This window comes from Blennius ocellaris (genome assembly GCF_963422515.1).
Source record: "Blennius ocellaris genome assembly, chromosome: 14".
NCBI classification, from domain to species: domain Eukaryota; kingdom Metazoa; phylum Chordata; class Actinopteri; order Blenniiformes; family Blenniidae; genus Blennius; species Blennius ocellaris.
The window spans coordinates 20,873,746-21,091,012 of record NC_137663.1 but is presented as its reverse complement, the minus strand read 5'-3'; the positions used below and the strand labels follow the sequence as shown (position 1 = coordinate 21,091,012).

The window sequence follows — 217,267 nt, the reverse complement described above, 5'->3', positions numbered from 1 at the left end:
GCAGCCAGGAGATTGTAGCATGTTGCGTGTAAATCATTTAGTGTAGAGCATAGAGTAAATCACTTTGCATGTTAAGTGAGGAGTGTAGCCCAACAGTGTCCAACCCCCCCTTCAGAAGTCTCCCTTCTTCATCGCGCCTGAATTAACTTTAGCAACTTTTATCATTGTAACAAGAGAAAAAAAAAGTCTTCTTCACTACTTGAGAATCAAATTGTGAGTAAATCTTCCACAAGGATTATAATTATGTGAAAAGGACCAATTATCTCTATTGTTAATCAACCTTTATGCTGTTGATATTTTACTTTTACTCATTATGACAGTAATTTGGAGTAATTTAAACTTGTATTTGCTTCAAATGTCTTTAAAATAACCATTATCCTACAACACCTGTGAAAGCAATCATTTTGTCTTTTTTTAATTTTGTTTTAGTCTCATGGGCTGAAAAGTATAGATACAGACAAAGGGTGTCAATCTCATTTGAGCTCATGGGTCACATAAAGCTCAATTTGATCTCGAGAGGGCAGGACCAGTGAAGGGACAAGATAATAATGTAGAAATGATCTCTAAATAGATGTATTTCTGAATCTGTTGCTTTTGTTTCAGTGCAAAGAACTGTAAGTACATGAAAACTTAAAAAAAATCTAAATCTAAATTATGTAATTTTATTGATCCCTCCCAGTGCAAAATACAGTGGAAATTCAAAATGCCATGTTTCAAATGCACCAATTGAGTAAACTTTCTCCCTTTTCAAGGGTTTAAAGTTAAGTTTTCTCAGATTTTTACAATTTGCAAGGATATCCATTGGGGGTTGGTTTGGACTCTCTGGTGTAAAGCCCGCAGGTCCAGAGACGGTCCCACGACAGTACATATATTGAAAGAGAAGCTTCGGTGCGATCCAGATTTCACTCTGTTCTTCCCACTGTTCTTCCAGAGTCTACGTGAAGCATCATCCCCAGCGGTTGCTGACTGTCCCAGGACACCTTGTTTATTATAAGCGCTATGAGATTTGCTCTCTGCGAGTCACACAGAGTGATGTTCGGAAGACTGAGGGGAGGCAGAATGAAGACGAAAGAGGCGGAATTGTGCGAGATGAAATGCAGAGCTGTAAATGTCATGTACAGACACAGACACCGACTCACACAGTGTTATTTTCATCCCCCCCTCCCTTCTTCAAAAAGAGTAAAACCGTATGTTATATGTCTGCTTCTATTTTCTGTCACATGGTGTACAGCAGTTCACACAGTGGAGATGAAGAAGGAAAAAAAGAACACCACAAATTGACTAATTAAAATGAAAAAGGGACTTGCATAATTTGTAAATATGTTTTTTTCTGTTTAGGTTTTTTTTTTTTTTTTTTTTTGCTTTGCTATGCAAGCCAAACCTAACGTTGTCTCTTTTGTGATTTATATAACTGTGAAATCATTTTTCATTAATGCTCAAACTGTTAGCTTACTTCGACGAAGCTACTGTATTGTTGTATTTTGCACAGAGCGTTTTGGTGAAAATAAGCACAAACTCATTGTCAGCTGAGCTGAAGAGGAGAATCATAATGGCGACGAGGTGAACACGAGATGTATACTTTGGCTGTGCTGTAATTCTGTTGAGAAATACTCACTTATTGAAGGGAGGGGATAAAAACACAGGTAAATGCTTGGAACTAATATGCCAAAATAACTGTGTTTTATACTTCTTGCTGGGAATCCTGTTATGCATAATATTAACAATGGCTCTCAGAAAATGGTTACCAGAGCAATTTCTTTCTTTTTTAAATGGTAACAAAGCAACACATCAGTTGTGATATCCAAAGCAATGACGTAGGAAAATAGGTACTTCTCTGCCATTCCCAAAAAGAATATGTCAATAAATATATATTTCCTTCATTTTTCAGTGAAATCCAGTGACACGAACGATGAGTGCAATATTCAAAAGCCAATATGATGTGATAAAGGACATATAAAGATTAAAGGGGCTTCATGGAGGTCACTCGCTGTGCATTGCAACGGTGCCACAATGTCATAACGTCTACCTGCAGGCAAATGAGATGGAAAGATAAACGACAGCTATGTGTGTTGCTAAACGTAGAAGAATTGATACTGCTCTGATTTATTGTAATGTACTGTACACTGCTGAATGGTTATGAATTTACACTATCGTCTTACAGAGGTGTGTGGACTTGAATGACTGCCAAATTTTAGACAGGAAGGTTTCCACAAAGGGAAAATGCAGCCAATCTGCATTTTTCTGCCAATGAGATTGAGAATGCGACGTCTCCACGCCCGTTTCGATGGTTCTGTTCTGACCGTTGTTTTGGCCATGGCTCTCCCTTTTGATGAATCGATATGTGCCAGAGTGGTTTGCCCTCAGGAATACACAGCCACATACAGTAGGGCCATTTTATTTTCAATCCTTTGATGCAAAATAAAAATGTGTATGTGAAAATGAAGCCAATTTGTTCTCACGGTGCCTGAGTCTGGAACGATGTGCAGTATTTACACAGGAAGGTTCATTTCAGGTATTTCAATAAGACGGCCAAGTTTTTACTTACATCCAGGTTGCTCTACCCTCATGGCTAGAAGGAATACAATATGTTGCATAGTTAGGTTAATTAAACAGTGTCCCGTGGCTAAATATACCAGGGATTTTCTCGAGTCAGCAGTAGAATAATAAGTGCTGATGGTCTCAAACCTCTGACTGTCACTGGTGCTGAATATTAACATATATTTACCAAATTACTTTTTTTTTTTACCATTTGAGCCAGAGTGATGCTTAAGCAAGTTTGAAATTGAACTTTACTCATTTCCTTTATAAAGATACATTTTCAGCTTCATATAACAAAGTGATAGTTGGCTGGGATTTTCAACTCGATTGAACCACAATGCACTGCGTCATGTTTCCTTATTTGTTTTACACAACATGTGGTAGTATTGCTGATCCATAACTATTCTTGTATTAATTAGATGCTTTTAATAATCAGACAAGTCTTCATATATAGACTAGAACTGTTAAACTCGTGGTTTTGCACCAAAGCTCATTTCCCAGGCCCTGTTTACACAACAAATTATTTAAGTAAAAGTGGAACAATTTCATAGTGTTTTGGGTGCCCGTTTACACGACAACAGTGCTCGGAGCCTCTGAAAGTGAATTTTTTTTTTAAAAGGCTCCTTTGTGTAAACTGGATTTTTTTTCAAAATGCTGCTTCTGCACATGCGCAAGTCGATGGACAATAACAACAATGGCGGTTGAAGACTACCAGTCCATATTCTCCTGGGACTTGGGTTTGATAATTGACCGTAATAACAATCCAATGTGTCCATACGAATGTCTGCATACTTGCCATTGTTAATGTTTATAGTATTTTGTTCTCTGCATGCATGTGTGTGGTCCTACTACATTGTTTTCAGCCGTTCCCATGTAAATGGACGTCGCTTTCAAAACATTACTGTGTAAATGCAAAACTTTTCTTGAACGAAAACACAGAAAATATGCATTTTCCTTTGAAACATTGTCGTGTAAATAGGGCCTCAGTTTTCACCCACCACTCACTTTTTGTTTTTGATTCCTCCACTAAATTCATCAGCAAAAAAATTATAATTATGCTGGGTAAAAGTATCCCTCTGATTCCCTGAATGTTCCTACTGCCTTCTGCAAGACCACAAACTCCAGTTTACGATCTGTTTAACTGGCTAAACTTTCTCAGATTTTGATGGCAGAGTGAGGAATTTAGCTCATTTTAGTATACTACACAAATATATCATTGTTGCTGCAGAGATTAGTGCCCTCAATATCAGTATCTGTTTGTACAGACAGGGATTAGGACAGTCTGCAGATACCTTGCAGGATACGAGATACATTTACGTACACCTTATTTCCTCTCCTTGGTTTCCGAAAGGTGTCAGGCAGACACAAGAATCACTTCTATGTGTAGTCAAATCCATAGCACTTTCGCTCAATTTGGCTCCCCTATTACAAGGACCAGTGCCTTGTCACCGAGCGCTGTACGGACGCCTCCTAATTTACCCGGCTTGTAGAACATGTGAATTTAATGGAGGAGCAGAAACACATAGCTAAGTCCACAGAGCCCAATTATGGGACTCTACCTGCATTCATACAGCTGCAGTTTTGTCTTATAAAGATGTCGCCTAATATACTGGTGTTGGAATGGCGTGCTGACTTTGTGGTTTATTGTGGTTTTGGTTCGATGAACAATCAGTTTACTGTAACAAATTTATTGCTGAGGTACTTCTTTTTTTTCTCCTTTTTTTTTTGCCCCCAGGAGCAATTTGGCCTCAGACTGCTTCACTTCTTTAGACACAGCTACAAACAACTGAGAAATACTTGTACTGGAAAGCACCGTTTGCTATCATAACAATAAAGCTTTTTTTGTTTGTTTTTGGTTTTTTTACAAGAAATAAACACTTCAGTTTTCAAGAATCGATACTTGATTTCAAGCATTATTTGACAGCGACAATGAGGAAGCATGAAGTGAAAAGATGATAGCCTAGAATTTTTTTTTTGTAGTAGTAGTAGTATTTATTCAATCTAGCTCTTGATGGATGGCAGGCACAGTATAACCGTGTGTGCAACTTTCTCTCAGTTTTATGTGTTTTCCTCACCTTTCTGATCTTCATGCAAAATTCATGCTGCGTTTGTAAAGTGGGACACCCGGGGTGAGCTGGGTCGGTAGCAAGAGCGCTGCTCGGGAACCGACCCCGACCTTTTACCTCTGAATAAGTGAAGCAAAAGGACAATATCACCTCGGAGGATGTGGATAAGGCAGCATATTTCCAGCTGTGGCCGTATTTTACAGTGGTATTACGAGTCCTGTTATTTCTAAGCAGTTTCACACAATTCGTCCATAAACGATGGATAAAATGAGCAAGGACACATTTCAGGGGCAGCTGCCACCACGATAAAGATCGGAGCACGAAAGTAATTTGAAGTCTATTTGTCAACATACACTTGAGAACCTAACTACAGATGCGAAGCAACAGAAAGAAAGGATACTGTATGGTCAGCCCTGCCTCTTATCTGGAAAAAAATAATAATGACAGGCTGCAGTTTACATTAACAAAACCGACCTCACACAATTCCTGTCGGCACGCATACATATTCAAGATAAAACATGTAGAACATTATTAGCATATTTATATTGTGAGTATTTACATTTGTGATGTTTTCACCCCAGCGCAGAGCTAATTTTAGACACTGGGTATGTCAGAATGGTACATTTGTCAAAGGACATGCAGATGGTGTGACTACAGAACTCACAGCTATTCTCCATACAATTTGAAATCCTTGATTTCATTTCAAAGTGAAGTGGTTTATTTCACAGTAGGAGGTTCCGACAAGTAAACAGAATACATTTACATCTTCAGTAAAGCAAGACATAAAATAGAAAGTGAACATTGATACTGAATGCACTGTATACTACAATATATGAGACACTTCCTATTTACTTTTTTTTTAATATATTTCTTTGAACTAGTCAGTATGAAGATACTATACAATCTTCTGCAAAGTTGCTTATTTCACCATTATTAAAATGTGTGTTGTTTTCTGTTTTGCGTATTTTTGTTATGTTTCCCTGTGTTGTTTTCTGTTGTTTTGTGTATTCTCTATTGTTTTCTTGTGTTATTTTCTTTAATCTTTTTCGATTATTGTTGTGTTGTTTGCTGTTATTTTTATTTGGTTTATCTATTATCGTTAAAACACCATTTAGGTTCTCCATAAAGATTGCATAAACATAAATAATTTCAAAAAAGGTCAGAAAAAGTACAGCATAGTTTATTTTGTGCATATTTGAAATACTGTCAATTTCTAATGATATTAATATGTTATAATCAGGTGCACTAATAGCCAAACTCTTTTGTTTATGCTGCTACACACAAATATTGCAAACACATTTACACCTATCCCAATATCGCAACTATTTGTTTCTATAAAACATAATGAAAACATAACGAGTTATCACATATGGTTCCTAAAGGGTTAAGAGAAGAAAAAACAACTTTTTTCCCCCCCGAATCCAGCACAAGCGGTGTCATTTCATGTATTTTTCCCAACATGTGGTGGACAACCTTTTCAGTATGATTATATGTAACCTTGCTTCGAAGGGCTGATTTGTGACTCATGACATTTGGCTAATTGCAACATTCAAACAGTGCGGTGGTTTACATGCCCCCACCACCCCCACCCCCACCCCACCTGAGAGCACCAGTCCCACTCTGTGGCTCAGATACCCTGAGGGTAAGCTAAAGGCCAGTGGTCTCCCGGCCTTTAGCTCCCTCAGTGACCAATTTATTTTCATCTTTTTCACCCCGATGCTTCGTCCGCCGCTTTCATGCCGTCACTTCACAATGTGCCACCGACATAATGCGGCCGGGGCTCTCCTGGAGGTCTTTGATAGAGGCCGTGGAGTAACTACACATGCATCACAGTCCTCATCTCTGTCCATGTTCAGTTTTTTCCTTGACTCACAGTCTCCGATTGTATCTGAAAGAAGTTCTGACTCTTTAATCCTGGCATCAAATTTCAACTCCAGTAACCAGAAGCCCCCCTGGAGGGTACATCTGTATTTTGGCCTTCCTGTTCGGACAGCATGTCTCTGCACTAGTGCCCAGATACGTTCTTTTCCAGCAACTTTGACTCACACATTGTCTGATGGTGCTGTCATGGGAATCTCATTGAGCCAGAGCATGACTGACATGAGAGGGCTGTTTTCAAATCCGTCTGCCGGAGAAGCTTTCTCTCTAAAGTCGCCTTGTAGTTTCTTCACACAACAAAGATTTACAGTAGTTTGGAAAGCTATCAAACAACTGGGGAACATAAAAACACAAGAAGGACTGGGTTTGTTTTATTTTGAAATAATACTGTTTAACTGGCTCATGCATACGTTTGGATGATTTGAGTTTAATGTCTCTTCAATGACTTCTGCTTTTTCTTGTTTCTTCTTTGCTAACAGTGATGAGTTAGAAAAAAAGCAGTTTTCCAAAAAGCAGGATTGTCCAAGTTTTTTTTTTTAAGACATCAGGTGAGAATATTAGCCTAATTACAGATTTTTTTTTTTTTATCTATATGTTGTGAAAAATACAGTGTCATTTTAGTCAGTTTGACATCTTCCAACATATTTTTCATTATGTATGAATAACTTTGAATTGTGCATTTTGAGGCTCTAAAATATGACAAATATTACAAAATAGTCTTTATTCTCATGATACTGGTTAGATAACAGATCAACACTAAGAATTAGACTCAACAAACATAAGGATTTAACTGACTTTGGTACAGAGTTGTGATGACTAGATGAATGGTTCAGAATACTGGTTCGAACACTGTGCACTTGTGTTTGCAGATTAATCTTTAGAACTATCTGTTAGGGTGTTGTAGAAATGTTGCCCCGATGCTCCTGCTGACATGATGAAGCCCGGGGAACCGCCCTCTCCACACTGAGTGCAGTTTGTGACAACTTCCCATTCCCTTCTCGCCTGCCGCAGTAAGCCCTCTCTTGGCACGACGGGATGCATCTTCACTGTTTTTTTCTTTTCTCTCTCTATGACAGACAGTGATACGGCTCCATAAACAAATTTGAATAGAGCACTGCTGCAGTGAGCTCCACCTCACCTCCAGATTCATTATCTCTCACACCTCTTAATTCCTCACCAACTGCATGATTTAAGAGAAAGCAATCTTCCTCAAACACAACTTGCAATAAATCAGAAATCATAAATCTGTGCCCTGTTATCCGCATCCCTCTCCAATCGTGACTTCTCACTCGGCTGCTGCCGTCCCCTCATTCTCAAACCTTGGCAACTCCTCGCCACCGGTGGAAAACACTGCCTCTTGGAGCTGAAATATGCTGCCTATCTATGACACCACCTGTTTATTTCTCGCTGCTGTGAAGCTAATCAATGTCTTCATCACCTCCAGACTTATTCCCTGCAACACTGCTCTCTGCACAATAAACCTCATCATGCTGAAATCCCATTGCCTGAATGACTGCGTGTACCTGCCTGAGACCTCAAGTGACTACCAGAGGAGGCAAATGTTCACTTTAGTGTGAATGTTGTGTTTTTTCAGCACTCCAATTTAAAGTGGTTGCTGCAGCAAGTCACTGCAGACTTAGTGAGCAGGATTTTTTTTTTTACTTAATGCTGCAAAAAGGATTCAAATCCTGCATGCTTAAAGTCACGGCTTTACCTGATGTGCCTTTGCCACAGGTTAGTAGAATTCACTTTACTGATACACATTGGGGGACACAAATCAATGATTCAATGTGCCAGAGGAAATAAATAAAACAAGATAAAGGCAATACCTTTAACATATTTTAGGAAAACATAAAGTTTCTGACCTGAGCATGTAAATGAGAACACATATGACCAAAAGCTATAACATCGATATCAAATAACTGTGTATGATGAGTACACAATAACAAAATGGAAAGTTTCTTATCATGGTTTCTGATGATGATGATGATGATGATGATGATGATGATGATGATGATGATGATGATGATGATGATGATGATGATCATTCACAACAACAACAATTTTTGTATCATCATCAAACAAAACAAGTTGTCGCCTTTATAGTATTAGAGTCTCGATCCCAATATTGAACCCTGGGGGACACCACACAAAAAAAAATAACTCTCGCCATAACTTTGATATGACTTTTATGTCAAGCCAGACATGTTCTCAGAGATGTAAACAAACAACAAGTCAGTCTTGAAATAATATGGACTAAAAATGACAGATGTTATTATTTAAATGTGTCGAATGGTGTCAGAAAAATAATCAAATACAGGTGAGAAATCTACTTCACAAATTGTTTGTGCTTTGACTTTTGACCTCTGGTCACCACTTGAAATAGCCAAGATGTGTTTGTTGGTGGGAAACTGAATGTGAATACTTAAGAAGGATATATGGTGCGGTTGAGCTGGTGGGTCATGCAAGATGCATTCATTCACAGCACACACACCTCAAGCACCCTCTATAGATATGTCTCCTTATAAAGAGATGTTCAGAGCTGACAGCCATCAGTTTCATTTTTTCTGTCAGCCACTGTGCAATTTTGCCACATTTGCCCTAGCTGTCATGGCTGCCTCTTTGTCAACAGATTGCAGAGAATCTGCTGGATAAACACAGCAAAATTGAAAATGAAACTTGGCAGCTCGCTTGCCCGCACGCATGCACGTACACACACACATGTGCACATGTACACACACACACACACACACACACACACACACACACACACACACACACACACACACACACACACACACACACACACACACACAGTATCTTAGGAACGAAGGCAAACACTTGAATAACCCACTGTAGACAGTTGTCCTTGAGAGGGAAGAGAAAAAGAAGAGAGGAGAAAGAAAATGTGCGAGGTGACAGCAGTCATTCATGGTGCTGGGGAGTAGCTTTTCAAGTTGAGAAAAACATCACTCACAAAAACTGAATCTTGCTCAGAATTAATTTTCGATTGCATTGAACTGATTGGAATAATTCATGAAGGGCTTCACTTGTAGGGATGTCTGAGTAAACACAGTCTAAAAATTATTCAATATCACGTTAAGGCCAATTTACATATTCCTGTGCTAAAATCAGCTCGTCACTACTCCAAAACACGATATATTACGTAGAGTGAAGCATCATACTGGTCACAACAGAAAGCTCATAATAAATATTACACCATGTCATAGTTGTTGATAGATGCAAAGTTGTAAAGAAGGTCAAGCGGTTTTCTCAAGTAGAGCAGACAAGATGTTCTCAGAGGTTGTTTTTTTTATTTAATTTTTTTTTATTTTCTATCACTGAAAAGGCTTTTGTGCTTCCTGCCTGCTGTGCAGCATTTTTATGTATTATGGAAGGTAACAACGACGAAGCAAGTGCACCTGAGAATTGCTTTTCTCTTCAGAAGAAACAGCATGAATGTTTTCTCGTTTTCTGTGTTTTGTTCTCCTTTATCATGTTGTCAGAACGGTGGCTTCTTCTTTTGTTACATACAGCATGTTTACAAATGATAGATAGATAGATAGATAGATAGATAGATAGATAGATAGATAGATAGATAGATAGATAGATAGATAGATTGATAGATAGATAGATTTTGTTAATTACCTCCTCATGATGGTCAAATCACGATGCTGCTGTTCTGATGTAATTGGAGGACTGGATGTCAGTCATGCATGTTGCTGTGGATCATGAGTCTACAGACAGGTGTGCAAATTGAAACCACTGTAGGTTGAAAAGTGCTGAGTGGCCTCAGTTCTTTCCATTGTTCTTCACACAAGTGTTTCTGTCTCGGTTGTGTTTAAATATAGAAGGAGATCGAAGGGGGCACTTCAACGAAAAGTGCTTTCCTACTTTACAAGGTCAAGAGATTACCATGCCTTCAGTTGCATGACTTCTGAAATCCAGATCAGACAGACAGTAAATGGTCAAACAGGAATGGGATCCTTTCATAGCTTCGTGATAAAATTAGAATTATTTATAAGGTCTGTATATCCAAAATAGCGATCATTTAGCTTTGGTGTTTTTTTTTTCAACACACAGAAATCAAACAGCATAAGACTGTATTTGCTTTCTTAGTTCTTCAATTCCACCCCCAATACGAGCACATGTCTTTAGTATTTTGTTATTTCTCAGGTGTAACATCTCAAACTATTTCTTTTTCTCATCATCTTCATCCAACTTGAGCTTGCAAAAGCGGTGAAGCAAAGCAGCCTGCATAGGAAACATGTATACAAAAGGAGAATATGCAAACTTCACCCTACCTGGACTCGACTTTCTTCCTACACTGTGAATACACTGTTGTTAGTTATTACTAAGTAAAAATAAGAACAACAAAAAAAACAACCTCATTATTGCCACTGGAGCAGCATTACTTAAATTTCACACACTGCACCTTTAGGTCCCACATTAAAAAATCCTCCCAGCTTGCAATGGTTAAAGTTGTGTGAATGTTGTGTATCACACTATGCAGAAACAAAACAGTGTGGCATCCACTGAAACTAAATCATTTATGTTGATGTCTTTTTAATTGAGCATCTATACAGATTAGAGAGGTTCTAAGTGTTTGGAATATGTTTTCAGTCTGAATCAAACACCAAATGGGAATTAATAGTATCTTGCTTTGATAATTTGTTTTAAATTCATCCTTCACTTAGTAACATCAGAAACTATCAGCTCTAGTTCAATTCCCACAGGCAGGCAATTTTAAACATTTGACAACCAAGTAACTGAGTCTGAATTAAACATATGAGTATCTGAGTATATGAGATATATCTTGATTTCGCTTTCTAGTGTGGCAGAGAAACCAACTTTGTTAGGGAGGCAGCTGGTTGATGTGGATCTGCATGTCAGTTCACCCCTTATGTAAAACTGTTTAATGAGTACAACCAGAGCACAGTGATGTGTGCTACCTGTGAAATCATAATACAGCAATAATAACTCAATTTGAGCTTGTAAGTTTGCACGCTGTTACTGTTAATCTGTTCCTTGGGTTGGAAAAAGATTGGAAGTTCCTTGGAAGTTGGAAACACTTGAAGGAGGAGGTGAAAATATAAGTAAAAATAAACACAAATGTGGAGGGTAAGACGATCCATAGTAATTAAAACACATATTTTAAGATGTGGATTTTCTTGTAAGTGTAATAAAGACATATTGAAAAAATAAAATAAGCTTTATGGCAAAACCATACACATAACAGAATGTATATACATATTTATGAGTTCTGCCTTATAACTCATAAGAGTCTCAACAATAAGATGTTATTATGGGAAAAGCAATCAGCTGAAATCACTACTTGGCACAAGACAAAGCATGAGTTAGCTAGACTCATCCTCTCACACTTTGAAAATCCCTGATCTAAGCTATAAGTTTAATGGCTGCATCAGAAATAATAAAAAAAAAATTTTTTTTTACTGGCTACTACATCATTAGCCCGTCCAGCACAGATATGATATTGCAAGTGGCCTTGAACTCACAAGATGCCCATTAAATAGAATGAAGTGCACAGCAGACCAAAGCAATACTGGCTTTCAGTAGATCGTCATGGAAAGACTGAAATAATGCAATATAACTGCGATGTTTCCTGGTCCAGTGTTCCCCCACCACACACGTTTATATTTCTCATCATAATTAAAGGGGAATAAAAGGACTGAGGTGAAGTACAAGCTGGGTTGGAGGATGTGTAGTCGTGCAGAGGCAGACAATGGAGCATGTCCTCGCGACCACAGGACTTATTAAAAAGAAAGAACTATCCTTTTGTATCACACATTTTGGACAGAACCAGGGACACGCTGTTTGCGGCAGAGCTTGCATGCAATTATTCCTGATTTGGTGCATTTTCTCAGGCTGGAGGTAAAATCATCTTAAATGTCACAGTATCTTACCGCCTCAGTGCAGAATTGGTGCAGGATGTCTCCTGGTAATAAATCACAATTATACAATCAGTGTATTTATTTGTGGATGACACACCGCTTACCATGTGAGTCTTGGGATAACCAACCTACCACACAATGCGCTGAAAGACATCTGTGAAATACTTTCTTCATTTCAAAAGCTTCCAGCTGCTCTCTTGTTGAAGACTCATAAGCGAGGTTAATTAAACGGCGTATCTCATCACATCCTCTCAGTTCTCCTTTCTCCTGCTTCTCTAATCTACCTCACCTCACAACCACAGAGAACCACAGGTTTAATGTGCCTATGAGACAAACTGAGAGACATTCAGCAGAATTATGATTGCTAGAATTCAGGAGCTAAACCACGGAGACACACATGAAGAATAAATGTCTTTGAAGAAGTCTTGGTTGTAACTAGCGTGGCAAACATCCCGTCTATTCAAAGCGATATGATTTCAGACTTCTGTCAGTTTAATTTCATGTGGTATAAAACACAGAAGCATGACTTTCAAAATTATTTCAACTCGTTTAAAATAAACCAAGTGAAGTTTTGTCATCATGAACATCCTCGTTCTGTAAACTCGATTTCATTTGATTCATAGAAATGAATCATTCTTTATATTCTATCTTCTTGTCAAGGCTTTGCTTTTGTATGTGCTGTCAGACAAAAGCACAAAAAATGACCATGACAACTTTCTTCAAACTTTAAATTGACTTTTTAAAAACACAAATGCAAATCGAGAACAAACCTAAGCCATGTCTCGCTAAGCTTTGGTTTAAATCATTTTCTCTTTTCACCCCAGCAAGACGAGCTGTTGTGTTACACAAATGAGTTATTCAAGTGTTGTTGTTGCTTTAAGAACAGCAATGTTTATTCAAAGAGAGTAGTTAAAGTGACATATTTGTTCCATAAATAACCCAAACAGAGTACAGCTGGACAAGATGACCAAAATTAACAAAGCAAACAGTGACTGGAAGGAACAATTTTTGGTACATGATGCTTAATTAAAATGTATTTGATTGTAGTGTAGTGGTTAGCACACTAGTCTCATCGTGAAGTGATCCAGGTTAGCATCCAGGTTTAGCTTTCCTTTGGGGCCTGGTGGCCTTGTGCATGTTTTTTTGTTTTTTTTTTAATTAAAAGTGTATCTAAATTTACAGTCAGCTGTGATCGCCCTCGGCGCCCCATGAAGTTGAAGAAAGTAGGACAGAAGACGATTGTTAAAGGATTTCGGACATGAAACTTTAAACTGTGGGCTGGTTTATTACTTTAGCAGATTCTGTTGTTTTCAGGTTAATTAGCTTTTATGAGACCCATAAACATGAAGCAGCTATGGCTACTGAGGACAACTTGTGGCTATAGTAATAATGACTGCAGCAATGGAGGAAGATACACATGACAAAATACAAAAGATTGTGACAACTCCATAACAATATCACAAATTACACTGTGTGACTGTAAAACCTAGGTTTTTATGAGTCTGTATTAAAGAGTCTGAATTGCACATTCGGGCAAATAGATTGCATGATCTCAGCTTGCATGCATTTGTGGGTAATCAACTAATAAGTGAAAGTGTTGAAACGAGGATTGTGCGTGCCTGTTTAAATGAGAACGATCTGTTGAAAACGATATTGTTCCTGTCACTTTTGACTGCTTTCACTGTGGAGTGGTTGCACGGAGGGCTGAGCACAAAATTAAATGAGATACCATGAGGAAAGTTACTGAACATATCAGAACATTACACAAGTTTATTATTTTGCTTAATCTATCAGATTCCACATGTATGCATGTGCAAGATTACATCAGTGTCCATTTTTAGACCTTCAGTAGATCAGACTAGTTTGATAGTGCAAAGTACACAATGTTACTTTCCACTGAATCGGAGTTGATGACTACTATGCACATCGACGTATAACCTATCCTGCATCATCCTGTAAGTTATTCATGAATGCTGCAGGTGCTATGGAAAAATAAATAATCAAGCTCATCAGTTCTCTAGTAATTGTTCTTGTGGCAATTATGTGCGTGAGGAAAGCCCAGAGGATGAGACAAAGCACAAAGACACAGTCTCACTTTTCACTCTCAGAGTAATCTGAAAGCTGTACAAATGATGCAGGAACCTTGCACAAACTTACAGCGAAACTTAGTTTCAAAATTGATCAGGAGTTTTGCACTCATCACACATGACACTCTCCATTCGCACAACACTCTGCGGTTAAAATTGACACAACTTGCAACGCACAAATGTCGTGCATAACAGTTATACGAGACAATTGAGAATTCAATTCTGACTCACTTCGGATTTGTTGAGAGTGGATCAAACAGGGTTCAAGACAGGTGGAAGACATCCACGATGGCGATAAGACTATTTTGCACCCGGAAAAGTTTAACTGAAATATTGTTTGTGCTTTTTTGTCATAAACTCATCTGGGATCAGCTATGATGAAATATTGTTAGCACGATCATAAAGTGAGTATTAACATTGAACACGTGTTTTTAAGGAATTGGAAGGTGGCTCTCATCTCTTATCCACGGATATAATTTATTGCCAGTCATTCTCAATTTAATAATATAGATGTAAGCAGCCAATCTGTTGCAAACTGCAAATACATATCCGTAAGTGATTCCTCGTAAGTGCATTGATTAATTCTGATTATAGTCCAGCTGTACTCCAGCAGCTACGACAGCCAAGGTCAAGGGAACACAGGAGGAGATAAAATGAACTCAGTGGAGAGAAACAAGAAATGGAACCAGTCCATGATGAGACTTTCCTCATCCTGAGGGAGCAGAGAGCAGTCCGGATGTTAGGTGAAACCTCCTACAGGTGAATCTGCATGCAATTCTCTCAGTACACACAACAGATAGCTCAAATCTGAATGTAAAGCAGCTCAAAAGTACGCAACCGAATGCACAACCACAACAAACAATCTTTTCCTCAGCCTCAGTGAACTGATGAAATGCTTAAACGAGCGTTTTCCTCCAGAGTGAAATTCATTTAACAATGGCAGAATAAAATTAAGTGATTGTGCTTTTATAACCAAAGTAGGACAAATAATACAAAGACAAGATGTACATCACTTATAAAACATTAACACTGTTATATAAAATTTGAATTTGAAGCACTTCAGTGGCAGTAAACAATTTACAAGATGGCTGGTAATGACTGTATATCAATTACAGTAAAAGAACAAAGACAACTGACAAACAAAGTTCATACAGACCGCGTCAAGCAGTCATCATGGACAATATTTTTTCATAGACACTCACGACCGCCATCAAATGTGCATTCATCTTACGTTACTGAGTAACCAGCAGTCCAGGGTCCCAGGGGACAGAGGGGCTGGCCACCCAAAAAACAAAACAAATAAACAGTGGATCAAATCCAAGTCAGGGGACTCAAACATGAGAGCACTTCTTCTTTTTTTTTTTTCTTTTTTCCAACACCTAATGAAAATTTTGAAGTAGAAAAAAACAATTATATGTATTGTGCAGTAATTTCAAGAGTCTTTTTCCATCTGGGAAAGGTCATAGTTCTTTATGTGAAGCAGCTGCAGGGTATCTTTTGTCCACATGTTTACTTGTTAATTTTGCTGGTACTGTGAAACAGACAAAGAAAAGATATTTAGAGATAGCATCACACGACATGTGTATCACTATATTCAGTTACCTCTTCCACCTCTCCTGTAAGTACCACGTGTCCTCCCTGTTTGGTCCTTGAGTCTCCAAATGACAAAAAGCTGGATGGATTAGATTCATCTGCCTCTCTTGGAGTTTGACCTGATGGGAAAGAGGGACGGCTATACAGAAGAACGTCCCCAAATTCTGAAGGACAAAACACAAAAACAACAACTCATTCAATAAGAAATCATCACATGTATGCTTCAACAGCTTATATTTAAACTCAACATAAACAACTAAGAGATCCCCCACAACAACAAACTAACAATTTTTTTAACACCAAATGCTACTGATGTCCACAGTGTGTTCGATTTCCATTATATTGGACTCTTCTAGAAATAGGTCACCCACATTTCTGGTGACAAATCGGGTAGAAAGTGGTGCGAGGGTCAACATCAACTATTACTCCACTCCACAGTAATAGCACTGCTTGTTCTTTCTTCCACTCCCCCTTTCATTTTCTCCTGTCTGTCTGTTGTTCCTTTCCTTGTGTTGGTAGTAAAGGCTGGTTTCCATTTGCACCTTTCTTATGTTTGTCTTATCTATCAAATGTATGTAATGTTTTGTTCACTGTGCTATTGGTTATTTTAGAACATTAAAGAAGGGGACACTTGTCTCGATCACTTATGTCTCTGAGATAAGATTTTCAGCAGAAGTGAGATTGAGGTGTCATTAAAAAAATTATGATAAAAAAGTATTGAAACTGGAATCCATACAGCACCTGAGTGCTGTCGGTGTTTTCCTTTCCCCGCTGTCTGATTCTTGTGGTTCTCCTGGTTCTCTCTCGGCTCAAACATGCCCTCTCTGACCCTGTGAGTCCCCGTGCTGCCCCGTCGGCCCCTGGCTTCGCCGGAGCCCATCCGCGGCAGGGTGGCCCCCCTCACTTTATAGTCACCGTGGGGGGTGTGGCTCGCGAAGTTCATAGGCATGCAGGAGTCTGTGGGTGAACCAAAGCATGCACTTTCAAATGGTTTTGGATAGACAAAGTCACGCAGAAGCAGATTGATAACTCTTGGCTCGTATTTACCATCATTGAAGACATCTTTGGATGGGTAGCCCTGTTGACCAGACTGGCTCTGTTTATGCCTCCGGGGCCTTTTATGTGTGATTGCAGGACTCATGTTGCTATCTGTTGACATTGGGCTGCTGGGTCGCTGGTGCCGCCGGCCTTCCATCACCACACAGGATATTAACACACAAGTGTAAACTTTAGGTTGCACCTTACATGTAAAACTCAAACTCTAGTTGACAATAATAATAACATAAAATATGATCTCTTTTCAAGATTTCTGAACATTTCTATTGAGAATCATCTATTTCCGTCACTGATCAGGCAATTATCAGGCTGTTCAATTATATTAACAAGTAACCCTTGATCAAACTTTACTGTGTGTGGCCCTTGAACAAAAAAGTGTTTAACACCCCTGCTAAATAATAATTTGTATATTATTGATTCTTCAATGAAGAGATAGAATACCAATATGGAAAGAACTGCAGAACGTCATTCTACATTTTAGCTAATATGTATGTAAGGCTGCTAATTTATCACAGTTACAGACCAATATTATTATTTCTTATATCCTGATATTAAGTCTCAGATTAAAAGTGTGCTTCAGTGAATGTGAGTTTAAGAGAATAGTAACGGTTAAAACAATGCTTTGTCTAATGCGAAATAAAGAAAAGGCAGCTCACAAACAAGTGGGGAGCACATTGAAGCTTATTGATTGTGAATGCAGTATTCAATTTGTAATATTAGTTACTTCTCGAAGAATGGTATCCGTATAAAGCATTACTTGTGCAATATTCCTAACACATTGTTTAGAAAACGAATAAATGTCAATTGTTGTTTATGCATCAATGCATGTTGATATAAATATATTTATAAAATATAGGTATAGAGTATGTATGCAGGTGAGAAAAGGTTTGAATAGGAAGCTATTTGCATTTACACCACATTACAATAATGTGGAGAAGAATCAATACCTATTGAGAACAGACAACAACCTTCATGTCACCAAATAAACAGTGCTGTACAGTGTTCCTTTAGCTTTCCTCGGGAAATGCTCTGTTGTTATCATGTTTTAGTTTTCTACCGCAGGTAACGCATTAGGAGTCAAATTAGATTCATGTTTTCCCCCTCTGATCCTGAGGAGCAACCACCCTGCATAATGTCGACATCTCCCAGCAAACCTGATTTGAGTAAATGACTCATCCAGGTGCTCCAGAAAGACATCATTTAAACGTTTAAATCAGGTGTGTTGGAGTCGAGCAACACAGGAACATGAGTCAGACCGAGGCTTAAGGACACGGTACAATGTAGTTTGAAATGTCCCATTACAAAATACAGTATTCAGCTTCAGTACAAGAAAATCTATAGATAAATGACACTGTTATCATTACATATAAAAACAAAGGCATGTTTGAAATGCGTGTGTTTTCTCTGGGTACGTGTGGGTACAAAAACATACTTAAGGTTAGTTGGTGGCTCGTCATTACCTATAGGTGTGTATGTGAGTGTTTGTGATGGTATTATCTCCGTTTTCCCAGTGTGCAACCTGCCTTCAACTTTTTCCTGCTACTGTAAATGCACAAATGCTGTCATATCGATTGACAAGAAGTTTAACCTTCCTGAAAGCTCCGAAAAAGTCCCACTTTGTCAGTTGGTAGATTCCAACTGCATAGCGTTCACATTTATTTTTTTGCCATAAGAAGGTGTGACTTTTCTCACTTCATAAGTATATTATATAAAATGACAGTAATTGTTTTTCAAGAATACTGTTTTATTTTGAAATCATCATTATATAAGCCTGTATGTGACCATCTTGTTTGTGTTTTTCTTGAGACCTGAAAGATTTTACGTCATTTGATTGTCAGAAAATGGAGCATATTTTTACACATCTATGTAACTTAGTGTAATGCAATATAACCATTGCTAAGTATCTCACTATCATTTCTATACTTTTTCATTCTTTTTATTCATACATTCAGTTGACGATGCTTAAAATATGCTACCAATCAAAATTATCTACCTGTTTTGGGCCAGTTTAATCATATTTCTAAGCGAACCAACCACAGATATATTAATGCAGTTTTGACAGCTGCCTCACCTGACTCCTCTGGATATCTGCACATGCGCAGGCCTACGGTATCTCGTGACGAGGCCACCGCCTGGTTGAAGTCGCCATCTGTGAAGAAGGACCCCTCCGAGGTGCTGACAACACTGGACCTGCCTGATGAGATGTTGTCCTCAGACGCTGAGCCCCAGCTGTTCACCATGGACCCTGTGACTGATCTGTCCAGATCCCCGGTGCTGGAGGCTGGGGTCTGCTCCAGCCCATGGAGCAGCAGCTTGTGTGGAGAGGGGTGGTGCAGCTGGTGCTTGTGCTTGTGATGGTTGCGGTGTTGGCTGTAGTGAGTTGTGGCGTGTTCCGCATCTGTTTCCTCCTCCTCCTCCTCCTCCTCCTCCTCCTCCTCCTCCTCCTCCTCCTCCTCCTCTTCTTCCTCCTCTTGCTCGTCCATGTCCACACAGAGGCGTATTGAACTGTAGGTGTGTGTTGGGGAAAGGTGGTCGAGGTGGCTGGAAACCCATGTGAGTAATTTTGTCAAGACAACAGTTTAATGTAAAAAACACACAAAATATTAAAAAAAATATAAGGTCATAAATTTGGCTACCTGAGCTGTTCGGCTCCATTGTGCAGGCCGTTGCTCAAGCCTCCCTGTGATGATGTGACTGGCGGGTGACTATATGACACTTCGATGGGGGATGAGGCTGCTCCTCTGACTGGTGGGGTAGGGCAGACTTCTCCTCTCTCCTCTGGATCAAAACTGATAAGAAAAGGACAGCTGACATAAGGTAATAGATAAAGGAATGAGGGGCGCTGGCAGTTCTGACACATTAGTCACGGCCCATTAGACATGAATGCACAAGCCTCGGCCTGCCTTCGAAACAGTCCATAAAGGAAAACGTACAAAAGTGAACAATAAGCACGCCGCACAATCTGTTTTTTTATCGCTCGCATTCTGCTCATCTTTTGAATGGAAACTTGTTTATCTCACTCTCTTCGTTGTACATTTCAATGAAGCCATTACAATTATGTACACCCTGCTATAACAGTAAAGTGACTGCCTGACAGTGACAAAAATCTAAATTGTATAATTAGTTTGGTGTAAAGTGCTTGCTGTGACAACGCACTCTTGTTTTGACAGAAGGCTTGCAGGTGTTTGCAGCGCATCCCCAATTAGGCTGGTGTGCATCAGATAACTTTATCATATTACTTTTTCTTCCCAGTCAGGATAGCCGGATGGCTGCAGTTGGCTAATGAGCAACATAATATGCAATAGCTGTAGGGTTACACGGCACATTGAGAGATGTTGCTAATCTAATTTTTGGCACTTGTGTGTCAGTCAAGAAATAGTGAAATTAGGTGAAAGAGGGATTTTCATGTCCACCATTAAAGCGGGCACACCTTTTTTGCACATAGTTGGACCATTAAATATTCACATTTCTTAAGGAGAAATGATTACTGATGGTCATGAATATTGAAATATTAATTTCATCAAAAGACAAATTAACCTTGTAGTACAATAACGTCATATGGACAAAATGATAATGCTATATAAACCTCCAACGAGCAATTTTCAACAAATGTCATTTATTGCCAGTGGACAATGATACTTTTTTTTAAAAAAGTGAAATGATCTGGCATTCAACCAAAATGTACTGTTTGGTGTGACGGAAATGGTGTGTAGTATGAATGTGAGTTTACAGCAGGGTCAAAACTGCAAAGAGGCTCCAATCCAGCATGTAAAACCACCAAGAAAACTGTAATTTCAAAGAAAGCCTTGTTTAAAAAAACAAAAAAGGTCAGGGTGAGTTTGTAAAAAGGTGCATAATGCAGCAGCTGGAGGAGTTTGGAGATTTCACTGTATTTTGCACCAGAAGGTTTCATTAAAAATTGGCTTCAATTTCAGATTGTCATTGTCAAAGAGGACAACTGTGCAGTGTGGGGTGTGGGGTGTCAGAGCAGTGCGTATATATATATATATATATATATATAATAAACACACCCAAAGAAAACCCGGCGGGGGTGTGAATCTGCATACACACATTAAATAATTTGTTTCTCTGCAGCATAACGTTTAAAGCTACTTTACCAGCAAACTAGCCATAACTCATAATATAAGTCTTTTAAACTGAGTGCAAGTAAACTCACACTCAGGTCACACATCCTCCAGCTGAAGTTGTGATATTGCTGTGTGTTGACGATGATTTATTGTACTATTATTCAGGGTTTTTTTTCTACATTACCATTACATTTATGACATAACTGAAACATGAAGCAGTAATATTTAAAAGCTTTGCGCTTCTTCATCTTGTGCTTTTTTTAATATTTACAACCGCTCATTGTTTTCCCTTTTCTGCTTTTATCACAAATCACACCTCTGGAGCCTGGAGGCCCCCCACCACCACCACCAAATAGCCCCCTGCATGTGCTCCTAACACACCTTGAAATCCATGAAATTAGAATCAGAGGCTCAAGATTAGATCAGAATTATTAAACCTGGTTTGGAAGGGATAAGTAGAGCCTGTCTGAGTGTGAGTGCCTGTGAAGCAGGAAAGATATACCACATTGAATACATTATTTCACCACACTGAGCCCTCCAAAGACCTAAACAGGTTGAACGTGGGATCACATGTAGATATTTAAGGCTTGATGTCAAAGTGTATGTTTTCATAATCAAGAAAGCATAGCAAAAAAAAAACTAAAAAACGTGTACCAGGTATTATCACTATTTGTATAGCAGCACATGCTTCCTACCTCCTTTCCATTGGCAGGCTATACTCATCGCAGTCCCAGGCATTAGCATGAGGAGGAGACAGGGCTTCTCCCCAGCTCACTGCGTTATGTTTTGGGATCTTTGGTGCCCGCATTCCCTTCTTTTGATTTTGGCTCCCTGAGAAATGAAAAGTAAACATCAAGGTAAACACAGACTCGCAGTTTGCTTCATCAATATTAAACGCGGCACGGAGTAGTAGCTGGCCTCACCTGAGGTGCTGTTGCTGCCTCTGTCTGAACTGTGGTGAGAGCCTCCTGTGCTGTGATCGCGGCTCTGGTTGTAGGAGATAATTTTCGGATGAATCATACCCTCACCTCCTTGCAGATGATCTGAACAGAAAGCAAAACTTGCAGCAGCTTTTTTTTCTTCTTTTTTTTTAATGGAAATGGTGTGTTGCATGTACATTTTGACAATACCTTTGCTGTTTTGCTCCATCATGTTGCACTGCATCTGCGCTGCCATCTCTTTTGTGATGGGAGGCAGGTTGGGGGGCTGTTTCCAGCAGGGTATGTCCAGAGGCTCGGCTACAGAGCCACTAGCGACTGCCTTGTTCTTTATGCTTGCCTGAATGAGCTGCGTGGTGGCATATGGAATGGGCTCATATGTGGCTGTTGAATCCCCTCCTGGACTTGCATAGCACAAGTTGGAGTTGTTGAATGTTTTAATCTCATTGAGCTTGTTGGAGAGGTTCACATCGCTGTATATGGCTGTCTCAGAACCAAGCTGTCCCCCCTGTTTGTTTTCTGGATGGTTTCCATAGTTGGCTATGCAGTCGGCTGAGTACACAGAACAAAGAAGCGGCACACGAAGACATAGAAAGTCACAAACCTTCAACGCTGCCTTCTCATTAGTGACACAATATCTCGCTGCCCTTTGGGATAGAGTTTTGCACTAACCTGGTCGACTGTATGTTGTCATGTTGCTGTCACTGGTGCCGTTGCCATTATTGCAACAGTTGATGCTACAGTCCTTGTGATTGGCACAGGCATTTGGCCAATTGTCTGGTAGCCACAGCTGGTTTAGAGGTTCACCCATGCTGAGAAGGCCAGGTCTGCAACAGGGAGGACCACAGAGCTGTCAATCACAACCTGCCAGCTCCTCAAATCAGCAATCAAAGGGCAAGGAGTGGGATGTGCAGCTCATTCAGAGTAGTGAGACAACTCCCCCTACTGCTTCCTCAGTGGAAGTGCATTCCTCCAGCTTGTCTTTATATAACACAGAAGGGACAAAAATATCACTCACCTGCCAGCACTGCACACAGATTCTCCCCTTTGATAAGCGACTGCAAAAAGAGACAGCAAAACATTCAACCTTGATGAGCTGTCAAAAAGAGGAAGTGCCAAAGGCGCAGAAAACAATGAAAGGCATTGCAAGGAGTCGGAGCAGGAACCTAAAGTCAAAAGTCTGCACTGACTTCAATGCATGCGTCTATCCATAGGGTGCAAAGTCTGACTGTCTGGTTTAATTTGCATGAAGCAAACACAAATAATTGCCTGTGCCTTTACCCAACTCAACATAACTCCACCACTGATTTAGAAACAGTGTTTGAAACGGTCTTTCATACCAGCAAAACATGAAAATGAAGAGGATTCCTACTGTGAAATATATTCCATATTCTGCTTATTTAATCAAATGAGCTAAGCCCAGCAAGTGCAGTTTGACATATAATTAGCCTGCAGATGTTGATCGAAAAGCACATTCTTGTTTCTTCATTGTCATCTACATGCGTTTTAGTCACAGTTTCTTCTGTATTTAGATGTTTTAGTAAACTTCTTGCTCTAACTTATGTACCTAAATGTACTTTTTGTTTTTAAATCCCCTCAAGTGTGTTGCGTGTTCTGTGCAGTCGTGTAGATATGTTACATACCTGTAGGTGTGAAGGTGAACGAAGGGACTGGAGAAACAAACAAAAGCAGAATAGATCAGCATCAAGCATTATATATTATACAGACATGTAATATCCCTGCAATATTTTTTTAAGGTGTGAGATTTCACAACACATGCAACGCCTGCTGTGTGACTGACATCTTTTTGTGTCAAAGAAATTGTGATGTATACAGACATTTAAATAACCACATGGCATCTGTGTTACTGCTGCCTCCGTCTTTGACATAAGTGCTCAGGTGAAGGTTAATGGGGGTGACAGGCAAACCTGAGAGACGGGGATGAAAATAACAGCAGTGTTGCAGCAGACACGGTAATGGCAGGTTGACAGGCCTACGCCTACAAGTCTGGGGGAAATGACACTCTACAAATAAGCGATTAAAGGTCAGCCTTTGGATGTCTGCGTAGTCTCAAATGCAAATTTGTTCCCGAGGTCTTTGTGTCAAAGGAAGATTAGACTGGAATATATTTCCCCTTTTGATGTGATCTGCTTATCAGCCTCTGAAAAATAATCTTTAATATCTCTCAATGACTGCCGCTGTTGTGCTCTGTGGCATCGTGTCAAGGTTTGATCACTCCTACGCTCAGAGCGGCCTTTCTGTGTGCTCATGAAAGGACCATTACAACCTGTTCTGCACATGCACGGCTGGCCTGCATCACCAGAAACATCCATAATGCATTGATAGCCATGGGAGAGAAGTACACACCCTTGCGGATGCCTGTGTATGTGCTGCTGAGGCCGCTTCTCTTCTTGCGGTGGCGGTAGAGCCACACGCTGAAAATCATGAGAACCAGCCAGCAGGTGGCGCCAATGCCAGCAATAAAGGCCGGCTGCTTCACCACATCTGAAATCTGAGTCAAAGTGTCTTTTTCCTCCCTGATATCCACCATCTGGCCTGAAGAATCTGACCAGTGAAGGCAGAAAAGAGAGAAAAAAAAAAGACAATTTAAAAACCAATATGATGCTTCATTAAAACATTGTTACACGATGAAGTTAAAGGAAACTCTGCAATAATATTACATTTTCAACTTTTACCTAGTTGAAAGAAAGCAACATCACTCTTCACCCCAGGTCCGGCCCCATTGCTGGCTGCCACCTCCACGCTGTAGCGAATCCCTGGTGCCACACTGGGGATGAGCACCGAGAAAGTGGAGCCATCCACCGACTGGTTGACGTGGTAGCGACTCTCATTACCCAGGCACCAGATCTGACAGGATGAAGTGAGCAGGGGATGGGATGACAGTGATTGCCCGAGGGACACGTCCAACAACACGGCCGGCACGAACAGTTTCGCAAAGACAGAAATTTACATCCGAAATGATTCAGTGTGGGAGTGTGACTGAGTTTTTTTTTTTTTACCTTGTATTCTTGAATGATGCCACTCTTTTCTACTTCTGGAGGCGGTTTCCAGGAAACAAGGATAGCAGTCCCATTGGCATCACTCTTGGTTACTGTCACACCCTGGGGGGCTCGACTCGGTGCTGAGAAGAAAGCAAACTGTTCACATTTGACCAGCTCATATGTGGGTGTGTTACAGTATGCAAGGAAGGCTATAATTAGGGTGCAATTTGGAAAGAAACACAAGGAAATCATGATGAAAATGGAAAAAGTGGAGTTTAAAACCTGAACAAACAAATATATTGAAGGCAAATTATGTAAAAGCAGTAGAGCAATGCCTGACCACTGCCTAGAAAGTAAATCCTCTAATCCCCCAACTAGCAATATTCTTATTGACAACAACAAATCCTCTCAATGTGAAATTCATCAGAAAGTCTCACAGCAACCAAAATCCAATGTGTATGTGCTGTATGATCTTTCACTCATGAGACCTGAGAGTTAGCGGTTATGCTTTACTTGGGTTGTACACTATATTAGTTGATGTTTTTGTTTGGTTTACTGAGGGAATAGCTTGAATCACTGTGAGAACGAGATCTATTTTTCTTCTTTTCCTCTGACAAAGAAATAATTCAGGAGGAAAGGGGATGTGTCGACCAGAGGGATGGATTAATGACTCACAATTCTGAACATAGCTCACTGCAATGTTACTAATACTCTATTTAGAATGAAAGACTACAAAGCAAACTTCACCTTCTTCCAAAGTCCTGACCACCTTCACCTCGCTGTCTGCTCCCTGGAACTCATCAAAGAAGGGGCGCACTTTGAACTCATAGATGGATCCTTTCTTCAGCTGACTGATCACCATGCCGTCCTCCCGCAGGGCGCGTGCCTCCAGGACACTCCACTGCCCTTCAGGCTGGCCGTGCTCAGCGGATGCCCTGTAAAGCACTTTGTAACCCTGGATGTATGGGGACTGTTGCTCGACCTAGTGGAGGGGTAGGGATAAAACATGCAGCATTAATGTCACTAAGTAGCCTCATAAGCAACTAAGCATTTGGCTCTGAATCAAACTAAAACTAATGCGTGTAAAGGCTGAGCTTCACAAGATTTATGTACGAGTTAAAGCCATCCATCCAGGAGGAAGAAAAAAAGCTTTATCTTGTGTGAGTGAAAAACCCTGCAGAAAAGATGTTATATCTCAGTTAATTGGCTTTTCCTACAGGGTGATATAGATTAACATCTCCCAGTATCTGTGTGTTCTCATTGCAAGCCACAAGATGAGGTCATTAATACCTTCCACTCAGCGTGGCTCCGGTTCAAACTGGGCAAAAAAAGGACTAAGCACTTTCCATTTAAACCACACTGTTATGACAAAGAATCCTTGAAAAGATTTTAGTAGTGGCATTTACATATCCACACAGATCCACACGCTTATGTGCTTGAGTCATAGTACAAAAAATATATCACACCAATGAATTAATGTCCCTGTTTTGTCGATTTTTTTTTTCTTTAGAGAGAAAAATCCAACAGTGTAATGCAATTTCAACACAATAAAAGTTTAATGCATTCAGCTTGTTTTAGGATATATCTTGCAAGCTATAATGAAGAGGTGTTTTACTGTATACCAGTTTAATGTGCTTATTTTTTGGTTCTTTAAAGTTCTTCATAACAACCTTGGTAATAAAAAAATCCATCAGCATTGACAGTATTTTCATAGCTTGATCTGTCTACTTTTACACCATTGCACTGGCAATTTACTTTACCAACGTATACAGTATATAATGTACAGGACAGTCAATACAACAGAGCCTTACCATCCACTGCAACCTGACAGCAGATGATGACAGGACAGTGGGTGTGTACAGGTGGATAACAACATCTCCCAGCTCTCTCTGGATGTGACGGTGGTCCACACCCTGCATGGTGGAGGTGCTCTCTGTGCACCGAAGGAAAGGATGATGCAAAATAGTCACATTACTCATTTATTTTGGATCCTAAAGTTTAAAAAAAAAGCAATGTAAAAGCTGCACTAACCCTGTGTTCTGACAGAGTCTGAGATCACACTGGGGTCACTGAGGCCGTAGGCATTCACCGCCCTGACCATGAAGAGGTACACAGCGCCGGGTTTTAGGTTTTTCAGAATGAAAGGCTGTGTCTTCACATGCTCAGCTAGAGTTACCCATCTGTTGCCCAATGCGTAACTGCAGGAAAAGGTGATAAAAATAAAATAAAGAATGTTTTAATTTGATGTAGAAACAGTCGATACACATGTTCAATATCACATATGTCTTACTAAAGTTGATTGAGTACCACATATTAGCTCAGCTATCAATACTATATTACTCATTACATTCAGCTAAAATTGTATCATTTTGCTATTTGTTTGCTTCCATTCACCATGGAAAGAGTGGATGATGCACCAAGGCCCTACTAGAACAAAATCAAATGTGACACAATTTATTTGGTCATATTGGTGGAGGGATTTGTAAAAATCATAAACAACACATTCCTTTTCAGATCTTATTGTCCATTGTACATTAATTTATTATAACATTACTGTCTAACATTTTGTGCATCTGTCAGATGTGATTGTCAGTGCTTTTTTCTTAGTTGGAAGTTAAATGATTTTGCTTTGTTTAAAGTGTGGTCTTTTCAAATGCTAACAGTCCTGACAAGAGACTGTTATGCAGAACACCTATTCTTGAAACAACAAATGGTGTTGATAACAAGCAAACTATAGCAGACCTACACTTATAAATGAACATGATGTTTATTTCGGGGATTTTAATAAATCACGAGGACTAGGGAAGGGTTAATACTCAACAAAAGTTGAACAAATGGGCCACCATATCAAGTACTGTTTTCATTTATGAGTTACAAGTTCGCAGAAACTAAATTTCATTTACAGTGATTGATTACCTTTAACATTGTATTCTCCTTACCTGAATGCCTCAATTAGGTAAGATGAAGGTGTTGCGCCGGGGCCAGATTTCCATGACAAAGTGACAGAGGAACGGCTGACCTCTGTGACCTCGGGTTTGGATGGAGCACTTGGGATCAGGTTAGGATCTGAGGGACTGGACTGGACAACTACTCCAAACTCTGCAAGTTGAATACCAACAAATCTATTTGAATAATTATGTCCGGCTAAACACAGTAAAAATCTCATTTTGAAAAACCTACCCTCCACTTGTAAGTAGGCTGTCCAGGAAGCCTCTCCATTGGGACTGGAAGCTACACAAGTGTATAAGCCTGTGTCTCCCAGCTGATGAGAGAAGCAAACATTAGCAGGAAGGCTTGTTTTGGTCCCAGATTGAATTTTAACTCGCTGTATTTCTTAAATGATACCTTGGCGTAGTGAATCTTCAGTGATCCCGTTTCTGTTAGGGACATCCGAGAGTCCACCGGAGAAACCACCACGCCATCTTTCTTCCATTGGACTGCAGGAGGTGGAGTACCAGCAGCCTGACAGCCCAGCACAACGGTGCTGTCGACAGGTACAGTCTGATTGATCGGGCCCTGCCTAATAACAGGAGGAGGGTGGTCTGATCCAGCTAATAAAGCACAAAAGAATGTAAGAAAAAAACAATAAAAATATAAAAATGGTTCCATGGCGGCTCACTGCAAATTGTATTGTAAACGCCATAAATGATCAAACTGTTACACTGGGACTATTAAACCATTCTCCATGGAAACATTATATAATGCTATACAGCTACTATCAGCAATAAAATTGCAGAGAACAAGGACAATACACTGTAGACTAAAGAAAATGTGAAATCATTAAACTCCAAAACGTTTTGGTTACAGTTTATACAGTTATATGACAAAGGCATGGTATCATAACACGTTTAACAGGGGAAATTAGTTGTGACTAACGATCAATACTAAACATGGGACACATGGATTACATGTGGCACTTATCCCATTTTTCCAGCCCTTGAACCTATTCCCAAATATCTAAAAATCCACTGGTTAGGGTCTGAACACTGACAGTGCATAGGACCCTATTGAAACCTTAGGGATTATTTGATTCATAATTGGTTTCAGAAAGGTCACTTTAACCACGCTTCAATCAGATATTAATTTTAATTCCCCTATAATCAAATGTATTTTTGAGCAAAATATCACACCTGCATGTTTATTCCTAAAATTGACTTCAGACACTGTGTGTGGGGGTTTTCTCCAGGTATTTCTGGTTTCTTGCCACAGTCCTAAATCATGCATTTTAGACAATGAAGTGACTAAATTCAATGCGCTATTACTAATATGATCATATAAAATAGCTTGTTGTGCAGAGTACATGAGGGGTTCATAAGTCAAAACAACAAGTCTATTACTATAGAACAAAAATGAACAAAATGCCACAAAAAAAGATCAGTGTGTGACTAGAAACAGCAAGCTGATGTTCCTAAAATGTCAAAGTTTCAGAGACAGAGAGAGAAATAAAAGTAAGACAGATGAAAGTCGAGCAAATGGAAATAAAATGCGGGGAAAAAGTAAAGTAAAAAAAAAAAAAGGGGGAGACAGATAAGATGTGAACGATATTGAGAAGAAAATTGGTAAAGAGGGAGAACAATAAGCTTTGGAGGCTGTGCAGGCAGTGGAGGGAAAAGAAATCAACTCTTTCCCCTCCAGCGGAGAGCAACTAATCGTTCATTGGGTAGTAGGTACCGCTGGAGCCGGATCCAATCATGACGGCAAAGCCCAACTAATAACAGTCCCACTTAGATAACAGAGCTCTCTCCCTCTCGCTCTCTCTGTCTGTCTCTTACATTTTAAAAAAAACCCAGTGAATGGGGGGAAGGGGTGCCAGATAAATAAATAAATAAATAAAAAAATACCCCCCAAAAAAGGTGATGGAAACAAGCCTTGAAAACCGCCAGAGGTAATGCGAACCAGTTATTACCATACAAATGCAGCACTCCAAATAGGGGGATGAGAGAAGTGTTGCAGGATGGGGGGAATTTGGGGGAGGGGGACAGAACACAAAAACAAGTAGAAGTGCAGGCTGGTGCAGTTCACTGAAAAAAAAAAAAACACAACCTCACCCTTGTTTCTCTTTTAATTTTGCCACATGCATACCGCTTATGTCCTTGTTAAGCAAAGGCTTGTCCATTGCAACTGCACCACATGGGCGGAGGGACGGCATTGAATACCTCAATGTGAATTAAATCTTTGAAAACCTGAAGCAACTGTCTCCATTAATGTATGTATGTGGCACAAACTAACAGAGATGTGCTCTCGTACAGGTGCGTAATCACTGGTGTGAGCCTGCAAGCACATTTAAATTGGTTTTTAAAGCAATTAACACAGTTCTTTCATCGTGTAGCATTTAGATGATAGCTCCTCAAACCATTTCCCCATTAGAAAAATCCATAAATGATGTCATATGTCAATCTTACAATCCTAATTAACAAATATTAGCAGTAGAATGTCGCATCAATGCAGATTCTCTCATGATTAATTATATTTAAGTTAATTTTGTATATACTGTGTAATCTATTACATTGTGTACAGTTTCGCATTTCAATTTTCTAAGAGGTAACAACAGGCCCGCTTTACAGAGAGTTACCACGGAAACAGAAGATGTTGAGCCCAACATGTACACATTTTATGAAACGCCTCACCTGACAGCAACCAAGGCCAACTAACACACCCAGATCGAAATTGCTGCCTACCTGCTCAACAAAGGCACAACCCAGCAGCGACACAGACTGTTTTGCAGCAAGACAAAAGAATAAAGCTGGAAAAAGCTCGGCCGTAAACCACTCCCCTCCTCACCCACCGCCCTTTCATCACTCCTTGTTTTTACTCACAATCTGTAACTTCCAGTAGCGCTTTGGTAATGACGCTGCCGGCGATGTTGAGGGCCTGGCAGCTGTAGAAGCCGCCATCTGAGCGCTGAACATCGGTGATGGTCAAACTGCCCATCTGTGAGACAGACAGGCGGCTGAAGGGCTGTGGCGGCTGGTACGAGAACAGGAGACTCTGGAGGAGAGACCAAGACCACTGTCATAAAACCCGTTCATTATCTTTATTTACACTGGGGAGTGATTTAGTGTGATGACAGACTGAGGGTCAGTCTCACCTCGCTGCCCTCCCTCTGCCAGAAAATAGCAGGCTGTGGGTTGCCGGTGGCCTCGCACTGGAAGGTGACCATCCTCCCTACTGCCGCCACCTGGTTCCGAGGGCGTATGGCAAAAGCTGGGGGCACTGCGGAAAAGGAAAGGTTTTAATTACCTAACAGTCTGACACACTCTTACCACTCCCGGTTGTAAAACATCACATTCAGCCTAAAAGCTAAAGAAATGGATCAGAGATTGTCTCAAATGAACAAAAACATCACATTTATTTACCCATACACAACGTGAATTACATACTGTAATGGTGGATGAAATTACAGTGCAGATAGGACAGTGACAGGGGCTCATGATTTCTTGTTGCTGTCTGATGGTTGATGAGGGATGGATGACAACTTACCGGTATTGACTACAAGGGAAAAAAGACAGAGAAAAGCAGTGTAATGAGTAATCAGGGTGGATAACTACAATCATGCAGCACACAGTAATGACAAATGCTTGAATGAGTCACGATGGAAATGGTAAGAAGCAAAAATATGTCATGAAAGCAAAGACTACTAATACAATGTCATCCTCTAAATGTTTATGTGATAGATGAAAACCTGTTTATTTCCCTTTTAAATTGTGTCCTATTTGTTATGAATGTGTATTTGTGGAATCAGGAGCACAGATGAGTATTTTGGTGTTTCCCGTTAAAAGTCGAGTTTTCTTTGCAGTTGGATTCTTGGTGAACTAAACATTTTGTCTAGAGCCTCGCAGTTAAAAAAGCGGACTTGTGATTGGATGTTCACAAGGTTGAATCCCACAGCGGTCACCCCTGTGGATCCGCGAGTAAAACCATTGACCCTCATCAGCTCACCAGATCGCCTTAATATGGCTGCCTGCTATAATCTAGAAAGATGATACAAAAAAAGGAATTTTCCCAAGGGGACTATTAAAGAAAGATTAATTCAGTTTAGTTCCTGGCACAGTTAAAAGTGAGCTAATTAGGCTTTCAAATGTATAAGATTTACTGGCAAGTAGCATCATTACACCAAACAAACTGATTTAATAAGTCATTTTACACCCTACTCTCATTGTTCAGCCTCATACTGTGGTTGCCTCTCCTCACTGCAGTTGTGTGTCTCTTTCTTTGTGCCATTTCAGATCCATTTGTATTCCTTTTGCCTCGACTTGTAGCTACATGGTGTGTCCTTGCAGCCACTTGCATCTTTTTGTGATCATTCTTGGTGTCTTTGTAGTGGTTTTCAATCTCAGTGCAGTCGACTTTCAAAGTTGTTGTTGGCAATAGAATTTCTGTGATCTTAATAAAAAGGCTCCGTCTTCCAATACTGTGATAGTAGGTTGACTTCCAACAATTCTTTATACTTTATTTCATAACACCCTTAAGTCCAAAAATAAAAGTCAGAAGTGGATTGTTTATCTCTGATTACACCCAGCAGACTTGGCGTGTGAAAAATGTATGTCATTGCTGCTTACGGCCCTCGAAAAGACAACACCAGGAAAAAAGTGACACTCAACCAGTTAACTCATAAGAGGTGAGAAACGACCGTGGTGTTTCAAAATGAGGCTGGGCTGGGGAAGGATTTTCTGCTGTGTGTGTGCATGCCTCACAAACAAAATCACACTCTGAGAAAAGGAATGGCTGAACATCTTTAACATCTGTAAACTAGATTCATGGAGAAATGACTGCTGGTTTTGGAAGTACTGCGCAAGGATGACTGTGGTAAGGTGGGTTCAAGTATCCATTCTGAGATGAGGAATATATACTTATATATAGTTAAGTTAATGCATGAAAGAAGCCAGATAGAAAGGCCAATTCAGCTTTGGATCATGTACAATGAGTGAGGGAATAGTTTAATATTAACCAAATGCTTTAAGTCACTAAAAAGAATATTCCATGATCAGGACTTTGGCTTTGCCTTGAACAAGCCTGAGGTTAAGACTGCAATGTTTTCAATTGCTCTCACTTAACTTTATAAAAGTACTTCTGCTTATATCCGAAACTTCCTTCCTCATGTGTTCAATGGAGGAATAACCTATAGTTCTCTTTGATCCATTTTTTTTTTTTTTGAGGAAGACAAAGTAATTGGAGCCGTGTCACATCCCAGCATGTAGTGAGCCCTGCCTTTTCTTTAATTAAGCCCAACTGGCCTTGCAGTATATAACACCCACTGTGTCAATGCTGTGTGTGTGTGTGTGTGTGTGTGTGTGTGTGTGTGTGTGTGTGTGTGTGTGTGTGTGTGTGTGTGTGTGTGTGTGTGTGTGTGTGTGTGTGTGTGTGTGTGTGTGTGTGTGTGTGTGCTGCATATAGGACTGCGTGTGACTGTCAGAGGTGTCTTTCTGCTCATTTCCTGTCAATGATTTAAGAACTGAAAGGTGTCATTGTGGCAGGGTGTCTCGGACCAAATGAATCCATTTTCTGTGGTCACGTAAACATTTACTTTGCACTCTCTTTTCAATTTAGTGGGGACATAACTATGAAACGCGCTGTAAACAAACTCCTGCAGTGTCTTATGTTGCCTGTCAGCACTGGTGACTGCTGCAGATGTTATATGACCTTCAGGAGGGGAAGTGGAATGGAAAAACTGCATACACACAAGTACCTAAGAGATCATCTTACCAGTTTGTGCTGTCATGAGAGCAGAAGCAAGCTAAAGCACTCTAATGAATATTACGCCTAAATAAAAAGGCAATGTTGTATCAGAGTCACACCCAGTTAACTTAAGGCACTGAGAGACGGGATTAGTTCTCCTGTTAGGTCAGCAACGACTGTCAGGCAGACACTTCTCATCCATGAAAAAGATACGTTGAAAAAAAATGTGTGACGATAGCTCTGCAGTTAGAGAATGTTACGTGTGAAGGTCGAGCTGTACTGACCGTGCACAGTGAGCGTGGCGGATGCTTCAGACTTCCCCACCATGTTCTCCACCACACATGTATAGGAGCCCTCATCTGAAGAGGTCACTTGGCGAACTATCAGGGTATGGTCCTCCAGGATTTCAAATCTGCGGGCAGAACCGACACATATGCTCAGGAGATGAAAGAACAAGTTGAAATGGCGTGTTTGCATGGTAAATTGCTGTATGTAGCGGCCCTTTGTGAGTTACCTGCCCTTGGGCAGGTCAGAATCATCTTTCCTCCAGCGCACAGTGGGAACAGGGTCTCCTTGAACCACGCAGTGAAACTCCACGCTCTCCTCTGCCAGCACCACCACACTGCTCGGCCTCCTCACAAAGGTGGGCCGCTCTGAAGGGCACCACAAACATTATTGAGTTTACTACAGCCGTGTTCAAAAGCAGAACAACACATTGTATACCATTTAAATGCATATTAGGCAGAGCCTCTATTGACAATAGATAATATTGATTTCCACATTATTTATGCTGAAAATACTCTGCTTTTCTTGTCTTTTGAATCCACTCATGGAAATTACTTCACCCAGTGTAGGCCCGGCATCTCCTGAGAGATTGCAGAGAGATCTCAACCATGGTGGTGGTAGTGGTGGGGGGGGGTAAAGTGTGTTGAAAATCTTGAGGTCTGGGGTCTGCCTTTTTAAAGATGTTTTGGAAAACAACTAATGGTGTAATAATGGTCAGCCCGTAATAAGTTTTGCCTTTTTTCAATGTAACAAAACACATAACATAACAGGCAATAGTGACATAAGATATTGGATCCATTATTGTTATAATTTACAAATATGTTAATCAGTTATTAAATGATTGAAAAATAAATTCTTTTAAAATGTATTACCTGCAGCCATGATAGATAAATAAGGCAGTATTTCTTGGATTTCTTTTTGCAGGGTTTGTGCAGTTTGCTTGTGGAAAAATAGGTACAAAGGACAGGATAATCATATTCTTTCTCTGTGGAGACAAACTCTAGAACTCTCTCTCAATCATAGTTGTAAAAAAAAATTCTTACTTCATTATATTACTGGCAAGTTTTATTATTGGCCTTATTACTGGCCAAAATTATTAACATAATTCGCAATTATTAGATTATTGGTTATCAAAAACCTCCTAAAATGAATAATATAGATGAAAAATCCTATTCACTTTAAAATAATTTTCAGTGCCAAAGTGTAGCACCTGCTTCTAACTTGCATAACATCCACTATTTTGTTCTTAGATACAAAACAAAACCAAAAAAAACTGTTGTATCCAAAGGCCATTCAAGAAGACCATAAGTGATTAAACTAACAGGCATCAGGCACAATAATTAAACTTTTTCTGAGGAATCATTACAAGTAAAGACATTTATGGACTGAGAACAGCATCTTTCAATTATCAAATGACAAGTAATTAAAAAATGATCCAGTGATTCTCTCTTCAAGCTTAATTGTTTCCAAGGGCATACGTAAGGAGATGCAGAGGTGAGAGAAGGACCCCAAAGTATGTCGATGTCACAATAATGGTGGGAATATTTCAAATCTTTAGATGTTTTTCCTACTCCTGCCATCAACATGAACGAACCAGACTACCAGGCTGCTCTTCAGGGAAAACCCACAACATGCATTTTTTTGGAGAAAGATTCTACAAGTTAACAAGCAGGGTTATGATTAGCCCCAACCACTTTACCCTCCATTCATCTGCTTTCTTGTTTCATTACATCCATGTAGGCAAACTGCTTTAAATTGCATGTGCTGCTAAATAAAGATAAATGCAAGCCATAGTGACTTTATAGAAACCCTCCAAATGTCACGCCTGTTTCATTTTTGTTCCTCATTATAGCATAGTTGAATGTTTCATTTAAAAAATATATAAATTATATATTTTCTTTACCCATCAACACACTTTAACAGGCCTAAGGTAATAGAATTTGCAATTTTAAATGAAAACAATTAAAATGTCGGTCAATTCTCATTATCTAGTCAATTAATATGTACAACTTGTAACATTTTCATTTGTTTCTGCATTCAGCTCGATTATCCCAACAGCCTTAAAAAGGCTTTATGAGGCCGTACACTGTACATGTGCTACCCATACCAAGGTCATTTAATTGTTCGGTGCTGATAAAAGCCCCATTCTGATAGAAAGGGAAGAAAGGAAAATAGGTGGGGGATGAATGTTGAAAACAGGAGTCTAGGGGTCTAGATTTTCAGAAGCACGGTACCATGGAGACTCTCATACCAAAAGGTAACACTGTTAGATGTAGCAGCGGCGGATGCTCAGCACATGCTTGGTGGGAGAGCTCTCCAAAGCTGCCAGACTGGATGCTGCTGCAGCATAATTTGCATAATTAATGGTTTATTTTACCCCAGTAAAAAAAACAAAAAACTCATACGATTGGCACATTAAACCACTGTAACCTGAGATGATACTTAAAAGAGTATGGTGAAAGGCAATCACAAAGATGCATTTTCTTTTTCTTTTTTTTTACCAAGCACTGTGAGTTCAGCGATCTCGCTCTCCCTCTCTCCCACCATGTTGGTTCCAACACAGATGTATTTCCCGGCATCACTCTTCTTCGTGTTGGTGATCATCAGCTTGCCACTCCGAATCTTAAAAGAAAACACAGGAAATGTTTGCACTGCTGTATTTGCACTGGATTTGTGGTTTTGCATTCATAATGTGCACGCTAATCTGACTGCAATTTGTATTCCATGATAAATGCACCACAGGTAAAGTTTCCTCTGTGTGACATTGCCATAATCACATCTGCACCCATCTTTCATTTGAAAACACATTCACTTGATGGCATATCAGCTCATACAGTTGTGTATGCCTCCATGTGTATCAGTATGGCTCTCTACATCTGAAGAATAGAGTTTGCACTTGCCTTTCAAGCTGCACAGAAGGTCACCCATTATGAAATTACATAATTCATATCTGGTGCTACACAAGAATCCTGGGGAACAAAGGCACTGCTTCTTTGTTGAAATTTCCCTTAGATGTTCTGTCAGCCTGCTTTGCCTTTCCCAAACTTTTTCAATTTTTTTCCCCGCTACCTCTATACTCGTATCAGCACGCACACAGGCACACCCACACACATACACACACAACAAAGAGGTGGAAGACATATGCACTCCATGCTGTTTTCACTCCTCGCTACCCCCCCCACGCCCCCGCAGACCACGGTAGCTGTCTTCATGGCGCTTTGAATGTGAGCCGCGGTGCTGATAGTCTGCAGCTACCCTGTGTTAGAGGTGACGGCGGAGCAGCACTGGGTTGACTTGATACTGCAGAAGGAAAACAAGCTGATCTGAGGACCTCAAAACAAAACACAAAGCCGTGCTCTGCAGACAGACATCTGTAACCTACTCCTAGGCATCAGCTTCAATTAAACTTTCATCTCAGTTATTATGCTTTAAGATTGCTTCTTTCCTATTTTTTCTTCTTTCCTCGGCAATGGAATCAAACTATTCATACACCCCTGCCAGGAGCACGCGTATTGCATAGCACAGCTCCCATCATTTTTCAAAAGAGGTCGGAGGTCAAGGCTACCCACAGTGCCTTGGTAATTCGGCCTCATGCTAGACAGCACCTGGCTTGGTGGGCACTCTCCACTTGCTGGCTCACAGATGGACTACATCGTTAAATTGCTGCTGCAGGGATGAAACCAACAGCCTTTCATTTATTAGTCAGCGTCCTCTGGGCAAGCCTTCCACCACAAATTGCTCATACTGTCCACCAAATAAATAAAAACTAAGAGCGGCCTAAGTATGGCTGACAGTCCAAATCTGTTGTAAATGATGTGGTTGTAGGAGGAAGACTTAACAAACTGCGGAGTCCCTCGTATTTGAGTGCACTTTGGATACACAATGGCAACCGCTGGTAATCATAGGGAGCACGCAGGAGAGTTTGGGAACCGGTACTGCAGATTCAGCCGTTTCTGTCAGCATTCAGTGGATTTGGGTTGGATGTTTGGAATGACATTCGAGCCAATGCAAAATGTTTCAAATTTGGTTGAAGTGGAGTATAGTTTTTTAGTGTTGGTGTATTTTGCACATGAAAGATGACAGGATAAAATGAAACCACTGCAATTCATAACAATGACACCAAGGGTTTTCAAAGTGTGGTGCGATGAGCCCCCAATCGCAGCGCTTGAACCATGTTGCTACCCCCAGCCCCTTTTGACTCTCATGTTGCACTTTTATTATGCTAGGGACACATTATGATTGCATGCTGGACATCCACATGTTTTTCACATGATAACACTTTATTGCAAGGGTCTCTATTTTCATTAACAAGCCTTGGTATACAATTTCTATATGAGACAGTAGGTAACATTTTCAATATACTGTATATACTGTAGATTTCAACTCTGACGAGTTCACATTTGTTTCATCATTTCAAGTTTTCTTGCAACAAATTAATTCATAAAAATGTGTCTTTATATTCTAAATAGACATTTTTCTGCTATTTTTATCTTTCTACCAGAGTTCTTCTCAAACTGTAAGAGGAAGAAATACACTATGAAGACACATCCCTTTGACCCCAAGATGCTTGATGCTGTTTTCAAAAAGAGGCCTGCTCCACACTTTGAAAACCAATGACTCACACAAAACAGCGTCACATGTCAAATAAGGCAACTTGGTCTTTCATTTTCTAATATGTTAAATGTCAGTCAATAGCTAGCAAAAGAAGTATTTCTTGATGAACTGATATCAAATCCCATTGCACTGTATCATTGCCAGTATTATGTTTCTCAAGGCAAGATATATCCAGTGTCTCGGTCTAATTTTAACCTTCTGGTCTCTGCAACGTTTGCTGTTTGCTGTAAATACCTCTGTATTCATAACTTATGCAGCTGATTAAAGAGCGGATGAAGAGCTTTTTTATTTCCTGTACTGACCGCTCCTCATTTTTAGCAGCCGTTCCATCACACGGAAATCCAAGTGTGGTTTGTCTCTCCTCCATCTCGGACACCAAAACCTCAGCTTGCATTTCTGCTCTGTTTCAAAGTCTTCTCTTTGCTCTTCACAAAGCCTCAGATAGCCTGAAGGCACATGTATCCTCAAACTATTCATAGTGCAATTTTTATGTTCTTTGCCACATAAAGGCATGCAACTTGTTCATCAGAGTCTCCTAGCATGTGAGTACATTCATGAAATGTGTATTAAGAATTAACTGCATCTACTTATCAGTATAAATAACTATTGCCTCAGGGGAAACACTGAAACGGGTAGAAAGTAGCCATGAATCACTTAGTACTGGACTCCTTTTGTCTTTGTACTGTAAGTAATGTCTCATGGCAAAGACACATTTCCATATAGAAAAGATGATTAGGGAGGACAAAGACAGGCACGTGGAAAGTACAAAGCAAGAAACAGTCTTTGTATTTCCCTCAGAGGAGCCCCTCCCCCAGGCTCTGATCCATTCCTCTCCTTAAATCAGAGATAGCTGCTCTGTCCATCACAGTCCCCCAGAGAGACTCTACCTGTCACTCCACACTAACGCAAGCTTTGAATCTTATGTCGAGTGTACCCGGGAGCACTCAGAGACGTTCAAATAAACAAATCAACACACGCACACGCACACTGCTGAAAGCTGGTGCTATTCTGGTGTCAAAGCGACGACAAGCTTGCTGTTGCTCGCCTCTCCAGCAAAATAACTTTAATGTATATAAAAACATGACAAGAAAATCAGTGCTGTGTACTGACACAATCTGTAGTGCAGCAAAATAAATTAGATTGATTCTTTTAATGTATATCACTACTAATCATATAAAGAAGCAATATATGTAGAGTTGAATTTGAACATCAGAGCTTTACTTTTCAAAATGCCAATAGAGGAAATTGGTTGTATAAAATAAAGGGTAAAACACTTGTGCAACACAGAAATTTGACATTTGTTTTCATAGACTACTCACAACAGGTCAGAATAAAAGGTTGCAACAATAAAAAGCTGATTGAAAGACTTCAGTAGCTCCGCTGGTGGAGCAGGTCATGATCAACCCCCCAGCTTGTCCTGTCCGTCTCCTGAAGAGTCTGGGCAAGACACTAAACCCCATTCGCTCCTGATGGTATGTGAGAACTGTACGCAGCAGCCAAGCAGATGATTGTGACTAATCATGCAAAGTGTTTTGAAATGTGCTGTATAAACAAAGTGCATTTACCATTTACAAATCATTCCAACAAAGGTGATAATTTACTTTTGAATGAGTGTATAGAGAATGAAATAATCAATAGGTGCAGCCTTGGAGAAGTGTCTCGATTAAAGGATTGAAGTAGCATTTTATTACTGTAATGCGCTCGTCTCTGTCATCTAGATTGGCGCCGTCTTTCCTCCATGAGATGGTGGGCTCAGGGTGTCCACGGGGTGGTTGGCACTCCAGCACCGCGGGCTCACCTACTGCCACCATTACGTCGACCGGGTTCTGTCTGAAGTCGTCCCGTAAAACTGGAAAACACAAAGACAAGCGCATTGGTAAAAACAAAGGCTTTAATGATATTTGATTATACACACAAAATGGATAAAGCACAATATTTGCACATACTATAGGTGTCTGTAAGAGTGTGTGTGTGTGGGGGGTGCATTAAGTTCATTCCAACAACTGACTGTGGTGTTCATAGTTTTTAACACATTTATTGTTGTGAATGCAAAAACCCTGACAGCAATTTTCTAAATGTATGAATTCACTTCTTCAATTGTATTTTCTGCTTTGGTTCCTAAAAACCGAACACAAAAAGCTAATTTTTATCTTTTTTTCTTTGCCTGGGTAAACTGGGCCGTGATCTGGCATGTTGTTCGTCACCTAGCAACAGTGTTATGAAGACTTAAACCACTTGAACAGCGAGGCATTGTGTACTTGACTTTTCATGTTGAAAAAAGTTAATAGCGGCATAATAATGGGGTTGTTTGCTGGATCTGTCCATCACAATTTTTTAAGAGCTGCACAGAAACACTTAGCCAAAATATAATGGCACAATGTTTATATTCTATTTATCAAGTGTCAGTCATTCATCTAATTTGTGTGTTCTCGAAATCCCCCCCGGGCTTAATGTCTTACAGTCTACTGAAAGAAGCTGCTGTGAAAGTTGGTAGTTTTAATGGACAACAGTAAAACGAGAAGATCCACGACTGCAAAGCTCTGGCGAAAGGTGGGATCCACACAAATGCACTTGCAGGAGGCGGAAAGCTACCAGAGTAATTCATCATGTTTCCACAATGAGAAGCACAGAAGAAGAAAAAAAAAAATCTTGCAGCCAGAAGCTGAAGACAAAGCAAACTTGCTTCTACTCTGATGGAGCCGAACTGAGGAATGGGATGTTTGGTGGCCACAAGCAACCCCTTCCTGTCTCCATTAGCTTTTACTCCAAACACCTCTGGGAGGATACTAGGACTACTATTTGTAAGATCATAGCAAGAAAGGCCAGGATATGTAAAAGGGAAATGGGGTCCTTTGTAATGAAAACAATCTCTCATTCCATATCACTGAGCACACTTGTGCCCTCGCCGAGATGAACACCATGTGCTAATGTAGACGCCTGTGCATGAGTGACTGCCGTTAAGCGTTCCCAGTCTTAAATTACAGGAGGGGCTTAGAACCTGAACAAGCCAAGGGAGTCGAGCCAACTCAGAGCGAGCGGAACAGCAGAACATGGCTGAGCCGGTTGGGGTGAAAAGACAGGAAACAATAAGGAAAAAAGGCATAATCGCTCCCAGATGGAGGCAACCCGTTCACCTCCGGCTTCGGATTTGGCTTTGCAACTGTAGGCAATTGGGTTGGAAAAAAAAAAAAAAAGTCTGATGAGTGTCGTGGCTATGGGAGAACAAATTGGGATGACCTTCTAATTGGGAGTATTCGGGCCCCCGCGTGTCTTTGAGCTCCACTCCGCCACGTTGCCCCTCTGATCCTCTGAGCTTGGTTGCGACTGGCTGACTGCAGTTGACTGAGTGCTGATGGGAAACAGCTGCCTGACGACCCCCCCACCCCCCCCACACCCCCCGCCCCACCACCACCACACTCGCCGGCTCCACTGCGTCACATGATAAAAGGCATTCCTTGTGGGACACAAAAAAACATGGTTGAGTTACTTCAGACAGGAAGAGAGACCATCGCGACTTGTCGTACAATGCGTGCGTGCTGATTGATCAACTGACGCTATCTTACAATTCCAATAGCCGTTGGCTTACAACATCTGCTTTTAGTATTGTGTGAGGTCCATGTGAAGTGTTTCCATAGGATTTGAGAGTCTTTCCTCCCGGCCTTTTGTCAAAGATTTATTTTGGTTTGATAGCAGTGCCGTTCGTGTCAGGAATAAGGCAGAGGCAGATAAGGATTAAAAGCAGGGGAAGCTCATGAAGGTTACGTGAAGAATGTTCTCATAAGTGTGCCTGCGTTTGTGGACGGGGAACAGTTGGAGGGTGATATACTAGTGTGCAGGGTGAGCACACAAATAATGTGGAACATGTGCTCATAAAACTGTCTGTTTATGTTCTCAGAAGGGAAAATGTATCTGCTTATTAGGTTGTAATAGGAAATTATGCATGGCCAAGTAAAAACCGTGCAAGCATATACAAATGTAAGCACTTTGATTCTCAAAAGTTAAATAGGTTTTGATGGATTTCTTCTCCCCATCAGGCTTCAACTCCTGCCGCTCTCTTACATTAGTGTCTTTTCTTGTCATCTCCTATCCGTGCAATTCCGATAATTTCTGCTTATCTTTAACCGTATCCTCACAATCTCGCCTCCTGAGAGAGACGTTGCTCTCTCCACCGTCTAGTTTTAAATCCCTTAAGTCAGTAACATTTCCAAACCCAGGCAATACAGACCGGTGAAAAAGAAACCGTGCTGACTTCAGGGACGCTTGAAGAATTATGCAGCGGACAATCACCACAAATTAAACCTCATTTCTTTCTTTACTTTCTGTCAGTTGGCTTTGATTAGGGAATCTTTTACATCTCTTTTATGTTCTCCCGGCAACTTCACAAACTTCAGCAAATTCTTCGAGTTTTCTTTAATTATATTTTCCTTTCTCTCGCTGCCTTGCATCTGCTTCATGTGGCTTTGTTCATCATGCTGCTTTATTGCCTACACGTATATTTCACAGGTTTTTAGGCCATATGTAGCGTAAAGCTCAATACCCACCTCTACAGCTTCTGAAGCCAATCCAGCTTGAATGTTTAGCTGGAGGTTTGCACCTCTCGCTGTCTTGTTTTCTCCCTCCATCTGATCCCCCCCCAGATGAGAATCTCATAGCCCACTTCAAAGCATCAGCCCTTGCCCTCACTAGTCTGGATCTGACAGTGCCTGACTTGTTGTTAGTCCTCTGGAGCCTGAGCCACAGCTTGAAAGGCCCGCTGCAGCCAAGCTCCAATAATCCTCTCTGCTGAGTCCAACTGGCCCAAAAAGGAATACAATCAAGCCCCACCGACGTGAGGCAGTATGTAGTAAAATTGTCACACTATATCACTGCACGAGACACCTTTGGTCACTTTACTCCGCCGGCATTCTGTTTTGTAATCAAAGTAGTTATAAATTGCAAAACCTGATAGCTGTGGATGCTTCTTTTTACCTCAGTATCAACATGCCAGCTTTTGTGGAATAGTAGAACATTGTGTTATATCTGCATCAGCTGTTAAGTGTGTTTTGTTTTTCAAGTACATTGGAATTTATGACAAGATTTATGCAAGAAAACAGTACAACACAAACTGAAAACAGAGAAACGTGTTGTGACATGGCACTTTTGGCTCCAAAAAAAAGACATTTTGAAAATGCACCTGCATTTTTACAGTCAACAGGGCGTGAGCTCAACAGCTATAATTATCTGTTAAGCAATAGCAATAGCTGATATCATAATCATAGAATAAGATATGAGAAGAAGCTTAGATGAAATGAGATTTTGTTTGGATGTCAGGGATAAAACTTTATAGGATTTGGAAACATGAAGCGAGTTAACAGTCAGAGAGGATCCCACAAGTATTGGAAAAATTAGATCAGACCAATTCAATTGAGTCATAGCTATATGGCTCTTCTTCCGGGACTGGACTCTCTCTCTCTCATATTAAAATGCTCATCAATTTAAACTTTATACACTAAAGCACTGACAGCATTTGTGCTAACACGCAGGATTATGCTTTGAAAGGCTATTCTAGTAGAGTGGTGGAAAGAAAATACTTGTGAATTTGTTTTCTGTCTGCCCATTAAGGACACAGGATTTCCCTTCCCTCGGCCTCACAGTCTAACCGTTTCAACTTTAGTCTTGCTTTTTTATTTGCACTAAAAGTGAAGTGTGAAAACAGAAACGTACAGTTTTAAAAGGTGTTAAATGCAGGACTGTTCTCGTCTGGCTTGGAGCAGTGGCTTTCTTTTGATTGTTTGCTGCTTTTGGCTTGGATTACCAAACTGAAACTCAAACTGAATTCCACTATGATGAAGTAAAACATAGCCTATACTATAGGCTACCTACATTTGTAGGTAGCCTATAGTATAGGTAATTTCCCTATATTTCATTAGACCATATCTGCAATATGTGAATACTAAAAGGGAAAATAGACTGAAACAGAGGTTGAAATTATGGTTCTTTCACTCTTCCATAACATTCTGGACCGAGACCGCACTAAAATACATTATTCCAAGGCTAAGCAGTAATAAGTAAAAATAACTACTGGCATCTATTACACTATCCTGAAGTCTTAATGTTTCCCAGTACTTGAACTCAACTGAAATACAAACTAGCCTTGTCTATCCAAAAACATCCCAGAGTACAGAGTCAAAAATGTATAAATATAATAAATACAGATAACTAACCTTAAAAATGCAGCTATCATTCAATCCCAGTAGATATGAAATCCTTGACTTTTCTCACAATCTATCTCCTGACCTTTCCCTACCCCCTACCTCTCACTTTTAGTCTGGAGAGACAGAAAGCTGCAGGAGAAACAGCTGCTCCACAGGAAAAAAAAAAAAAAAACTCGACAAAAACAATACAATATGCCCAGCTCATGTATAATAGCTGGTCAGACAGATCGAAAAAAGATTCAGACTCAAAAGCAGTGATACAGGAGGTCCGGTGGGTCTTTATCAAGCACCTACCAAAACCAATAATACAATGTGAACCGCAGCCAAGCACATCCAATAAGCAGTGAAGGTCCAGCACATACAAATTACAATACATGCATTAGCTCAGTCTCATAACTATGCCACATGAGACTTGCGGAACACACACGAGCATCCAGAAAACAGCACACACTGCTTATAAAGGAAACAAAAATTCCTCTCCCGTCCTCCTCAAGCTCCCTTATTTGAATTTCATTTTCTCCAAAGAAATCATTACTCAAAAAAGTCCCTGGGCAAACAGATTTTCTTTTGCATGCAGAGCCATAAATCTATCTTGTGTTTGGCAAGCCAATTAACTCGGCATAGTGGCTCACTTACCGGGATGAAACTCCCAGTTATAGTATTTGTTGAGTCTTTTAACTCTTAACTTTGTCTCTGCTTTTCCTCCCTTTTCCCTCTTGCAGATTGAGAAAGGAGTTTCCTGTTCGGCTCTATGAGGCCTAATCAGATAAACTCTTGTAAGACACATTGCTGTATTAACTTGTTTTATTAAGATTTGTGTCATTTATTTAATGGCTACCATTATTTTTTATCTCACTGTACTGACAACTTCACTGATGATGCTGTCACCACCACTGGCGTCAACTCCAGGTCAACATTTGGGGGGGGCACTTTCTCCAGCAAGCCGTTTTCTTATCATAGCAATAATAAAAATGCAGTATGCATTTATTTTTATTAAGCCTTACATTCTGTTTGGGTCCTAATTGACTCGTTTTGTCATTTGGCAGCAGTTTAAAAACCCAACATGTAATTATTTCACCCTGAAATTGTATATATTTTCACAAAGTGACCAACAAAGCAATGTCATTCAGCTATTCTCAAATGTGACAATTTGCTGCCATGTTTCATGTCTTATATTGAACAGGGCAGGTTATTGTGTATAACAGATGTTTTCCATCAAAAATAAGTGTGGTGAAACCGAGAAAATACACTCCCCCTTCTCTGGCTATTTATACATTATAATTACATATTTTACTACTATGAGTGATATCATGGCCTGGATCAAAAACAATCTGCACCATACTGTGCAGAAATGAAATATGAACAGTATGTTAGGATTATGACACATTATTTTAGAATTGAATGTTAGTTACAAAATTCATGTGAATAAAAACTATAAATCAAGCAACAGAAGACTTGGTTTGTGTGAGAGAAAAAAAAACTTGGAGTATACCTAGATCCTCTTTAAGGGCTGTTACCAGTGTATTCACATCTGGATCCACTGAGACTTTACAGCCTTTACTTTAAAAGCCAGTCAGTGAAATGATGATCCACTTGTGCATATGAATCACACTAGAGCTACCTGTCTGAAGTAAACACGTGCAGACATTCAACCCCTCAGTGTACCAATTATTGGAAAATTTGAAGTATTGGCAGCTGTGCTTTACAGTGATTGGTGATGGGGAAAAAGGGGTTGGGGTGGGGCTCTTGAAACCCACAACCTTACACTACCTCTTTAAAACCTCCCACACATAACAACAAGAGACAGTGACAGAGGCAAAAAAAAAAAAAAAAAATAGGAATGAGGGATTTCAGCCTGACAGAGGATGTACATGTAGACTCAACACACATACATACAGCCTATTAAGAAGCACTGCATCCTGACAGGGGGCTTTATGTACAGGGCGGGGCTGAATGAGTGTGTGTGTGCATGCGTGTGTGAAGATGGATGCACTGTTTCATCGGTTCTTGGAAGTTCTGACACTCTAATCCCGTTGATGTGCGTGCAGAACATATCACTCGTGAGGGGCAGATATTAAAAACCAGCTAAAAGGATTGTGTAACCTCGTATTTAATCTCCTCTGCTCACCCCTATCCCCTCTATAAGAGGGAACGCGTTGCTGAGAATAAGGAGAGGGCAGATATGAAAAGACAGACGGGCATGAGGCAGATTAGGAGAATTAGTGAGGTGGCAGAAGAGCAGGGTGAAACAGAGGCTGAGGCGCTCTGATAGGGCGAAGAAAAATTGTCAGCTCCACAAAAAGTGGTTGACTCAGAGGTGCTGATTCCTTTTCGCTCTTTTGCAACACTTCAAAATGTACAAGGAGCCTTTTTTGTATTCAAATGCTAAATTAATTTGCAGGCAAAAAAGGATGCACATATTGGACAATTTACAGGGATTCTTGCTCATTTGTTTAGTAGTTTTGAGTGTTGAGCAGCTCTGCTGCACAATCTTTCACTCACACCAAGTATCTTTGATTGAATACTGGAATTGTTTATCACATTATAACAAGCTGTTGGGATGTACAGTCAACAAGCAGTCTTCCTTTCCCAGGTTGGTGCTTTCAATTTGTAATATCTGGCAAACCTTTATATACAACATGACACAGGATATGGATGCTTGTTTCCATTCTCTGCTGCCTGCCAGTCAAATTCCCCCAACACACTGTAATCTATTGGTTGCAAAGGTAAAGGAAGGAGGAAAAGTAAGTTTAACGGGATATTACTTGTGATTACTCTGTAATTACAGTAACACTGAAAGAATTTTGTAAGAGAAAAACTCAAAATACAGACGTACAGTTTGTTCTTTTTGTTACACGAATTGCAAAAACTCTTGTAACTCTATCCTTGTGGTAAAAGCGCTCAGACATGATTTGGCCTCCTTGCAGTGCAGATTTTTATAGCCCTCACAATGATCAAAGTTGCCATTTTCGAAGTTATCCTTTTGCACTCAGGTACATTTTAATTTCATTTCATCTCAATAAAATCCAAATATGTGTGCTGGGAATGTGATAACTGCGTTGGCTCTCCGATTATTTCTTTTAATCATGATTCGTTTGGGAAATGCATGCTGGGAAAAGTATCCCCCGGATCCCCAGATTGATGGCAGGAGAAAAGAAAAACTTTCCCCAGGGGAAGCACACCCCAAACTTTGAAAGCTACTGGTTTATTAGATATAAAGTGTATACTTTTTTACTGAGACATTCCTTCTTTACTCTGGAGCAAGAAATTAACTAGAAGTACAGGCAGTGTTTGGAGCTCTGCTTTTCAGACCCAATCACACACTTAAACAGGACCCCCCTGCTGTGTATTGAACTGTTGTTAGGCAAACAGTAAAGACCACGCTCTGTTGCCTGGGAACCCTCTGTGCAGAAGACCAGAATCACACCAGTGTGGATAATGATGAAGACAGTCTCAGGTAAATATTACAAAGACCAGATCAGATTGTTTGGGGTTGGAAGCACCACTCCATAAAAGTTGCACAAACCTCTAAGCAGACCTCAACCTCGAATAAGAAATGACTTCTTTTTCTGCCTTTTCCACAATAAATAGCAGTCTTTGTGCTGCCCCCCCCCCCCCAAAAAAAAATAGGGCTATGTAAAACACAATATATGTATCTAAAATCTCTAAAAGTCACAAAAGTCATCCAGAAGATCTTTCATTTCTGCTCTTTCATTAAGTAAACTACAACACACAGCTTCACTAAGATAAACGAGTGGCACAGTTTCCACCACATCACATGTGTGTCTTTCTGCTCGACAATACAAAGTCTAGTATAGGGTTACACCTCATTATTTTTGCGGATCGATAGATAAATATTGATACTATTAGACCGCAAATGAGTCCCAAGATCGATCTTTGCGTTAAAAGATCAGCATTCACTGTAATAATAATCCGAGGTAAGCTAGCTTCTTTATGACAGAAAAAAAAAAAAAAAAACACATGAAGCTATTTACAAGACCAATTTCTCATGGACCGGCAGGAAGCACTTATTCTTCTGTCTGTAATGTGAACTACAGCTGTTTAAATACCCCGCGCAGGTGAACTATGATCATTAAATCAGAGGCTGAGATAGAAATTGATCAGGGCAAAGCACAAAAACAGACGTGTGGAAATGTTTTGGCTCTGAAAAAAGGGAGCATGTTCTGAGCTCGTCATTATTAGACTCCAAGACGCATCTTGGAGTCAATTCTCAGATACTATTTGAATTTATTTTATAGTTCTGTTTTGGCAAGACATTGGGGTTTTCACTAACGTTTGTTTTATTCATTCCTATAAAGTGAAAACTGTATTTAAGAGTAGAATGGTTTTATAGTACTTCAAAGTACCATGGAACCCAATTACAAATACTTACATTACACTAACACAGCATCATTTTTTGTACATGTACTTTATGGCTATTTTATCTACAATAGTATATGGTTGCAAAGATACTTATTCAAACTATGTAGTTTATTCCACTACTGTTAGAATATATTCTTACAATCTTGATTAGTATTCAAAGCTGAAGATCTGCATCTTTGTAGCTGATAAATGTATTTCTCTAAAAGAGAAAATGTGCATTTTATCAAAAAAAATCAAATTGAAAGCATACACTATCCAATGTTTAACAAAGTGTTTGAAAAGAGCACTGTGTACTTTTACTTCAGTTATTTTAAACAATAATTTTAATTGTCACAATAAATTATTTAGCTATTTATGACTAGTTGTACATAATTGTTTTCAAAACTCCTTCCCTCCCTGGTTAGTTGTTGTCGCAGTTAGTTGAGTTTTATTTTAACATGCTTGGAACGCAACGCTTCCTTTATAAACATCAGAAAATGTTCATGTGCTTAACCATGAACATATTATTTTACCAAAACACTTTGTTTACTGCCTCTGGGTGGCAGGTGCAACCTTGCTGATTTGTGAAGCCCTCTCTATCTTTGGAGTTTTATTAATTTGATAAGTAGGTTAAAGAAAAGAGAGGAGGGGAGGAAGAGAGTTAATACACATTCCTGCAATGATGGCAAGCTTCCATATTACAAGGGCAATTACAATCCAAACTAGAGTATAGAAAAGCCAGAGGGTAAACATGGCGCGTCTCACTTTAAATTGAATTACTTTGTGGTAAAAAATTATGAAGAAAAAAAAAAAGGTCCTATTTGCACTTGTGCATCAATCGAATTCATACAATCATTAAAATCATCCTGCAAGCCAATCACTTGGAAGTGTGTTTTCTAATTAATTCTGCAAAGGTGAACTACTTCATTATGCCAATCTTCTATTAAGCAAAAATAAATGAGGAGAGAGTAAATCAGACCCCAAAATGGCAGCTTGGTCCATTTAATGAGTGCAAATGCATTCAGAGTGATGTTTCCATTCTTCGGGGCACACAATGACGCTGGCAAACATGAAGTCTGCAAAAGGCACAGAGTTGTTGTCCTTGAGTGTTTTCTGTGCAGTTTTACATTAGCAAGGAGAGAGTGCTCTTAAGAGTGCTGGTGATGCGATGGAGGCCTTGTACCAGCGAATCAATTCAAAGACTAGATAATGTGTTTATGTGCGTAGGTGATAGCTGCACTTTCCACCTGTTATTTCACAAGTAGATATGAGCATCTGAATGCATTCTTGTCTGTGCAGTTTCCTTCATCTTAAATGTCTTGTCATAATCTACCCAACATGAAAACTAAATGTAGAATGTAGAATGACCACCACTCTACAGAAACAGTGCTTTGATTATTACAAACAGAGATTTTGTCGGGAAAATGTTGGGCAGACGACACTAATGAGTGACAGACTAGGCGACGCATGACAGGGCATTGACAGCAGCAGGTTGAAATGGCAGTTAAGCACAGAAAACCTGGGGATTGCCGACCTCAAAGCACAATGGCCTATATACTGAGATCTGCACTAACAACACGGCCCCGGTGGGACCTGACCTCCTACTTGGCTTACAATCTGGTCCCAAAGCAGACAAACACGGCTTTATTACTTTTAAGGTCCGTTCCAGATGTGAAGCAATTTATAGACCCCATTGAGACGATCAGGATATACAATGGCTTTCGACTCAAAACACAAAAAGACATCTCAACTCCTCAAACACACAAAAAAACCCATTATAAAAAACAGGCTGGTTTTAATTATGACAGTAACAGCAGACAACTGGATGTTTCAGATAGCAGGAAGTGCATGCCAATGAGAACGGGCCTGGTACAAAACCAAATCAAGTCCTCTTCTTCTGAATAATGGAGGGAGCTAGAGGCAGTGGAAACGTGGCCCTTTCTCTCCGGGGCAAGAGTCCCTTCGCATGAAAGCAGAAAAAGCCACACACACACATACACCACCCTTTAACCCTCTCATTAGTGTAATCCTCCATGAGAAGAGTAAATTGTCATGAATAAATCCACTTAGAAGCCAGCGAATGAAAGACTTTCACTTTGAGATGGATGCATTACCATTTCAATAATCGTGCCACACTGCAAAACGTTGGCAGTGTTTGACAGAGTAATTGGGAACATTAACGAGTAGATAAAATAGAGTTAGCAGAGGGAGGCATACATGTACGTGTGTGTGGGGGGGAGACTATGTCAATTAATTTTTTTTGTTCTTATTTTTGAGCAGATGCAAAACACATTTTTGGATTCCTTTCACTAATTAGGCGAATGTGCCCCCCCTTAAGGTTGGTGAAAAAGGATTTTAGCAGGCTTTGTTTGGCAAAACAAAAGAAATGAAAAGCAGACGGACCTACAGACAAATGTATTCCACTACACTGGCTCATGGAAACCGTTGTTTGAGCAGTATGACCTTAGTGATGCTGTTTGGAAAAACTCCTTGGGCTAGGCTGAGTTCTAAATAAGCACCTTCCATGAACTGTACACAAAAAGGGAAGAGGGGCAAACTTCAGGTTACCTGCAATTACACAAGGCAGACAGGGCATACATCTGAAGCTCAGTGGGCCGCTCTTTGTTTGAATGAGTATCCACCCGAATTCCTACATGGCCTTTTGTTTGTGAAAAAAGACAAGGTGGGAAGATATAGAAATAATAAAGTGCGAGAACCCAGGAGACATGCTCGGAGGAGAGTGCACCCGGGTCACAAAGAGAGGCGATGGGAGAGGAGGAGCAGCAGGATCAGGAAGAGTTGGTGGTGGGGAGGGCAACATACTGTAACAAAGAGGAAAAGTGAGCAAGACAAAGGCAGGCAGGCATGGGTAGGAGCCGAGATACAGACACAAAGAAACAAAGAGCTACAGTGAGCACAGCTCGGAATGAGACGACTCAATAGTCACGGTTTGCTTCACGGTGAGCCAGGTGCCAAAAAAAACCCCAAAAACATGCAGAAGTTATGTGTTAACAAAAACACACACACTGACGCAAATCATACCCCACTGCACACACTCATAGTTACAGCAATGTTCTGCATCTTAATGTACCCCGAGGTGCCCTAGCCGTTCTACTGCCATCAATCTGGGAGACAACTCAGGGCCCAGGAGAGAACGAGGCTACAAGCGGATATGCAGTGTTCGCCAGTATGACAGAAAAAAAGCACAACATAAATCAGGCAAAGATATACCAGACAGAATCACCAAGATGTTTTCACACAAATATTTGATACTGTGGCATTATATTCTGGGGGCATATTGTGCTGACTGACAGATATACATTCTGCAGCAAGATACACAACATAACACAACAATGCTCTCATTCAAGCAGGGAAAATTGCATTTCCGTGACAGGAAAAGATGCTGACAGTGCAGGTACAGATAGCGGAATCACATGACCATGAAGCATTTGACACCGCACTACATGTAATTTCCACACAACTGATGGATATGTGAAGAAATGCAGTAAAGAGGTTTAAAAAAAAGAGAGCACGATTGGCTGATTTGGGGCCATTTCGTACATAATGTCAGGTGTTCGATATTGATAATAATGTGTGCAGGCAGGATGAGACAGATGGAGCGAGCACAATGGCGCATAACTGTGCATCAGTCAAGGTTCACCGGCATTTCTTTCACAATTATCTCCTATTTCTAATTCAGTATTGCTCAATAAACATGAATGGGAACAAATGCTGTCTACATTTTTAAATGCTATCACCTAAATCAGGAGGGTTTCAAGAATTTTACAAATTGAGTTGAGTAAAAACAATATATATATATATATATATATATATATATGAATGTGTATCTTTGAATGTGTGTGTGTATATATATATATATATATGTGTATACACACACACACACACACACACACACACACACACACACACACACACACACACACACACACACACACACACACACACACACACACACACACACACACACACACACACACACACACACACACACACACACACACACACACACCATATCAACAAAATAGCCTTGAAACGTTCCTCTAACACTTGCAGTCCATTCAATTCGCAGAGAGGCTTCAGACTGGTGATTTACAGTCGGGATGGGAAGAGAAACTGAGTAGAACGACAAGCTTGTTTGGTTTGGACCGAGCTGCACCGGGAGGAATGATTGGGAGGACAAATGAATGAGGGGTGAAAGATGAAACTTTAATGATCCCTCCAGGGAAATTCGGTCATTGCGGCAGTGTAGGCAAGGGTAAAGATAAGGCCTGAGCAAATGCACATTTCCAGATAATGCATACAATAATAAAACTAAATAAACACCTTAAGGATGACTAAATACAGTGAGTGTGATGATTAGTAACACCTTTATATGTCAAATGCCCATGCCAAAATGTCACATCGAGTGGAAATGTCAGGCATGGCGAAAATGTGTGAGATGCTTAAATGATCCAAAATTGCAGATGGAGCAGAAGACTGCAGAGAAAAGGAAGGAGGGAGTGGAGACAGATTGAGCAGAGGAGGGAGGAAGACCAGGAGGATTGTGCTGGAGCAGTCCCCAGCCCCCTTAATTGGTAGGAAACAAGAGGTCTCTGAATAAACACTCGTCACAAGGCAGAGCCTGGCTCGTTTTTCCTCTGCGCACACTATCCATCCATTTTCTTCAAGTAGTTCAACTGAAGCTAACTCAGAGCTGCACTCTCTTTCAAAGCTCTTCCTCCTCCTCCTCTTCCTCTTCTCCTCTAGATTTCCCCTTCACTCATCACCAGTCCCAGTTGTCTACCCTCCACCCTCTCATGTATATCTGTCTGTTGCTGGGACAACACACTAAACACTATCTCAAGATTTCCAAATATAACAGCAAACTGTTCTCAGAGCAGCAGCCATCCCCCGACTCTGCACCGACTCCTCTCTGTGTTGGCCTCTACTACTCTGCTCTCTCTCTCTCTCTGGCTGTTGGCCTGCAGCACCTCCCCTTATTTCTGCTTTTTGGTCTTCTCCCTAATTATCTCTCGTGGAGGACTAGGTAGCCCACACCATCCCCCACACCTCTCCAGACCCGCTACTGAGAGGCCCTGATGAATAATTTCACGTTTTTCGAGCCTTCTCTTTCTCTCGTCCTCAAATTGATTATTGTACAGAAAGCACAGCTAAAAGAGCAGCCCACTGGGTAATTTGTCTTTCTGATGAGCGTAGTCCATGGCGAGGTACGGCAGGGAGGGAGGGAGAGTAGAGCATGAGGGCTCAAAATGATATGCAGAGGAAAAAGAGAAAAACGTGATTATATGAAAAATTGATATTGGATGCTTTGCCCGGCTTGCGTGTGATAGCTCATTCTGTTTGATGTTGTGGTCAGAGGCACAATTGGGGAAAAGTGGACATTTGCATGTGAAAATGTTCAGAGGAAAGTGGACAAAGTGAGAGAAGTACATTCCTGAGAAACATCTCTAATTATACTAAGCACGTAGGAAAAATACAGCTATTGCCGCGCCCTGTCATCTTCCTTCTCCGGTCCCTGTGTGTTACCAGGTAAATCCCTTTCGCAAACACTGCTGCAGCCCCCGTAGCTACAAACATTCATCTGTCAATGTTTGATTCCACGTAAATATGACTGAGTGATGTGCGGCTGGGTGATGCTTGCCTCCAGGTGTTTGCTGCGACACTCCCATTGGCTGCCGTGCCAGACTCCAGTGATGACAGGGAAGGGGGCTATCATTTGGGCACCACAGGAAAGATCACGGTGCATGTGCGTGTGTGTGTGTGCGTGTGTGTGTGTGTGTGTGTGTGTGTGTGTGTGTGTGTGTGTGCATGCCTACACCGTGCCTTATCATTAGCATGAGGTATTCCATGAATAAGCCGAATGAATAAGCGCTGTTGAAAACTAAAAAAAACAACAACAAAAAAACCACAGGATCTCATCCCACCTTCTTCCTCTGCAACATTTGATGAGTCACCCAACTTAATTGGATCAAATTAGCGGGTCGAAATGAGGTCAAGACTGTGTGTAATCATCAATTATGGTTGAGACAAGTGCGCACCTGAAATGTCCTGAAGACACAGCTCACACATTTTGCATTCACCATTTCTTTCTTGCAGGTTCCACCATGCCGCTTCGACTCTCCACCACAGCAAAGTGAGCTGAATCAGCCACCCACCCCATCTCCCTGTCTTCTCCCGCTCTATACTGTACGCCTTCATCACTTTTTTTTAATCCCCCCTGTGTTTTCCTGTCTTCCAACTTCAATCTCTGCTTACTCTCGGATTCGTTCCTCCAAGCTATCTTGCCATCTCTCAAGGCTTCACTCCACCCCATCCTCTTTTCTTCTACTTCAAACTTGCTGTAAAGTCTTTCAGTAAAGCAAGATTTTCCTCGCTGATTTTTTTTTTTCAGGCTTGAGTTTTCCTCTTTTTCAAAACCAGCCCTGTTGTGCATTCTCCTCCTCCACCACCACCACCACCACCACCATCACCACCACCACCACCACCCCAACCCCCTCAAACCCTTCTAATGGATCCCATGTCAGCAGAATACCAGAGTAAACCACACAACTGCACTGTGGCTTCATGTCTGTCTCTGCTGCAACGTCTCTCTCGCCATGAAAGAAGGGACAGTGAAACTGCTGGCTGAACACGGTGAAAGATTATTCTTACTTCGCACGTCATACTTCACATGAAAAACCTCAAAAGTTCACATTTCACGGCTTCTAACACAATAATCAGCAATAATGCCTCAGTTGCTTAATTGCTTTAACTAATGATGAGTGGCCAGGGGTGTAGCATTATTTCTTTTTTAATATAACAGGTTTATTTATTTCTGAACATGGATTTTTCCTTACTCATCTAGCCTTGGAAGGTATCATTAAGCAAGATAAAAACTCAGTTCTTCCATGCTCCAAAAATAAGCAGTTGCTTGTGGTCTGCTCAGCACTTACTGGGCATGAAAACATTCTTTTTTTCCCCCCTAATTTTGTGCCACAACTTGTATCCCAAAGGAAATCACCTTGGAAATGTGCTTAATAAATAGCCCTGTCTGCAGGAAATTATGCTTTTATACTGCTAATTTGACACAAATATATTTTGTTAGGAATATAATGCCATCTGGAAAATGAATTTTTAAAAGAAATAACATTAAAGTCACATGTATGAAACAAGCTTGTAGTTATACATCTCAAAGCCATTTGCAATGGAAAATCCAAAAATGAGGTTAAATATTCGAATAATACATTATAAAATGAATCAAATCATCTAAAGTTGAAATGTTCAGTGTGTCCACATGCTCGCAGTCATTTTTGGTTAAATCATAACATCTCCCAATATGTCTCTCATTATAATAGATTATTGTGAACCGGGAGTGTCAAACATAAGGGTCAAGACCTACTCACAAGAGCCTCCAATCCAGCTCATTTTGTTGGACCTTCCACTGTGTTTTGCACCGAAAGGTTTCTGTTTTCATGTTGAGATAGTATTCATTTCCGGTATGAAATGGACTGTATGCATGTAAGATGAAATTGGCTGTATGTAGCCCCTGAACTAAAATGCATTTGACTTTTGTAAACAGTGGTTTGTTTCAGATAAACTGTGTGCAATGTTGTCTATAACTGTTGTAACTTTAATTTTAATTCCCTTTAGTTCCACTGACAATAAATACAGTTATTTAAATAAACAGTTTTTAGGTTTACAATCTAAACATTACTGCTTGTGAAGATTTTCCTTTTTCACCCCTGAAGGTTTCTCCGGAAAAGTCAGGTTTTGGATATGCATCTTCCCATTTTACTTTTATGAGTTAAATGATGTTGTATTTTTTTCCCCCGAGTGAGCTTGCATACTGTGCACTCAAGAAAGTATTCATATAATTTCCTCCTCAATGGGAAATATGTGCCATGATGCTTTGATTTTTCTGAATGCAGCGTCTCATTACACTGGCAAATATAACCACTGATGACTTCCCCTTGAACAGCAGGAAGTCAACTAGAATTACAGCTTTTCTTTGCCTTCTTCTCTCCTTCAGTGAAGGAGAGAGACGGTCTGGGAACGAGCTCAGAGGGACAAGGGTGATAGACGACCTGATAAGAGACTGACAGGGACAAACTGTCACATCTCTGCTGGGCTCGGAGCTCCACAGGTACGCCATACGATCCCAGGCGAGCAGGGACAGTGACAAATGGACCCAATTTCCATTTATTTATCTATCTGTTGTGTGGACCACAGAACACATGCTGGCCCGCCCCCCCATAAATCTTTATCCTGTTAACACAACACCAATAAAGCAGCACATTAGCCCTCCCAAGGAGCACAGTCTAATCAAGCATGCAGTCACACAATGCCTTCAGAACACCCAATGCATTTGCTGTGAAATTACTGGCAAAACATACATCAAGGGGACAATTATAAAAATCTCTGCAGACAAGTGCCTTTACGTGTCGACATCTGCAGACACAAAGAATAAAAATATTTAAAAAAAACCACTCAAAAAAACCCGATGGAGAGCAAAATGGATGGCACACACTCAAGTCTGGAGCCCAAACAGCCTCACTTTAAAACACAGTAATAACTTTGTATTGTGGGGATGGAAAGGCCAGGGGGGAAAAAAAGTGTTGAGGAAAGACGGGGTCATAGCCGAGAAGAGGCACAGTTTTATACTGTTGCATTGTGATAAGGCTTTGAATTTGCTAAGTGAGGAACAAGCAGGCCGGTCTGCCAGTCTGGGTCGGGGGCTCCAGCAGGGTTGATTCAATGCGGAGGCCTTGCATGACAAGCTGTCCGCTCTGCCATTAACCCTGCTGACAACCGCTCACCTCTGACACTGATATCTCCATTGTCAATCTGACTGCCCCATCTACAAACACTGCTCCAGAGCTAATATTTCTTCCTCCGGTGGCCACTTCTGTGTCTCTGGCTCTGGTCCACAAACTCATTTTACAGCCCCCCCCCTTTTCTTTCTCTCTCTCTGACATTAACACACACCCTCATAAACTCTCCCTGCTGGTTTTGTCATATTACCTGACAGAACACCAACAGATTTTTTTCTTTTTTCTTTTTCTCATTGCCAGGCACTCAGTGGTGTAAATGGTTGAGCCTCTGGATTTAATTAGTGCTGCGCCCATATGGATTAGCAAAACAGACAGGCACATGCACAAGCAGAAAGTATGTCACACTCCCACCTGATCAGCCTTTAACATTGCCCTTGGTGGCATACAAACACAGATGCACACATGAATACACACACCAGAGGGAAGGAATGAGGGTGTGGAGTGGAGCAGCTTTATAATCAGGTGATTTCTTTGCCGTAAATTTAATTGGTTTTAGCAGCAGTGCAAAGAAAACGTTAAGGTTGGCTTGCTGCACCATGTGCAGGGAGACAGCTGCTATGACGGGCAGGAGGTGGGAGGGAGCAAAGGGAGCATACTGCTAAATAGATTATTTTAAAAACCAGCCAGGTTGATAAAGAACATAGTGCCGTTCTGGCAGCACAGAGACACAGATGGATGGAAGGACATTCAGACGCATGCACCATTTTGCCTCTTATTCACTTTCTGCCGGAAGATATCAACCTCCTGCCGATTCACAGACGACATCAATTTGACCTGTAAATCAGCAGTTTCTGCCAATACTAATTTTTCCTGGAGTGCCATTTATTCTCTGACCCCTGTGTTGGATACATACATACATTTGTCAGTAACATGCGGCTCTCAAGTACACATTTTACAAATAATGCTTGATTATTTGCGTCATCAAACGATTGTCCTTGATGTACTCTTTAATAAACATTGTTTTGCTTCTCGTCACACAATTTTAGCAAAACTTAAAATAACTCAAGAAAAACAAGCAAGCCAGCTTGATAATACATAAAATGTGGAAAAAATGTATATTACTCACAACAGTTTTCTGCAAGTTATTGAAAATATACATTTACAAGCTGAGATAAAGTACCAACATGCCCATAGCAACAGATACCTCTTACATAAGTAATATCATGTTTATTTAGGAAACTGACTATATAACAAGTACTACTGAGGAAGGCTAAAATCTAACATCTGGAAATTTTCATGTGAAGAAAAAACAGTAATGAGTGCTTACCAAAAGTAGTGGCGTTAAAGTAACGCAATACTTTATAACATATTTTGACAGCACAAACACCACAGTGATGAGTCTCACTAACATCACAACATTTTTTTTTTTAATGTTTTCTGAGTTTTATCAACGTTGTTGTGAGCTGTGCTGCCTTTGTTTCAAGAAGTTAACCCTTCCAATGTATTCTTAATTCTAGAAGAGGGATGTGTGATGTTTTCATGTGATGTCTGAATTATTGCATGGCACAATGATGCCTTTAAGATGTTAGGAAGTCACAAAAATGCAATACTTTCCACAAGGAGTATCTAAGCATGGAAATATTTGAAGTATGTGGTAAATGATGATATAGCGGGTGTGTGATTTGTTAAAATCACAGCTGGTTTTTTGGCCTCTTTAATTATGATTAGTTCACAGTGGTGCTTGAGTTGGAAGTAATTCAAAAGTACCTGCAGTGTAACTCCGGGCATGCACAAATCACATGCACTCTCATGTGGCACTTGTAAGGCGCCTGTATCAAAAACACCAGATCACATCTGGTTTTAATGCAGAGCAGAAATAAAATCAATGTGACTTCAAATGTGACTATAGCTTAACACCAAACAGCTGTTGGTTGTAATGTGCCCTGTGCTGTTGACCATTTATCTCTTGAACCACTGACAGCTGTACAGTTTTCTTTCCCTTGCTACCAGGTATCATTGGTGATAATTGACAGTGACGATGTTTACATTAAAAAAAATTTTTATTTCCTTACATCCACATGTTCATATATATGAAATATATAGGGAGTGAGGGAAGATGAGATGCTTTGCACAAAACGTTTCCTCTTCTGACGTGCCTTTTGTGAGCCCAGAAGTCAGATCCCACACTCCTCCGAGCTAAGCTTCACTCATCAATCTGCACCTGAAAGGACTATAGCATTTCTTCATTTCTGTCCAACAATACCCTGAAAGCACGAGTCTAATGGAGTCATCAACGATGTGTTACAGCCGGAGAAAAGAGCCGTAATAGGGTAATAGGGTTTGGTTCTTTCTTACCCTCACCCAGGCTACTTAAATGGCGAATAATACATAGCGGTATATGCTACGTAATGCGACGGTGGTTAAAGCATTTAATGCAGCTAAGCTTTGTATGAATAATAGCGTAATCCGTTGCAATTATGAATAGATATCGTATAATTAGCTCACTCTAATCCCTGCAGCTGTCTCAGACTTAGTAGACTCAGCTCTGTCTGGATCCAAATAGGAAGCAATGAGAAAGAGAGCAGTCGCGGATAGAGATGACCTTTCCTGTGAAGACATTTTATGCCATTATGGACTCAAAAAAAAAAAAAAAAGAATCCTTCACATCATGGAGAGAAAGTTTCACTCATTTCTTTGTTGGTTGTGAGGCGCAAAACAACATAAGGGAGAGTTAGGGTTGTGTCGACATACATGAAAATTGTAATTTATACTTTGGTCGCAGACTCCCACTCAGCAAATTTCAACTCATACCAAGGTTTCTCAATGAGCCGTGGTCAACTTTCTTGATTTTCATTCAGTCTGGCATCATCTGTCTGAATTAATTGGTTTCTAGTGAGACATGTTGTTTTCTTCCATTCTGCTTGATATAAATATGCATCTGCTTTGGACTGTTGAACAAGTGGGAGGTCAGCATATTTTTGCAGCGGTGTTACAGTAATTTCCAAGGCACAGAAAGCACGAGCGTACAGGGACTAAAGCCTTTGATTAGACCCAGTAGGTGTCTCGGCTGAAGGTGGTCCATGTTTAACAGCGTCCATTGAAGCGCACTGACGAACATGCATGGCTGTTAAGGTCCTGTTGTTTGTGAGCTTGTCGTTCTATTCAGAAACTAAAGTGGAGTGACAGGGAGGACTATTGAACATGGCAGACTGTGAATACTGTAAACAATGTACAGCACATTCCCCCGCTGTGTGTTCATGTGAGTGTAAAGCTTCTTCCACTTCTTTCTCCCAAAAGCAATTTAGCACCAGACTTCTAGCGGTGCAGTTGCTCTTGGCTACACAAACATATGGAGGGAGGAAGGATTGATATTTATTATGGGTATGTTTCTAAATCAGCTGCACATCAGAGGATTCACTTATAGACAAAATGGTACTAACAGAACATGTCTCGAAAATCGAAAATAACCATCTTTTTTTTTTTTTTTTTTTAAAGAAGTGGTAGCTCCATTAAATTATCTAAAAGTATTGAGCTACTAAACACGAGCAGCACTTAGGTTGTGCGATACCTTTTAAAAACCATTGAACTTGAACAAATGCACACATCACATTCTGAATGTGAATCTGGAAACTGTGCTTTCCGGGATCTAAAACTGGGATCTAAAATATGTAAAACTGTGTTTATTCAACTTTGTTTGTCTTTTTTCCGCCACAATTCAGACAAGTGCATTCATAAGTGCGTTCGATCTTAAAACATGTTGATAAAACTAAAAAGATAGACCAAAGGATGTGTGGATGGGGTCTAACAGTAAGTATCTCCACTGGTTTAACATGGGTCAGTTGCCTCTTCAATCCAAAGTGATAAACTCTAAACTGTATAGATGAGTTGCAGCATGGCACAAGCAGCACAATGCACGAAATTCAATTTGCCCAACCTAAGAAAGTGCCTGAACTGTGAAGTCAAAGCGATAATCAAGCAGATTTCATACAAATCTGCAAGTAAATGGGGGATATTCTCATCCTTTGCCCTCTCCATCTCTCCTCCTCCAGCCCTCCCCACAGTCCAACACCACCACCTCCATCCCCCATAGCAAAGCGAGGCGGGCAACAGTATCCGCTCTATTACAGAACCTCTAGAGAGATCTGCCTTCTCAGCATGCAGCAGGGCGAGAGACTGTGAAAGACACACACACACACACACACACACACACACACACACACACACACACACACACACACACACACACACACACACACACACACACACACACACACACACACACACACACACACACACACACACACACACACACACACACAGGGTGGATCTCAGGTCTGAGATAATCAATGCCAACAGAGCAGCAGCAGATAGCGAGGGAGGGGAGAGGCAGACTCAAGGCCAAGTTCTACTCAAACAGAGCAACAACCCTGGATCGAAAATATTCAAAGAAAAGGAATATGAGAGCGCAAAGCAAAAATATTTATGATTTTGTTATCTGAGTGGAGTGTTTCACAGGAATTCTCAAGACTTTACAGTTTATTTCTTGTAACGGCTCATTAAAATTGTAACACGTGCAAGGCCTGTGCACAAGAGATAAACAACAACCGAGAAGTACAGGAAAAATAGCAAGAGAGCAAAACTGCACGTGAATACGAATCAAATGTGCTCCAAAAATAAACAGAATGTATGAGAACCTGTAATTAAAACAGATATGACGTTTCAGTCTTTGCCCCTGATGTATTTTTTTTTCCTTCTCCTTTTTCTCTTTGCAGAGGTACAACTGCTGACAGAAATGCATGCCAACAACAACACCACATGGCTCCAGCATCGCCTATTTATAAAAGGCACTTAGAGTGGATAGGTGACAGCAACAATACAAGACATCAGACTGACAGCACTCCGACATCACACTTTCCGCTGTCTCTGCACACTCAGTCAACAAACCTCAAGGAAAAGAAAACTGTCAAGATGTGCAGGTGTTCAATGGCTATTAGTGTAAAAAAAAAAAGAAGGAAAAAAAACCTCTGTCAGTGAAAGGAACCAGTTAGTGAACCAGCTGTCAATTAAACAGCCACTCATCTTGGGAAGCTTCTCACTCCTAAAGTACAGAGTGGGCGAAAACGCCTCTGAGTGTGTGTGTGTGTGGGTCTGTCTGCGGTGGGTGGTTGTGTATGTTTTATTGTCTGTCGACATTTTGGTGCAAGACCTTTAGAGAGACATTTCTCGTGGCATATACGACATACCCGCATTTGATAAAAGCTCATTCGAAAGAGGGGGGGGGGGGGAGAGAGAGAATGAGCCTGCTCTGAAATGGCAGCAGGCAATGAAATAGAAAAGGTGAGTATTGTGTGCAGAAATCTTATTTATTATTGGATGTCTCAATAGGATTTGGAGCTTTTCATGACCCACGGTTTATTATATTTATTCAGAGCACTGACAAAGTATGAGTGACAATCGGTGATGGTGCTGATCAGAACAAAAAAAGAAATAATATGCTTAAAATGTGCATTTTTTCCCATGTTCTGAGCTCATTTTCATTATATTATATATTCACAATGCCAAGTTAGGGGTGTTAGGTTTTGCAGCACCCGATCGATCTAATTATCTGTCCAGCTATGAATTCTGGCTCACTAGGCTCACTCACTCGCTCAAATAAATTCAGCAAGCCTATAATTAGCCAGCCGTGCTTGGAGGCCACTGGGATAATGTATAAGAATGGAGCCTGGAAAAAATATGGGCTTCTTATCGGACTGTGAATCTTTCATGAGAAGATGCAAAAACCTGCCAGGAGGAGGTTTTATTACAGTCAATAAACCAGTCAGACAAAAATCAGACTCAGTTACCTTGAGACACAGTAGCTCTGGAAATGTGGGAGGTCTGGCAGAAAATACTGGACTGTACATCTTAATAAAATCCTAAAGTTACTAAACCATGCTAGTATTAACACATACAGCTGATTTGAACTTTTTTTTAATCACTTCACTATCATTCCTAAATGTATCATTAGCAAATAACCATGGCTTAAAATACCAGTTCCATGGAGGCAGGATCATGACATGTATAGAATAAAGAGATAAAAACTGATATCAATTTGAGTAAAAAGTATGACTTTTGCAGCCTTATAATATATAACGATGGGACTATGTTTTACTGCATATGCATCCCAATAGATGTAGATGATACTAATCCTTTGATGCAAAATATTGTGAGAAACATTAAATCATGTTTGCTACTTGGTTTAAGCAGGGTGTGATCTTAAAGTGAATAGGATGACTTTCACTCTCAACAGCCCACTTTACTTCGGTTTTCAGATACATTCGTTTGATGTGTTTTGTCCAGTCTGTTGGTGTAGTACCTTCACCACTGTGAAAGGGAGATAAATCTTTTCTTCCAAAGCAATAAATATAATTCAGCAGAAAGACGGAGTGTAGATTTCCTCCTATTTCCACCGAGAAAATCGCTCACTGGATGGAGAGACATTGTCTGTAATCACTGCATATGCAAGTACAGGAAACAACAGTATTCATGCATATGGATTGTCTCGGAAATGCTAATATAGTTGTGTAGTCCCGGTTAAAAGCAAACCACATTAGCACTCTGCAGCCGAGGCAATTTGTACATTAGAGTAGTGGAGCCCACCTGTCATTCATCTGCTACTATACATAATGTGGCGTGACAAAATGGTGGCACCATCAAGCACTGAGCTTGTAAAGGTGCTTTTACTCCTCTCATTTTTGCCCACATACTGATGTTTCATGCCATTATTTTACAAGAGAGCAAAAACTGTTCTCATCTGAGAAGCATTTCTTTATTCCTTTTTAGTTTCCTTGTACATATGTTAAGAGAAACATGTGATTTACATTTATTTCTCATAATCACAACAGATTGCAGAAGAAGAAAAAAGTAGCATTTGATAAACTCTCAAACAAATATGTGAGAAGGTGACTGGCAGGGCAGAGAATCCTATACCATGACAGGTGGCTGTTGTCTTATTTTCTCTACTATGTGAGACAAGCAGTCAGCTGTTCTTCCCTCTGACCCCAGGGAGTGGGGGCATGTACAGTCATCACATCAAGCCCCAGAAAGCACCACTTCATCAGCACGAGAGGCCAGAGCCGCGACCTTCAGTGTTCTCACAGGAATGAATGAGGTTACCGATCAGATGTTCATCAATTCACACGTCCAGCCAACACATAATCAGTCAGTTGCTTTTTTAACTGAAGCACTTACTGAGATTAAAGTGTGGGAAAATAAGCCCCATGTGTGAGAACATAGAATGTAAATTCCAATGTAAAGTACGAGCGTTATTTTATGCCAAATGGCAAATTTTGACCTTTGAAAATGTTTTATATTACAATATATTGTTATTGGCTGCTCGGATCCATATGCAATGTAAATAATCACTCCTTCACACAAGTTGAATTTAAAATATCTGGTCATCCTTGTGACGTAGTGTGCAACTGCCATCACTATTACACTGAAACTGCTGCCTTCAAGACTATTTTATCGTTTCAATTCAGCTTTAATCCATTTGGATTGGATTCATATCTAAAAAATGTATTTGCAAAATAGAATGATTTCTTTTCACATATTCAAAAGAAAACAATAGTGGAAAATTGGTCAATGGCAACCAACACATCCCCTAATTTTTTCTTGTTGGAGGCCCGCCCCACAATGAAACCTTCAAACTTCGACCCTGTTTACATGGCAATGTTTTGAAGTAAAAATGGAAAAACCTACTCTTAGGGGGCTTGTTTACAGGCAGAACCTTTTGAAAACTCTGACTCCATGCAAACCGGAGAAAATATAACTTTTTCAGAAACGCTGCTACTGTGCATGCTACTTTTTTGCAACGATGCATCTTCAGTTGTTGTTTAAATGGGGCCTTGGACACGAATATCTGATAGATGAGCTGCAAATGTTCACTGCTCATGTACATGTGTATGTCTCTATAATGTAGTAATAGTGAGGCAGAGAGGAAACAATTATATTAGTGCCGAGCACATTTTTCAATTTGACATGAAAAACTAAAAATATACACTCTTGTTGAGAAACGCAAGATATAGTATTAAACCAAAACATTAATTCCACTGGCATAATGGCATATTTTTCATGCTTGGTTGTGATAAATTGCCACTAGATTGCTGTTATGAAAATGAGTTGAATCCTGACGTGCTTTGCATAACACTGATTAAATATATGGGCGGAGTGTGTGTGTGTGTGTGTGTGTGTGTGTGTGTGTGTGTGTGTGTGTGTGTGTGTGTGTGTGTGTGTGTGTGTGTGTGTGTGTGTGTGTGTGTGTGTGTGTGTGTGTGTGTGTGTGTGTGTGCGCGTGTGTGGCAGAGATTTATGTTCTGCATGAAGCACGGAAAAAAATAAAAACACATCTTTGGCTATAGGTAAATCTAATTTGAATGTGCATGTGGAGAGGAGCGTTTATATGTGTGTAAATGAATGACAAGTCCCAGCGCTAACGGCTATATCACTCCGAAGATCCTTTTAATTATCTCCAGTCCCTGTTCGGTGTGTTTTGCTTTTCTTTTACCTCTCAGCTCGATCCTCTCCTTCTGCTCCCACTGCCGTCTGTATTTGTGCTTCTTTGTTATATTCCTGCAATAGCCTTGGGAAGTCTGGGAGAGACAGTGAAGGGATTTTTCCACAGAGAAAAAAAAAATATAGATTGAGAAGGGATGGCCAAACAGAGAAAGGAGATTTATTAGCAGAGGGAGTTTGCATAGTGAAATATTCAGTCTTTTCACCCTCTTATCGCGTTTGAACATGAAATATCGGACAAAATGGATACTCTCCCTTGAAACATACACCGTCTGTCTCTGTAGGCGCTTGTAGGAGATTGCTAGGTTGTGGTAGACTTAAGTAGGCTCTCATTCATGTTGTGGCCTTGCATTATAACACTGCAACCCTGAAAATTAGCCTTGAGGAGCGTTGAAGAGGAAGGGGAGATTCATTCTTGGATACAAGATCCCAGCAAGGCCAACAAAGATTGAGAATATAAGTTTATACTGCAACCACACAAGGCAGTGGAAAATATTGAAATTGACTGTTTGAATTTGGCAACGTCAACATCACAAAAACTGAAGCCTCTTATACAGAATGTAATGATTTAGCCAAAGACAGAGTTGATTTGCTTGATAAGAAATGTTTTGAAATCACCGAAAATCAACACCGTGATTAATATAAGGATTGTACAATTTAAAGCCAGACAACATCTATGTGGAAGCAGCATTTCCATACATGTACACCTTTTTCTCACGTACTGTATGTACACAATTTGTGCACAATATATGTGTGTTTGTGTGACAATTCAATAATGAGGTACACATTACTAGTCATCAAAGCTTCCGGATTCCATAACAGCAGCTTCTTTTCAAACCTGTCTGCACACTGGAAATTATTCCCCCGGGAGCAAGAGGGGAAGCAATGCTCCAGAAGGACGAGGAGGAGGAGGAGGAGGAGGAGGAGGAGGAAAAAATGGCAGAAAATAGGGGCTGCACAACTGACAGCCAGGCAGGCACAGGAGTGGCTGTAAGCGCCATCTCATTATTTGGCTTTCCATTGAGAAACCAACCCCCTCTCTCACTCTTTGTCTCCTGTTTTGCTGCACATTATAAATCACCCCATCTGCAGCCTATTAGAGAAGATACCAGATTCTTTGGTTGTGGTGTGTAAGCAGTGGGAACAATGCTGCATAAACAGTCTGCGACTCTGCAGCTGCACCAGGAACTGCTCGCGTCTCCGCTACCAAGTGTCTGTCACCGCTTCTCGTATCTCTGTGAAGTACTCCGCAGAGATATGGTATTCTCAGTCTCCCAGACTGTTTCTAAAGAATTTCTGATTTGCTTGTCCTTTTGCTTTTTTTCTTTAGAAAAACACCCATACTGTATACACATGCTGCATTTTCATACTAAATCTTTACTACTTATCATCTCCCAGAGATGCAGATGATGTTCTGCTTTATGTTTCAAGGAAACTGAACAGATTCCTCCAAGTTGGCCACATACTTTTAGATTTTACAGATTTAATGCAAAGTATTATGCCTCAGGTACACTGATTGTAGAACTATTCCCTAATAAAACAAAAAAACAAAACAGCAAAAAAGGCTACAAATGGCCTTCTTAAATATAAGTTTTCACATTTCAAATCCTCGTCGTTTCTGTTGAATAGATTACTATATTATATTGAAGTCTTCTGTGCCACCAGGTACATACAGTAGTAGTAAATTTCAATTTGAAAAGTGAAATGCAAGCATCAAACAACAAGTAATAACACGGCAATCACAGATTGCCTTACATTGATGTGCTATGCTACTGTTACTCAGTTGTGGAGTGTATTCATATTAGACATCTTTGAACATTATTATAAAGGTGAGCACATTTTATCTTTATAGAGAATCCTCTAAAAAAAAAAACAACTCCCGGTAAAAGCCTACTGCACTAACTTTAAAATATGTCTGTTTGACAGCATATTATTATTGACAGTTTTACAAAGATAACAATCAAGTAGGGTTAGTAGTAGTATATGTTGGTTTTTACAGCAGTGGCTCCCAAATTTGAGCACTTCTGCTTTTGTACAATAGTAACAGTGGTTCTGTCCATGAGAGCTCAGCTGTAATGTTAAGTAGGTGGGTGGGGCGACAGAATCTCTTAGGTGTTAATGGGGGTGTACAATATAATTGTTTTTTTTTTGTTTTTGTTTTTTTTACCAAGGATCATAAGACCTTTTTAAAACAGTTATTTCAAATATACCAAGTAATACAAGGAGTCGCTTATCATGTTCATCTTTAATAATAACCATACATATCCATGAAGAAGCTAAGAAAGTTATTATCACGGTAGATAACAGAAATATTTCAACTTGCAACCGTTTTGTATTTGTGGTTGTCTGAATGATTTAAAGTCACATCATAAATATTACACTTCTTCATCGATTGCCATGAATGTATACATTTGTAGTGAGTAGAAAATGTTATGTTTATTTGCGTTATCACTTCAGTGACATTTTATTTTAGAAGGCAATTACTCTGTTTTTCAAATCATGGTGTTTGCACCGACCACTATTCTTATAACAGCTTGCACACAAGGCTGTTATCACAAGCCTGCACGCCACCCGTTGGCTACCTCCATTTCTCTACACATTACAGATAAAAGCTGTTTCAACTGCAGCAGTTTATTACATTGTACATGATGCAATTCATACACAATGTCTGAAAGTTTAATTGTATATAATTCAAAAGTCTTGTCTGAATTGACAAGAGCACAATCAGTCACTCAGCCTTGATTTTGCAAGGCATAAGTTAAATTTATCCCACCAAAAAAAAAATTAAAATCTGTACTAATGTAACAGATGCAACATGAAAAGCTGAGTATCTAAGTCTGATGGTATCCTGATTTTACTTTGTTCAGCAGTAGTGAATGGTGAAGAAGGAATCTGTTTGTCTACAGGGTATTGCTTCAAACATGCTTAAAAATAAACAATAAACACAGCGCTGAATCTCCCCACATAGCAATTTGGTTGTCTGGCATTCATTCAGAGTATATAACACTTGATTGTGGTTGGCAGTGATAAAACAAAGCATCTGCCTTTAGTAGATCACATAAGAATTTTGATTAGCGTGATGATAGTCCAAAGAAAGTTAGCATTTTAATCAGAAACACTAACAAACCGTCATCAAACTACAATTACACCGCACGCCATCTGGGGGAGCATTCATTTTTCATTTTCACACCCTGGAGGGACTGTCAAGAGTTGTGTTGGGATTTATTTATTTATCTATTTATTTCCCAAACAGAAATACCCTTAACTTTCACAGGGTGATGTGATACAGCGACGAAGCAGTGGAGGCAGATGAAAACTGACAAATGGTTAAAAAGAAAATGGGAATCAACCTCTGACCCCAGTGGAGACTGGCATTAACCCAAGATCACAGACTGAACTGGTGGATGCTGTTGACTGGCGTTGCGGAGTGACAGATAGAGGATGGATCACGTTAATATCTCACAAAATGCACAACCATCCCTCTTCTCTTGGTGACAGCAGGATTACTCAGCCATGCTATAAGCCCTTAATACTCCTGCACCGACAAATTCATGAGAAAAATATAGGGCACGGCAGAGATATTGCAGTTGATGTCAGGACACGGCGTGTTGCAAGTTGTGACTCGATGACGGATTTTCACCGTTAATTAATTTCAGCTGTTGAAAACTCTTCCCATCAATGCTGGTTACTTCTTCCCTCCAGGCGTGTTTCCCATGCAATAGAAATCAGACGTAGAGGGCGCGTAACGCAGATGACATCAGAGCAGCCTGACACAAAAGCCGGGAGTCTCGTCGGAAAGTGATCAAACTCTGTTGTTGCTGCTCTCAGGTAGCAGGGAAATGCAACAAGAGCAAAAGTTCAGCAAAGAAATGGGAAACGGGGGAGGGGGGAAAAAATTCTGCTTCTTGAGAAAATGGGCCGAGCCGAACAGCATCTCCCAGGCAACGATCGGAGCTGAGTGAATTAACCACAACGAAATTGTACTTCAAGTGTGATTTGGGGAGACACCTTGGGCATGTTGGCAGGAGATATCCAAAGCATATGCGTAATGCCACTCACATATGGGCACCCAGAAGCATACAATATGGAAGAGTCCTCCTCAACAAAGAGATGTGTTGATTTGATGAATGCAGCCACTTCTTTTTTTACCTTCTTTCCTTCTCTTTTCATGGCCTGCACACACGAACACACATGGCCTACAACGCTTGTAGAGGTGGCTCCATATGTCCAAGTAGACGCACTAACAGTGAAGTTGTCTTCCTTTATAACATCAAGATGGTTGTAATCAATGACGTAATACAATAATCCGCCAAATTGTGAAATATGACGGAATTGCTCCTTTCCTCTGTGAAATAACTGACAGATGCATATTTCTGACAGCGTATTCACAGAGACACACTAAAAAGGCATGCTTTTACATTCTGATTATATTAACACACACCCAGGAGCCATATGGTCTTTGTCAGAAGCTCTCAAGTGCTTCCCCCCTGTGCTTCTCTTCTCACTGTACCGTCGAAGCCCAAACAAACTCGCTCCCTTCGCCCTGACACTCTGGCACAAACCTGGCTCTCGGAGCGGCTGAGCCGTGGGGGAATATAGCGACTGAAATTGTTTAGATAATACTTGCAGCGCACTCGCCCCAGTCTCCAGACTGTAAACACAAACCAGCTGTCCCCGGAGTGTGATACTTACTCACTGACTGGTCTAACCATGGGCCAAGTGAGAGAGAACAAGGGAGCGGAAAACAGGATGAGGAACAAGAGGCCAGCGCCACTTTCACAGACTGTCACAGGCAAATGGAAATGAATACTGATATCTGACTTTGTGGCTGTCAATGAAGAGCATTTACAATGTGTCGGTGTGGGTCTATCAAACAGTATCACCCCTCGTGCATATGGGGGGGAAATGACAACTTTCCTGAGATGCTTCGCTCCGCTGCCACTTAGGATCTTTTATTGCGCTTATCCAGAGTGACTGCAGAGACAGGACGTTGTCAGCGACAGTGACAGCCATTTGAAGTGAGGAGCCATTATTTAATGGATAGGGGTAGGCACTGAGGGAATCTGACCTCCGGGAATGTCTTCGCAGCTTCACGCATCTCCTGAACCCTCTCATTTAAAGATTACAATCAAGGAGGAGTGGATAGAGGAAGACAGAGCAGGGGTCCCACCTCAAGCTGTCAATCACATGGGGTGACTCAGCAGCTCATATCCCCTGATCCTCTTGAGAAAGTATGGTGTTAAAGTAGACATGTCTGTCATCCTAAAGCTCTTGTGTAATTAGCACAAGTGGCTTACACTGGATTCAATGTTTCAAGGTATGGGAAAGATAAATGAAAATGCACATTTGCATAGTAGAGAGCGCAAGATCATATCACAGTCATATTACATACACTTTTATTCTTAGTTCCAAACCCCAAATATTTAGTTAAGTAATGTGCAGAGATTGAAACAAAGACAGCACGACTGGGTGGACTGTTTGTATTCAACTTAGCAGAAGGGAGGAGACTTTGTAAGAGGACATTTTACCTCTGTATTACTACAGAAGTGACCAGCAATAATGTCTTGCAATATATTTATCAATCTTATTAAATCACTTTTAAAAAATTGAGGTTGCACGCAGCTAGAGCCAATCCCAATGAAAAGCAATGTGCATTACATATGTTGCAACCATTCACATGTAAGAGGAGTTGCAACACTGAATTATGAGAGTAACTGAAACCCAAAACACACAGAAAAACAATTCCAACCTGAAAGGCTTCAAACACAGAATCAATTCAGGATCAAGATTACAAAACACATTACCACAATGTGGCCTGAATCACAAAACATATCACCATCATGACACCAATGTTTAATTTTTTTTTTTTTAGGAGCAAGTGTTATGCTGCATCCTGCATGCCTGCTAAAAAGTGCTTTGTTCTTGGGTGTGCAGTTGAAAATAGCAGAGTTTATAAATGACTGATTAACAGCTCAAAATAGCGTTGGTGCACCGAACCTTCCAACAAACTGAGGGAAACTTAACAAACTTCAGCTGAACTTAATGAGTGACTCAGTCACAGTCCTGACAGCTCAGTCAATAAATCCCAGCAACAGTACAATAAAATACTTTTGTGCACATAATTAAGAATTAAAGTAATGCAGGAGTTATTATACTTTTCAGAGTAACTACATAGTTAGCAACTCAACCACTGAATGCAGTCAAGTACTCATTTTCAGTAATGTTCCCAACACTGCTTGACATATATCAATGCATTAACATCTAAGTGGATCTGAGACATGAATATAAAAATGGTAAAGGGACTTCACTTATAAAGGTCATTTTTGCCACTTCAGCAGTATAAAAGCATTTTACATTGTGAGACACATTCACCCATTCATGCACACTTGAACACACTAACGGTGGAGGCAGCCGTACAACGCGCTCGTCTTATACTATAATTCAGGGATTGTAGTCTCGCTGTAACTCGCGCTACCATCTGAAACACAGTTTCAAGTGGATTTCTGACACGAAACAAATTGATTTAGTTCTTATAATATTCTTCATACCAAGGCTGATCATTGGAGTGAGGAGTCTAACTCATACTGCATTTCCAGTTACATACGTGAAAATAGTTTTGCACAAAATCAGGTGAACATGCAATAATGTTTTCAAGTATTGCACTTATATCATTCTGGGCCGATAAAAGCTAAATATGGGCGACTGCAGGATACAACCTGGACCGGTCACCAGTCCATTACAGAATAAACACACACATTCATATTTACACCAAGGGGCAATTTAGGGACACCAATTAACTTCACATAGTTTTTTTCTCTCATATATGCATTTGAATTGCAGTGCAGGTTCTTATTCCTTGATTTGTGTACTCCTGATATCTGCTCTGTGGCTATCAGATATATATTAATCAGGGCTGTCAATCAGTTAATTACAGTTTTCTTTCATATTCACAATTATGTTGTTTTAATTTGCATAATGCAAATGCACAGAACATGGAAACTTCATTTATAACAGTTCAGTCAGTCTTTTACAAGATGTTAATCGCATATGTTGCAATATGTTGTGCCACCCTATTTTTAACCAATGTAAATGTTGTGCAATCACAGTGCACAAGTCCTTGGTCTTAAAGTGAAAGTTGTACCAAAAACCAGAACAAGTCTGGATCAATAAAGAGTTGAGTTACTTTCAGCTTTTTGGGTCAACTTACTGCATGCGATAAAAATAACGCCAGAGGGGGGGAAAGCATGCGCAAAGCACCTCTGCCACTTGCCTACTGTCAAGTCATGATAAATGGCAAGTTTCAATAGAGGATCTCAAAGTGGGAGAAAAAAAAATAAAACATCTGCTGAGGCAGGCAGGCAGTTTACTGTAAAAATCTGGATTTTCTGCACGTGTTGAGACTGTGAATAATGTATTAATTTACAATCCTATCAAATAACCTATTCCAAACATCCAAATCAGATGGGACTTTCTAGGTTTAAAGGCATGCTGGGTAATGTGGTTGTGTGGCTGTCTTTCCCTGTGGCTCATTACTTCCTCGCTGCAGTGTTGTGGCTTAACCTTCAGCCCTGCCATGAGCCTCACTCTCCTCCAGCAAATGGCAACGTCCAATTAGTTTAGGAATAACATTTATTCTTCTCTCTTACTGAAACTAAAAACAGTGCCACTATCCAATAACCTTTAGAGTGCACAGGCTGTGACTTTGCCTTCACCTCAATAAAGCGCTTTGTGATTGAATCAAGTGGCTGAGGTCAATAGGACATATGTTCATTTCCCAGGGTCCTGTAGGGTCCCTGCAGGCTGAACAAATATGTTGAGTGTCTTCTGTGACATTTATTGGATAGGAACTAAATTATATATTTTCCAGCTCCTTTTTTTTTTCTAATTTCATCCCTTTAACTCTCAGAAATGGCTCAACTGTGTGTGTCTGCATCCCGTGTGCACGTTTCGGAGTGCTTACACAGTATTTTAACCCCGTGGTCACGCTTCAGGCACTGGCACATAGTACATCTGTCACTGTCTCCACAACGTCACCTCAATTTTCTGCAAACAAGTTTCACTTGTGTGCCTTGAAGGACAGATACTTCGCCGCCTCTGTCTTCGATTCCTGTCTGTTTCTGTCACTCTCTTCCTGCTCCCTTCACTTCACATCAGTCAGCCTCCAACACCGTCTTTTGTCAGCCGACTCCCTATTCTTTATTATCTTACGCCACTGAAATTATAGCAGCGAAAGCAGTTTAAAAAAAGAAAAGGTGATGATACAGTAAATTCATAAGGAATGGGCTTGAAGGGTTTTTTTTTTATATATAAGTAATTAACTTTCCTCTGCAGCTTTCAGATTTAGTTCGTCCGGATGAGATCAAACAACTAATCCTCCCCGGGATTCTGGTCAGTGTGCTGCAGTGTTTCTCCTTTCAAGGAAGCTGAGTCCATGAACTCATCATTTTATTACAAGTGACAAGATAGTGATGACAACCAATCACGTGAATTAACAGTGACTATTAACATTTACTTTGATGGACAGGTGTAAACTCTACATTATTTCAATAAAGTTCTGCAAGCATTTTAATGCATTGCATGCACTATATTACGGTTTTATCAAATGCTTTACTTTTGTTACTTTTAGCTTCAGTCACTATCAAAGCAATGCATAAAAAGGGTAAAAACAACATACGCCAGCTCAAGATGAAAATCACCTTTAAGAACGCTTTAGTAAAATCAAACCCAAAGTAAGAGCAACTCCACACAAAGTTGGTATCACTTTGTCAAGACGAAGCTAAATATTTAGAACAGCAATTGACAATATAAGGTCAATCCTCTTTTTAATGCTCCCCATGTTCTCAGTTCTCCCCTAAACTCCTTCACTCAGCAGTATTTGCCAAAGGGGATTTTGTTTTACCATCTAGCCCCAGGGTGACCCACGGATCTGTGCGACCTCTGAGGGATGAAGCAGGGAGACATAATTCATCCAGGCAGCTTCAACAAGTCCTCACTGTGTTCCCCCTCGACCTTAAAACCGAGCAGTAAATTTAGTGAACTACGAGTAATAAACTCTCCCCCAAGAGGGCTTAGCTTTTCAGGGCAGGACCGCTGATCGAGCATTACCATGATACCGTTTGACCATCTATTTCATTATAATTCAAAAGGTGAAACAGATACTGGAGAGGTATTATTATTCTAAAACCTTGACGCCTGCCCGGGAGGTGAGGCCGGGCTACCGCAAGCTGACGCAGCCGAGCCGAGCAGGGGGACTGTCAGTGGAGAACTGGGAAGTTGTGCAGCGTGCGAGGCCACGCCTGGGATTGTTAACACTTGCCACCAGCACTTCATTCTTTCAGTGCATTCTTTGCTTCCGTTATTATCCAGTCTGATCCCCAGTATTTTTGGATTTGTAAAACGTGTGCTCTACAGGGATTCGTAGACCATCTGCACTCAGCCTATTCTGATAGTGCAAAGTCCCTGACCTTGTGCTCTTTGCCCTCGTTCGTTCCATCACTCCGGCTATCACACACATACAAGAATTGTTGCATGAAATCTGATGGATTCCTGTCCGAGACAGACTTCAGTGAAAGGCTGTTTAACTGGCAACACCCCACACTTGACACTCGCAAGGCTGCGATTCAGCGAGTTGAGACTGTCACCTGTTGGGAACATGCTCAGCACTTGTTTAAACCTGAAGACTAAAGCAGACACACAGCTGCCGCGTGTCTGTGAATGAATTTCCACCTGTCTCTCCACCATAAAATAGCCTATATTGAAAGTAACAAAATAGTAACATTTAAGGCAGGCGTGTCAAACATGAGGCCCACGGGCAAAAATCGGCCCCGAAGAGCCAAGCCACCAAGCAAATTGTAAACATTTCAAAGAAAACATCGATTGACTTTTGCACATAACACTGACACTTGAGCTGCGATATCGGTGATGCTGCTGTGGAAGATAGCGAACTAGCATTGGCTTCAAATCCATGTGGTGAGTTTGTTAAAAACATGCATAATGCAACATTTTCAGTGTATCGTCAACCAGGTGTCATTAAAATAGGCTTTATGTTGATACTGTAGTAATTGTTTGGTTTTGTGAAATTATAGACTTTTTTGTCATGTATACACTATGCCACAAAACAACAATGACAACAACAACAAAAAAAACTAAAGTTTAAATTTAAAGGTTATTAGGGCATTATTTTTTTCCAATCTGGGTCTCTCAAGATGAAACCGGGCTATATGTGGCCCCTGAACTAAAATCATTTAAATTTTTAAATTCACAAAATGTTTCAGATTAACTAGATAAATGTTTGACAGAGCCAAGTCCTACACTGCGTAGCAAATTCAACAAATATTAAGATTGATATTAGTGAGTTGATTTTTTTTTTAGCGTCAGGGATAAAATGTTTTTTTGTTTTTTTTACCAGCAGACTAGAAACAATCTAATGAACGGATATAAAAATTTTAAAAAAGGAGGACTACCACGTTGTCTCAACCCAAGGGCAGATCTATTAACAGGACACACTAATGATTGAGTTGAATCAATGTGCTCAATAGCACATGCTATTCCTTTATCATGGTTACCTTGTTGATAACTATGGAATATTGGGAATATTTTCCAAAGAGTAGGCGTACATTGTAATAGCTCAAAGTAAATCACACAGCATGATTTTGGTTGCATTGCGTCTTTTTTAATGAATTTGTGGCGAAGATGCTCAAGTCTTCAGGAGCTTTCTCCACTAGCTCCCCATGAGCTTTGCTGTGGAGTTTTATTATAAAATATTTTCAGTTTTGTACCTCAAATGTGGAATTTTATTATTATTATTTCCGTTTGTCTACTTTGCATTTGATACATTCATTTTTGACTGAAACACTCAAATGTTTTTTTTTTTTAATGTATTAGAATGTCATATATTAATACCAAGCCTTAGAGGTGACAAATCTTCTGCAAAGCCCTGCAACATTGCAGATATCAGAATTTTGGGGGAAAATTCCTTAAAATAATCAGGAAAATTTTTATTTAATTAGTCGCAAACAGAAATGAGCATTAAACAGGAATTCCTGCTTCAAATACATTGGTTTTGTTTGATTTTTGAATTGTATGTGTTCACTGGATTCTTGGAAAACACACTCGGATGTAGGCACGAGCATACTTATAAATATATATGCACAATCACACTTTGATAGGACTTACTGGCTACTTCCAGGGATGCATTGTGACTGATGGCCTGGCCCAGATAGTTTCGGGCCACACACACGTAGCTGCCATCATCCGGCTTGCTCCGCCGTCCGTGGACGATACGCAGGAAGAAGAGGGAGCCACTGTGCAGCAGCATCCGGTGGGAGCGAGGGTTGTCCCGGTCGGTCTCCACACGTTCCCCATCTTTGTACCATTCCACAGTGGGGACTGGACGGCCCTCCGCTTTACAGTTAAGAGTAGCCGGCTCTCCTTTGGACACAATGAGGTCTGAAGGATGCTCCACGATGCGGGGAGGGAAGTCTTCCTGACGAAGACGAGACCCTAGAAGGGAAAAGAAAAAAGCTATAATTTTACCACTGAATTAACCTTTTTCACATGTAAATAAGACACACAAACATGCCATGATGAAAGAAATCAAGTGATCCTTCCATGGTAAAAAAAAAGTTGTTTTAATCAAAAAAGCTGCGGCTCTAAAGGAATTAGACACGGCATATTATTTCTGCTGTGCAACTGCCTTGTATTAACAATAATCCAGTTTGACAGTGTAATTACCACACAAACACATGTCCCTCACACAATAGCTTGTTTCTGTTGGAAACCCCATGAGGCATTGTAAATTGAAAAACAATGCTGACATGTGCAATCCTTGGGAAGCAATCGTTTTCAAAACATGTCTCGTCTTTTAAAATGCATCTGCAAAGAGCCACATTTCCTGAGCTTTTGAGAAAAGCTTTGAGGTACAAATGTAATTGGATTATAACGTCTTTAATAGATACAGACTCTGGGTTCCATAAATCCCTAAACCTAAAGCTTGGGCTGCAAACCAACCCCGGTGGTGGCCTTGAGACTTGTGAAGAAAATGTGTTAACAAAAGGTTGCTGTTTTGAATCTGTGGACACATCAAGAGATTTCAGTAAGGTAAGTGAAAGCAACTGCTTGTCGCCAAGCTTTAGGCAAGTCACAGTACAGCGACAACCACACCCACAACCACACAATTTAGGGTCATCAATTAACCTGACGTGCATGTTTTTGGGTTGTAGATGGAAACCGGAGTACCAGGAGTACGCGCACAAAGGGAGAACATGCAAACTCCAACCAGAAAGGCCCGGCTTGTATTTGCACCCGAAACATTTTGCTTTGGTGCATTGAGATCTGTTCTGCCAAATAAAGACACTCTTCTCTTGCCCCTAATTTACACCAGCTGTGACTTTTGTGTTTGTATTCTGTTTGAACATTTTACCATCAGATGTGCCAATTTCATCTGCAACTTTTAAGTCAGAAGTACTTTTAAGTCAGAAGTACTAAAAAAATTTCACTTTGTAGTTTTTGTCACTTTTGCTTGATTTTTAGGTTTCTAACATCTGCCATGCGGCTGCCGTGAATGAAATAATGAGAGCTGTCATGAGATTGAAATGTTTTGATCTTAAGATTAATCATACTTTTCTTTCATATTTAAAATCATGTCATAGTAAATTGACAGAGCATGACACTGACACATACTTTATCACACTTCACTCAGTCTTTTACAATATGTATATCGTGTATGTTTGCGATGACACTAAATTAGCAATAGCTACATTGAGCAACCCCTACTTGTACCACCCACTTACGTTTTTTTAAACAAAAATTCTTCTCGTGTTACTATACTACTGAGTAAGAAATCGTGCTAGTAAAGCTGAGCTCCCTGGAGCTTTAGTTGTTTTCACATGAATAACTAAAGCCTGTAGTTGGCACCAGTACACTGCCTCAGTGTTTAAGATGTGTGTGCTCGTTTCAGTGATTTAAATTTCATAGTTTATAATTCAAAGAAAATCCTGCTACTACACCCCAACAGAAGAAGACAGGCTTCATGTATTATATGATATATAATACATTCTCTCAGTACTGCATGAAATGTCATGAAAATAATGGTGTGACTGCACTGGCATGCACTGCATTCTGTTGTGTGTATTTCTTTGTACATTTTTCATACGTCATCACCATTTGAAGCCAATTTCGCCACAGCCACTGCAATCGTTAAAGTAGCCATAGAAATACGAATCAATACCTCCAACCGCGTCCACACTAACAACCACCAAATCACCTCTAATCCCCGATACACTGCTGAGACGTCAATCATGCAAGGCCCTCTCAAAGAAACCGTGTAAGAAAGAGTCCCAGTGAGGCGAGGGACAATGCAAACCTCCCTAATGAGATCCAGGTACACAAGTCCAAAGCTTCACTACATTCTACGTTCCATTCATCTCCTTCCAGCTCCCAGTGCAGCCAAGCATGCACAGCAGTCCACCGCCAATCCTGTCCACACACAGGCCATCTTATACTGTCTGTCCATTTTTCCCTCATGGATGTGGTGAACCTAGAGTGGATTCCCAAAATAAACAGCTACAAGTGTGATTTCTTCACCCCGCGGTGGTCAGTTCTTTCAATACCTGTGCACAAAACTAACAAATGCATCCCAGCTAAAATATATAGAGAGGAGAAAAGATGGACACATGGCATGCAACCACTGTTTACTTGTTTTATTGCTGTGTGTGAACACGTCACTGTTTTCTCATGCTGCTGCAAACAGCAGCTTGCAGTAATGTGCCAATGGCCTTGTAAAGCAGATAATCACCACCGTGCACCAGAGTGATGAGCTCCCACACACCCACAGCAACCAATGAATCCCTCACAGACAAGCGTTTATCTAGGTAGATAGCACCTCATACTTTTTTGTACATTTTCTCACCCAATTTGGTACGAATGTCATTAATAATAGAAAAAAAAAAATCGGAACATTATATATTTTTCTTCAAATAAGTTAAAAGAGGAAAGGCGACCAGAATAAATGGATATGGAGTGCTTTTGATGAGCCTTTCCAAATCCAGACTTGAATTTCATTTTTTTTCCCTTTGCTTTTCACTTTTCAATAAAGGTTGGTACACTAACCGCAACAAAAGTTGATTTTTTTTTTTAACAAAAGGAATGTAATTACCTTTGAAAAATGCTCCTCAGTATGAGTTGAGAACCCTGCAGCAATCTTTAAAAAAAGAACAAGAGCGGAACCTTTGTTCGCCCTCACATGGTGTAAATGTAGCCTATAGTTGTGTAGAAATCCCACCTGATTGGTGATGAAACCATTCTACGAGGCAACAGTTTAGAAAACACTATAAGAGAAACCCTTGAAATCACTAAGTAGGACCCCCTTACGTTTTTTTAGTAATGTACAATTTACATGGCAACGTTTTCTATTTTTGGCGATGGAATTATATAAAAATGACGCTGTCATTCATTGTCTGTGGACATGGTGAAACTGTTCTCAAAAGAAACATCAGGGGATTAGCACATTTATGAGGATTTTTTTTCATTTATAAATTTTTCAGCAAGCAAAAAAAAACCAACAAAAAAAAAAAATCAAGTGAGCAGTGACTTTTCAAGAGCCTGAAGGTAACAGCGTGAAGCTTGTTCTTCACACGCAATAAGAAAAATTGCTTAAAAGTGACGACAGGAAGAAAGCAGTGAATCCATGTAAAACCATGTCAAGAAAAGCAAAACACATAGCATAGCTATGTGAAACAAACCACAGATGAGGAAGGCAATATCCCACCCACAGGTTTGCGTGGAATTCTTTTTCTCATTTAATACAATTTTACACATCGTCTGGATGTTTGGAGCAGTATTTGAACAATATAAACAAGGCAGCCGCTGTAGCCTCCCTCCCCTGTTTACACCACACATCCTGCCTTCCTTGTTCTTAATTGTGTTGGGTTGATGCCTGGGGGTTTTTGGAGCTCCCCAAGCTCCCTGGCATTACTGAAAGGCAATATCAGCCGGCCACAAGTGGCCCCCCAAAAGACCAGGCTTTATCTGCAAAGGGCCAGCAGCCAGAGTGAAATCACTATGCAAAAACATGCACACAGGTGGAGCACAATGGAGAACATACATACACGCCAAAGGTCATTTGTAGCACCTGTGTACCTGGGAATATGTTTTATGGTTGTTGTTTTTTTTTTGTTTTTTTCAATTCTGTCAGTCATCCCTGAGGCAGGTCTGTTGTCTTGTAAGAGATGTCTGAGTAGTTTTGTCTCAGACTGTAACGAAAGAGGTGAGCAGACAAGTCGATTTCCCCCATCGCTGTGCGTCCCTCTGGAGAATCAAATAAGATGTGCAGCAAAAAAAAAAAAAAAAAAAAAAAAAGAGCCATACTGCGTTGAGATAACAAGCTGAGTATTTTGTATGTTGTGGCAGAAAGGAAGGCAAGAGGGAATAAATTAAAGAAGGAAAAGAAGAAGTGATAGAGGGGGAAGGTGGGGGCTTTAAAATAACAAATCATGAGGCAGAGATTGTAATAACACAATGTGAATGTAATTTACTGCAGTGTTGGTGGTCTCGGATCAGCCCACCCTGGTGTCATTTACAGTACGACACTGTATGTATTTAGTGGGCATGAAAGAGGTCTACTATGACTGTTTGGATCCAAACCAATGAAATATTCAGCAGTAATATCAAGTGTCACAATCAAATTAGGGTGCCATGGTGAGGTCAGAGAGGTTGGTACACACATGACACACCTTTTGAAACCATCACTCAGAGTCTTGGGTTACAGTGTTCAACTTGTATTCACGCTCAAAAATGTGCATAATTGTCTCTTCGTGGTTTGACCAAACAAGCGAGTGCTCGTATAGCGACGGTGACATTTATTCATGTCGAACACAGCAGACTTAGTGTCATCCTTTGATGCTGCTGACAGCTGTATGACACAATCAGCACGTTTGGTGATTCTGATAGCAGGAAGCCCACCGGAGCCACAGCGGTGATAAATCTCCACCTGCGGTGTGGTGGGATTACCTGTGCTCGAGTGCCTTCTCTACGCTGGAGGAGCCAGGAGTCAGGAGCAGCCAATAAAGGAGGGCAGATTTTGTGGGAGGCTTAAGAGTGTGTGCAATAAATGAAGCGGCCATGTCTTGTTAAGCCGCTTCCTTTTGTTTCAGTCTGTGAAAAGTCATTTAGCTTTCTGTTTTAGTGACCCAAGGGCTGCGCGGCGGATCAAAGTCCACACTTTTAATGGCAAGACAGAGATTTACAGAAGCTTCTGAGTTCATAGCGTGGCCCTTGTGAGTCAAATGACACCACATGTTGCTTGGGCTCCAAGATAACACAAGAAGAATATGCAGCTAGGAAGATTTGGACGCTGAAAGAGAATTGAAAAGATAGCATTAGAAAGAAAATGCCCACCACAGGTTTTAAAAAAGAGCAGCTGGACAAAAAAAGCTGAGCCAAACTGGTTGAGTTGTTTGAAATTCCAGTTAGTGGACAGAAATGAAAAATGTTACTTTAAAATTCCTTCACTTCTGGCCCAGCGTGTTGCAGTTTCACAATAAATAATGGCGCGAGTATAAATTTATACCACTGAATAAATCTTCTGTCTGAATAGAAAATGAGTGCTGTCAGCATTTCCATTATGAAACACACTTCATTGTTCCAGACAAGTCAGCTCTCAGACTAACGTGACACTTGACTCACAAGAGCAAAAGTAGTGATGTGAAAATTGGATGATAATATGTAAGTGTTGGCCGTCGCTGCAGCAGCTTAAGCACATTTGATTATACTGGACTGTCAGCTAAATATCCGATGAATTGGTTGTGGAGCTGGCACTGCACCAAAAAAAAAAGGGTTAGAACAGACAGACTTGTTTTATAAACACTACCCAAAAAGGTTTACGTTCACACAAATGACTAAATCACACTCAAAGCTATTTCTTTTAAGCCATTCACATGTTCAGCAGTCCATTATAAACTTAAGATGATCAGCATATAAACCCATATATCAAATCCTGTCAAAGGAGTGTGGGTGGAATTTGCACATTTTCTTTCTGAGTGTTTTTATGGATACTCAGTTTCTTTCCCCACAATCCCCACAAAAAGTTTTGAGGTTTAAAAAAAAAATGTATTGACGTCAACAAGTGTCTCTACATGGCTCAAAGTTATGAATGTAAGAGTGTGTGATTGTCTCTCTGTGTTTTCCCTGTGATGGACTGGCTGTGCCAACAGATTGTGACATTACATTTGATAAAGCAGTATAGAAATTAGTGGATAAAAAACACATTTATGATCTAGGAGGAATAAGATTGAGTGTGTCTTTACTTGTTGCACATGGACTCTCACAACTAATTGTTATCTATATTGTAAAACTTACATTAGAAGATGATTCAGCTCAGTATAGCAGCTCTCAGCTTGAAGATATTCAAGTGCATATTGCCTCATAAAAATCACCATCTATTTTCCACTTCACTTTTTATACATAATTTACCCATCTTCACGCTGATGTAACCAGAGCCTCCACTGATTATAGCTTCAGATCGATCATAAACAATACCAGAGGGGCATTGATTGTCTCAGCTAATTCTTGGCAGTGAAGCAAATGAGCATATTTCCAGAAGTATCAACACGCGCGCACACATGCATGCACACACGCACACGCACACACACGCACACGCACACACACACACACACATGCACTTGCACACACACACTCCATTCATTTGTAAAGTAAAACACAGAGAACCAATAAATGCCAGACATTCTTTCTCAGGCTGTATAAACTACAATTAAGTGGAACAGTTGAACACTGTCATTCAGTCAAGAATGCAGGGGGGAGGAATGTGAGTGTGTTCCTGTGCCTGTGTGTGGTCAGGACAAGGTGTCTGCAACCGCACTCTCTCTTAAATCGAACTGATTTTGAGCTGCATCCGTAAATGCGGTTCATAATCAGGCGAAGCCACGAAAAAGTCGAGTTATGATCCCACAACGCGGTCATTCAGGATGTTTTCCAGCCACCTTTCCAATGGCACAATGGCGCAGTGAAGCAATCTCGAGGGAGGACAGTCAAGGTCACGGACATGATAACACCCTCCTGACTGCAGATGTTCACGGCAAGATATGAGCTGAGTGAAAATGAAAGCACTAGAACAGAACACACATTGTAAGCCTGTTGTATTGTATTACTGTCCTATATGAAAACAATGATTATAAATGTTATGTCTAAACTTTAATGATTACAGTTCAGATTAATTAACTTTAGTTCTCTACTTTAAAGGGTGTGTCGCAGATCATGGGAAGGTGGCAACACTTTGTTTGGCATGAGGTTGCCAAGGTTAGATTTGCACACATCCAAAGTAATCTCTCAATTATTTGATATTAAAGGGTCCTATCTTTGTATGTTAGTCAAAGTGGGTGCGTCCATCAGTGTTTTGGCTAATCAAAGATGAGACATGGCATGTTTAGCCTTTCTTAAGGATAATCTCAGAGAGCTCCAAAAAAAAAAAAAGCTAATTTACTCATCAGAACAAGTCTCATTCCTTGAGTACATAATAAGTTTTCTTGTTTACAGTGAATTAGTGAAGAGATGCTATGGTGAAACGCTGGTTTGCCACATCATAGCAAGAACATGGGTTTAATTCTAAGTGTATGTGTTTCCTTTTAGTGTGCATGAGTCTATTATGGTATCTCTATGACTTTATGCTTTGACAATTTTGCTTCCAAATAACAGTGTTCTTTCTCTTACCTTCCCGAGTTTCAGAATTGGAGCAGTTTGTTGACTTTTGGGGTTTTTTCTTCCCTTATTTGTTGTGCTTCTAACTTCTTCCTCTGTGTGAAATATCAATCTCAGCATCTGTCCAAATGCTTCAGTCCATCACATGATTTTTTTTGAAGCCATTGAGATTAACTGCAATTTCGTTTGAGGTTTAAATTCTGTCATTTTAAAATTTGAGCGCAAGAATGCAAAGTGCAAGGAAACATACATTGTTACGGTACATTCAGTCTTGTGTATATTACAAAAGAGGATACTTGACATTGCCTGCACATGCGTTCAAGCTAATTTCCTAACAGGACTCACCGAGGATTACATCGGACATGCAAACTAATGCCAACAGTATACATTAATGCATTAATCTGCAATGCACAATGTGGTTTACGATGCCTGAAAACGCTTGCATTGTTCATGATTGTGTCTGTTTTGAACACATTTGAAAAGCAGAGATGATGCTGTTTGTGGTTAGAGGCATTTCCTCATCTGGGCCCTCCAAAGTTTATTTGTGATAATCTTATCATAACACATTTCCGTGTTGTGCCTCTTTTTAGTTCGTTCAATATTTTATTGTTTTATTCTACAGCTTTAACTTTGATGGAGATGATTACCCATATTACCGTTTCCTGATTTATTTGATTGATATGTTTATATGTTTGATAATTTCATCGACCAACACATCCACCTCCAAGAATATGTTGGTGGTAGGGGCTCAGCACTCAATCCAATCACTTCATGGCCATCGCAAGTAATAATGCACGCAAAATCTTGCTCATCCGTGAAGTCACTCATGGTTGTTATTGGAAGTTGATCATCCGCAAAACACACACCGAAAGGCTGTGCTGGCCAGAAGTTCACAAGTTCAAATCCCACAGCAGACAGGTTACCACTGTGGTTCCCTGAGCGAAGCCCCTGACCCTTAACAGCTCCCTATACGCTGCACTGTGGCAGCCCGCTGCTGCAAGTATGCGTAGTTAAGGTTAACTGTGAATGCGACAGGTTAAATTCAGAGAAATAACTTCCCCAAGGGAATCGATAAAGTATGCTTTCTTTCTCACAAATCAAGAGGATCTAAGTAAGTCAGGCTTTATGTGTGTACCCTTGTGATGGACTGTGAACTCGTCTGCAGTGTGACCAGCTCAATGTTAGCTGGAAAAAAGTTCAATAATGAGAATATAAAAGATGGATCAATAGATAGCACTCTAAGCTTCTTTGCATGCAAATAGATTACTACTCTTTCTTTAAAAATCTCTCTATTAAAGAACTGCAATATGGTAACACAGAAAAAACTACATTTTGGTTTGCCATCTGTTAAATGCTCACTGAAAAGGTAACAAGCAATGAAATCCCTAGGGCACGCTCCAAACAGAACATTGCTGGTGCATGATAAACATCTGAGCCAAGTAGGTCACCAGGACACTTTAAGTAGAGAATAAATCCATCAAGCTGTCTATGACACACACACACACATGCACACACAAAGGGCCGCACATATTGCGCCTTTCTTTTGATGCAGATTTGTTAGAGTCTAATTTGGTGCATCAGCATTGTTCTGATTTGAATCATGCATACATGAATGTCAACTGCAATGCTGTTCAGGTGTGCATGGCACATTCTGAACAATACTAATTATGTTTCCCTGGTAATCACTGATTGCAACATACACTACGTGTTTGTTTTTTAATACAAATAAGCCGAGGTGGACGATAGTCGGGATTTATCTTCTGTATTTGCAATGAGAAACACCCCTGGAATACAACTGTCTGGAAAGGCCAGCGGCCCCTCTGAGAGGCTTATTCTCACTCCATTAAATGTTCAGTGGAAGGTAAAGTGGCTGTATAGGCCATTGATTATCACTCAGGCAGAGCTTGAGAGTCAAACTTCCCATGAACAGAGCAGACATAGAGGTACTTTGTTATTATTACAGAAACAAAATCGGCTCATACGGTCCTATTTGTAATTAAACACATCCATCATAGTTCTTGTAAATGCTCGATAATCTCATCATCTTGAACTCTAATCCAAAGTACAAGTGTGGAGAGTCCATTCCTGACCTTTTCGCAGTTGTTTCCTTCATCTCTTTTGAGATTTGTGAGTTATGAAAATGTTGTTTGAACTCGCTGCGTAAACACTATTATTACTTTAGCTTCATGCTGTGTCATTGCTCGTCACAAGTGCATGTCTGCATGACCTACATTTACTTTTGGTCTTAATTGCGCCCCTGGTAGCGACAGTCCAGATGTGGAGTGGCTGTCAGACTGTGAGGGGGAGAGACACTGCCCTGGGCTCCGAACTCATCCGCAGACTGGAGCCCTGCGACGGGAGTCATTTCATACACGCACGCATGCAGATATAGAAAGACAAAATGTTCTTGGCCACAAAAAAAGACAGACACAAATACATTTTAACTCGGTCTTGGTATCCTTCCCTTTCTTTTGTCCTTTTCTTTTTTAATCCCTTTCTATGTTAATAAATTGCTTTTCCTCACACGTACGCACGCACGCCCACACACACACACACACACACACACACACACACACACACACACACCCACACACACACTCACATTTAAGCTAATTTGTTCTATTATTTGTAAATATAATATTATATTTATTTATTATATTATTGATTATATAATATAATATTTAATGAATATTTGTCTATGTGTCCACTGATTCATGAAGTTTGATTTAGTGGGTAAAGACAATGAACAAAGTGTTTCTCGATTGGTCATGCATTCATGTCACTTTTTCAGACCAATAAAGTAAAAATAAGGTTAAAATTTGCCATGAGACATCTGTTATTCTAACAAAAAGACCAACTAAGTTCTCCAGTGGTATTTTTGTTGGACTATACTCACAGTACAGCAGCTATTCTGAACCTTGGAAGCTCCCAAAGTCAGTATTAAGACTGTATATCCAGTCATGAGCCTATTATAGTTCAATGCAAGACTCACTCACTCATAATGTCTTGACATCGTCAATACCCTGCTTATTAAAAGAGGAATGGATCTAATTTATGTCAGCAATAAGCCCCATTCAAACAACCTCTATATACACTTGATGGTATAGCTCTAGTTAGATTACATTTAAACATGGATATTAAAATGGCATAATGACTTGTGCATGCATGAGGGAAATTGTGTCTATACAGTATCTCCAAGTGTGTGTCCAATTATATTTGTGTGTCCTTAATGACATTTGTGAGCACTGAGTACACATATTGCCATGTGCATATTGAAATGTGCATGCACAGATGTATGTAGTTAGATTTGTGTGGCCCTATTACAATATAACATATGTTCGGTGTAATGAAATATTTGAGAGTGTACAAAAACCTGTAAATGTCTTCACTTCTGCCACCACCAGGATGTTTTTACAAAGCATTCTGCTTCTTTTCTGCTCTCACAGAGATCAGTCACTAACTCACTGTGTCTCATAGCTATACAGCCTTTATAATACTAAATAGCAGCGTAGCAGTACTTGGAAATGACCAAACGTAACATTACTGAACTGGATAGGTCCAAGCTTAACACAACTGGGCCTGGAAGTCTTGCTTGAGCCAAGATCTCTGTCACATAAGAACAAAATTCACTTCACTGAGAGGTTGAGTTGTGACAAATGCAAGGACCAAGACATTTACACGACCATGCACACATTTAAGTCTGCACAAGCCAAAGATTGTACACGTGTACAATTATCCACAAACACACATTGTGTTACATACAGACAAACCTCTCTAATACACGCAAAAAAAATAATTATGGACTAAATATAATTTGCTAAACACAAATCCGTGTCTATACACAAATCAAGATACAGACATACAACTCTCTGAAGGCACACATACAGTAAGTCACCTTGGTAATATATTAGACCCACACATTTATATCTACAAATGTATGAATATTTCATAATTAACAAGATCGATAATGCTGCCACTGCTGTCAGTCAGAGCAGCTTTAACCAAAGATAATTCCTAACTAATTCCACCTCAAAAGCTCACTAATTAACAGACAAAGATGAGAGTGAAAATAACCTTCACGAGTCACTATAAGCAAAAAAAAAATGAAGGGCCTGAGCCATCACAAATCCAGCTGTGGAAGAAATAACAGTGATAGAAGGATTTAGGAAAGATTGCAAGACTTAAGAAAGGGGTAAGACACAATAAATAGGTTATCATAAAGTTTGTAAATAAAAGTTGTGGGTACTCTCACAGTGTTAATGTTGATTGCAAATTGTTCTCTGCATGACAAAAACAACCAACAGTGCCATGGCCTGGCATGCAAACGACATTATTTTCAGTGTTTCTGCTGTTTCTGTGTCTACAGACATCGTTTTCGAAACATTGGCGTGACTTTTCTAATGAAATGAAAAAAAACTAAAAAAACAAAAGCCATGTGTTTTAACTGATAACCTGAGTCGATTTGCACCTTCTCTACAAACATGTTAAAAACAGACCCACCTGATATCCTGTAACCATGAAATGGATAGTGTGTGCTATTTTGTACATCTATCAAACAGGATTGTCAGTACATTCCATTAGTATATCAGCTTTCACACATATCAAGTTTGCAGTTTTGTTTATATAAAGCTTTAATAGATCAGGCCCCAATCATCTTTTTTTTTTTGTATGTTCACTCACACATCCATCCTCAGTTTTGAGGCACAGAGAGTGGGTTCTTTGAGATTCAACATTCACATTCCAAAGTACATCACACTCTCTGGTGATCGTGCTATCCGAGCTGTCCAACACCTGTTGGGTTTATATGTGCTATTTGGTAACATCTGTGCACAAAGACTTAAAGTAGGATAAATACCATTTAAAATGCTTATATAAAAGTCCGCCTGTCGACATCTAATGTCATTTGACTGATGAGACCCTCAGTACATCTGCTTTCACAAACTGCCCTTGTTCCTTTTAATTGAGCCAGTCAAATTCTTTAGAAATTGAAGATATTTTCATGCCAGAAATGCAATTATCAAACTGCGGGCATTTTACCTACGCGTTTTCCTTTTCACAAATTAACACACTGACATGGCAGCGGTTGCAAAGTAGTAGCATTCGAATGGAATCTGTTTCCTCTCAAAACACTTTTGAATCTTAAGGCAGCAGTCAAACTGTTTCAAAAACAGCAGCGGCTGTGTGAGACATTGGCGGCATTCAAGCCAAGGAACCAAGTGATCTTATCAAAACACAGCTGCTGCTGCTGCTGCCACTGCCATATCATTACCTTCACTAAAACACAGGCCTCATTTCAAATATTAAGTCTCTCTGCTTCGCCACAGAAAACATAGATTTAATCAACCTGAGTCAGTTGTATGAAAACCTGTACTTTTCCCCCCTGCTTAAAAAAATGAACCTGTATGTTGTCTCATACAGCACAAAGCATCAAAATATAGGGGATTCCTGCTCAATAACTAAGATGAAAGTCTTGAACTTATAATGTAAATAGAGCTTCATATAAACTAAGCGTTTGAGTGAAATATAGCTAAAGTGTATATTTTTCAGACACTGTTCACGATCTACGAGGAGAAGCAGCACGGCACGAGGCAATAAAGCATCACAGTGAGGAAAAAAAAAACACCCAAAAGTCAGAGTTCAGCAAGGAAGAGAATCAGCTTCTGGAAGTCCACAATATCCTGACCTCTTTTTCCTCACAGCAAACCTGCTTGTGTCAGTCACTTCGCCTGCACATACATCATCGTGTGCTTTTTGACAAATTACTTTTCATTGAAGGATTGAAGTGCGAATGAACAGACTTCAAATTTGCCCTTTTGTTCCACATGAAGAGATAAAAGATGATCCTTCCCAAAAGCTTTACCAACAGATTTTTAGAAGGTGATTAAAAGAGAAAATGCTGGTGTGGTATTTATCTGAGTTTATTTGTATGAACAGCTTTTCATTTGGCTCGGCGCATGGCGCTGCTGTTGATCACACATGTTGGCACAGGCTCGGTAGTTGGGTGTTGACGTAAAGCACACATGGTTAAAAGCCCCACTTTCCGATTTGATGTGCTGTGCGGACTGCATTTGAGAACACGTCCAAAAAGCCCCTTCATGCTTTTTGGATTACGTTGAGGCTTTCCGAGGTTAGAAATATTCTGTAACTGTAATCTGTAATTAGAAAAAGTATTTTACTGGAATACAAAAACATATTCTGGAATACATGTACAATATATTCGTGTAAACAGAAAATGATGGGGTAATTTTAGTCTACAACACTACAAAGCAGCTCTACTATAGATGGATGTTGGGTAGATGTCTTCATCTTTAGACTGTTGGGTTAAAGGGAACCAGATTATTTGCACATCTTGCATTTCGCTTTTGACCTTCTTTTCAACAAGTTAGGTGATTCATATTCAAACATTGTTCCAGATTTTGCATTCGAAATAAAAAGCATTTTAACGTTCAGCTTTGTGGCATAAAACAATGTGACATATTATAGCGTTAATGGCTTAAGGAAGGGGTGTCGAACACATTTTAGTTCAGGGGCCACATACTGTCCAATTTAACTTGAGTGGGTTCGACCGTGCCATAATAACCTTTAGGTTTACAGTTTTAAGTTCTTTGTCGTAGCGCAAAATGAAAATGTCTATATTTCCCACACAAAAAAAAAACTATTGCTACTGAAAATGACTCCAATCTGAACATGAAGCCAATTTCAATTAAACTTTTTGATGCAAAATACAGTGAAATGTCCAAAAAAACGTATTCTATAGCTTTTGCATTATGCATGTTTTTACAAACTCAACCTGACAGCATGGCTTTGAGGCCAGTTTGTCAGCAACGAAGTAGCTATCTGTCACCATGATATCTCACCTTGGGACTCAGTGTTGTGTTGTGTCTGCTCCTCTTAAAGGATTTGTTAAAAAAATAAAATAAAATCAGGCATCAATCTCCCAGAGAAGCCAATCCCACACTGTAAAAACTATGACAAGTTTAAACAACTGCTACTTGCAGGGTTTTGATGTACAAAATACTGCAATTCAGACGATCTTCTTATTGAACAGGGATATGGTTTGACTCAATATAGTTTCGACAGAAAAAAGTAAAATATCTGTTCCCAATCTTCCACAAAGCAAAAAAGGAGCCGTTTGAGGTGAGCAAAACCCTTCAGGTACTTCAGCTGATTGGTGAAGCTCTGAAAATCAGAGGCAAAGAGAACATCGAGTCGGTGAGAATGACGTTCAGAAGTTTTCTTTTATCTCTGCGCTGGTATAAATTCTGTGTATGAATTAATTACTGTTTTTTGCAACACAGCCACCAAAGCCTGCAGATGTCACGGTACCTAACACCTTTTCACATTCCTGTCGACACCACCTCTCTTTCTTGCCATCTAATTAACCTGAGGCGCATTTCTTATATATGACGCAATTCCATTGGCCATCATGCCATTCTACATGAACTCTGAAATGAAGGCCTGCAAGCTAAATTGAAAGCCAGCACAGGAAGAGAGAGAAAATCTAATTGAAGAAGGCCAAACGTGTCTCTGGGATTCTCTTTTTTTCATATAAATTCTGTTTTATTTGCTCTAAATGAACTCTTGAGTTGAATGAAATTAGAAGATTCTCAATGACTGCCAAGAAAAAATATAGAAGATCCAATCATTTGTTTTTATGAACCAGACGAATCAAAAGTAGCATGGAGGAAAAAGTAATCAAAAGTATCGCACTGGAGATCAAATATTTTCAGAGAAGCTTCAGGCGGATCTGTGAAATGAATTGACAATGAATCATAATCACAATAAATGATATTTATGATTGCAAATGTTGACATGTCATGAGTTTGTTTCTTTGATTTGTTTTATAGGCTTAATCAAAAATAAAGACACATGATTTTGCCAATTATAATATAACATGAAGTGTTTTATTCACTTATTTACATTCCGTCAGCACAGATCATTACTTTTCAAAGAGCTGATTCTGCAGACATCTTTTGAAGGCACCGATAGTCGACCCTGTAAAAGACCTCACAATATCCGCATTGAAAGAAACACTTGACAATGTATCACAATCTTGGCAGCTTCGTAAATATGCTAAACACGGTGTCAGATGCTCCTGTATCCGGCAAATTCAATGCAAAACTCACTTTTAGACGCCTCTTTTCAGTTAATTATGCTCAAAGAGAAAAAAAATAGCACTGAGCTAAGAATAAGCCAAAGAGACACGGTCAGCATCTCTCAGTCCTATCTCCCACAGGCCCATCCACACAGCTAATGAGAGTGCATGTCAAAATGCGCAAGATGCTTTGAGAGGCTACATTCCAACATTAACTCCTAGCTAATGAAGGTAACGTTAGGTATGGTCTCCTCGCCGTAATAACAAGGTCGGTCCTGAGGGCACCGTGCTCATACCCCCCAATTGATCACACCGCTCGCTCTCTTCATCATTCACGAAAAGCCTTGACAAGTCAAGTGAAAAACTGTGTTTGCTTTAAATATATTATGATCAAGGCTGTCAGGTTTCGTTCTAATATCTGAATTTTAAGTAAATTACTGGAGAGAAACCCATAAAAATCAGGCCCGTCTGCATTACTCGTGCACAGACGCTTGGTTCCACATTGCCGAGAAGCTGACGCTGCGCGTGTTATCTGTCATGATGCCAGCGTCAGAAAATATCCGGCCTGATGAGAAGCTCCTCTCATCTCTGCTTCCAAGACACGCTTGGCAGCTCGTCAAATTCATCCCAGCAAAAGGACACTAAAGAATCTTTTTAAGGCCATAATGAAAAAAAGCCGGAGAATGAATTTTTACTCCACATCTATTTTCTCCATTTTTACAACACACTGTTCTTACACTTATTTCAAATTCACAATGCCATTGATGTCCGCCCTTGAAACTCAATCAACAAGCATTGTAGTCGGCTTTCCAAGCCCATAATGCAACAGGACTCTTTTATATGCACAGATAAAATTACTGCACTGACATATTTGCCTTATTACAGGTTGATGTGTGAATTTCATTCAACCGCATAGCATTTCAGAAGCTAACTATTAATAGGTGTGCTAATTAAAGCGATGTATGCATGTTTTGGACACTTCAGTGAGGGATGCTCTGGTGGGAAACAGTTCTTTATGCTGCAGGCTTTGAACCTCGTCAGTAATGACAGGCTGAGATGGGAGACAAATGAAGGAGAAAGATGAGAAGGGCTGAGAAAATGGCAAAGGGATAATCTGCACTACTGATGCGTTCTCTTGCCAGCGTAAGCCATCGCTCTTTGTTTTTTTTAGCTAATCTATGGTTTAACACACAAAGCTAGCTTAATTGATGATACGTGTGAGAATGCGGCCATTTTTCATGGGCGTGTGAGCGGGAGCGTGACAAGACTGCAAAGGATCCATCAGAAAGGGGTATTGATTCGATTGATTATTAGACGCCTGACTGGAGAGGAGACGATTCACAGAGGGAACCTAAAGAACCATTTCAGAGGTCATACCACTGTGACCTTTAAAGCTGTCCTTTCAAAATATTAATTCCACCAATTACTCTGAAACCAAAATCCTTAAGGAATACACCCTCACTTTTAAAGATACTGCAACCGCTGCAGTACTTCAATCAATGCTACCATGTTGACACCTTAAAAGGTTACAGCACTTCTCAGAGGCAGAGTTTCGTCTGAGAAAAAACCAAAAAGCCAAGGTCGGCACGTCCTGACAATCGGAGGGTAAAAAAATGTATTGGCACAGTTTGACACTTCAGTCACAAGATGTCAAAATTACTTATAACTTCACCCAAAATTATGGAGAGCAGATCTGTTTACTGAAGGACTTATCCCAAAGTGCCTCAGCAAAGACAGAAAAGTGGACATTGACCTCAGAAAAAGAAAACTCTGGCCAAAAGAGTACAAACAAACCAGGGAAAACCACAAACCCAAGGGAGTTTCTGGACCTGGATGTTCTACTGTCCAGATGAGAGCAGCTATAACTTCAGAACCAAACGTACTCATTACTTTTTTTTTTTTTTTTCGTCTTTTCAGCAACTATTTTCAGGAAGAAGCACGCAATATTAAAAGCAAAATACATAAATCAACCAAAAATCAATCAAGCCTAAATATAGAACAAACTAGCTGGTGAACAGTATTTTAAATTTAGCTTCATCCTTTGACCATGAAAGGTCTCAAAGGTTTCAAATGAAAATGTATTTGTCTCATGTTTGTGTTTGGGTTGCATCAAATGAAGACATCGCTTTGTCAAAGAAAGAACTAAAATTGCTGATTGAACATCTAAGCTACACCAAAATCAGTCAAGAAGGTTGAAACAACAAGGGGAGGAGTGGATGGATGCTGCAGGAGAGGCGATCGATCCCCCTCAAATTGAGGAGCTGTGTGTGCACATGTGCCTTAGAGTCGTATGTGTGCCTGAATGGAGGTGTGATGACCTGTGAGCTCTGGGCCCAGAGGCACTTGCTCGAGCTCCCGGTAGCTGCATTATCCCCAGATTAGCAACCACACTCTGCAACGCCGCGCTACATGAAACCAGCGAGTAAACAAGTGAAGCAATCATGAATCACAACTTTCAGCAGACAATCTGATATGGCACAATAAAAACAAGCGTGCACCGACACCATTACATATGCATTTATGCACATTCAGGCAGAGGCAAACAATCCCGGCAACATCTGCAGGGATTTGAGAGAGTAGAGCGATAGTTATTCTGCGCCGACAGTTCCTGGTGGGTGAAGTTCTCATGAGCAAATGCTTGTGTCAAACAACGTTCATTTGGCCTGACCTAATTTCTACACGGGCTGACTTTGTGGATGCTTTGAATGACAATGAAAGCTATCACCTGAGATTAAAGGTGTTCATAATCAGTCGTGGACTGGAAAGTCTAGAGATAACCTTCAAAGCAGTGCTGATGAATCCCCAGAAAGGAAAATAAATTGCTAAAAAAAAACCTTAAAGTCCATCAAAGCTGAAAAACAAGGTGTGTCTGAGCCCATGCATACAAAAATTATCCAGCATCTATCTTTAAAACCACATTGCTTTCAACATTATCAGTCAGTGTGGATCAAGAACATCTATCTTTTTGAAGTGTTTGAAGAAATTGGAAAAACAACATCCATGGTGATGCTTCCCAACCAAGCAGATGCCGACTGGAGCTTATTAACTCCTTCATTTCTATGACACTCTGGAAGGAATTTGACAATTTTATCCAACAAACAAAAGGAATTCTTGCCGGCCTACGGAGATGTCCTATCAGTTCTATCATCCATGGCAAAGAAGTCCTCATTAGTAGTGGGACTCAGCTCATCACTGTCACCATCACAAAGACTACAGGGAGTCTTGTTAGCTTAGGGGACGACACAGCAGGCCAGCTTCCCCCCAATCAAGCATAAGGTCCAGCATTCGTTAACAAGTGCCGCACCAGTATTTTGAGTCTAAACAGTGGACCTCTCAGTGCCACGAGTGTTGGTCACTAAAGCAGCATGAGTAAGTACATGTGAACTCTGACCTGTGTGCAGCTCACAGTCCGACACAGCAGCCAGACGTGTCAGTTTAAAGTGATCCCTGCAGGGCTGCGGCACACACCACTGATGGAATGAGGCTGTGCTCAGCCGGTCTCCCAGCCCCTCAACTACTTACCTCACCACAGATAACACGTGGATGAGAGGGATTATAAAGGTAAAATATGTCACAGAGGACCTCTGCTACATATTGCTAAAGCAATTACCTTAGTCATTAGCTTAGCTGAAGTTATTATGATGATATGATGTTCACATTCTAAGCACAACCATCCTAACACAGATTTAACATCTGGACTGTTCTTCTATTTTCCTGCTGTTCCTTTTTGAGGAGGTGTTTGTAGACCATCCAATAAAGCAGGGCAAAAGGCGAGGCAAAGCACAGCATCACTCTGGGGATGCATAATTAAGATCTGTGAGGTGGAAGGGGGGAAAAGCCTTCCCCAACACGAGAATACGCGTATAATGACCATCATTTAGATTATTACATTTCATCCAATTACCATCGGCAGATATATCATTAAGAGATTAAACCCTCAACTGAGGGGACTTCCAAGTTTTTCGGCCACGATAAAATCAGTTAACACTAAAACATTAAGACACTTTTAACATGGACCAAAATCTATTTATTTTTAATGCAAAATTAAAGTGAGGAAACAAGTCAAATTATTCTGGTTGTAATTAAATCTCTGTTAATGATAATGTTGCTAAATAATAATGTTCTCTCACACACACACACACTTTTTATGTACTGCACGCATGCACGCACGCACGCGCACGCGCACACACACACACACACACACACACACACACACACACACACACACACACACACACACACACACACTTTTCACAACATTGATGTTTGTTGAGGGGTCTACCTAAATATCAATATAAAACCCTGTTGGCCATAACTATCAAATACAAAACTGTGCATACTATAATGATTACAATACATAGTTTCCACTAACACTTTATAATCCATTTATCTTTCATACCACTTTATCCAGATACGTAGGCAGCTGGAGACAATACCAGCTGACAATAGGTGAAGGCAGGGTACACCCTGGACAGGTCATCAGTCCATCACAGGACAAACACAGGGAGACACACACACACACGTGGGCAATTTGAAACAACAATGGAGAAAATGCAAACTCATCCAGAAAATCTCTCAAGCCCAACCCAGGCGTGAACTGAGGATATTCTCGCTATAAAGGGAGGGTCCTGACCATAACACTACAATAGGAACAGTCATCATCAGGGTTTTTTTTTCTTGAAGAAAAAGACCCCTTGCACAGCCCACCTTTCCACCTCTAACAACTCCATATCTGAGACAAAGAATGGAGTCAGACTGAGAGTAGAACTTCTGCTATAACGTTCCTAATACATTTACTTCAAGGAAGTCCAAGAGTACCTAAAACTAAACAAGTTAAATGTATCCAACTTTATCCTTTCTGTAGAGCATTTGCAGCATGCAGTGGGGAACGTGGGCAATTTTCTGTCCAATTTAGCATATTCACACATAGTTAAAAAGCAGAGAAAAGGACGGTAGCTCTCAAACCACTTTGGACATACTTGAAACGCTCTAGACTGTGGTGGTTACCAAATTTGCCAGTCTGGAAATTTACAGACAACAAACTGGAAAATTATTGTCATGCACATATTTGTGCTCTTGATGTGGACAGGCATGCCTTTGTGTGTTACCCTTTTAAAGTTGCTACTGACATTCAAGAGAATGAAGTGCTGTTTTATATCCACATGCTAACACTGTACAGTTTGGGGGTTTTTTTGCCTTTAAGCCAGCAGGGCTTGGAAATGCATCTAGCACATTATCTTTGGTTTGGAAAGTGTCCTTAATACTTATCATAATGTTATTTTTAAAGAGTGGTGTCACGTACAAAAGTAAACATGTGTAGTGAACATGGTGAGATTATTTCAGCTGTTACTGAAGCAGAAACTTTGGGAGAAAAAAAATCCCTTCAAATGCTGTCAAGTGAAGGAAGTCGCACTGTAGATAATGCCATCGATCAATGTCAGACACTTATGAGAGACCTAACACAGAAAACATAGTGTTTCTCTAAGCCTGTGGCCTCTGCTAATGTCAGTGACAGCTGTCTTTGTTTTATGGAGTGAACACAACTGACGCCACTAGGAAATGTATCAGAGTCTTCAATTGTACTTTGTGGTTTAAGGATGAAACATATATTAGCACACATAGGTAGGTATGATAAACTATAGTCCACTAATCCACAACAATTAAAAGAAACGTAATCTTTTGGTTTCTCCCTTCAAGGGTCACCTAATAGGATCATCTGCCGCCATCTCGGTTAGTCATCTGCTGCTTCACTATATTCATCAATCTCTTCTAATGTCCTTCTCTTCTCTTCTCTTCCGGTCTCACAACTCCATTCCCAACATCCTTTGTCCAACACATCCACTATCTATATCTCTTCAGCACACCAAACTACCTCAAGCTTTATATCTCATAAGCTGCTCTGCAACGTGGTCCAAAACTTTTTATGTACCCCCCCCCCCCACACACACACATACACACACACACACACACACACACACACACACACACACACACACACACACACACACACACACAGACACACACACACCTGTGATATCACTGTTATATCAGCTTGTGGAAATTTTCAAAGAATTAACCTTGATCCACCAAAACAAAAACACTTTAACACCCTGTGGAAATCCATCAACATGTGTAATCCAGAGCTTTTCTTTTTTTTTTCCACCCTGTGTCTGTCTCTGATTTCTCTCAGTAAGAATAATGTTTAACCATGGTTGGTGGCTGATTTCCTAACATGCTGAATGTGCCAAACTAAACACATGCAGTGTATATTATGTATGTCTTTCTGTTCAGACTGTCTGAAGATCCAAGGTGAGAACTGCTCAAATGTCTGCCCCCTGCATTGACTAACGCTGGGAGAGATGTTTCTTTCTTTTCTTTTTTTCTTTTCTTTACAATTTACACCCTCGGAAATACATTTTCAGACAATCATGGATGCTGATTTCTTCAAGGACCAGCGAATGCAACAAGGGGATAGGCTGCAGTTAGAGAGGTCACACTTATTGCTGTATGGGTCAGGGGGCACAAAGGCTAACGATACATGCTGCTTACACAGAGAAAAGGTGACCACAATATCCTCACATGAGAAAATTCAACATCTTCTCTCACTTATTTTTTACTCTTCTTGCTGCATGCGCAGCCAATTCCCTTCTACTTACCAAAACGAAAAATAAAAACTTGTCCTTTAATACGCATTAACACGCAAATACAATGTGAAACTCATACCTGAACAAATCTTTAGCAATGCCAGTAGACAGTAAATTCCTGCGAAACCGACAGGCATCTCTGAGAGCAGCTGGGAAGCTGGATATCCAGTTAGAATTAGTTTTTTGTCTGTGTCATCTAAATTACAACTTCTTCGGAGGGTGGAGGAGAGTTCCTGCGCTCAACGGCAGGACTCGGTTAATAACGTTCAGAGTAAATTCTGCCTGATCCAAAGTTCGAGTCAGTCGGAGACATGGTCGCGGGATACTCGACAAGTAATCCACTCCACGCCGCTCGGCTTTCCTCCGCTCCCCACGCCGGACTCCTCACTTCCAAACGCTGCAAACTTCGCGGAATTCATCGGTGATTCGCTGGGAGCTCCACTTTGGAAGATTCCCCGAAAAAAAGAGAGAGAGGGAGAGAGAAAGAAATAGAGAGAGCGATAATCGAGAAGAAGGAGGAAAGGAGAGAGGGAGGGAGGGGGAGCGTCCACTTGCAGTCACTTTAATGGTTTAAATGTGCTGCGTTGCCCCGATTTGGTGCGACTGGCACTGGTTGGATGAGGCGCCGTGCGTCTTTGCGCACAGAGCTGCCTTGGTTTTCCTCCCCAGTCAGAGGCTTTTCTGTTTTGCAGAGGAGATTCCTGCGAGTTAGGCACCATTTAACCGCATTTGAGGGTACAGCCAAAGAGAGTGGCTCCTCTAAGACTTTGCTTGGAGCTCATTCTTTAAGAAAAGAAAATTCCATCACGTAATTTCAAACTATTGATTAAATATATAAAACCCATCCCGATATCAACTTCCACTTAGTGAAGTGGAATAAATGCAGCAGGCTTTGTTTTAAGTGTCTACCATGACTCCGCTATGATATGAAGAGCCTTTTGTGAAATGCAGAGCCCCCCCCCAACTAAAATGAACTTAATATTTCAAAAGTGCGTCTGTTGCTGAAAGTAAACCGAATATGACCTTGATGAATGATTTATGCTATTTTAATCTCTCGATCAAGAGGGACGTGCACTGTATTCTTATCTAAACCAAAAAGGACAAGCTCATGCAGCACACACACACACACACACACACACACACACACACACACACACACACACACACACACACACACACACACACACACACACACACACACACACACACACACACAGGCACACACAAAATATACTGTGCTCCTAATGAGCCAGAAAAGCGAGCCTCCACGCACTCTGGGCTGTTGCAGCCGCATTGTGCTTCTGCAGACAAAAATCGATCACGATCTCACCCTCTGACCTCCCTGCCTACCACTGGGAAATTAAATGATATTTTAAAGTGCATTAGAAATGTAATGCCCCGTATACTATGTCTCGGTATCACATTGAGGCAATAATCACTCGAACTCAATGGCATCGTACCTAAATTAAATGCATTTTAAATTGATAAAGATAAATCATATGAACTTTCGAGTTAGTGCATGTCTCTTAATAGAGAACTTCAGAACGATATGTCTTTTCGAGCAGGTCAGGACTCCATCTGCTGGTGGTTGGGCTGCAGCACACTGTCATGTGCAATGTTCCTGATCTCATCTGTGTCTCGCAACATGAGGCGTTCGGGACCAAGTCATCTCTGACTGTCTGCTCAGAGGTTGTCAAAATTAGATTTGCACATGTCAAAAAAAAAAAAAAAAATCAGAAAATGCACCTATTGCTTGTATATGCAAAGTTCTAATAGATTTATGAGAAGAAGGTAGATGAGTGTCTCCAACTTTTTTAATACAAGACTGCCTCTGAGAGAGGTTACAGACTCCTTCTCCAGTGTATTATTTGCCAAAACATTGCAGTGAAGCCTCATGGACACAATCTCTCTTACTAGCATACAAAAGCAATAGCAGGTTTAAAAATGTGAAAAACTCTACATTCAAGAAAGTATATTGCAGTTTTATTTTGTGCAGATTTAGATTTATGCAATGTTTTGAATGAAAACCCATAGTTTTTGCCTTTTTGTTACAGCAAAGTTTGGGTTTACATGGCAATGTTTTGAAAATGATGTCCGTTTACAGGGAAACAGCAGAAACACAGAAAATTATGTAGTTTTCCTGTGGGACTACGAGAGGGTGGTGCTGTTTGTTTTTGCAATGAAACCACACACACATGCACGCAAACAACAATGCGCTATAAACATTAACAATGTCGAGTACAAGGATGTTCGCATGGACAGACGCCAAAGTTGGATTGCTATTACAGTGACTCTCAACAATAAAACTAACAAGTCCCAGGAGAATATGGACTGGGAGTCATAAAACTCTGGAGGTCGCCATCATTGTTACTGTCCAGCGTTTCTGAAATGTTGCGTTTTCAAAAATGTGGATTTTTCTCCGTCTGCACTCATTTCAAAATTAGTCTAGGTCAACCTTTGGCTCCGCCTGTCATCTGTAGCACCGCATAAATTGCTCCTGGGCTCCAGGTTGAGAACCGCTGTTCCAGATCAAAGAAGAGCAACTTCAGTTACTGTAAATGCCACATTCATGTCATTCCCACAGGCAGAAATGAATCGAGCACTTCTACGAGAACAATTTATTTGAAATGTGGTGGCAATGTCTGCTTGAGATCTTCAAAAGTATAGATGCTGGTAGGACGACCTTTTCTAGTTTATTTCGCATTGTTTGTCCAAGCCTATAATAATGGCTCAGGTCAAAGATCAGTTTGTGAATCACCTCACAGCGAGATCTGTAAAGCTTCAGTGGATTAAGCATGCAGGCCACATGACACAAAACAAACACACTAAGCATGAGCCTAAACTTCTACAATACCGAGCATGTATTTGAAAATCTCTCCACAAAGCCCACTGAAATCACTAACAGAAGCAAACAGACAGTAATTATGCATTTAAACAGACTCAGCCGTCCCAGCCACACCACAAAAGAAGAAATGATGGCTCCGTTCTTTTAAGTCACATTCAGACAGAAGAAAGTTTACTCTCACCCTCCCTGCTCTCTGTTCTGAAATCCTTTAATTGCCCATTGTGGATCACTGGTGGCTGTGCTGAATGCAGTCGGCTCTCTAAGACGAGGCTTCACAGTTGGTAAACAACCAGTAAAATATGGGAAATTACAGTCTCACCACAAGCCCTTGTCAGCCTTTATGAAACATGCGCTCTGTATTTTTTTCTCTCTCTCTCAAAACACACTTCTCTGTCTGAATGCATTTTTCTCATTCTCCAGTTCCCACTGCATACCTCAATTCATCTTGTTCTCGGCAACACAATGGCACTGAAATATTTCAACGATTGCCCCATATATCTTGCTCATTCCATAATATCATAGTTTTAATTATCCTGCCACATTGTTATTAGGTTGCATGAAGCAGTTAGGACTTTTGAATATTCCCAGTTTTACTCCAGCCCTGTGCCCTTCCTATGTGTGATTTGCACCTTCTCCCTGTACATGTGTGGTTTTCTGCCGTTATCACAAGTCAAGGTGGTGGCTCTCAATTGGTTGTTAATGAGTGTTTGGTTGTCTCTGTTCGACACAGTTGTGGTATCACTTGGACTTACTGACAGTAACACAGTGCCATACAGAGATCAGCTATAACATTATACCCACCTGGATAAAATCGCATCACGGTGGATGCAGTCTGAACCCTCGTCTGTATCAGTTTGCACTACAGTAGGACATTTGTTCTGTTGGACCACATGGACCACCATCATTCCCTACATGCATCAATGAGCCTTGGCCACCCATGACGCTGTTGGTTCACCTCTTTTGCATTCCTTGGAACATTTTTGATAAATAATGACAATTGCAGACTGGGAATTCCCAGTCAGCAGTTCAGGTTGGGAAATGCTCTGACTGAGTTTTGTAGACATTTCTTGTAATCCTGCTTCTAACGCATCAAATCTGTGTTATGACAAAGAGATGTAATATTTTATGAGAAGAGAATATGGTTTTGTAGTATTATTATAATTATTATTCAACAATATTAATAGTAGTGGCTGTCATTATACAAGGACTAAAAATGAAGCATAGGTCTTGTCAGCGGAGCTTTTGCTTTATGCATGTGTGGTGTCAACATAACAACAGGTGCAGTGTACCCAGCTAAATGCAGCATGTGCATTCTGTCATGTATTCCACAATCCACCCTCTGCAGCAACATTTCCAGTAACAGATGGTGAAAAATGACACAAAGACATGCACGCCTTCGTAGCAACACAGCACAGAAAATGGCAAGGATTTCAAGGAGAGAGTGCCAGGCTTTGGGACCTATTATTTTTTTATTTATATATTTCTCTCCAGAGCAGCTATGTACTTGGTCCTTGGCCAAGGAGGGAAGTATCTCCAAAAAGCACAAAGCCAAAATCCCCAAAATATTTATGAAAAAATAAATAATTTGGAATCTCCTCAGAGCAGAAATCTTGGCCTTGGTAGGTCTCCTATTAGTCACTGTTTACTTTTGTGTCCAAGGGAAGTATAGACAGGTTTTAAACACCTGAAATAGTCTCTCCGCACTCAGAATGTGGTGAAAGTGGAGTGTAAGAGCTGTGAATCAGTCGATAGCAGTGTGTCTGACGGATTACTACCATTAGCAGCTCCTTTCACATTATTTTTTCCCAATCTGGCTTCTATTTCCCATGCTGTTTCCCGGCTCACTCCCACTGCAGCTGACAGCTCTTTGCCTGTTTCCATTTCTTGTTTATATCACTGCTTGTGTGTTAGTGCCTCGCAGCATATCACCACAGTTGCTCGGGGGTCACACAAAGCACTGAAGCAACATGAGAGACGGTGCCTTCACCTTTCACAACACGGTCAGAGGAGCTGATGCAAGAGCCGTTCCTTCTGCTTTCCTCAGTCTGCCTCCAAATTGGCAAAAACCGGCAGGCACACGGGTGGATGGTCTTATCAGCCGCTAAGACTTGGACATGCTTTCAACTTCACACAATCTCACTGTCATCTTTTCTTCCACACACCCCCCCACCCCCATCCCCCGCTGAGCCACAGTGATTATAAAAATGACAAAAAAAAAGGCTTCTTATCTTGAGAGGGGAGAGAGACAGATCAACAATCCCACTTTCAACCATTATTGCCACATGAAATACATAAAATGGAATCCAGTAGAAGCTCCACTTAACCCTTTATCAGTCCAGCTTTCTAGAAACGCAAACCTTCTTTTTCCTGTCTCTCCTGCTTTACAATTTTCATTAAAATTGGAATACAGTATTTTCTCCTTTTTGTTTTGGAAAAACATCTGAATCAATGCACCTAATCTTAAGAATAGGTAAGAAACCATGAACGAATATGGGAAGCAATCATACTGTATACATAAAATAGGTGGCAGTGTCATGATTCCATTATTTCTATTCTGTCTTTTTTTCAGAGAAACAAATCAAATCAGTGTTTAGCAAATGGGTTGTAAAATCTTTTAAAAACTCCCTGTGAATCTTTTTTGTCCTTTAGAGAAAACTTTATGTCTAATTTTGTTCCATTTAACACTTCCCAATGTATTGTTATCATCACATAAAATGAGATCTAGTTTTGTTAAGATATATTCTAAAAAGTAACAAAACAAACATGCAACCCCTCCTGAAGTAACATTTACCAACACCACAGTGTTCAAAAATCAAATTCCCATGTATTTCAATGAGTAGAAACCTTAAATCGTGATTTCATTTTCTGCTCCCTGTGTTTATCAAATGTGCTCATATTTCCTAATATGATTTTACAGCATATATATAGTAAATCAGATATTTGTCATCTTCCAAGAAAACACACTACCCAAAGTCAGAACTAACTGTCAGGGGAAGGGAAGAGGGGATTGATCTTTGCTGGCTTTGGACACTTGCACTCTCCAGCTGCTGAACTGGCATTAAGTGGTATTAGAGTCTTTGTCAGCAAAAGGAAGCATAGCATTCTTCCTGGAAATGGCCTCCAGATTGTGTCTCTCGAAGGACACTCTCAGAATCAGCACAATTTGAAGCATCAATTTACTGACCTGGCTATGACAAGACCCATTTTACACTTCAAAAACAGTAGAAAGAAAACGAGCATCAAGGAAAAACATCGACAGCTTAGAGGCTGAAATAAAAGTGGAAAAAAAATATTTATTTGTGTAATGATACTGACAAATAAATAGATATTCTGTTTTCCACTTTGTGGTCTTTGTAAGTGTGGGATTGGTCTTCGCTTTGCCACACAATAGAGTGTTAATGGAGGCAGGAATAGAAAAAGGCTGGAGGCATCAGAGATGTTTTTCTACAGTACGTTTCATTTGCGCGATAAAAAGAACAAGTTGATGGTAAAACAATAAAAAAGAAATTGAAGATAACACATTACAACATGTGTTCTAGCAACACACTTTATTGTGAAAGTAATGAAGAGAAATTTAAATAATATCATATGTAATATAATAATCTATGTGTTATGCCTTGAGAATGATATTGGCAAATGACAACTTATCAGATATTTCTTATTTATTTTAAACAAAATGTATGTCAGTTGTCATAAGACAACTTTTAGTTGAAGCTCCATAAGTGATGTTCATTCTCCCACACATTGTAAACCCCTCCTGTACATAATGCAATTGATCCCCAACTTTGCTTTGATTAATCCACTCTATAGTAAGCACCACGATGATGTGTGACATGAACCATTAATGTATCCTATCCAGTATTCATGAAACACACCTTTGTATCCGAGGCTGTTGTCTTGCTCGAGATCGGATTCAGGTGGTTGGGTGATGGCGTCACGACTTCCTCTGAGTCTGTCTGCATCTGTTTGTATATAAACACAAGATCGGCATGTTAATTCACCTTATTCTGACCAAAGTTTAATCATGAGCAAAGCAAATGAATCAGCAGAAAACGTTGAAGGATGACTGCAAACACTATTGCATTTTGTTATACCCCAACTCTCAGTGTAATTGCTATATAATTGCTCCAAACTCCAACACAGTATTTTTTTTTTTGAAACAATGTGGAAAAAACCCCCACTGAATTATGCTCAAGTGATGACTCATCAAGTTATATTTAAAAACCAAATTTATGAGAGAGATATTTCCCTTGCCACTAAATGCATACATTTTTGCACTGAAAGCACATTTTACAAAGTGTAATTAAATTTAATCATGCAGTCAGAGGAAGGTAAATAGTGTCACTAGAGGAATATCCACTCATCTTTGTAAGCAGAAACTAAATCTAACGCAACATGCATTTGAAAGTACAAACTGCTAATGGAAGTTTGGCTCAGTCACAATAAACCTTTTACTGGATTATTATAATATGAACATTATTGAGAACGTGCTGAAAATGGTCAGATAAACTGAAAGGTGGTTTGCACCAATCATTGCATTTTGACTGATTTAAGCATAATTTTTGCATAATTTACACAGTCTTTGCAAAAGTTATGCTGGAAACATTATTGTCACACACCATTACAAGGTGCCAGCATGATATTGGAATAAAAGTAGAAAAAGCAGAACCTTAAAGGTGTATGAAATTGAATGAATATGAAAAAAGGTATGTGAAATTATTTCTTGTAAGCATTATGAAATGATATTTACCAAGAAGTCAGTCATGTAAAAACATAATTTATATGCTATGTTAAGGGTGCATGTGTTCTGTACTCCAGAGATGCAGCATGTTCATAATATCAGAACAGAGATCTTATGTACTATTTATCATGACTGTCATATTGGAGAGGAACCTCTGATAATATTATCTATAAATGCAGATGCATGAAATGCTCTAAGAAATACACAGAACAAAAACATGTACATTGCTTCGGTATCTGCATTGCATTTAGATTCATTAATTAGTCCTCCTGCCGTTTTGAGACTTGTATTCAGTCCATTATTTTTCCATTTACTGTCCATTTATGATTTGAATTTGATCTACATCAAATTCTCCACATTCTCTCCAACTTTTTTTGCAGTCGATTTAACTCTTTACTTTTCAACTTTGGAGTAATAAAGAAGTGTACCAGTTTCTTCCAGGAGAACTCCCTCCAGATCCGTGAAGAAGTGGTTGTTTAATGTGTCTTACATATGTTAAGCCAGTTATCTTCTGTAATTTCCATGTTGGGCCCCCTCTCCCAACGCTCTTTTATATAGTGTCTATCTTGTAATTTTAGCTCCTGGTATATTGTTGAAATTATCTTCTTGTATATTTATGTTATTGTGCACTGATCTGATGATCCATTCATTTTCTATTTACTTTATTGATCAAGCAAAAAAAACGAGAACGTATTCAAATGTAAAATTACTACAAATTCAAGTGTTTTACTAATGATTTCTAAAAAAAAAAAAAAAAAAGGACATGCAAACCAGAAGGTTATTTTTAAAACATAGTCTGCATTTCACTCTTCCCTTGGTTAAAAAAGATTAAGTGACCATTCCTGATCAGCATGCTCTACTCTAAAACATGTGTCTTCACCTTTTCAGCCACAAGAGGACAGCATAACTACATCCAGGATGATGTGCTGAGATTTTGCGATCCACATAGTGTTGTTTTTTGTGCATTCTCCCCGAGCAGCACAAAGAGATGCTCACCTGCTGAAATGTCCATGCCCTGGCCCTGCTGCAGCTGGCTGACACAGAGCAAGCTGATGAAAAACAATCGATGAATAGCCAGCATCATCACAAATTACCCCGTGTGCCTGCAGAAGGTCCTAATAAATCTGCAACACAGAGACAAGGGAAAATATCAAAAACTTTGTCAGAACAATGTCGCAAGATGCTACACTTTTTTTTTTTAATGTTTCCTATTTGGATTTTTTTTTTTAATGTTAAATCCCAAGAAAATGAAGAACAAAATAAAGTTGTGTGTTTTTTCTCTCTGAGTGACATCACTCTTCCTCATTGTCCACTGTCTATCCCCTTGGCAACTACATACAGGCATCTTTATATGTGAAATTCCACTCTAAAGAAAAGAGGCAGACAGATGGACTTCCCTCTGACACCCTTGTCAACACATAGCCAAACCCTGGGTCTCTTTCAGTACGATCCAAGCCACACTTTGTAGAGGAATGCTGATGGCGACAGTTTCAGTGTGTCTCTTGCTGTCATATTCCAGGGTGAGCATCCACATTCTAAAACAAACTGTGCATGTGCACGCTTTGTATTCAAGTGCTCCATCAAAATTTAATGTGCTCATGTATAATCCAAGGCGAACACCATGCAGGCATGCTCACATTTACCTGCTGCACAACCCATCCTAAACAGCCCCAAACAAATGAGCATCTTCACACACTCGAGCACAACATAAAACACTGTCTTGCTCTCAAGCGAGTATGGTGATGAGACACAATGACAGCGCCAAGCAAGGAAAAAAAAAAAAAAGGAAGTCAGTTCTACTGATCAGCCATCTGTGTTACAAACAGCTTTGCAACTCATCCCGGCTGTCTGATGGACAGCCAGATTCCCGGGATGTCTTGGCACCCTGTGGCCACCGACTCCATGAACCAATTTAATTGTTCTGAGTAATGCACACCCACAGCCAAGCATGTAAATATGCCAGACCTTCAGCAAAAAACTTTGGTCCACATAGTAATGAAGAGATAATACTTTCTTCATATAAAGTAGTACTAAGCTTTGCACATGCACTGTTTATTGTTTGTTTTTATTATTTTACGAAAATATGGGCCTTAATGGGGATTTTCTTACGGTCCTTCAGATGCAAGCTGTTAAAGACCATTCATAGCTGAACTGCATGCCAGTTTGCAAATTTTGTGGTTACATTTAAAACCTTGTCAGTCAATCATTCAACAATTAGATATCTCAGATCTTGTAAACTGTCAAGTAGTCATTTATGGGTTGTATGCTAGAATTTGTGGTGTTTTAGATGTTGTGAGGTGTTGACTGCTTTAAAGATCCATTAGAAATAAAAATCTAAATTGTTCTTGTTGTAGTGAGATGCTTCCAATTTCAAAGTAGTATGTCTTTTTAGACTAGCTTTCTGATCTCATATGTTTCTTTTTTCCCCATTAGTTGTGAAAGTAATTTAGGCTCAAATGCCACAAAAAAACAAAACAAACAAAACAGTGGGTCATGTTCTTCTGCATCTTTTGCATTCTTTTGTTTAATAACTGCTTATATGTTCCCGTTTTTGCTTGAAAAAAGTAGGAAAAAACAGGGTTTCAGTTTTTCAATTCTGTAGCCCTAATGCCACTCAAGGAATATCCTCAGGTCCTTTAACTCCATTTGTTGGTCAGCCATCCATCCATCCATCCATTCATCCATCCATCCATCCATCCAATCACAAAAATTGCCCTTCTTCCCCCCACTTTCCATTTTCCAGTTTCCCCTAACCCCTGACACCCAACAGTTTCAGATCCGCATACCCTTCATGTTCAGAGCAGCCTCCCAACTGAATGACCACTTGTCTGCTAATTATGTGTATGAAACATTTCAATTCCAAATAAATCATAGTGCCAAAATTGTCCCTGTCAAAATCACCACCTAACTCCTCCTCACCTTCCTCAATCTCAGTGCTTCCATTGACACCATCAACCATTCATCATTCTCACTCAACTTGAAACCGTCTTCAGCGTCACTGGTTCAAATCATTTCTCTCCCACAGGCTGCAGCTCATCTCCATCAACGACTGCAAATCCCCAAACTGCTCTCCTCTCTCAAGGTGTTCCCCAGGGTTCAGTTCTCTGACCCCTTTGCTTCATTCTGTACCGATTCCCCCTTCGGTCACATAATCCCCTGTCATGGTCTCCAGTTCCACTCCTTCCTTGATATTCAGCTCCTTATCTGTACCAAGACAAATCTCTACTGCCACCCACCCAACCCTGTTAAACTGCAATACTGAAATAAAATCTTGGCTTCAAACAAACTTCCTGAAGCCAAACTGCGACAAATGTGGAATTATCATCACTGGACCAAGACACACCCATCAAATCCACCAAAACTTTACTGTTAACACTGATGGCTGGACAGATCCCACCTTTCCTCACTTCTTGGCATCATCTTTGACAAAAAAAAAACCTTTCAACTGACTAGTTCGTCAAATACATCACAAGAACAGTCATTTTCTACCTTTTTATGCAGTCTTCTGCCCATTTATGTCCTCCACAGCTGCAGAGACCCTCATCCACCCCTTCATCAAGTGCAGCATGGATTACAGCAGCAGTCTCCTCCATGGCTCACCAACAAAAACTCAATACATTCATACAGAAACCTGATGATCAACTTTCCACCCACTGGCACACTCCAGACTCAATCCACCACAAAACCCTCATCCCACCTGACCTGTTGAAATTCCTCAACCCATCCTACACACTCCTCTTTCTGCCCCTCACCACTTGGACGAAGCACAAATCCTGGTGAAAAAAAAGTTATTTTACATCACCACAACTACCCCATGGAACTCACTGCCAGAAGGCATCTGCAACTCCCCTTGACTCTCTACTTTCTTAGAAATAATTCAAAAACCCACTTCTCCACTGCTTTATAGCTCCTTTTTCTCATCATCTTCGATTTTAGTCTTTTATCTATTTTCTTATTTTTGGAAGTCTCTTTGAGTTCCTCAAAATCTATTATATACAGTCCATGTAATATCAATATTATTTTATTAAATTAACTCCAGGCAGTAATCTGCAAACTTTTGCAGCCCTCGATCCTTCAAGCAAATTTGAAACAGTTAGTAAGCTAAGATACGGTGCAGAAATCTGTAAATCTGGTAACAAAAGAAAAAAGATATCATTATGAGCACTTTAGAATATACATATACATATTCATTGATATGCTGTTGTATTGAAGGCAGAGTAATACAGTTTTCACAGTGTGCATGACATCTTGCAAAAATTTGCTGATGCTTCAAAACTAAGGCAGAAACAATGATGTCCCATGGTAATATAATATTCAATATGAATAACATTCATATTGAAATGTGCTGTTACAGACATATGAAGATATTGCTCACATAATGAGTGAAGAAAATTGTATTTTGCACCTTCTCCCGTAATAAATGCGTGTGGTAATAATAACATTGTGCGGTTTGGTTTTTTATCAAGAATATCTTTTGGCGAATACAAAATGGGGAAAGACAGGAAGTGGATACAAGAGGGGCCACAGCATAATGAATCCAAAATGTAATTTCAAAATATGCCAGCGAAAATAAAGAAAAAAGACATATTAGTCAAACAGAATAAGCATATACGGGTCTGCATAATATGCCGATGAATCCAATGGAAACATCTTCACTTCAGAAAATCTATGGTTAAAAGGAAAACAATAACAGGGGGTGCATCTACTGAAAATAAAGAAAACCAGGTCAGCATTGGCCGATGTGAGTGTTATCATTATATGTATTGTGCTCTTCAATATTTCAGCAGACTTATTCCTGTCTTGGTTCTGCCATCTCATGATCATATTAAAACTCATGGGTGCATCTTGATGTTGTCATATAAGTGCTTTTCTCTTACACACACACACACACACACACACACACGCACACGCACACGCACACGCACACGCACACACCTACAACACTTACAAAGTTGTCTTTACTGAGGGGTGTGACAAATGTATATATGTGAGCCTCGTCTACACAGAGTCTGCACTTCAAAAGGAGATGGTGCTGCTGATGTCCCCCATTCCTTCTTCTGTCTACCGGGGAATAATCATGCCTTGCCATCTAACATATTGTCAATAAGGTAGACCCCCAACTCCCCCCTATTCCACAGCAGACAGATCACATACTGTAGAGAGTACTGGAGCGTGAACAGAATCAGCTCCAGCACCCTCAACACATAAGGCACAGACACCCCCCCCTTGTTTTTCACCCTCTTAAATGTAATCCCAAGTACTCATACAGACAGGCATGTGCAATGCAATATGTTACCAAGTGTGCATGTCAAAAGGTGCAGGGAAGATACAACATGGTAAATATTTCTCAAAGCACATTTAATGTAGGCACAAATTGCAAAGGAAAATAGACATATGTCGATGCACCTGTAGCATTTGCATGAATATCACATTTAAGTATTTTGTATGTGGGATTATTAAATGTTTATAGTATACAATTGAATTATAGAGCTGTAAATTAATCTATTGATTTTTCATGGGCCCCAGGTTTCCACATGGTCATGTTTCCTATTTGTCAATCTATACGCAATGCATGTCCATGCAGCGATGTGGTGGTTATTCAGCTTCTCTGTGGCGCAACATCACCAGGAAGTGCGATTCACTGACAAACTTGGAGACCAAATCAAGGGCACAGTCGGAGGTGTGGGAAGCAGGAGACTCCCACAACAGAGACGGACAGATTCAGCGATTTGATATAAACTCAACACACAGCCCACATGCATGCATAACTGTCAGCCAGGTAGTCATACATCACACACTTTTACATTAAGGCTCACTGTCTTCTCATGGAGGGAGACTGAGGAGTTGTGAGGAGTTCTTGTCATTGCCTGGCAGTTATCACTGACACATGGCTCTGTCTTTTTGGGGGAATGGATGGTGGGGACAAACACAGGCTTTCATCACTGCCACTACAATGCATTAGGGGAGCTATCAGAGCAAGACAGAGGATATTAAAAGTATGAGAGGAGACGTCTGGAGCCCTGTCAGTGTTCCCAGTTACAAGTCATAGTCACCTCAGTAGGCATTGCGGAGCACAGAATAAGAGAGTGAGTGAGGGATGAATGACTGTAATATGTTTAGATCGAGACCACAAGCCAGTAGTGTCAAATTCCTTTTACATGGGCCATATACAACCAAATTTGATCCTGAGTGTACTGAACTAGTAAAAGGATAACATAAAAAAAGCTAAAAATGATGGCAATACATTTAAGTAAATGCGTTTCCAGAAACCTTTAACAACCTGAAATACTTTAAAAAGAATAAAAGCAATGTTAACACTATGCTTATGGTGCGGTATATACAGTGAGAATTCCCAAAAACATGTCTTCCATGTCCAGCTTGTACTCCAGCTTCACAATTGTGTCTGCAATTGTATTTTTCTTAATGTGAATGTTGGTAAAAGCCGGCTGGTTTCCACTTTCACAATATGGCTACCTGTAAGAGGTAGCTACTGTTGCTGGCATGCTCAGCTCAGCTCAGCTCAGGTTGTTAGTATCCGTGTTGTGTTATACTGCTTTTTAAACAGTGATATCTCCAGAGAAAAGAAATGGAGATACATTTATTTGACTTGGAACCTATATTCTTTGCATTGTTGAGCCATAAGCTTGACACCCGTCCCGAAGACGATCTTTAGTTGCGGTAATTCTGACTACCCTCTATATATGTCTGGGTGTGCTTCAAAATGCACTTTATAGAACACATGACATTTTATTGTAATGCTCACAAAATTACTAGAATTATGTCATGAATAAACCGCACAACCACTTACTGGATTTTAAGATAAATAGTCTTTATTCGGCCAAAATGCTCTTTGTCACAGTATAGTCTCCATTTGAGAAATCCTTCATGGTTTGAAGTAAATCCAAAATCTTGTAGCTTTGAACTTACATTTCATTGAATGAGAGCGAGGTACATAATTGTCTTCCATAATATTAGTAACTATCAACTGGTGACCAGTTCAGGAAGTACCCTGCCTTCATCCAGCTGTGATCAGCTCCAGCATGCTGCAACCCTTCAATGAATAAAGTAGAAGATTGATGCATGGATGGTAATTATTAAACAAACAAGACAGAGATAATAATGACTAAAATACTAGTCTTGCATCGGTAGAAAGTAAGTGATTAAGAACATGATTATATTATTATAATAATAATGATAATGATAAAATCCACTGAATGGCAAATGTTGTGGGTTATAAGATGTTCATAAAACATATTGACTGCTTTTCTTCCTGTGCTCAAGAAAGCCAGTCAAGGTCAAAATCTCCATATTTCCCAATGTGGAAACATGGAGATGTTAATTTGACAGTTTTGCCTTTCTTTGAATTATTACAAGAGCTCATTAAACAAACATCACATATGCTAATGCTAAGGCAGTGATTATGGCACCATACTGTATATTTCCTAGTCAGCAATATAGCAAATGAGCAGAAGCCACCAAACTGTGTAAAACCCCATCAGATGCATTTGAATGTGGTTCAAGCAACAGTTACTCATATTATTCACAGCTTAATCCATTCAGGGGTTTCAAAGCCACCGGAGGATTTGCAGAAATAGAAGCTCGAGCACAAAAAGAGACACCAAAGACAAAGAGGAGCAGACCTTGAGTTTGTTGAAAAGCAATTATTGGAAAGATTTTAAAGTAATTTGCTGCTTTGTTCTACAGTTTGTAAAATGCATCCATGATGATTTTCCTCCCACGTCATTGTTAACATTCAGCGATGTAACTGGTCAAGCATTTTGACACTGAATAACTAACAGCAAAAGTGCAAAGTTATGGTTCATCAAACATTTAACTTACACAATATTGTGGAAGACTTCCATTAAAGAAAATCACCTTATTCCAAGCAAGGTAAATATATAAACATAAAAAGGAGTTAAACGCAATCTGATGTACATATAATTCCATTTATAATATCCACAAATAACTTTCAACAACACAGCACATGTACAGGGAAAACAGGATTCAATTCTCTCTGAAGCCATCTGTGCCAAAATGCATGCACCCTGAAATTACTACTCCAGTCTCTGTGATACAAAAAGAGTACAACTTCACAACTTACCCCTCCGGCTTATTCCTCCACTGTCACTGTTCCATCTCCTCTGGTGCATCTAAATCTCTTCATTCTTGTGTTTTGGTGACATCCATGTGTCCAGCGATGAAATGAAAAAGAGAAAGAAAAAACAAATACATTGCAAAGCTGTTTGAGAATTAAAAAAAAAGGAACCAAAAATGGAGGGCTATCAAAAGAACAAGCCTACGCCAGAGGAAGAGCCTAAATAATCCATCTGTGATCCAGGAGACGCTATCAGATGGGGTGCATACAAATCACAAACCCACCTCTGCAGCAACCTAGGTCCAATATCCTCAGGGTCCTAAGGCTACACTCTGATGGTTTACTCTTACAGATTAACGCTGACACCTCTCACATACTCAAGGACAACAAAAGAAGTCACCATTCAACAATTAAATAACATTCAACAGATGATTTTTTTTTTTTACACAAAAATATGTTTTGCCTTTTTTTTTACGTCATGTTACTCTGAATATATTCAGGGAAGCCAGTGTAGGAATCTACAGTACATCTACAAACAGAAAATGTCAATATACATGAATAAGTGCTGTAACATTACTCACATGTTGGATTTATTAACTGCATCTATAATAATACAAAATGCCCCCTGTTATCCTGATTCGGCACAGTGTGGAGTTTATTACACAGCCATATTAACTGTATATTTCTGAAGGCATTCCAAATGAAGCATTGCAGTTTGAGACACCTGCAGCACTGGCGAGAGGAGCACAGTGTGTTGTTGCAATGAGGGGAAACCTTGCATTGTGGTTCACAATCTGCAGAAAAGTATCCCACAGGGTCCACGTTTACCTGCAGCACAAACCAGCCTGCCTATCTCTCTCTTTCCCCCTATCTCTCTCTCTCTCCCTCTCTCTTGCTCTCTCTTTTTCTCTCTTCAGTGAGTGAAATTGAAATGCTTTTCACCCATTTATTTTTTTTTTCTTGCTCATTCCTATTCAGGTGGTGGGGGTGCTGGAACCTTAGCATGCACGGGCCAGAAGGCATGAGCAAAAAAAAAAAAAACCTATTCATCATAGAGATAGCAATGGCAAACACCTTTAAACTAACAGATTTCTTTTTCTTTACAATTTTGAGTCCACCTGACTTGCATGTCTGTGAAATACTTCCTTTTACTACAATTTCTCACCGTGTTTTTCTTTGTGTAATGCCACGTTTACCTTTGTTTAGAGCACCCTGTTCCAACTATAATTGATTTTGTTTTATTCTATTGAAAACAATGTCCTTCAAGACTGATGAATGAATCTTCTTGTGTGTAATGAAGCTTGTAACAAATGCAGAATTGATCGGTAACGTTGCTCAGCAGCTATTTACTCAATGCAGCAGGCCATGCAGCAGGCTGATGTGCTCAGGTGATTACGTAAATCAGGAAAAGACGCAGTCACTTTGTCCAGCTATCATTTTGTGTTAAATTCAGTGCAGCTAAATAGAATAGCAAAGGAAATTTCTCTATCTATAAATGCATGTGATGTTAAAGCATCTTCATTAGCAGGCTTAAATAGTAATTCCTCACTTTGAATGTGAGAAAGGCTGGAAGTTGATGGATTTTATAAATGCATAATGCTGAACCAGGGTTTGGAATTCGTACCTTAAATATAAATTCCCGTGACCTGTATAGAATCTGATACCGCATCCACAGTCTGATGCCACAGTGTATGGGCATTGTTGCATGTTACCCAAAACAATTTTCTTTTCAACTCCACTCTTATCATCAACTCTCTTATCGAGATCCTTCATCTAACTCAGCAGTGCGGTTTGGAATTAACCTCAAGTCAATATCATGGCCATTGATCATGCTGACAGGAGCAGACTTGTGAGTGTGGCTGTAGAAAGATAACCATCTCAAGAGGAAGCGTGGCCTCCTCCACCAACAATGTTCCCCCAATGATTAGAATGACCAAGTCACTTGTGGTTTGAACCTGGGCAAGCTCAAGCAATAGCAAGCGTATTACAGCCAATCGCAAACATTTTTTTATAAATAATTAATTAAAAATATATATGGGCTTTATAGTTTAGTATTTGGGGTTTGCAGGATATTTATAGTTTATTCTAAGCTGTCCACTCTGTCCTTTCAAAATCAGCAAAACAGCGAAATCATTTGTTTGGGTGATTTCGTGTGGATTAGGCATTTGTTTCAGTAAAGTTTTGCAGGGATAATCAAATATTCACATAAATACCACATATGCATAAGATCTAGATGGGAGAAATTAAAATAAAACATGTAGGATCCGCAATTTTTTAAAAATGTTTTTCAAAATAGCAAACGCATAGCAGAGGAAATAATCAATATTAAAATGTTTTATTGGAATACATGGGACAGAAAATAACTACACGGTGCACTAATTTTGGGATCAGATATAACAACAATGTTTGATTGTCTGAAATTGAATAACCCTTTGAAAATATGCCAGTAAGTGTCAGTAAGTTTTCAAAAAAACAACCTTTAACGTACTTTTTCCATAGGCTATAAAGTACATGTGAGGAAAACACACCAAGTTTAATTTATATTCTCCAGCGGTATTGGAGACATACACTCCATTAACATTTATCTCACTGCGTTACAATAAATTAACATAATTTACCACATTTTCCAAAATATCTAAAAAAAATTGCAGCCATTTTAATGTCCTTGCATGAGTCTTGCAAACATTTAACATGCACATTTAATTTTTGACAAATTATTTTCATAGTTGCCATTTATGGCTGGAGCGTTTTCCAATTTAGTTTAATTAATTAAAAACAGCAAGGTCTGGTCTTCATCCAGCAGACCTCTCTTTCATGAGATCCACTTTGCTTGAAGTATGATGAAAAAATTATGGCTGGACTTGTTAGAGAACTCGTATTTGTATGGTCAACAATTTCCACTTGTCTCACATAAGTTTGGCAGTTGCACGGTGCTGAGGCATATGTTGCAAGACATCACAATCATTTGGTTTGTGCAGATTTCAAGCAAATATCGCATGGAATGCAGGCAAACACCAGACGAACTTTCACCCAAATTTTTCACACTCTTGCAAGGTTTGTTGTACATATGAAAAATATCAACTCAGCAGAATTTACAGTATATCAAAAGATGTCCCTATTTCGCTTTTTTTTTTCTTTAATTTTGTCCCTCCAACTTGTCATATTCCAGTAAAGGTATATTTGGATTTCACATTTGCTGTATAATCAGTCAGCTGCAGAGACTTACTGAATCTTTTACTCTCAATGTAAAACCCTTTATTGCATGTCAAAATCGAAATTCAAAAGATATATTTTATTCTGAAAATAGTATCTTGCCTCGAATCACATTTTACAACAATATGTGGTTAGACTGTGAGGTTAAATCTTAAGAGCCTGGTTAAGTAGCTTTAATCACTGTATGGCCGATGATTTTTATCATCCGTCAGTATGAATGACTAGTCAGCTGTGATATATGAACTAGAAGCAGTGCATATCCACCCCATACACCAAATACCTTGATAATCAAACATTTGAAACAGTTTTGAAGGGAACAAAAAGACTATTTAATCTAAGTAATCCAAATATATTCAGAATTTCTTTTAAAATGTCAGTATTATGTTTCAAAACTCAGAGCAGCACTGATATTAACAATAATTTTAGGTTAAACTGTGTAGGATAAAACACGGTGATGCGTGACCTTGGCCTCTTTGACCTTTTCCATTATTAGGCGTAACATCTTCTTTATCTCCATAATGAACCTGTCATATCGACTGATGGCCTGCTCGGAGGACTATATGTCTCAATATGCTTCATTTGTCCTGGAACCCCTTCACCCTCCCAATCATTACACTTTGACCATACTGACAACCGGTGAGGAAACAAAGTCCTTCAGTTACATTACTCAGACACACATCAAGTTTAATTTGGATTTCTTCATATGAAAGAAATGGCCAATGAGTGTATTGGCATTCATTTATATGGTAATGTTTGAGTCTTCTTTCTTAGTTGAGCTGAGTGACACTTTAGCATCTACACAATCCGGAAGCCAAACAAAGCTATTTTTATGGACGGGCCATTATATGAGAGCTGCATGGGGAATCTGTGAGAAAGCAATCCAGGTGTCATTGCCCCTTGGTAATCTCCGTCGGTCTTCAGGAATTCATTTTCTGAGCAGCTTCACTTGAAAATGACATTCTGACACCATTTACATGGAAATCACTTTGCCTCTTCACCTGTAATAGTGGTTTGTGCTGCAGACAGCACCTCTCTGAGGGCCACACTATTAATGGACACTAAAACAGAGACGTGAGGAGGAGCGGAGAGGGGAGGGAAAGAAAGAAAGAAAGAAAGAAAGAAAGAAAGAAAGAAAGAAAGAAAGAAAGAAAGAAAGAAAGAAAGAAAGAAAGAAAGAAAGAAAGGTATTAAAACGCAGGTTTTGAGGGTTAGAGTTAAGGTCAGAGCTTTGGGTATTAAGGGATAAAGTGAGTGTGGAGAGACGGGGAAAGCATAATGAGGGAAATTCTCTTTACTCCACTTAAACATGCATCTTCCCCCTCACTTGCGGCCTTGCTAACACCCACTACTAGAGGAACTCAAGACATGTAAAGATTTTCCCTGAAAGAAAAGAAATCCACCAGGAAAGCTCACAGCTGAGTAGGCGCCTACAGAAATGCATAGATTGTTGGTTTTCCTTACACCACAGTTTGAATGCGAGCATGTCCATCCTTCATTATAATTAGTAGCAACAAAACGAAACTGTAATTTTTAAATGGCTGTGAACTTTAGTCTGTTGTCATTATTTTAGTACTATCATAACAACCATTTTACTCCAAGTAGTAAGTAAGATGCTGAGTAGTTCCACAACAACACACACAGGCCAGCTGCCTGCATCTCCTTTACATGCATTAAAAGTCTATACACAAACAAACACTATCCAGTATATCTTAGATTTGACAACTGTGAGTCTGATAAGGTTGGAACAATCTGTAAAATAAAAGCAAATTGCTTGTTCTCAACAAGCTGTATTTTGTCCATGGTGGATGATCTAAGACATGCCTGATGTTTCCATTGTATCATCTATCTTTCCAACTTCTATAACAATTAATCCAAGATGTTTGTCGGGACTGGAGGCTGCACAGGTCACCAATCCATCAAAGGGCAACCATAGAGAGACACACAATCGATGGTCAATCTAAAGACACCACAACCTATGTAAATGTTCTGTGAGAAGAGACCAAACCCATGCAGACTTGGAAAGAACATGCAGAATTATTCACAAAAAGGTCATAAGCCCCCCCTTTAAAAAACCCTAAAAAACCTGGCAACAATAAGCATAAATGGTTCCTACAGGTCGTCCTACTCAATGTGTGGTGATTTAGAAATGAGCATTCTCACCTCAAAAGAAGAGAATCTCCTTTTTGAGTCTGGTAGGAGTTTCCATGTTCTCCCAGTGGGTTGGGGTTTTCTTCAGGTCCTCTGTTTCCCTCCTACAGTCCAAAAACATGCACATGAGGTCATCTGTCTGCATCATTTGTCTGCTTTTAACCCAACCTGTTTATACTTAACCAAAACTTCAAAAACATTTATATTTGAATTTGAGTTGTCTTTCAGAGATCCTGTTTGTTGATGTACGAAATACGTTTATCCCTTTAGCAGTTAAGCCAGCACTTAGACTCCACGAAGCCATGTTGGTGTCACCGAAGCATTAAGGTCTGTCATTGTTTTGCTTTAAAAAAAAAAAAAAAAGTAAACCCAAAGAGGCAGGATGGGAATAAATGCTGTTGTTGTAAAACCACTATTGATTCTGCCTTTCCAGCTGTGTAAGCTGTCTACAACATTGTAGGATCAGTGTTTCTGGCTGTTGAATTGTGTGCAGAAAACATGGTGTGTCTATTTAAAATTTTAAAGGTTCTTCTTAGAATAACAGAGCTTTTCTTGAATAGGATGTATGTCTTATCAAATCATGCTCAGACTATAGATGAAAACACATTTGATAAAGGTCCCTTAACGTGTTAGACATATAAAACATATCTTAATGATTGTTGATAATGTGAATGAATCTCAGGAGGAACAGGGTTTGTGTGACTGGAATAACACTGCCTCCACCTGGTATCAGTGGAGCAGTACTTGACTGAACAAAAAGACCTTCAAAACCAGTTTTATTTCGTTTTAAACTTTTTTGAATGGAAGCAGTCGATCTTTCATTCTCACGTGATACATCTTCAAAGAATAATTCTGGTTGTAATGCATCAAAGATTTGGCATTCCTGGCATTTAATATTCACAAGGCACCATCTGTTATGTATTTTATTTAAATCAGCTTATACTTTACTTCTGATTATTTAATATAGTGACTTTTCCTATTTTTTCTTTAGTGCCATTTTGTTTCAGTCTACTTTTGAATCAGTTTTTATATTTGATGAGCTTTTTAAACTGTTCAGCTTAATCATATCATCAGTTTTATTAAGTCCACTCTGTTATTTTTTTATACTTTCTTTCCTGTTTCAATAAGTATTATGTTTAACTGTAGCTTTGAAAATATAAAGTAATATTTCATTTTTAACTGAGAAGCACTTTACTCCGCTTTTGTTGTTATGATGTGGTAACTTATTATGATTTTTCTACAAAGCTGACAATTATATGGTTTTGCAAACATACATGATAGTGTTTATCATGGATGACTGGGCTAGAAATTGTTGTCTGAACAGTTTTAGATTGTTGTTGTTGTTGTGCAAACACAACAACAACAAAAACAATTGTCAGACAAAATATGCACTTTATACTTAAGAGTTGTTTTGCTTTTTGAAAGCATTTTAACGTTTATGTAAGACAAATATTATCAAGGTAAAAATGTAGGTAATACTGTAACTTTGACAAAGGTTTAACTGTATTTAGGAGGTGATTTAGACCAGCCTTGGGCGTTATTAGGCCAAGGCTGCAGGTGGCCCTTTAGCTGACCCGCCCTCAGGGTGTCACTGGGAAATTTTGACTCAAATGAAAATTACTTTATATGATGCAGGTAATACTGGAAAGTTTTTCTTGTCGTTATTAGATCTAAAATTATAAAATCTTTCACGTTATTGGCCATTATTACATTGATGTTTGCAATATAAGGTGTCTACCATCTTGGCCAGCAGAGCACGAAATTGTTACCACCCAGATTTGGTGGATTACAAAGTGGAAAAAAATAATGTTAATGAAATGCTACAGTTTTCATTTATTATTTACTGAACTTGAATTTGAGAAAAACTGCAATCATGATTTCCAAACAGAGAGTGGGAAAGACTGAGAAAATCTGAAGTAGAGCAACAAGAGATCAAGAGATCATTCTTACTGAGACAAACTGAAGTAAAGTTATGTTTCAATAATATTAGGGCTAATGTTTTATGTGGCACATTGCAAAGATTTGATATCAGAACTCTAAAACAAGCTCCTATTTAATAGACGCAATAAATTCAAATGTACTTGACTTAACTATTGTGCTTTCTTCAGTAGCATGGCGCAAAGATTACCGGCATAGGTGACTGTTTATTTTCATTATTTTTTTTTTTATCTTCTCGGATTTTCCACGCACAATTAGTCCCGCAGCAGTCCCGAGCACGGGCACAAAAAGTACCGATACTTACTCGTTTTACGAATACGATGATCTTTAAAATATAAAGTCAAGGTTTCCGAGCGACCATGAACGCAGCATCGCCGCCTTGTTGATAGGGAGAGGAGCGTGACGTCATCACGTACAGCGGGACGTCTCGGAGAAGATAAACAAAAAGGAAGGAAGCCTTCGGCGACACAATCGCGGCAAAATCGGTTCAAAATTTCAGCCCCCACGGTGTAGTTAGCTGCTACATGCAGACTTGTGTCGCTTAGGTAGCTGCTGGTTCGCCGCTCGCGATCATGGACGACGCGATTGTATTTCGCATGAGTGCATTCTCCGAGCAGGGAGGGAGGAAGTACATGGAGGATGTTGTCGAGATCAGGATCGAGTACGAGCCGCCGCCGACGCGGTCTCCAGCCGAGGATGATCCGAAGTCTCAGGGAGGAGCGGAGGGGGAATCGGCGAAACAGACTGAAAATCAGACACATGTCCACGAATCGGGGCCAGCTTCTGCGGCGTGGGTGGAGAGTCTATCCGCCGAGGAGAACAGCGGCAGCGCGCCAGGATCGCAGGGGAAAGACGAGGAGCAGCATGTGGTCGACACCCGGAGGTCGGTGGCGTTTTTCGCCGTGTTTGACGGCCACGGTGGGAGAGAGGCGGCACACTTCGCCCGGGAGAACCTGTGGGGTTTGTTAAAAAGACAGCGGGGGTTCTGGTCGAAGGATCACAGCGAGGTGTGCGCTGCACTCCGGAAAGGCTTCATCGCCTGTCACCACGCGATGTGGAAAGAGCTACGTGAGTCCAGCAAATCCACTTTATTTTATCACGAACAGTGACATCGATCCATGTCAATCTGTGTCACATGAGGCCCGGTCCTGTGCCCCATCACATATCAACACAGCCAGCTGTCACCTGACATTATTTAAAGTCTACTCAACCCACACTGCTCATCGTGTCAACAGATATAAGAAGATTACTTTTTTTTTTTTTTTTATTGCAGCAAATGCATTTAGAAATCCCTAACCCTGACCAGACAACCCAAATAACTCAATCTGTGTCGAGTCTATGTTGTAGATCACAGCTGAAATAGTGACAAGCCTGTGTCCTGAATCAAGCCTGAAAGTAAATGTAACATGGATCTTAACTTTTTAATCCTGCTTTATGGGATTACATTGCTGGATTTTTACTCCCCCCATTCTTTAATGCTTAAAAAAAAAAAAAAAAAAAAAATAGAGCGCAAATACAGAGAAACAACAATCTAAACAATTTTCATTTGCTGACAAAGGTTTTAACTGGTTCAAATGTTTCATATTTTTACTTCTGACTTGCTGGAATCTGAACATGTGACTTGCCTCATCAAAAACAAAGGAAAAGTAATACAAATGCCTCCAAGCTCAGTCATTTTCGTACATCACATGCAAAACCCATACATAAAATATACCCCTTTAATGATTACTGGAACAGACTGAATGATGATAATAAGCTATATATGTATAACATACATGTATACTTGTACGTAAAAAAAACATGTTGTTTCACCATACTTGAAGATTTTCTCTCTGGTATGTTCCCGTAACCTGAGAGGATTCAAACATTTCAGACAACTATGAGGCTAAAAGGATTTGTTCGGAATCCTTCATAAGTGCTATGGATACAATTGTTCATCATCTGCAACAAAAAAAGGTCCCACATTGATAGAACCCCGTGGAGTACCACTAAAGACATTTTGCACCTTTTTGCAAAATAACTAAATCAGTAACTCAAACCGAATCAGACGGACAATAATTGTTCCTTTATAAATGAGTAGTTACTATATTATAACTAATTGAGGATGGAGCGTAGTGAAGATAAGAGAGCTTAAAAAAGCATTATTATGCATCATTGAGGAACGAAAACAACTCCAAAAGTTAGGTTTAACTATCTTTGTTCAATAATTATAACCCATGACACAGTAGTGATCATTAAAACAAGTCTATAAATATATCTTCATGAGTGACATGAATCATTTTGTATCTCTTTTCCTCAACAGCTGAGTGGCCAAAGACCATAACTGGCCTTCCGAGTACATCAGGCACCACTGCCAGTGTAATAGTGATCCGCGGAGTTCACATGTATGTAGCCCATGTCGGAGACTCAGCGGTGGTGGTTGGAGTGAAGGAAAATGAGTCTGATATCACACTCCAGGCGCTCGAAGTCACACAAGATCATAAACCGGAACTTCCTAAAGAAAAGGAGAGGATTGAACGACTGGGTGGCAGGTGAGTCACACCAACAGGTCTTCCAGGTTGACGAGTTAGTGCTTGGTCAGATGGCTGCAAAATGTCACGTGGAGATGAGACGTTTTTGTGGCTGTTCCTTCCTCCGGCGAAGCATCATCTGTCATGCATGATCTCGTTGTACCAACGGTTGTTGTCGTTCCTGTCACTTCAGTGTCATGAAGAAATCTGGGGTGAATCGTGTCGTGTGGAAGAGACCCAGGCTGACGCATAACGGCCCTGTGAGGAGGAGTACAGTCATTGACCAGATCCCTTTCCTGGCTGTCGCCCGATCCCTTGGTAATAACATTTTAAAATCTACACAAAAGCATTACGTTGTCTTGTCTCGTTGTTCATTGGCTGTGATGTCTTGTGTTGGACAGGTGATCTCTGGAGCTACGATTTCTACAGTGGGGAGTTTGTGGTTTCTCCAGAGCCTGACACTACTGTGATGACCCTTGACCCCAAGCGCCATCGCTACATAATTCTGGGCAGTGATGGGCTGTGGAATATGATGCCCCCCAAAAATGCTGTTAATATGTGCTACAGCCATGATAAAATGGTGGTATGTAAAAGCAGTTTTGACATAGATACTTTGTTTTGTGTGTAGTTTCACTTTATATATAGAGCAGTGGTTTCCAAACTTTTCGAGTTTGAATATTATTCTAGGTTGTCTCGAAATCAAACTGTCTAAACCTCATGAATGTACAAAAGCCATGAAAAGTTCTACATTCTAGAAATCGACTTTATAATGAATTACTATGACATGACAGCAAAGCAGATTAGCCCCACACTCCTTCTCCACTTTTTTTTTTTTCCCTTTACTTTTGATTTCTTTCAGGGTCCAAAGGGAATGTCTTGCGCCCGCCGCCTTGGATGCACGGCTCTTCTATTCTGGCAGGAACGCATGCTCCGTGCAGACAACACAACAGTCATTGTTTTGGCCCTGCAAGAACGTGGCGGCCCGCCCATCCCTATGCATTTAGACGAAGTAGTCGTGGACATGGCTACTGGAATCGACCACGTTCCTTTCCCAGGAACTCCTTATAACACATGTGAGGCGCCGAAGGTAAGTGCTGAAGCTTTGCCTCTTTTGTCTTGTATGCAAATTGTCACCAGGCTGAACTTCACAAACGTGATGGCTATTTTGCAGAGACACTCCCGTGTCCCTCAGGATCACTCTGCCAATTGTAAAAATAAGCTGGCTATGTGTGTGTGTGTTTGTTCACCGTTCACTGTATTGTCCTTTTTCTATATTTCTGTCCATGTCCTTTTATGATCACTGTTCTGCATGTTATACCTTCATCAGCTAATTTGATGATGCTAGACACCCGCAGCTGCTGCCTAAAGCCAAACCCAGGGACCACCGGTTCACCAAATTACTCTTTGTTTTCGGGGCCAACAGGCGGAGCGTGAGGATGGCATATTTTATGAAGAAGATGAGATATATGAAGAAGAACATGAGGGATGGACATGCCTGGAGTGGTAGTGAGGTGACTGCTCAGTAATAAAAAAATCCATCAAATTACAAATTTGCCAAATTCGAGATCCAGGCTAGGCTTATGGAATTTGGTAATCAATTTGAAGTGTTTTCAGATACAGATTTGATTTTCCACACAGTTGATTTAACCTGCTTGAGAACATTTTTTTTTTATCACGAGCCACATTTGTTGTAGAAGTAGGAAAGTAGAGCACATATTTATTTTAATAACCAGTTCAAACAAACTAGAAACTCTTTATTGGTTGGAGATGGTCAACCCCAAATTTCCTCTTCAAATTTAAGTCAATTTATATCTAGATATAATACTCAGCTCAGCCAGCCAGCCAGAATGACACTTATTAAATCAATAAAGGCAATGGTTTTTAATGCATCAAAACTTTAGATAAACCCAGATATTTCCTCAGTGGGGAATTTAACAGGAATCTTAAATGGTGTTTGAGTGAGTGAGTTTCAAGGCCACAATGGGCTCCTTTACAGAGGATTAGAGAGAAATGCAGTAGCTTCAGTCTCTAGTTTCCCTGTTTGATGCTCTTGAATCATCTGACACATCGTCCTTCGAGCATTTGTCACAGTTGCCAGTAGAGGGAGACAATGACCAGATGCTTTTCACAGATTCCTCGAGTTCTATCAGGTTTTAACACAAGTAAAGGAACTGATGCTTTAAAGCACAGATAGGGGTGCTTTAAGTGTATGGATTTAGTCAATGTGCTAATAAGAAAGATGGAATTCTAGCACATATCAATTTTTTAGTGCAGTATAGAAATGTGAGATAAACACTTTGAGAATATTGATTAAAGAGCCACAAGATGGAAAACAGTGTCTACCTTCCCAATGACATCACAATCATTGTAACTCATTATTCAGCATTTACCGTCTGCATTCTGTAGAACACACATTTGCCACTTGTGCATGCAAAACACCCAAAAGTCAGTGTAGATTCATTTGAACTTTTAAAAGAATCCCATTTTAGTGGATTGTTTGCTCCCATGAATTTAGTCTTTGTCCATTTTGTAACAACTTTCATCAGTGTGTGTCATCTCAGCGTTAGGGTGATAAATAACTTTTGGCTAAAGTTATTATTAGATATTATTCCACTATATATGTGATTAAAATAAATAACTGGATGATGACTGTTAGTTTTAACTGACATGCCATTGTTTTTGTTGTTGTTGTTGTTGTTTTGTTTTAGCGGAGTGGTACACTGAACGCTCCCTCCCTATTCAAAGAGCGCACCACTCTGGAACAAGGGTTTGGCCTGTACGAAGCTGCTTTCTGTGCCACCACTCAGCTCCTGCCGGCCTCTGTGAGGGTCACACTGCCCCCTGCTGACAGCCCCGCGAATGTCTTTGAGAAGCAAGACCCAACAACCCAAACGGACTGTGCTTCTCTGGCTCCACCGGTAAAAAGGCCCCGCCGCTGTCCACACGCCGGCCCCGAACTCAAAGGTCCTCACCGGAGGCCCGGCCGCCCCCCCGGCAAAAGTCCGCCCCAGAAGACCCCTCAAGGCAAAGTGCAGAGCGAACCGCCTCGACAAACCCAAACTGAAAACAGAGAGAGGAGCACGTCGGAGGAGAGTGGGATCCTGTCACAGCACCACAACGCTGCCTTGTGTGTCTGCTGAATCTCAGCTCATCGGGAATAATCCACTTTATGTCCCAGGTACACCACAGGCTCATCCCAGATCTATACTTTTGATACAAGCTATTTGTTTTTGTAAATACTATGAAAATTAAGATTGTAAATGTGTTACTGTTTTAGCCTCTCTTTTTTTTTTTGGGTGCCCCTAATGTAAAAACGTTCTCCAAAAACAGAAAGAAATTCATTAATTCTTCAATCTACTACTATTTTCATACTTTAGGTATGTACAGTATATCTGAGAGATGTATTTTAAAGACAATAGATTACTATGATCTGGCCTAACCTGATCTGCCGTGACTGACGAAATCTTCCAATTCAAAGTTTTATGATAATTTTTAACTTGACTGGTGGTACATGTCGGTTTTTACTTGACGGGGGTTAAGTACCTCAGACCAGATGTTTCATCCCTGCCACATCTGCCATCTGTTTGGATGAATTGATGCTACCCTCTCATCACATGTGAGGCCGTCAAACTGTGAAGGATACAAGCAATGGTCTGAGGTAATTATGCGGGTAATGATTCCTTAATCTGTTTTGTCTTGAGCTAATTATGTCATGATCACAGTTATTACTCAGCAGTTTGATAAAAACTTTTGCATTGCTGGTTGTAAAGGGTCACTTCACCCATGTTAGAAAGTATTTTAGGTGCTTTCAGTCATTGAAGTGACGTTTTAAAGAACATTGTTCCAGTCTGTGTCATTGTAATTTATTGTCTAGCTAATTAAATGAGAGGTTGTTGACTGAGTGGGCCCCAACACAGCTTCAACGTGTCTTCCTCTTCTTCTTTTCTTATTTAAAGTTTTTGTTCATGTATAGTTTTACGTTTGTTTTAATCTGCACAGACAACACTTTATGGTGCGTATGTTGTACAGGAAGTGCCAGATTCATTACATGATCCAAGTCCAAACTTGCATTCACATGGCAGCTCAGTTACTGTTCCAGCTGATTTTGTTGCCTTTTTTTAATTTTATTTCACATGGGGAAAAAAAAGTTTATGGTTGCCTTAGCACAGTTGAGTCAGAGGTACTTTTCACACATTTCCAGGATCGGGACCCAAACAGGTGAGAGTTTTGTGGCTCAGCCTCCACTTGAAACACTTTCAGTCAGACATTGTTGTTAGTTAGTCAATCTGCAATGCGTTGAAACCGGCTTCAAATGGTCAATGTTTTCTATATTACGCCGGGCAGTTTGGCTGTTTTTTGTACAGTACGTCAATATGCAATAGAAGTTTGTACAGTATTATGCAAAGTACGTGTTTTGTTTTTCTTCTTTTTTCAGCAGTCTGGCATGCTCAGATCTATTCTATGTTGTGAAGTGTCCAGAGGTAAAGGATGTATATGAGCATGTGGTGTGTTTTGACAATTATAATACTTTGGTCCAACTTTGTATCCAATGCAGCCAGTTTTCAGGATTTAACTAAGTGACTGTATATACAGTGTCTATGTGTTATAATAAACTGCTCATTTTTCATGCCTGTTGTATTTCTTGTATGTTATAAAGCCTCGTGTGGATGATTTAAAGCCATTTCTGTTGCACAAAGTCACTTGTTGATCGACCTTGATCAAACTCTTTTACATCATTTACACTATGTTCTCTTTTAGCTATGCAAGTAGTCTACCCTACAGTTAATGTTGGGTAGTTTTCATATTCTCTCTGAGCCTTCCTGGTTTTCCCCTGGTACCTGGACTTCATGGGATGGATATTGTTTAGAAACTAATGCTGACCAAGCGATTGCAGCAGGAATTGCAGGTGTGTATCAACAAGACGCTGAGGGGCACCCTGCAAACTTGGCGGCCAAGAAGAAGTTGTAATGAGGAGGTTTGGAAACAAACAGGGCAGTGACCGATAGAGAAGATAGAACGAGTGTGGGCTGAGATTGACCAGATGGACACATGGCCAAGAGGCGACCTTGAGTGGGGCCCACAGGTCAAGTGACAAAAAAAGGAGACCCCCAACAAGCCTGGAGACATAGGTGAATGTCAGAATTGAAAGTGAAAGGGCAAAAGATATGCCCAAAAAAGGGTCAGATGGCTAGTGTGAGTGGTAGATGTGTGGATATTTGCTTGTGTCAGCTCTGTGATGGACTGGCAACCAATCCGTCACCCTGGCAATGTCAGCAGGAATATATGATCCATGCACGGGAAAGTCTCACAAGTTCCAGCAGATGGCAGCAAATGTAAATGGAGTAAAAACGGTCTCAGCGTCTGTACTTTTCATTTTCCTGTTAATGAAGTCTTCATGTATTCTTTCCAAATTTCACGTCTATTTAAGACTGTAATGCACTGCTGTATGCACCGGTGCTCTGAACGAAACTAATATTTAGTTTTAAACACTTCCAATGATTGGTTGATGATTGCAACCTGCAAGTTTATCTTAAAGGAGAGATTAAACAGTGTTCTTAGATGCAAAGTTAACTTGTATGAAATCTAAAAGTCTCATTAAGTTCATTTAAATTTGTTTCACTGAAATAGCCCAGTGGCAGTTTTGGTTTAAACGTTCTAGCAGATATTCAATTCAAAGGTGATGGGTTTCTGATTGTACTTGGAGGACAGTGAAAGATAAAAGTATTGGATAGACAATAACAAAATAAAAAAGTTGATATCAAAGAGCAAGCTAATCCAGAGTGAAGATAATGCAAGGTTATGAGGGCAGTAAACACAAAGCAGAAAACTTGTTCTACAGTCAGAGATCACATCATTATGGAACAGATACACATAGTCAATTTCATGTAATTCTCAATGTACGAGCTATGAAGAGTGAACCAGTGGATTAAAGGTCTTCCAGCAGTCTAAACCTATAGCAGTTCAAGTCAGAAAGTGGTTCAAGGTGACCTGAGCCAACAATATTAACCTTTTGAAATCAATTTGCATTTTCCAAGTTTGAACAGATAATACATTCAGCATGATGGAGCTGCTCTGCTCAGAATTGAAAAGGATATGATCAAATGCAGTGTTTGTGTTTCAAATTCAAATTCATTGGCTCTCAGCTTTTTCGATTATCGCGAATTCATCAAGAGATGCATTGTTCACTTGTTGCAATAATAATGCAATACAGGATTTATTACATCTTTTGAATAGAAAAGCATCATATCTGAAAACACAAAAGGCCAAATGTTGATCCCGCTCATCTTTTTTATTTTTGGATGTTCCCTGGCACATTACTGTGTTGTACTTTGGTTTTCTCGTCCTCACACACAGTTTGTTTCGGAAACATTAGACATCAGATCCATGATAGCAGTGTCTTGACTTGAATATTTCATCAACTGTCAACCCAGCATCTGCTGACCTGCCTAACATGCAACATTCGCCTCTTACTGCAGACAGTCTGTCACTGTACATCAACCAGTGAACCGTCACAGTGTCCACCACCTCTCCCTCTTCCTCCCCTTCACCCAGAATTTCTTGCAAATAAGCATAGTTGCTGCCAAGTAAGGAGGGGCCTCGGAAGTAAACTGAAGATGACAACTACATATACATCAGTAGTAGTCTAGTGAAAAAATAAGTTCAACTCATTTCAAGCATGTCTTTCATTTTCTTTTTTCCAGATATTCAGCCAATACTATCCGACAACTACATTTGAACTGTTTTTTGGAGCATAAATAACACAAATCCTATTCTTTTTTGTTGTGTTTGCTTCATTCAGGGGTCACCACAGCAGATTATATGATCTGTGTGTTTGATTTGCCTCAAGCGTTTTTATTTTTTATATATGATGCCCTTACTTAACCTGAACATTTGGGATTGAAGGGCCTTGCTCAGGAGGCCTGCCCTTTAGTGAATATATAGAGTCCAATGAATAACTTGGAATGGTATAAAGGTAAGAGGTGAGCTGCCAGAGGTAAAGAAAAAAAGCGAAGTTTGCACAACAATGAAAAATAATGTACATTTCAAAAGCGTTTATTTCAGGGAATATTTTAAGCTGTTCTGCAGCAATGGAGGTTGCCTTGAAAACCTTGAAAGTTGGCGCTACTAATTCCTGCAGGTGTTCCAACTTTTCTGGATTACTTCCAACTCTCTCCGCCTGCATGAAAGCAATGTTGGAGCACACTGTAGTACCATACCCTTATGAGCATCAGTTGAATAGTATTGTACTGCAAAACGTTGTGTGCAGCTATAGAAAGAGCAAGAGAGGGGCAATTAACAATGGAAGAGAGACAGACCATCAAAACACTTAAAAATGTCTTTCTGACAAAAAAATTCAAAGAAAGTTTATTTGTCAGAGTACAGTTTCCTTATAGCCACAACAGAATCAGAAGACAAGTTTCTAAAAACGAACAGCTTCAAGTACAGCTAAATAGAGGCCATAGTCTCAATTTCACCTGTGAAGAGAAGACTGCAGTTTTGATAATACAAGTTGCAGCAAGAAAACAGGAAAAAGGTATTATGGACTGATGAATCAAAAAATGTGAAATCTTTGATTCATCACACAGGATCTTTGTACGTCGTCAAGTTGGAAAAAGGATGTTTCCACATCCAAACATGGGGGAGGAAGTGTGAAGGTCTGGGGCTGTATTGCTGGACCCAGAGTTGGTGACTTGTACAGAGTGAGAGGCACCCTGAACCAATACGACCAGGACAGCATTCTGTAGTGTCGTGCAATACCTTCTAGTATGAGCCTAGTTTGTCAGGCTTTGATCCTACAGCAAGATAATGACCCAAAACTGAAGTCTAAGCTCTGCCAGAACTACATCAGGAAAAAAGAACAAAATGGTTAAGCTTGAGAACATGGAGTTATCAGCACAGTCTCGGCTCAAACCCAATTGAGTCGAGTTTGAACTGTGAACTGGGCATGAATGCAAACCAACGTACCAAGCAACCTAAGTGCAATACGTTTAGGGGAACTTCTACAAAAGTGCTGGGAAGAGAGAGAGAAATAATGATTCAAATAAAATCAAACAGTACTAGCCTCTACTTCTCCATGTGCCCTTCTCCCTCTCTGAGAGTTGGGCTGGCTTTCAACAGTATACTGTCTTCCTGCTTTTATTTGCCTTCATAGCCTGTATGCTTAAATGTATTTTCCCAACTTACTGTTCCCCTACAAAGCCAATGACTGATTTACATGTGTGTCTGTCTGGCAGCTTTGCACTTTTGGTCTGTTCTTGAGCTAAGAGTGCAACCGCATCACTGCTTCTGGTGAGGTCTGTCTGACTTGTTTCTTTCCATGTCTCCTGTCTCTATCTGACAGTATCAGTAGTGTTTTAACAGGCCTTTAATGGCTTTTCCTCTGCCACTCTTGGGAGCCACTGGAGTAAGTGTTATGACGAGAAAGACTTCTCCAGATGATGGGAAATGACATGCCCTCGTTTCCTCCCCTTGTTTTGACTAAAAGAAAGTAAACGGGAATGTGGTAAAAGCATATTTTGTTAACAATTTCTCCTTTGCTAAAGATTCACAGCAATTTTCAGACTTCTGATATTCAGTTCATCCAATGTACATCTTGCTGAAGATAACTTGCCTGCTTTTGTTGATGTATAGCCAGTAAAGAGAACATCTCTCCAAGGTACTCCTTTAATCATTCAAGGAGCGATCAGAGCGATACTACTTTTTACTCTTTATGCACTCCTCATCCACCTCATGGCGCTGTCATGTCAAGTCCCACACTTGTGAATTCATTTGAAATACAATGATTTGTAGAGTACAGATTGCAACATAGTCATCTCATGGCACTCAATTGTGTAATGAAATACATAGGAAAGAAAAAAATACCACAGCCACTCTGATTTCTCAGTTCATTCACTCTTTATTTTTGGCTCATAGACAAAAACTCACAGAGACACTTATCTCAATTGCCTGCAGCTAACAGTCATGTTCTTTATTCTGTAGGTTAGGTCATATCGGCACAAAATGTACATTAATAAGGAAGCGTCATGTAGCCAAGTGACATAAGACCGACTAAATGAAACAAAGACAGGCTTTCTAGGATAAAAGGGAACATAGTTAAGAAACAACAACATTTGTAGCTCTAGCTGGGAGTGCAAAAGAATTAACAAAGTATATTAAAAATGTTTTTGAATAAAATCAAGAGTGTTGAGCAGATATAGAATAGGATGGGAAGTTGTTGCACATCATGAAGTCTTGCATGCACACACACGTGTGTGTGAAGGGGTGTTGGGTAGGAGCTGTGGAGCTATTTTTTCAATAGTGTACCTCGTTCCCTATGTCATATAAATTATAACTACTATTTGCATTTTGCCTCTGGGAATTATATCTGCTTTTATTATTAATGACCCTAATTAAGTGGACCAGAAATTATTTGTCCCATGCAGAATAATAATTCTGCTGCCGGGACAGCAGAAAAAATACTGGGGTGTCATCCTATAAGGGCTCACACTCCGCAAGCCTTTCATTAAGTACACTTTTACTACCATTGTATATGATCCAGTGAAATTTCCTTTGTGCTTTACACATATATAAGGTAGCAGATTGTAGTGGTATTAAACATGTTCCTCAAATGTATGCCAATATAATGCCAAGCATTTTAGAAAAATCTCAATAGGAAGTTATCCAGTTAAAGAATAGTACAAACAACAACCTTGAGCTGGAAATGTGTTCCCTTCTCTTGTAAAGGCAGAACACAAGTCAGGATCCCCTTGTATTGTGCATATGTGCCTAATACATGTCTAACATAATATACCTCCATGGACAGAAACTGTAGAGGTGTAATTCAAACTCCCCATGCAGGCGTCACTGCTCTGGTAATCCCAAAACTAGATCATGCAAACACTTTTCTCTCACAAACTACCTCCAATATGAACATTTACAAAGACTAAAAGCAAACTGTCAATGACATTTTATATCTAAATGAGCACATCCAGTGTACACAGAAAAAAAAAATTGAATGAAACATGTGAAAATGTTTATGATATTGAAAAACACACTCGCTGAACAGGACCCTATCTTTCTTTGAATTTTGTTTCTTCAGTTGTCTCTCCTTTTAAGTCAGATATTTTGTTTTAAAGATACTTGTCAAATGAACTTTAATTATTCATTTGTGCAATTATAAGTTTCTGTGTTTCGAAAGTCTTTCTGTTTTCAAGATATTTCCAGAATTAAAAATATTTAATCGCATGTACTTTCTTCCATCCATCTTCTTGAATCCAAAAATAGAATAGAACAGAATACTTAATCAGTCCCAGTGGAAGGTCCTTAGAGCATTGCTCTGCACAGAGAAGTAATATACACTACGAAAGGCAAAATAATAAATAAGTAAATAGGGTAGACACGTAAATACTTGACTGCAAAGAAACATTCAACAAAGAGATATACCTTACAATAAACATGAACACTTGGACGTGGTTTAAAAGAAGGTAAATCATGTAAGTATCATTATGAATAATGGATCTATTCAGGTGTCAAAATCCAGCGGTTTGCAGCTAAAGTGAGACCCAGATGGCTTCAAGTGGCTTAGACACCATCCTCTGGCTCTCAAACTGTACTCATTCCAAGAACAAGTGAACTGTTTAAGAGAAGGCGGTTTGTCTGTTGATCGCTAAATCCAGTTAAGTCCACATCAGGTGTCAATGTGATCAGGTTCCTAATATTACAATACCACAATTAACACCCCATCATAATATAATCAAGGATCAAGGAGCTGTCAGCAGTAAAAACATCACGCTGCAAATTAATTTCAGGGATAAAACCCAAATAAGATGCATGAGAAGATTATGACTTGTATTATCTGGATTTATTTGTGGGTTTGTTGAAGCACAAAATGTGAGAAAAACAATATTAGCTGCCTCTTTCTGAGATACGTCTGAATGCAGACGCCAACAAAGGTTTTGCATGTTAACTGAAACTGTTCATGCAGTGGCGATATCCAACACGGTGCAACATTTAAACCTCGTGCCTCGTTGTTTAGGTCCCCTCTCACCTTGACAAATCATCCCACAGAGCCTCGACCAGATTAACACATGAGCTGAACATCGTGTCTCAAAGCACTCCAGGCCACCATTGTCCTTTAATTCATAGTCTTGTCTGGATCCTTTCAAGGCAGATATTGCTATCATGCAGGTTTTTAACAATTTCTGCTGTGACTTTTCTGTGGGATCTCGCCTTAAAGACATGCATTGATTCACCTTGGGTGAATGTGACGTCGTTGCTGGTTCACCAAATGATTGTCACCATGCCCGTTTTCATTCTGCTGGACAACACCATAAACCCCAAATCATCTATTCTTCTATTTGTTTTTCCTGAAATGCAATACATCCATTTCAAAAACGGATGGCTTTACTCATCGGCATTTCACATCCCGCCCCGTGACAGGTGCCGTTGTAATGAGTTAATCGATGCTACTCGCCTCACCTGGCAGTATGTGGTGGCTGTTAGGTGTGTTCTGATTTTGGAGCTGGATTTAGAGGTTTGGTGAGGTTAAGATTCTTAGCTGTCTCTAAGTCCTGTGGTTGTTTCCTCGTGAAATCGGCTTCACCTCACACATGGACTGTTTTAAGACCAATTGGCAAATACAGACACGGTATACAACAATAACATACCAGCTTCCGGTAGATGTATTTTGATAGGAGGAATATTGTGTGTTCTTAAAGGTGACTTGCGGAAGGAGCAATTCGAGGCAACAACTACACTTTACAGACAAAAGGTACAGTGAAGCAAATACTTAGCTGTCAAACCCGAGCAGATTTGATACAGAATTGCAAGTAATGAGATAACTGATGGTTACCTACAGAGAAGTTCATTTTGTGCAAAGGGAATCCTTGTTTTTCCATTGTTATGGATATTTGGTCGCCATATGTAACCACAACAGGGCAACACCATTTAATCCACCACTAATGTGTCTTTGCGAGCCATTCTTGCTTTAAGACGTCCAACTGACCTCCAATAGCTTGTAAGGCTCTTACTCTGATCGAACCCTTGAAGCTTGGATTATAACGCCATAGAGGGCCATCACTGTGAAACTGAGGTGAGAAGTGTTGGCACCCAGTGTGAGCACCGTTTTGTGAAGAGATCCATGAGTAATCCGCCTGACCTGACTAAACCGTGTGCAGACCTTCGTCTTAGACAGTCAGAATCAAGTATATGGTTGGACTGTGTATGAAGTGTGGGAGGGCTTTTAAATTCAGATCTATAGACTAGAGAGTGCAGGGGAAAAAAAAGACCATGGGATCTAAACGACATACACGCTCAAATGTTCGATGCAGCTGTTGCATATCCCGGGAATATCCATAGACATTATAAAACACTTTTTAGAACCTAAAAAACGTATATTGAAGAGCTCACTTTTTTATATGTTGGCAAAAGTAGTTGTGTCAATCATTACTTGGATTCACTATATCCGGGTCCGCAACCATTATTAGAAGCTATGCAGGGTGCAACAGTTGAAAAATCAAGATTCTCTGATGTGCAGATATAAAGTATAATCCAAATGTGGTTGTTTAAAAATGCTGCTTTAGAGAAATTCTAAGACAGGATGGTTTTCCTTGTCATTCCTCTTTGTCCTTTGCTCACTGCGGCCATGCAACACATGCACAGACATGCTCACAGACGCAAAAACAGAGGCAGCAGAAGTGAAAAGAAACAGTTGACTCATCTCATTCCTAATTTCCTGCCGGCGACAGAGGTGGCTCTCAAGTGAGTGAATTCATATTGCGAGAATGTGTTGTCATTTCACTTTGGATTAAGGTGAGAGTGAAGGGAACGAGGACGTGCTGCAGGCCCGGGAGTCGCCCAGCGCCTTCTCTGTCACCCCCAGCGTGTCTGCTGCTTTTAACGCCAACACTTTCACCTACTCAACAGAACTTCCACGAAATGAAAGAAGACTCTGGCTTCACACAACCGCATGACACACATACATGCACGCACACATACACACACGCGAGCACACACACACACACACACACACACACACACACACACACACACACACACACACACACACACACACACACACACACACACACACACACACACACAGCTCCAGCTAACCTACAAAGCCTTTGAAAATATTGACAATGATATAGATTATGTCTATTTATTTAATTGGCAACTTCATATCATATCATGATTTGTTTCTCCACTATAACAGCCATTACCATTTACATTGAATGTTTTTTGGAGTGTCCCTCCATCTAAAGGTTCACTTAATGGTTTTTTTCAATGCATCAACCTTCACTACAAATCTAGAAAACAAGCTCAGTAGCAACTATATTTTTACTTCCCTTTGAAAGTATAATTCAAATGTGTTTTGGTGTTAAATGCAAACATGATGAGGTATAAATTAAATGCCAGCACTTTTCAAGAGTTCAAAGTCCAAAAACAATAAGTAACTAAAAATCCAAACTAGGAAATTAATTTAAAGTTATCGTTAAAAACACAATAAATAAAACAAAAATAAATAAATATAGAAGACAAAAAATATAACTATGTAATTGCATTTATTAATACAAAAAACCTCACAAAATTACATTAAAAACAGATTAAACAGTAGATCTTCAGCTTCAGTTTGATTATATAGTGTAATCTAGTTTTTCTATACAGTTCGTTACTCCTGACACATTTCTGTGAATTAATAAGACCAAAAACTCCAGTTATATGCTAAATAAATATACAGGATTGAAAGAAGTAGAACAATATATAGGAATAAACAGTATTAACAAAGAGATGTGCTGAATACACGTTGGCGTTTTTGAGCAGCAGTCCACTTGTGGTCTGCGTTTTGCATTATTTTGTAGCATATGTATCATCACTGTCAATGAGACTAACTGCTGTATAAAAGTGTCGCAGCCAAGGTTATTCCTTTGTATTGAATATCAGCACAGCTGTAAATGATCTTGTGGCCATGTGCCTGTGACCAAATTCCAGCCATGCTTATATTCAGGACAACAGCTCTCCTTCTTGTGTGAACGTGCTTAAATTTTAATCCCATCAACTGTGAAATGGCAGTTGATGAAATCACCAGATTGATATTGGCGTAAGCTTATGTTCTGACGTCTGGTTTAGTCAAATGTCATTCCAGTTGTCAGTTACAAGCCTTAAAATGTGTGACAGATTACATAAATTTTAAGAATTCCCTGACACTTTTTGTCCAAGCCACAATATTTATTCAAATTAAAATCTTCTCGTTATTAATCACATGACTCATGTCAGACAGAATACGTTCATAGTTGAATGAACCTGTATGTTGGCTGAACCCTGCATCCTGAATGTTTTGTTGTGTCGGTAAACTGAAGATAATCTTTCCCGAGAGGCGTCAGGGTCATCGCTGGTCAATCCCCAGAAAACAGATGTACAATGGTCCATGAAACAGAGCTAAGGAGGATTTTAGCATGACAGAATTCATGCCTGAATAGACACATTAGCTCTTGAACTAACAATTCATGTTCTGTCTTTATGTACCTTTTGCATAATTGTGGGTAAAACATTAGAAATACTACTTTTTGCTACTTTTCACATAGTATACCATCTCAGGGCTGCAGGTTATTATCTCATTGGCAGTGTACGGAATCATCTTTTTTTCACTGTAATCTAACATTGCATGAAGGAAAAATGTGTAGGGACTGATTTTGGACACGGTGGTATGTTTTCATCCTCAAAGGCTGAACGTCTTTACAGTATAAATACTCATCAGACCACTATACTTCCTTATTTATTTACTGCTGTGCTTGTTACTCTCATTGTTTTGAATCATATTCTATGTCATAGTTTTTTTTTTCTTTTTGATTATTCTAATTGTATTTCTCTTTTTCATTCTACCTGACACTCGGTTTTACAATACATCATTTTTTTATAAATCTTCATTTTCCTTTTGACTTATCAGTTTATAACCACAATTTCTTCTCAAAACAAGGCTCTGAAACCTTCCTTCTTCACATCTAATCATCAATTTTTTTTTCCAGAAATTTTTATTCTTTAGACAATAATCAGACTGTTCACTCTCTAAATACCAGAAGAGCAGAATTTAGTACTACCAGTGATTTCAGTGATCGGGGGGAGAGGCAGTTATGACTCAAGAAAAAGGAAAGAAAAAATAGCAAGAAGTAGATGATAATTTAATTAAAATACAAAGCTTCAGAAATTCACACTGTATGTAAAAATTTTTATCTGACTCTCAATGTGTGCACAGTGACACATGTACGTTATTTCAATTTTAATTATGTTTTCATTGGTTTGTTGAGTCTATTTGTGAAGTAACTTTAATCACCATGCAGTGGAGATATATTTCATCCCGAGTTGATGCATAGTCCGGAGTTGGGAGTGTCTATCTTGCCTCTGAAAATTGCACCCTGCTGGTAGGTATTTTTAAGTCAGAAACCAATCTGATGTGCATGTCTTTGGAATGTTGGAGGAAGCCAGATGGTCTGAGGAAAACTGCGACAGGCCAAAGGGGAACATGCAACGTCCTCCCAAATCTAACTCAGATCGACCTGCTGTGGCATGACAGTACAATACCAGTATGGAAGCTCTGATCAATATTCTTCCGAAGTACTACTTTTAAGCTATGTTAATGTGTTTAACTTGTGTCTTCCCATTCCCTGGTGTATATAAACCACCTTCCCCCTGTGTCCGTGACAGATCGTGTATCTTGTGATTTTTGTTTGAACTTTCCCTTGTTAGGATTACTCTTTGGATACCATTGCCTGGTTTAGTTTCAATAAACTCTTTATACCTATCTTTGTTTATGTGTTGGATTTTGTTTTTTCCCACTGATCCATGACACACACAGAAAGAATCCTGTACTATTTAGCTCTCCAGAAAATAATGCCGACTTAGCATCAACGCTCAAGCCTACGGCAATTTAGCCCAGAAAAGTGATCTAATGGGTGCAGATATGACACTTCAGAGGTGTAAAGCTATTGTGAAGTTGGAACGCATGGATGCACAAATGGATCTGGAAATGCATCAAGCACACTGCTATTTGCAGCAGCAACACAAATTATCCTCCCAGTTAAAGTGTGAAAAGGCACAACATTTTTTTTTAAGCTTTATAGAAGCAAGACCAATAAAGTGGAATATTATAACAATAAGCACACGTATGCACGCATATTAACTCACTTGCCACATGTTTTATTTTGCCTGTAGCCATCCCAATTTTTCTCATTTTCCTGAATGAGTATCTTCAGTGGGTCATCACCTCCAGAATTTAATAGATAAACAAAGAAGCAATAGAATAAATCCCTTGCCATATAATTTGATACTGAGTCTAGCAGACTGTATTTGTGTAATTTCTACTAAACAAAGTATCATACACACCAAGATAACTTCTCATTACGTTGATCTATGATGTAGATCATCTACTTCAGGGGTCTGGTTGACCATACCACCAAGCAAATTGTAAGAATTTCAAGGGAAATAATGAATGCAAAAGAAACCTTTTTTTTCTCCAAAATACACAATTTTTGTGTGTTACTGTGACGCATTATTTAAAATTCACCACACGGGTCAACAGTTATTCAGGTTCCCCTCCCTCACAGTTACTTCATTGTAATCGGCTGCACTCCCACAAGGAATCATGCAAGTCGTAAAACATAGAGGACTACGCAGCAGTTACACGTATTAATTTTGCAAAATGTACAGCATAATCAGAGGCTGTAACATTGTAGTTGCACTGTGAAACTGGAGTGCCAAGCATCTTACACTGAGTGTCATGTAATATTGAGCATTCTGGAGGCCTCTTGTCCTCCCAGGTCCCATCCACCACTGTCAGATGCCCTCAGGCATGGAGGCAGGCTTATTTAGCTATGAAAGGTCCCTTCTGCTTTCAGGAAGAAAAAAAAAAAACCAACAACACAGAAAGTGTCGAAAGTGCTCTCCACATGAGACACTTAGGGCCTCCGTACGGCGAGGACTTCCAAAAGAACTGAAAGATGACGCTTCAAAATAAGTAAATAAATAAAATCCTTTAGGTGAGGCAGGGTAAAGATGAGTTAAAAGGCAGCTCCACAAAAGCCTTCTGCTCCTGATGGCTGCCTCTGATGGGATTTTGGACACTTATGGATCCCAGAAAATGCACAAGAGTAGCAGGGTTGGCATGACAAGGGCTAAATGATTTAACAGTCAATTCTAATGCATCGAAGCAACCAGGGACATCGCTTTCCACTATTAAGAGTATGCACTTTTGCAATTAATAATGCCCTAAGACATGGCCTGGTTTGCAATCAGTCAAAATTATTAAAAAAAATTATTCCACAGTGGCGGCTTCATAAAAGCATGTCTTCTTTAATAGTAGATAAAAGTTTGACAATTTTTGTTATTAAAAATGTGTTAGTCTGTGTTAGCGTGGGTAAGTTGTATCTCATCGAATTTATTCATTATGAATAAATGCAGTTGTTTCAGGTTCCTTTTGTATCTAATAATAGTTTTATGCTCATGTGCAGATCCTCTTTATTTGTGGTTTTGGTTCGGTGGAGTCCCTCTAGGCAGACACATTTTAGTTCAGGGTCCACATAGAGCTCGAATTTATCTTGAGACTCGGGTCTCAGTGGTGTGCGTCTTAAGAAATGTGTTTGAAAATCTCTATGTTCTCTTTGAAATTTTGTTGGTGTTCAGTGGACCAGGTTGGAGCCTTATGTCGACCAGTTATGCATCAGGGGCCTTAAGTTTGACACCCTGCCCTATAAAAAAAAATTGCACTCGTCATGTTTACCTTATTATCTCAACTCTGTATTAAAATTAATGATGGTTTTAATAAAGAACATGGAGAGTTTACAGCTATTTATATAAATATATATTCATTATAAAGAGGCCCTTTCCAAAATTGTAATGTGACTAAATTTAATTCAAATTCTAAAATAAGCAGTGAACAACAAATATGTGGGACACACTTTTATGGTATACATTTTTTTGTAAGACATACCTCTCTAACATGTTTTTATTACTTCTGAATTTTCGGAACTGTTAACAACAGAGTCTTTCAATAATGAAATTCCTAAGCAAGTCCACGTACCCTGCGTTATCTTAATCGGGTGAGTTTAATTCTCAATGTGTGATTTAGGGCAACCCTACTTCACCTGGATCTTAAGAAAACAATTGTCTGATGTGTTTTAGCTGCACTGCTGAAGCAGCTTTAATCAGTCTGAGACTGATTCGATCCCCACCTGTGAGAACAAATAAACCAGCAGAAGAGGGGATTTATAGATCAGAGAAGGGTATATCTCCTCCATCCCTCACAACAAATGGCACTCTGGATGTAAAAAGCAGTGCTCTGACAAAAAAAATAAAAAGTGTAAAACCAAATAATCACATGTTGACTTGCGTGTGCTCAAAGTTAGACACCCATCATAGTTGAGTCCCTTTGAAAGCTTGCTAAATGAATTTGCAGGGAAAACACATCTTCCTGTAAATTCAATAAATCTAAACAAATAAAGTCGTAGTTGTGCGACAACAGGGAGCAAACTCTATTAGGAACTGGGCTTTTTTCCAACATAAGAAGCCTCTCTGTCCTGCCAATGAGTGGAATTTTTAACTTGTTTAGGAAGCAAAAATATGTCTTAATTTCATCTGCTGAACAAAAGATGTTTCTTGTCAATGGCCATTGGACATTTTGCAGCCAGTGCCACTTTTGCAGTGGGAGTTCACGAGGCTTTAAGGTGGTTAGAATTGACTGGCGTCTCCGACAGCGTGTCTATCGTGCTCTGATTAAATTTGGGGCTATATATTTATTCTCCCTGCAGCAAGAACAATGACTTGGCCCTCTCTTTATAATTAGTTGTGTCTCTGCCTCTGTGTCATTAAATTAGCTTGGAATCCCAGGCGCTCAAGAGTCTACGCTTGAAACACAGCTGTAAATGGGTTAACGCCACCCAAAATTCATTACTACAGCATTAGGTTTATCTGGCAGACACAGTGTCTCTCTCTTGTCTCGGCGGTCAGTGGACTCACAGGATGTGTGTGTGCTGACCTCTGAGCGATTCAAGCAAATCTAGAAATATATTCAGAAACGATTTGTTGCTCTGTTTGTCATGCCTTCTCATCTGAAATGTATACACACAAAGATCAGTTGGAAAGCCCAAAATCACAATATTTAACTATGTAGCTGAAAAAAAAATACATGGAATTGCTCTCAGATTTTTTTTAAATAAAGATTTTCTGCACACTAAGGATTCCAATCATCCAATAGTATTTTTCCAAAAAAAGAGACTAAATATGATTTTCAAGATGCATTGCATGTATGGAAGCCATCACACTAATTGTCACAAGTCAAGAAGAAATGCTGTGTGTGGTCACTAGCCTTGTAAAGGGTTAAAATAGCAACTAGTGACATACTTGTAGTCACAGAAAAGAAACGCACTCAATAAAGATTCCATTTGCTCTGTAAAAGTTTGAAAATCAGCCTGTTTTACACCAGAACTTACTGCCAGTCATTGAATGAAGTTTATTTAAGTGACTCGGGATTAATCTGATTGATGTTTAGCAAATACATATATCCATCCATTTGTAAGTCATTGGAGCCAGCATGGACATTAAAGCTGCTTTGTGAATCAATGTTTTTTGGAAGTTTGAAATAGTAATGTATTCTCCATCTTATTGTCTTGAAAGTCCTGTTAAATGCATTTCCATTTTGAGGAGACCGCCAGATGTGAAAGTGATTATTTTGTTACACAGCCATTTGATGCAATCACAGCATCAAGTCGCCAATCCACTGACATAATGTATGTTTATTATTTTCTATGGGTGTTTCTTTTGGGGCTCTGTGTCTTAAATCCTCCTGCTGCTGTCATCATTGGTTACAATAAAAACGAATGAGACACTTCCAGAAGCAGCTCTGCACCCAAAGGTCATATTATTACATCTTCTTTGTTTCACTGATAAGATGAGTGCTTTGATTCATGAGCTGTTCTAACTCTCCTACATCTTGGTAAATGTTGATCTGGTTTGACCTAAAATCATTCTACGGGCCATTTTATTTGTGTCTTGTTTTTATCATTTGAAAGATTTGCCTGATTATCTTTCAGTCCTGCCTTGGTAAACCTCTCATAGTGTCACCACACTTATTAGGTGAATTAATGTCCCAAATTGGAGTCCCTGTGTCTATCCTGTGATGGGCTGGCAACCTTGCGCCCAATGTAACCCTAACAGGAAATGAACGCGCCCTAAACTGAATGAAGGATGGATATTATCGACACTAATTATCACAATTTATCATCTCGAGATCTTGGAGTTTATTCACATGGCAAATATCACTTAGGTCTCAAACAAAATGCGTTGTTGGTATGGTGAGTTTGTTCATGACGTGACATTACTAATGACATGCGAGACAGAGAACCAGACACGGCTCCATTATTTATTTGTTTGCCTTACAAACAGAACTTTTATTGATTCTTCCACATGCCGTTTGGCATATCTACTGTAAATTTGAGGCACCTGCTTTCAAAAGTATGTATGTTCGTGAATTTAAAATGATTTAGATTCAGGTTTCAGGCTATTTTAGTTTGGATGGATTCAAGTAAAACAACACAATATGAACATGGCCTAAAAGTGGCAGAATCTTCTTAAAAACTGTTTTCTTTTAACTTTTTTTTATTATACTTATAATTATCATATGGCTTGAGATGTGATAGAAATTCTGCTTATGGTAACAGAAAATAAAAGCAATAAAAAAAGGAAACACCACCCAAACACCCATGAGTGTATTTATGTACTGTGCTTTTCATATTAACTGAAAAATGACAAAGCATATCTTAAAATTGGAAAATGTATGTGTTGTGTTTTATTTTGTTCTACAGTTCAAAGAGAACAAGCATTCAGCTATTGAGACTTCACACCCTCATTTCACCAAGCAACTCCAGTCCTCTTTTATTCATTAATTGAGCTTCGGCACGAGCGATAAAGTGATGCATGTACAGCAGGGATGGAGGTCGAGCAAGAGTGACGACCTGAGGCCATTCAGCGTCAGCGTTAATGACATTAGACAGGCCTGATCATGCTGGGCTTTATGCAGGCTGGTAGCTTTTACTCCAGAACAAAGGGTGAAGTGTACATACATGACTGGGTGTGTTCCAGGAGCTATCTAAACACTAATCTTCAATATGCTGCCGGGGCTCAGGCTATTCACAGAGACAGCAGTGCTGGGCCATCCTTTTCAATTAAGTGCTTCCTTTGAAAAGTAATGGGTCAGCTGAGCACAAAGCTAAGTTGTTAGCACACTAACGGTTTGAAAAATCTGATGTTTTATTCTGGCACAAGTATGACATCTTTTTTAATCTTCCCATATTTAGACAAGTTATGATCTCAGCTGGGCGAGTTTGACCTGCTTGTTCATTAAAGGGGAAAATACCCAGCTATGGCCTGCAGACTGTCATTTTCACTAAATGTGAAAACGTTATTTAACAATGTGCCCTTGTTGTCGCTGTTATGTGTGAAAATACCACATTTGTGTCAATGGCTAGTATTTTCTAGTCATTTTCTTTAATGAGTGTTTCTTTTATGCAATTCTACTCAAGTTTGATTACATTAGACTATAAAATCTTCTAACATTGTAGCATAACCACAGTATGAACTGATATTCTGACTCTCTTGACAACAAGGCACTTTTGACTGGAAAATCCCTGCTTAATATCGATATTATTCTTTTGAGAAAAAAGCGTCATAATGGAATATTTTACATTATGTTGAGCATCGGCATTTCTTTTTACTTTGACTATTTTTCCTTCCAACAATAGCACTTTTATACACAACCGTGTAAAACATATCTAATTTAACCGCTATACATTTTCATTAGTCTATCCACCTCAGGAAAAAATACATACAATCTAATTCAATATATTACAGGTGGCAAGCAACTTAATTATCATCTTAATTTTATTAACATTGTTACAATAGTGCATTTTATATCAGTTGGCTAGTTTAAGAGACTGCTGTTTGAGATTTTTGTGTATTATTAAATTATTTTTAATGCAAAAAATATTGAGTATTTCTTTTTTTTTTTTTTACTCCAACTGTATTTTCCTTATATGTAAATAATGGAAAAGAACATCTTGAATGAAAACACTTTTAGTAAAGAAAAAATTTCAGCTATCAATTTTATCATAGCAGTATTATTAACTTGGAAAATTATGCCAAAAAAAACCCTAACAACAACAATTTGGAACAATCAAATGTTTACAAACACAGCTTTTTTTTTTCTCCACAGGATCATCTTGAAATATTTTTGAAATCATAAGTCCGACTCACATTCCTCCCAGATCTGGAACACACCTGAACATCTCGAGAGTGGTATGCTATCATCATGAATCTCTCAGACATATAACTGCATTTTATTCACATGGTGTCATAGAGAACCTGTATCACTTCAAGTGAAGCTACTCCCTAACCCGACAGATATATTTGCAATTGTTGGTTGCATCACGGCCTCCTGTTTTTGGAGCTCCATAAATTTCTGCATCAGTCAGGATAAACACATCCATGTGTTGCGTCCATTGCCAACATGAAGTCATGAGACACTACAGAGATGACCAGCCCTTATAGCCCTAAGTTATCCTCCTCATGTTTGTCAGTTAGGAGTCCTCTCCACCCTTCAGATACAATGTGTACTTTACTGGATTGCCCTTTACATGACTTGCCAGGAACTCTCAGTGGCCCGGTGTTCATCTGAATTTGTCCCAGGTGTGGACTGTGACCAGAGGTGAAATTCATGCACCATCACTCTGATTGATTGCCTCCTTCCTGTTCTCTCAAACCGCTGGCTGAAGCTACACAGGAGAAAAACAGGGGCGCATCACAGAACATACTTCCAGATAGTGTTGAGTGAAGGAAAGCAGGCCCGATCACCGCCACCACTCCCCATTTGCACTCATCCCACTGAGTCGTCATTGGCTGCAACAGACAGGCAGCTTCAAGCATGCCATTTCTGTGAATATTTACAAGAACAAAAAAAAGGTATAGACATGTCAAGTGCACTTCCTTTCTCAGCCATGCTCCTCTAAACTTGACTATGACTACAAGTTACCTTTTGGTACTTTGGGAGCCATTCATCATTGGTGGGGCCTTGGAGATCTGTATTTTTTTTTTTTTTTAGCATTTCCTGCCTTGCAACTGTCAAGCAACACTTTGCTACACCCTGCACATATTGAAGTTCAGCACTCAGCACGGCACTAAATTACTTTGTGTGAGCTAGAGGAAATTATATGATTGCATGCAGCACTATGCACTATCACCTTTATTTAGATTATCAACAACAATCTTTATTTTTAAATTTTGGGGAAAAAAAGTGTAAAAGTTTTAATTTCTGCATGTGTATATGTATGTCTCTGGGCTTTTATGTGTAGTTATACCACATGTCTGTAGGATTTTTTTTATTTTTTTTTTAATCATCGCTGTCATAGGTGGGAGAGGTTTTTTTGTGTGTGGAGTGTGCATGTTGTCCTGTGAACGTGTTGGTTTTCTCCAGGTCCTCCAATTTCCCCCCAGAGTCTAGAAACACATGATTGAAGATAAATGGAGACTCTAAATTGTCGTTAGGAGAGAATGTGCATCTTTCTGTTTGTCCTGTAATGGACTAGTGACATGTCCACCGTGGAACCTTCCTTCACCCAGAGTCAGCTCTGAGATGAGCTCTGGCCAATCGACCAAAAGTACTTTAAATGAGACAAATACCACAAGCTGGTTGCTTGTGAGTGGAAAGGTTATGTATAAAGTTTATCTGCCAGTGTGTGAAATCATATTACTATAATGACATTTTATGTAAATGGCACTTATAGTTGTGAATAAAACAATTCAATCCATATCACTTTTCTTAATCAGGCAAAAGAGTTTGTAGACAGAATTGGTCACACTTGGTTGATCTGCCTTGATAAATGTGCTGAGGATTCATCTGCACTTCGTTTGTCTATATTGCTTCTTTCATAAAGGCTGAAGCAGTGCAGCCTGTAGGGTGTTCTGAAAACTGGAACAGGCAACTTGAGGATTTGGAGGGTTGCCTAAATGTGAAGTGACAAGAGAGAGCTCTTGGGTCTTTGTGGGACGCCAGCAAAGCGGCGCCAAGTCTGCCTTAATTAACAGAATCACGCAGTACCCCAAATCAAATACTGTAAACCCAGGGTGTTTCCAAAGGATGGACAGCACAAGTGAATAAAGCCAGGGCGTCAGGGAAGACAAGTCAAAGCTTAGACTACTTTAACTGCTGTGATGATTATAATGACAGTGTCTTTAATTACAATTAAAGTCAAGAAAGGGGGCGAAGAATCAATAGCACCCCTCTCCCCTATTCACCCCAATGTTGAGAATCACTGAATAAAGTTGACAAAAAATGTTGTAAAAGGGAAATAAAAGGCAAAACTGGATGTAATTTGAAAATATTCTTGAGAATATTGTATTGTTGGAAAAAAAGCTTTTTTTTTCTTCCTTGCTTTGCACCACTTAACCCACTCAGGAGTCTGTTTAATACTTTAATAAATGCATACAAAGATGTATGTTGAGGAGACATGAGACATGTCCAAATAATATTAATGTAGTCCATGGGAAATGAGAACCAATAAATACACCTCTCCACCCACCCATCTTCTACATCGCTTTACCTTCTGCAGGGTTGCAGGATGTGAGGACAGGATACACCATGGACAGGTCACCCGTCTATCACAGAGAGACAGGGGATATTTAGGGTCACCTATCAACCTCACATGCATGTTTTTTTGGAAATATACCTGGAGGAAACCCACACACAGGGAGAAAATGCAAACTCCACACAGAAGAACCGGATGTTATTTGAACCCATATCATTCTCGATGTGAGGTGACTGAGCAACCCCTTCCAAAATATCAAAAACTTTGTGTCTCTTTATCAGTGTAAAATGTATAGCGACACTAGCCTTCCATTTAATTACTTTCAGGTTCTACCCACTCTTGGTACACTTTGTACTTTCTCCATATATGTCTAGTAAAAAAAAAAAAACAAGTGGGATACGTTTTATAAAATGACAAATTTATAGGCTTAAAGTTATTTGATTCATCCTTCCATTTAGACTGTGTTGCTTGTCTATTTATGAACGCTGTCCCCATCTAGCCCTAAACTCCAGTTCTCTTCCCCTGGGTTCAAACCACGCCCAGCACTGTGCTGATGCGCGGCGGAGGACGTATTTGTGACATTGCACACACACGCACACGCGCGCGCGCGCACACACACACACACACACACACACACACACACACACACACACACACACACACACACACACACACACACACACACACACACACACACACACACACACACGCGCACACACATCCCTTCTCGGTGCCTCCTGCTCTACACATTTCGTGGTGGCGCAGCATTTTTTTTCCTCTCCAACAAGCTTAAAGCATGCTTCCAAGTGCGCTGCTCTCCTTCATGGGTGTTTTGCTTTCTATCTGAAAACAAACAAACAAACAAAAACAAAAAAAGAACTGGATAATTTGAATTTGCATCTACCACTTCATGATGCAACAAAACGCACAAACTTCCCAAAAAGGTTAGTTGCAACTTGGATGCGTCTGTGTAGGACCGGTCCCGTCGTGCGCCTTGATGAGAGATCCAGTCGACGCGTCGGCTCCCATGGCTTACCATCCGTTCCAGGTTCATCGACCAGGTGCCTTTTCCCTGTCAGCCTTCCTCTCCGGAGCTCAGCCCTCTTTCTTCCCCGCGATGACGTTCTCGGACGTCGCTTCGATCCAGCGGCCGGTGCCGGTGCCGGAGCCGGAGCCGGAGCCGGCCGCCGCCTCTGACGCGGGGCTGCACGCCGCGCTCGGACGTCAAAGCCGGCCGGTGGCCCCCCGGTGTTCCACCAAGGGTCTGCAGCCGGAGCCGTGGCAGGAGGACGACCCCAAAGTTACTCTCGAGTCCAAGAATTTGTGGACTGAATTTCACAAAATGGGAACGGAAATGGTGATCACAAAGTCAGGAAGGCAAGTAGAGCGTGATCAGTTGCTTTTTAGAGGAAAGTCCAAAATATTGTTCGTGGGGCCAACAACCCCCCTAAATTCTCATGATCTATTTTTTTTTTTTTGTAGACATCTGTAAAGACATGTTTATAGTTTTATATTTATACAATGAAGGGATGATAAAGATGAACCCATTAAGAGTACTGACATGATTAATATCATTTGTACTTGTTCTCAATAAGACAGAAATTGTGGCATCATTTGTCAAGATAAAAGAACTTCAAAAAAAAGTTGCTAATTTTAACAATGATTCCAAATACATTTTGTCCTATAATGTCCTACATCAGGAGGATGTTTCCACCATTCAAAGTGCGAGTAGATGGGCTGGACGAAGCGGCAAAGTACATCTTGCTGATGGACATAGTCGCCGTCGACGACTGCCGCTACAAGTTTCACAACTCCCGCTGGATGGTGGCAGGAAAAGCTGACCCAGAGATGCCAAAACGCATGTACATCCACCCAGACAGCCCGTCCAAAGGAGAACAGTGGATGAGCAAGCCTGTGGCTTTCCATAAACTCAAACTCACCAATAATGTTTCGGATAAGCATGGATTTGTAAGTAGCACTTTAGGAGAGTTGTTCCGATTTGTGGCTGATTTATTACTCAGTTACTTAAGTTCATGTTGCATGGTGACATTTACTTAGTCATATAGTTAAAGATTGTAACGTTACAAATAAAATGCAAGTAACCTCGTATGATGTCGTGATATTTTGTTCATCTCAGAAAACTGATTTGAAGGTGACTATTTGTGATTTAATTTAAGGAAATATAACAGCAGCACAAATATTCAATACTGTTAACACGTGACGTTGTTCGTGACAATCCATGTTGTCTGTGATCTTTCAGACAATTCTGAATTCCATGCATAAATACCAGCCCAGATTCCATATCGTGAGAGCCAACGACATAATGAAGCTCCCATACAGCACCTTCCGCACCTACGTTTTCCCCGAGACGGAGTTCATCGCTGTCACTGCCTATCAGAATGAAAAGGTAACATCACCCCCCCCCCCCCCCCCCACATGCTGGACAGTGAATAATACTGTGGAAGGAATTTAGCAATTTTCCTCCCAAACCCAGTTTGGGAGGAAAGGAGTTTAAGGTCATCTGATTAGTGCCTCTCAGTTTAGTTGGACTTATCTGTTTTGTATCGACTAACTTTGGTCTGTTTTCCTCATTCAAACTAAGATCACACAACTGAAAATTGACAACAACCCTTTTGCCAAAGGATTCAGAGACACAGGAAATGGCAGAAGAGAGAAGAGGTAAATATGTGCCAACACGTCACACTATTGGGCCAAAATCTGTATTCATGAGTTATTAATAGTTTTGTGATCTACAGGAATAAACAGATGAACCTTTCTCTTCTGCACGGTGACCAAAGCAAGGTGGACCAGGACTGCGCTGATTCTGACGACTCGTGTGAACGGCCCAGTACCAGCGAATCACTTTATTCCCCCAGAGAACAGCTCAACAGCCCCTTGATGTCCGCGCCAGCCTGCCAAGGTGTGTTAACTGGGGTGGGTCTGCATTCCGCTTGACCCAAGACTTGACTTTGGAAGATGATCCATTTACAGCAAGAAGTGTAATAGTTTAAAGAATTACGACGATCCCCTCGTAGATTCGAGTCTTAGACATGTATGAAGTGACACTTTGCCCAAATCATGAGTGACATTTAGTACAATGGGAAAATTAATATAATATGATGCTACATTTGTTAATCATGTTGGACTATTGGGTAATTATTTCAATTAACAAAACGGCAATGAACTGAAGTATATGAAAAATGAATTACATAAAATCACAAGTATGTCTCCATTTCATTAAACAAACCAAATATAATTCAGCTTTGTTTAATTATAAGAAATTATTAGTATAACCTAAAACCAATCTTACCTATAAAAAAGTCAAGATGTTTTACATTGTGTCTTTTTTCTTTCATCATCCAATTCACACTCAAAGTGATTCCTCATTTTTTTATTTTCTTTCATCACGATGATTTTTAAGTTTACTTCTGAAACTTCTCAAACACCAACATGGAATTTATTCAATTTCATTTTATTTGATTATACATTTCCTCTTCTGACTGATGTTTCAAAAAGTCAATCCTGTGCACTACAGCTAGATTGTGAATCGATCCAATATATCAAAAGTGTGTTTGTTCGATATCTAAACTGTTTCTGTTTTGGAATTTAATCTCTCTATCAGACGTTTTTGGCTCTGTACTCGCCGTGTTTATATTTATTGATATGACTCTTCTTTCAGATGAAGACAATATTGGAAAGGATTCTGATATTGATCTACAAGACGATGCTGACAGTGCTCCAGCCAGCTGCACCGGGACTGAATATACATCTGCTTTGAGTCAACAAAGTAAGGATATACTATGGAACAAGTCTGAATTCAAGAAGAATGACGACAGTCGGAATGCACCCAAAGAAAGAACTATATTGAGAACACCAGATGATATGTTCTCTATGGAAACGGACTATACAGAGAAGCAGATGAGCGAAATCAAAGATGGGCATCTGCCCATGATGTTGCCGTTGCGGAGCTCGTCATCCCTCAATTCCGGTTTGGATTTCTTAAGTGCACCCAGCCAACCTCTTATCAAGCTTGGGCCGCCTTTGTTGTTTCATCCCGGACAGCTGTCAGTGAAGCCTGATGCTTTTTCCACAACGGGTATGGGACATGTACTTTCCTCTTTGCCTGGAGTGAGTGACTTAGAAAATGGAGGCCTGTCTTCTCAGAGCGTCGCCTCTTCATCCCCCTTCATGTTTCACCTGTCTCAACACATGTTGGCAGCTCAGGTACGCATCAGCAGGACTTAGGTATTGTTTGTTATACATATTTCAGTACACCTCGTCGTCTCAAATGGTAAACCGATGTTAACCGCCTGAAGGATGCTTAAGAACGACACTGCACAGATTAATATAATCTCACATGCATCCATGAATTCTCCCAGGCAAGTGTCATGTGAGCACCCCACATGATTAAATAATGAGACTGAAAGTGTGCTCAGACAAAACCTTAATTATTTAATAAGACAATTGTGTTTCAAACAGTTTCTTTAGTAAAAGGTAACCCTCAGACAAACAGAGGTTTGTTCACAGAGGCATCTCTGAATGAGTGCTAATGAAATTATATGCCTTTTATGGTCTTGTATTGAAAAAAATAAACACAAATATCCATTCACACTTTGAAACACACTATGGAGAACATGCTCCAAGACAAAAAACAACAACAATCTCTGATGCATATGCAACACATTTTGACCTACTTATGAAAAGATACATAATAAACTCTGGCACACATGGTACAAATCATATAGTAGTCATAGCAATCAAGTTAAATGCTTTAGATCAGACCGGGGAGCTGCAGAATCTCGATGTCTTAGTAAAACCTCTGCCCGGCAATTATAGTGAATTGATCCTCTAAACAAAACGGTGAGACCGTCTCAAATGGTTCACATAGGCTAGAATCTTGGACAAGATATAAGACCTTAATTAACATATAAGAACTTGAAATGTGAAAAGCTAAGGAAAGTGTGGTTATGTGAAGGTTAAATGGTGAGACAGGGGATTGGCAAAAACTGAAATCAGTGCATTCATAATTGAAAGAGTGAGACTTAGATCCTCATCAGAGACCATATGATGACAAAGAAGGGAAGAAATCGAATACATCTCCACAACTGAGCAAAGGCAGTCTTAAGTTAAACTGACTACAACTGCAACAACAATTTCTTCATCACCAACAGCAGTGGCGATTGGCCTTCTGATGAGCTCGTCTTTCATTGAAACAAATTCAGTAACAACAAGACAACAGGGCAAATGCCTGACATGACAAATCCAAATGGAAGTGTTAAATCTAGTTGAAGGTGTTGCATCTGTCCTAAAGATCTTGATAATAGGTTTAGATCAATGATTAATTACTCTGGGTCAGGCTAGTGGATAAGAAGGAAAGACCATCATTATCACTTGTAAATAATGTCTGACATTTCTGGACTGGATTGCCATATACATATCTTTGGGTAATGTCAGAATTAAGCCTATTTTGCAAAGAAATATGCCTTGCAAAAATGTTTATGGAAATCTAGAGTGGTCTCATCAGTATAAGTTATGGTAACAGTTGTTCTTCTCCAAACAGGGAATCTCACTGTCACCTTTTGGAGGACTGTTTTCGTATCCGTACCGCTACATGTCAGCACCGGGTACGATTGCGCCAGCTCTCCCCACATGCTCGGCAACCTCTTCACTTGCCAGAAACCTACTTCACAGCAACACACGGCCTTGGCTGCGGTTCAGCCCTTATCAGATCCCCACATCAGTCACCTCCGGCCAAAATCTGCTAACAGCCAGATTGCCCTGCAGGTCACAGCCCCAGTCGGAGAACAGGGAATCAAGTCTGACGTCTGACAATCCCAGTTACAAAAGCAAGGCCAAGCAGAAGACTGTTCTACCCAAGGCCGATGGTAAGGGATCCATGGATGAACTGCAAAGAACAGACAATCCATTAAGGGAGCATTGCAAACCACCCTCTCTACAATAGACTTTTGCTTTTATTGTATCCACACTGGCTGGATACGGGGTACACACACAAACATCATGGAGTTGCATTTGATAATCAATATTTTGTCCATAAACTGTGTTGCTGCTATTCAAATGATCATTTTACAATCACAAATCAGCCCAAATAGCCATGGTTTAGCAATTTGAAATATGTCAACATGAAGCGGATGTGCGAGTGTGAACCAGATTTCTATGCCCATTTGAAAAAAGAATTATCCTGGCAGCTTTAAATAAGTGAACATATTTAAATTGATGATTTTAATGCTGTCTGTTCATGTTTCTATAGTTTAAGACAGTAATTCTTGGTGATTTCATTTGTCACCATCATTTCACATCTCAGAATTCGGTTCCTTGTTTATCAAATCGAAGTGAGAGTACGGTTCAGCTGACTATTTAGACAGTTTCACGTTGTTATTATTGTTTTTTTACATCAGCTTATTAACATGAGCTCAATCTATTCAAATATATCTATTAAATGTTCCAACTTTTCCTAACTTTAAGTAGTTTTACACTTCTATTGTACATGTCCAGAAATAATTATTTCTGGTAAATACTTTTTAAACAAAAGTTATTCTGAAAAATGTGTATGTTTTCCATCCAGATAAAGCCCAGTTTGGATTAATCTGCAAATCGTTCGATGTTTTTAAATGCCACACTTGATGAAAATTCCAATAATAGTTCATTTGAATGAAAGACACTTCTTTGAAGTTTATTGGCACGTAACCTCTGAAGAGTCCTTTTGAATTGACAACTTAATATTGCTGTTTTCCCAGTAAGGTCCTGCCATTAATGATTTTGTTGTCTCCTCGCTGTAACACTCTGGTTACAAATGAATTGCATGTTATCAGACTTCTGCAGAGCTCAGTTAAAGTCCATTCATTTACACCACGCGTTGGCACCGAAAGACACTGAAAGACTATTGGCAGAGTTTCTCTTCTCTGTAGGTCAATAATCTCTTAACATTTGTGCTGCTTTGTCCTGAGTAATCATGTAAATAATTTCCTTTTGTCAATTTGCTTTTTACGTAATGTATAAAACATGAGCTTGATTATTGTAACCTACCGCTTTTCAACTTGCCAATGAGATAAGACTAAAGTGTTTACCACCAGCCCACAGCTTCACATATAGTTGATGTACCAAAGTTGCACCACAGACTTAAAGGGGAAAACTCAGGTTTGTTTATGTGTTGTTGTTTTTTTTGTTGTTTAATTAACCTAACCTGACATATGTCAGATTATACAAGACAATTGCTTTGTGATATTCTGTTTTCACAATTAAAATAATGCTCACATTTTCATTTGGAATGTGCTCTCAATTTGTGACATGTCGAAGGTTTTTTTTGTTTTGTTTTTATAGGAGTTACATAAATACACGCACATACAGTCCTGTTACTCTGCTTGAATGCCACCTTTATAACAAAACAGAGACTATCTAGAACATGGGTGCCAAGCGTACAGCCAGAGTCCAATCCATCCTGCAAGATGACATTTGCCAGCTGTGAGAAAGGTTGACATTAGTCTTTAGTCTGTATTATGTGAAGAATCACTACAGGTGATCAGGTGTTTTAAGTTCTCATTATTTATTGCCTTTACTGTTCTGGCCCACTTGAGATAAGATTACTCTGAAGAAAAAAATAGTTTGACACCCTTGATCTAGAACTATTTAAGAAATTGAGATGATTTAAAAACAAGCCTGAGAAACAATGTGTTGCTGCTTTTAATGAGCTCAATTACAAGGGAATGTATGTGCTGTGCAGTCAACAAATTACTGATAGATGTGTATCCAAAAGCACACGCTCCACTATGTCTATGGTTCAAAGTCGACCAGAAATGAAGGTTTTGTCTTTAAAGTTTGGCAGCCAGTTACAAACGCAAGAGCTTACAGCTTAAGAGCTTAATGGGTCATCTGATGTGAAATTAACACATGCCTCCCAACTACCCATCTTAGATTTGGGCCATACATTATGTAAACACTTCACATCAACCTGGAGATGAGCGTGCACCTTTTCTCGCTTGTGTTTCTGCTTTTTTTCTGCCATCGAAACATCTTAAAATAGGATTTTGTACAAGATGAAACAGCTGTTAAGTATTGAAGGTTGTACATGTTTACATTAAACCACCACAAAATATAAACGTACCACCCTAAAGTTTTTGTTTTTTTCCTTTCGCATTTCGGTTGCTCTCTTCTGGGTAGCGACAGTGGATTATGTAATCAGCATGTTTGACTTCACGCCCTCTGGACCCACAATTGGCCAGGAATAGGATTCAAGGCTGTTCACTTCTGGTTACAAGCTTGCGTCCCTAACCTCTGGGACCACCTTGAAGATGCTACTTCAAACGACATTACTCCAGAGGTCAAAGCTGCCACACCATTCTTGCGTGTTTGACATTATAATCATAAACTTGTTTGAATATTTCCAATAATTGTTGCATTCTTTAATTAGTCTGTACTTAGAATGTAGATTATCTGCACTCCTTCTCAATGGAAAATAAAAATAATGAAATAATAAGAACCCATCTTAGAGAGCAACCTGCCCTTTGTGTAGCATACACATGTCCGATAAAGCTCAGTTTCAATACCTGGACACTCGCAAGCTGAATTCAATTCAAAATGTGTAGATCAGAGTGTGTCTGGATGTTCGACTTAATCCTTTAAGTTGATCAGACTAAGTTAAGGCTTCAGTTTCATTGTGTACTTCCATGTTCTGGTTTGGCCCAGTCAGCTAGTGATGCTCCTCATTTTGACAACTGGACTTGAGGCAGTGTGCCTTAACTCATCTTTAGCCTTTTGTCACTGTCATAGTATTGATAGTTTTAAGACACACAGAGCTCTTACTGAAGTAATGGGTTTGGTAGCAACCTCACAATACATCTTAGCACAACCACATGCTCTAATTTATCAGTAAAACACAGCTGCTCCATTTTGTGTGTACTTGGTAAAGCTTAAAGCGTGGCTGTGTAACAGCTGCTGCTACCGTGCGCTTGGCCATGGCAGTGGTGGTGGTGGTGCAGCAGTAAAGGTGAATGAGCAAGTCTGCTGTTCTCTGAACTTCATTTCCTATGCATGAGTGCAGCTGACTGCTTGCGAAGGCAATTCCCAAAACATCTCTGCTGTTGACAGCAAAGCTACACTTGAGTTGCTAATCCCTCTGTCTGCTGCTTGTCCCCATGCTGCACGGAAAGGGAAAAAAAGGGCACTTACATGACATATTTTGAAATAATCTATTTTTTGGAAATGTTTTCATCAATACAAAGCATTTAAAATGATTTATTGAACTGTACAGGTGGACATGCTGGACCAGGTGTAAAGACGAGAAAACGGCAAATTTCAGTTCCAGTTTAAAAGGTGCAATGAACGCTCAATTTCAAGTTAGACGAAGAAGCCCTCAACTGTGATTCATGGATGTAGAGGAGGACATGGAGGATTGAGGGAACAGGGCAAAATGGTGGCAGGTGATCCCTTTATTCTCTCACTGTATGCATATTTCATGTATTTTCAATTACGGTTTTTTAAGTGTATGCCACCAACACTGACATAAGTTACTGCATTTCAAAGTTGCGTGACTTAACGCTTTAAGCTTCTCTTGGGTGTTGGATTAAAATTGTTTTTAAGACTTGCAGAAATGATCTATATGAAATCTTTGAAACCTGTTTATATTGTTTTCCACAATGCCAGGCTTGCACAGCTTCTTTTCTGGAGTGCTTCGCTAGAACAATGCCCCCTACTTGAACCACATGAGTTCTGAAGCTTTAGCTCTCACCAATTGTTGTGGTGTGTTTATTTTCTTTTATTTAGTTGAATAGCAAACAATTTTGTTATATTTACCTCGTTTATTATTGGTAACGTCATGATCCATAGGCCACTGCTGTGTTCCTGTTTGTTAACGCTTTCAATTTGAAATATCTGGTCACTCATTGCAGATAATGATGTGTAATACCTGCCAAAGCTTAAATTTGAATTTTAGTGTCTAAATTACACTTACAATAACTTTGTTTCTAAAAAAAATAAAAAATGTTTAGTGAAGCAATGCATAGTTTTACCCTTCAATTGTTTTGAACAACAACAACAACAATATATATATATATATATATATATATATATATATATATATATATATATATATATATATATATATAAAGGACAATTGATCTGAAAAGATCACACCCTCTACTTCAGCTGGCCTGTCCTCAAACCTCAGACATGTGCATTTTCTCCTTGGTTGAACAGGGCTTTTATATTAGAAGAACATCTCCACCGGTTAACAAATACGAAGAGGTCAACTGCAAAGTTTTACAAGCAGTCACCAAAACAAAACAAAACAAAACAAACAAACAACAAAAAACAGTATCTCACATGTTATACTGAGAACAGAACCAAAATGAATGAAGCCTACATTTTCATATTCCAACATCACAGTGCTAGGAGAATGCTTTTATACTTTCTCAGTTCTGTTAAACTCAGATGGGATTTTTGAATTAATCATCCACTTTTGCATGACATGGTGTCAAAGCAACACAGTCCATCAGGGCTTTGGTATTCCTGGAAGAATACTCTGTATATTGGTACTCTAAATTTCCCCTGGAAGTAAGTGCTGAGATAAAAAAAAAATGTCAACACAGATGGCTTAAATAGATGAGATAGTCATCTGTAGCATATAGTATGAATAATTCACTTAACAGGGGTCGCTTCTAAAAGCTTGTGTTACTGTGAATAAAGCACTACTGTGTTTCCTGATGTAGGCAGAAGAGGCAGAAAGGTGTACGGAGTAACTGACGCTCACCAAAAATTGTTTTGCAAAAAACCCTGCAAATTCAAATATCCCAGCATTCTAATAAAACAATGCAGATGTTATGAATCAAGGTCATTTTACTGTGTTCCCTGATCATAGTTTAATTATTGGTGGTTATTCTACTTCTTTAATTCATATTTTGAAATCAATTTAAATATTTATTATTGACTCTCCTGTGTCATGCATAATAGGTTTTAAGGTGCTAAAACGAGTAAAGAGTTTTTTTACTAGTCATGCCATAAGCTGCCAGAAGAGAGCAGCAGCTCCTTTTACTTTTTGCTTGCTCATGGTGCACAGCAAATCAGTTGAAGGGAAATTGAGCATAAACTATTTTTGCTGTTGTTGTTGGGGAAAAAACGATTGATATGCTTGCATACGAACATACTGACATGAAATTGAAGTTTTGTTGTTATTATTACCATTATTCGGATTAACCCCGGACGCCTCCCCAGGGAGGTGTTCCGGGCATGTCCCTCCGGTAGGAAAGCCTCGGGGCAGACCTGGGACACGCTGGAGGGACTATGTCTCTCGGCTGGCCTGGGAACGCCTTGGGGTCCCACCGGAAGAGCTGGAGGTAGTGTCTGGGGCGAGGGAAGTCTGGGCAACTCTGCTCGGACTGCTGCCTCCGCGACCCGGCCCCGGATAAGAGGCAGAAAATGGATGGATGGATGGATGGATATTACCAATTAGAAAATGGAGAAATTATAAAAGAAAGTTGCAAATAATGATTTGGAAAAAGAGGCCAATGTGACTAAAAGGATCTGAAACAAAAACAATTAAAGCTTAGCTTTTAAATGCTGTAATTATATCTTCATATTCTTAGACAAGACATAATGAAATCATGATATTGCGGGAGACTCGCTTTCTGCATTTTTGATATGAATAAACTCAAAAAAATGTGGAAAGATTTGAATAAATTCAAAAAGGCAAAGAGTGAGATACTGTTACAAATCATTTTTGAAATACAGAAATGATATTATATCAAAAATGACAGAAAATCAATGTCCTTGTATAACGGATACATTGAATGATTTAAACAAATGTTTGAATAATTAAATAGAAAAATTGCAAATCTCACATTTAATGTAAGAAATGTAAAAATAAAAAATATATGATGATATGATATTTAATTGGATAGATTGATTGCTTGATCCAATGATGGATTTTTGAATGAGTTGTTGTTGTGCATATCAGGTTAAATATTTACAGACTTAACTTTGTTTCCATGTGCAAATGTTAAATAAACTTCAAAGGTGGAGGAGTTTAAATACCTCAATCATGAGGGAGACATAATAATTGAGAAGAATTATCATTATGAAGATGGTTTATTTAAGATAAAATGAGTAGAAAATGTTTTACTAATTAAATATATAGGTTGTATAATAACTATAGTTAAAAAGGTTGTCCAAAAGAATAAACACTCAAGAAGAACAAAAACTTGGCATTTGTCATTTCAGGTGCGTTTTGCCTGGATATAAAACGATGCTAAATACATTATTATTAATAACATCAGTAATGTAATCCACAAACAAAAACAAGCAGGCACCATTGTCTCACACTTAGGCTTGAATTCATGATAATGGACCTTGGTCGCCATCTATTGGTTGATTAACAAACTGTGTGGAATCTAGTGGCATCTGGTGGGGAGGTTTCAGAATGAAGAGGATTGAATTCTTAAGATTGTAAGGTACTCGTGCACATTTCTGAGCTTGGGTTACTTTGAATTACAGATCATTTGAAGCCATCAAATATCCCGACCAGGGGATTAACTGATGACATTACCCATGAGGGCAGCCATTCTGGAATTACCTGGGTATCAGGACCTTAAACTACCATTGATTTAATCATTTATTCATGTGTTACATGACATAACTCTTCATAAAAAAACAGAATATAACATGGTTTCCATGAACTACTGGTCCTGCTCTCATCAGCCAAGTTCTTGTATTTATGTTCTTGTGCCTCAATAGCTTTAAGACAATTGGTTGCGGCCTGTCACCACCAGGCTTCCCTTTCTGGTGGGGCTTTTCAATTGCAATGCTTTTGGTCAATCTGCAGCTTTTCCCCCAGGACATTCTTCATGTTCTGTATCCGCCCATGTGTCTCCTGCCATCTCAGTGATTTCCTACATAATCAGATCATTTCGGTGAGACCGCCCTTCCAAATAGTCCAACTTATGCTAGCAGACTGTCAAAGACTACATAGGATTGAAGCGTTCTGTAAATGTAACATTGTCTGATTTAAGTCATCCACTTGATCTGTGTGAATTCTAAACATGTTTTTAATGTCCTGCATCTCCCTGATTAGTTCATTCAAGCTGGTGTTCAGAGTTTCCATTATGGAAACTACCATTTCCATTTCTACAAATCCTTTAAAGTTTTCCTATTCCTTGTTCAGTTGTGCATTGAAATGTCTTTTTGTTGAACTAGCAAATCAGACACTTGTGCTGAAGTTGTGTATGCATCAGATTTTAGCTTCTGGCTTTGCCTTAGGCAACATTCTGTATTGAGACTCTCACTCTGGGAAGAGGAAAAAAAAAATGTACCTGTTGAAGTTTCTTGAGTTTAGCAGTCACTGATGGTGATGACGCTTCGGCCTGGGTAGCCTTGCTGATGTTGATTTGGCCTTGGCCTGGTGGTGGTATGGTAGTTGGTTGTGGTATCTGGGTCTGTTGACAGCTGGAGTCCACATTGAAGTACATACATTTCCACCTACAAAATATAACCAAAGCAGTTGTAATACAAGCATCATATACACTCAGTTTAATTTGAAACATTATTTTTCATTGGTCCCCTGTTTAGGGACAGTAAATAGGCTGCAAATAGTCTGCAAGTGGCCTGCATGCAGCCTGATAGACTGGCTCTTACAGGGCTTTAGTAACCAATAAAACACAGACAATGTGACAATTCGATGTTCTGTGTGTCTATGTGGGCTTTGTCCAAGCTCCAAGATCCGCCCACAGTCCAAAAACATGTGCTTGAGGCCAGAATTGTGAATTTAATTTGCTGAGTGAATGTATGTTTGTGTTGGTCTGTCTGTCTCTGTCTGTTTGCCCTGTGATGGACTCATGTCCTGTTCAGACTGTACACAGCCTTTTCTCCATAGTCAGCAATAATCATCCCAGTGATCCCTTTATACAACATGAATGGTTTGTTGTAGGATTACATCACAGCAAGGAATGATTGCAATCCCTTGGTATAAGAGTATGTCTTTACAAAAAATAATAATAATAATAATAATAAATACAAAAAATGTTGAATTTGGACAAAGCACATCAAAACATAATATCTAAGATATTTGTTTGGTAGTTTTTTTTTCCAACAGTCGTGACTCATTAAGAACGAATGCTCTTTTTTTAATCATTACCTTCACCAACAAAAGCTCAGCGACCAACAACGTTCAGAAACCAACAAAGGTGGCCAAGAAGGTTGTTTTCGTCTGTATTTATTTATTTGTCTGTATGTGTGTATTTTGGTGAAGGTGTGCGCTTTGGTGAAGGTATGCGCTGTATCAAGTGCCCGTTCAAGTTACCTTGTTGTCAAGTTACTTTGTTGGCAAGTGACCAACAAAAAAAAAAGTGTTTTAGACAGCTGCAACTCATCCAGAGTCAAAAAGAACTTTGTTCATTATGCCTTCTTCATCAGTTTTCTTTTTAAATATAATTTCTTAAGATTCTTAATCATCTTGTTTGAATGTATTTCCTTTATTTCTCTGTTAAGTATATATACCTTTGTTAAGCATATACTATTATTGTGGTGATCATAGTGTGTATATTGCCATAGCATACCTGATAATGGGTGAAGAGTACGGTTTTTTTTCCTCACTTACAGTTTTCTCAATTTAAACTGCATTAACCACCGTTATCTGCCACTCGTTTTTTCATTAAATCATCAAAAAGACTTGTAAGTGTGACAGATTCTCATCCACAACTGTCAGGGACGACCGGCTTCACGTCAGCACGTGCGCTGCACGCGTGAAGACGACATCCGCTTCTGGTCTCCTCCCCTATCAGCTCACTATTTTAGGCCCGCCTACTAAAAATCTCTGCGATCCTATTGGTCAACCCTGGTCTTCTAGTTTTCTAGATCTAGTTGTACTAGATTAAAAAGGTTCAGCGTGACAGTATCACTATGTAGCCGTACACTTTGTTTCAGTTCCTGGCAGACTAAAGAAGCAGTCTATGTTTGTAATCCCATAGTTTATAGATACTACTGCAAAATCATTTTTGTTGTTGACATAAAACTTTCATTATCACGGAGTGAACCGTGTTGCTTTGGTGTTTACTTTTCTATGTGCAGTAGTTCTAAAGCGGGAGCGGCAGTCAGAGGTCAATGCCCGGTAGTAACCCGTGTGCGCATCATCGCATCACCCCACTGTCTGCTGGTGGAGCTCCTGATGATGGGATCTTTGTCATCATCAGTGAACCCGACCGAGATGCCCTACCGAAGTATTTAATTCATCCATCTGCTTGACTCGAAGTCCTTCAGGATTACGTGTCGGTTCATCTCCACCGGTGAGTCGCTCGCTGCTAGATGTTTCTCTCAATGCGGTTACCTTGTTCACTGTGCACCGGTGTTTTGCAGTGATTGGTCCCCCTGCTATCTGGTGACCGTACAGTGCGTATTAGTGCCACTACTGTGTCATGATAATAGTATTATCTGCTGCCCTGGTAAGCTAACGTTATTAGCATCTGCGCTTCAGCTTAACTGTAGCTGCTATATGTCTGGGAAGCTAGCTTTGACAGGCAACGCTCATTTCGGTTCTGTTATGCGGCCAAATCATATTAATCCGGGGGAGAAGAGGTGTGGGTCTGCGGAGAAGGTAAACCAAGCCCATGAGGTGGTTTTGTGATGTTCCCTTGGCTCAGCCTCTCGGCGTGTCTTGCTGTCGTGCTCGGCTTGTTTTTCTGGTCCCGCAAGCATCTATCTTCAGGTAAAGGTGTGCCTCTGCTGAAACTCAACTCTGCAAACTGTCTCTACAGGTAGTGGGCGTCCCTGTTGTTTGCTAATTAAGCATCAGATTTCTCCCCTAAATTGGAAACAAGTGACATTTTAAGGCAGTAGGGATGCACCGGAGATTATTTATTTGGTAAGCTTGCAATCGTGCTTTCTGTCTTGTATGTGTTAATGGTAGACAGCACTTGTTTTTTTCCATATGCATACTTTCATATAAGTAGAGCTTTTAATACGACTCTACAGAGTATAAACTAATGCTTATCCTCTAACTGTAAATACCGATTACAACATGCAGAATATGCACAGAATTTCTCCTTTGTGCAGGGAGGAGGCATCTCAAATCAACTGGATTCTGTCATATGTTTATGGAGATGTTTCGTCCCTTATCCAAGTGGCTTTATCACTTCATGAGGGGACTGGTCTCCCAGACTTATGCTCAAGCCCAGCTAAGCTGATTCACTTGTTTTCTGAAGTTAGTAGCATGCTTTAAATGCAAATCCAAATGAGTTTGCAGATTATTCAATCTAAAAACAGCACCATATAAAATATTAGTTATACAAATCTTGCGCTCAGAGTATTGAAGCTCCCAGTGCAGTTTCCAGTTGGGCAATCTTCGATCGGCTTTCTCAATGCTGTTAACATTTATGCAATCAAGTTTTGCAATACCACAAACAGTATGGTGTTCTAGTCGAGCCAATTTGTCTCAAGCTGTACTCTGATATCTGGACTTTGTTCGTCGCTTAAAAACTGGTGTGTTTTCTCTCCAGTTTTTGCAGCCTGTTCGTGTCGTCCGGCCATGGCACAGCAGGACGGTGCTGCCAAGAAGAGCCCCGCGGCTGCGGCGCTGCACTCCCACTTCATCGTGGGATCCGTGTCGGAGGAGAATTCGGAGGATGAAATCCAAGGAAAGACCGACATGCAGCAGGAGGAAAAGGGGAGTCGCTCCGTGTCGCCATCCTCAGGCAGCTCTGACAGCACCTTCGAAATGGGATTCGACCACATTGATGGCCCGATGCACAATCTGAGGTTAGAATTTTAATATCAGTCTTTCTACACAGCAAATGAAAAAAACATGCATTTTCTTTGACAGGCGGGATAAGCAGACATGAGTTTTACTCAATATTCCAACTTTTTATTTTGCTTTCGTCTTTTCTTGCTTTTCTTGCAGTGCATTGTTATAAGATAAACATATTATATGCAGCCTGAAAAACATTTTGTTTGTAACATGCATGCAAAACATTGAAGGTATTATTTTATGGTATAGGTTTAGCATCGAGGTTTTCCCTTTCCTTCGGTTGCCTCCTTCTTCAGTACACGTGAAAATATGTGGTTTCTCGAGTTGCACATTGCTGAAGGGATTCTTTGAGCACTGAGTGTGTGAGGTTGTCTGGGAGAGCAGGTATAGACTGAAAATACTCGAGCTAACTCTGAAAAGGAGCTTTTCAGCACTTTGTTTAAAGCACTTAGATTTGTTAGTTTGTCATCCAGCCCTTATGTTTTCATAAGAAGGAATAATGAACAGAAAATCTCCAACATTTCTCTACTTTTTTTAAAAATGTTTTTTTTAAACGTGACATCTAAATACATTTCATCTATTCCAGTGGTGTCCTCAGTGGTGCGTCATGTTGTTGACTCGCGTTTCTTTCTCGCAGAGACTGCATTTCTCCATGAGACTTGCAGTTCTCTGCTCAGCTAGAGATTAGTTGTGGTTTTGCCTGGTTAATTTTGTGTGGTGTGTTGTTCACAGTTAATCCTAGATAGGGGTGTCTTCCTTTCCAACTCTGGTAATATCCACTCTCTCAGGATGGAGCACACTCTCTCAGCTGGATATGAATCTGAGCCTTGATGTAGTGAGAACCTTTCCTCCCGTGCTGGTGATCTAGACCAGGGGTCGGCAACCCGCGGCTCCGGAGCCGCATGCGGCTCTTTCGTCCCTCCACTGCGGCTCCTTGAGCCTCTGTCCCACTGCAGTTCGTCCCGGAGCGGGACGTAAGGAGGCAAAGCCACCCAGAGTGCAGTCCCGCTACAAAGAGTGGAGTAAAATGTAGGCGGGTCGTGAACGACGCAGCGATGTAACGTCATTACACAACAATAATGGCACGAAGAACGTAGAATTGCGGCTGCAGGTCATGACAGCGGCTCAACTGGTATCTGAAGCTGGGAGCTTCCTGTACCCTTCACAGGAAAGCTGCTGCGCTGTGGAGCGCCGACAATACCAGGAGGTTCATTACAGACTTGTTGAGAGTGACGGCATATTATAGTGAAATATACAACAAATAAAGGACATTGAAAGCCACACCACTCACACTCATGGTTCTAGAAATCCCAGATCTCCCACATATATCTTGTATTTTAATAATGTGGGCTGAGAGCTGCAATGCATTATGGGAGTTTCTGTTTGTCGTGTTTTAAATGTAATTATTGGGGGTTATATTACATTTGTAGTGTAGGTAATAATTGTGTTGTGTTGTGTTTTTGTTGCTTAGTTCATGTAGTTAAGTTTATTAGTTGTAAGTTGGCAACCAGCAGTGAAGAAGGTTTTGTGTGTAGTGTCCTCCTGGCATGGTCTGCCTGTGGGACTGTCAAAATAAAATGTGTGAGGATCTTTGGGTGTTGTGTTCAGTGGGAAACTGGACCAAATCGCTCTTTGAGCATTAAAGTTTGGCGACCCCTGATCTAGACAGTGATGCAATGATGCAGCATCAGGCCACATACTCCAGCCAAACAAGCTCTGTCACACCCTCTTGTTGAAAATCATCCCTCCCCCTGTGATTTCCACATGGTTTCCACATGTCTCCTTTTAGGGGCGGAGCTCAAATAATTCAGCTCTGCAGAAAGTACTTGTTCTAACACGTAATTTTGCTGAATTTATTTGGAAGACATTTTTATTTAAAAAATTTTATGCGTTCATTTCATTTGCCAACATTCACATTTTTTTAAAACCAAGTTCTTTGATCAGTTGTGTTCCTCACACAAATGCTGAAAGTATCACAGACAACAGCCTAATCTTGTGCTACTGCGACAATAAATGTCTTATCAATCGGAAGCGCTGATACTTTTTTTATCTGCTGGCTTATAATCATGAACTCCTGAAAACTGTGTCCGCCTCGCAAACACTTTCAAGAAATAACTTTACTCTGGCAGCTTGATTGCAACTTAGTATCTTTTTTTTAAATTAGCTTTAGTAGCTATTGATGGCTGTTATCATATACATTGATTCTTTTTTGTTCTGTTTTTGTCTTGAAGCAGATCAAGCATGTCAGGACTGCACCTGGTGAAACAGGGCAGAGAACGCAGGCGCGTTGATCTCCAAAGGGACTTCACCGTCGCCTCTCCTGCCGAGTTTGTCACCCGGTTTGGTGGAAACAAGGTTATTGAAAAGGTAACTGCTGATTTATAAACGATCAACAAGCATATAGTTTCACTGCAGGATTTCCCTGTTGTATTGAACACCCCCGCTAATGATTTTTTACAATTCCAGTTCTATAACCTTGCATTTCTCTTCGAGAAAAGTAATTGGAAATTTGGATGCAGGGTTCTAGCACTCTCCTTCTGGGATGTTACAAATTTAACGGTAGTAACTGTAGGCTTTTGTCTATCCAGGTACTCATCGCGAACAATGGCATCGCGGCGGTTAAGTGCATGCGATCCATCCGTCGCTGGGCGTACGAGATGTTTCGCAATGAAAGGGCCATTCGCTTTGTCGTCATGGTGGCCCCCGAAGACCTGAAAGCCAATGCAGGTAAGCTTATATGAACAAATAAAACTCCAACGTAAGTGCACCAACTGTAGAATCAGGCCTGGTTAAAGTTTCTGATGCCATCACAGAAAAAAAATAGGAAAAAATATCAGATTTAAGTGAGGGCCACTTTTTTGCATGTGGTGCATCGTATGCATCGATGTATGCATCGTGAGTCAGTGGGATACCCAATTCTTTTGTTAACTCACTCAAGGTTCTGTCTTCAGCTTTTGCGGTAGTTGCCAAGAGCGTCAGCGTCTGTTTTAATGATTCATTCTGACATTTGAGATCGGTCATGATGAGAGGTCTGGAGAGCATGGCGCTCGCGAGATAACTTGCCATTTTTGTTCTATACCTGCAACACGAGATGCAGATCTCAATGGAACAACCTCATGGCTGTTGCTTTCTTCTGTTGGCTTATTTGTACTTGTTTTAAATAAAATAAAAAAATAAAAATAAAAAACCTTTCTGTGTTATGGGGACAAATTGTGTCTGAGGATACGATTGGCTGCTGCCTGCATGAAATGTTGTACTGCTCCTGAAGCTGTGGAGACATTTTCATGTTACAATTACAATACAGTGTCTCCTTTCACTGGAGTACTTTCTATTCTGTGGAAACACTCTTCTGTAAATGAAAACAGTGTGCTGGATATATAACGCCACAACAAAACTGAGTGTAGAACTATAATTGTTTTTGTTGGTTTTCCAATGTATTTTCAGTTCACAAATATCCAAAGGTGAGCAAATAATAAATAAATGCACGGTGTTTCCAAAGTCAAAGAGTAAACATCAAATAATCAATCATGATGTTGATTACTAAAGTTCACTCTTTGTTTTGGCAACAGTTTATGGAAGAAATAGCAAGAGGCTTAATTAAAATAGATACTATTGATTTCATGATAACAAGCTGTCTTTATAGTAATTGTAGCGTTGAAAATGTAATCCAGCCTAAAAGTACATTTGGAAAATGTAAATATCTTATGAGTGCACGTTCAAGTAGATGTTTTCATTGACAGGGGCTTTTTGACGCGATGATTGAAATATCATCGCATGTTCAATCTAAATGATCAAGAATCATGCCAATATTAAATAAAGCAACACATATTGTAGATCCACACATGAACATATTTACTGTGCACGCACATATATAAGTAAATTACCTACCTATATTACTTTGTCGATGTTTGGGGGAATGATTATAAAGGGATGAATATGGATCACACATGTCATTCTTTTTATAGGTAAATTAATCAAATTTGTGAGTAATGTGGACTCGTAAAGAACAAATCACTTCCAACAAGGATTCAAAGATTTTGAAATGGAGGTGCAGCAGGATTTAATCCACAAAGTAGCTCTCCAAAGCAGAGATTTTCTACATAGGAGTTCTGTAAAATAATATACACTGCTGAATGAATTGCAGCTCCCTCATGTAGATTATTTTAACGTCCACTGCCCTACTGTGTCTTTATGCTTGCATTGAAATGTTGCAAAATTTCAAAAAGTTTCAACAAACAGGACATTTTTCTCACTGCTGATTGTTGCTCATTAACCTGGTCCTGTTTTGCGTCACATGGAAAAATGCAGGTATCTTATTCATGGGTGTGTGGCATAGCAAAGAATATGAACTCATCCTGTTTTTCTTCCTCCCCCCCCCCTACAGAATACATCAAAATGGCAGATCATTACGTGCCTGTGCCAGGAGGAACTAATAACAACAACTACGCTAATGTGGAACTTATTCTAGACATCGCTAAACGTATTCCGGTTCAGGTACAACAAATAATTTTCCATAAGGTTCCCAAAATGTTCAAACATTCATTTATTACTTACTCTATTATGTATGTTTTTTTTCATAGGCTGTGTGGGCTGGATGGGGCCACGCTTCAGAAAACCCTAAACTCCCAGAGCTTCTTCACAAGAATGGCATTGCTTTCATTGGTAAGATGAGTCTTTGCATTTGCAACTATTGCTGATATTTTCTCGAGTCAATTCTTTAATTTATTTTTCTATTTTATTTTTCTTATTCTGTAGGTCCTCCAAGTCAAGCTATGTGGGCCCTTGGAGACAAAATTGCTTCTTCAATTGTGGCTCAGACTGCTGGCATTCCAACGCTGCCCTGGAGTGGAGCTGGTATAAAGAATCATCTGCATAAGAAAGCTGCAATTTATCAAATTTTATAGGCTTGACATCATAGATGTTTGAGCAACGTCTGCTATATGCAGTATAGTCGGCTTTGTTTGTTTCAAATGTATTGTTTTTGTAACAAATGGGCAACTGTCACACAATTACACAGAAAACTTAAATTCTGGATGTGTTATTTCTTTGTCAGGTCTGACTGTCGAATGGACAGACACCAACCAGAAGAAGAAACTTATCAACGTTCCTCATGAGTTGTATGACCTTGGGTGCATTCAGGATGTGGAGGATGGCATGAAAGTAAGCCCATCAATACAGACTACACTTTAATCCACTTTGTAACTGAATGCATACTGAGAATCTGTATGTATTCCCCTAAGGCTGCAGAGAAGATTGGTTATCCTGTGATGGTGAAGGCCTCAGAAGGGGGCGGAGGAAAAGGCATCCGTAAAGTCAACTGCGCTGATGACTTCCCAAACCTCTTCAGACAAGTGAGTGCGAGTTCAAGTCCCTCATTTGTCATTGGATTGCTCTTCATTCACATGTGATAACTGCAAGAATTGTTGTTGGGTTTTTTTTTCTTTGCTGGCGCAGGTACAAGCAGAAGTTCCTGGATCACCTATTTTCGTCATGCAGCTCGCCAAGCATGCCCGCCACTTGGAAGTTCAGATTTTAGCCGATCAATACGGCAATGCCATCTCCCTGTTCGGCAGAGACTGTTCGGTGCAGAGACGTCACCAAAAAATTATTGAGGAGGCTCCCGCTACCATCGCTACCATGGATGTGTTCGAGAATATGGAAAAGGTTGGTGATGTGGTTTGGATTGTTGCATTATTAATTTGACCATTCCATCTCCATCTTATTGCACATCGGTCTAATTTGGGTGAAATGACCCTGCAGAACACACAGCTGGAGATGGTATGAAGCATTTGCTCACCATTTAGAGGGTGCAAAAATGTCTTGTTCTCTCGCTTGAGATTCACATGTGAATTCGGCTTCTATATGATTAAACAGGTTTTTTTTTATGTACTCGCATTAAACATACTAACAAATACCTGCTAATAACAAACATAACTAAGCTCCTGTTTTGTCTTTACTCGGATTATAATTTTGTGTTAGGAATTTATTGAGCCTGTTTTGAACTCTTCTGAATTTATGAATGAGTCACTGGTGTTTCTGATTAATTTTCTAAGGCTTGAACTCTGGCAGTCAGAGTAGCAATTAGCATCAGTGCCATACTGTGGGTAGGGATTTGTTCTCATGTGAATGTAAAATGTCAATCAGAGGACATAGTTCATTGTATTTTGTGTCAGGCAGCATCGTTAAAAAAGGCTTTTTGTTGAGATTGCACTTACTTTTCTTTAAACAGCTTGACTTGTTCAGGTTTTCTGAAATTGTATGATTCAGAAAAGTCTAACCCTTGGATTAAACTACATTTGACACCTCTGAGTTTAACTCGGTGTACATGATTGTCATGTCATTCACCAGCATTCTTATATGAACATAAAGTAAGACATTTTTATTTCACTCAAGCTTTTTTTTTTTTTTCTTTTCTTCGTCAGTGTGCAGTGAAGCTGGCTAAGATGGTGGGCTACGTCAGTGCCGGTACAGTCGAGTACCTCTACAGTCAAGATGGCAGCTTCTACTTCTTAGAGCTCAACCCCCGTCTGCAGGTGGAACACCCCTGCACTGAAATGGTGGCTGATGTCAACTTACCGGCTGCCCAACTGCAGGTCAGTCTTGCGCACGCACGCACGCACGCACGCACGCACGCACGCACGCACGCACGCACGCACGCACACACACACACACACACACACACACACACACACACACACACACACACACACACACACACACACACACACACACACACACACACACACACACACACACACACACACACACACACACACACACACACACACAAAACATACACTAGTGCGGTTTGAATCTGCCTGCCTGTCCTGCAGGAGACAAAGTTAGCACGCCTCACTACCATTACCATTCTGACTGGCCCCCTGTCTCCATGGCAACTGACTGCAAAAAAAAAAGATAGAGAGAGAAATAATGAAACGAAGGAGAGTATGCAGAAACATTGTAGTAGGTTCTTGGGTTGCAGCAGCAACGTGTTCTGCAGAGTTCAGGATTGTGTGTAAATAGGTCAGTGTGAGTCGAGCTGCGAAAGCTTTGTACTCGAGCTGATTGGATGATACTGTGGGAGTGACATTCACTCCAGCCCAAAGAATGAGATTATCTTTTTTTTCTGAGCTACAACAGCATGAACTATGATGAAATAATGTTCTTGGCTGTTTCTCCGGAAAACAGCTTTCATCACATTAAAATTATCACGACTATGATACAAATGTAAACACGTTTATTTATCTGTTTGTCTTTATTTGTATGTGCAGTTCTTTGGATTCTTTTGTGTTGTTTCAGATTGCTATGGGTATTCCTCTTTACCGGATCAAAGACATCAGGATGCTTTATGGGGTCATGCCCTGGGGAGACTGTCCCATTGACTTTGAGAGTCTTTCCACTACACCTTCCCCAAGGGGTCATGTCATCGCAGCACGTATCACCAGTGAAAATCCTGATGAGGTACATTCATGTCTACATAATAGGGAAAACACAAATGATATAATGTTTGGTTCTGATGTGTTTTTTTTTTTATTCATCGTGAATTAATCCTGCTTTTGAATTTTTGCATTTGGTGTGACCATAAAACTCGATGTTTCTGGATTTTTTTCGTCTTATGAGAAGGTCAAATGGTGTGTGTTTGCAGGGTTTCAAGCCGAGCTCTGGTACAGTGCAAGAGCTGAACTTCCGCAGCAACAAGAACGTGTGGGGTTACTTCAGTGTTGCGGCCGCTGGAGGCTTGCATGAGTTTGCAGACTCGCAGTTTGGCCACTGCTTCTCCTGGGGAGAAAATCGTGAAGAAGCCATCTCGTGAGTACTTTGTGAATGAACCAAAGGTATTTGTATTTTTCAATAAATCTTTAGCTTTATTTGTTTTTTTATGTCTTTTTTGCTAGCAACATGGTCGTGGCTCTCAAGGAGCTTTCTATTCGAGGTGACTTCAGGACCACAGTGGAATACCTCATCAAACTGCTGGAGACTGAAAGTTTCCAGCACAACACTATTGACACTGGGTGGCTGGACAGGCTTATCTCAGAGAAGATGCAGGTGTGTAAAGATGTATTTCTGGAGCCTGGATGCTCTTAAAGAAAGCTACGATGTACTGACACACTGACCCATGTCGTAAAGTCATTCAGTTGAGCTGTGTGTCCGCACAGTTTGTTTTCAGATTTGGATGTCTGATATTAAGTGTGTGTTGCATGCAGGCAGAGCGTCCCGATACCATGTTGGGAATTGTGAGCGGTGCTCTGCATGTGGCAGACGTCAATCTAAGAAACAGTGTGTCCAACTTTCTGCATTCTCTAGAAAGGTAAATTAAGTGCATGTGATGCTAACTAATTTTAAGATGTTACTGGAAAAAAAAAAAAAAGTCTCAAATATAAAATACAAAACTCATTTTCCTCCCTAACCAGAGGCCAGGTGCTGCCAGCACACACACTTCTCAACACTGTGGATGTAGAGCTGATTTACGAAGGGACGAAATACGTCCTGACGGTGACGCGTCAGTCTCCCAACTCGTATGTGGTCATCATGAACCACTCTTCTGCCGAGGTGGACGTCCATCGGCTCAGCGACGGCGGTCTGCTTCTATCTTATGATGGCAGCAGCTACACAACTTACATGAAGGAGGAAGTGGACAGGTAAGGTGGAATGATCATTAGTGTCTTATTGACTTTGCGACATAATTACAAGAGAAAAACGTCATCAAGTGGTAGAGCTCTTAAAATTCTGTTAATCTACAGGTATCGCATCACCATTGGGAACAAGACTTGTGTTTTTGAGAAGGAGAACGATCCCTCGCTGTTGAGGTCTCCCTCTGCTGGGAAGCTCATTCAGTACACAGTTGAAGACGGCGGCCATGTGTTTGCCGGCCAGTGCTATGCCGAAATAGAGGTACAGCATGTTCAGGCTTTCCCATGCGGCGAAGGAATCGGTACAAAAATATGTATTATGTCAAGCTGCATGGAGGTTAATGTTTTGAATTTCAGGTCATGAAGATGGTGATGACACTCACTGCTGCAGAGTCTGGCTGTATTCACTATGTGAAGAGGCCTGGAGCAGCGTTGGAGCCTGGCTGTATTATTGCCAAGCTGCAGCTGGATGATCCAAGCAGAGTGCAGCAGGTAATTGCTCTTTTTAAAATGGGCAAGTGTACTTTGTACACATTTGTGTCTATAGCTGAGCTGTCATTTAGGGCTCATTTACACTTGGTGTTGACATGTGTTTCAAGTGAACAGATCGGGACGCATCGGACCACATAGGTTTTGTAGTGTAAACAGTCATGTAATACAAATGCGCTCCGGGATGGTGATGTTGCAGGAAAATCCATCATATGTAATACATAAACATCTTCAGTCCGTGTCATGTTTTAAAGAGACTGCGCCGGTCTGAGTTTCAGTCTTTCGTAAAAGTATCCCAAGTTACATGTAAACAAAGCACAACATTCAAATTTGGGACAACTTTATAAATACATTTTCACTACATCAGAACAAGTATGTGTGTTTATCTTGTAGGCAGAGCTGCACACTGGCGCACTGCCATCTATCCAGGCAGTAGCTCTGAGAGGGGAGAAGCTGCACAGGGTCTTCCACAACACACTGGATCATCTTGTTCACTTAATGAATGGCTTCTGTCTTCCTGAGCCTTTTTTCAGTATTAAGGTAAGATTTAAAGCCAGCGCGTCATCGTTTTCATCTATGGATTCGTTTTGTTAACAGTGAAACCAACCAAATATTCTCCTGTTGGTGTAGTTGAAAGAGTGGGTGGAAAGGCTAATGAAGACCATGCGAGATCCCTCTCTGCCACTGCTGGAGCTTCAAGACATCATGACAAGTGTGTCAGGTCGTATCCCCCCCGCTGTGGAGAAAGCCATCAAGAAGGAGATGGCTCAGTATGCCAGCAACATCACCTCAGTGCTCTGCCAGTTCCCCAGTCAGCAGGTGCCCGCACAAGCCTTCTTATAGACACTGTAGCACCTTGGGAACAAAGAAATGTTTCTGTAGTTTCCACTATAGCTTAAAACTTTCTAAATGGGATCGTTTCACCACTGGAATTCTCCAATGGGTTCTAACATCTTTTTTTCACTTTAATCACATTTCTGTAGGACAGTAACACTCAGTAATTTATAGAAAGTCATAAAAATTACCTTAAGTATTACAATTATCACATGTTCGCATGTATTTTCTAACTATTATTGTTTGGCAGAAATGTGAAAGCTACCAAATATGTCCACTTTCACCTGATGAAGCGTTTCTGACGGTCCCAGATAAAAAGAAAACCGATGATTTAAAACTACTCAAATATATGTATTTGTTTTAGTGGTTGATTTTTATTACAAAATGTGACAGTTTGGGGACAGGGTTTCTCGGCTTCTCAGCTCTATTGCTCTTTTCTTTGTGCATCAAGGTTTTATCATAAATTGCGTATTTTTTAGTTTGCAGTGACAGTTTGCATAACATAGTCATATTAAGTCAAGGCACATAACCCACATTGTACCCAGATTAAATGCCTCTGAGTCTATACTGCTACTGGGATTAAATACTTATATTGATTATCTCCTTTGTTACTAGATTGCAAACATCCTGGACAGCCATGCAGCAACTCTTAACAAGAAGTCGGAGAGAGAAGTTTTCTTCATGAACACACAAAGCATCGTTCAGCTGGTGCAAAAGTGAGATTTATAAACCACCCCCCCCCAATTGCATAATCTTTTTCATTGATCATCTACAAGTTCAACCTGTTCATGTCCTCAACAGGTATCGAAGTGGTATCCGTGGACACATGAAGGCAGTGGTGATGGATTTGCTCAGGCAATATCTGAAAGTAGAGATTCAGTTTCAGAATGGTACAGAGCAGCACCCACACATTAATTGCTGCTTCGAAAGACTCACTGTGTTGACATGTTACCATATTAAGCATTTAAACAAAATACTTTCTTTCTGTCCATGTTCACGCTTCTTTAGAAAGATTTCCTTGAGTTTTTAACTTCATTTCCTCTGTGCAATGGCTAACTAAGCCCACCTGTTCCACCCTGTTAACAGGACACTACGACAAGTGTGTCTTCACACTGCGTGAAGAAAACAAAGGTGACATGGCAAATGTGCTCAACTATATCTTCTCCCATGCTCAAGTCACCAAGAAGAATCTGCTGGTGACGATGTTGATCGTAAGTTTTATTTCCTACTTAGTCGGTGAAGTCAGACAACTTTATTAGAAATGATTAGGACTGCTGTATTTTTTCACATTAAGTAAAAGAGGGATTCATATTTAATGCTTACGCTGAGGCAAGTTGGTTTGTGTACCAGCAGTGAGTGATTCATTTTAATCACAGTATCCACAATTCCCTCGAGAATTGATTGACTTACTCCTGCAATACCTTACTAGCAAACTGTGATATATCATATAAACCTTACAATTTTGTATGTGTGACTAAGTTGAGAGTACAGTATATCCTGCAGGTGTTTTGGAATATCGTGCCTTCTCTTGTGTCCAGGACCAGCTGTGTGTCCCAGATCCCACACTGACAGATGAGCTCATGACCATTTTAACAGAGCTCACCCAGCTCAGTAAGACAACCAATGCTAAGGTGGCTCTGCGTGCTCGACAGGTCAGATATAAACTTCTCCCTTTTTTGTTGTCATTTTATGTAATATTTAATTTTAAAAAAAATTGCAAGGAAATGAAAACTTGTGATCATATGAAACCATTAAAATATTTCGAAATACTGTATTTCTAATCTACATGATTTTTTCAGAAAAAATCAAGAATAAAAAAAAACAACTAACAAATACTTCACTTTGGAAGTTTCAATATTTTTAATAGTATTGGTTAAATGTACTTTTCCATTTGTGCACCACCAGATGTCACTGTGTACTCGCCACACACACACTGGATTTATGTACTTCAAGCAAAACGTGTGAAAGATATGCTATGAAAGAAACTAAATCTCTTTTTTTTAATGCAGGTGTTAATCGCTTCCCACCTTCCTTCTTATGAGCTACGACACAACCAGGTGGAGTCCATCTTCCTTTCGGCCATCGACATGTATGGACATCAGTTCTGCATTGAAAACCTGCAGGTAGGCAACCAGAAACGAAAACAACATGAATTCTATCTAAGCATGTGGAAAATAAAGACTATTAACATGGCTGCTTGTCTCTCTTTACCCAGAAACTGATTCTTTCAGAAACATCCATCTTTGATGTTCTGCCAAACTTCTTCTACCACAGTAATCAAGTCGTTCGAATGGCTGCGCTGGAGGTCAGAGCCACAATAAGATGAAACAAATATTTCTTAATGGTAAATCTTAAAGAACTTGTGTGTATTTTCTACATCTGACTCACACTTTCTTTGTGTCAAACATTCCTAGGTTTACGTCCGCAGAGCATACATCGCCTACGAGCTCAACAGCGTTCAGCATCGGCAGCTGAAGGACAACACGTGTATCGTGGAGTTCCAGTTCATGCTTCCATCCTCGCATCCCAACAGGTATCACAAACCTGAATGTCTATACCTCCTCCAAATCCGCGCTCCATTTTCTAATGGCACTGTGGATTCAGTAATTATAATAGTCTGTTTTTGCCAGCAAATGTTACGTTCATGATTTTGGCATGTCGACAGTCACAGCTTTGTCATACTATAATAGCTATCATTGCACACTGCTGCCTTCCTCATCAAGATCGATAGCATTTAAGTGCTTCTCGTTCTGGCTTTCTCATAGACAAACAGCATTAACTGATTCAATAATTGTTTACAGCAGAGATGGAGGTGTGTTGCTGTTACGCTAAACATATCTTAGAAATCACCTGTATTTCATGCTCTGTTGTCACATGATATCAAACACATGTGTGATAAATGGATTTCAGTCTCAACTCATCCGTGGTGACAGTCCCTCCCTGACATGCCAGCTATGTGTGACTGTTTGCTGTCCTCCATGTAAATCCCCTTCATGTGCAAAATCTTTCCTCGGAGTGTCAAAAGTATGAGCCATCATCAGGAGTCTCGTGTCAAATGGTCTTCCGTTTGAGAGACAAAAGGAAAGTTGTTTACACCCTGTACAAGTTCAAAACTGAAAGAAAACCAAAGACAAAGATAGAATTTGTCTTGTGCACACGCAGCTTTAGGAAATGCTTGTACACTCACAATACTGTGGTATTCATTGTGTGATTGTGTTTGATTTTTCCTTGTGAGCTTGTGTGTGTATATTTTGGTGGATATTTTGCTATCCTGCTGTGATCTTATGGAAATGCCATTGTATACTTGTTTTATCGCACGCCAGTGATGCACTTTGTGTGAATTAACCCGCATGTTTGTCTCGCTGCGAAGATGGCATGAGAGCATGAGGTTTCCCTTTGTCCTTGTGCAGAGTGAACAGTGACATCTCATGATGCATGTTGTAAGGGGAGCAGGCGCAAATAGGAATGTGTGTTGACTAGTAGATGCAAAAATCAACCGTAACATTATGACCATTCCACTTGTCCTACTGTCACTCCTCACACACAAACTGCAAATCCTCATGTATAGTACAACAGTTTTTTACAGTCGCTGATCAGTTAAATCATGGGCCAGGATTCACCCCCCAGGTCCATCAATTGGTGCACTTCATGTTCTTCCTTGGACGGGTTTTGACAGATACTGAGACCGCGCAAGAGCTGCAGCTTTGTAGATGCTCTGACCCAGTTGTCTCACCATCACAATTTGGTCCTCGTCTCACTGAAATTCTTATCTCTATCCTTTTTTTTCCCTGCTTCCAACACGTCAACTTAGCTGTCTAATTGTTATTCAGATGTCCCTGATCTTAATGTTACAGCATATGGGTGGATATTGCACCTTCATCTAAATTATTCAGGCTTCAAAAAAACAAAAAAAAAACAAGCGCGCACATTGCTCCACCTTGACTGTCTCCCTCGAGTGATGCCTGACACTAACCACTCGGTAATCACTGTCGTTTGATTGCAGAGGGAACATCCCCACTCTCAACAGGTATTGTAAACATTCTTTCTCTTGCATAGACTACTAGTGACTGTAGACCAATTAGCTGCACGAGAAAAGTCAAGTTGAAGTACCAGTAAATTTCCCATCAAGGAGCTGATTGTGTTGGTTGGTGGGACAGGATTCTCTCCTCGAGTCTTGCTTAATGAAATGCAGTATTTCTTAATTACACTGACCACAGCTTGGCCTTTGGCATTCAACTTCTGTGTGTGTGTGTGTGTGTGTGTGTGTGTGTGTGTGTGTGTGTGTGTGTGTGTGTGTGTGTGCGTGTGCGTGTGCGTGTGCGTGTGCGTGCGCGTGTGCGTGCGCGTGCGTGCGTGCGTGCACGCTCTTACTGCCACATGTATGTGCTTCAACATTGAGCAGGTTTGGAATAAATGCCGGGTGTAATATATTGTAACGTGATCAAATTTAGACTCTGAGGTCAATACTTTACCGCAATGCAAATTCCCAGAACTGAAAACTCTTAACTGTCCTGGCAGGAGATTGTCAGCTCCAGTCGTGGACAGTGTAAGGGCCATGGACAGAAAATTAAAGGAAACTATACCCCAGGACCTAAAAGCACAAGATAGTGAATCTCAGGATGATAATTCTGGGAAGAAAAATGCCTCAGACTTGGATTCTGTGGACAGGTTTGAGACGCGAACAAATTAAAACCTCTTGAGTGCTCACTCTGGGTGTAATGCTTTTGGTACAACTTGTAATCAGACTAACAGGCCGCAGAATGAAACTTAATTCTTCAAAGGTTGTTTCTGGTGGTATTATGTTGTGAAAAGAATTCTTTTGACTTAATTTGACTAACATGGTTTTAAAAGAACTCTTTACCTATCCCTGTGTTCAATTTTCATGGTGCAAACCTCATTCCGTTGTTCTACTAAAGGGGAACCCTATGAGGCTTTCACATCTTTTCCATATATATTATTAATCCCAACACCTCAAACTGCTGGGGGAAAAAAAAAAGAGAAGTGATTGCGAGGTTCAATAAGCTGTAGTGGGCAAATCCTAACAAAGTCAGTCTTGTCGTCCAGCAGACCATGTTGTGATGGTTCTCTGTCCACACCCTAGGATGTCCTTCTCCTCCAACCTGAATCACTACGGCATGGTTCATGTGGCCAGCGTGAGCGATGTTCTGCTCGATACCTCTTTCACGCCACCATGCCAGCGTATGGGAGCCATGGTGGCCTTTCGCTCCTTCCAGGAGTTCACAAGGTCAGCCAAATCCAAATGTTTGTCATAGTTGAAGGTAATTTACAAGTGTGACTTAAGGGATTGCAACAGGTCTTTCCATTTTTTTTACAGGAACATTCCAGATGTGTTGAGCTGCTTCTCTGACTCGCCGCCCCCGAGTCCCACCTTCCCAGAGGGAGGCAATCCCGTCCTGTACGGCGAAGAAGACAACAAGGTGACGAGGACACTCCTCTGCCGGCCACCAGCTCACCGTCGATCCATAGGAGTGTAACTTGGTCATAAATATGGAATCATTTTGTCATTTAGAGTATGCTGGATGAGCCCATCCATATCCTGAACGTAGCGATAAAGACCGACAGCGACATGGACGATGACGGCCTGGCCGCAATGTTCCGGGAGTTCACTCAGTCAAAGGTGGCACATTTATTATGTCTTGATTCCACTAGAATGTTGAAAATGATTTAGAAAGTGTGCACCATGCTGACATATATGCTCGTATTGCAGAAATCCCTCTTGTTTGAGCACGGCATCCGACGGCTAACTTTCCTGGTGGCTCAGAAGGTGAGGTATCTGCTCAACCTCAAAACGGCTCAATGTGTTCACAACCCGCTGCTTCGCATGTCACAAAATTCAGAAGCTCTGACTCGCTTGCACCAAAATGTGATAGATTAACTCAGTGGTGCATTGTTCTTCTGTATTTACTAATATTTGCTGATTATAATCTCTGGAATGATTTTCTGTTTGTCTGTGTCTCTTTCTGCATGCCTTGCTTTTGCTTCGTTCTTGACGACAGGATTTCAGGAAGCAAGTCAACTGTGAGTTGGATCAAAGGTTTCATGTGAGTAATAATATTTAAAAAAAATTAAAAACATAAATCTGGCCAAGTTTAATATAAAAACAGGCTGAAAGTGTCATTCACCAGACAACCTGTAGGAGGCAGGTTGATGACATCAAACACATTTCAGTTAAAAGTGACTTTTTAATCTTTACCTTAAGGGTAAGTAGTATTATGAAACTATGATTTCACATTCAACTCTGTTTTGAATAATTAAGTATTTGTGCTTGTTTTGGTTACTGAACCTAAATAGAGCTTTCCGGTATACTTTTACTTCCTGTATTTTAGCATAAATATCAAATTTACATTCTTCCTGCATTCTTAAATGGACTTGTTCTTTATTTTAACTGCCGTGCACAAGAACAATTCTTGACTTTTAGTGAAATAATCAAAAGAGTTGGTAACAGTTATCGTACTGACACTGCAGAAGGCCACAAATAAAGAAGTTAAATCAATATATGCTCATGTCAAATCAATAATTGTTGAATGCCGTGACTTTGTTTCTCTTTTAATTGGAATTCATCATGTTTTGTTCATCTGTGTTATCAGTGTTTCTGACATTACTACGAAGTAGGCTATAAAAATGTTTTGCAATAACAGGTCTCCTCTGTGTGTGTGTGTGTCTGTGTCTGTGTGTGCGTGTGTGTGCGTGTGCGTGTGTGTGCGTGTGCGTGTGTGCGCGCCGTTGTATTGCTCACATTAATACCCTCAATTGTAGTTGAAGTTCAACATTTGTTTAAGTGTGACTGAAGTAAAGAATGCATAACTTTTCACATTTATAACAAAATCTTTCCGATTTGTGTAGTTAGCAAGATTTTGTATCTAATTTATCGATTTGTCTCAGTGCTTTGATTTATAGTATGAGAGAGTAGCTCAAAAGGCCAGCCTTTAGGTTTGCAATCATGACACATCATCTGTTGAACAGCCACAAACATTCAGATGAGAGCAGTCATGATGAGGATTTAGGGCAGGATTACAGTTTGAGAAAAGCCCACTTCTTTTCTGCTGCTGTCATTTTGACAATAGACTTTGATTTCTCTCCTGATGGAGCCACAGCCTTTGATGAGAGCTAATCAAGCAAATGTCGCCACCATCATGCCGCCCTGTTACGTGAAGGGTTGTTTTAGCAGTTTGGCACCATTATGTTCACCCGAAAAAGACTTTTTTTTTTATATCCCGAGTTCACTATTATGTGGAGGGTGAATGTGATATGCAATCACAGCATCAAATCACAACCCGTGGAGGTTTCCAGTGCGCCTATCAATCCCTTGCTGCTCTCATTGCCACGTAGGCCGTGAGTTGATGAGAGTATCTTGCAATCGGTCTGCCATTGTTTTGGCAAGTGGGACACTTCATCTGATAACGTCAAACACGGCTCCGAGGCATTATTCAGATGATCACATGTCTCCGGGAAGAAAGAAAAAAAATGTTTTATTCATTGGCGTAGTGAGGGGCACATATGTAGCCTATTGCTATTATTATGTTAGCTTGCCGGTCTGAATGAATACACAGTGATTTTTTGATAGGTAAATTGCAGTAGTAAAGGAGCACAAGGCCCAGTGCTTTCGGTCCAAAACCCCTGATCATCACTCCTCAATACTCTTATACCTACCTATTAAGCGGTTTAAGCAAATTTTGAAGCAGCATTTTACCTGCTGAAATTGTTGCCTTGCATGTCTGTTCTGTATTTATTTATTTTTTTTGTTAATTGCTATCTATGCAACAAAGCTTTATTGTATATATTATAATTTTCTCATCTTTTCGTTGTCTCACTGTTGTTTACACAGAGGGAATTCCCCAAGTTCTTTACATTCCGTGCCAGAGATAAGGTATGTCTTTTTATTTTACATGTTCTTATTTAACTTCTTTAAACACATTTGATGAAATGTCAAATTAAAAATTGGCTTTTGTACTGGAAATATAAAGTGCTGTACAGAGGAGTTGGTGCATTTGTTTTTATTATTTGATTCAATTTAAAATGAAAACTCACTTTTTGAAATCAAAACTGAAAAAAAAAACTTGACCAGCACCCAGTAATGCTGATTTTCATTCCGTGACAATCAGTAGTAGCTCTTCATTTCCGCTTCCCCTGATGGTTTCTCTACAATGACACCACTAAAACTCATTAAAGTAATGAACTCCTTAATTATGTCTCCCATTTAAGAGAAATGACACCCATTAGTAGCTTTCTGAGATTGCCCATGATTTCATTTACTTAATACAGTGTGAGTCTCGTAGGCCTCATTGTGCTCTTAAACCAAACGAGTACTTCCAGAATTGCCAATTTCATCCACTTCAGTGCCTGTAAGAGGTGCTGAAAGGAAAGTCTAACTTGAAAAGTGTCTCGTGAAATTCTTGAAACAATCTAATTTCAAAGCCAGGGAGTGTCGCATTGCCGTTTTGTGACTTTTCCTCTTCCGTTTGTTTTGTTAGTTTGTAGAGGACAGGATCTATCGGCATCTAGAGCCGGCTTTGGCATTCCAGTTGGAGCTCAATCGCATGCGCAACTTTGCCTTAACGGCCATCCCATGCGCCAACCACAAGATGCACCTGTACCTGGGTGCAGCCCGCGTGGAGGTGGGCACGGAGGTTACGGACTACCGTTTCTTTGTCCGAGCCATCATCCGCCATTCGGATCTGGTCACAAAGGTAAGACTACAAAAAGAGCTTCTCTGTTGGGTTTAGCCTTTTTTTGTTTTATAGTACACTCACGCCAGTTTATCCTTAAAAAACAAAACACATCCCCTACTTACAGTTCCATCATTCTGTTCCTTCAATAGGAAGCCTCCTTTGAATACCTTCACAATGAAGCGGAGCGTCTGCTGCTTGAAGCCATGGACGAACTGGAGGTGGCTTTTAACAACACAACAGTTCGAACTGACTGCAACCACATCTTCCTCAACTTCGTCCCCACAGTCATCATGGACCCATCAAAGGTTTTTGATGAAACTGTGCACACAGAAAACATGCTATTATTGGTTTTCCCATGGCTAATTTTCCCCCTCTGCTCTCAGATTGAAGAGTCTGTGCGCTCTATGGTGATGCGGTACGGCAGCCGTCTGTGGAAGCTGCGTGTCCTCCAGGCCGAGCTGAAGATTAACATTCGGCTGACCCCAACTGGAAAGCAAATTCCAATCCGGCTCTTCCTCACTAATGAGTCAGGTTACTACTTGGACATCAGCTTGTACAAGGAGGTCACTGATTCCCGAACGGGACAGGTGGGGCCCAAAGACCGACAGGTGGGACGCTCATACATCTTCCATCTCAGCTACTTAATTGTCCAATTAGTGGAAAAGGGTTTAAACTCCATCCGTTAACTCTCATCTATCACAAACACGGTTGGTCAAATGATCTCTTGTAGAGTTAGATGTAGAAATTACCTTCGTTATACATAACAAATTGAAAATGCATCGATTTGGGGAGAGATCCCGAATGGAATGTTTTACTCTTTGCCTCATGGACAACTCTTCAGTAATTTGTTTGTTCTCACAGCAGATCAGGTAAGATAACATTCATCAAGCCATCGATTCATCTAACCAACCTCAATCTTGTTCATTCAGTTAAAAGTCAATGCTGAATAAATAAAAGTCTGTATGAAGCAATGAAGAAATAGACCAAATTAGGTGCTAATTTCTTTTATCTATCCATCATAATGATATGCATTTTTCGCCTCTTTGAGTTGTTTTGAAAACATTTTGTTATAAAATGCATAAATACAGTCTTTGTGGGTTTTGCTCACAAGTGGGTCGGTGGCTGTGAAAAACATTCACAATCATCATAATTATCATGAACAAACTCATGCCTTCATTGTGATGCCAAGGCTTTTTGGGGGGTAGTCACTTCGACTGTGAAGTAACTCCCCCCATACCTGTCTTCTAGATCATGTTCCAAGCATACGGAGACAAGCAAGGCCCCTTGCATGGCATGCTGATCAACACACCGTACGTCACCAAGGACCTGCTGCAGTCGAAACGCTTCCAGGCACAGTCTCTGGGAACAACCTACGTCTATGATTTCCCAGAAATGTTTCGACAGGTAAAGCTCACAAACGTGCTCTTCAAACACCAAATCGAAATACGGAACCATGACTGATTTGACTGTTTTGTTTTCTTTTTTTCCAGGCTCTGAAAAAGTTGTGGCACTCGACACAGAATTATGCCCTCTTGCCCTCTTGCCCTCTTCCATCTGAGCTGCTGACCTTCACAGAGCTTGTTCTTGACGCCCAAGGTCAGCTGGTGCAAATGAACCGTCTGCCAGGGGGCAATGAGGTCAGTGTTTAAAGCATCCTCATTGTTTTTTTGTTGTTGTTGTTTTTTCACTCTGAAGTTTCACGCAGAGAAAGATCTCTATCAAGGGAGAAATGACCCAGGTCACATACGTTACAAAATTACAAGAGACAAAGTATAAAACTCAAAACAAGTATCAAAAGGAAGAAAATTCTAAGAAGACACAGTAAAAACAAACAAAACTCCTTCCTTCAGCAGATTCATATTGAAACTTTAAACCTAAAAAATGGCATAGAAATACCTTTTTTTTTTTTTCAATCAAAAAAGAGATTACGCTCATTTTTGTGGGGCTTTTTCTGTTCACTTATGTCAAAATGTGCAATTTCCTTTTCTCTCTGTAGGTGTCTCTGTGTTTCTGTGGCTTTTCTCTGTAGTGCTTGTTAAACACTTTGTTTTATGGCAAATCCTAATTCATCATAGAGAATGTTCAATGAAAAGAAAATCACTATTTGTAATGCTTTTTATTCACTGAAAGATAAAAAGGGTTCATTCTCTATTAACTGACTTGTATTTAAATATGTCTCACCACTGAGGTATCAATTGTATTTGTAGAGACTGAAAAGCCTTTTTGTTTTGTTTTGTTTTTGTTTTTTTCTCCAGATTGGTATGGTGGCATGGCGGATGACACTGCGAACACCGGAGTATCCAACAGGGCGAGAAATTATTGTCATAAGTAATGACATCACACACAAGATCGGCTCTTTTGGGCCCCAGGAGGACGTGCTGTTCCTGCGAGCCTCCGAAATGGCGAGAGACAGCGGCATCCCCAGAATCTACATTGCAGCCAACAGCGGCGCCCGCATCGGCCTGGCGGAGGAAATCAGACACATGTTCCACGTGGCCTGGCAAGATCCTACTGACCCTTATAAGGTCAGTCTCGAGCACTACGAGGCTTATTATTTCATTTTAAATTGGATATATTCACTCTGCGTTATGGTAACCTGAACACACCAGTGTGTATTTAAGTCGGGGATAATTCTGGATTTTTTTCTTTTCAAAATCATTTTCGTCAGTCATTCTGATTTAATCCGACACAGACATTCCAGCCATTTACGACTATTATTGTGTTAATTAAAAAGCTGCATACATTCCACTTTTTTTGAATTTTTGTTTTGTGCTTTGTGATTAAATTCTCATTGTTATCTACCCCGCAGGGCTTCAAGTACCTCTACCTCACGCCTCAGGATTACAAAAAGGTTTCAGCTCTAAACTCGGTGCACTGCGAACACATAGAAGATGAGGGTGAATCCAGGTACTTTTTTTTTATATAATGCATATTGATGCTGAGGTTTGTGTATGAGGAAAACCAATAAGTGAACAGGTGTCTCGGTCAAGTGCCGAACCCATCTGTTCTCATCTTCTCATCTCCAAAGAGCATATGTGACACATTTGGAATGCTACAAATAAGATAGATTTTTTTATTCATGCAGGTACAGGATCACTGACATCATAGGCAAAGATGAAGGGCTAGGTGTGGAGAATCTGAAAGGGTCGGGGATGATTGCCGGAGAATCCTCTCTGGCTTACGAGGAGATCATCACCATGAATCTGGTGAGACTGAAGTGTCCACTTGTGTACAAAATCCCATCCACGCATGTGGTCGTCTCCTGAGCCTTGAGCTTGTGCGGTGTTTCAAGATCACACAGTGCGGCCCCTCCTTCCTATTTGAAGTCTTAAGGCGGGTGTATTGCCCTGTAGGTGACCTGCCGAGCCATCGGGATTGGCGCATATCTTGTGAGGCTTGGCCAGAGAACCATTCAAGTGGACAACTCTCACATCATCCTCACTGGTGCCGGAGCCCTCAACAAGGTAACGTGAGCCACACTATTAATTATTTGGACTTGCCATCAACACACAGATCATTTATTGCACAGAAAACATAATTTCACTGTATAAAGACAAAAGCAGCTTTTATTGTCTTTTGGTTGGATTTTTCATCCAAAATTTGCAATTGCCATAAATAGAAAAATTTATGTATATGCATTTTGAAATCAATCATAATGATGTGCTGATTTGCTTCTAAGTGATTACAATGAAGCCATCAGTTTAAAAAAAAAAAACACCTATCAGCTGACTATTGAATATTTCTGGTAGTATGGGAAGACTGAGTAAAACTACATTAGTGTGTCATTAAGTTTTAGTGTAAATAAATTCTAAACATAGATTCGGAGGAAGCGAATGTGACCTAAATGGTGTGTGCGCACATCAAAGAATTAAAATTAGAAAAATGTGCAATGATTTCAGGACTTGTTCCAACTCGCTGATCGGGCAATTTTGAGGCTGGTTCCTTCTGCCTTGCTCTGTTCTAGCAGGATTCCCTCTGCAATCGCAGCCACGGTCTCGCCTGCCACTCAAAGTGGAATAATTGAAAGTGAACCATGAAGTTGTATTTGCATAGAAATAGAGTGACATGCCAGGGGCTGCAGTGCAGGACACCCATATCATTTGTTTTTAATCAAAATGAAAAGTTTTGCTGATGCAGATTGTTTTTTCTGCGTGCAGTTGATTGGTATGTGGATGTATGTGTGCATGCTTCGCTGCCTCTTCTTGTCTCGCTTCCCATTCTCTGTCCTTGTCAGTATATTAAGATGACTTCATTTCAAATTAGATGACAGATTGCAACATGACGAATCATGCAAATGGACCAGTGATGGCGTATGTAGCTATTTGCTTGAATCTCAATTGTTTTTAGATGGCCTCACTGTTTAGCTCATTTGTGGGAGCACAACAGAAATAATAGTTAGTGACAAAATCCATAATATGCAGGTGTGGAGCTATGATGATGTATGATCTGGTTGTAATTAATTGTGTTTATTTAAAAATGGCAAAAATCTGAATTTAACCAACAACACAGTACTGGTGAATGTCGATTTCCTCCCCGCTCGTTTATCATGTGGTTTCCTGGCTATTAACTGAAGCTTAATGGAGAGCAGGAGGCTGCCACCCAGAGATCATCATTTCATTAGCTGCTGGAAATCGCTCATATTTTCATGGGGACTGGATAGTAACTACTAGCACAAATGCCCCAGTGAGCTGTTACTACCAGTTGCCCTCTCGTTTTCTTCCTCCCAGTCGCCTCCCTCTGGTCCTCCTCCTATTTCTCCTCCTCTTTCCCTCTGCTGTGGAATCTTAATGAAGGTGGCGATGGCCGGAGGCTCCGGGGTTTTGTGTATGTCAAGGTGACTGCAATGTTTCTTGGGGCTGCCGGCTTTCCTGACAGCTTTAGGAGAGTGCCCTAGATTTGTAGCCAGATACATAACCATTAATGGTAATAAAGAAAGTAAATGATGGCTGAAAAGGTGAGAGCTGAGGGTAGGGATTGAGCTCCTCTCTGATTTTTATGGAACCATGTCAGGGCCCTGCCACCTGTTCTTGGCTGCTTATGAAAATAGGGTGGGCTGGTAGGGAGATTTTATGGCTTCCGGCTGGCATAGGAGCACCGTGAAGATAAAATGAGTTTGGTGGCTTCCAGTCCATCCTCCTACAATAATCGCTACTTTCATTGAATGTAGAAATGATTTACTCGACAACAAAATGCATGTAAAACAGAGAAATAAATACATTTTATTTAAGTCAAATCTGTGTTTAAGGCCACCAAAATCCATGCCCAGAGACATTTACACTGGCAGAAAAAGGGGAAGCTTTATTTTGAAGGACCCCACCCATGTGGGACATCACTTGTGAGATACAGACTCTTAAAACCTTAAAAAATAGGATCCATCCTTTAAATATTATCATATAACACATCACATCATATCATATCATATCATATTGTTGTTGAGTAACAATGATGATGAATTATCATTCACCCCAAAGGAGTAGGGAGCTGTCCCCCCAATGGCTACTGTAGAAGATGTTTCTCTTTGCCTTTTCTAATGTATCGACAAATTAGCTTCTACCTGGTATGTCTGCATCTGTTTGTAATCTCATTGTTCTCATGAGGTAAGCGAACACGTCTTTTTAAGTGTTCCACAACACAGTTTTTGCCTTTGAGATCACACAATGGAGGTTTTCTCAACGATGAATCCACCTTCAGTCAAATTATGCAATTTGCTCTCCTGATGTTTCAGCATAAAAATGACAATTAAAAAGCGGACTCTCTAAGATTCAACAAAAAATGATATGATCTTACTTTTTTCCTGATGATAAATCCTTACTCTTGTCTTTTTGTTTTGTTAGGTGCTGGGCAGAGAGGTGTACACATCAAACAACCAGCTGGGAGGGATTCAGATCATGCACAACAACGGTGTGACGCACTCCACTGTTTGCGACGACTTTGAGGGAGTGTTTGCACTTTTGCAATGGCTGTCCTACATGCCAATGGTAGGATGAAATATCTAATTAAAATCCTTTTTTGAAAATTAATCTATGTATTTTTATGTCAAAATAAAAATTGTTTTTTGTATTGTTTCAGTGTAAATCCAGTCCTGTGCCCATCCTCAATGCCAAGGATCCCATTGATCGCCTCGTAGAGTTTGTTCCCACCAAAGCACCTTATGATCCTCGCTGGATGTTAGCTGGGCGTCCCAGTCAAAGTGAGTGTCAGAGTTAGTTCACACCCTGCATAATCGATTTTCCTTAATCGAATTGGTGACGCTTCAATGTTTGCAAGTTCTCGCTTCACTGTGGATCTGCCTTATGTTTCTCTGAATGCATTTGAAATGTCAGCATCTGGGAGACTTTGACTTTTTTCCGTAATCGGTTACAAATAATAGATTCAATATTCATTGTTGAAGCTTCTGTAATCATTCCTTTGATTATTTAATCTTTTAAGAATTGCCCAAAATCAGTCTAAAAGCATTTCTCTCTTTTAGCTTTGAATTGCGCTTAAAGATTTTGTATTCTCATATACGAGCTAACCTTTGACTGTGAAGAAAGTTCATATGCGGTTTACTCGATTATTCATCAATAACGCTTTATCAGCAGTTTCAAAAAGTCATACCCACGTCTTTATCGTGTTATTTAAAGTAAATATAAAGATTTATTATCGCAGCCTGATATCCCAAGAGTTAAAGGTTGCAGTAATTCATTACAAGGGAGAGGCTATTAAGAAACTAAGAAACAGTGAAGCCTAACATCATGGCGCTGAAGGCAAGATCAGCACCAGAATTGATGCAGCGTGTTTTACACTGCAGGTCAGGACTGAGCAGGTTCCCCATCAGTGTAATTACAGCTCGGGATGGCAAAGAGTTCGGGGGACCGCTCGGGAAGCCAGTCAACATCTCTGGTAGTGATGAGTGGCGAGGCTTAATTGAACGGTAACCTCGTAGACTGGGCATGTTTCTCAGAGTGTGCAAGCAGAAAAAGAGCTGAGCAAGCCTGCTTATACAGCCATCCATCATGCTCGCTGCCAAGAATACAGAGACCACACCGCGCAAAGAGGAATGCCAGGGATTTAGAAAATGGCACTGGAAGAGAGTATTTTCTGAAAAGAGACTGAGCTGCATTTTTAATTTGCAGTAATTACTTCTCTTCCCCCGCTTTTTTTTTTTATTTCTCTCTTCACTCGCTTTCTGACAACTGTGCCTTGTCTTTCTCCATAAAAGCTCCAAAGGGCTCCTGGCAGAATGGTTTCTTTGACCATGGCTCTTTCATGGAGATTATGCAGCCGTGGGCTCAGAGTGTGGTGGTGGGAAGAGCCAGGTAAGACCACAGATCTCCTCTCTCTCTTATCTACTTCCCGAAAACCTTACAAAACTGCAAATTATAATTCATAATGATGTAAAATCTAATTCTGACAACCCCGGATTATGTAAAGCATCAGACCTCTGATATCTGACACACTCAATGGGGGTGCTGTGGGTCAGGCTGGGAACCACCGACATAGATCATCTTCACATCCTGTGGTATAGTGGAGAGATATTGTTATCTGTGATATATGGCCTCTTTATACAGACTCGGTGGGATCCCTACCGGAGTGGTTGCTGTTGAAACCAGGTCAGTGGAGCTGTCGATCCCAGCTGATCCAGCCAATTTGGACTCAGAAGCAAAGGTATGTGAAACTTCAAGTAGTTATTTAAGGGAAAACAGTCACAAGTTTCAAGATATTTATTGACACAGAGGCTATATTGTTGTATTTTATTTAATTTTTTCTGTAGATCATTCAGCAGGCCGGACAGGTCTGGTTCCCAGACTCAGCTTTCAAAACAGCCCAGGCCATTAAGGACCTGAACCGAGAGGGCTTACCCCTCATAGTGTTCGCCAACTGGAGGGGCTTTTCTGGAGGAATGAAAGGTAACTCTGCTTTCACAGCAGTCAGTGTTGGATTTGAATCTGTTATTTGTCTCATGCTGTCCTGTCTTTTTTTTTTTTTTAAGATATGTATGACCAGGTGTTGAAGTTTGGAGCCTACATCGTGGACGGCCTGAGGGAGTACAAACAGCCAGTTCTGGTTTATATCCCACCTCAGGCTGAGCTGAGAGGGGGCTCCTGGGTGGTGATAGATCCCACCATCAACCCCCGTCACATGGAGATGTACGCTGACAAGGACAGCAGGTGAGTCTGACAGGAAAAAAAAAAAAGAGCACCGGGTGTCATTTTTATTAAACGACCCTTTGTTCATCTAAATCACTGCCGTCTCCAGAGGTGGCGTGTTGGAGCCTGAAGGAACAGTGGAGATCAAGTTTCGGCGAAAGGACCTGGTGAAGACTATGAGAAGAGTGGATCCGGTTTATACGAGCTTGGCTGAACGACTGGGTGAGCCCTGTGCTTCAATTCTAATTATAGCCCTTTACGGGTGTCTACGTCCCCCTTGGCCTCATCCTCGTTTTAGTGAGGAGCATTATATCAGGTGTGTGAGCGCTCACTGTCTTTCTTTATTTGGTGTTGATTGTGTCGTCTTTGCTGCGCTCCCTGGGGAGACGTGTCAATCAGAGCCTGCTCAGATCAATCACCAGCTCTCCTGCATCTCCTGTGCAGACTATTGATTTTCCTTTGGCCCAGTGCTGCACTGGCTTGGTGCTTTGGGCAAACTGGTGGAATGGAAGGTTTACTGTGGAGCGTTTTAGAGCTTACAGATTGGAATTGAAAGAAATCACTCTTTGCTGACAGCAGCAAGGGGTTTGGGGGAGCGCCAGGAACCAATTCTCGGCCACATTCTCTTGTTGAATCTAAAATGATGGTAATGGCAACATAAGGACGGGGCTACATACCAGATGAGAAGATGATTATCTGTGAAATGTGGCTGCCAATCAATATTTCAAAATTCCAACAGGAACTCCGGAGCTGAGCCCTGCTGATCGCAAAGAGCTGGAAACCAAGCTGAAGGAACGAGAGGAGTTTCTGTTGCCCATCTACCATCAGGTGGCTGTGCAGTTTGCGGACCTCCACGACACGCCAGGTCGCATGCAAGAGAAAGGCGTAATCACGGTGAGAACCCGCACGCGTCGCGGTATGAATGTGCAGGATTGGAATAACCTAAAAAAAGCCCACGGGGGAGTATCAGTCTGACTGCCATGCACCTGCCTAGTGAATAATGTTTGGTCCCATCGGGCTGCAAGACTCGTCCTCATAATTATCTTCTGATGACCCTGCTCCATCACCTTAGCAACTACAGAGCCGCCTGGGGCAGGCCCCATCTCATTCTGCGCCCTCATGGCCCCATCTTTCTCTCTCTCACACACACACACGCACGCACGCACGCACGCACGCACACACACGCTTTGCTCACATGACCAGAAGGGCATTTCACAGATGGATAGGTGTTAGGGGTTGGGTTTTTTTTTTTGTGGGTTTTTTGTACACACAGTATGCACTGCAGAGGATTGCTGACTGGACTAGTATTCATGCTCGCCCCAAGTTCTCCACCAGGAAAGTCTTTATTAGTAAGCTTCAGAAAGACACACTTAAAGCTTAATTTTTAAGTGTTCAGTTTATTTAATCCGGTGGTTTTCCAAAAAATTATGATTTAAAAAAAAAAAAAAAAGATATATTTAAACTATCGTACAACAGAATTTTGTCCCAAGTATAACATGCTCAAGATAAAAAATTTAAAGAAACGACACTTATGTTAACCCATAAGTGTAACAATTACAACTCTGGCCGTCTATATGTAAACAAAACTGAGTAGCGTGAGTAAAGTTATGCTTTTACGTCTTTATGGATCCCATCAGCCAAATATAATAACATATTGTAGCAAGAAAAACATTCAACAACTGATTCTGAGGTCAAGTTAAACAGATGTAGCGTACATTCATTGTTTCCTCATCTGTTCTGTCAAACCTTTACTTTGTAGAAGTGGTTTGACTGATCGGCACTTGTACTTGAAAGACATTTGCTCTTTTTTCATAGCAGCTGCTTGTCTTTTGCCTTACTCAGGATATCCTGGAGTGGCAGACATCCCGGCTCTTCTTCTACTGGCGTCTGCGCCGGCTGCTGCTGGAGGAAACGGTGAAGAGGAAAATCCAAGCGGCCAACAGCGAGCTGACTGATGGCCAGATCCAGGCAATGCTGCGCCGCTGGTTTGTGGAGGCCGAGGGGGCCGTGAAGGTAAAAAGTCTAGGGAAGCTCTGAAGCGTCACCCTGTGTGTTATTTGACATATACAATTCGAGTGGTATGAAAATATAGAGTCATAGAGTTCTGCAAAAAAAAATATAAGCAAGTGACATATACAGTAACTGCTCTGAGATGTTTCCTGGTAAAAAAAAAAAAAAAAGTCTCCAGTGTAGTCAATCTGTCCTCACACAGATCAACTGCCACCTATCGCCACTCTCTGCTCCTCCCACATTCTTGTTGCCATTCACAGCATTCAGAGTAGCATTTTAAAGCCTATTGAAAAGCTTGTGAACAACATCAAGCACCTGTAGCTAGCTTGTCGTCTCCCTGATGATTGCACACACTCAACCTCTGCCTGGCTCAGTCACATGTCTTCATACCATTATGTAAAAACTCATCTGCATAATATTATAAGTCTTTTTCCCAGAAAAATTAAAACCTGTCTTCTTCACTGAAACAGCGAAAGTAGGCTTTCTAATGTTCGAGAAAAAAAACAGAAAATGTGAATAAAGTTATTTAGTTGCATCATGTTTTTTTTATCCCTTTATTTCTCACCTCATAATGAGACTTGATGAAGGTTAAATGGCGTAAACTGCTATAGGTGTAATTGTCTGTGTCTCTCAAGGAATAAAGATCATGGGCAGACAGAGGGTGGTTTTATGCACATCGTAATGCTTGACAACATATGAAATAAGTTAACAGATTATTAAGTAACGTAAGTGAAAGTGATTGTCTGTAAATCATTTCAAATATTTAGCTTTTCTAAATCGTCTGAGATTACAGTCTTCACTTGAAGGCACAAATACTGTTTTCGCTTTATCACATTTTATCCTTTAATTTAGTCTTTGATAGTTTAGCCACTCGTATCCAAGGTTGATATCAATTTTTTGGGGGGGCTCAGAAAGCGAGTTAGGTTTAATAGGTGGCTTCTCTTACATGCCAGGATCACTTGACTAATTCCAAACTGATATCTGACTTGCGCTTGTTCCAGAGAGGCGTGGAGATGCACTAAAGTAAACACACTATTAGCCTCTAGCCCTGGGAATGATTACAGAGGTTGTTTTCTTTTTTTTAATCCTGAAACTCCTATCCCTCGTCCACAAGGTGTACCAGATAAAGAAGTAGTAAGCTGTTCTGTTAAATCATTGTGATTAAAAGCAGATGGACTGATTACAGGTAGGTAACAAAAATAAACATCCTCCGAGATGCATCAACGTGGTTTCTCGGTGAACCCGGTACCGGAGCTCCAAGGAGCAGCCGGAGGGGTGACGGGAGCCAGCTCAGTGCCGGAGATCTCTTAAGAAGCGGCCCTCTTGTTAGCTAATACATTTCCCCAATCAGGACTGGCCGTCTTAAGCCACAATTAATCACAGCCCTGGCACGTGCTGATAGTAGAGCAACATGCTGTTTCTTAATTAAAAGCAAACAGATTAAAAATGATTAATAAGGGCATTAAATGTTCTTGCGGACCTCAAGCAGGACTGTTCATAGAAAGGCAGGAGCCCATTAAACCTCTCTACCCCCAAATCTGTGCTAAGCCCTCCAGCTTGGCTTTGTTTGGGATCAAAAATGCCAGCACTCATGAATACTAATTTTCCTATCAGGTGCAGTCAACAAAGTGTCAGGCCCTCACTTTGTGCCCGTCCATCTCGTTTGTTCTTACTCATTTGTATTTTGTCGGGACATTATATATTTCATCTGCTTGCAAACTGTATACATCGTTTTCCTCGTGGGGCTTTTAATTCAGCCACAATGAGATTCGTTTTGACACATTTCAGTTCAAAATAATTCATCTTTCCATTTTTTGTGACGCAGGCCTATCTGTGGGATAACAATGAGGAAGTGGTGGCATGGCTGGAGAGGCAACTGGCTGAAGAAGAAGGCGCGAGGTCCGTCGTCGACGAGAACATCAAGTATATCTGCAGAGATCACATCCTCAAGCAAATTCGCAGGTGAATGTCTTTGATGATGCAGAGTAGTGATGTGGAGAATGAAACCAGTGGTTTTTAACTTGGTCAGGAGGTTTTCAGGGTGACCACACGCAAAGCCTGAACCACTCTCTATCTCTTTTGCAAAGTACAATTTTTTGTGTCGAATTCCTGATCGTTTTTTTTCATAGAACAGCTGATAAGTGGTAAAAAAAAAAAAATTATAATTCTTACGCTCGGTAGATGTTTTTATTTTAAATTCATGTGGAAATTGCTTGATTATAGTTTGCATCTATTTTAAATGTGACAATTGTGTTTTTTGTGGGAATGTGTGTTTTAACAACATAATTGATAGTTTTATCCACGACATTTTGCTTTTTATGATGATTTCTTTAATTTAATATAAAAAAACAAGTTGTGCCAGATTTGCCCTGTTTCTTCTCGGGACTCCGCCCCCCCCCCAAAAGGAGAACCACACTCTTTGAACACATTCATTGTTAAATGTCTTTATCTCCACCCACCTGTGTGATTGACAAGCCCATTTTTTTTTTTTTTTTTTATCTATTTCCAGCCTTGTGCAAGCAAATCCTGAGGTTGCCATGGATTCCATTGTGCACATGACCCAGCACATCTCGCCTACCCAGAGAACCGAAGTGGTTCGCATCCTGTCCACGATGGAGACATCGGCCTCAACCTAGCTGGTGAGCCTGGCCGGAGCACAGGCTCCAGCCACCGCCGCAGCCAAGGGAGCCTCGGTTCAGCCAGATCGGCTCCCGCCGGGCTGCTGACTGAAGCTGGAGGAGCCAACATGATGGGTACTTGGCCGCCGCCAGGTTACTGATGAATCGTTGGCAATGATTCACATAGCAAGACTTTAGTTGACTGACATTGACTTCTGACATTTTGTAAATTCTTACGAGTGTGCTAGCATTTAGATGAATCCATGTGTTTTGTATGAAAGTGCAATTAAAGAAAACTACCATTTAGAAACGCGTAGTGACTAATATTTAATAGATGTGGAGTTTGCACAGTTTGGCCCACGAGGATGGTTCCTGCTCCCTTGCTTATCAGTGGCCGCTGTCCTGTCGACTCCAGAGTGTGCACAGCAGCCATTTGTCCTGCGAGAGCACACCTTGGTTTGTGACATATGCTTGTTAAGATATCACAAGTGTTTTGATGACCAGCTCGACAATGACAACACTTGGCAGGAGGAATTAGCCAGGACGGGGGTTTTACACTCTTAAGTAAGGAGCACTTAGTTACTGAACAAAGACAGGGAGCGCCGTAACAGATTTGGACAGGGGAGCCTAGCAGGGGGCCGGGGACAGGGTCCCTTTTAGACCCCGAACGTTCCGCGGTTCCCCCGCGGCGAGCAATGGGCAAGCTCGCCTCACAACAAAACCACAGCTGTCCCTTCTGTTCTCGGCCACACAGTACATGCTGCTTTCGGAGCACTTTAGTGCTGCTCACTGTTAAATTGCATCCAGACTCAAACCCGCACACGTCTCACTCGTTGTATCGAACATACAAACATGCGCTGCAATAATGCACACAGATGATAATAGTTCACATGAGAATTGATAACGGTACGACAGACCGAGTAAATAACAGCATGATGTTAGTTGTTTGGACACCTGACAGTTAATTTTCTAACCAAAGAAAAGATGTTTTGATTGAAAGTAGTTGGCCAAATAATCAAATGTATGTCTGAAAGAACAAAAGGCCACTGTACACTGAATTTTACATGTTACACGTTGGATAAAATGCCTAATTTTCTTCTGTGAACACAATTTCTTTTTGAAATTTATATGTCATGTAAATGAATTGTTACTGATTTTGAATATAGTTTTTTTTTGACGAGCGTTACTTCTCTGCTTGAGTATGTCACCTGCACACAGGCCCGTAATGAAAACTGTACAATAACAATAAAGAGTAGATATTAATAGGAAAAAAGAAAAGAAGAAGCTGTGTAATATTTGAATTCAGGCCTTCATATCATTGTGTCATGCTCTGCTGAAAACCCGTTCGCAACGTGAAGTGGCTTCAGTGCCGTGCCTTTTTGTTGACACGCCATTCAGTTGCTTCATAAGCAACTCGATGTTTCCTGTTCCGTGCAAGAATGGAGGAGACTTTCCAATGATGAGCTCCAAATGTTTCTGCAGATTCAATAAAGCTGACTTACTTCAAAGTGTCTGTGGTGAAACTTCAAAATCTCTGCGTTCTGCTTAAATGGGAGGAAAATCTGTTTTTAACAAAAACTCAAGTTTCCAGGAATTTGCACACCCTAATTTAATTTGTCAATTTTTTTTACGTATTGATGATCCTGGGGACAGATAATCACATCACTGGAAGCCTCATTAATTTCAACCGTCAGAACAAAGTCTATTACTCCGGAGAGACGTTTTCTGATTACTTGAAAATGATAGTCTTCCCATTCCTCAATCCACAAATGATTAACGTGGCATTTATTTTCTTGCTGGCTTTCAAACTTCAACAGTATTAAGCGGGATGAAGGAGATCAAGCAAATATTGAGGGATCTTCCTTATCCTTTTCCTTTTATTATTATTTTGTCTCATTCTTTCATATCATCCCCTCGGCTCTGTCAACTCTATTACCGTCCTACCAACAAATATGTAAGACAAATTGAGTTGCATGCACCCAATACCCACCACAATTATAGAAGGCCCAATAAGAAAATGAGTCATTTAGCAGCATAATTGGAAATGTGCCTTGCTTGGTCTCTCCGGTCTCCCACAGGGTTTTGCTCATTTGTGGTGACATGCTAGGCTGGCTAATTCTGCCTTTAAACACTGACAAACTGCAGAATCAGGTTGCTCCTCAACAGAGTTGTTCCGTTTACTGAAAATTTGTACTCAGTTTGCAGTTACTTCTCAAGAAAAGTGGGGAAGTTACTTTGGAAAATGGTTACTGCTATTTATGTATCTCATTCAGTTGGGATGGTTTCATGCTGTGCAAGTATTTGTCATCAATATTGCAGTTCTGGCCACTGGAATGAACACTAAAGGGGAGCAGGACCGAGAGAGACGGTAACCGCTGTCATCTACAAGCTCAGAAAGCTCACTCACTGTTGATAAGTTAATAATGGTTCTAAGTTACTGCCACAGGTAAAAAGTATAGGGTGATAATTTCAACATGCTAAAAGTATGCCTCCTCTGTATTCAGTTATATGATATTTAGGATGCTCATAAATTACTCAACATGCTTTATGTCTAAAATAATCCTATAGGAAATTAAACAGAAGTTTGCGAAAGCGTTGTGTTGAGTTACTTTATTTACTTGTCTGGTAAAACTTGGAAAAAGAGCTGTTATATTGTTGTATGTATTTGTCCTGAACAAAAACAAGCACAACAGTATTTATATAATTTTTTAATTAAACAAATGTTGAACTTCAAGTACAATTGAGGGTATTAATGTGAGCAATACAACAGCAGGCTCACACACATACACACTAAATATCTGCGCTTTGATCTTTGGTTTTGTGTTTTTCTGTGTCTGCGAGCACTGAGGTCTCCTGCACCTTCATGAAACACAGAAACATAAGTGCAAACTTTGCAAATATTGCACTGATCCTCCAATAGACTGGGCATCATGTTCTCTCTGGTTGTGGATCTATAGAGTCGCCAAACAAAGTATAACTGTACTGTACTGTGCAAAGGGACGACCAAGTGGAAAAACAACAAAAACTGGACAAAAGAGGATGTTTGATCACAGTAATGCACATTCATTTCCAGAATGGGAGGATATGGAGAATTGCCTTATGATTTAGTACAAGCTGTGGATATGATGCACTGATTTATATTAAAATATACGTAGCCATGTCAATACTCTTCAGGTGTTTTTATGACTGTTTGCTGGTCACAATAAGCCAAGATGTAAAATACAGAAAGAAACAGGCAATTTCCATTTATTTTCTAGCTCCAAGGCTCTTGTGATTGCGGGTTGGAGGCAGAGCTGTGATAGAAACAGAGGGAACAGCAAGAAATATTAATGGAAAAAAAAGGGGGAGAAAATCAGAGTCTGTGATGAGACTGAAATGGAGGAATTAAGATAGCGCAGAGGGGAGACTCAATCATGCATCTGAGGCAACCATAATTCCACATTCACGCGTCTCAATGACTTGACAGCACTTGAGAGACAATGCCTGTGACCCAGTTGCAGGATTCCAATTAGCAGGGTGTATGCAACAGTTGAGATGAAAAGAGAACAGGGTCTTTACAGAGCCCCAGGGCTGTCTGATTACTGCCTGAAAACAAGAGTCTTTTGCCCATGACAAAGAGTGGAGCGACACAGAGGGAGTGCCAGGCCCCAGCTGTTCTCCCGCGCTCTCTTCAGGCTGAGGATTTTGAAGAGCTCATCTCATCTGTGCCCGTCTGCCTTTTTACATTTCAACCCGATCTGCAAGTGCATCGCAGCCCGGTCACACTAAGATGCTTTTCAGACATGTCTCATGAGTTGAGGACTTGGTCCTTTTTTTTTTTTCCCCCTGCAAAGTGAACTCTGGGCCACGACACTGCTTTTCGTACCTCAGGTCACACTGTGGATGCTTCTTTCTCTATTAAATTTTTTTTTAAACATCTTTATTGCCTCATTTTGCCTCTACAAATGCCTAAAATCTCAAAATATTCAAATTTGTTAAAACAAAAAAATCCAGCCATTATTATTTTAAACTGGAGAAATAATATAGATAGAATAATATTTTTAATAGATGGTCAGTTTGTTTTTTTCAGTTGGGCTAAATTACAATAATAATCTATCAAATGTAAATATTTAATTGAACATGAATGTCCATATTATATCACCTGGCAATGGAGATGAGAATGTCAGCTACGACATCGCTGTGTGACCATGGATGCTGCAAATGGAAAAAAGAATATGAAATATTCAAATTGTCCCCCAAAATATTAATCCACTGATTAGTCACAAATCAGTGAATTTATTTATTAACTTGAGCAAGACAAGACATATGCCGAGTTGAAGCATCACCTGACTGGAGAATGGAGAAAAGGTTGTGGGTTTGATAATAAATTACCTGGAGCTGCGGATGTGTGTGTTTGAGACCTGCCTAAGGTGCCATTGCTCATTAAATGCTGGGATTGGCTCCAGCAACCCTGAACAGGATAAAGTGACATGATATGATTATCAAGACTTCATGGCAAATGTGTTGTTTGTTTCATTATTGTTCTATGGCTATTTTACTGGGTGGTTTTTGTTTATTTTTTATTCTATTGTGCTGTTCTATCAGAGGCTCTTCACATTTCCTTCTGCCTCGATTTGTCTATTGTTTATCAAGTAAACAGAGTAAAATCCTTTTTAAGGTACTTTAGGATCAATTTGACATTTGTTTTAATTTTTACAGTTAGTCATGATGATCTTTATATTTGAATTTGCATGTTATATGAGCTGTATTGGAAATCACCCAAGAAGAGTATTTTGAGTAATATGACATTTCAAGTGTCAGATGAACTGATTACCTTTCAACTCGGGGCATACAAATTCAAAAATTTTATTTTCTATGAATGAAATCAATTAGAAATATGGGATAAACCACTTTTATATATATCTCAGTGAAAACAATGCAACACTGATGTTATTATGGCCTGATAAAAAGAAACACTAACGCTACTTCATTGTTGTGGGCTTCAGAAAATGTTGATTTACAAACTCACATTTCCAATGGCCATGCTTTGAAAGCAGCTTAATTCTAAAATAGAGGCAATAGTATGGAGGTTATGAAAGCATTAAACTCACATATACATTGTTACCCAGAACAGTTGGATCAAATTGTAGTTTGAGTGAATCTGAAGCAAAACATTGTTGTCACACCATTTGGTTTAAATTTACTTAAATAATGCTCCTTACCAAGACCCCCCCCCCCCCCCCCCCCCCCATGCAATCCACACCATGATGATTTATTACACTTGATAGACTTATACAATGGAGGGAGTCTTAATGAATGATGTATTGTAGATTTAATGTAAAGGTACAGAGTCTGAAGGAGGTTCTCCCTGGAGCCTGGAAGGAGCCTGGAAGGAGCCTGTCAACCAGCCGAGGGGAGCAGAAATTACAACGCCTGCAATCATCACTTCATAATGCATACATTTTAATCCCGACAGAGCTCAGTAAACATTGGCTGAGGACTTTGATGGCACAGAAGATGCAAGCGAACAAATCATCTGCAGGCGAGGAAGGAGGCATCGGATCAGAGCATCTGGAAACTTGTTGGTATCTCAACATCACTGAGAAAAAGAGTGAGATACATATTTTAGCTGAGAACACAGCCTGTGTTTTCCAAAAACGCCTTCACTCACGCATTTAACATTTGCCACAGTTATTAAAATGTGATAAACACAACCTTACAGAATATGCAAATGGTTTCTTGTAGCAGTGCATTGCAGACCAGGTGAAGCTGCTCACTTCCTCCTCCCCTCCTCCTGCTAACCCCCCCCCCCCCCCCCCCCCCCACCCTTTATCCCCAGCATTAACATTCATGGAGCCACTGGAGTGTGGCGGACTGCGTACGTCGAGCCAACTACAAGACGAAGGATGAGGGTGAGGGGGAAGAGAGGGAGGATGGAGGGAGGGAGGATGGAGGGCCCTGTCGAATAAGGCTGCTGGGGGAGGGAGTGTGTGTGGTGGAGGGTGGGGGGTGGTTGGTGGGGGGTGGGGGTGGGGTCGGATGTGATGGTAAAGGTTGCCCAGCGCGGGACGGTGGAAAGGTCAGCGACCAAGGTGCCACACTCCTCGGTCATACATCACAATTATCACTGTAGGTCACTGAGTGGTATAGAAATTACAGGAGCGGGGAAAGGTCCTCATGGCACACTGAGTGAGGAGGCATGACCACGTTAGCAAGAAGCCACCATCTGTTGGGAAAGCAACTCTCTGTGAATGTCAGTAAAAGTGTAATTGTCAAAATGGTCAACACTGAAAGCTTCAGGAAACCCTGAGATATCTGACAAATGGCTGGATTCAAACAGAAGACAGTTTGCTCAGACATTCAGTGTGAACTATGAGACTTTTCCAAATAAATGATGTGAATCAGCTTTTTCTTCAATAGTAAACAACGGGGGGCATGTAAATCTATTACTTCTTGTGACTGTGTGAGCATAAAAGCAAAATATGCTGAGCATCCTAACACTCTACACAACATGTTTGAAGAAATCACTGAAATCTTTCATAACAAAAAACCCCCCCGCTGATTTCCTTTATAGAAAAACATTGGCATTGTGACCCTGGTTTACACATCACTCATTGAATCCATCATTATCTTCAATATCTCATCCTGGTATGGTTCCCTCTCCATGAAACACAAAACAAAACTCCTCTGTATTGTCAAACAGGCTGGCAAAATCCTTGGTTCACCACAAACACAAATCCCTGAACATGATTTCCTTCGTACTTGTGTCTTATTTGTGTTTTAAATAGGTGTTGTATTTTATTGGTTGGGGCCTTGTCAAAGACAAATTTCTTTCACCGCTTGGGGCAGACAATAACGTCTATCTATATCTTTCTGCATCCGCATCAAGGATTTACTTGTTATCGGAGCTCCATGATGATCCATTATTCTCCATATGCAGAAAACACAGTATCTTAAAACAACATCTTAAAGGACCTGTGCAGTAGCGCAGTACAGCCTTGTACGGATTCTCCTGTCAATGTACAAAACAAGGGTAACAATTGTGATTGATGGATGATATCATCAGAACCTTTTCCTACACTGAAGAGGTTTCAAGCCTGCATTATGAGCAATGCAGAGATGCTTACCAACAAGAATGCAAACATCAGTCCAGCTGTGTATCACTGGCATATCAATGAAGCGTGAAGCGCTGAGTCCACATGGAACCGTTGGTTTACTGCTTCTCAAAGTGCTTGTGAAACATTTGGATTTGTGACCAGTGTCCTCTGGCTCTGAAGGACAAAGGCAGTGAACCGGGGAAATCACTGTGCTTGACAACATGGCTCATACTCACCTACCAGCACTGGATTTACAACATCGAAATCAGACTGGTTAAAGGTTTTAGATTTCCTGGAATCATGACTCATGATATTGCATCTAAAAAAGCTCTCACACATGTTTCGAATCAATAAAAAAACTGCGGTCAATGTTTTTTTTTTTTCCCTCATTTAGCGCTGTCAACGCTCACAACCAAAACAAGCTGAAGGCACTTTGACACTATGGCGAACAGCTTTTTGTCCACGACACTCGATTAAACATGGGATCCGAATCAGGTGTATTAATTGCAGAGCCACAAAGAAGCAGATCAGTGGAGTACAAAGCAGAGGAGGAGTGGACCACAGCTGATGAACCTCCACTCTGCCCGTGCACCCCATTACACACATGTATGCACACATACATTCTGCAGCGGTGGGCTTTTTCCACACTTGAACATGACATGCTTGACTGCGAGTGGGAGAAGCACCAACCTTCTGCGAGTCATCATGTCTTTGTCTCAGTGTTACTCCTGCAACTATGATATATAACAAGGAAATTGATGTGAATATTAGGCTGATTCTTTATGAAAATGGGGCGTGAAAATCTTCATTATAGATAGAAGATAATTATTTATTCAATCTGTCAATCAATCAAACTTAATTTTTCAAGCACTTTTTAAGCAGGTTGTTACACTTCATAGTGTTTCATGGGAATATAATCGAATCGAAGAGAATAGGATGATCTTATTAATCCCAGAGGGAAGTTCTTTACAGTATTGCTCCAGACAGAATAGAATGCAATAAATAGAATAGAATCTTAAAATATTAAATTATTTAGAATAAGAATTCAACAAGTATACCAATATGTACAAATTGATAATGATATGTATTTAACGCAGTGATAGGACAATACAAGGAAGGATAAACGGTGAACACAGCGCAAGAATTAAAAAAGGTTTATTTTTAGGGAGACACTGAGAGAAAGAAAATACATTTGAAAAAGATTGAAAAAAAGATATTAAAATAACAACAGCAGTAATAGCGATGTAACCAGATGAAACTGAATTTAAAAATTAAAAATAAACGTTATCAGGAGGAATACATCAAAATAAAATACAATAAAATTACTAAATGACAACTCAAGATGAATTGCTACAAGTAAATATTAATTGTAGTTCATCGTGAGTTGAGAAATCTTGAGTAAAGAAATAAAACCTAAGCATTCCAATTATTATTTTTTTTTTAGTTTAATATGAAGCTTAATGGACCAAACCAAGATTTTAAACTGCATTCATCCATTTAATTCCTTTATGTGTCATCATACATTACAGTTACAACCAAAACAACTGAAAATATAGATTAAAAAAAAAAAAGTTATCCAAGATTGAAAATGGAAAACGGGAGGCATGTTTTGCCTGTTGTTCTCACCAATCATTTACAGTGAAGTGATTCTGGTCTTTAACAAGTGAATCTGCCTTGTTTATCTGAACGAGTGACTCCTTGGTATTTAGAATAATCGGAGGCCTCACAGATTAAGCACTGAAAGAAAAGAAAGTAGGTGGGTAACACTCATGATTCTGTCCTCTTCAACTTTAATCAAAAGTACACTGACGTGCAGCAGCCCCCCTCCATGTCTTTCATAATAATAGGCCGCTAAAAATTCAGGAGGCAGGCTCCACATCAATCACCCACCAGATTTGAGTCCAATGCAATAAATATGTAAATGAGGGGGAGCCAATGTCTCGTAGCTTTGAGATCAGCATGGGGAGGAGGGGAAAAAAGGGGGGAGTGGGGGTATGTGGTGGGGGGAGGGGGGGGGGGGTGTAACTGTATTAATTGCCCATGGCCAGAGGAATCCTATTACTGTGGGCATTGATTATAAAATTGTATGTGTGAATGATTTTCATGCAGAAAGTGGACTGTACCAAGCCTGGAGCAAAAATAAAAAATAAAAAAAAAGTGAAGAAAGAGTCAAATTAGGGAACTGGGCTATAGATTGAGCAGAGGACTGAAAGGAAACAGCGGCTACATAAAGGCCAAATCTGAGTTCAAATAAGATTTAGATTAGAAATTGAAAAGGGGCTATCTGGAATCACATTAAAGTATTAATCACTCATATTTGTCCCATTGTTGTTTTTTTTCCCTTCTGTCTGGAAGACGAATGAATCATGAGGGAAAGTATAGGAGACTGGCCCAGAGGTTTCTTTTTGAGATTTGTCCACAGTTAATGGGTCGAAAAAAATAGTCAGTTATACTGCATTAAAATCAAACAAGGGAAATATTGTTTGCAAATACAAAGTCAAAAACTATATGAAAACAGCTTTTTAAAAAGCCAGAGTCTTGGTCTGGTTTTGTGAAGAAATGTAAATGGGATGAGATGCATGCATTGAACCAAAAAGCTTTTATCTTATAACTGATATAAGCATCTGTTTCAACTAGTTTTCTAAATCTTACATGCTGGAAAGTCACTACACTGCATGTTTAGCCCTAAATATGTGTAATCCAAACAAACCACTTATCAGCTTTCTGCTTTCAGGAAATCCGTCCCATTGAAATAGAAACATGGCATAGAGCGGATCTCCGGGTCCAGTGACAGAGCCAACTTTTGGATATAAAACCTGTAGAAACTCTAGAATACCATTGAGATTTTATTGATGTCAGTCTTTCAGAATGTCTGTTTCACAAAGTATTTATAGATATGTATGTGTTAGCAGTAAAACAAGAGTCTTTCTCAGGTTTGCAATTGAAAACGTGGACTTTTCATGGACTGTCCAACAGTTGCTGTAACCACCGTCAGATTTAAATTGATTTCCTGCCCCCGTATTTGCTTTGCAAATCCCTGTCTTCATTAATGCATTTTGTCCAGATAAACATGGATTACATGAACGGCATAACATTATCTACTGCCACATTTATAGGTTTATATTAAGAGTTTTAAAACGTGAGCTGCGCCTTCTCCTAGGGGGGCGCCAGAGAGTTCCCGGTCAAGAGGAGCAGCAAGAGGGACAAAGTAGGGGTCAGGGGGCCACACTATATATTATATAGTCTGGATTATTGCATCTGAGTTTGAATCAAATCTGTCAAAAAAAAAAAAAAAAGGCATGTAAAGGAAAACATATAAATTGCATTAATTTTTTCTTTTTCTTTTTTTTACATTGTATTACAAATTTTCCATTCAACGTGTTCTAAATTGCCTCAACCGAACTTTATAATTTAACCATAGAAAATGTGCAAGTTGGAGTTTTATGCCGTGTGACACAGTCCTGCAGTGGTTGGAGACGTGGACTGCAAGCAAGAAGGATTTTTAATATTTTTGTGAAGAGTGCATGTTCTCCCCATTGCCTGCATGGGTTAACATGCTTGATGAATAAAAACAAAAAAAACAAAAAAACAAAACAACAACAACAACACATAATAATAATAAAATCTCTGGAGGCTAATAGAGATGTTTAATGTTTGTTTGAAGGTATCATTAGATAGTATAACTCACATCTGATTACACATTTTCCTCGTATTCCCTATATCTAAATTATTGCATTTCCATCTTATAGTGAATAGCTTTTCAATAAACATGAGAAACACACATCAAATAGCTTTATTGCAAGTGAAGTAGTGATAAAGATCCATAGGCAATGAAAACGTTATCACTGGAGGCATGTCTGTTTTGGCAGCTTCTCTTAGGGCTGCAACTGTCATATCTCTTTACATTACTTTATTTCATAATTTCAATTTCCTTTCATTAGATCTACATGGATCTGCTTTAAAAGTCATTCCTGAGTCTAAATAAGAATGTAACGAGGAAGAAGCAGCATATATGATGGCAGTTTAATGTTGAACTAGTAACCCTCAATGTCATCAAGACAGTTTTCTTCAGTGAAAATGTGATCTTTGCAAAGAACAGCCAGACCTAATTCTGTATGCATAAAAAAAAGATAGGTCCTTATTAAAAAGTGCTGAAATGGCCGTGGTACAGACGTATGGTGCAATGTGAAGCATGAAAATCTGACAAAAGTGACACAGTGTTCTATCCTCTGCTCACACAGCTGGATACTGGAATGTTTACCAGTTAAAAAGGCATATTTACCAGTTTATTGTGTTCACATCACACGATAATACCAAACAAGCAACATGTGGACCTCCAGCTGCTGACGTTCACAGTCAGGAACCAAGTTTATCATCACGTAAATCAACCATGACAGGAAAGATACAAAGATCCGGAGCTACAATTTATTCTCACACCATTTATGAACGTTTGCTTCACAATCGTTATTTCATTTGACGTTGCTATATCTAATAATCATAGTAAGTATTGCTATAAAGTTTTAGAATTGTAAATGGCATGTCTATTTCACTGAAGTGGCGAGAAGGAGGGTTGTAATTTATGCCTGTGAGCACCAGTAAAAAATAGATGATAATAATAAGGTGATGCTCTTCCAAACCAAACACATTTCCAGCAGGAGGTTCAGGTGGATTTTTTCTATTGAAAGGTGGGATTTCTCCCATTTGTATAAATGCGCTATTAAATATCTCCCGCTCACACACATCTTATCATAATAGTGGCTGGCTGTCATGCTTTATGTAGAGCTGAGTGATTTGACTTATATTTCGCTATTTGTGTTTAAGATGAGAGACATTGGGAACATGTGATAAAACAGAGAAAAACCCAACCGTTCAACTTACAAGTACAAGTGTTGGCGACGGCACAAAAGAAAAACTCCCTTTTAACATCAAGAAACCTGCAGAAGCAACACTTGTACCAGATTTTGACCAGCACGTCGATCAAAAGCTGGCACAAAGGATTAGCTTGGTGTAAAATCCTTTCCTTTAGATTTTTACCGAGAAGTGTTAAAAGGCAATTGATGTTATTGGGTGATTTTATCTTTAATTGCTTGAATCAGGAAAATAAAGTTAAATAGCCTTGACTACTCTGAAATGAATATTATTCCCACCATAACTCTAGATACTTTTTTTTTTTTTTTAATCTCAGCTTCATTCAGTTGGACGGTGTACTGGAAATTTGTATTCAAGTACAACTAATGTGAGGATCATTAAATTGTACATCTTTTTGTGGTGTATTTCACAATGGTGCAAGTATTATTTAGGGAAATAGCCAAGACATGAGTGCCCCATAATTTGGAAACAATGGGCTCATGCAGGATGTCCAACCCCCCCTCCCCCTCCAAAGCCCTAGGTGTCTATAATGCAATTAAAAGTATAGCCCTCAAACAGTGTAAAGTGGAATGGGGTATAAAGGGACAGTCAAGAGAAAGTGGCTTTACCAGCCCAGCGGACAGGAATGAGCACTCAAAGGCAGCTGCAGGAGACACAAGTGGGAGGGGGCCACCACCTGCAGGCAGTGGTCAAGAGGGCACAGTCCTCCGCATGGATGGAAAGCCCCCTGCCGAGTCCCAAGGCCGGGACCTCACAGATACCAACAACACCTTGAAAGACATCCTGAACATGGCATGAGCTTTCAGTTTTAGGGAGGGTCAAATGTAGAATTGGGATGCGATCATATAAATAGGAAAAATACTTCTAATTTCCAGTCGCTTATTTGTAATTTGTAACTTCCAGCTACACCAGATTTGGTAAACAGCCAACATGATGTTGAGTCTTTGACAGCTGAATCCGGCATGCCTCCAGTTACCTTGAGGAAGATTCGAAGATCCACATCAATGTTTTGCTGCAGTTTATGGTTTGTGACCCTCCTCCCCTTCTTCCTCCTCATCTTCCCCCCCGCCTCCCCCGGGCGCCACCGATCTGCTCCCTCGTTCTCCTGCTTCACTGCTCAGTGATCCGATATTTAGCATTTGTCCTGTCCCCTTTAATGCTGCTCTCACCTTTCCCTGACTCTGAAACGGTCACACTGTCATTAACCTCTTCTCCTCTACTTACAGAGATGCCTCAACACATGACTTAGCTGACATCACACAGCGCAGCTTATTGTCTGCACATCCAAAACTCTCCAGGAAATATCTAGCAAATAGACACTTTCCAAATAGATTGTGAATTCCCTTTATGAAGGCCGAGACACAGGCTCGCAAAATATGTCAAACGCACTGATGACTTTCCAATTAAACAAGCTGTCTGTGGAATGAATGCTTGTTGAGCATTACTATGGAGTTATCGAATGAATAAGCCCAGATGAATCCAATGTGAGGGTTTTAGCATATAACTGGTGTAAATAGGCAAAAACGTTGGCCTGGATTTCTAAGATCCTAGAGTCAGGTTTAAGCATCAGACAGAAAAGTACAAAGAGATCCTGCAAATGTAGAAATACATTTAGCATCTCCACCCTGAACAACCTGGAGGTTTCAGTCATTTAAGAGTGAAAAACATTTATTTATGACATCTTTTAATGATTGTAGTGGTAAAATAAGCATATACTAGTGGTTATAATTTTACTCCCATGTTTGCTTCCATTTAACAAATTTTTCTTAGATGAAAACGTAAAATTCATCTTAAAAATGCTGCTACTGGTTTCAATTACAATTACAAACGATGCTTACGAGGGCTGTAACCTTCAAAGTAGGAATGCATTTATTTTCTCAAGGAAATCCTACATTAATATATCAATCAGGTAAAAATGTACATATGTACTTCAGCTTTATTCAGATTAAATGTCATTATACAGTTCACTGTAACCACATATGTCCTTAATATGTCTTTTATGACCCAACAAAAAAAGGAAAAAAAAACAACCTGGTGTCTCATGGGGCAGAAAAATAAATTTTTGGCCCCTCACTGCTACATTTGCAATTACTGCTTAAAAAAAACAGTCAAAACACACAACCACAAGTGCAGAATGCAATCTGTTCTTACATTTGGCAACGGTTTATTACTTTTAATGAGGACAAAATACAAACTATCACAGTGAGTGACCACATAAATATAACTACAAAAATTTGGCTTCTTTGCATTGAATGTTTTGTCCATGTGGATGAAGACATTTTTGTACAGTGGAAGTTTAAACCCCCTGAACACTGGAGTTTTAGGTAAACAATCGACTGCTCTGCACATTATTGTCCATTATTACATTGAAGATCGAACTCGTGCTGAAGTCAAATCAGTCTTTTATAAAAATCTCAGACTTAAAAAGATACTGTTTTGAAGGCAAATGTGTTAGACAGCAAATAATACAGACAACGTTTAACACAAGGAAGAAAAACAACAACAACAACAACAAAAAAACAACCAATGTTTCCACAGTCCTGAGAGGCGTTTTTGGTCACATGTGTTGAACATCACCACAATCATAATCTGCTTTCAAATGATGGACTCTTGTATCGCACATAAAATCATAAATCTGTCAGGATATGTAAAAGGAAAACTGGACAAGGTAACAAAAATACGTCAATTCATCAAAATTGAAAGAGCAATAAAGACTAATGCACTGCTGTGCAAAAACTTAAGCAATAAAATTACACAAAATATTCTCAATTACTCAAATATCATACAAAGTGCATAAATGAAAGAAAACTTTAGACCTCTGAAAATTTTAATTTTCTTGTTTGAGGACAAATTTTTTTCCCCAATCAAATTAATTTGACACATTTATATGTATGTCAGTGTAATGCAATACTGGGAGCATCTAAGGGGCGTCAACTATTTGTTGTTAAACACCTTTAAGATACTGGTTAGTGTTTATGCCGCAAGAATTTGGAACATATCAGCTTTCTGATGGCACAACATGCATTGAATTATATATTTCTGTTAAAAAGTGCTTACTTTGCACAGTACTGTATGTGGCAAAAAATGGGGTTGTATTAAAAAAAGAATAAAATTAACCTAATTTAATGTATTATTTTATTGCTTGGTCTTTGAGGCCCAGTACTGTGAATATATAGAAATGAGTGAGATTCACACTATCTAATGAGTGAGTAGTCAGACATACAAATATAAAGATTTATAGATAAATGCATGTATGTATGGATAAATAAATAGATAGATAGATAAATAAATAAATAGATAAATAAATAGATAGATAGATAAATAAATAAATAAATAAATAAATAAATAAATAAATAAATAAATAAATAAATAAATAAATAAAAAGCATCAGTTTGCCTTCACAATCCAAGTGCTCTGAATCACCAGACAGTGCCTTCACTCATCTCTGAGGACGGCTGTGACAGCTGATTGGTGTATCCGTTGTCACTGAGGGACACGCTAGTGAAAGGTGTGCTGGGGCCACACATTTCACTGGAGATGCTGTGGATGGAGCCCGGCCCGCCCGGCTCGGGACTGGGTGAGTCCGCGGGGTGATGGGACACTGAGTCGGAGAAGCACTGCATCTCACCAGGACAGTGGTGGCCTGGATGGTGGTGGTGGTGGTGCTCCATGGCTCCTAATGGGGTGCCGGCGGGGACCGTGGTGGGAACAAAGCCCAGGTCTGCTGGCGTCTGAGCCTGGGAGGGCGGTGGGCCTTGGTAGTACTCATAATTCCCTCCTGAGCCATAGTATTCACCAGGATAATCTGCATCCATATAAACACTTGGATTAGGACGCTGCATCACAACTGAACACTAAGCATCTTCATTCTTTGTGTTATTTGTTTATTGATTTGTGCAAATCACCTCATGATGAAACAATTATAATTACTGAAACAAACAGAAGGATCAATTTCAGAATGGTCGAAATGATGCTGAACATCATACTCCAGTACAACATGTTACATTGCTTACATTGCTCTATTGTTAAACCTTCCCTGTAAACATATAACACATCTACTTTTCACAGTAACTATCAGTATCAGTTACTTTATAACCACATCATTTGCAGGTATTTGACTCAGTTAGTCTACTTTTATATATTAGTACTGAGAAATCTGATCACACTATGCTACTTATGCTTTGACAGTGTGATGAAAGAAGGAAGTTAAAGAAGAGCTAAATGTTAATTCAAATGAAGTATACCGAGATATACTTCAATATAGTAACTAAACTAAAAGTAAATGACATAGTATAAATTATGAGGACATTGACATACAATGCACTGTTTTATACCACCTCCGAAGGTATTTGTATATTCCTAGCATATCTCACCTCCATAATAGGAGAAGTGTCCAAGCTCTCCTGGTTCTAGTCTCTCGCCCAGGGCTCTCATCCTCCTCGGGCCGCGGAAGAACACGTGCCTCCTCGAGCCGAGAGCGCTCAACTGCTTCATGCGTCTTTCTTTGGATCTCCGATTTTGGAACCAAACCTGAAGCACAACATATTCAAAGCACATTTTTAGGCATGAGCAGCGTGGATGGCACAAAAAAATGTCATCCAGTTCATTACATTACAATATTAGTATTTTAAACACATGCTTTTTGGATAAGTAAAGCTTTTTTTCGCCTGATTTGAAATAATATTAATTCGGAGCATGCATGCACAATAATACGTTTTTATCTTTAATATATTACAAGTCACACAAGACGCTATGATTCTTTTTTTTTTTTTAATCAAGGGAACTTTTCTAACAAAAAAAGGCGTTAAGTGAGCTCGCTTTTAGCGTTATTAGGTGCGCAGTGGGAATAAAGATTAAGAAAATCCAGAATTCCTCAAAGGAATAGAAGGTGAATAAAAAAAGAAAAGAATAAACAGGATTACAATCTACAGGCCAAGAGCACCAAAATATATCGTGTGTTTTTGGTATATAAAAGCTTGTGGAGAGTTTGGGTTTATGATTTACGCCCATTACATTCTTCGCTGTTTGGCACCGTGCGTAAAGCAAGTACAACGGGTCTATTTTCTTTTAGTACCTGGATGACCCTCATGTTGAGGCCGGTCTCCCGTGACAGCTGCTCTCTGATGTGTCTGGTGGGCTTCGGCGTGGCCGCGAAAGCCGCTTTCAGGGTCTCCAGCTGCTTGGCTTTGATGGTGGTCCGAGGCCCGCGTCGTTTCCCGACCGCGCTCTGCTCGTCGTTCTCGTTGCTGCACGCGTCTTTATCAGATAAATGTCCGTTTTCAGAGTCCTTTCCATCGTCCTGCGGGTCCTGGGAGTCCGGAGACAGGCTTGTCTCACTGCACGTCGTGACTATTATGGAAAGGGTGATATATTGAGCGGCACATACATTTTTATCAACATATCCTGATAATTAAAGGAGCTTTCAGTCACCTGAAAGGAGGATTGTGTCTTTCCCGTTGTTGTTTTGATAGTCCTCTTTACAGACAAACTTGAACTCGTCCAGGATGTACAGTTCCTCTCCGGTGGACAGCTGTTTGTTACACATCATACAGGTGAAACAGTTCAGGTGAAACACTTTGCTTTTGGCTCTGCGCACCAAGTCGCTGGGTAAAATCCCCTGTGCGCAACCTCCACACTTGGTCCCAAATCTCCTGTGCGAATAGGAAAACAACAGGCAGGGGTTTTAACACAGTTAGGATATTGCAGTTCGAGGCTCTTTTAGACTTGGACAATAGTATTTATCATGACATTGAAATATATTAAAAGTGGCTGACTTTAGATCAGCTGTTGAAGGAATACAACTGGGCATAAATCATGAAATTAATTGCAATTGCATCCAACATGTAAAGAAAATTGCAACTATCCCACTTTAGTGACCCATTAGTGTAAAAGGAGCTGCTGCATGTGATTTATTAAAAAGAGAAAGAACACACTTATTTGACAATTTAATTGAAAAACACGTGCATTGTTTTATTTTGCCCATATTTTTCATAAAATGTTAACGTAGGTTCAGTGTGTAAACAAAGACTTTAACCTAATAAATCGATACTCATCAGGCTGGGCAGCTTTTAGATTTTACCATCCATAAATTAGAAATAATGAATATAGACATTTTTAAAGTGACCCATTTAAAAAAAAAAAAAATTAAAGGTGTGTCTGTTAATAATCACAATCTTTTTAAATAATTACCTCTCGATGCTTACCTAAAAAAGTCATTTTTACAATACAGCCTGCCATCCCGTGAAAAGCACTTCTCAGTCAAACTACATTTGCACTCGCAGCACTGAACACATTTGATGTGCCATGGTCTGTCCAAAACTTTGAGCAGGAACCTATCGAGAATAGGCTTTTCACAACCGGCACAGTGAAGCATCGTCTGGACCTTATTCCAGTCCAACGAGAGAGAAATGCACTCTTGTTTCAGTCTGTCTCCCACGCCGGCGTCTGGATAGGACTGTCGAATTAAAGATCCGTGAAATCCGTAATCTGTGTATCCAAATGGTTTTGCGAGATCACATCGCCTTCCGTCACAATGCAGGTGTATCTTCCCCTCCGCGGGATGAAAATCCAGATCCGAGCTCCAAAATGCAGATTGCTTGTAGAAAGAAACTATCAAACAGCATTTCTGAAACAAAATTTTTAACTGGAGATGAAAACGGGCCCGTCAATATGATCATTTCGCGAAGGAGAAAAAAAACAAAACAAGCCCGTAAAGAAATCTTGCATGTGTTGCCTTAAGTAGCCTAAAGTACAAATAAAAAGGCTATCAGTGCGCTCAATACTGTCATACGTGCCACATTTTCCCTGTGTTGAGCGCTCGAACTGAGAGAAACGCAGTAATGAGCGCACCTTGCACAGCTCAGCCTATAAGAAGCGCGTCAGCTCAGCAGGAACCAATGAGCGGGGCGCCCCGCGCTCCCACCGCACGCGCTTTCTGGTTCGAGGGTAATAACGCCTCCCGATGTTACGAAATGACAAAATAAAGACAAATAATATGAAATAATACGTGCATAATATTGGAAAGTA

At 40.0% G+C, this 217,267-nt stretch overlaps 5 protein-coding genes across 9 annotated transcripts; 3 read left to right on the top strand and 2 right to left on the bottom strand.

Moving 5' to 3' along the window:
- Positions 1 to 13,259: 13,259 nt before the first annotated feature.
- LOC308139215 (roundabout homolog 1-like) lies at positions 13,260 to 100,265 on the bottom strand. Its single transcript, XM_080508565.1, has 29 exons — positions 100,143 to 100,265; positions 77,789 to 78,115; positions 40,425 to 40,582; positions 36,621 to 36,741; positions 34,349 to 34,487; positions 34,095 to 34,246; positions 31,247 to 31,371; positions 30,975 to 31,146; positions 28,504 to 28,709; positions 28,339 to 28,420; positions 28,098 to 28,257; positions 27,190 to 27,356; positions 26,970 to 27,091; positions 25,906 to 26,140; positions 25,177 to 25,298; positions 24,853 to 25,024; positions 24,524 to 24,721; positions 23,800 to 23,826; positions 23,175 to 23,214; positions 22,829 to 22,983; positions 22,349 to 22,708; positions 22,142 to 22,261; positions 21,914 to 22,049; positions 19,767 to 19,919; positions 19,202 to 19,671; positions 17,122 to 17,262; positions 16,816 to 17,031; positions 16,084 to 16,238; positions 13,260 to 16,012 (listed from the first exon to the last, which is right to left on the bottom strand). Exons 1-29 carry the CDS (start codon positions 100,198 to 100,200, stop codon positions 15,998 to 16,000), a joined length of 4,704 nt encoding a protein of 1,567 aa, XP_080364691.1. The 5' UTR covers positions 100,201 to 100,265; the 3' UTR covers positions 13,260 to 15,997.
- Positions 100,266 to 123,496: 23,231 nt separating this feature from the next.
- LOC308139213 (protein phosphatase 1D-like) lies at positions 123,497 to 128,823 on the top strand. The gene is made up of 6 exons (XM_080508563.1): positions 123,497 to 124,111; positions 125,346 to 125,574; positions 125,747 to 125,871; positions 125,955 to 126,136; positions 126,413 to 126,640; positions 128,262 to 128,823. Exons 1-6 carry the CDS (start codon positions 123,616 to 123,618, stop codon positions 128,691 to 128,693), a joined length of 1,692 nt encoding a protein of 563 aa, XP_080364689.1. The 5' UTR covers positions 123,497 to 123,615; the 3' UTR covers positions 128,694 to 128,823.
- A 22,329-nt stretch (positions 128,824 to 151,152) lies between these two features.
- LOC308139571 (T-box transcription factor TBX2b-like) lies at positions 151,153 to 159,154 on the top strand (the record flags this gene model as incomplete). Its single annotated transcript, XM_080509031.1, has 8 exons — positions 151,153 to 151,532; positions 151,856 to 152,123; positions 152,416 to 152,562; positions 152,758 to 152,834; positions 152,912 to 153,075; positions 153,835 to 154,379; positions 155,716 to 156,040; positions 159,102 to 159,154. 8 exons carry the CDS (start codon positions 151,153 to 151,155, stop codon positions 159,152 to 159,154), a joined length of 1,959 nt encoding a protein of 652 aa, XP_080365157.1.
- A 6,161-nt stretch (positions 159,155 to 165,315) lies between these two features.
- acaca (acetyl-CoA carboxylase alpha) lies at positions 165,316 to 199,477 on the top strand. Of its 5 annotated transcripts, XM_080508558.1 has the most exons (55): positions 165,316 to 165,439; positions 166,649 to 166,907; positions 169,128 to 169,263; positions 169,485 to 169,623; positions 171,281 to 171,390; positions 171,477 to 171,558; positions 171,652 to 171,750; positions 171,950 to 172,056; positions 172,137 to 172,247; positions 172,351 to 172,560; positions 173,319 to 173,489; positions 174,196 to 174,357; positions 174,542 to 174,705; positions 174,792 to 174,942; positions 175,101 to 175,204; positions 175,308 to 175,535; positions 175,638 to 175,788; positions 175,884 to 176,018; positions 176,409 to 176,555; positions 176,646 to 176,834; positions 177,465 to 177,565; positions 177,651 to 177,739; positions 177,936 to 178,060; positions 178,388 to 178,501; positions 178,859 to 178,972; positions 179,065 to 179,154; positions 179,264 to 179,382; positions 180,853 to 180,876; positions 181,368 to 181,517; positions 181,951 to 182,094; positions 182,185 to 182,287; positions 182,380 to 182,487; positions 182,578 to 182,634; positions 182,867 to 182,911; positions 184,696 to 184,737; positions 185,342 to 185,557; positions 185,689 to 185,844; positions 185,923 to 186,147; positions 186,788 to 186,943; positions 187,030 to 187,176; positions 187,795 to 188,064; positions 188,349 to 188,446; positions 188,625 to 188,745; positions 188,893 to 189,003; positions 191,374 to 191,517; positions 191,609 to 191,729; positions 192,741 to 192,837; positions 193,090 to 193,186; positions 193,293 to 193,428; positions 193,512 to 193,689; positions 193,778 to 193,890; positions 194,408 to 194,562; positions 195,511 to 195,681; positions 197,504 to 197,640; positions 198,188 to 199,477. In XM_080508558.1, exons 2-55 carry the CDS (start codon positions 166,678 to 166,680, stop codon positions 198,312 to 198,314), a joined length of 7,227 nt encoding a protein of 2,408 aa, XP_080364684.1. In that variant the 5' UTR covers positions 165,316 to 165,439; positions 166,649 to 166,677; the 3' UTR covers positions 198,315 to 199,477. The 5 variants fall into 5 exon arrangements, with proteins under 5 accessions (XP_080364684.1, XP_080364685.1, XP_080364686.1 ...); XM_080508559.1 differs by lacking the exon at positions 181,368 to 181,517; XM_080508560.1 differs by lacking the exons at positions 180,853 to 180,876; positions 181,368 to 181,517.
- A 14,183-nt stretch (positions 199,478 to 213,660) lies between these two features.
- On the bottom strand, positions 213,661 to 216,614 carry LOC308139750 (LIM/homeobox protein Lhx1-like; the record flags this gene model as incomplete). The annotated part of the gene is made up of 5 exons (XM_080509267.1): positions 213,661 to 214,046; positions 214,615 to 214,771; positions 215,316 to 215,590; positions 215,672 to 215,892; positions 216,445 to 216,614. The coding sequence occupies 5 exons, from the start codon at positions 216,612 to 216,614 to the stop codon at positions 213,661 to 213,663; spliced, it is 1,209 nt and encodes a 402-aa protein (XP_080365393.1).
- Between the last annotated feature and the right edge of the window lie 653 nt (positions 216,615 to 217,267).

What these genes read in the sequence shown, in the direction of transcription:
- acaca (XM_080508558.1), top strand. Translation starts at nt 166,678, where the DNA reads ATGGCACAGCAGGACGGTGCTGCCAAGAAGAGCCCCGCGGCTGCGGCG. An exon ending in ATCGTTCAGCTGGTGCAAAA is followed by an intron (nt 177,566 to 177,650) that starts GTGAGATTTATA and finishes TGTCCTCAACAG; the next exon opens with GTATCGAAGTGGTATCCGTG. An exon ending in CCATCCTCGCATCCCAACAG is followed by an intron (nt 179,383 to 180,852) that starts GTATCACAAACC and finishes GTTTGATTGCAG; the next exon opens with AGGGAACATCCCCACTCTCA.
- LOC308139215 (XM_080508565.1), bottom strand. Translation starts at nt 100,200, where the DNA reads ATGCCTGTCGGTTTCGCAGGAATTTACTGTCTACTGGCATTGCTAAAG. An exon ending in TCTGTGTGCAGTGCTGGCAG is followed by an intron (nt 22,984 to 23,174) that starts GTGAGTGATATT and finishes TCCCTGTTGCAG; the next exon opens with ACCTGGCCTTCTCAGCATGG. An exon ending in CAGATATCCAGAGGAGTCAG is followed by an intron (nt 17,263 to 19,201) that starts GTGAGGCAGCTG and finishes TGGTGATGGAAG; the next exon opens with GCCGGCGGCACCAGCGACCC.
- LOC308139213 (XM_080508563.1), top strand. Translation starts at nt 123,616, where the DNA reads ATGGACGACGCGATTGTATTTCGCATGAGTGCATTCTCCGAGCAGGGA. An exon ending in GGCTGTCGCCCGATCCCTTG is followed by an intron (nt 125,872 to 125,954) that starts GTAATAACATTT and finishes TGTGTTGGACAG; the next exon opens with GTGATCTCTGGAGCTACGAT. An exon ending in ACACATGTGAGGCGCCGAAG is followed by an intron (nt 126,641 to 128,261) that starts GTAAGTGCTGAA and finishes GTTTTGTTTTAG; the next exon opens with CGGAGTGGTACACTGAACGC.